The 250621-nt window shown below is 44.5% G+C and overlaps 2 protein-coding genes across 4 annotated transcripts; both read right to left on the bottom strand.

Moving 5' to 3' along the window:
• Positions 1-60398: 60398 nt before the first annotated feature.
• PRPS1 (phosphoribosyl pyrophosphate synthetase 1) lies at positions 60399-82479 on the bottom strand. Of its 3 annotated transcripts, none has more exons than XM_020967252.2 (7): positions 82195-82479; positions 75649-75853; positions 68874-68972; positions 68364-68488; positions 63033-63206; positions 62389-62548; positions 60399-62197 (listed from the first exon to the last, which is right to left on the bottom strand). In XM_020967252.2, exons 1-7 carry the CDS (start codon positions 82314-82316, stop codon positions 62105-62107), a joined length of 978 nt encoding a protein of 325 aa, XP_020822911.1. In that variant the 5' UTR covers positions 82317-82479; the 3' UTR covers positions 60399-62104. The 3 variants fall into 3 exon arrangements, with proteins under 3 accessions (XP_020822911.1, XP_020822912.1, XP_020822913.1); XM_020967253.2 differs by having other exon boundaries at positions 75652-75853; XM_020967254.2 differs by having other exon boundaries at positions 75670-75853.
• Positions 82480-124550: 42071 nt separating this feature from the next.
• On the bottom strand, positions 124551-250230 carry FRMPD3 (FERM and PDZ domain containing 3). The gene is made up of 14 exons (XM_078147777.1): positions 250143-250230; positions 221703-221785; positions 213385-213478; positions 172098-172203; positions 171777-171884; positions 167100-167231; positions 162964-163083; positions 160427-160563; positions 157735-157861; positions 157063-157152; positions 155691-155870; positions 151811-151955; positions 132094-132915; positions 124551-129237 (listed from the first exon to the last, which is right to left on the bottom strand). The coding sequence occupies exons 5-14, from the start codon at positions 171879-171881 to the stop codon at positions 126308-126310; spliced, it is 4788 nt and encodes a 1595-aa protein (XP_078003903.1). The 5' UTR covers positions 171882-171884; positions 172098-172203; positions 213385-213478; positions 221703-221785; positions 250143-250230; the 3' UTR covers positions 124551-126307.
• Positions 250231-250621: the final 391 nt, after the last annotated feature.

Below are 250621 nucleotides of genomic sequence, written 5' to 3'. Positions count from 1 at the left end.
GCATTTACAGCCCTGCTTTCTCCATCTCTACTATATAAGCCGCCCACCCCTCTCCAGCAGAGCTGAATTTATTGCCTGGGTATTCATAAGCAAATTTTCAAGAAAGGTGGCTGGAAATGTGAGAAAATTGCTGAATCTGGAGTCGGAGGATCAGGGTTGGAATCCCAACTTCATTACTGTTCTGCTATGCGACCTTGGGCAGGCCTCCTGATCTTTCTGAGTCCCAGGTTTTTCAGCTGTAAAAGGGGGGAAAACGAAACTTGGGCTCGACCGTCAGATGATTTTGACGGTCCTTCCCAACTCACAATCTATGACCCCGTGATCTCATATTCCCTCTGCTTCCTACACCGTTTTTTAGAGCAAGGACCAATGACAAAATAAATTCAGAAGGAAAAAACCAAAGCCCTTAGCCCTGGGACATCTTTGGTCAGTAAGTTTTCCTGTATGGGAAGTGGAATCGAATTTGTCCCATTATGAAGCCTGGGCTAAGTAAGAGAACACAACTTAGTTTCTTAGGCAACCCCGGTTAAACAGAGACAAACACGGCAGCCCCTTGTGGTCATAGCGGTTAGTTGACCCGATAAGAGGAACTGTTTGTGTAGATTTTTGTTTAGTCACATATATGAGTTCACAGGAGACCTGCAAAGGGAGGGGAGGCCATGAGAAGACATGGAAAAGCCCCAAAGGGGCCTTCGGGGGGCCCAAACAACAAAAACACCACCATACACGTTCATGGAACTTGGGTTTTTGAAGCCCTTTCACCTCATTCAATAAACATTTCTCAAGGATCTCCTATGTACAAGACTCTGGGTCTACACAGACACACACACTAAAGTCCCTGCCTTCTGGAAGCTTAATTCAGAATCAAGGGAAACTGGAGGGGTCTCTGAGATCATTTTATTTGATCCTAACACTAGCTTTAAGAGATGAAGAGGACAGATTATCATTCGCCATTTGACAAATGAGGAAACGGTCCCAGGAAACTCTTTGCCCATAGCTCCCAAACATTCTAGTTCTGCTGCTTACTAGCTGTGTGACCTCGGGTAAGTCCCTTTCCTTCCCTGGGCCTCAGTTTCCTCCTCTGTAAAATGAGGCAGTGGGATCCCCTCCAACTCCAGCTCTAGAATCCTCTGACTGGAGGAAGAGCCCCTGGGAAAGTTCAGAAGACATACTGAAGAGGTGGGCATGTAAAGACGTCTGGCCCCTGGAAGGTAGGCGGTAGGTAACAGAGCTGCCATGGGAAGGTCACAATGAAGGCCTTAAGAGAGGAGTAAACAAGGGGCAGCTAGGTGGCATAGTGGATAGAGCTCTGGCCTTGGAGTCAAGAGGATGTGAGTTCAAATCCAGCCTCAGACAAATGACGCTTACTAGTTGTATGACCCTGGGCAAGTCACTTAACCCGACTGCCTAGCAAAAAAAAAGAAAAAAAAAAGAGGGGGTAAACAGTACACCTCATTTGGAAGAACTCTGAAGTTGCCTTGAGATGCTCCTGAACTCTGGAGGCCTTGCTTGACAGTTGATAACTCTTCTATTCAGGAATAATTACAGAAGCCTTTTGAACCTCCCCCGCAAATGAAACCCAAACCACTATCTGCCCTATCCTCCAGAAGTTTTAGAAAGGGCTTCTGGTCAATCTTTTCAGGACTGAGTGAGTCACAAGATCATCTACCTAGAGCTGGCAGGGGCCTCAGAGGCTAGCTGTCTCACTTTACAGAGAGGGAAACTGAGGCCCAGGGAGAAGTGATTTGTCTCCATTTGCACATAGGATCTTACCCCTAGAGCTGGCAGGGGCCTCAGAGGCTAGCTGTCTCACTTTACAGAGAGGGAAACTGAGGCCCAGGGAGGTGAATGACTTGCCCAAGGTCACCCAGGAAAATCTGACAGTTTCACAACTCCTCAGTTCTTCCAACTGTGGCCCAAAGTGCTCTGGGAATACCAGGCCATCACCCCAGCTACGACAGAGGAGACTTGAACACTGATCTTGGAGTGGCTGGTGGGGAGGCAGAGAAGGGCCAGAGCAGTAGACGAATGACCTGAAGTATCAGACCAAAGAGTCTAGTTTTGATCTAATGGATAACAATACATTCTTGAACCAATGTTAAGTTCTTGAGCAGAAAATAGACATGACATGCAAGGTATTTGCAAAAGATCCTTTTGTGACCAGGTTTTGGAGGGCCTCGCCATCCTGATCATCCTTCTTCAGACATCCTCTGGTTTGTCAACCGTCCCTACAATGGAGCACCCAGAGGCAGCTGTGATATGAGCACATTGGATTTAGGGTCCAACGATCTACATTAAACCCTGACTCTGCCACTTCTTAATTGTGTGACTTTGGGCAAATCACTTCATCTCAGTTTTCTTCTTTATAAAATGAAAGTCGTGATTTGAGTAATTTTTAAGGTTTCTTCCAGTTCTCTAACTGATTGTAATATTCCAAATGTGATCTGACCCTGACCTGGCTCAGTCCCCCTTCTAGACACTCAATTAGACTCTAAAGTCCCAACAGCCTTTTTAGGCACTACATCACAATGTTGTATTGTCATCATGCTTGTGTGATATCCATAAAACCCCCAGACCTTTCTCATGTGAAGTTATCTGGTCATATCTTCCCTGTTTTAGACTTGGGCAATTGATTTTTTGAACCTAAATGCAGGATTTTACATTTATATGTCATCTTAATAGTGTAGGCCCATTCAACATACATTAATTATTCTAGGCATTGAGATACAACAACAGAAGTCAAATAGTCTGTGTCCTCAAGGAATGTATAACTTGGTAAGGGGAAAGAAGGGGAGGGGACATCATAAACAGATTTGTAAACTTATAATATATACAAAGCATTTTCAAGAGGAAGAGAACGCTATCAACTGGGAAAAATCAGGACAGGCTTCATGGAAGAGGTGGCCCCTGAGCTGGTTTTTGAAAAGCTCGGATCTCAGTTTTGTCACTTTATACCAGCTTGGTGACATTCCAAAACTGAATGACACAAAACCTAGCTTTCCAAACTTAATTCACCTTATCCCAACTTGTACACTCTCCCTTCCAGCTTTTTCACAGTCTGCTCTTCCATACCTCCTCCTTTCCAATGCTTGGAATCCCCAGCTCCCTTTAACTCAAGTTCATTTTGCCCCTCCTCCAGGAGGCCTTTGTTGGGGTTTCCTCCCCCTACTTCTCCACCCCCAGGACTCTTGAGCCCCCACCTTGACCATCCTTCGTAGATTTTTCATAGGCTCAAAGAACCATAGATTTATTTTTTATTAAATTTTATTTCTTTCAGTTAACTAAAGTCTATCTTCTCTCCCTCCCACCTCTGCCCCCCCACCTGAAAAAATAAAAAAAAACAAAGCCCTTGTAACAAAATGTATATATTCAAGCAAAACAAATTCCCCTATTAGCCATGTCCAAAAAAAATCTATGTCTCAATCTGTACTCTGAGTACAGATTACTTGGTTTTTTAAAAAAAGCAAATGAATGTTGATCAGAACAAGGCCAAATAGAAAGCCGTGTAGCACTCCATAAGAGATCTGCAATTAAATTCAAACTTTATTAGGCACATCCTACATGAAGAGCATTGTTGGGGATTATATAAAGTCTAAACTGTGGAGCTTACATTCTCGAAGGGGGTTAACACAGAGAAAGATAAAATCAAAACACCAAATATTCATGAAATCTCTGAAGAGGAAAGCCCAGCAGAGGCTACCTAACCCAACCAAGAGCCTCCCCTCACGCTCACCCAGCCTTTGCTTAAAGACTGGTGAAGAGAGCCCCACTATCTCCAGAGGCATCCTGTTCTACCTTAGGACAGATCTAATTGGTAGGAAAAGTTTCCAGATAGCAAGTCTAAATTGGCTTCTTCGTCACATCTATCTAGTACCCCAGTTCTGTCCTAGGGAGAGAGGCAGAATAAGTCAACTTTGTCCTCTGTGTGATACATGGCTTAGAGGCTTATGTGAAGGCCGGAGGGGAACACGGAAGATTTGTTGGAGCTTTACAGGATGGGTAAGGATTCAGGGATCAGAGCAAATGAAAGGACCACACTCTAGAAGAGGCAATAGATTAAGCAGAGGCAGGATTCTAGGGGCAGAGCTTTCCATTTTGACTGAAGCCCAAACTGGAGTGTGTAAAGTGGGGTAATACAGAGATAAGGGGCACAGCTAGGTGGCTTGGTGGATAGGGTGCAGGGTCTGAAGTCACAAAGACCCATCTTCCTGAGTTCAAATCCGGCCTCAGACACCTCCTAGCTGTGTGACCCTGGGCAAATCACCGTTACCCTGTCTGCCTCAGTTTCCTTATCTGTAAAAAAACTGGAAAAGGAAATGGCAAACCAGTTCAGTATCTTTGCCAAGAAAACCCCAAATGGGGTCACAAAGAGTTGGACACAACTGAAAAACAGCTCAACAACAATATAGGGATAAGATTGAAAAGGTAGGGAAATTCTGCATCCTGGAAGGCCTTGAATGCCAAATAAGTGTTGGAACTTTACTCAGCAGACTAGGGAGCTACTGAAAATTTTTGCAGCAGAGTGACATGATCAGATCTCTGCATAAGGAAGATTACTCTGGTAGTGGTATGAAAGAAGATTGGAAGAAGAAAAAGGCTGGAGCTGGAAAGACCTGTTAGAGGACTTCTGCAATACCTTCTGCATTAGGAATACCAAGGGTACTAGCAGTGGGCCTGAAGCACAGGATGAAGATGTAGGAGGTGCAATCTATGGAACTTGTTTGCTGACTGGATAAAAGAAGTAAAGGAAAAAGGAAAAGCAAAGCTAGCCCTAGGCTCTAAGCCTAGACAAAGCCCAAGGCAGGCTTTGGCCTCCAGTAACTCCCTCCAGGCTGACATCAATCACCCAGCACCAGTTTTCCATCTAACTAACTCCATTATCAGCTAGCCAGGGTCGCCCACCCCACCCAATCCTACTCCACCTTGTCCAAAAGGACATCATGAAAGACTTTGTCTGGTAGCTCATTGAATCCTAGTACTGATAACTCTGTACAACCATTGATAAGGGACATGTTTGTGTGTGTGTGTGTGTGTGTGTGTGTGTTGGTGGGGGGGGGTATTGGAGATTGAAGAATTAAATTTAAAAATCTGTTCCCCCATCCCCACCCCTACCCCTACCCTAGGAATCCAGACCCTTCTTTTTTTTTCCGGAGAGCCCCTGATCAATTAACTTGATGAGATTGCAGGCATGGAAAAAGCACTTCCCATGAAGGAAAAATGTGCTCTAGCCTCTTGCTAAGTGACCGTGACCTTGACCTCCTCTGATTAGTCCCTAGAGACTGAGGCTGCCTCAGACATGACTGATAATTGACAGTCCGAAGGGTGGACTCTTCTTGGATTATTGGCCTTTTCCCAGTGGGCTAGAAGAGCGAGCTATGAACCTGTTTGGCCCTTTCTTTTCCTTTCAGGGAAGCAGATTTTAGACAAGGCACTCCACCTCTCTAGGCCTCAGTTTCCCCATCTGTAAAATGAGGAAGTTGGACTAGTTGGCCTCTTCTAAGGTCCCATCCAGCCCTAGAACTAGGATCCAATGTGTGTGACCTTGGACAAGTCACTTCCTGGGCCTGTTTCCTCACCTATAAGATGAGAGCGACTGAGGTCCCTTTCAGCTCTATGATAACTTTCTTTTCCCTACTCTCTATAACCTGGACTTCCAGGTTGAAGTATGGAGGGAGAGAGGTTTTCTCCCTGTCCCTGCCCCTAGCAGGGCTGTATAGGGTGTTCAGGAGCACCAGCACCTCTGAGGGCTGCTGAGCCCTTTTCATCGCTGCTCATCCACCTTTGGTGTCCTCCTGTCACCCAACTCTCACCTGTGGCTTCAAGAAGCTGGAGCACGGGCAGAAGCCACACCTGGGTAAAACCATCTCTGCAGATGGGCTAAACCAGGTTGAGGGTAACAGATAGGCTTCAAACACATCGGTGAGTTAAGGAGGCGTCTACCCCAAGCGTATGAAGACTTCCCTAGCAGAATGGGCAGATGGGAACAATTTATTCCAATGGCCACGAAGGTGGTATGGTGAGTGCTTAGAGCTTGGCAAGACATGGAAGATGCCAAGGACATCCACTGCATCCTGGGATGTCACCAGCTGTCCTGACTTTTGTCTCGCCATTGGACTTCAATAACTCTGGAAGAGAAAGTGAGGCTGATGACTTTACTCAATTCTGCCTCACTTAAATCCAATTCACTTGCAAGTCAAGACTCACTGGAGATGTCATTGGTCCTCTCCGAAAATGAAGGACCAATGAGAGCTCCCCTCCCCCTCCCTCCCACTCTCAACCAGCAAGAGAAAATGGTGACTTACAAGAGAAGCACGAGGGGAGCTAGAGAGTAGAACTGCTGGACCCCCACTTCCTAGATGCCTCCTTTCATCTTTTCTTTTATTCTGAGCACGTGTCAGAGACTAGAATTCCTGAGAATGGCCTGTTTGCAAATTCCTAAGCAAATGAGAATTTCTGAGTTATAATCAGAGAGAAGGATGGGATCCTTTACCAATGGGAGCCCAGCAGATGAAGGACTAAAGCCATGGAAGGGGAGGGTGAGGAAGATGGAGTGGAAGAGGATGGCAACCTGCACTGGTAGAGGGAGCTTCCTCACCTGGGAGTGCTCTATGTCAGTGAAATCACAGGTTCAGTCCCCCTCATGACATTTCTCAGGGCACAAGAGTATTATTCCATCGTGTCCAATTGGTTCAGCCATTCCCTAGTTGATGGGCATCTCCTTCTCTTCCAGTTTTTTGCTATCACAAAAAGTCCTGCAATCAACAATTTTGTTATAGATATGACTTTTCTTTCATTCTTTGTTTTGTTTCTTTTGTGAGGCAGTTGGGGTTCAGTGACTTGCCCAGGGTCACACAGCTAGTAAGTGCTATGTGTCTGAGGTCAGATTTGAACTCAGGTCCTCTTGACTCCAGGGCTGGTGCTCTATCCACTGCGCCACCTAGCTGCCCCCTTCAGTCTTTAACCTTCTCAGTCTGGGCCCATCCAGATTCTCTTTAACCAGAAAACCTCACAGAGTTATAGGATTTAGAACTGCCTCAGTTTTCTCACCTGTAAAATGGAGATCTTGATAGCACCTACCTCCTGGGGCTGTCATGAGGATCAAATGAGATAATATTTACATAGCACTTTGCAAACCTCATAACACTACTGTGTAAGTGCCAGCTATTATTATTAAGATGTTATGTATGTGCCAGCTATTATTGGAAGTTATTATTATTAAGTCATTATAGAAATGTTAGCTATTATTACTATTATTGTTAATAATAGTACTAATAACTAGCCATTGTTATGATTATTGCTTTTATTAATATTATTAGCAACAATGGTAATCATGACTAGCATTTATATAATATAGTAATGATAGCTAGTGTTTTAATAATAATAACTTTTAATCTCTAATTTGGGATGAGAAGAAAGATGGTGGTAGTTAGCAGGAGCCAACCGTCCTTATCTGACACTTGCCTTAATAGTAGTATTATTATTGGTAACAATAGCATTATTGTTGTTGTTGTTATTAATGTTCTATATAAATGCTAGCTATTATCAATATTTATTAATAACATTAATAATGGTTAGCACGTACATAACGCTTATAATAATAACAGTTATTCTTACTGTTAAGGCAAGCATCGGGTAAGGACAATCGGTTCCTGCCAGCCACCATCTTTCTCCCAATCCCAAATTAGAGTTTCCCAGGACCGAGGTTAGTGCTTTAGTTAAGTGATTTAAAAAAAAGTTTTTTTAAAGAAATTTACCAGGGGTAGGCTAGTTCCTTTCAAATACTTGTGCTTGGAAGGCCCGGAATTTACCCTCATGACCCCATTTTCTGTTGTGGATATTTAAGCCTCATCACCTTAAATGGGTGCCCCTCTACCTAAGGTACCAAGAGGAGTTGCAGGTTGAATTCAAGTTGACAAACATTCACCCTGTTGCAACTGTGAACCAGGCCCTGGGCTGGGAGCTACAAAAAATCAGCCCCACCCCCACTCCAAGCCCAAAGATGAGCTGATGGGAAACAAACACCCAAAGAAAAGTCCTTTCCCCAGGCAGGGTCAGACCTATTGGTAGGAGGAACTTTGGAAAAGTTTCACTGCTGACCCTTCCACTGGTCCTCTCATCAATTCAGCTAAGATTAGCGGGGCCAATAGCCCTTGAAGCTCCACCCCCGAAATGCTGAACATTCTGTTTTTGCCCTTAGGAAAAAACAGTAAATAAATGCTTTTGTTTCCCTTTTCCCTCCCCCACGGGTAAGCCAGCTGAATTGGGGCCTTTAGCTAACTTTGTGGTTTTGATGGGCTGAACACCAAGCTTCGAATTTTTGTCGGAAACGCGTGTTGGGGCTCAGCCAGTGTTCTCCTGAGTGACATGCAGGAGAAACTGCTGCCTTTTAAAGCCCTAGACGCCAGGGTTGTTTTTCCACAAGCTTCTGGACAAAGCATCCCGCTTATTTGGGGTTCCCCTTGCTGGAAGGGACGCGAGAAATGCTATTTGACAAACATCACCTCACCTTCCGTTATGTGCAGGCCGGCGTGGCCCAGTGAATGGGGCTGGGCTTGCAGTGAGCAAGCCCTGGATTCGAATCCAGCCTCGGATGCTTGTAGCAATGTGATCCTGAACCAGTCACCTCATCTGGGTTCCAGCAATTTCCTAAGGCTGAAGTATGAAGTCAGGGATGGCTGTCTGCTGTCTGCATTGGTGGAGAGACTCCCTAACACCAGGATCCATGAAATCATAGCAAAATGAAAATATATGGCAAATCCTCCTTAAGGGACACACAAGGTGCTAAGGAATACAAGAACACAATGAAAACCAGCCCCTGTTTTTACACAAATAAGTGAATGCAGGCCAGGTCGAGGGAGAGACCACCAGCAGATCAGAAAAGGAGGATCTCAGCTTTAGGGCTGAGTGAGACCTTAGCGCTCAGTGAGCCCACCTCCCTCACCCCTATTTCACAGACTAGGAAGCTGAGGCCCAGAGAAGTTAAAACAGTTTGGACAAGTTTACACAAGCAGTGAGACCCAACCTGGAGCCCCAGGCCCCTAACTGCGTGCTAATTCAGCACTCTCTCATCTCCTCCTTTGGTTAAACAGATAGCACAGGGTCAACCTCAGTATACCAGGTTGTGGGTTTAAGTGGAGCCAATTAATTGCAAGTGCTCTCCTCCCCCCTCCCCCATCCACTAATTCTTTGGCTCATTATGCCCCCACCCCAAAGTGTATTCTGGGAAAATCTCTGAATGCGGCTCATGCCCAAGGTCTTCACAGAAGTGAGTAAAAGGGTGCAATAAGTTCGTGAAATTTAAGATAAACTGTATCATACCCCAGGAGAAATGCATAAATGCGAAAGACTCGCATTTGAAAGACTTCTCCGGAGAATCAGTTGGATGTCTTCAATAAAGCATTGGACTTGGAATGAGGAAGAGCTGGGTTCAAATTCCACCTTAGCCACTTCCTAAATCTGTGTGACCCTGGGGAAGTAACTCTACCTCCAACCTCAGCTGGAGGTTCTCAGGGAGTTCTCAGGGAGAAGGCTAGACTAGGTGGCCTCTGAGGGCCTTTTCCAGCTCTGGTTCTAAGATCCTACACGTGACTTTGGATAAGTCTCTTCATTTGCCAGAGCCTCAGTTTTCCCCTCTGTAAAATGAGAAGATTGGATTAGATGGTCTCTTCAGCTCTAAACAGACTGTGCGGTGCCTCAATCTTCTCTCTCTGGTGATTCGCACTTTCCCCCAGGGCTCAAAGTCCTCATTCTCATAACATCACTCTGTGGTTTAGATTCCTCTCAGAAGGGAAGCAAATTAGGGGTTGCTAGACAGATGACACCTGGACATCTCCATCAAATGGCCGCCATCTTTAGAACTCAGGGCAATGGTAGAGAGTAAATCTGGGTACCTTTCTCCCCCAAGGGCCCCTCCAGCTTTGGAGGCCATAGCCAGGATCTTTTTCTCTTGCTGCCTAGGAAACTGCCTTTCAATAAAATGCCATCTCCCTAAACTCTTGAACTTGGGGTTACTTGTGAGGCAACCCTTGTATATAGGAAATCCCTTCTCTTGCTAGAAGGCTAGATACTGGTCTTATACCACCCAGGAAATCCTTTCTACAGCTGCCATGTGGTTGAGAGTGTTTTCAATACTCCACCACCAACCCAGCTGCTGTTGTCTCTTTTGATGCCATCTCTAGGATGCCATCTCTGGGGCATGTGGCCACATGGCTCCCTGCTCTGGAGTCAGTCAGTCAATAAGCATCTTTTAAGTGCCTGCTATGTGCCAGGCCCTGTAGAGGATAGAGAAAAAGGCAAAAGATAGTCCACGCCCTCAAAGAGTTGCCATATTATTCAAAGAGAGCCTGTGCCTCTCATGTGCCTTGCCCCAAAATCCCAGTACAGTCATAGCTCTGCTGAAAGGTAAAATCGGAGGGAGGCAGAGGTTGTCTGTGGGCTCCCTTTAAAAGGCCAACATGGAGTGGTTCCTCCCACAACTTCTGTCTCCCCAGGAGGAGAACCCAAGCAAACCACTTTGTGGCATCCCCAGTCTTCTAAACGATGTGCCAGTGGGCATGTCCTCGCCCTCTCAAAAGTCCCAAAGGCTAATCAAGTTGGCCAAGCCCCTTCCCCAGACCTACTCCTACACACACACACACACACACACACACACACACACACACACACACACACACACACACATACACACAATCCACAGCATGCCTGGACACTTACAAAAGACTCCATGACTATCAAAGGATATTTAAATATTTTATCCATTCACTAAATAAACATTTACTAAGCACCTACTATGTTCCAGAGCAGCTAGGTGGTGCAGTGGATAAAGCCTGCAGTCAGGAAGACTCATCTTCCTGAGTTCAAATCCAGTCTCAGACACTTGCTAGCTGTGTGACCCTGGGCAAATCACTTCACCCTCTTTGCCTCAGTTTCCTCATCTGTAATTGCCTCAGTTTCCTCATCTGTAAAATGAGCTGGAGATCTTGGCCAAGAAAACCCTAAATGGGGTCACAAAGAGTCAGATAGGACTGAAACGATTCAATAACAACATATTCCAGGCACCATATTAAGCACTTTGGGAAGGATAGAGTAAGCTTAAGCAAAACCAAAGGTTCTATCTTGCTTAGCTAATACTAACTTGGTGGCTAAAGAATCCTTAATGGGGATGGCAGCCCTTGGATAAATTCACTTCAGTATATGTCTACAAAGTATGCAGGAGATTGTGCTGGAGGAGGCAGGAAAGTTCAAGATTGCTATATGACATCCAAAGGTTAGTTATCAACAGTGGGTAACTGGGAAGGCATCTCACAGAGGTAGTAGTGGAACCCAGTGTTAAAGGAGAGGTTAGAATTCAACAAAGATAACAAGGCAGGGCATTTCAGGCATACCATTAGCCAGTAGGTGAGTATTAGCAGGTTCCTAGACTTTCCCACTGACACAGAACCCCATCCTCAAAAGGTTAACTAGATGTCAGCAGAGAGACCTCTGTACGTTCAAAGGAGGGGAAAGTGGGTGTAAAATTGGTAGCGAGGAGAGGTTCGGAAGCACAGCCAACCAATGCCAGGCTCAAATATCCCTGACACAGAGCTCCCTAAATGAATTATAGTGGAAAGCCCACACTCGTGTTTTCTCTCCCTTTAATTTAGGCATTTAATAAACTGATTGCATCTCTCCCTCAGAAATGGGGAAGGTTAATGATTTCCTTGGGACGGAAAGTTCCAAGCAACTCCCAACAGCTCTGTGGAGATTTTCAAAAGGATTTTTTAAAGACAAAGCCTGTGAAACTTTTTATATTGGATTGTAAACTTCTTTTTACTAGCCCTTCCTACCCTCATTAACTCATCCAGTATCAGCCAAGACAGTCCGACTGCGAGGTTTGCACCCAAGTTGAAAGTGTGTATGAAGTAGATGTCTTGGCCTTTGACTTTACTAGACTCTCTTTTGTAGTGCCTAACCTCAGTTTCCCTCTGGATACTCAGGCTTGGCCTGTCACACTATGCCTGTGCTCTGGACTTGTCAATAACCCCTCCCCGTTCCCCCACCCCCACCCCAAAGCAAATCTTACAGTTCCCAGGTCCAGGCCTGCTGGTTCTTGACTGGTTGCCAGGGTGGAAAACAATTGTAGAATCAAATTCACACCAGAGTGTTAGTGACTAACAATAGCTTATGTGTTTGTGTTCCACTGGGGGCTAAAGGCACAATAAGTGAAGAGCCTAAGCGTGAGAGATAGGGGGCGGGCGGGGGGGGGGAGAAGGAGGAGGTCTTTTCTCACCCCTTAAATCCCAGCCCAGGTGGCGGTTTACGTGCGAAGCTATAGCAGGCCAGTACCTCAAGTCGGCTGCTTCCTTCCTTTCCCAGCTTTCCGGGGCTGGAGAGGGGAAATCATTCCGACAGCTAGCCTTAGGGAATTCAATTCAGCAAAAAATATTTGTTGAATCGAATGCGGAAGCCTCTGATGGGGCTTTTTAGAAGACAGAATGTCAGAGCTGGACAGGCCCTCAGGGCCCAAAGGGGTCTATAACCACCCCTTCCCTTATTGGACGTGGTGGGGGGAAGGGCGGAGAGGGACCTCGCCTAAGGAAGTTAGTAGCCCGGGCACGACTGGAGTCTCCTGCCTCCCAGCTGGGCTGGCCTTCCTCCCACTACATCGTTGCCCCTAGGCCTGGGCAGGAGTGGGGCTCCCCCTGGCAGGGCTGGCCAACATCCCCAGACCAATACATGGTCTGCCCTCTTAATGCTGGGGCAGCTTTGCTTTTCTTCGCAGCCCCATCAGAAAAGGGGGCAGTCAATCAGGATCATCCCTAGTCCGGAATTGGGTCTGGGGCTCAGACACTTCGTCTGAACTTGACCGTGAGCCTCAGGCCGGCAGCTCCTGCTCCACCGGCACTCCAGAGCGTCACGCAGGAGGCAGCGACACGCCCCGGCACGGTTGCCGCGCTCGGATTGGCCAGTTCTGAGATGGCAGCCAATGGCATCCAGGCGAGACCTCGCCGGCCCCGCCCCCGCGGCCTCACGTGGCCCCGCATGCTGGGAGAGCGGAGGGGCTGCGGCAAGGTCTGGGCTTTTTGCCCAGCCCTGCGGCCCAGCAGGAGCACCGGGGCGGCCTGGCAGGAAAGGAGCTGTGGCCAAGGGGCGCGGAGCTAGCTGCCGGCTGAGCCAGGGCCCGAGGAGCAGGCTGCCCCACCCCGCCCCACCACACCCCGGCCCGGCGTTACATAACGGAATAGGATGAGCCCCCGCTGGCCCCCCCCCGCCCCGCCCCGCCCCGCTCCCGCCCCGCCTCCCGGCCTCCCTCCTCCCACTCCCCCCCCCTCCGGGCGGACCGCCAGCGGCTGCCTTTTCTACAGCCCTGAGCTGAGCTAGAACTAATCCAACCCTCTCCTGAAACCGAGGTCCAGGGAGGGGAAGGGTCAGCCATAGGATCCCAGATCTAGAACTAGAAGGGACGCTTTGGTGTTATTGGGTCCCCTTGGCGGTCAGTCTGACGACGCCCGTGAACCCTTTCTCAGAATAACGGGTTTTTTTTAAATACATAAAATAAAATATATGGGATTACAAAGGAAACTTACATTGAAACAGAGTTGTCAAAGTATGTTAAGAACACGTTCACAGACCTCAGGTTAAGACCCCCAGATCTAGTCCAACCAGCCCATTTTACAGCTGGGAAAGAAACTCAGGCTGAGAGAGATGTGCCCAAAGTCACATACAGGATCCCAGGGTCATTAGAGAGAGCTGGAAGGGTCATCTAGAAGGCCATCTAGTCCAACCCCCTCATTTTTACAGAAAGAGAAACTGAGGTAAAGGTGAAATGACTTGGCCAAAGTCATCTAGGTTGTAAACATCAGAAGCAGGACAGGAACCCAGGGTCTCTAATTCAAAATCCGGCTGATAGAGAAAGCCCTGGACCAGGACTAAAAGTGTTTACCATCTAGTTGATTACATAAGATTAATCAATCCATAAACATTTAAGTACCTATTATGTGCTAGGCATTGGGGCAACAAAGACCAAACAAACCAGTAACTTCTCTCAACTGATGAAGAAGTATTTTGTTTTGGGGGGGTTTTTTTGTTTTGTTTTGGTTTTGTTTTAAAGACAATTGGGGTTAAGTGACTTGCCCAGGGTCACACAGCTAGTGTCAAAAGTTTAGTCTGAGGCCGGATTTGAACTCAGGTCCTCCTGACTTCAGGGCCAGTGCTCTATCCACTGCAATACCTAGCTGCCCCTCAGAAGTATTTATTAAGAGGCATTTGTGAGGTAGAGAGTTTGCCTTGCAGAAAGACTTGGGTTCAAGTCTCATCTCTGACACATACTGGGACCCTGGGCAAATCATTTAACTTTGTGCACTAGTCTAGGCAACTCACTAAGATTTCAAAAAAGGTGCCAACCTGCCTTGTCGAAAGGAATGTCCTCATTGGAGAGTTTCCTGATGCGAAATCACAGACCCAATCTCTAGCCCTTTCCTTATGAAGTACCTGCACTATGCTAGACTCTGGAGAGCCCAAAACAAAAAAGAAACAGAAAGTTTCTGCTCTCAGGGAGCACATGTACACATATAGAAGTATTTACAAGAGAAATACCCAAATGCAAAGTAATATGGGAGGCTAAAGCCCTGGAGCTGGGGGGATCAGGGAAGACCTCATATAGGAGGTGGCCCTTGAGCTGAGTCTTGAAGGAATCGAGGATTCTAAGAGGCAGAGGTGAAGAAGAAGATCATTTTATTCATGAGAGACAGCCAGTGCAAAGGCATTGAGATGGGAGATGTGGTGTGGTGGTTGCTGATGGTGGTGTGTTTGTCCTTCATTCTCTAAGAGGATCGTGACATCAGGGAGGTGATGCCATGATGTGCAAGTGAATTGGATTTAAGTGAGTGAGGTGCAAAGTCACTAACCTCACTCTCACCTCAGGAGCCATCTAGGCCTAGTGGCAAGATATAGGTCAGGATGACTGGAGATAGTCCTGGATGCAGGGGGAGACCTTGGCCTCTTTGTAAGCTAAGGTCTTTCCCAGGTCTCAGTTTGTCTGAGGCAACACCCATTCAGTGACTAAGGCTAGGTAAGAAATGAGGCAGAGAATGGCCTCTTTTACCTAGTCAAAAAAAAAAAAAACCAATCTGGGAGGGGAAGACCCCTCAGGATTTCTAGCCAAAACAGAAACAATTGCGATTTATACTCACTCTGAGCCAGTCAGGACAGCAGGTGCAAAGGCACTGAGATGGGAGATGTAGTATGGTTGCTGTTACTGTTGTTGTTGTAGGAACAGCTAGAAGGCCAGTTTGGCTGAACCATAGAATGCATAAAGGGCAGTAATGTAAAAATGAGGCTGGAATGGTAGGCTGGGACCAAGTGGTGAAGGACTTGAAATACCAAACAAAGGAGTTTATATTGGACCCTAGAAGTAAATAGAGAGCCAGTGGTATTTATTCAGTAGTGGAGTGACTGGGCCAGACCTGTGCCAGGACCTTATATTCTTGGGGGAGGGGGCAGGGCAGGACTGGGAAGGGAAGGAAAGGGAACAGCATTTATATAGTGCCTACTGTGTGGTAGGCACTGTGCTAAGTGCTTTATAAACATTATCTCACTTAATCCTCACACAAACTCAGGCAGGTGCTGTTATTATTCTCAATTTCACAACTGAGAAAACTTAGCAGACTGAGGTTAAGTGACTTACTCAGGGTCATACAGCTAAGACATATTTGAGGCTAGACTTGAACTGAGGGGCCTTCTTGATTCCAGGTCCAGCACTACCCACTATATCACCTAAGCATAAACATTAGCATGGGATTGTTGTCGTTCAGCCTTTTTACTCATGTCCAATTCTCCGTGACCCCATTTGGGATTTTTTCTTGGCAGAGGTACTGGAGTGATTTGCCATCTCCTTCTCCAGCTCATTTTACAGATGAGGAAACTGAGGCAAACAGGGTGAAGTGACTTGCTCGGGGGTCACACAGCTATGCTAGTAAGTGTCTGAGGTCAAATTGGAACTCAGGTCATCCTGACTCCAGAGAAAGTACTCTATCTACTATGCCACCAGCACAGAATGGTGAATGGATTTGTGATCTCATCGATATAGGGAACTATTCTACTCTGCAACTTATCAAGGTTAAGTAACTTGCCCAGGGTCACATAGCCAACATGGGCCAGAGAGCCAGTATGATGTATGACATAGAGAGCTAACCTCAGAATCAGGAAAACTAAGATTCGCATATTCAAAATGAATACTGTACATGGTAGCTTCAATGGGGTAGTTTCAGCTAGCAGCTGGAGGGAGGAGGGTCAGGAAAAGCTTCATGTAAGATGTGACATTTAACGTGAACCTTCAAGGAAACCAGAGACTCGGGGCAGCTAGGTGGCGCAGTGGATAGAGCACTGGCCCTGAAGTCAGGAGTACCTGAGTTCAAATCCAACCTCAGACCAAACACTTGACACTTACTAGCTGTGTGACCCTGGGCAGGTCACTTAACCCCAATTGCCTAAAAAAAAAAAAAAGAAAACCAGAGACTCCAAGACACAGAGATAAGGCGGGACCAACCAAGAATAATTGAAATAGCAACCAAATACTCAGTCGGGTTCCAAGTGGTGAATGGCCCAAAGATATCGGCACCATTGAACTTCTGGGCCTGGCCAGGGAACCGAAGGAGCTAGCTCTCCTAGCTGTTCTTGAAACCAACAGACAGGTTTTAGGTAGGTGAAGAGGAGCACGAGTGAGGGTATTCCTGACAGAGGGGCTGGAGGGGAGGTCATGAGCAAGGACCTGGAGACTGCCAGGAGAAATGGGTAATAAGACTACTGACTGGGGCAGAAAATAACCGTATCCTTGGGAGCTAGAAGTAGTAAGATTAGATAGGGAGGGGAAGCCCAGAGTCTAGGAATGAGTATCAAAGCCAAGTTGAAAAGCTAAAAAAAACCATCTAGCAAGTTTGAGCTGGAAGGGGCCTCGGTCATCATCTGCTCTTACCCTGTAATTTTACAGATGGGGAAAGCAGGCTAAGAGAGTAGCTTGCAAGTCATAAAGCTAGTAAATCACCAAGCCAAAGCTAGGACCCAGGTTTCCTGTCTCCTTCCACCCCACCATTCTGGAGCTGGGACTCACGGGGATTATGGAATTGAAAAACTGGAAGGGGCCAATCCACCCCCGGCATATTGCAGAGGGTATAACTTGTTTTTCTCATTTTTATATATTTTCTTGGTTCAGCACAGTGGAATGTTTCATTTTCCATACTTCTCAGGCAATCATATGACTGTAAATATACAGTCTGCTGTATAGATTATCAATTACAAAAGTCTGCCACGTCCCATCTCAAAGCTCCAAGTATAGGCTATAATTCTCATAAAAAGTTCTATAAAGATGGTAAAGTAGGCATATGAGTTAGTGCCTATTGATATTTTCTCCATCACCTTTTTTTTTTTAATAATAAGGTAGGAAATTTACCCCCCCTTGAGCTTTGGATATCCACAGCAATCCCAGCCTCTGATTTATTGTAGTTCCCTGGGATGCAGTTCAGGTGGACCTAGTGACTTGAATTATTCAAAACCCTTCACTTGTGCCTACCATCTCTATAAGCTATTGTCCTATATCTCTTCTTCCCTTCACAGCTAAACTCCTAGAAAAAGCTTTCTCTATGCTTCTTGCCTCCACTGAACTACTCCTACTCCTTTATCCCCTTGTAATCTGGCTCCATGCTCTACCACTCCATGGCCCCTTCTCACTTCTCATCCTTCTTGACCTCTCTGCAGCATTCAACTCCGTTGACCACTCCCTTCTCCTAGATAACCTTTCTTCCCCAGGATCTTGTCACATTACTCTTTCATGGTTCTGTCTGGCTGCTCTGCCTCAGTTTCCTCTGCTGAATCATCATCCCTGTCCTATGTCCTATACATGGATGTCCCCCAAGGCTCCATTTTGGGCCCTCTTCTCTCTCTACCTACCTCCTTTCTTTCAGTTATATCATCTGCTCCCATGAGCTCAATGAGAAAAACTTATTTGAGCAGAATCTCAGAGTTCGACAGAAGCTCAGAGGTCATGTAAACCCAACCAATAGCTGGCTCAGAATCTCCTCTACACCATGGACAAGTGCTGATACAGCTTTGCTTGAAGGCCCCTGGTGACAATGAACAGAGAAATAAAAATAATTTCAAGAGTGATCAGAATAGGGGGCAGCTGGGGGGCACAGCGGATAGAACACCGGCCCTGGAGTCAGGAGGACCTGAGTTAAAATCTGGCCTCAGACCAAACACTTGACACTTACTAGCTGTGTGACCCCGAGCAAGTCACTTAACCCCAATTGCCTAAAAATAAAACAAAGCAAAACAAAACAAAACAAAGAGTGATCATAATAAGAGGGAATAATAATAAGAGTGATAATAATAAAAGGGAAGAGGAAAAGGTATGGAGACCATTTGTGCAAAGGCAATAAAGTGGGATGTAGAATGTAGGAGATGATCTTTGAAGGAAGTTAGGGATTCTTTGATGCAGAGATGAGGAGGAAATATATTTCAGACATAGGGGGACCATTTGTGCAAACTCGAGGAGATGAGAGATGGAATATCGGGGGACAGAGAGCAGGCAAATTTGACAGGGGAGTTGTACAAAATACAACTGAAAAAGTAGGTGGGAGCCAGATTACGGAGGGCTTTAAATGACAAATGTCTCTACATTGTCCTGTGGGTAATTCTCAACTTTAATTCTTTGGAGACTTGTTATTCCATAACTCACATATGGTATCACCAGAAGAACACTGACATAAAAAAATTATGCACCTTTGTTTGTAGGGGGAAGCTTGGGGTCATCAAAACCACTAAGCATTTCCCAAAGGTAATTCTTCCTGTTCTCCTCCTGTTCAATTCTGAGCCCATTGTCCATCTAACATGTCAACCCAAGGTGGGGCCATTGCTATAGATTATCTGGCCAACCCTATGTCAAAAACTAGACAACGTTATTCTGCATCCTGTGTGGATAGTTGGGTAAGGCTCTTTTAAGTGATTATGAAGCCCATTTAGGAGCTCTGCACTGATCTAGGGCTTATCTCAGTCAACAAAATGACAACCATAAACAGGAGAGTCTGGAGGATCTCACCATCTAAAAAGATTGCTTCTTCAATTTAGACTCTGTTCCATGACCAGTGGTACACGCATTGGGCAAACATACACTTCCCTGTTGTTGTATTCTTCTTTTAATATTAACAATCAAAAGGACATCAAATAAAACTATCTCATATCGTTCAAGGAATCTTCTATTGATCTTGACATAAGCACAGGAAATACCTTTTTGGAGAAAAGCCTTTAAGGTCATGCTTTGATCTACTGAATCAAATGTTTGTTTGGGTTGTTTTTTGTTTTTTGGGGGTTTTTTTTGACAGCCAAGAAGTAGTAAAGAAGATGGGATTTTGTAGTCGCTGCATCTTTCAGTCAGTTTGCTGACTATAAAAATGTGACTGGCTATAGAAAAAGCCTGCCTATTCTTTTCTTATACCTTCATCAAGCATGGCTTCAATACTTTTGTCGATTATTCTAAAATTTTTGAAGAGATGGGAAAGAAGCCATATGGATTGGTAATTATTGCTGTTTATTCAGTTGCCTTTTTTTTGGGTAATAATAAGGTCCATTGCTTTTTTCTAAATATCTATCACCCTCTCGTTTTTCAGATATCTTTGGGATTCGATTCTTTTGAAGTTGTATTACCTCCAGTATGGCCCTCTTCTGTTTTTTTCTTGGCCTGGTTCAGATCATCTTTGCGGCATTTCTACTTCTTCAAATAGCATATCAATGGCTGTGATGTTAGAGTCTCTGATGGAGAATCACTGTCTCTGATGGAGAAAAAAATTTGTTATAGAAATCTTGACAGATCAATTTGATCTTTGCGTGTTTGTTGTCATACTTAAATGCCCTCAGAAAGATATGGCTTGCATGAGTCTCTCACCAATATTTCTACAAACTTGTTTTCTCTCCCATTATTCTTTGATGTTTTCTGAGTTGATACTGCAAATAATCTTCCAGCATCTTCCTCCTTAAAATTTCATAAACAAGAGGCAGCTAGGTGGCTCAGTAGATAGAGCACTGGCCCTGGAATCGGGAGGACCTGAGTTCAAGTCTGACCTTAGACACCTTATACTTACTAGCTGTGTGACCCTGGGCAAGTCACTTAACCCCAATTGTCTAAGAAAAAAAAAATTTTTTTTTACACATAAGTTTTTATACTAACTTGGTGTTGCCCTTAGCTGCTGTGTCTCTGGTTGCCAAGGTAACAAAGTGTTTTCCGGTTGAAACAGTTTGTAAGTTCTTTTGGTTTCCTCATTGTGGTGATCAATATTCACTGATTAAACTTTATTAGGAAATGGTGCCAGTCCATGTCAATGTCTGTTCTTTTTTTCATTTTTCCCTTTACAGCATCAACAACTTATTTAAATAGGCCAACTGGAGTTGCCTAAATTGGGCATCTTATCTGTTCTCACATTTATTCTTTCTCTTAATTTGGTATTGATTTGAATTTTAACTTGCTCTGATAAATCAATAGCCATCAGGCCTGTACAAAGATTCAGAAATGACTCCCACATCGGTAACTATTTGTATCCTGTCTACTAAAGATATAATTAATTTCACTTTGTTCCTGGCATTTGGTGCTCACCAAGTCCAGCACTTCCTCAAAGACAGTGTTCATGAACGATAAGCATGAGGCTTCTTTATAGTCCACAAGCCTTTGACCTACCTCATTTCTTATTCTTTTTTTGGAGTGAGGCAATTGGGGTTAAGTGATTTGCCCAGGGTCACACAGCTAGTTAAGTGTCTGAGGCCGAGTTTGAACTCAGGTCCTCCTGAACCCAGGGCTGGTGCTAGCTGCCCACATTTCTTACTCTTGAACCATGATTGCGAACATTTTTTCTTTGTTATTCTCCCCTGCTCCCATATTAATTTGGAGGGTTTTGTCAAGCTGTTTGTAAATTGTCTATAACTCCTTGTCCTCTGTGATAGATGATGTTTCACATAAGCATATATTACTATTCTACAGATGTATGTAGATACTGTTGTAATTGTCAGAGGATCAAAGATTCAGAGTCAGAAGGGGCTTTAAAGGTCATTGCGTCCAGCCCCCTTATTTTATTTTTGTGAAAAAAATTTGACTTCTCTTCCCCCCCCCCCCGCAACCCTTTCATTTTATTTTTTTTTTCCTTTTTGGTTAGGTAATGGGGTTAAGTGACTTGCCCAGGGTCACACAGCTATTTAGTGTTATGTGTGTAAGGCCAGATTTGAACTCAGGTCCTCCTGAATCCAGGGCTGGTGCTCTATTCACTGCACCACCGAGCTGCCCCTAACCCCTTCATTTTACAGAGAGGAAACAGAAGCTGAGAGAGGTGAAGTATTTTGCCTAGGGTCACACATCTAGTAAGTACTTGAAGCAGGATTTGAACTCAGTTCTTCCTGATTCCATATCTAGCGCTCTATCAGCCAAGCCCCTTAACTAAAATACAACTTCATTTAAAAGCATTATTGAATTCATAGCAGCTTTTTGTTTGGTTTGGTTTGGAGAGACCTAGCATTCCCAGCTTGCCCAGGCTAGATGTGCAGGGACCCACTCACTGTCCAATCCCAGTACTGATCAGTATGGGAGCTTTAACCAGCTCCATTTTTCTAACCTGGTCTGGTTCTCCTCTTCATAGGCGGCCTGGAGGCCCTCCTGGAGCGTCACCTGGGCTTGTCGCCAGGTCTAGTCCTGCAGCTCAGAACTTCCAAACTCAAACAATCCGCCAGCCTGAGCCTCCCCCAGCAGCAGAGATTATAGGTGTGCCCCACCACACCCGGCTCAGCTTAGATTTTGCAAAAGACATGTACAGAAAAGATGAAAGCAAGGGCAGTGATGAAGAATGAGAACATGAAAGAAAGCATGACATGGCCCTATAAAAACAGTCAGGAGTGCTAAAGCTCAGAAGGAGCTGGAGCCAGGCAGTAATGCTAAGAACAGCAAAAATAATGTTTTCATTTTGGTTTTCCATCATATTGGGGAAAAGAGGAAGCTCAAAAAAAAGGGGTAGAATCCCTGCTTCGGGAAGATGAGATAATGATGCCAAGAGACAGAGCAAAGGCAGAACTACTCAACTGTGACTTTACTTCTGTTTTCTCTGTCAAAGAGAATAATCTTTAGACTAGAATAGATATGATAAAAGTGGCATTAATAGAGAGTTGGTGCCCAAGATAAGGGAGGAGATAGTGAGGGAGCCCTGGCTGCCTTTGATGAATTCAAGTCACCAGGACCAGATGAACTGCATCCTCAGGAACTGAAAGAATTGGCAGATGCATGGAGAGCCACTGTCGATGGTCGTTGAAAGATCATGGGGGACATGAGAGGTTTCTCAGGACTGAAGAGGGAACACTCTCTCCACTATACTGTATTATCTTGCGATAGCAGTCCATTTGAAGAAAATCTGGTGTGTTAGCGGACTGCAAGCTCTGTGTGAGTCAACAGTATGAAGTGGCATCCACTGAGGGTAATGAGATGGTGGGCTGCACGAAAGTGATGCTCTGCCCTGGTCCAGCCACATCTAGAGCACTATATTCACTTCTGGCCACCAAATTTTAAGGAAGGCCATTGATAAGCTGGGAAATGTTCAAAGCAGCACAACCGGGCTGGGGAGGGACCTAGAGGCCATGCCAGATGAAGATCAGGTGAATGAACCGGGAAGAGTTAATCTACAAAAGGAAATTCAAGGAGTTCAAATGGCTGCCATTTGGAAGGAGGATTCAACTCGTTCCTCTCGAGGGCAGAGGGGCAACAGTAGGAACACTGGGAGGGAGTTGGGAAGGGGCAGATCTATGCTCAAAGTAAGGAAAAACAACAGCCTACTCAGAGACCTCACTGTGGCTTGGAAGAGCCGAGACTGGAGTCAAGGAGGCCAGTTGGGAGGTTTTCCTAATAATTCTGGCATAACTTAAGGCCTGACATAGTAATGGAGATGGATAAGATAGCTCTCAAAGGTTAGATCATGGTACATTAAGTACAATAAAGTGTTAGGAGGGTGGGGGTGGGCAGTGATGCATGCTGCTGCTGAATCTAGGTCCCCTCCACAAACAGGGCTGGAAAGCACAGCCTGTCCCTCTTCCCAAAGACCCTCCCATATTCAGAGGAATCGGTGGGAGAGTGTGAGCAGCTGCTACAGCCGAAATCCCTCCTGGGGTTCCCCTGGTCCCTTAGCTCCAAACACTTCCCTTTCCCTCCTGGCTCTCTCTCTCCCCATCCACAGAGCACACACTGTTCTCGGAGGCGGATGCATGAAATCTGGTTTGAGTGAATCACTGGCCCAGGGCCTCTGAGAGCTCAGCGCCGGAGGCAGAGGACAGGCAGTGCCAAGGGCCATTCCAGAGAACTCATGGCACATACCCATGCAGATGCTAACACAGGAGAAAACAACAGGTGGGATGCTTGGCTGTGCCAGGAGGGCTGTAGATGGAGCAAACCATTCCTAGGCCATGAATGAAGCTTCCACACAAGGGGCTAGTGCTGTTTGCTCAGTTTGAGACTGATGTAGATGCCACAGCTGTAACACGATGCCAGCTGCTAGGGGGCCCAACGTAGCACTGGATATCCAAATTCGACAAATATTTATTACGTTTCTACTGTGCTCAGTAATGGGGGTAAAACTGTATACAAATAGAGAGAAAGTGACGCTATTTTGGTCCTGGAAGATTGTACTGGATACTAAGGAAGGGTAGGGGTGGTGGATGTGACTGGTACACAAGGAGTGGATTGAAAGCTGGGCTTGAAGTTGGGGAGACCTGGGTTCAAATCCTGCTTCTGACACTAGCTGCATGACCTTCAGTAAGTCATGTGAAAGACTGAAAGTCAGCTTCCTCCTCTGTCAAGTCAGAGGGTTAGATTAGATGGCTTTGGAAGTCCCTCCAAGTTCTAGAGCTATAAGCCCAGGATCCCATGTGTGACCTTAGACAAATCACTTGACCTCTCTGGGCCTCAGCTTCCCCAATCAGTAAAATGAAGGGGTTGGACTAGATAACCTCTGAAATCCTTTCTAGTTCTAGATGCCTGACCCTATGTGTGACTTTGGTCAAGTCACGTCATCTCCTGGTCCTCAGTTTCCTCCTCTGTAAAATGAGGAAGCTGGAATATATGGCTTCTAAGGGGTAAAGGAAAGATGGGAAAACTCAGTGCAAGAGCAGATGCTTTCAGCTGTAAGGATCAGCAAAGGTTTGATGGAGGAAATAACCTTCAAAGAAAGCCAAGGTTTCTGAGAGCTGTGGGTCAGTAGGGAAGGCACTCCAGTATGGTCTGCACCAATGCAGAGCAGAGAAAGATCATACATCAAATTTAGGGAGCATCCACAGTGATGGTGCTGGCTGGCCAGAACGTGGAGGGTTTTCAGCTCCCTCAATGAATTCAATACTTTATTGTGGAGCCACACAGGAGCCGTTGAAGTTTGTTTTTTTTTTTAAGCAAAGGAATGACATGGCCTTACATGCATGTATACATGTACATGCACATGCATGTACACATGCATGCATATGTTCATACATATATCAATATATATCAAGTGGCTCAGTGGATAGAGCGCTGGGCCTGGAATTAGGAAGATTTGAATTCAAATCTAGCCTCAGACACTTCCTAGCTGTGTGATCCTGGGCAAGTCACTTCACCCTGTTTGCCTCAGTTTCCTCATCTGTAAAAGAAGCTGGAGAAAGAAATGGCGAATCACTCCAGTATCTTGGCCAAGGCCTTCACCTTAAGAACAAGATTTCGGCAGATGTGTTCATGCTGCAGACGTGAGCCGCTTTTCCAACAAGCAATGCGTTGATAAACTACTGGATCACAGATTTAGCGCTCGAAGGGATCTTAGAGGTCATCACAATCCAAGTCTGATGAGGGGTCGCTCTACAGGTAAGGATCTGAGGCCCAAAGAAGTGAAGCAAGTCACCCAAGATCGCAATGTGGTCAGTGACAGTCAGGATTTGAACCCGGATCCTCTGACCTCTTCCACTGCAGCCCTAAAATACTGACATTCCCCCATATATGAAACTGGAAGGTAGAAGAAAGTAGCAGCTAAATGGAAGGATGTCTCATAGCCTCTCCTGAGAGGCAAATAAAGAAGTTGGCTTCGTGGCATGCCCCAAAGCAACAAGAGGTATAATTGCATGAGATGTTTGGTCATCTCACTTTGTAGCGCCCATGATAAGCACAGACAAAAAGACAGATGGGCCGACATCTGTTGCAGACAATGAGGATGTGAAGAAACAATTGGTTGGCTGTTTGTCCTTTGTTCTCAGAAGAGCACCAAAATGACTTCACCAAGTTGGGGTCAAGGTACATTCGTGATGCCTGTTCACTCATGCCTAAATTAGATTTAAGGGAGGCTGAGTTGCACAAAGCCATCAGCCTCACTCTCTCTTCTAGAGTCACTGAAACCCAGTGGCAAGACAAGAGTCAGGTCAATTGGCAATGGCCTGGATTATAGTGGATGCTCTTGGCGTCTTTGATGTCTGACCAAGCCCTAAGCTATCCTCGGGGCTTGCTTTAGCCGCCTTCATGGCCATGGAATCAAATTGTTCTCAACCACCCATTCCACCAGAGGAAGTCTTCACTTGCTTGGGGTAGACACCCCCCTAACTCACCAATGGGTTTGAGGCTCGTCAATTACCCTCACTCCCATCGAGCCTATCTGCTGAGATGGTTTAACAGGGTATGGTCACTGTGAATGTTATAGCTTGTTGGAGCCACAGGTGAGGGTTGGGTGGACACCAAAGGTGTTTGAGCAGCCCTGAAAAGGACGCAGCAGAGGTACTAGTGCTCCTGAACACCCCATACAACCTCATGAAGAAAGAAAGACAACGAAACACCCTCCGCGTGAAATCAACACAGACCTTAATACTCACTGACTTCAATGCAGAGGTAAGCATGAGTGAAAACTAGATTGGAAAACATGGTTCAGGATTAAGAAAAAACAAAAAAGAAGAAAAAGAAGGCACTGGACGTGAGTACTTCACAATATCACAAAACAACTGCCTACTAAAATGTAAATCATTTAGAAATAAGTTATCTGTGGGGCAGTCAAATCACTGACTTGTTACAGAAAAGTACTAAATTAGAAGGACAAAAATGAGAAGATAAGGAATGCTAGTTCAACAGCTCTAACTTGTCCTGTTCAAATAAGCTGTTGATACCAAAACGTGGGAACTTGATAAAGGAATTGACCTTTGTAGGGACTATCACAGTTTCCTAAGAAAGCCTAACTGATAGAAGTCAATCACCACAACAAAGAGGCCCAAACCTTCCCCACCTCCCACCCCCACCTCACCCCCTGCCTTTTCCAGCAAAATCTCCACCTCCATTATCAGAGACTAGGTGGAAGGCAAGAACAACGTGGATTTAGACAATGCACATTTGCAAATTTTAATGGAGGAAATGAGGTGGCTCAGTGGATAGTGAGCCTGGAGTCAAATGTGGCCTCAGACACTTCCTAGCTGTGCGACCCTGGGCAAGTCACTTCACCCTGTTTGCCTCAGTTTCCTCATCTGTAAAAGGAGCTGGAGAAGGAAATGGCGAATCACTCCAGGAGCTTGGCCATGAAAAGCCCAAATGGGGTCATGACTGAAAAACAACTAGATTACAACAACCACCAACAAAAATGGAGGAAGAAGATGGAAAAGTCTGAGCGACATCACCTCATAAAAGCAAGAAGTGGTGGAGAGAACAAACAAATTTGCAGAACACTTGTCATGAGATCCACTGGAGCTAGATTGTCCTAAGAGGTGGAATTGAAAGAGGAACAACAGAGGGGTGAAAAACGGAGCAGATTTGTCAGCGTGTCTATAGCAAGCTGGCTTTTTCATGAACGGGAGAACATCACATTGGAACTTAACATGGTAATCTTTAATTTCCTATAGGAGGAAGTGGAAATGGCCCCAAAGGAGACAAGGACTGGAAAAGCAGCTGAACCAGAAAAAAATATGCAGAGCGACAGCTGACATTCCTGTATTGGGCTTGAAGATTTTCAGAGCATTATATAAATATAAATATATAAACATACATAAATACAAATTATATACACACATACATATACACATGTATACACACATGAATGCATATGTTCATACATACATACATACATTAATATATATCAAGTGGCTCAGTGGATAGAGTGCTGGGCCTGGAATCAGGAAGATTTGAGTTCAAATCAAGCCTCTGACACTTCCTAGCTGTGCGACCCTGGACGAGTCACTTCACCCTGTTTACCTCAGTTTCCTCATCTGTAAAAGGAGCTGGAGAAGGAAATGGCTAACCACTCCAGTATCTCTGCCAAGAAAACCCCAAGTGGGGTCATGGAAAGTCAAACACAGCTAAAATAACTAAACAACAACTCCAAGAAAATGATTTACTAGATTAAAACTATGGCCCAAAGGGGCAGCTAGGTGGCACAATGGATAAGAATGCTAGGTCTGGAGTCAGGAAGATCTGAGTTCAAATTTGACCTCAGACAATTAACCTAGAGTCAGACATGACTGAAAAATGGCTGAACAAAAATAACTAGATATATAAAATCTCATTTGATCCTTACAACAATACTGTGAGATAGTGCTATTATTCCTATTTTAGAGATGAATAAACTGAGGCTCAGAGAGGTTAAATAACTTGCCCAGCATCATACTACCAGGGGGTGTCTGTGGCAGGATTTAAACCAAGGCAAGGGTGTTCAAACTAGTCGGCAAGATCCAATTGTTAAATTTTCTCTTTTGTTTGTTTTTGTTTGTTTGTTTTTCTTCTCTTTTTTTTAGGCAATTGGGGTTAAGTGACTTGCCCAGGGTCACACAGCTAGTAAGTGTCAAGTGTTTGGTCTGAGGCCGGATTTGAGCTCAGGTCCTCCTGACTTCAGGGCTGGTGCTCTATCCACTGCACCGCCTAGCTGCCCCCCAATCGTTAAATTTTCAAGGTGAGCATTTACACCTTGAAAATGTGCACTGGGGATACGATGCAAAGCAAAAACACAATCCAAGTACCTTTGTTTCTTGACATTCAATCCCTCAACCCCCTCAGAATTTAGCAGCAGAGTCAAGGTAACCCCAAGATGAAGTGTTTGGGAAATACTGGTTTGGCCCTGCTGTGAATTTAGCCTGTTTTCAAGTGTAAAAAAGTCTCTAGGCACTACATTGAGAAGGAGCCAGACTTCTTCAAACAGGGCTGAGTTTAAAAGCCCTTTCCTAACAATGTCTCAGAAGAAAAAAAAAAATCTATACCCCAAGTATAGCTCTAGCTGAGTATCATGAGAAAAGCCAGGATTCTTTCTGGCTGTTGTTTTCATCTGTGTTAATACCTGCTTGGGTATGTGTGGTGAGTTCTCTAGAATGGCCTTTGGCCCTGTATCCGATAAGGGTCTGATATCAAAGATCTATAGGGAATTAACAGAAATACCTAAGATTGAGGGACAGCTAGGTGGCTGCAGTGGGCCTGAAGTCAGGAGGACCTGAGTTCAAATATGACCTCTGACACTTAACTAGCTGTGTGACCCTAGGTAAGTCACTTAACCCCATTGCCTAGCCAACAACAACAACAACAAAAAGATACTGAAAGATGTGTAATTATAATGACCAAGCTTGTAACTGGAAAAGAGGAGAATGTGTACTTCCCCTCCCTTCTTTGCAGAGATGAGGGACTATGGGTATGGAATATTGCCCATACTAGGGGAGTGGACTGGTTTTGCAGAGTTCATCTTTTCCCCTTCTTTTTAAAAATCTTTGCTACAAGGGACGGCTGGCTGGCCAGGAGTGGGAAATGTTTAGAAATGCAGGCGATGTCAAAACTAAAGATCGAAATCAAAAAACGGTTTTAAAAAAAAGAAACACTGATGTTCATTCATCTTCAGCTCTTCCTGAACCTTCTAGGTAAAGAGGCTTGGGATCCCTACTAATATGTAGCTGAGAAGACAGTGGCACCCCAGCCAAAGGAAAATAAACTGCATGGTAGGGAAAATCACCCAGAGCAGTCAGGGGAAAGAAAAATAGATGTGTTATTGCTTGAAGCGTCTGTGAAGTGGCATCAGGCCTTTCCAAGCCGAGCTGGCGGGAGGATTGCCCATTGGTTATGCTGAACTGTCGGGTCCCACCCAGCTAGGACAAAATGTTCCTTGTGGTTCGAACCTCTTTACATCTGGAGCATCTGCCCATGCGTGGCCCTGGCTCAACGCCGCGCTCGCACGAAATCAGGATTTAGCCAGTAACCCATCCCGGGCGAGCTCGCCCTGCCCTGCCCTGCCCTGCCCAGCCCTGGCCCGCCCCGCCCAGCCCAGCCCGGGCCAGCCTTCCCCGCGCCTCGCCTCTGCCCAGATCGCGGGGCCCTGGGCTTGGCTCTCGGGCCCCTTGCCCGAGGCTGCTGATTAGCTCAAGCAGTGCGCCCCAGCCTGCACATGTCACCCCACGCTGCTGCAGTCTAGCAGAAAACAGCCCCAACAGCATGTGGTGCGCCATGCGGCCGAGGGTGGGGCCAGTGTGGACTTCACCCGAGGCTTGTTCTCCGAAGAAGGGGGGCGGGGGAGGAGGGAGGAGGGAGGAGGAAGCGGCCAGGGTTCCCCCGCCTTGAGGACAAGAAGGCAGGCAGCCGCCTTAACCTTCTGAAAGCTTTCCGAAGAGCGTTTCAGAGCCGAAAGCACTGGGGATGTAGGGTCACGGGACCCGGGTTCGAATCTGCTCTCTGGGCTTCCTGTTTCATCATCTGAAAAACAAGTCGGTTGGCCTAAATTCCAGCAGTTGGAATCAGAGGACTTGGGTTTGAATCCTAGTCTATCTGTGCGACCTTGGGTCAGTCAGTCCCTTCCCCTCCCCTGGGCTGCAGTTTCCCTCTCTGTAAAATGAGGGGTTGGATTAGGTGACCCTAAGGGCCCTTTCGGCTCTGATCTAGTATCCCAACTGTGACCCTGGACAAGTCCCTTCCTGTCCCTGGGCCTTGATTTCCTCCTCTGTCAGATAAAGGGGTTGGACTACCTGGTCTCTGAGGGCTCTTCTAGATCTCAAATCCTATATTTGACCTTCAACAAGTCCCTGGGCCTCAGTTTCCTCTTCCATCAAATAAGGGGGCTGGGTCTCTGAGGTCCCTTCCAGGTGTAGGTTGAGGGTCCTGAGTTTAAAACAAACAACTCTTAATTGCCTTAACAGAACTGAAGGGACTTAGAACACATATAGGCTGGTCCTTGGACACATGATGCATTGTATTGAAATCATCCCCTTTCTCCTCTCCAAGACCTCAAGAGGCTGATTCCACAGCCCTCCAGCCTTCACCCTGCCAGGGTTCAAAACCTACCTCTCCCACTTAACTACCAGGGCAACCTTAAGTAGCTTGCTTCCTTTTTTCTAGGCCTCAGTTTCCTCACCTGTAAAACAAGGGGGTTGCATTGTAAGGCCTCTAAGTGGGAGGTCTGCCAGCTTCCAGCTCAAGGTCTAGGTGTCTATGATACTTACTTAGCTGAGTGACCCTGGACAAGTCACTTTGCCTCCAGGGGGACTGGTGAAGAAGAAATTGAAGTGGAATTTGGAGTCAGAGGACCTGAGTTCAAATCCTGACTCTACTGTATGACTGTGTACAAGTCACTTCTCTTTCCTGGGTCTCAATCTCCAGTTTCTGGGGTACCTTCCAGCCCCAAATCTAGTATCCAGTGGACAATGGTGGCCAAGCAGCCCCTCACAAAAGCCCATCTGGCCTTAGCTTCCTCTCTTCCATGCTACAAAAAAAATCCCTGTAAGTTTTCCTGCCTCTCTTGAATCAACTTTACCCCCATTCCCAGTTTGGCCAAGTCCTGCTTAAAGTGGACACTCAAGGTAGACCAAGCTCCATCTCCCCGATCCAGACATGGCCCACCTCTATCCTCACTCTCATTGGCTGAGGGCCCTCAGTATTCCCCTCCCCATTCCCAGAAGGGAGCCCTCTCAGGGAAGGGGGAGGCTGGGGCCAGCTTCCCTTGCTGGAGTGGGGAGGGGGTGACTGTGGACTAGAAGGGGCCTCCCAGGGCCAGCTGCTGTCCGAGTCTACCCTTCAAGAACACCCAAGGGTCTCCCTGAGAGGCAAAAACCCTGGGCCCTGGCCCCTGGTCCCAGAGAGCTCAGGTGAGGCGGGCCCCCCAAGAGGCGCTGGTTCCAGGGCTGCAGGAATCTCAGGCCCCCGTTGCTAGGCACCGCTCAGAAACAATGTCTAGCGATAACTCCGAAGCCCCAGGGGCCTCCCCAGGACCGCAAGGGCGTCCTTTGTAGTCTGGGTACATTGTGTACCCGGCAGCGCTGGGTTTGTGGTTCTCGGTGCTGTATGAGATGACCACCCCCTTTCCTCCCCAGCCACAAAAACAAGGGCAAACACCCAAAAGGGAGGAATTGAAACCCAGCTTGTCGCTGTGCAGCCTGGCCCTGGAGACAGACAGTGCTTCCCCCTGCCTCCAGCACGCCCACGCAGGAAAAGGGACAGCTTCCCTGACTTTGCACAAACCCCAGTTTGCTTCTCTCCGGAGAGCACGGGGACCAGGCTGCGTGCAGGTTTCCTTCCCGTGGGCCAGCTCTCTGGCAATTTCAGGCTGCCCTAGTGCCAAGAAACCAAGATAGCTGGCTTCTGCTGGCCGGCCCACAGTCATCCGATGACCTCCAAGCCCCCCCACCCCTTCCCTAGAGCACCCTTACATTACTACTGCCCTCCTGTGCTAATGTTATTAACAATAGGAGGCATTTCTCCAATCAGCTAGAGCAAGCATTACTATACCCATTTTGTAGATGGGGAAACTGAGAAAGCAGCCAGTTCAGAGTCACGTGGCCAGCAAGTATGAGAGCTAGGAACTAGGGCTCATGACACTCTAACTTTCTAGCTTAACAGTGTTGTACAGTGGGAAGAATAATGGCTTTGGAGGTTGTTGGCTGTTCATGTCCAACTCTTTGTGACCCGGAGACCATAACGTGCCAATACTGGCTATGAGGTTTTCTTGGCAAAGATACTGGAGTGGTTTGTCATTTCCTTCTCCAGTGGATTAAGGCCACAGAGGTGGAATGACTTGGCCAGGGTCACACAGCTAGTAAATGTCTGAGGCTGGATTTGAACTCAGGTCTTCTTGATTCCAAGGCCCAGCACTCTACCCACTGAGCCACCCGGCTGCCTCTAAGGCAGACCTGCAAAACTTGTAAACCTCTTCGGGGCCACGGATAGGTTAGACTAGAGACAGACTGACGATGGTTGGTTGTCAAGGGTCATGTGACAGCCACTTGAACTCCTTTGGTGGGCCCTGGGCAGTATGTTGTACAGGTCTGCTCTAAAGAAAAGAGAGGTGAAGTGACTTACCCAGGGTCACACAGTTTGTAAGTATCTGAGGCCAGATTGGAACTCAGGTGACTCTAGACTCAGCACTCTATCCACTGAGCCACCTAGCTGCCTCCTAGTCAGAGGGCCTGGGTTCAAATCCCCACCTCTGCCACTGTGTGACCTTGGACAAGTCACTTGACCTCCTTGGGCCTCAGTTTCCTCCTCTGTCAAATGAAAGGGTTGGCCTCAATGGCCTCTGAGATGCCTCCCAACACTAGATCTCTGATACTCTGACGATATCCTCCATGGGGAATGCTTTCCACTGTTTGAATGACTCCACCCAATGTTTGCTCATTCATTTGCCAAAGCATACAGGTCTTCTCAGAACTTGTCGACGTTAATAGAAAGTTCTTTCAGTACAGTATCCTGGGAGCTTGTTTACTTTCTTGGGGCCTCAATTTTCTCATCTGGAAAATGACTCAGTCGATATTCATGATCACTAAGGGTCCTCCAAGCCCCGAAATTTGTGATTTCTTGTCTCTCTGGGATCAGCTCCTTCAGAAGGAGCCTCAGCACGTTTGGGCCTCCAGGACTCAGGGGTGATGGGAGAGCTGCAGAAGGATGCCCCTCCCCACACACAGAGCCATCCTTGGGATGTGACAGCAGCCTTGCCTACTCTACAGCACACGCCGACTTGCCTCTTTAGGGGACCAGCTGTCACATGGGAGCCCCTGCCCAATTGCTCCAGCCAGCAGGCCCCTGAACACCCTGGAGGTAGTCTGGACCCAGCTGGCACTGCCCAGCTTCTCTGGGGCTCAGAGGCGGCCCACTAGTCACTGAGCTACAGTCTACTAGGCTAACAACAACAACAACATTTATATAGTGTCTACTCTGTACCAGTTACTATGCTAAGCACTTTGCAATTATATCTCTTGTTCCTCATAAAAGCCCTGGGAGGAAGGTACTATTATTATTATTCCCATTTTACAGTTGAGGAAACTGAGTCACACAACGGTTAAGGGACTTATCCAGGGTCACATAGCTAATAAGTGAGGTCGGATCTGAGCTCAGTTCTCCCTTAGTGTAGGTCCAGGACCCTCTCCATTGTGCCACCCAGCTGCCTAACCCTGGCTGCTTGCTGCACCAAGCTGTGATTGGCAAAGAGGTCATGGTGCTCTCTGCCACCCAGAGACACCCTCCATGACAGCTTCAATCAAAGCCATCAGTTCCCATAACTTCTGTTCAGGCTCGGACTAATCCAGCGAGGGGGCCTGCATAATCCTACCTGATGCCAGATTCTCTAGTGAGATCTCTGTCTTGAGCTGCATTTCCATGCCCTCCCAGGTGGTGATATCACTAAATAATCATGAAGGAGAGCAGGAGAAATGGAACAAAGAGGAGTCTAGACCTAGAGCTAGTAGGGCCCTCAGAGGCCATTGAGTCCAATCCCCTTATTTTACAGAGAAGGAAACTGAGGCCCAGCAAGGGGAAGAGACTTTTGGTTGCTGTTCAATCATTTCAGCCATGTCTGACTCTTTGTGACTCTATTTGGGGTTTTCTTGGTAAAGATACTGGAATAGTTTGCCATTTCCTCCCCTAGCTCATTTTATAGATAAGAAAACTGAGGCAAATAGAGTGAAGTGACTTGCCCAGGGTCACACAGCTAGGAAGTATCTGAGGCCACACTGGAACTCAGGAAGAGAAATCTTATCTAGATTAATTGTCTGAGGTCAAATTTGAACTCAGATCTTCCTGACTCCAGACCTAGCACTCTTATCCACTGTGCCACCTAGCTGCCCCTTTGGGCCATAGTTTTAATCTAGTAAATCATTTTCTTGGAGTTGTTGTTTAGTTATTTTAGCTGTGTTTGACTTTCCATGACCCCGTTTGGGGTTTTCTTGGTAGAGATACCAGAGTGGTTTGTCATTTCCTTCTCCAACTCACTTTACAGGTGAGGAAACTGAGGCAGACAGAGGTGAAGTGACTTGTCCAGGGTCACACAGCTAGGAAGTATCTGAGGCCAGATTTGAACTCAGGAAGATGAGTCTTCCTAAGTCCAGGCCCAGTGCACTATCCTCTGTGGCACCACCTAGTTGCCCCAGGAAGGACTTACCTAGCTAATAAGTATCTGAAGAAAAAAGGATTAGAACCTAGATTGTCTTGACTCCAATTCTAGCGCTTTACTCGATACACTCAATGGGGGGTAGGCCCCATTTCTTATACATCTGGGACATATCTCTCCTTCACACAGACACCACTCCCCAACATAAGCTCCTTGAGGAGGAGGAGGGACCTGCTTCCTCTTTCTTTTGGGACTTCTTTCTGTTCAGGGTTCTGCACAGCCTCAAAAAGTGGCCCATGACCGTGTCTGTGCCCCCCCTCCCCATTTAAGAACAAAGGCAGGAACAATTAGCACTCTCTGGAGACCTGGGTTCAAATCCTGCCTGACACTCACTGTATGACGGAGCAAATCACTTGTCCCTTTCTGGCCTTCAGTTTCCTTCTCTTTAGAATGATGGGAATTAACCTAGATGATCTACGAGTTTCCTTCCAGCTCTAGGCCTATGATCCTATGTGCTGTCTAGGCCTTCACATTAATTCCCTAGGCCTCAGTCTTCTCATCTGTAAAATGAGAATGGAAGGAAGGCCAAAAGGAATCACAGACAAGCAAGACAGCTCTGAAATAGACATGCTGAATTTACTATACTTAAAAGAAAAACTCTACTAAGATATTCACAGTTTCATATGTAATCCTCTCCTAGAATGTATATGGAAATGATTACTTAAGTTTAGAATAAAAAGAAAAAATAATGTAATTGCTGTTTTGACTCAGTTTATATAGCTGTAATTTTGTCCACATAGGCTTTCCTTCCATGCACACAGGATGATCCTTCCCCAACATATCTGCGTTGGTTGAAAAACACCCTGTTCTGCGCCCAGACTGTTGAGGAACCTCCAGCCTGAGCTAGACCCATCCTTGGACAATGGATATCCACTTTGTCACCAGACCACACACTCAAAGCATTTCAAGCTTGATAGGTTCAGCCAGAGCTGATGTTCTGCTGGTCATACCTTCAAGAACTCTTTGGATGGGGGTTACCACAATAAAAAAAAGATCAGAAGCATGAAATTTAAGAGTCAAGGCGGACCCCTGACCCATGCCCCCAAGGATTCCCCCACTACAACATAATGAGTATCCAACCTCTGCTTGAAGGAAGGGCAACTTTTGATGAGGGATGCCTCCTCTTTGTGAGCTCTTTCCACCTCCATACAACTCAGATCGTTAGGGAATTTTTATTAACATCAAACCTCTTTGCCAATTCCATCCATTGCTCCTGGCTATTCTCACTGGGGACAAACAAAACACTTTGAATCCCTCCTCCACATGTCAACCTGAAAGTCACTATCATTTTGCAGATAATGATTGCCCTCCTCTGGGCTACTCTAACTTATCTCTATCCTCCTTAAAACATGGTGCGCAGAACAGAAAATAATATTCCAGATGAGTTCTGATGAGGGCTGAGTCCAAATATTAAGGGGATTTGTTCTGTAAAGTTTGGATTCAGTCAAAGGGCCACACTTGAGGACCTACAGGGCCACACGTGGCCTCGAGGCCGCAGGTTCCCCACCCCTGCTTATAGATACTACAAATGATAGAGAATGAAAGGACCCTAGTGCCCAATGGCAGAGTGCTGGACTTGGATTCTGGAAGGTCTGAGTGCAAATCACATCTCAGACACTTGATGTATAACTATGAGCAAATCATTTAATTCTTCTCACACTTGGACTGCTGCAGAACCTTTGTAGTTGGTCTAGCCTTTCTCCTCACTCTGCTAACCCACATCACCCTCTACTCTATAAATTGAAGTGGCTCCCTATTGTCTCCAAATTCTTCTGCTTGGCATTAAATCCTGCTCTTCTAAATTTCTTAAGACCGGGATGATAGAGAGGAGGGCAGATTGGGAAAGGGGGGTAATCAGAAGTAAATACTTCTGAGGAGGGACAGGGTCAAAAGAAAGAACAGAACGAATGGCAGGGCAGGATAGGATTAAGGGAAATAGAGTTAGTTTTTCACAACATGTCTACTATGGACGTGTTTTGCATAAATGCAATGTACAACCTATATTGAGTTGCTTGCCTTTTCAATGAGGGTGGGTGGGGAGGGAGGAAGAGAGAAAATTTGAAACCTAAAGTTTTTAAAACATGTGCTTAAAAAAATGTTTTCACATGCTACTGGGAAATAAGAAATACAGGAAATGGGGTACAGAAGTCTATCCTGCCCTACAGGAAAATAGAAGGGGAAGGGGATAAGAGAAGGGGAGAGAGATAGAAGAGAGGACAGACTAGGGGGAGGGATATTCAGAATGCATGCCATCTTGGGGTTGGGGGAGGGGGAAGATGGGGTGAAAATTTGGAATTCAAAAACTTGTGGGAGTGAATGTTGAAAACCAAAAATAAATAAATTTATATTAAAAAAAATAAATTAAATACATAAATAAATAAATTTCTTAAGGCCTTCTTCCCGTGGTCAGTGGGGCCTCTCCTTACCTCCACCTCTCAGAAACCCTAGATTTCTTCAAAGCTCAGCTCAGGTGACACCTCCAATATGAATCCTTGTTTGACCTCCCAGCAGCTTGCCTCTTTCATCCCCAAATTATCTTGTTATTCTTTTCTAGCTACTTACATGTCTATTTCATGTTTCTTCAGATTGATTGAAAGTTCCTTGAGGGCAGAGATTGCTTCATTTTTATCTCTGTATCCTCAGAAACTGCACAGTGCCTGGCATACAGTAAGTGCCTAATCAGCAGTCAATAAGTATCTATTAAGTGCCTACTGTATGCTAAGCACTGAGGATACAAAGAAAAGAAAAAGATGGTCTCTGTCCTCAAGGAGCTTACAGTCTCATGGAAGAGACAACCTGAAAACAATTATGTATAAAGAATATGTGTGTGTGTGTGTGTGTGTGTGTGTGTGTGTGTATGATAAATTGAAGATAATCAATAGAGGGAAGGCACTAGAATTAAGGGGAATTGTGAAAGGCTTCCTTCCTTCCGAGATTTTGAAGATGGGGGGGGTGAAGTCAATATTTTTGCCAAGTTCTTCCAATACCCTCCCCCCCCCACAATATAAAATACATGCCAAATTGAATTCTGAGCAGGAAAGCCAACAAAAAGTCACAGTGAGTCATTTTCCCAAATTAAGACAGCTTTGGAAGACAAAAAGAGAGGTCTGCAGGTACTGGGGTGGTGCCTGGCTGGGAGCACAGTGGGACAAAAGAAGCATTGGCTATGGGCTATGGGATAGCAACAGTGGTGGGATGAACGCCTTGTCAGAAAGAGATCCTAGGGGGGCAGCTAGGTGGCACAGTGGATAGAGCACCAGCCCTGAAGTCAGGAGGACCTGAGTTCAAATCTTGCATTAGACCAAACACTTAACACTTACTAGCTGTGTGACCCTGGGCAAGTCACTTAACCCCAATTGCCTAAAAGCAAAAAAAAAGAGAGAGAGAGAGAGATCCTAGGGGACCCCTGCTCTAGCACTGGGAGCAGGATCAACTCTGTCATTCATTACTCAGGTCCAGGGCAGAGAGGAGTGGTGCTGGTCTAGTAGCTCTGTTATCTTTTACCCAGTTCTGGGCAGAGAGCAGCAGTAACAGTCATGAGGGAACAGAGGCCCTACCTGGGTAAGGACCAGAGGGGAAACCAGGAGGGCAGTGACCAGACGTCTCCCCAGATCACCATGTTGGAAGCACCAAAAACTTATAGGCCCCCAGACCCAGCTGTGAAAGCAGCACAAAGCCATAAAATACAAAAGATCAGGCCAGAAATCACTCCACCCACAGAAGTGAGCAGAGCCCAACTCTAAGGTGAAGACCAAAGTCAAAAAATAGGCTGGAAAAATGAGTAAGCAACAAGGAAAAAAAAAGAACCTGAACTTAAAAAGCTACTATGGTGACAGAAGATCAAGATACAAACTCAGAAGAAGATGACTCAAAAACATCTGTAAGCAAAGCCTCAAAGAAAAATACAGATTGGAGCCTAAGAAGCCTAACAAGATTTCATAGAACTAAAAAAAAAAAAAGATCTAAGAAAGAGCAAAAAGAAAGTACTAAAAAAAAACAAATAAGAGCAGTAGAGGAAAAATTAGGGAAAGAAATAAGAGCTACAGAAGAAAATTATGAAAAGAGAATTAACAGCTATCAAGCTGTTTTTTATCAAAAAAAGGCACAAAAATACTGAAGAAAATAACTCCTTAAAAATCAGAATTGGTCAAATGGAAGCTAATGATTCCATGACATATCAAGAAACAACTAAAAAGAAGATGAAATACTGAAAAAATGGAAGACAACGTGAAATATCTCAAAGAAAAACCAACTGACCTGGAAAGTAGATTGAGGAGAGATAGTTGAAGAATTATTGGACTCCCTGGAAAGCCATGATAAAAAAATAATAGAAAATGAGATTTTACCTGGAACTTGAAAGAAGCAAGGAAGCAGAGATGAAGTGGAAGGGAAGGAGTAAGGTGGAAGAAGACTGGAAAATGGGCTGGGGGGCAGGTTGTCAAACACTTCAAATGTTAAACAGGATTTTCTATTTGATCCTGGAGGTGATCGGAAGCCATTGTGATTTATTGAGTAAGAGGCTCAGTGGTTGGACCTGCACTTTAGAAAGATCACTTTGACAGCTGAGTGGAAGATGAACTGGATTAAGGAGATACTTGTGGGAAGGAGACCAATTGGCAGGCTATTGCAATGATCCAAATGTGAGGTGATGAGGGCCTGCATCAGGGTGGGGCAAAGTCAGAGGAGAGAAGGGGGCATATTGGAGAGATGTTACCAAGGTAAAATCAACAGGCCTGGCCACAGATTGGACATGGGTGGTGGGTGATGACACCTACATTGCAAGCCTGGGTAATTGTGAAGATGATGGTGCCCTTAAAACTAAGAGGGAAGTTAGGGGGAAAGAAAATGAGTTCAGTTTGGGATGTGTTGAGTTTAAGAGATCTATGGGATATCTAGTTTAAGATGCCCAATGGGCAGCTGAAGATGGGAGACTGGAACCCAGGAGAGAGGTTAGGGCTGGACAAGCAGGTCCGAGAATCATCAGCATATGTATGATAATGGGATCTGTGGGAGCTGGCATGATCAGGAGAGTATTAGCATAGTGGGAGAAGAGAAGAGAAGAGAAGAGGGAGCCCTGTGGGACAGCCACAGTGAGCAGCCATGACCCACGTGAAGATCTGGCAAAGGAGACTGAGAAGAGGCAATCAGACAGGTAGGAGGAGAACCGGGAGACAGCAACGTCACCAGAGCCTAGGGAGGAAGGAGGAACAAGAGGGCCATCGATCGCCAGGTCCAAAGCAGCAGGGAAGTCAAGAAGGACGGGGACTGAGGAAAGGCACTCAGGAGGTCATCGATAACTTTGGAGGGAGCAGTTTCAGTTGAATAATGAGGTCAGAAGCCAGACTGCAGAGAGTTCAGAAGAGAGTGAGGGGGAAAGGAAGTGAGGACATCTGTTGTAGGCAACCTTCTCGAGGGGCTTAGCCAGGAAAGGGAGGAGAAATGTAGGACAATAGAGGGCTGGGATGGGAGGATAAAGCCAGGGTATTTTGAGGATGTGGGAGACCTGGGAGTGTTTGTAAGCAGCAAGGAAGCAGCCAGTAAATAGGGATAGATTTAAAATCAATGAGACATTGCAGATTTTAGAAGGGGCAGTCTACAAAATATATTTAATATAGTAGATGAAGCACTAGCAGCTGGGAAAGGACTCTTGAAGGAGGAGGTGCTTGAACTGAATCTCTTTTTAAATCTTTTTTTTAATTAAGAAGCATTTATTTTTTCTTCCTCCTCCCCCCTCCCTCTTTTTTTTGGGGGGGGAAGGGGAAGAAAAACAAAATCCTTATGACAAAAATGTACGGCCAAGCAAAACAAATCCCCATATTGATCATGTCCAAAAACGCATGTCTCATTCTGCATCTCTTATCCATTTGCACTCTTGTAGGAGGTGGGTAGCCTGTCTCATCGTGGGTTCTCTGGAATTATGGCGGGTCACTCATGGATCAGAGCTCTTAAATCTTTCAAAATAATTTGCATTTATGGTGTTAGTGTTATACATTTTTCTCCTGGTTCTGTTCACTTTACTCTGCATTAGTTTATACAAGTCTTCCTAGGTTTTTCTGAAACCATCTCTTTCATCATTTCTTACAGCACAACAGTATTTTAGTACATCCACACACGATCATTTGTTCAGTCATTGTGCAATCAATGAGCAACCTCCTTAGCTTCCAGTTCTTTGCCACCATCGAAAGAGCTGCTATAAATATTTTTATACATATAAAACCTTTTCATTTTTCTTTGGCCTAGTAGTGATCAAAGTCAAAGGGTATGCAAAATTTAGTGACTTTGTGGATATACAGTTATCCCTGCTACATCATGACTTTCCCCATTGCTGTTTTGAACTATTACCAGTTGGCATAAGAAATGAAATAAGAATTTTTGGGGAGTTTTGCGGAAGCCAAAGATGACACCAAAGGCCAGCAAATGACAGAAAAGGTTTCGAAACTCAGAAATGCATACAATGTATGTAAAGTATCATATAATATCAACATATTTTATCTTTTAATACCATGATAATTTAGACTTCTTCTCTGATACGAAGGGAAGGCCAGAAAATTTTACGCGGATTTTCCAGATCATGGGGCCACCATACCCCGACCCCCTTCGATGTGGAAGGGATAGCTGTAGCTCTAAATTGCTTTCCCAGAATGGCCAGACCAATTCCCAGCTCTACCAACAGTGCACTGCTGTGCCTGTTTTCCCACAGCTTCTTCAACATTTGTCATTTTCCTTCTCAGTCAACGTTGCCAATCTGAAGAGTGTGAGGTAGAGTCTCAGAATTTCTTTAATTCACATTTCTCCAATTATTTGGAGCATTTTCAGGTGGCTATTGCTAACTTGGATTTCTTCCCTTGAGAACTGCTTTTTATATCTATTTATCAGTAGGAAAAGCTTGAGCTAAACCTTAAAAGAAAGCCCAGGGTGCTAAGAGTTAAAGGTAGAAGGAACAGCCTTACAGGCATGCCAACATAAAGTCAAGGAGATAGGAGGAGTATAGTGTGTGAGGAATAGCAGGTAATTTATTTTTTTTAATTAAAAGGATTTTTATTCATATCTTTTGTTTGTACATCAGCTCAATTTCCCCTAATCCTTTTACTTCCCCCCCATTGATCCCTTATAACAGAGTCTTTTTTTAAAGAAAGAAAAATAAATAAGAGAAGAAAAATTCAACAAAACTAATTAGTACATTGTAGAGCCATCCCTTATAAAAAAGATTTTTTTTAAATGAGAAAAAATTTAACAAAACCAAACAATACATTGAAAAAAATCTAACATTATACACAATGTTACACGCTCATGGACCCCTCCCCCCAACTTTTGCAAAAGAGGAGGGAAAAAAAAAAAGAGAAAGGAGGCGCCTTCTCCTATCTCTTCTTTGGGACCAAGCTTGCACTTTGTAATTTTGCAACATTCATTTTCAATTATTTTGTTGCTGTTCTTTCCATTCACATGGTTGTATTCATTGTGTATGTTGTTTTCCTGGCTCTGTTTACTTTACTTTGCATCAATTCATGTAAGCCTTTCCATGTTTCTCCGTATTCATTATATGGTTTCTTACAGTACATTAATTTTCTTACTGGTGGTCATTCATGGACAACCATTTGTTCAGCCATTCCCCAACTGATGGGCATCTACTTTATTTCCAGCTCTTTGCTTCCATAAAAACTCCAGCAGGTACTTTCAGGATAACCGATATCCGTAGAAAATTCAATTTAGCATAACGAACTGAACATTCCCATTAACTAAAGTTTCATTGCTGCTCTTAACCTAGAGAATTTTTGGCTGGTCTGATCCCTCCTTATACTAACGGTTTCAGCTTATGCCAATATTGCCCTCTACTGTCTACTGGGGCAACTCTGTAAATCTTTAAAAATTCACTTTAACGTCCACTGACGAATGCAAGCACTCACATACATAAACAGAAAAGAGGAGAAACAAAGGGAACCCCAAGGAAAAAGAGGCTGTGAAGCAAAGATGCAGATACTTGTTACACCAATCTCCTTTTTTGTGTATCCAACGGGCGTTTTGTTAATGTTATCGTCTCTGTTCTGGGCCACTGGAAGAAAACAAGATACTATCCAAGCATATAACCAACCTTTGACAAAGGAAATTTGCTCAATAGTTGCATAGAAAGGATACTCAGCAAAGATACAGCGTTGATTCAGTTGGGCACAGTTGCCTTCAGAGTACGTGTTGACCAAGGGTGGGCTGGTTTGCCAGAACAGATTGTTAAATTCTTAGTGGGAGCATTTGCGGGGCAGAAATCGGCAAATGCTACAAATCAGGGCTTGATTTATTGTTTCATTGATTGCTTAGACTTCAGGTAATGGAGCAAACGTTAATAACGGAAGTGTGCCTTGCTTTGAAAAGTCAGTTGTTAAGCATTTACCAGAACACCCCCCAGTATTGCCTCTCTTGGCAATGGGAAGTTCATCAAACCTCCTTAAACACTAGCTTTTCATGCTTTAGTCAACCAGGAAGTGATGTGTATGGACCAATTAAGTCTCCATGATGGCTTCATTGCCTTTTTTAGGAAAAGCTAGCCTAGCCTACTTGGAATAGATGGTGCTCCTATCCTACAGTCCTGGAGGAGAGAGCTCAAGGCTGAGGACTTTGCCCAGTTTTCAAATCCACTCAAATCCAATTCATCGGCAAGTCAAGACATCATGCTTGTGACGTCCTTGGTCCTCTTCAAGAACCAAGGACTAATGCAACAACCTTAAAGTACACACTACTTATTCTATTGGCTCTGTTTTCTTCATCTTGCATCACTTTATATGTCTTCCCATATTTCTTGGAATTCTTCATAATTTCTAATGGTGTAATCATAATCTATAATATTCTCATGTCATGCTTTGTTCCCCAGCACCACTGGCTCAAGGTTATTCTGGAAAAGGTTGGAATAATTTAAAGCTTCAGCAACACAGTATTAATATACCTATTTTTATCGCAGCTGTACCAGCATTTAATTTTGTCATCTTTTACTATCTTTGACAATTTTATGAAGCACCGGGGGATAGTGAAAGATAAGCTCGATCCAGAGTCAGGAAGATCTGAGTTCAAATTCCAGCTCTTTCACTTATTAGCTGTGTGACCTTAGGACAAGTCCCTTCCTCTCCCTGGGCCTCAGTTTCTCCCTCTGTAAAATGAAGGAGCTAGACTTAATAGCCTCTGAGAGCTCTTCCAGCTCTGGATCAAGGATCCTATGTATGACCTTGGGCAAGTCCCTTCCCCTCTCTGGGCCTCAGTTTCCCCCTCTGTAAAATGAGGAGGTTGGACTCAGTGGCCTCTGAGATCCCTTCCAGCTCTACCTGAGATCCTAGACATGACCTTAGACAAGTCACTTCTTCATCCTGGGCCTCAGTTTCCCCCCCCTGTAAAATGAAAAGGTTGGACTCAATGGCCTCTGAGGTCCCTTCCACCTCCAAATCTTTGATCTTATGGGCCTATGATAGGGATTAGGTGGAACTTCAGAGATGTTTTAACATGAATTTCTCTGAATATTAGGAATTTTGAGCATTTTTTCATGTGGTTGTTCGATGGTTTATATGTTTCTTTTGAGAACTGTTCATCTCCTTCCACCATCTATTGAAGGATGGCTCTCACTTGTGTCAGTCAGTGGTGGTGTCATTCAATCCGTCAATGAAGCCCCTAAAAGGTGCCAAGGATTGTGCTAAGCACCAAAGGTACAAAAAAAAGTAAGAGTGAAGTAAAAGTTAAAAAGGAAAAAAAAAAAGCAAAAGACAGGCCCTGCCCTCAAGGAACCCCCAGGGGGAAACAACATGCCAACAGCTATGTCCCAACAAGATATACAACAGGATTCATTGGAGCTAATCAAGCGCAGAAAGTGTTGCCCTGAATCCAACTTCACCTGTCACCTGCATTGGGGTTCCACATGCACATTCATTTCTCTTGTAATAAAATCCAGTTTCACTTATGTTTCGCGAAGCTGTGATTTCTGGTTGACCAAAAGCACTAGAATTATGGGAAAGAGGCAAAGGCTTGTTGCAGAAGGTGAGATTTTAGCTGAGATTTGAAGGAAGCCAGGAGGAGCCAGGAGGTGGAGAGGAGGAAGGAGAATGTTCTGGACATCTATAATGTCAGATTCCTAACAGAAACACAAAGCTACCTGGCGCTGGATAAAAGAGGGAAAAACAGAGCAGTGCATCACATTGAAGAAAAACTGATCTAGAACCAGAGTGCTCAATATAGCTAAGGTCACAAAATAGTATGTATGTGGAAATGTTTTCTTAGTCTCTTTGTTTTTGTCTTACTTTAAATACATTACTCTGTGTGAATGTGTATGTGTGTGTGTATTTACAAAAGCCTTTTCTTTTTCTGCAAGGGAATTAATCTATTTTGTCGCATGATTTCTTCTAGGTCATGGTTAGTTAAGAATTTATCCCCTCTCCACATTTGTGAAGGATAAAACATTCCACCACCCCCCTCTCATTTTTTAATGACTTTCAAAAATATTTAGATCGTTAATCCATTTGGAATTTATTGCCAGCCAGTTTTCCCAACAATTTTTGCTGAATAGAGAACACTTTCCCTACTGTTTTGTGATCTTAGATTTATGGAATATGAAACTCCTGTCTGTAACTGGTTCTTACTGTGTCTAATCTTATCCCACTGATAAATGTTTCTTTATATTTTACCCAGTACTAGAGAATTTTGAAACTTAATACTTTGTATAATTTAAAACCAGAGAGTGCCAGCATCCCTTTCTCTAAAAAGAAATATTTTTTAAAAAATAATTACCCCTGACAATCTTTGATTTTTGTTTTTCTATATGAATTTGATATTTTGCCTATAGCTCTATGTAGCCCAGTGAAAGATATTACATGGCATTCGTCAGATAGCGTTCTCAGAGCTAGAACGGACATCAGTGGGTATCTAATCCAATGCCATCACTTTACAGATGAGGAAACTGAGACTCAGAGAGGTTGACTTGCCCCAGATCCCACAGGTAGTAAGCGGTAGAGCTGAGATTCAAACCCAGCTCTGTAGACTGAGAAGCCAATGATTTCAATTATTGTTGTTGTATTGTTTTTCAGTTGTGTCTGATTCTCTGTGACCCCATTTGGGATTTTCTCGCCCAAGATATTGCCTTGGTTTGCCATTTCCTCCTCCAGCTCATTTTACAGAGGAGGAAACTGAGGCAAACAGAGTAAAGTGACTTGCCCAGGGTCACAGAGCTAGGATGTATCTGAAGCCAGATTTGAACTCCGGAAGATCAATTTATATTCTAATCTTTACTTTATTAGCTTAACCTAATCATGCATATTAAATAATTCTCCAATTTTTGTTTTTCCTTTATTTCTATAAAAACTAGTTTCTACTTTTTATGTTTTGTAGGTTAATTCTTAGATATTTAATACATTTCCTGATTATTTTGAATGGAATTCCAATTGTTTTTCTACATTTTATTGGTGATATATAGAAATACTGATTTGTCAGATTTATCTTATATCGTGTTATTTTGCTAAAATTGTTATCTTGATTCATTTTTTTCAGTTGGTTTTCTGGCTTTTTCATGTTGTTCACCTGTTGTTTTTGTAGAGTTGTTTTTCAGCCATGTCCAACTTTGTGACCCCATTTGCGGCTTTCTTGGCCAAGATATTGGCTTGGTTTGCCATTTCCTACTCCAGCTCATTTTACAGAGGGGGAAACTGAGGCCAATAGGGTGAAGTGACTTGCCCAGGGTGACACAGCTAGGAAATGTCTGAAGCCAGATTTGAATTCTGGAAGATCGGTCTTCCTGACTCCAGGCCCAGAGCTCTGTGCACTATGGCGCCACCTAGCTGCCCTTGCATAATCACTCTACTTTTCTTGATTACAGAATACTCACAGGATCCTATATAGGATCCCACATGGAGAACTGGAAGGAACCTCAGAGGCCATATAGTTCCACCCCATTATTATAAAGAGAAGGAAACTGAGGCCCAGGGTGGGGAAAGGACTTGCCCAAAGGCACATAAGTAGTTTCAGGGGTAGGATTTGAACCAAGGCCCTCTGATTCCAGAAATGTAACAGGGCTCTTGGCAAGTGTGATCAGTTCCAGAGGTGGGGAACCTGCAGCCTCGAGGCCACATGTGGCCTTCTAGGTCCTCGAGTAGGGCCTTTTGACTGAGTCCAAGTTTTTACAGAGCACATCCTTTTACTAAGGGGGCTTGTTTTGTGAAGTTTGGATTCAGTCAAAGGGCTGCACTTGAGGACCTAGAGGGCCACATGTGGCCTGGAGGCCAAAGGTTCTTCACCTCTGAGTTAAACCATTCTGCCCCGCCTCCCCCCCCAAAGAGAGACACACTAGAGTGTCACACTGGTAGGAATGACAATCATTAACACAGTGTGCAGCCCTCCTTCCACCTTTTTGCAGAGCTGGGGGCCTATGGGTATAGAATAGTGCATAGAGTGTCAGGATTGATGGGTTGCTTGGTTTTGTTGAACTTCCTTTTTCTCTTTTTAAACCTTTGTTCCAAGGGCTAGCTTGCTGCAGGGTTGGGAGGAGGGGGGAAGGATATATTTAGAATTGAAGGTGATGTCAAAACAAAAGATATCAATAAAAAATAAGATTAAAAAAGCCACCAGGTGTGTAGCCCAGAAGGAGTGAGTCACAGTACCATCTGAGGGGCCAGGTATGGAGCTATGCCAGCCAGTCTCTCCCCTGGGCCTTCTCTTAGACTTATCAAAGCCAGGGTCCACCTATCTATTAGGAATGGATTCTTTACTCGTCAAGGTTGGCTGCAAAAAACCCCCCCAAAAACCTCTCCTCCTCCTCCTCCTCCCCTACCTCTGAAAATGTGATTTCTGAGGGCTGTTTATCGAGAGACCCCAGAGGAAAAGTCAGGGTACTTCTTGGGTGGTTTGTGATACTGTTCAACTTGGGGCCTCATGAGGCTAGCCCTGAGGTGTTGTAAATCTTCTCTGCTCTGCTCAGCCAGGTCACAAGATGCAAGCTGTAGAGCTGAAAGGGACCTCAGAAATCATCTGGTTCAATCCCTTCGTTTAACATATGGGGAAACAGAAGCCCAGAGAGGGAAAGAGACTGGCCCAAGGTCACACACAGCTGCCTAGATCAGAGGCCAGTGAGTCCAACCCTGTCTTTTTATAAAGGAGGGAAGTGAGGCCCAGGCAGAGGAAGAGACTGGCCCAAGATTACCCAGGTAAGCATCGGAAGTGGGATTTGAAAACAAGCCAGTGCCCCTTCCTTTCCGTTTAAGGAAAAGCCACCAAATCCATCTTCCTTTGAAACATCCTTTTAAATACAGGGAGGGAGGAGGAGGAGGAGATGTTCTGGTTTTTCATTTTGTTTTGTTTTGTTTTGCCTAAACCTTTGATTCCTTATATACAGATATAAAATATAAGCTACAGTGAATTTTACAAAGCAACCCTTCAGTGTTCAAAGGTCAAATCTCCAAATTAGCACAGCACATAACACGAAAAGCTTTTGTTCTCCTCAGGGAGCCAGGTGAAATCACTTATGGCTAGAGCCTCCACCATATTTATATGAAGACGCTTGTTTGCCCTGACCTGCTTCCATTTCCTTAACTGGTCACCTGGTATGGTCTTTATTAAAAAAACGAACGAACAACCCAACATATTTATTGATTTCATTCAGTTTCTCTGTTACCTCTGTTTTCCAATCCCTCCCCTCTCCTAAAGAGTCATCTCTTATAACAAAGTTTTAAAAAGAGAGGGATAGGGGCAGCTAGGTGGCGCAGTGGATAGAGCACCGGCCCTGGATTCAGGAGGAACTGAGTTCAAATTTGACCTCAGACACATAACACTTACTAGCTGTGTGACCCTAGGCAAGTCACTTAACCCAACTGCCTAGCCAAAAAAAAAAGGGGGGGATAAAAGAATTCGGTAGAAAAGCCTGAGTCCAAGTTTTATAGAACAAATCCTTTTATGAAGAGGATTTATTCTGTGAAGCTTGGATTCAGTCAGAGGGCAGCACTCGAGGACCTAGAAGGCCACAAGTGGCCTTGAACGCCACAGGTTCCCCATCCCTGCACCTAGTTTCTGACAATGAGGTGGCCCTTCTCCTGGCCAACGCCAAATCCTCATATCCTTGAAGTGAACATGTCCAACAGAGTGCAACTTCAATTATCTCTTCCCTACCTAATCTTCAGACTCCCCTTATCTATTCCGGTTGCTGCTCTATTGCCAGTATCCCCCAGCCCTAAAAACAAAACAAAACTGTCACTAGCCCCTACCACCCCCTCAAGCTATTCTTCCACATTTCCTCTTCTCCCTCCCCCAGTCCTTTGTTATCTGGCATCTGACTTCATCTCTCACTTGAAACTGCTCTCTCTCCGAAGTTATTTTGTGTATTTAAAAAAAAATTTATGTAAATAATGTACAAGTATAAGATTATAAGTTTAGTTTGTTTTAATATCTGACCGATTTCTTCTCTCACCCTCCTCCTCCCCAATAATGATCTTTTGCCAAATCTGATAGGCTTTTCTTAGTCCTTATTTGGGGTGGGGAGCCTACAGCCTCAAGGCCACATATGGCCCTCTAGGTTATCAAGTGGGGCCCTTTGACTGAATCCAAACTTCACAGAACAAATCCCCTTAATAAAAGGATTTGTTCTGTAAAACTTGGACTCAGTCAAAGGGCCACACCCGAGGACCTAGGGGGCCACATGTGGCCTCGAGGTCCCAGGTTCCCCAGCCCTGTTAGTGCTGTATTTGACACTATTGACCACCCTGTCTTGGATATTCTCTCCTCCCTGGGCTTCTATGATGTAATTTTCTCCAAATATTTACTAGCTATATGACCCTGAGCAAGTCACTTCACCCTGTTTGCCTCAGTTCCTCTTCTGTTAATTGAGCTGCGGAAGGAAATAGCAAACCACTCTAGTATCTCTGTCAAGAAAATCCCAAAGTCAGACACAACCAGAAACAACTGAACAACACCAGTAAAATAGATCCCATATCAGAGAAATTTGATACAAAGCTTTCCCCTACCCCCCATTCCATCACTTCCCTTCTTATCCTACACACATTAATGTTGTCTATACAGACACGTTTTCATTCCAAGTTCCTTCTTCCACTGTAAATGTAGTATTACATTCCTTCAGTTACCTTCATCTTTTTTTAAGGTGGCCTTGTTCCCACTGGCCCTCTTCCCCTCACCCTTCTTCTGATCCCCTCTTCTCATTTGATATTTCCCTTCTCTCTTCCCCTTCAGCTAGTCCTGTTCATTAGTTTTATTTCATTTTCTGTGCCCCTTTCCAAAAAGGGATTTTTCTCACTTTCTTCATTATCCATCTTCTTTCTGTCTACTCTAGATCTTCATTCTCTGATGCATAACCCTTATGATCATTTAGTCTCTCACTTTTCTCTGTATTCTTTGTACAATCCAAGTTTCCAAGGTGTCCATTCTAGGCTCTGCCTTCTCTGCCACTGCCTTGTAGGGTTTACCCTATGAATTCCCCCTTTCCAGTATGCTTCACTCTCAGAACAGTATCAATTATTGCAGGTGTCAGGAAGGACACTGGTCCATGGTAGCCCCCCCACTCCTCAGTGATCTATACTTTCTCTTCTTCTTCTTCTTCTTTTTGGCTAGGCAAGGGGTTAAGTGACTTGCCTAGGGTCACACAGCTAGTAAGTGTTATGTGTCTGAGGCTGGATTTGAACTCAGGTCCTCCTAAATCCAGGGCAGGTGCTCTATCCACTGCGCCACCTAGCTGCCCCTTATACTCTCTCTTCTTGACCTTTTCCCCCACATTGGCTTGGAAATCTCCTTCCTGTGTCCTCTCCTCCTGGTCCCAATTGCCCCTAGGGGTTCAAACAGCCTTCCCAGGACGAGTAGACTTTTCAGGCACCAATTTCCCCAGACCTCTTCCAGTGTAAGATTTCCATCTCCTTTCACCCATAGGAGCATTCATCAGTAGAACCTCCTCCTCCTCCTCCCTCCAGAGTAAGGCTTCCTTTCTCCCCCTCCCTTTTAATCCCCCCCTCCCTGCTTCAATCACTCCCCTGTAGGCTCTCCTCTTCTGGGATCACAGAGGTCACCTGCCCTTCATCACTAGGCCTTGCTTTGACCCTGGCACACCATTCACTCCTTTCTATCCCCCTGCTCTCTTTCCCCCTTTATGTACCTTCCACATTATAATGTAGTCCCACAAAAGAAACACTGATCTACAGGCAGGGTGTGGCTGGGTTCTGTCCATAATGCCCCCGGCCCACCTGATGCCATTCCCAGATGTCTGCCTTCACATCTGTCTGCTTTTGTGCATTTAGAAAGAAGTCTCTTACTGGTATCTCTGTTGTTACTGATGCTGTTTTTTATTAATTCCTCTGTATTTCTGTCATTTGAGGTGTTCAACGTACAAATGATCTTTCTTTCTAAAAATGTTTCAAATTCTTCTTTATGATTGAACATTCATCTTTCGTCCTTTATGGTTGTGCTTAGATTTGCAAGATAGGTCACCCTGGGCTGCAGCCTGAGCTCCAGAGCCCTTTGGAACACATTATTCCATCCCCTCTTTTTGAGTGGGTACAGAATAGTCTTGCTTTATTCGAATGTCCTTTCCTTTGTACTTAATGATTTTTCTCATGATGGATTGCAGAATTTGTTTCTAAAATGAATTGTCAAATTTAACCATTATGTGTCTTAAGAGTTTGCTGCCTTGGGTTTGTTTGGTTTTTTTCTCTGAAAGCAATCTATGAATTCTTTCAATAAGAATTTCATTTTCTATGTAAGTTCTGGCCAGTTCTCACCTATTACTTCCTTCAAAGTGGTGTTAAGGTTGTTTTGTCTAAGCATCCTGTTTTTGAGAGCCATATGTTTTGCTTGTATAGTGAGCATATTTTCTTTTAATGTTATTGGAGGGTTTTTTAAAATCTCTTCTTCTAGGCTGTCCCCCACTTCTGTGTATTTGCATTCCCAATCCATTGTTCTCTCTTTTGCTATTGCAGATTCAAAATTTTCTATTCTGCTCGTTAATTTTTTTTGCTATGTAGAACCTCCCTGCCAGCAGCATGGGAAGGCAGTGGAGGAGCAGTGCTGAGGAAGCTCAGGGTCAGGAAGTCTCAGTTCCTAGGTTTGGTTTGTTTTTTTCTTCATTTGGAGTCTGAGTGTCCTAGAATGGAAACAGCTGAAGTTGCTTTATCTTTGGTGCATTTTGGGGAGGTCTGAGGCATCATGGGAATCAGAGAAAATGTCAGATCTGTTATTTTGTTATTCACATGACTTGATACCTAAATTTCCCTATTTCTGTAGAAAGCCCAACAATTCGTCTAATGTCTCAGGTCTGTAACTTTCACGTAATTTTCACCTCCTCACTCTCCCTCACTCCATATATCCAATCAGTTGCCAAATCTTCCGTCATACCACCTCTTACATTGAACCTCTTTTCTATACTCAACACAGCCATCACCTTTGTTTAGGACAGGGGTGGGGAAACCTCCAGCCTCAAGGCCACATGTGGGTGGGCCTCTAGGTCCTCAAGTGGGGCTATTTCACTGAATCCAAACTTCACAGAACAAATCCCCTTAATAAAAGGGTTTGTTCTGTAAAACTTGGACTCAGTCAAAGGGCCACACCTGAGGACCTACAAGGCCACATGTGACCTTGAGGCCCCACATTCCCCACGCCCAGTTTAGGCCTTTATCACCTGAAAAAGCCTTCTTTTGGTTTCCCTGTTTCAAGTCTCTCCCCCCCTCCAGTCCATTTTTCATACTGTTGTCAAAGTGATTTTCTTTTTTTTTATTCTTTTTTTTTTTTCATTTTTAGGCAATTGGGGTTAAGTGACTTGCCCAGGGTCACACAGCTACTAAGTGTCAAGTGTTTGGTCTGAGGCCAGATTTGAACTCAGGTCCTCCTGACTCCAGGGCTGGTGCTCTATCCACTGTGCCACCTAGCTGCCCCTCAAAGTAATTTTCTTAAATGCAGATCTGACTATATCACTCTATCAATCAACTTCCTTGGCTACCTGTTGCCTCTAGGATAAAATACAAACTCCTCTGTTTAGCCTTTAAAGCCTATACAACCTGACCCTAAGCTATCTTTTCAGCCTCCCTGGACATCACTCCCCCTTACCTCACTCTATGATCCAGCCAAACTGGTCATCTCCCTGTTCTTCATACAGGACACTCCATCATCTATCTCAATACCTTTGGCCATCTACCATACCTAGAAGGCCCTCCCTCCTTACATCTGCCTCATAAAATCTCTCCCTTTAAGACGCATCTCAGGCACCATCTTCTAGCATGAAGTCTTTCTGAATCCTCCCAAATGCCAATGCCCTTCCTCCTAAACCACCTTGGATTTAACTGCTCTGTATATGTTCACATTTACTAACTTTATAGTTTATGTTGTACATACTTACATGTATTCTTCCCTTGCTTATTAGAATGTAAACTCTTTGTAAGTAGGGATTATTTAATTCTTTGAACTTTGTATCTCTGGTGCCTGGTCAAGAGTAGGTGCTTAATAATTGCTTGTTGATTGCTTGATATAGAGATGGAAGAGACCTTAGAGGTCACTGAGACTAATGCCCTCATTTTACAGTTAAGGAAACTGAGGCCCACAGAGTTTGAGGTGCTCGAGGCTACACAGATGGGAAGTGGTAGATGAGTCCTGAGAAAAAGTTCAGCCTCAACTCAGGCAGCACCAAGTAGCCAGTAAGCACATGGTGACGACTGAGCCCAAGAATGCCCTCTCCTCTAAGAATTTTGTGGAAGGTGGATGCAATAGCTCCAAAGACAATCAATGGAACAATTCTTACCTCATTTCATCTTTCTTCTAGGGAACCACCAAAATCTGGAACTGTGAAGAAAGAGACATATCTTCTGAAATTCTCCCATCACTACTCAACTCCACATCTTCCTGATGTCCCTCCTGGAACGGTTCAGATGACAGCTCCTCCCATGATGATTCAAGTCCTAGTAACTTGAGTATTTCTGTTGGTTATTTCCCTTGTTATCAAACCCGTGAGGACTTCTCTGACATCCGTGTTCAACAGATGTCCATCAATAACAAAGAAAATTCCAGAAAAACTGACAGTGACTACAGTGACAGAGATATTCACAACAAAGGCACCATCATAAATCATATCATATCACTGTAGTTCAAGACAATAAAAACACTGTTAGTAAAAGTGAGTCAGGCATGCCCATGAAAGACATTGAACCATCTGAGCTGGTGGAAAATATCCAAGAAGAAAACTTAGAGGAGGTCCTTGAACCTGGAATCCAAAAAATGGGTTTTAACATCCAGCAAGAGACCTGGAGGAAAATGGAATGGCACCATCGAAAGTCATCAAATGAGAGGTCACAGAACAACAAAAAAGAATCAGAAAAGAGATATCAAACAAAGGTTGGCAAGTTAAATGAGAAGGGTAAAACAGAGCTGGTAGAACTCATTGCCTCTATTCAACACTGCACTTGGATGGTGTGAGCCATTTGTGTGGAATGGGGGCACCTGGAATGTGTGAGGCACATATAGGATGTTGGATATGTGTGGCACGGAATACATATAGGTGTGGGTAACTTTATGGCATGGGGCACCTGAAGGACATAGGGCACATATAGGGTATGGACCATTTGTGTGGCCTGGGGCACTTGGAGGGTAAGGGGAATAGAAAGGATGTGAGACATGTGTGGCACTTGTGTGGTTGGTATAGGCCACTTGGAGGATGTGGGGCACTTATATAGCCTAGGGCACTTGGAGGTTGGTGAAACACAAAGGGTGTGGGAGATACATATGTGTGTGTGTGTATATATGTGTGTATCCATATATACATATGCATATGCATACATACATACATACATATATATATACATATATATATATATATATATATATATATACATATATATATATATATATATATAGTATGGAGCACTTGTGTGACAGGAGACTCATACAGGGTATGGGGCACTTGTGTGGCATGGAGCACCTGGAGATTGTGGGGCACATGTAAGGTGTGGGACACTTATTGGCATGTGGTACTTGGAGAGTGTAGGACAAATTTAGCATATGGAACAAGTGTGTGGCTTGGGGAACATATAGGGGAGTGGGAGTTGTGTATGACAAGAGGCATCTGAAGTATGTGGAGCACAGAGAGGATGTGTGGTACTTGTGTGGCAAGTGGTACCTGGAGGGCACGGGGAACATAGAGGCTGTGGGGCACTTTCCTGAAAAGAGTCATATGGAGTATATGGGGCACATAGAGAGTGCAGGGGACCAGTGTGGCAAGAGGCACCTGGAGCATGTAGGGCACATAGGATTTGGGAAATTTGTGTGGCATGGGGCACCTGGAGGGAATGGGGCACACATAGGGTGTAGGGTCCTCGTGTGGCATGGGGCATCTGGAGGATGTGGGGGACATAGAGGGAACAGGGTTCTTGTGTGGCATGGGGCATCTAGAGGATGGGGGGCACAATAGGGTATAGGGTTCTTAGTGTGGGAGTGGCATCTGGAGGATGTGGGGCACACATAGGGTGTAGTGTTCTTATGTGGCACGGGACAGATATCTAGAGGATGTGGGAGACATATAGGGTGTGGGACACCTATGTGGCATAAGGAATCTAGAGGATATGGGGTACACTTAGAGTATAGGGCTCCTGTGTAGCATGGGACACCTGGAGGATGTGGGGCACACATAGGGTGTAGGGTCCTTGCGTGGCATGGGGCATCTAGAGGATGTGCAGCATACATAGGGTAGAAGGTTCTTGTGTGGCACGGGGCATCTGGAGGATGTGGGGGACATGGAGGAAATAGGGTTCTTGTGTGGCATGGGGCATCTACAGGATGGGGGGCACAATAGGGTGTAGGGTTCTTAGTGTGAGAGTGGCATCTGGAGGATGTGGGGCACACATAGGATGTAGGGTTCTTGTGTGGCATGGGGCATCTAGAGGATGTGGGGCACACACATATTATGGGACGCTTGTGTAGCATGGGGCATCTAGAAGATGGGGGGCACAATGGGGTATAGGGTTCTTAGTGTGGGAGTGGCATCTGGAGGATGTGGGGCACACATAGGGTGTAGCGTTCTGTAGCATGGGGTATCTAGACAATGTGGGGCACACATAGGATGTAGGGTTCTTATGTGGCACGGGACAGATATCTAGAGGATGTGGGAGACATATAGGGTGTGGGACACCTGTGTGGCATAAGGAATCTAGAGAATATGGGGCACACTTAGAGTACAGGGCTCTTGTGTGGCATGAGACACCTGGAGGATGTGGGGCACACATAGGGTGTAGGGTTCTTTGTGTGCCATGCGGCATCTGGAGGATCTGGGGCCCATGTAGAATGTAGGGCTGTGTGGCATGGGGCACACATATGTTGTGGGACACCTGTATGGCATGGGGCATCTAGAGGATGTGGGGCACACATAGGGTATAGGGTTCTTTGTGGGTCATGGGACCCCTGGAGGATGTGGGGCACACATAGGGTTTAGGGTTGTGTGCCATGGGGCATCTAGAGGACATGTGGCATACATACAGCGTATAGAGTTCTTGTATGTCAAGGGGTATCGAGGATGTGGCGCCCATGTAGGGTGTAGGACATGTGTGGCATGGGGCATCTAGAGAACGTCAGGCACACATAGAGGTAGGATACCTGTGTGCCATGGGGTACCTGGAGGGTATGGGGCACACATAGGACGTAGGGCTCTTTGTGTAGCATGGGGCATCGCAAGCACGTGGGGCACACATAGGGTGTAGTGTTCTATAGCATGGGGTATTTAGATGATGTGGGGTACACATAGGATATAGGGATCTTGTGTGGTATGGGGCACCCGGAGGATATGTAGCACACATGTAGGGCTCTTTGCGGGGCATAGGGCATCTAGAGTTTTGAGCACATATATGGTATGGGATACATACAGGGTGTAGGGCACTTGGATGATGTGAGACTTGTGGTTGGGGCATCTGGGGCACCTATGTGGCCTGGGCCACCTGAAGTATATGAGCCACATATAGAGTGGGGCACATAGATGACGTGGAGCACACATAGGGTATGACGAGCTTATGTGGGGCACATATAAGGTGTGGAGCACTTGTATGGCATGGGGCACGTGGAAGGTACAGGGCACATGCAGGGAACATACAGTGTGCACCACGCATGGGAGCACCTGTATAGAATGTGGCACCTGGAAGACATGGATCACATAGAGGATGTGGGGCACTTGGAAAAAGCATAGTGCCTGCATGAGGGATCCTAGCATTAAAGGGAAGCAGGGCAGAAAGTTCTTCTTTGGGGCTCTCATTGCAGAGCTGTGAGGTGAGGCCAAGCCAGAGCAAGACAGTCTCCCCACAAGGGCAGTGTGCTTGGGCTAGAAACTACTATTTTCTGGCTCGCCTTATTAGGTCACAGCTTTCTCATGGCCCTTTCACATCATCTCCTGCCCCTACTCTTCCTTTCTCCCATTTGCAGCTCAAGTTCCAAGACAAAAGAGATGATCTTAAGGATTCCCAAAAGGAATCTTGGGATAATTGTCCCACCAGAACCCAATCGGCATCCTCAGGTGATCCACCCTAACTTTCTCGTCACCTTAGTTTTCCTCACTTCTTGCGATGGGTCCGACAAACTTTTCCAAGGGCAACAAAAGTAGATCCCCTTGAGCCGAAACAAACAACAGGATGCGGAGACACAGAGAATGCCCAGACCTCGGGGCTCACGACTGTGGAGGTGGTTATTACGGAAGCCCTGTCATTGATGAATGCAGCAAACTAGATGCAAGAGCTTTTCTGGCTTAACCTGTGGTGCCTGTTATTATTTTTACTTTCCAAATACACATTTACTGTCTCGATGGATTTGGCTGTCCTATCTGGGCCTGAAGGCAGTGTTCAGATTGAGCTCTCAGCTCTGTCACTAGGGATTATGGGTTTTGAGCTAGAAGTGACCTTAGACTTGGTGACCTTTGAGGTCCCTTCTAACTCCAAATCTGTAGGCCTATGTGTGACCATAGGCAAATCGCTTTATGTATCTGGGCCTCATTTTCCCCATCTGCGAAATGTTGTTTATCCTTGTTTTTGAAGAGGACTAATGACATTACGGGGTGATCTATTAACTTGTGCACAAATTGGATTTAAGTGAGGCAGTCATCAGACTCACATTCTCTTCCAAAGTCATCCATGGAATCCAGGGGCACAAAAGTCAAGCTGACAGCAATGGCCCAGGATGTAGTGGATGACCTTGGCATCTTCGCTCGCCACACCACCTTCACGGCCATTGGATTAAATTGTTCCCATCTGCCCATTGTGCTAGGGAAGTCTTCACATGCTTGGGGTAGACATGGCCCCTAACTCACCAACCAGTTTGGGGTCTGGTAACCTACCCTCAACCAGGTTTATCCAGAACAGTTTATCAGGGTGTGGCTTCTGCACATGCTATAGCTTCTTGGAGGCCCAGGTGAGAGTTGGGTGACAGGTGGACACCAAAGGTGGATGAGCAGTCCTGAAAAGGGCTCAGCAGCCCTCAGAGGTGCTGGTGCTCCCTGATACCCCATACACTCCAATCTCTCTGCCAAGAAAACCCTAAATGGGGTCATAAAGAGTTGTATGTGACTAAAAATGACTCAATATTATATGCAAAATGAGGTTATACTCATATACCTTTAAGCTCTAAATCCGAGTCTATGATAATTTAACTGGCAAGGGATTTCAAAAGGACAGTTGTGAGGACCTTCGAGAGGTCAGGAAGTTGGAAGTTACTTTGTTAGATTCATTGCACCAAGGAGTATCTGATAGTCTTGGTAGCCTCATTACATTTTGGTGCACATTTACATTACAAAAGTAAATGTGGTAGGCAAACATGACTATTTCCTCTGTTCCCAAATAACACATGGCACCCCAATTACCATGAAACAATCTTTGAATAACAGGGCCCTGGTTCTCATGCAGAACTTCCCCAAACAAGGGGCAATGATCCTTTTTTTTTAAACTCTAAAGAGTTCTCTTCCACATACTGATGGTTTCCCATTTGACCTTCTTGTTTTAGATTAGATTTGTGAAGTCACTGGTGTGCAAGGATCTGCCCATGGGGAAAGCCTGCACCGACTGCACTGCCACTGACTCTGTTACTTACAGACTTGGTTTCCTGGGGCACTTAGAGGTTAAGTGATTTGTCCAGAGTCATGCACCAGAGAACGACTGAGCCAGGATTCCCCTTCATTAATCCACCTCATCATAATCAGCCTCAGTCTCTTCCTGGTTCTGCCCAGGCTCTTCCTATTAATAAGCTCACCTATTAAACTAAAGGGTTCCTTATACTGAATAATTCAGCTAGGCAGCAGGATTGATTGATCTTGGCTATTCCAAAAACTCCAGCTTCACTATTGAGGGAATAAGATGGGGTAGAAGAGGCTCTACAGCAGGGGTGGGGATAATGAGGCCTTTGACCGAGTCCAAACTTCACAGAACAAATCCCCTTAATAAAAGGATTTGTTCTGTAAAACATGGACTCAAAGGGCTGCACTTGAGGACCTAGAGGGCCACATGTGGCCTGGAGGCTGCAGATTCCCCACCTCTGTTCTAGTGGCTAGCCCAGGGAGCAGGCCTGGGTACTGGGCATTTGCTTCTATAAAAAGAAATTCTGTTCTCAACCCCTGCCTCTTTAAAAAGTCTTTTGGTCCTGTACCAAGGAGCAAATTCTGAGAATGGTGGGAGGGTTAGAGGTGGCCTTTGCCTGGCCTAAATGCCATAGAAAGGAAATGGGCCACCCAAACAGTCTGGGAGTGGCTGGCTCTATATCAAGATAATTTTTTTCCACACTTGTCAGGAACCCCTAAATAAGGAAAAGCTACCAGAACCCTCAAGACCTTGGACACTGCTATCCACCTCTCCTTGAGATCAATGTCCCCCAGTGTCAAGATTCAGAAGTAAAATTACTCTGAGGAGCTTCGGAGAGACAGAGAATGGGGGGACTGAAGAACCCCTCCAAGTTGGGGAGTCCTATCAGTTCCACACACCTTTGCTTTGCATTTCCAGAAGTAGGTTGCTGAACCTGGGGGCTGCTTATAGTCCCAAATTCCATTATACTGCCTTTAAATCAAATTATATAATTGTATTAATTTTGCTTCTTGAATTTTTGTAGAGGGTGTGGAATGAGGTCAACAGGGCTGATGTGGTGGGTTTGTTTTGCTGGACTACATTTATTTGTTACTGAGAAGGGCTCTACATGAAGGAAGGGAGTAAAGGAGATCGCTGGGAAGGGGCAGGAATGTAAAAGAGAAAACATTAAATAGAACAAAAGTCTTGCATACACCAAGCCCTTTTTGTGCAATTAAGGAGAACAAGGCACAGCTGTACAAATAGATAAGGGATAGAAACACTGTTTATGAAAGTTGGTTTGTGTTTAGACAGGTTTTATATTCAAATCAGACTTATTTGTGGCATCAATAACCAATCAAATCTTTTGTGTTTCATTTGGAATGTATTCCTGAATGGGCTGTCGTTAAAATTGAGTTTGTATTCTTTCTACATAGTCATCACCAATGGTGAAGGGATAGTGAAACTCTCCCTCCCAAGAGAGATCTCCCCACCACCATTTATTTGTCCCAGGACCAAGAAATAGGGAATGACTGTTCAAAAGCATGTTGAGTTCAGTGTCTTTTGAGGACTACATACATAATACAGTACAAAAAAACCTGATTTCTGTGTGGGTAGATCTTTCCAGGTTTGCAACTCAGTTCCTCTCCTTGCCTTAGGAGAAGCAAAGGTGAGCCATGCTTCTAGTACTCAGCTTGGCTAACTTGGCTGGTCTGTAGGGGACAGATCTCAGCATTCTCAAGGCCTGGTTCTTGCTCCTGACCTTTTAGGCTTAGGAAGACTTGACAGAGATTTTCCTCTCCCCTGGCAGGGCTTGTGGGAATTCAGGGCCAGGGACTGACTGAACATATGTACACACAAGTGGACACTGGAGAAGGAAATGGCAAACCGCTCCAAGAAATCCTTGCCAAGAAAACCCCATGAGCGGTATTGGCATGCTATGGTCCAGGGTGGGTCCTGAAGAGTTAGACACACAATTGAATGACTGAATAACACACATGCAAAAATAATAAACTCAAAGTGCTTTCAAAGTAAATTTAATTCCTTCATTGAAGTCTCATGGTTGAATAGGAATGCCAACATCAGTCACTTTGGTTCAATGCTGGCTAACAGCTCAGCAGCAAAGCACCAGGAAGCTACAGCTGGAGCAGCAAGGAATCTGCTCAAGCCTTCTGCTAGAGATAAATGCCAGCATGGGCACTCACTGCAGACTAGCTTGTTCTACAGTTCTTTCTATAAATCTCCCCTTTAACAGGAGCATCTGTTTACCGGCGCCCAAGAAGACCCAAGAAAATGCAAATGAAGTTCTTTTAATTCAACAAAGTCTCCAAGATCTAAAAGCTCACAAGGTCTGATAAACCCTGACACCCACCATCTATCAGTCAGAATTCTTTCAATGTTCATTCCTGAGAAAACCTCATTCAGTCTCTGAGCACACCAAGTCACAAAATGCTACAGCCTCCTACAGAAGGGTCTTCTTCTTCCCATGTTATCATAGTTAATGCCTATTGCCAGTTGGACAGTCAACCTTGGAATCAAAAGTGATGACATTTTTGGTGACATTTTTCCTCCCTCCACAGCCCAAGTCATGGTGGTGCCACTAATGGACAAAGAAGAGTATTTAACTACAGAGGACAGAGCAATTCATTTTCTCATATTCCACTTGAGGCCTAAATTTTCTCTCCTTCCATAATTTAGATTTGGGGACAGGAAGAGAGGTGAACAGCAAAATATACTAATGATCAGGGTCAACTACTCTAAAGGAGGGATTAAAAATGCACCCTGCTCATACTTAGGGCCTCATAGATGTGAATGAGGAATTTCTGTGGAAAGGTAGAAATGGTTCTGAACGTAACCAAGGCCCATATTTTTTCACTCAGGGAGAAACCTCAATCTGTAAGTGTTGGTGGTTTAGAAGCAGAAGATCTGGCCAAAGGGAAAAGCCACAAGGATGGAAGTGGCTCTAGTCATCACTGATTCCAAGGAATGCCAACTACAAGAGAACTCCCCTCCCCGACTAGTGGCCCGTTCTCACTCCTCACTCTGTAGCCTCTCAGTTTTGCTGGCCCCAAACTAACCTCTCAACAACTCCATAACTTTATAGTGTTGACATGTCACCCTTTCCCACATGGCTGGCTACCCCCTGGCCTTCCCTTTTAGTTTCTGTCTCAATGCTATCCAAGTGTTATGAGCCTTGTGAGCTCCTTGAGGGCAGGGCCTTGTCTTTTACCTTCTCCTCGTTCCCAGTGCAAAGCCCGACATACAGCAGGTAATTGAGAAATGCTGACTTGGTAGCCAGGAATGCCATGGCTGGGGTAGTCTGGGGCTCTTGCTATGGCCTGACACTAGCACAGTTTAATTTTTATTTAGGTTTTGCAGATTTTTATTTTTAAACAAATAAACCAACCAACCAGAACTGCTGAAGTTTGCATGCGTAGTGGTGCATCTGCCCCGTCCCCTCCCCCTGCCTCCCTCCCCTCCCAGCCCTCACCCTCCCACCTGGAATTCTATGGTGGATGCATCGGGCCTGCTCTCCACAGAGTTAAGAGTGAAAGCTGAAAGACCCACTTAAGACTAACGAAAGAAAGTGGAGCCCCAGGAAACTGGATGTGAGCAAAAAATGTGGGGAGCAGGATGAACAAGCAGGGATTTCTACTGAACTTTTGTAATATACCAAATAATCACTGGCTTAGCAAAGAAAAGCCTCCAAAGTGAAAAGTGGAAAAATTATAAAGGAACGTGACTGAACAGGTAAGAGACCGACTCGCCATTGTGAGTCCTCCGGATGGCCTCGGCCAGGATCATAGAGATGTCAATCACCTGAAGAGAGGGGAAGAGAGGAAAGGAGAGGTTGGCCCCAGGCAAGGACAGCATCCACTTAAACTGGATGTGGGCAACAGTGGTTTGTCATAAGGCCTTCCTTGAAAAGTCAGGCCTGCTCAGGTCCCTGACCCACTCTGTATGGTGGGCAAACAGCCCCTCAAGATCTCTGTGACAAAATCCCCTCTTACCTGTATCTTGGGGCAATGCTTCATCTTGTCTTCCTGAGGTATTGTGTTTGTGACAACAACTGCCTCAAAGCAGGCATGGTTAATTCGAGAAATAGCTGGACCAGAAAAAATTCCATGAGTAAGGATGGCATAAACTTTGGTGGCTCCAGCTGACAGCAGTCTAGAAAAAGATATGGAGACAGTAACCAAATGGACCTAATTGCAAGAGGAGGTGAAGGGTGGGCAGAAGAAATGGCATGGAGAAAATTCATTTGTCAGGTTAACAAGGGACAAAACACAACCAACTTTACAACTAAGAGCCATGAATAGAAGCTCTTGAAATGAACAGTGATACTGACAGAGCACATGGCTATATTCTCTTCTACCATAATCAGTAATAGCCATCAAACTGCCATTCTTGACGTGCTAGACAGAACTCTGCCAGGTTAAATTCCCGTTACTACTATAGACCACAAAACTGTCTGAAGCAACTGTGTGTTCAATGGATCACTAAGTGCTCCAGGCCTGGGACCTTGAAAGGTCACTTTTATTCCCTTAAGGTAGTCACTTTCAGGGTAAGAGAACATGTGGGTTTTTAAACAGATCATTCTGATCAATAGATTATACCCAATCACTACCCCCCCCTCCCCACACCACCTACTCACTTATCTGCTGCATGACAGATAGTACCACAAGTATCAGCCATGTCATCCACTAGAATGGCTACTCGGTCCTTGACATCTCCCACTAGCACCATTCGGTCGACTTCATTGGCCTTCTTCCGCTCTTTGTGAATCAGAGCAAAGTCAACATTCAGTCGGTCTGCAATTGAAGTCACTCTGCAGGAAGATGGAGGTAAGGCAGTTTACAGATTATCAATAGTTCAGTGAGGAATCAAGTAGAGGGGGTGGGGGTGGGGGTGGGGGTGGGAGGCACTCACCAGTTCTGGGAGGCAGTGGAAAGTAGAATCTGTGAACTGGGGGGGTGGGGGACAGGGTTTAGGCTCTATCACCCAAATGGATCTCCCAATTTAAATACAACCGGATCATTCCAGTCTAAGTGCACAGATTGTTCCAATTAAAGTGACAACAAAAAACCTGTGGAAAAAAACCTGTAAACAGATATAAGACTAAGAGCCATTCCCCAATAGATAAGCAGTCAAAGGATAGTTTTCAAAAAGAAACAAACTCAAGCAAAGTAAAACAACTTTGAGGTTTCACCTCACATTTAACAAATTAACAAAGATAGCGAAAGGTAGAAATACTTAAAGCTGGAAGAGCTGTGGGAAGACAGGCACACTGATACACTGTGGGCAGAGCTGAGAACTGGTCCAACCATTCTGGAAAACAATTTGGAATTATTCAAGAAAAATCACTAAACTGTTCATACCTTCTAACTCCCAAGAGATTCCACTGCTGCTGGGCATAGAGCCCTCCAAAGAGGTAAAAAAAAACCAGTCCCACATATTTTAAGATATTCATAGCATGTTTTGTGGCCAAAAAAAAAAATGCACACACACAGGCAACACCAACAACAAAACAAAGTGGGGGGGGCATCAATTGGGGAATGGCTGAACTGAATATGACTTTAATAGACAATTTTTATGCTATAAGAAATGACCAATGAGGAATTCAGAGAAACATAGGGAAATATAGAACTGGTGTATCACAATAATGTAAATGAAAAGAACACTAAAGCAAAACCTGAACATTCTGAATCGTGATGCCCTGGAGATGCCAATGAAGTGGAAAGGCTAAGGGTGTGGGATGTTGCATACACTGTTACAGAGAGTTCATATTGCTTAACTTTCTGTGTTACAATGGAATGGGGCAGACGGGGTAGGAAAGGAGTATACATCTGGCAATGACAATGATGTAAAAACTAAAGGCATAAAAAAAATTTTTTTTAAAGCTTGTGAACAGAATGAATAACCACAACTATCCCTTCCCAGACTGTGATGGTAGGCAATACCAAGCCTACTCTAATGTTCAATAACATCCCAGCTATTCTTTGTCATATTTCTCAGTGAAGAATATACTACGTACCTGGATGTCGACTTTATTTATTTTTAAGACAATTAGAAAGTGACACCAATTAAATAGTGGCTTCAAGGTATAGTCTTCTTTATTTGTATGTTGGCATGGAATATACCCCACTTTTCTCCAAATGAAACAGAGCTTTCTGTTTTGAATCACTGTCCATAAGGAAATGCTAATGATTTCAAAAGAGAAAGGGAGGCAGGCAATCTGGCTAACTCCACTGACCCATTAAAGACCTTATCAACACCAAGAATAAGACTTTTTTGGACACCATATATAGCTTAAGTTGAGGCTACATAATATATCCTCTCATTTGAGCTTCACAAGAGCCCAGGAAGGTTAAGTACTGAAGGTATTATTCCCATTTTATGGATGAGGAAGCTGAGGTTCAGGAAGGGGGAGTGACTTCTCCATAGTTACACAACTAATGTCAGAGGCAAGATGTGAATCCAGGACTTCATAGGTTCCAAAACCCAGCTCGGCTTTCCTCTAAGTCACATGTTGTTAATGCTTGTGTGGAGTCAGTGGTATCATTTTCACATGTGAATGGGACAGCACCATTAAGTGGTTGGCAATGCCATCTGGGCTAACATACTGTCTGTATTCAGTAGTAAATTCAGTTACAGCCCAGCAGCGTGTAAGGAACGAGGAAGAGCCTTGTAAGTGAGGAGGCAAATCACTTCCCCTCTCTATGACTCAGTTTTCTCATTTGTAAAATAGGGAGAAGAAAAGCATTTTGCAAGTTTTGTTTTCACCACAACCCTGTGAGGTAGGTAGGTAGGTAGTACAAAAGTTGAATAATGCACAGAGAGCACATTACTGACACAGCAGTTTGCTAGCCAGAGGAGCATTCATTAACAATCATTCTACTGAGCTATTTTTCCTTATATGAAGATGATACACACAAGCAGAAGCAATATGTGCTTTGAGGCTGCCTGGCTAGCTCAGTACAAATCTCTCCTCTGAGGTACCCCCATGGAATGCATGCTGACTTAGTAAGATTAAGTAAGATGGTTGCTCCAAGATAAGATGTGTCTGCAGCCACTCGACAGAGAAGCTAGCTAGTCTACAAATGGTTCACAGGATTCTAGACCTAGAGCCAGAAAGGTCCTTGGAAGGCACCTAGTCCAAGCTCTTCACTTTACAGATGGGCAAACTGAGGCCCAGGGAGAGGAAGTAACTTAGCAAGATCACCCAGGCTTGTTGTAGAGCTGAGATCTGAACTGAAGCCCAGAAACTCAGTGCTGGTTCCAATGAACTATACTACCTCTCTATTACACCCTCCTCTAACCAAGTCACATGCTGCTTTCTATTGCTACTGTTCTAAGAGTTATCAGCCTCCTGGACACACAGGATTCTGTTAACCACATTTGCTTGAGATCATTCCAACCACGCATGGGCTTTGGGCAAGCCTTTAGCTGAGTACCTCAAAGCTCAGACATGCAATGACCAGGCAAGCATAAAGGTCCACATAGACAGGTCTCAGTGGGGAATTTAAAGCCTTGCATAGGCAGACTCCAACCTACCTGCCTTCCGGACTCACTCCATATCATTCCCCTTCACAAACTAGACAACTGGTCTAGTTGCTGTTCCCTGACCTGTCCATACCTTTGTCAGGGGTTCCTTTAGCACTCAGGACATAATTCTCATCTCAAATCCTTGGCTTCCTTCAAGACTCAGCTCAGGGGCCCCCCTGCAAAGGTTCCCAGCTCACTATCTGTGTGAATACTGCAGCTCCCAGATGCAGGGGCTTAGTTCCTGATGGGCAGACTGGTTGGGCGTTTTTGGGTTTTGTCTTGCATCCCCCTAGTGCCTGCCTCCTATAAATGTACTGTAAGTGCTTAAGAAATGCTAGTGGAATGAATGAATTCTAGCCTTAAATGGGGAATGACAGAGAAAGAGACCGCACCCATGGTAAGAAACGGTGAGCAGCTGGAGTCACTGGTAGCAAACCCCCAAATCTCAGCAAGGATCAACAAAGCTGGAACTTGATTATTTCAAGTTCTGTGCTCACTCTCCACACTGCAAGTAAGGAATCCTTGTGTATGCAAATTCCCATTATCTGAAGTTATAACTATGCAAAATAGGTTAACTGGTTCTAGGCCAATGGAAATGTGCCTTGTGAATCTGAATAATGCTATCACCACTTTAAGGGATTTGCATCAATTGGAACCTGCCTATAAAGGTTGGCAGCCTGTGGTAAAACTGATAGAGACAGAGATTCAGAGGGCTATTTGTAAGCGTATTTTGCTAGTTTCCAAATTCTGCCTCTGATGGTGTGTGGCTGCGGGCAAGTCCCTTTTCCTCCCTGGGCCTCAAGTTTCCCCCTCTGTAAAATGAGAGGGCTGAACTCAGTGGCCTCTGAGGGCCCTTCCTGCTCTAGGATCTTACTGGCACTTAAATGTTTTTCACGGTAATCTAAAACAGAGGAAAGGGCGATTGGTAAACAGAGACAGGACAGGAACAAATGGGGGAAGGGGTGCCCAAATGAACTTGAGCTCTCTTCATGTTTACTTTAATGGAAAGGTGGGAGAGAAACCAATTGCTGAAAATATGAATGGCTTTGAAGGAATCCTGAATTAACTTTGTAATCACCTGGGTTTTGTAGTGCCTGGTTCTATTTCTCCATTAATAATGTAAGTAACACTTCCGAATGTATTATTAATGAGTAATCCAGGGAGGAAATGAAGTGCTCTTAATCTGTGGAGCTTTCAGTCTCTGCTAAATTCTATTCAATTCCTTAGGTTCTTAGCTTTAAAACAATAACACAACATATTTCTTCCTTGCTCAGTATTTTAATCCTAAGAATCAAAAAATGTTCTGTGAATCATAATAACCAGGTTTGGGGAAATAAGCCTGCCCATCCCCGCACTGACAGTATAATAACCATGTTCTTGGTAATATTAACAGCTGTTGATGCTGATCTGAAAATCAAATCCCTAGCCTATCATAAGAAAGGTATATATGGAGTCCTGAGTTAGGGAGGGAACAAGGATTTATTAGGTACTTACTATGTGCCTTAAACCGTGCTAAACACTTTACAAATATTATCTCATTTAATACACATGACCACCTAGGGAGATAGATGCTACTATAGTCCTCATTATTCAGTTGAGGAAACTGAGGCAGAGGTAAAGTGACTTGCCCAAAATCACAAAGCTAATAAATGTCTGAGGTTGGATTTGAACTCTAGTCTTCTTGACTCCAGGCCTAGCACTCTATCCACTCACCGTACTATCTAGCCATGGCTGGTGGCTACAACAGCTCTCTTCTTACTGGGATCCCTTCCTGAAGGAATTCCTGGCTTCCCAAACAGCAACAGGCCAGTGAAGGGGAAGATGTCTGAATAAAAGTCATATGCCATACTATTCTCACTTTGTTTTTTGCATGCTTTTTCCCCTTTTATTCTATTTCTTTTTTTACAACATGACTAATGTGAAAATATGTTTTACGTGATTGTACATGCATAACCTATATCAGATTGTTTGCCATCTTGGGGAGGAGGGAGGGACAAAAATTTGGAAAATGCAAAATCCTTTAAAAAAAAAAAGAATGGTGAAAATTGTCTTTACAAGGAATTGGGAAAAATACTATTAAGTAAAATAATAAAGTCACGTGCCATGTATGCAATGCCTCTCCAAGGAAAAGATACTCAGTGACAATTTAGGGAGAGGAAAGATCTAGGTGACACAGGGGATAGAGTGAGCACTGGATTTGGAACTGTGATCTGATCTCAGACACTGACTAGCTATGTGATACTGGGCAAGTCACTTCTCTCTGGGCTTCAGTTTCCTCAGCTGTAAAATGAGGAATTGGACTAAATGACCTTCAAGGTCCCTTCTAGCACTAGGATACCATAATCACAAGTTATCATGTAGACCCCACCCACCCACCCATGACATCCGCACTTGGGTCCATTCAGAGATGGCCACAGGGTGCGCAGAATACTAATCCTACCTTTTAGCTCCACCAGCATCAGGGGATACAATACAACAGGTCTTCCAGTCGGCAATGTTCTCTCTTATCCACTTCAGGACAGCTGGCTCAGCATATAAGTTATCCACTGGGATATCAAAAAACCCCTGTGGGAAGGAACTCTGTTAATCTCTTGGCTTCCCCCCCAACCCAGGCTCCCAGCACTGTAAATATTGTAAATAAGAGCTCCTGCTTCTGAAGCGTCTTCTCCAAAACAACCCTGTGAGGCAGGCAGGGTTATTACCCCAAGCTTCCATCTGGAGAGACAGAGGCCCACGTGTAGCAAGACTGTTCACCTAGTAGGTATTGTGGCCAAGATTCAAACCAAGTTCCTGGGAACACAATCTCCACGTTATTTTCATTTAGTTAAGACATTTGGTCTCCTGTTCTTCCAAAGTATCCTGCGTTTGCTTCTCCTGGTTGTCTCTTCCCAGAGTATTCATTAACAACCCCCGCAGCCCTCAACTCCCATGGTTTGTTTCTCTTTTATACCTGAATCTGAGAAGCATGAAGGTCCATGGTGATTATATGATCTGCTCCTGCTACAGACAGCATATTTGCCACAAGCTTAGCTGAGATTGGGGCTCGGCTCTAAATGGGAGAGAGTAAGGGTCACTGACAAATAGTTCAAAGTTATGAAGCTGACAAAGTGGGCTCACTTCCTATCTCAGTAACAAAGTTTTCCAGTCTCTCGACCTGTTTATCAAAGGTAAAAATGTCTGATGTGTGGCTACCAACCTACATTTAATTTTTTTTTTTAAAAAGACCACCTGGTCTTAAAAATTTTTCAATCAACATTGCAAAATAAAAGCAGCCCCATCCACCCCCGCTCCAAAAATGTCCCCAAACTACAATACAGCAAAGTTTAAGAGATACTGGATATAATCATGAAGCTTACAGAAACAAAGGATCGAATGAAGACCTCCTAGTCCAATGCCTCTGGAAGAGCTTATCATGTAGATGCTCCCTTCACTACCAAGATGCAGACCAAGGCCCATGCATTCTGTGCCAGCCCATCCTATGGGGCTTTCCAGAGAGCCTTCTTTGCATTCTCTTGGTATTGTGTGAATACCAATGGAGCAGGCAGGCTGTCTGTTGGGTATCTTTCATTCTTGCTATGTGACCAACCCATCATTTTTTAGATGACATCCTTTATCCTGCTTTTTCTGTGTAATTACTCATTTTTAATGTGTTACAAAGAAAAGAAGGCATAGCAAGAGATCTGACTAAGTCAGTTATCTCAAGGGCATTTAAGGATGAAAATGAAGGGATGCACACCCCTGCCAAAAGAAAAATCCCAGAAGGCAAATGGAAAAGATCTATATATAAAGATTACTATAAACAACTCTTTTCCCCATCAACGGCAGTGGAACCACCATACTCGGACCTTATGGCAGGGTTCCCAATGTGCTTAAAGAGGAGAGAGAAATAGCACTGAAGAGAAAGAACAAAGACAGGGAAAGCAGCCAAAATGGACCAAATGTATACCCCTTCTAAGGGACATACAATTGAGGTTGTTGAGGGATTGATAAGGATGTGAAGGATGGAAAGACAGTAAAGTTAAAAAAATTCAAACTTATTAATAGGCAAACAAAACAAAACAAAGATCATTGAGAAAGCAACTATGGAGCTCGATGCCTTCTCTCCCCACCTATATAAGATCTTTGACAATCATCAATGTACATATTGAAGGAATCCTTAGTGAGAATCAGTAGGGAAAAAACAGGCTTTCATAAGTAATATTCAACAATGGACTATATCTTTACCATTTTGCAACTGACTCAGAGATGTAGAGGACTTAAGATCCTGTGGTACTTACTGTTTATAGACTTTTTAAAACTTGGTACAGCAAAATGTCACCTTAAAGCCTCTTTTTCCAAAAAGGCATCTCCCATCCACATATCAAAAACATTCAAGATTCCTTGAAAGATATGCTAGAAATAATCCTATTATTCAATGACCACTGTGATAGAGACCAGGAGGATAGAGTCCAAGTGGAAGAGAATGGATTCTCCGTGGTCTTTCGCGCATTCCTGTTTGCAGATGACATTTGTGCTGCCAGCCCTGGAATACTTCAGTCTCTGTCAGCAGTCAAAAGTTCAGCCTGACCATCCATGCAGGAAAGACCAAGTGGATGAGGAATATCTACTACCCAGAGTTAACACATGCATTTGGATGAAAAACCTATAGAGCTTGTCTATCAATGTGTAGACCTGGACCTAGGAGTTGGGCCCAGGGTTGAAGAGGAGGGAAGTGGACTTGACTGACTTCGGAATATTACAAAGCTTTTGTTTTGCTTTGTTTTTGGCTAGGCAATGGGGTTAAGTGACTTGCCCAGGGTCATACAGCTAGTAAGTCTTATGTGTCTGAGGCTGAATTTGAATTCAGGTCCTCCTGAATCCAGGGCCGGTGCCACCTAGCTGCCCCACAAAGCTCTTTTAATGATCCTTAAGTTTCCTATGGAAGCAAAGTCCCGCGACTTCTTTATTTGCCTCTCCAATGAGAGCCTGTGAGCCTGCCTTCCACTTAGTTTTGACTTTTTTGTCACCTCTTTCCACTTATGGGACAGATGCAAATAGGTAGTTTCTCTAGTAGTATATATACCCAATGGTCACCGTACAAAAAGCTTACAAAGAGAGCTGATGGTCTAAAAAAGTTCAGAGATTCTTCGGTCTCTCTTGCCCAGTTTCTGCCAACATCACTATAGAAGCACAGGGGGCTAAGCTGGCTAGACTGGTGCCACTTTGTCTTTTTTTGCTTTTTTCCAGGTTGCTATGGTCAATTCACCACCAGGTGGCCAGTCTGCTGGCAATAAGGCTTTTTAGCATTTCTGCATTTAGCTAGGCTGGTTCTAGAATCTGCCAGAATTTCTTCTTTGCTAGCATTACCCTCAAGAACCCACCTGGATGACACATGGGAGAAACAGGATAGCAAACATCACTTCCAAATTCTCCTCCTTGTTTTTCTACTCTCATAAACAGTATTATCCTGCCCTAAGAGGTTTCTGACCCTGATATCTTATCACCTTGGATGCTGTCTAAGAATGTTAAGACCTAGCAGGTCCTATCAAGCTGGAGAGCTTCCAGGAAAGACCTAGTGAGGCCCACTGGTCAAAGATCAGCCTAGCCAAGTTCAGATAGTACCACTACTAGTTAGCTGCAGTTTAAGCTAAAGTACCACTCAAGACCACCTACTAGTTTTACAGAGAAGCTCCAATTTGAATTGGGGGGGGGGGACGGGACGACACACACGGACACAGGGATTAGGGCTAGCCAACTCCTAGCCCCCATGAAATATATTATAAAACCTTGAAACTTAAAAGTGATCAATGTAGGGGCAGCTAGGTGGCACAGTGGATAGAGTACCGGTCCTAAAGTCAGGAGGACCAGAGTTCAAATCTGGCCTCAGACCAAACACTTGACACTTAGTAGCTGTGTGACCCTGGGCAAGTCATTTAACCCCCAATTGCCTTAAAAAAAAAAGTGATCAATGTATATATCAGTGTTCACTCAGTGCCTTTTTCATATAAATATTTTCAACACCTCTATGCAGTCCAAGGCTTTGTGGTTACATCACACTTGCACAGCATAATTTGCTTATTTCCTCCAACTTTAGACATTTGGGCTGTTTGCATTTTCTTTTTCTTTTCTTTCTTTTTTTGCTATTATAAAAACAGAACTGCTATAAACATCTTGAAACAAATCATTTTGTTTTTCCTTTTGGGTTGATTTCCTTGGGGTACATTACCCAAAATGCAATTCCTGGGTCAAATGGTAAGAATGTCCGATAGCTCATTTCATACTACTCTCCCAAAAGACTCACCTCATGAACATCTAGTGGCACCAGCAATGTGCATAGCTATAAAGTACCCATTTTTCCAGAGCCTTGCCAACAAAAGATTTTCTAGCTTACTTTTGTTAGTTTAACATATGCGTAATGATACCTTGAGTTTCTCTCCATTTTCATTTCCTTAATTGCTAACAAGGCTATATACATATATGGAGGCCATCCTTTGTTTTTAAATACCAGCTATCTCCAGCCATATAGTTCCCCACCCCCACAAGTATCAGGCTCCTAACAAAGACAGCTAGTGTGTCTTGGGGGACAGGGCAGAAGGCTCAGGTCATACCTGTGACACATCAGTGCTGGGGTGACCTCGCTAAGTCACTTAACATCTCCTGACCCAGGGATTTCTCTAAGACTCAGCATCTGGGCCTCCAGAGACTAATCTCTCCACCCCTACCCCCAATCTACTCAGTTTTGGGACTCTGCCCTGGGCCTGAGCTGTCTGGATTAGAAGGACAATTCACCCCAACCCACTGAATCGAGCCGGCCCAGCATGCATCACATCGCTCACTGGATGCTTCCATCCAATAACTCTTGGGCCCTTTGTAGCCAAAGTCCTCCAAAAGGCCAAGGCCATCTAAAAGAGGTGCCTTCACTTTCTCTCCCCCCCGCCCCCACTCACTTCTTAACATATTACAATCTGGCTTCTGACTTCTATCGCCACTGAAACTGCTCCCTCCAAAGTCACCAATGAGCTCTTAGTTGCCAAATCCAGTGGGCTTTTCTCAATCCTCATTCTCCTTGAGTTCACTGCAGCCTTTGGCACCGTGCATCGGATCACTCTTCCTTGATTCTTTTTCTCCCTAGGTTTTCAGGGCCCCACTCACTCCTGCTTCTCCTTCCTACCTGTCTGACTGCTCCTTCTGTCTCCTTTGCTAGATTCTCTTCCAGGTCACACCCTCTAACCACAGATGTCCCTCAGGGTTCAGTCCTGGGCCCTCTTCTCTTCTCCCTCTAGACTACTTCACTTGATGATCCCATCAGCTCCCATGAATTTAATGACCATCTCTACACTGATGATTCTCAAATCTACCTATCCTGCCCCAAACTCTCTACTGACCTCCAGTCACCCATCTCCAGCTGGATGTCCAATAGACATCTTAAACTCAACATGCCCCCAAAAGATCTTGTTTTCTTTTCCCTTAAAGGTTCTCTTTCTCTTACTGAACCATCCTCTCAGTCCCTCAGACTTGCAACCTAGGTGTTATCCTTGATTCCTCTTCTCACTCCCCACATCCAATCTGTTGCCAAGACCTGTTAACTTATCCTTTGTGACATCTCTTACATAGGCCTCCCTTTCTCCTCTGATGTTGTTACCACTGTATCGAAGACTCTTATCACAGGAAGGGAGGAAGGTGGAAGGGGAGAAAAGAACTGAACTGTTCCAATAGCCTGCTGATGGGTGGGCCTGCCTCAAGTTTCTCCCCACTCTAATCCTCCTCCATTTAGCCACCAATGTGATTTTTCTAAAGCACAAATTTGATCATGTCACACCCCTCCCCCAATTAAACTAGTGGCTCCCTATGACCTCCAGAAGCAAATACAAAATCCTCTGTTTGGCATTCAAAGTCATTCATAATCTAACCCCCTCTTACCTTTCCAGTCTTTTTACACCTTGGTCCCCACCAAGTACTCTTGGATCTGGTGACACTGGCCTCCTGGCTGTTCCGTGAACAAGATTACACTCTCAGTGGTTCCTGGCTAAACTATGGCCATAGCCAGCTGTTTGGTCTCTGCCTCAAGTCTCTTCCCACTTCAATCCATCCTCCAATTCAGTTATCCAAGTGAACTTCCTAAAGCACAGGTCTGACTATGCGCCCGTCCCCCGTCCCCCCCATCAACTCCAGTGGTTCCAAATATAAAATCTACTGGCTTTTAAATCCTTTCATAACCTGGCCTCTCACTACCTTTGCAGTCTCCTCACATATTAATCCCCTCCATACTCTACAATCTAGTGGCACTGTGCCTCCTCCTTACTCCCCACTCCATTCTCCTGACTTTGTGCTTTTTTGCTGGCTGTCCCCTAAGGCCTGGAATTCTCTCTTCCTCCTCTGACTTTCTTCAAGTCTCAGCTAAAGGCTCATATTCTGCAAGAAGCCATTTCCAGTCTTCCTGAGATTATCTCCCATCAATCCCACATATAGTTTGTTTGTAAGGAATTATTTGCATGCTGTCTCCCACATTAGACTGTGAGTTCCTTTGAGAGCAGGGATTGTTCTGTGCCTGTCTTCGTATCTCCAGTGTTTAGTACAGGGCCTGGCACATTGTTGGCAGTCAGGTGCAACCCTGTGGACCATACTGTCCATGGGGTTTTCTTGGCAAAGATACTGGAGTGGTTACTATTTTCTTCTCCAGTGGATTAAGTCAAACCGAGGTTAAATGAATTGCCCAGGGTCACACAGCTAGTAAGCGTCTGTGGCTAGATTTGAACTCAGGTCCTCCTGACTCCAGGACTGGCACTCTATCCACCGAGCCACCTAGTACATATTATTGTTCAGTTGTATCCAATTCCTTGTGACCTCATTTGAGGTTTTCTTGGCAGAGATACTGGAGTGGTTTGCCATGTCCTTCTCCAGCTCATTTTACAGATGAGGAACTGAGGCAAACAGAGTTAAGGGACTTGCCCAGGGTCACATAGCTAGGAAATGTCTGAGGCCAGGATTTCAATTCAGGAAGATGGGTCTTCCTGATTCTTAGCCCAGTACTCTATTCACTGGGCCACCTCGCTTAATAAATGCTTGTTGATAAGTTATAGAATAGTCAATGATCTGGACTGATAAAGGGAATTTCCTCACTAGCAGTTACCAAGAAATTACAGATCCAGACCCTCTGAGGAGCAGATACAGTTTATCTCCCTCCAATGACTTCTCTAAATGTCTGCTTCAATTAATTCTGGTAAACAAAATAGACAAAGCATTTATAATGTAGCTGAGAAATTAGTATGAAAAATAACCACTACTTAAAAATATATAAACATTCTAAACATGAAATCTATATTCATTGCTAAGCTATGGAGAATGTATATTAAAGGTTATATAATTTTATATGAAATCATAAATTTGTGAATCACTTTGGGACAACTGATTAAATCGAAACTTTTTGACTAGTGATTTACAAGCTGATGAAACCAACATGACTCAGATTTAAATGATCTGTATGTGTCTTGGACCTCAAATTCTATTAGTATAGGAAATTGCCAGCCTGGGAGCTTCTTCTATCACTACAGAAGGTGGCCTGGGGCACTGAAAAGTTAAATGACTTGCCAAGGGTCATAAACCAGGATAAGTTAGAAGGGGGACTTGAACCTATGTCTTCCCCTTCAAGGCTAGCTCTCTACCCATTCTACCTTAATCTAAAATGGAAGGTCACTAGGGACAAAGCTAAACTTCTGAAGTAATGTTTTAAAAATAAAAGAAAATACCACATTGGAGTCTGCTCCTACTTTGTCCTTTTTGTCCTGCCGGGCATAAGGGAAGCAAGGGATAACAGCAGTGACTCGGCTTGCTGAGGCGATCTTGCAGGCATTGATCATGATGAGAAGCTCCATCAGATTGTCATTGATTTCACCACAACCGCTCTGTACAATGTAGACATCCTCTCCTCGGACGCTTTCACCAATTTCCACGCTACAGACGGGAGGGGAGAATTAGATTAACAATATTATTTCTATATTCCACTGAGAATTTCAAAGCACCTTAGGCATGCTGCACTACGCTTAGGATCCTCCATCAACTCATCACCACAGATGGATCGATCAATTCTGTCTGTCAATTCTATCTATCTATAGCTAGCTCAAGCACTGGCAGGTAAATGACTAAAATTCAGTTGTTGGCACCTATTTTTAAGTTTCATGTAGAAATATCTGACATAAATGTGGTTCGACATATACACTGGCTATGGATGGTCCTCACTGTACTTATATCTCAAGAGACATGGACATGTAAATACAAAAGCAGACAGTCCCTACTCTCAAGGAAATCATTGCACATGGATCTGCCACTGTGGCTTCGAAAGAAGGTCACAGGTCAGTTTTGTCTATGGCCACCAGTGTCAGTTTCCACAACTGGCACAGTGGAAAGAACATCTGGAATCCCAAGACCAAGATTTGAATCCTGACTCTACCGCTTAATATCTGGGTGACTCCAAGCAAATCAGTTCCCTTCTCTAGGCCTCCAAGTCCCCTCATCTCTTAAATGAAGGGGCTGAACTAGATCTCATATTCATTCCCAACTATTTTCAGTAAACCTTCACATTCAAAAGGAAATACATTTTTGCATTTAGTTTGTATACATACACAATAAAAGTGATGAATTTTTCTCCCCCAAGAGTTCACGAAAACTTTTTCACAACTTCATTTGGAGTTTCTACAATATTTCAAAAGGATAATATACTAAAAAGAGCCCTCTTGACAAGCTTCTTGTATACCCCCAGTTGGGAACTCCTGATCTAGATAAATTCCAAAGTTTCTTCCAGGCCCAAATGCCCCGTACCCTACTCAAATTTGTAAAGCCTACACTAAGTACCCAGTGATCCTTAAGGATACATTTCCATTTCAATAAATGGAAAATAGGAGGGCCTAGCCAGGCTATTTTGCTTAGGCAAAGTGAATTCCCAATTACAGTGGCAGCATTCAACTCCGTAACCCTTCAGGAGGGTCCTAGAGGGCCCATCTCTACAGTAACCAAGAACATGTACATTTGCCTCTGGCAAAAAAAAATTTGCTTACAATACTGGTAATAGTAAAAACCAATCACCTCAAAGGTACTACAATAAATTGGGTTTTTTTTTTGGGGGGGAGGGAAAGATATATGGGGTAGTCTATTAAACTTGACAGGCACTATTATTCAGCAACACGAATAATTCCTTCTCTTTATATCAAAATGGTAATACACTTTAAAATAAAAACACCTCATACTGGGTTTATCTCTAGTTACTACCTTTAGCACGGGCTTTGATTTCCTATTACACTATAATGGTCAGGATCATTACCCCCACCCACTCCTAGCCATCAACTAGGCTCCGGGAAAACATTAATGGCCAAAAGTAGATGAGACTTCTCTTGTTTTTCTTTCTTACAAACCAGAAGCAGTTTGACGACAGCCAGAGAATCTCCCACAGCTACCTAGCATGGGGTACGCACATGAGGTACTTAAAAAAAAAATCTATGTCCACAAGGCATATGGACATAGCATTCTAGTAGCTGTGAGACTGTCAACTGTCCTTTTCCCCCAATTGTGTGGCTCAAGACTACATTTTTAGGCTTAGGCAAATCGGTTCAGAGACAAACACCCTCCACAGGACAGCCTGAAAGATAGCCATTAAACCTAACTGAAAATTTCCCTAAAACGATGTAATCTACAGCTGATACGGGCATATGCAAATGTACCGATAACTAATTCCTTCAACTGGGCTATAGTTAGTTACTTGGGAATTTCTAGGAAATCACTGTCTCCTCTACCAACCCAGCACAAAAAGGCCGAGTGTGGACTACATAAACTAAAATGGTCTGAACTACACTCAACCTATGTCCCATAAATTCTGCTTTTGTCGGGCATGTAAATACTCCATTTGATCAATAAGGGGATCTCACCCAGGCTTCAGCCCAGCCTACCACAAAGGACTAAACAATCTTGACGCAGAGACAGTAAAAGTACCATAAACAAAATCTGATTAAGTCCCTGATACCAGCATTCTTCATAAGGACCTAATGTGCTATTCACTGATGTACACTAGAATAGGCTGAGTGTGTTCCCCAAATAAAGCCTGAGGACTGAATGACAGGACCACGGGAGGAGGCTACTGGAAGCAGCGGATTGTCCAGTGGATAGAATGCTAGGCCTGGAGTCAGGAAGAACGAGTTCAAACCCAAACTCAAGCGTTAACTGTGTGAACCCTGGCCAGTCCTTCACCTCTGTTTGCCTTAGTTTCTTCAACTGTAAAATGAGGATAATAATAGCACCTAGCTCACAGGGTTGTGATGACAAAATGGGATATTTGTGAAGTGCTCAGCACAGTGCAGGGCTAGAGAAATACTGATGCCCTTCCCTTCCCAAGGTTTGCGTTAGCATTTGGCCACACAGTAAAGATGCATCCAGAAGGAAGCAGCTCCTGAAAAATAAATGTTAGCATTCCTAGAGGGTCAAAAGAATACTGATGAGTCAAGGTGGATATCAACCCCAAACTCCAAATCCTTTTAAAGGCCCGGTTATTGCTAACTGGCTGTTGAACTCCCATTACCAGCTGAGTATCTTGCTCAAAGGGACACATACCATGTGTGTATGTATGCATATACACACATGTAGTATGTATATATGTAGACACACAGAGACAGAGTGACCTAGTATTTATCCGTACTCCTATTCCAATCTACTAGGGCTTAAGAGAATGAGAATTTTTTTTTTGGGTGGGGGTGGAAGGGGACAGGACAGAGACGTTCAAAAAAGATTATATAAACCTATCCTGTTCCCTATCCTGTTCTACGTGGCAGTTTTATAGGGACAGGTTTTTATTTGAAAGGCAACTGAAAAAAAAAAAACCCAGTAAAAGCCAAGCAGATGTGTCAACTCATCTCCTGTAGGCTTAACAGCAGGACTACCCCTGGGGTAGTGTTGGGGGGCCTAAGGAAGAAGGAATTAGGAACTTTTCTGGTTTTGTTTTGGTTTTTTTGGGGGGGCAAAGGGGGTTAAGTAACTTGCCCAGGGTCACAAGCTAGTTAAGTGTTATGTGCCTGAGGCTGGATTTGAACTCAGGTCCTCCTGACTCCAGGGCCAGTGCTCTATCCACCTCGCCCCCTAGCTCCCCCAAACTTTTCTACTAAAAGACAGATAATCCTCCATCTTGAGCTGGACTTCAGAAGCCAGTTAGAACAAAACCTCTCATTTTACAGTGAGGGAAATGAGGCCCCCAGGAGGTGGGATGACTTTCCCAAGGTCATACAGGTCAAGTCTCCCGACTAGGCTGTGTGACCTAAATCAAAGGCCTTCCTTTACCCCTCTGTGCCCCAGAGCACTGACAGAGGGAGTCTTATTGAGTACTTCTGGCATAGAGGAAATCACAGGTCTGGGAGAAGAAGGGAAGAAGGAGAGAAAGAGGAAAGAAAAAGAAAATACCTAATGTATATATTTAGGGGAGGAAAAAAAATCCAAGGCAAGGTTTACTAAAATCTGGGCAAAGGCTTGATACCCAAGAAGTGAGAAAATACCCTCTTCCCCCCATCCCCTCCCTCTCTGCCCCACCCCACTACCCCATAGCTATTCAGAATACAGCCTGCAGTCAGCTGAGGCTGACCTGTAGGTTTAGCTTTATTGAACTGCCCCTCCCCCCACCCACCGCCCCCTTTTAATCTTTATTAAAGGAGCTAGCTCAGAGGGAGGGAGAGGGACATGTATAAAAATCAAGGTGATGTAAAAAACCAAAGAATTCATTTTTCGGATGGGTGACTTTGGACCTTGCTGACCTTGCCAGCCCAGCAGTAAGGAGAACTGCCAGCATGGTTTATCGGAACACAGGGACCAAGTTTATAGCCCTAGCTTAGCACAAAGACTTAACCTTTTACTTCTGTCTGGCAAAGCCCATGGACCCCCTGCACAGAATGTTTTGAATGCATAAAGTAAAATACATACTATTACCAAGGAAACCAATTATACTGAAATACAGTGAACAATTTTTTTTAAACCAACTCCAGGTTATTAAAAAAAAAAAAGAAGAAGATTCTCAGGTTAAAACTCCCTAGGCTCCATAAAGAATCACAGACTCATTGGGCTAGAAGTAGATGAGAGCCTTGAGTTCAAATCTGGCCTCAAATACTTCTCAGCTTACTATATTACTAGCTTACACAGTATTAAGCACTGTGCTAGGTGCTTTACGAATAAACACTTCATTTGATTCTCAACAACCTTGGCAGGGAGGCATCATTATTAGCTCCATTTTACTGATGGGGAAGCTGAGGCAGAGCTGAAAAGTTAAGTGACTTGCCCAAGGCACCCCACGAAGCTTTTCTGAAGTTAGAGGCCAGAGATGGGCTACCCACTGTGCCACATCTCAATGCTTTGGAAAGGAGGCCCAGAAAGCTTGGGTGACTTGCCCAAGGGTGTTCAGGCAGAAGTGAACTGAATTGGGATTTGAACTCAGGTCCTTTGACTCCAAATCCAACCCTCTTCCCACTTCACCAAAAGCTAAGGCAGGGAAACCTGAAGTTTAGGCTGAGCCTTTTATAACCACAATAAACCAGATATTCTCCCATTCAGTGAAAGTCCTCAGCAATGCCCCCTAACTTGCTCATTCTGCTCAATCCTATTCAAATGTTAAGCTGTTTCTACACAGAGAACAGCAGAACCCAAGTGGGAAGCATTGTGGCATGGGGGAAGGAATGCTCAATTTGGAAAAACCAGAGCACCTAGCCTGAAATCCTGCTCCTCCACATCCCAACCAAGTGTGACCCTAGACAAGTCAAAGTCACTGCTTCCTTATCTGAAAATGAAGGCTTTTTAACCTTTTTGGTGGGTCCTGAACACTTGGGTGTGGACCCCTTCTGAGAATCACGTTTTCAAACAATGAAAGGAAATGTTAAATTTCAGTTAGCATTTAGTGAAAATAAAGATGCCATTGTTTTCTCATTAAAGTTCCCCAAACCCCTGAAATCTATCCATGTACCTCAGATCAAGAATCCCTGGACTAAATGGTCTAAGGTGCCCTTCCAACTGAAAATCTATAAACTTAAAATTCCAACTTATCTTCTGTCTCTCACAATACAATGGTCGCTCCCTGAGGGCAAGGACTGTTTCATTTTTTGTCTTGTATCCCCTGCCTCTAGCCCAGTGATTAAAAGTTTATTGACTGATCGCTTCCATGAGACAGGTGCAAAGGACAGGAGTGCTGGTTCATTAACAATAATTAATAGACATTTCTACAGGGTACTCTAAGGTTTGCAAAGCCTTTCCCAAGTATCATCTCATTTAGTTTACACAACGATCCTATGAAGTGGCGCTATTGTTATCCCCATTTTCCAGATCAGGAAGCCATAAACAGTGTGGAGTGAGTCAGGAAAATCTAGATTCAAACCAGGCCTCTAACATCTACTGGCTCCTACATCTAGAGCTGGATGAGACCTCAGAAACTATCTAGCCCAATTCCTACATTTCACAGTTAAGGAAACTGAGGCCCAAACACGGGGGTGGAGGCGGGGATTTGAACCCAGGTCCTTTCCACTCCAAAACCACTGTGTTCTTTCTGTAGCACCACGACGCTTCCCAGTGTGACTCTGGGCAAGGTTCTTAGTGCGCCGACGAAAACTCTCCCAAAACCACTCCCTAAGCCAACCTGCACAGGGAGAGGGATACACGTCTCTGTCTTACAGGTGAGGAGACTGAGGCACCGGGAGAAACGGATAAGTGACTTGCCCACGGTCACACAGCTACCTAGGAGCTGGGATTTGAACCCAGGTTCCCCCCCCCGTCCAGAGCTCTAACCACTAGACCACACGGCACAGTAGGCACTATTCGCGACTGCTTCAAGCCAAAGGCCCGGTGCACGGTACCAAGCCCAAGGCTAGCGGACGATATTGGCCTTGGCCTTGATCAAGGGGGCTGGGGCCACACCGCCCCCACCCGGGGTGGAGGGGGAGGCGAGTGCAAGTCTTAGCCCGTTTTTCCACTGGCCCGCTAGCCCGCCCTCCCGAGTCGCGAACCGCCATCCCAGCCACGAGGTGGTGATTGCTAGTACCGCCCTTTCTGCCCCCCTCTCCGCGCCCCCATTGCCTCTCGGCAGCCCCCCAGAACCACGACGCGCCCCCAACTCCAGCCTCTGTCCCAGCGCAACGGCCGACCGGTAGCCCAATCGCCAGCGCATGCGCGCGCGTCAGACCGGCCGGCCCCAGGCCAACGGCCCTGACCCACGACCCGGCCCTGGCCCCGGCCCGGTTCCAGCTCCAGCCCCAATTCCGGCCCCAGCCCCGGCCCCGGCCGCTTACCAGGTCTCCTGGTTACTGAATTTCTTAGTCACCACCTTGCCCAGTTCCAGGCCCAGACGGTCGGTGATCTTCTGGGACAGGTCCTGGTGGGAGCTGCCGCTGAAAATCTTGATGTTCGGCATCTTCAACCGGCGGTCCTCGGCGGACAGGTCTCGGCGACCGCTGCGAGTGGGACAGGGACTTGGAAAATGAGGCCTGAGGCCGGTAAGGCGAGGCTGGGGAGAGGTGACTCGGCAGCAAGAGCGTACTCAGCACGACGCCTCGGCCATCTTGCCTTCCCGCCAGGCGCGCGCGTTCTTATATTGTATACCGGCTCGGGGGGGCGGAGCCCTAGGTGCGGGTTCGGCCTCCGCCTCTGCCTATTGGTCATCTGGTAGCGAGAGGCGGTGCCCTCTCTGTGGCCCCACCCCTTCTCGGGGCACTTTACCACCGATTGGCTGAAGAGCAGGGAGGGGGTGGGGAAGGCCAGACGCCGGCTCTCAGGCGGCAGAGTGAGGCGAGGGCGAAGTTGGCAGGTGAATCTGTGGGATGGAGGGGTGGGGAGGGCTGATGCGGCAATCTAGCGGATCACTTGGGCCAATCCCTCTCTGCGTGCCCTGGGGGCTCCTTCTTCAGCCCCAGACGTAGAACCTGGCCCACACGCCTGGTTTCTGTCAACAGTGAACCCCAAATTGAGGCATCGAAGCAGAAGCCACCTGTTTCTGCAGATCCCGGGGGAGTCGGGGGGGAAAAACATTTTGGAAAAGACCGATTAATGTAGCCCTTGTTTGTAGCAGCCGAGCAAAATGCAAAGCAATATGGAGGGAAATGCCACGCACTTATCAAGGGAAGCTATTTGTTGTGAAAATAAGAGAATGTAAACTCCTCGAGGCAGCTAGATGGCTCAGTGGGAGGCAGCTAGGTGGTGCAGTAGATAGAGTGCAGGGCCTAGAGTCAGGAAAACCTGGATTCAAATATGACCTCAGACACTTCCTGGATGTGTGATCCAGAGCAAGTCACAGTCACCCTGTTTGCCTCAATTTCCTCAGCTGGAAAATGAGCTGGAGAAGGAAATGGCAAATCACTCCAGTATCTTTACTAAGAAAACCCAATGGACAGCATTGGTGTGTACCCCACAACAATGAAGCTCCTGGTGGGGTGGGAACTGATTCAAATTTGCTTAATTACTTGTTGATGCTTAATTACTTGTTGGTTGATTTATTGAATGCACCAAAATACCATTTTCTGACCTTGAGTTAGTCCCTTCCCATCCCCCACCTTGAACTTATTTCCTGCCCTGTAAAATGAAGCGTTTAGACTACACAGCCTCTGAGGTTCCTGCCACCGCTAGACCTAGACCCTAGACCTATTATTTCACTGGTATGGAGAGACCTCCTTGCTGAGCAGGTTCCTTCCACCAATGTGGGTGGATGGGTACCTTGGCTTTAAGTTAGTGTTAGAGGGCAGAATCCAGCCACGTCAGACCCACAACACTCCAGAGTGAAACCCAAACCAGATGAAAATGTAATTGGGAAATATTTAACAAAATGAAAATACAATAGAACATAGACAATTTTGAGGCTCTTGTTTGATGCCACTATTGTAGAGGTATATGAAGGGGCAGCCTTGGAGTCAGGAAGACCTGAGTTCAAATGTGGCCTCAGACACTTGATACTTACTAGCTGTGTGACCCTGGGCAAGTCACTTAACTCCAATTATCTCGCTAAAAAAAGAAATGGGACCTGAACCCAAGTCTTTCTGGCTTGGAGTCTGGCTCTCTAGCCCTTATGAAGCCATTTTGTCTTTCAATTTTTAAAAATTGAGATGATAGATATAAAACATCCTGTAAACTGTAAAAACACATACAAAATGCCAGGATGCCCTGAGCTAGCCCCACAGCCTTGTGGAATCCAGGGAGAAAGTGCCCCTGCATAAGCCTGGAACTTCAGCTATCATCTAGTTCTGTGCTATCAGTTATTATCAACTTATAAAATCACAAATTTACATTTTCTGTGGATTATATTATATTTTTGTTTTGCCAAATATTTCCTGATTACATTTGGATCTGGGTCAGACAGCACTCAGGGGTGTTGGATTCAACTTGAATTTGACACTTCTGATTTAGACTAACCTCCCAACTTTCCAGATGTGAAAACTGAGGCCCAGACAGGTTAAGCAACTTTCTCTAGGTGAACTCTGGTCTTCTGACTCTCAGTGGAATAACGTTTTCCACTGTGCCATACTACCCCAAACAAGAGGCCCTCCCTGTGCTGTCAAAATGAGATGGGAGGAGATCGGGGAGCCAGAGAGCCTGGGCCCTTGCTGTGATGTTTTTTACCCCTCCCATTCATAACATTATCAAATCTAAGTTGTAGGAAAGGAGTATAGAGAAGTACTTGTTTTGTGGAACACCCAAAGCCTTCTGGTTAAGAGACTTGACAGAGCAATGCCCTTCTGTGATGCCATTAATTCCACAAAATTCTAACAGTGTGACTTGGGGGGGAGGGGGGTTCTGAACCTGTGAATTCCTCAGTGTCTTCCTGTTGGACAAGAGTTGTCTGGTACCACTAAGACATCTTGTGATTTGTTTGTGGTTGCACAGCTAAGTATGTGTCAGGGACAAGACTTGAACCCAGGTTCTCCTCACTCCTGACTCTTTCTTTGATCTTGCTTCTTATGAGACTGTGAAATTTCAAAAGATATCTTGGGATTTACGGACTAGATTTCTTTCTTAAGGACCAAGTCTTAAACCCAAATCACTCTGGCTCTCATTGATTGGCCAACCCTCACTTGGTCATTGTTTGGGCCCTGAAGGCTCAGAATGTGTGTAAATAGCAATTGTTTCTGTTTTGGCCAAAAACTCTGAGGGTCTTCACCTCCCAAATTGATTTTTTTTGACTAGGTAAAAGAGGCCATTCATTCTGTCATTTCTTACCTAGCCTTAAGGGGAGCCTTCTTCAGTTGTCCTGATGGATAGATATCTGGTCATTGGACCCAGGTGGCTCCAGAGGAGAAGTGAGTCTGGTGACTTTGAACAGCCCTGCCTCACTTAAATCCAATTCATTTGCAAGTCTCCAGCATCACCTTCCTGATGTCATGGTCCTCTTAGAGAATGAAGTACAAACAACAGCTTAGGTGAGTCTGGTCCTGTAAATGCTCATTCGGGAAAGTCACTATATAAATCTTTGAACACAAAGTAGGGTTATGGCAGAACAAGATTTCTCCAAAGTGGAATTACTGAAGAGCGTTGGTATTGTTTCACTGCCCAGCTGGAAAGAACTAGACTGTTCTTTCCAATGCGCCCAAGTGCCACCTTGGCACAACTTCGAGAGGTTGGGCCAATTACCATCTTGCAAATCTTTCAAAATTCCAGGCAGAATTCCAGTTTAAGGAGCTGGGGGGAGGGGTGCATAAATTAATATATGATTTCAAATTTATTAAAATGGAATGCCATTGCCACAGTCTACGTTACATGTCCTTCAGCCTATTCCCAGTCAAATCAGAGATTCTAGATGGACCCATAGCAATGAGATTCGGAGTAGGGGAAAGGGGCCAAAATAAAGTAGAGCCCAAGGCTATTTAGTCACATGAGCATCTCGTGTCTCCCAGGACAAAAGGGTTAGGGACAAGGAAAGATGGTGGCAGAGCAGGGAAATTGGGGTTTGGAAGAAAATCTGGTGTCTGTCTCTGAGACAAGGTCAAAGATTATAGTGAGAGAGAGAGAGAGAGAGAGAGAGAGAGAGAGAGAGAGAGAGAGAGTGTGTGTGTGTGTGTGTGTGTGTGTGTGTGTGTGTGTGTGTGTGTGTGTGTTGCTTAGAGGGGAAGGGGGGAAGTATTTTATGACTTACCAGGAATTGGGACTTTTAAATCTCTTGGCAGGTGGCTTGGCTAGAATCCCTCTTCTGACCTCTAAGCCCATTTACCCACAGACCCCCTCCTTCATCTATATTCCCTAGATATTTGCTATTTCTTTTCTCTCCTGTTCCTTCCTCTGTACAGGCTGAGATTCCCTAGAATTTCTGTTGAATTTGGATAAGGGAGTGGGAAATAAAAGTTATGTTTAAGCACATAAGTACCACATAAGAGGGATTAGCTTTGTTCTACTTGGGGAGTGGGGTGGGATGGAGTACTGGGAGCTATGGTTAGAAGTAGCAAGAGAAAAAATGTAGTTTTGATATCAGGAAAAAATTCCTAACGATTAAAACTTTCCAGAAGTGTAATGGGCTGCTTTGGAAGATAGTGGGTTCTTCCTTACTGGAGACCTTAAGGTAAAGACAGGATGTCTACCTGTCAGGTATGTTGTAGAGGGAAATCTTGGTCAGTAATGGTTTGGACCAAATGGCCTTTTGGGTCCCTTCCAACTCAGTGCTTCTTTTTGATCTGGATTTGGAGTCAGAGAGCCAGGATTCAAATCCTGTTTCTTTCTGAAACTTGGAATTTGTGTGGGCCTCATTTTCCTCTTCTGTAAAATAAAGACCATAATCTCTAAAGTCCTTATCAACTCTAAAACTGAGATGCTAACGAATTAGAAGGGACATATCTAGTTTCTGTTCTGAAACTTTTGTAACATGATGTCCTGAATTATTTTGTGAGTTGTTTCCCTGTATAAAAGTCTTTATCACACCAGGGAATGTGGGTCATTTGGCTCTGGCTACTGCTGTCCAAAGCAATGCTGGGTGCCTTCTGGTTGCCAAGGTTTGTAGCTGCCTATCTCCGAAATGATAATTTTGTATCTCAAAACTCTTTTGCGTCATCCCCCATCCTCCCTTTCTTCAGTCTCCAAGAAGGAGTAAACTTCTTCCTTGCCAAGGTTAATCCCTTATGGCCTAACTCAAACTTTAATTTCACTGAGGTGGTCTAGGCTTAGGGCCTATAGGTACTTAAGAAGTATTGTTTGGTGTGTTGAATTAGAAGGTGAACTCCTGGAGGGCAGGAGATGTTTCATTTTTGTCTTTTTATCTGTAGTACCCAGCATGGTGCCTGGCACAAGAGCAGGGCCTCCATAAACACTTGTTGACTGATGATCAGAGTTCTTAAATCTTTTGTCTTTACAATATTGTTGTTCTATATAACTTGTTCTTCTGGTTCTTCACTTTGCATCACTTCTTAGAAGTCTTCCTAGGTTGCTTTGAAACCATCCCTTTCATCATTTCTTACAGCACAATAGTATTCCATCACATTGATATACCATAACTTGGTTGGCCATTTCCCAATTGATGGGTACCCCCTCAAGTTTCCATTTCTTTGCTTGTTACTTAAGTAGGGGTGGAGTGACTGACTCAATCAGCCCCTTCCCTTACAATAGGATCATAGATTTATAGCTGGAAAGGACCTTAGAATCCATCTGCTCCTAACACACCCCCAATTGACAGTTGAGGAAACTGAGGTACAGAAAGGTTAAGTGATTTGCCCAGTGTTACACAGTTAGTGAGTGTCTAAGAGAGGAATCCAACTCAGGTCTTCCTTATTCCAAGTCCAGGATCCTACCTGCTATGCCAAATTTCTGCTCTTTCCCTTGCTTCCCTCTTTAGTTTCCCTCTGCTCCCCTACCCCAATGACAACCGTTTACTGTTTGCAGAGCCCAGTGCTTGCTTTGGGTGGGTGGGTGAGCAGGAATACTGTCCCTGTGCTCGCTTGAGAGGATCACTCTGCTCTCACTGTATGCTTTATTTTTAGTCTTTCCCATCTCAGTAGCCCTGTGATCTGCTGTGACAGCATGGTGCAATTGGGGCAGGAGCCAATCCAAAGGGCAGCTCTCCCGTTTTGTACCCTGGCCCAAAAATCGAGGTTTGCCTTGAACATTACAGCATAAAAAGCATCCCCCTTAACATCACCAGTTCAGGACACCATTAAGTTTGGGATAGGGACCTATTAAGATAAAAAGAGGGGAGAGGATGTTAGAGAAATCAGATCCAAGGCTTGGTGGAGAGTGGGGGTTGAGTATGTGCACAGAATTTCCAATGGGAAGTATGTCAAATGAAGAAAGTAGGTAAGCCCACAGCATGTGAGGCATATCCAGGAACTGTGTGTTTACAAAGGCTTAGAGCCCAGGTTCTTGGAACTGGGTAGAGCTCACAGATTTTCTAGAAACTAATTGGCGAGTCCTCAAGTCAACGAGCGTTTATTAAGCTCCTACTGTGCCTCGGCACTGTGCTCAACTGGGGATATAAATAAAGGCAAGAACAGTTCTTGTCCTCAACAAACTTACACTCTAAGGAGTGGGGGGGGGAGGACATACAAACAACCAGAACAAATAAGATATATACAAGATAAACAAAAGACAACTAGTATTTGTTATATTATAATTAAGTATTATATTATATAACTGTTATACATTACAATCAAGTGTTATATATTTTAATTATATATATTATAATTGAGTATTATATGTTATAATTATATTAGATATTATAATTAAGTGTTATATTACATGCTTAGGTATATTAAGTGTTTACTAGGTTCCAGGTAAAATGCAAAACTCTGAGAATACAAAAAGAGAGAGTCCCTGACCTCAAGGAGTTTACATTCTAATGGAATAAGATGGGGAGGTAACGTGGTCAGACCTGTACATTAGGAAGATCAGTTTGACAGCTAAGTAGAAGATAAGCTGGAGTGGGGAAAGACTTGAGGCAGACAGAATCACTAGCTGGTTACTGGAATAGTCCAGGTAACCCTAAGATGACGAGGTCTGCACCAGGGTAGTAGCAGCGTCAGAGGAAGAAAGGAGGCATATGTGAGAGATGTTGCGAAGGTAAAATTGACAGGCCTTGGAAACAGAGGAAGTGGAAGGTTCGAATGTTTGAAGGAACGTCAAGGATGTATGTTGAAGTCCCCTAGTATGAGGGCAGGAGTTGGGGAAAAGAGAGAGATCATGAACCAGTCACTGAACTAGCTAAGGAAGTGAGGAGAGTACTGGGGTCAGTAGATAGAGGCAACTAGGTGGCACAGTGGATACAGTGCTGGTCCTTGAGTCAGGAAGACCTGAGTTCAAATTCAGCCTCAGATACTAGCTGTGTGACCCTAGGCAAGTCACTTCACCGCTGCCTGCCTCAGTTTCAACTGCAAAATGAGGATAATAATAGCACTCGCTTCACAGAGTTGTTGTCAGGCCCAGATGAAATATCATTTATAAAATGCTTAGCACGTTGTAGGCACCTAGTAAATGCCTATTCGCTCCTCGCACACCCCTCACTACTAGAATTTTGGTTGGGTGGTAAATATGGATTGAATGCACCTCAAAGGAAGAGAAGTTACTGAGTGATAGTAGCAGAGGGAGAGTCTGGAAATAGTCATGGGGAGTATTTCTAATCCCTCACCTCTGTCAGAGGGTGATGAGCAACAGGGTTTGAGTGATAGCTGGGTGTTCGTCAAGATCCCTGGGATAGTGAGGCTGTGATGGGGTGGGAGAATGCTGATCATTGAGAAGTGAGCGCAGACAGGTAATCGTCATCCCCAGGGGGGGCCAGGTAGCCAGTGTAGATGTGAACATTCAGGAGGGCTGAGAAAATGGCCGACCTAGACAAGGATCCAGCTTCTTGTACAAGAGAGGGGCCTGCATGCACCTTAGAACCCTTCCTCAAAGGCCACAAGTTGGAGGACTGGGTCTGACCAGACAAATTGGAAGAAAGAGACTAATATGGAAATAGGTTTTGCATGATTTCACATGTATAATTTATATCACATTGCTTGCCTTCTCAGTGGGTGAGGGAGGGGCTAGAGGGAGGGAGAGAATTTGGAACTCAAAATTTTAAAAATAATAATTTTTAAAATAATATGTTATTTTTCTCCAGTTACATGTAAAGACAATTTTTAAAATTTGGGTTTTTTTTTAATTTTTGAGTTCCAAATTTTCCCTCTCCTTCCCTCACTTCCCCCCTGCCTGTGATGGTAAGCAATATGATATGAATTATATATGTAAAATCATGTAAAACATATTAACATATTAGTCATGCTGTGAAAGAAGATATACACCCCAAGGAAAGAAAACTATGAAAAAAAATAAAGAAAGTGAAAAAAGTATGCTTCGAACTGCATTCAGACTCCATCAGTTCTTTCTCTGAAAGTGGATAGTATTTTTCATCATGAGTCCTTTGGAACTGTCTTGGATCCTTTTATTGCTGAGAAGAGCTAAGTTGTTCACAATGCAGTTACCATGTACAATGTTCTCCTGGTTCTGCTCACTTCACTCAGCATCTGTTCATATAAGTCTTTCCAGTCTTTTCTGAAATCCACCTGCTCATCATTTCATTTATAACACAGTAGTATTCCATTAAAATAATATACCACAACTTCTTCAGCCATTCCCAAATTGATGGGCACCCCTCAATTTCCAGTTCTTTGCCACCACAAAAAGAGCTGCTATAAATATTTTTCTGCTTGTGGGTCCTTTCCCCTTTTTTGATCTCTTTGGGATATAGCCCTAGAAGTGCTATTGCTGGATCAAAGGATATGCAGTTTTATAGCCCTTTGGGCATAGTTCCAAATTGTTCTCCAAAATGGTTGGATCAGTTTACAACTCTACCAACGGTGCATTAGTGTCCCAATATTCCCACATTCCGTCCAACATTTGTTATTTTCCTTTTCTGTCATGTTAGCCAATCTGATAGGTATGAGGTGGCACCTCAGAGTTGTTTTAATTTGTATTTTTCTAATCAATGGTGCATTTTTTCATATGACTATAGGTAGCTCTGATTTCTCCATTTGAAAACTGCCTGTTCATATTATTTGACCATTTATCAATAGGGGAATGACTTGTAGTCTTATAAATTCGACTCAGTTCTTTATATATTTGAGAAATGAGGCCTTTATCAGAGACATTTGCTGTAAAAATTGTTTCCCAGATTTCTGCCTTCCTTCTAATCTTGGTCACATTGGTTTTGTTTGTGTAAGAACTTTTAAATTTAATATAATCAAAAATTGTTCATTTTACATCTAGTAATGTTTTCTATCTCTTGTTTGGTCATAAATTCTTCCCTTCTCTGAGGGTAAACTATTCCTTGCTCTCCTAATTTGCTTATAGCAGGCCGACACAACTTGCAGCCTGCAGCCGCTTACAACCAGAGCTTTTGGCAAGGCAAAGGATTTTGGACAGCCCAGAAGAATGTAAAGGAAAGCATCTTTTGTATGTAGAGGAAATCCTTTGGTGGCTGCAAACTGTAATAAGCAGCCACTGGGCTGCAAGTTGTGCAGACCTGGCTTGTGGTATCACCCTTTATGTTTAAATCATGTACCCATTTTGATCTTATTGGTCTCTACCTAGTTTCTGCCATGCTTTTTTCTAGTTTTCCCAGCAGTTTTTGTCAAATAGCAAGTTCTTCTCTCAAAAGCTGGAGTCTTTGGGTTTATCAAACACTAGATTACTATAGTCATTTACAATTATGTCTTGTCTAACTAATCTATTCCACTGATCCACCCCTCTATTTCTTAGCCAGTACCAGATAGTTTTTTTTTGTTTTGTTTTGTAACGCAGAACATTATTTTGCCATTTAGGTAGTAGGGCCCTTTAAGCCATGGAAAGCAAAAGTTGGTGCTTAATCTTGCCCCAGACCTCTTTCCTCCTAAATCTGAACAATAGTGAAATGTACTCTTGCATAGCTCAGCACAGCCTGTACCTCCAACGCAAATGGATAAGAAAGCTTGCAATATAATTGCTTTAGATAATTATGTTTATACCAGAGACCAGGACACCTGGTCTGGTTTGTGTGATCTCTGATCCGTAATAATGGGGTGCTTGGGTGCTTGTGCTTGTACTTGTGCCCCAATTTCTCCCTAGTCTCAGAAACACTATCTCTAACAACCACTCCCCAGCCCAAGGACACTGTGCCTAGCAGTTATTCATGCATGGGCCTCAGCATGACCCTTATCTCTCTCCCTGGTACAGCTACACAGAGCTGGGCTGCTCAGGCCCCAGCCCTCAGATCATGTCTCTGGAAGCCTCCCAATTCCTCAGTAAGTTCCTGTGTTGTGAGAAAGCTTTCCTTTGTTGCAGAGCATTCTCTCATCAAGACAGAGGGAAAGGGGTGTCCTTGGCCAGCCCAAGGACTCTTCCTCCTGCCAGACTCTAAAGATCCATCCCTCTCCCTGTCCGGTATACTCCCTGTACTTTCTCATCCATAGCCCCCGAGACACCTGCACCTTTGGATTACCTCATCAGTGTTCCTGGCATTTCTTTCCCATGCTCTTTTCCCTATAAACCCCAGCTTGAACCCTGATCGGGGCTGCTTGATTTGGATGTGCATACCCCTGGCAGCCGCACGCTAATAAATCAACATTTTAAATTACGTCTGGGTCTCGCTCGATGATTTCTCGGTACAACAGTTTTTCTTTTTGGTGAGGCACTCATGGGGTTAAGTGACTTGCCCAGGGTCACACAGCTGGTAAGTGTCAAGTATCTGAGGCCAAGTACCAGATAGTTTTGATGATTACTGCTTTATAATAGAGTCTGAGATCTGGTATAGCTAGGCCACCTTCCTTTACAATTGTTTTCATTAATTCCCGTGATCTTCTTGACCTTTTGTTCTTCCAGATGAATTTTGTTATGATTTTTTTCTAGCTCTATAAAACAATTTTTTGGTAGTTTGATTAGTATGGTATTAAATAAGTAAATTAATTTAGGTAGAATTGTCATCTTTATTATATTGGCTCAGCCTACCCATGAGCAATTAATATTTTTCTAATTGTTTAGATTAAAAAAATCTTAAAAATAGATAAATGACAAAATTTTTGAAAAGGAAAGGATAAAAAAGTGGAAGAAAGGGTACAAAAGATGAGATCTCTGTGCAGAGGCAGTATGACAGGGAGGTTGGGGGAGAAGGCTACTTTGTGACTTCTCAGCAAAAGGTATTTCTACCAGAAGATGAGAAAAGGTCTTATGTGGATGGGGGAAAGGAAAAGATGAGAGGGAATCATAGAATCATGGATTTAGAGGGGGAAGGTACCTCAAAAGCCATCTACCCAGTCCAACCCCTTCATTTTATTTTCTTGTTTGTTTTTGCTTTTTTTTTGGCTAGGCAATGGGGTTAAGTGACTTGCCTAGAGTTGCACAGCTAGTAAGTGTTATATGTCTGAGGTCGTATTTGAACTCAGGTCCTCCTGAATCCAGGGCCGGTGCTCTATCCAGGGCTGGTGCTCTATCCACTGCGCCACCTAGCTGCTCCCCAACCCCTTCATTTTATAGAGCAGGAAACTGAGGTCCGAAGAGGTGAAGGGACTTGCCCAAGGTCACACGGATAGTAAGTAGCTGATCAGGGTTTCAAAGCCGGGTCATCTGCCTCCAAATCTAGTTTTCTCTCGACTGGAAAGTGAGCAGTGTACTAAATGGCTACATCCCAAGTATTCCAAGTATTCTACACCCCTGGGGCCATAGATAAGTGGATGTGGGTGTGGAGGAGCTAATAGACTGGAATCCCTGGTGTAGACTGTGTCTCAGAGTTCAATTCAATTCCATTAAACAAATATTGACATAAGAAATTATAAATTATAAATACTCAAATCCACTACAAAGGACCTATGAAGGAAGATGCTATCAATATCTAGAGAAAGAACTGTGAAATAGAGTATGTACAGTGTGGTTTTACATATATATGTGTGTGTGTGTGTGTGTGTGTGTGTGTGTGTATGTATAGACACAAATATATATATATATATATATATATATATATATGTACACATATATATTTGTGTCTAGTGGTAGCCTTCTCTAGGGTGGAGTGGGGAGGGAGAAAAAAGAATACATAGGAGAGAATAAAAGAAAACTTAGAAGGAAGCAGAGAAGAGCAAGGCAGCTTTGAAAATTATGTGTAGTATTTATTTACATAGTTTTTCAAAAAAAAAGTAAACAGTGTAAAATAGAAATTTATGGTTTTATATTAAATCTTTTTTATGTAGTGCCATGTACAAGGAAAAGTTCTTTTTTTTTGTCTTTTTGTATTTAAGTTCAAAATGAATAAAAAAAAGAAAAACGAATACATAAAATAAAATTCAGGTCTGATCATGTCACCCCCCCCACACACACACACTTCAAGGATCTAATATAAAAACCTCCCTTCATAACCTGCCCCACCCCCATCCCTTCCAGTCTTTTTACATCTTGTACCAATATACTCATGGTCCAGTGACACAGGCCTCCTGGCTGTTCCTCTAATGAGTCATGCCATCTCTTGGCCCCTGGTGATCTCTCTGGCTGTCTCTCCTGTCTGGAATGCCCTCTCTCCTCATCTCCACCTCTTGGCTTCCTTCAAGTCCCAACTAAAATCCCACCTTCTGCAAGAAGCCTTTCCAAATTCCCCTTAAAGCTTCCCTTTGTTATTTCCAATTTATCCCATAGACCGGTGGTGGGGAACCTTAAGCCTGGAGGCCAATGTGGCCTTCTAAGTCTTCAAGTGCAGCCCTTTGACTGAATCCAAATTGTTGTGTGAAGTTTAGATTCAGTCAAAGGGCCAAAGGGCCACATGTGGGTGGCCTCGGGGCCACAGGTTCCCCATCCCTGCCATAGATTGATTGTTAGTACATCATAGTTGTTTGTATGTTATCCTCCCCCATTAGACTGTAAGCTCCTTGAGGTAGGGACTATCTGTTGCCCTTCTCTGTACCCCTAGCACTCAGCACAATGCCTGGCATGTAGTAGACACTTAATAAATGTTTAACCGACTAATTTGCGATTTCTTGTTGTTCGGTCGTTTTTCAATCATGTTCAGCTCTTCGTGACCCCATTTGAGGTTTTCTTGGGAAAGATCCTGGAGTGGTCTGCCATTTCCTTCTCCAGCTCATTTTACAAATGAGGCAAGCAGGGTGAAGTGACTTGTCCAGGGTCACACAGCTAGTAAGTGTTTGAACTCACGAAGATGAGTCTATCTACCATACCACCTAGCTGCCCAATTTGGGGAGATAAAGAGTACTAATTAGGTGTAATGAGGAAGTCAAGAAAGACTCTGTTCAGAGGTACCACTATGCTGAGCCTTGAAGTAAAATGACTCTGAGATTCATAGGTGAAGAGACAACACAGTCTAGTGGATAGAGTACTGCACTTGGAGCAGGAAGACCTGGATGCAAATTCAGCCACAGTTACTTACTTGCTATATAACCCTGAGCTTGAGTTCTTTGTCTGTAAAATGGGGGTACTAGGGGGGCAGCTAGGTGGCACAGCGGATAGAGCACCGGCCCTGAAGTCAGGAGGACCTGAGTTCAAATCCGGCCTCAGACTAAATACTTGACACTTACTAGCTGTGTGACCCTGGGCAAGTCACTTAACCCCAATTGCCTAAAACAAACAAAACAAAACAAAACAAAACAAAATAACATAAAATAAAATAAAATGGGGGCACTAGACATGATGGCCTGTGAAGTTCCTTCTAGTGCCAGAACTAGGATCCTATGTGTGATCTTCCCCTCCCTGGGCCTCAGTTCCCTCCTCTGTAAAATAAAACCAAATGGCCTCTAGGGTGCTTTCCAGCTCTACATGTAGGATCCTAGGAAGAGGGAATGCATTACAGCCAGAACTTTTATAAAGATATAGAGAAAGAAGTGGAATGAATTTGGAGGAGAGTCAGCAGAATAGTTTGGCTAGAACAAAGAGTGTGATAACGCTGGAAAGGAAGGTCAGAGTGAGCCAGATTGTGGAAGGCCTTGCGTGCTGGGCTGAGGACTTTGTTTTGTAAGGGGTGGAAGGGAACAATCTTGAGTGGGGGAGTGATGTGGTCAAATCTGGGCCTCGGGAAGATTATGTTAGCAGCTGCCTCCCAAGGTTGCAAACCTGGGTGGCTGGAAGAGTGATGAAATCCTCCAAAGAAATAGAAAGTTTGAAGAAAGGGAGCTTTTGGGGAGGAAGGTGATGAGTTCCATTTTGGACATACTGAGTTTGAGATGCTAATAGGATAGCAAGGTAAAGATGTCCAGCAGGTAACTAGTGATGGAAGACCATTAATCGAGTGAAAGCCATCGGTTGCACGAGTCATCTCTGTATAAATAATTGAACCCAGGGGAGGGCAAGAGCTCACCAAGGGAGAGAGTTTAGAGAGAGAAGCCAATGGAGCCCAAGACAGGGTGATACCCTTAGTGAGTAAAAGGTGGATAATGGTAATGACTCAGCAAAGAAGACTGGTCAAAGAAAGGGAGAATTAGGGAGGAGCAGGGGAGGTAGGTGGTCAGCAGTGTCAAAAGCTAGTGTTGGAGGAGGATGAGGACTGAGCAAGGACATCACATCAGCAAGTGAAGAAATTGTGTGGGGCAGCTAGGTGGTGCAATGGATAGAGCTCTGACCTTGTAGTCAGGAGACCTGAGTTCAAATCCAGTCTCAGATGTATAACACTTACTAGCTGTGTGATTCTGGACAAGTCACTTAACTCTGATTGCCTATTCAAAAACAAAAAACAACAACAAAAAAAGAAATTGTGTGACCCAATAGCTTCAGTAGAATGCTCCTGGTGGAGTGCCAGAAACCAGAATACAAAAAGAAGGGGTGGGGAGATAGGCAAGACAATGAGTGAATTCTTTTTGAATGAGAATTTTTCTAGGAGGTTGGCACTGGAGGGGAGGAGAGATATAGCTAGCTATCAATCAATAGCTTGAGGAGATGGCAGGGTGAAGGGACTGGTTTTTTTTTCCTTTTTCTTTTTAGGAAATTGGGGTTAAGTGATTTGCCCAGGTCACACAGCTAGTAAGTGTCAAGTGTTTGGTCTGAGGCCGGATTTGAACTCAGGTCCTCCTGACTTCAGGGCTGGTGCTCTATCCACTGCCACCTAGCTGTCCCTAAGGGACAGATTTTTAATGACAATGAGACCCTTGAGGCAGGGGTATGCTGAAGCCAACTCAAACTAGCTCTTAAGAGCTGGTTGTTAAATTTTCAGCATGAGCTGAAATTTACAACTCAGAAATCTGTCAGACTCTGCGTGTCAGGGCTCCACAGATTGTTTTGTTGATTAACGAGACTTAAGAAAGTAAGGAAAAAATGTGAATAATGTAGATTAAACTGCAAAGTGAGTCTTGCTTCATTTTCTCCTCAAGAGCCAGACCAGTGTCAAGCCTGTTGTAAATTTACCAGCATAACCCTGCCTGAGCAAGTTTATAAGAAAAAGGGGAATGGGCTAGCAGATGGGGAAAACTTGAATATTAGAGATGGAATGATCAATGGCGTGAGCTACTGGAGGAAACAGGAGGGGATGAGAATCAATGGCACAAGGCGAGGGGTTCACCTCCCACGGGAGGAGGGACAGCTTTCCCTCAGAGATAGGAGGCAAGGAGAGAAGGCCTAAGGATGTAGAGAGCTTATGAGGTATGGAGTAGAGAAGATGGGGAAGCTCATGGCCTAAGGCAAGCCTGTTTTACATTTTCTACATTTTTTGTGGGCTGCCTGAAATCCTTTGGTGGGGTGTTTGTTGGGTAAGCCTGGCCTAAGGCCTGATTTTTCTTTCTTTTTTTCTGCATTAAATTTTCAGTGGTCTTTTGTTTTCAGATCACTTTTGTCTTTAAATACCCTTACCCAGCAAGCCATTGCATCTAACAACAACAATAACAAAAAAAAAAAAAGGAAAAAGAAGGGGAAAAAAGCAGTCAGGCAAAACTTATCAACAGGTCAAACAATTCTAACAATGCATGCAATATTCCAAACCTGCATTCCCCCACCTCTTCAAGGGAAGGAAGAAAATGCATTTTCTCATCTTTTCTTAAAGGACCAGTTGGGTCATATTATTCTTTTTTTTTTTTTAATTAATTTATTTTGAATTGTCAACAATCACTTCCATAAGCTTTTGAGTTTTAAATATTTCTCCCCCTCCTTTCCCACCTCCCTCCCCAAGACTGCAGTGCAATCTGATACAGGCTATACACATACATTCCTATTAAACATATTTTCACATTAGTCATGTTGTAAGTAAGAATTAGAACCAATAGGAGGAACCACCAGAAAGAGGAAACAAAACACAACAGAAGAAAAAAATAGCACATATCTACATTCAAACTCCATAGTTCTCTTTTTTTAATTTTATTTTTTTGTTTGTTAAGGCAATTGGGGTGAAGTGACTTGCCCAGGGTCACACAGCTAGTAAATGTCAAATGTTTGGTCTGAGGTCGGATTTGAACTCCTGCCTTCAGGGCCTGTGCTCTATCCACTGTGCCACCTAGCTGCCCCAAAACTCCATAGTTCTTTCTTTGGATGTGTCTAGCATTTTCCATCACGAGGCCTTTGGAGATGTCTTAGATCCTTGTATTGCTGAGAAGGGTTAAGTTTATCAATATTAATCATCACACAATGTGGCTGTTATTGTATACAATGTTTTCCTGGTTCTGCTCACTTCACTCAGCATCACACCATACAAGGCTTTCCAGGTTTTTCTGAAGTCAGCCTGTTCATCATTTCTTATAGCACAATAGTATTCCATTACATTCATATACAACAACTTGTTCAGCCATTCCCCAATGGATGGGCATCCTCTCAATTTCCAATTCTTTGCCACCACAAAAAGAGCTGCTATAAATATTTTTGTACATGTGGGTCCTTTTCCCACTTGTGTGATCTCTCTGGGATATAGCCCTAGAAGTGGTGTTGCTGGGTCAACGAATATGCACATTTTTGTAACCCTTTGGGGCATAGTTCCAAATTGCTCTCCAAAATGGTTGGATCATTTCACAACTCCACCAACAATGTATTAGTGTTCCAATTTTCCCACATCTTCTCCAACATTTATCACTTTCCTTTTTTGTCATATTAGCCAATCTGATAGGTGTGATGTGGTTACCTCAGAGTTGTTTTGATTTGCATTTCTCTAATCAATAGTAGTTTAGAGCATTTTTTAATATGACTATAGATGGTTTTAATTTCTTCATCTGAGAACTGCCTGTTCATATCCTTTGGGTCATATTATTCTAAAATTATACCATATTTATTTTGCTTTCTCTTCTTTCCATTTGCATTGTTGTAGTCATGTTTATAGATCTAGCTCTTAGAAGCCATCCAGCCCAACCTATTCCTTTTACAGATGAAGAAACTGAGGCCCCACAAGGTTAAGTGACTTGCTCAGAGTCATATATCTAGTAAGTGTCTGAGGCAGGATTTGAACCTGAGGTCTTCCTGACTCAAAATCCTGTGCCTGATCCACTATGCTATGCTGTCTCCTAACAATGGGAATATATATTTATAGATAGATAAAAGATATATATATATAGATAGATATAGAGATAGATATGTATAGATATATAAAACACTTTCTCATTGCTGCATACTTCACTCTGCATCAGTTCACGTAAGTTTTGCTAGACTTCTCTGTATTCTTCATATTTATCATTTCTTATACCAAAGTTATATTCTGTTACATCCATATACCACAATTTGTTTAGCTACTCCCTAAGTGATAGGCACTGATTTTGTTTACAATTTTGTTTTTAAATTTTTAGGAAATTGGGCTTAAGTGACTTGCCCAGGGTCACACAGCTAGTAAGTATCAAGTGTTTGGTCTGAGGCCGGACTTGAACTCAGGTCCTCCTGACTTCAGGGCAGGTGGACCTAGCTGCCCCTTTGTTTACAATTATTTGACACCCCCGAAATGGTACTATGAATATTTTAGGGGTATATGGAATCTTTTTGTCTTTGACTTCCTTGGCATTTATGCCTAGCAGGAATATCTCTGAGTCAAAATATGTGGATATTTTTGTCACTTTCTTTGTGTAATTCCAAATTGATTTCCAGAATAACTAGAACACTTCCCCAGCTCTACCAACAGTGTATTGGGGCAGAATGGTAATAGGAGGTGGGGTCATCTGCTGTGAGAAAGGCATCGGTGTGGCATTGGGGACAGGAGGAGAAAGGAGAAAATCTGAAGCATCCATTATAAAGAATGTGGTAGAGAGTCAGGTAAGTAAAGAATAAAAGTATTGTCATGTAGCATTGAGATTCTGGAAAATACCATGAATTTGTGGTGGCCCCAGTTTTGTTACTTTCCCCAGCAGTGTCTAACAGCTTGAGAATAGGAGTGGAGAAGGCAGATGGTGGAGTGACCCCACGTTGAGGGCTAGGATGGCATGAACAGTGTGACAGAACAAGGGGGCAAAGGACAATGGGGTACTGGTGAATTAGCACACTATTTCAAGCATTTTAAAATTAAATTTCTTTTTTTTTCAATTAACAAGCATTTATTTTCTCTCTTTTTCACACCCCCCCCAACTAAAAAGGGGGAATCCACTAAGAAATATGCATAGTTATATAAACATATCTGTATATATAATTCATTTATGTGTGGAACACCTGGCAAGGAAATTCCTTCTGCCAACACAGATTTGTACCTTCTCTGCTTCATATACTTAGTAAGTACTTAGAGAAGAGTAAGATATAAGAAGAGTATAAAGGTAGGAAGGGCTCTAAAAACCAAACAGAGGGTTTTCTATTTGACCTTGGAGGTAATAGGGAGTCACTGGAAATGAAATGTACAAATGAAAAGTACAACTTTCATTTAATCTATATTCCAACTCCCCAAGTATTAGGAAAGATGAGAACCCAGAAATTTAGTTCTCAGATGCTCCCAACTAGGAAATAAGCAAAGAGCAAATCTCTGGAAAACAGGGGCCATCATCACTCAGCTCTGCAGACGAGCAAGAAAGAAGGATTCGGCCTTCAGTGTTTCTCTTAAATGTTTTATCAGCAAGTGCAAGCAGGGAGGCAGCTCAGCCCAAATCAGTTCCCCTTCCCGTGTGTGGGCTAAGTTTGCACCTAATCTAACTCCTGGCCTTGAAAGTCTTGACAAAGTCAGTGTCTGCAAGGAGGACAGGCTCAGCCCCCACAACCATACTCTCTCTATCTCTCTCTGTCTCTGTCTCTCTGTCTCTGTCTCTCTCTCTCTCTCTGTCTTTGTCTCTCTGTCCCTCTCCTCTCTTTCTGTCTCTTAGAGTTTTAGTGATGCATTTCTTTACATTGCTATCATTCCCTAATAATACTGCCCCTCCAACAGAACTCTGCCAAAAAGCATAGTTAAGTGAACCAGACGAACAGATTGGTAATATATTGGGTACCAATGACTGCCTAAATCTATACCTAATAGGTTATATTTCCTTATCAAGATAGAACATGGCATTGATCATAGGAAGGGAGCTTAGAAACCATCGAGTTCAATGCCTCTTCCTCCCTTTTTTCCATTTTATTTTCTTCTGATTTAATTCACATCAAATCAAATGAGCACTTTCATATACATTGTGGAACAGGAGAGTATTGGACATGAAACTGGGAATCTCTGTTATGTAGAGCTTGCTTTTCTTTTCATGCATATAATAAACTTTGAAAACTGTCCTACTTGTCTAGGCTTCCTTCCAACTTTATGTTCTCGTATAATTTTTATTATTATTTATTATTATTAAAATTGATTTTATTATATCATCTTCCCCTTTCCATTTTGTAGAGAAGGAAACTAAGACCCAGGAAGATGAGGTGATTTGTTCAAGGTCCCACAACTAGCAAATATCTGAGAGGGGATTGGAATTTAGCTGGTGGGTCATGTCTTTCTGTATTATTTTCTTTGCATTATTGTAATTGTTGTATAAATTGTTGTCCTGGTTCAATTCCTGGTTTATAGTAGTTGCCTAATTAAAGATTATTGGTTGATTGGTTGATTCTGCTTGCTTGGATCTCCATCAGTTCATAGGTCTTCTAAACTTTTCTCTGGTGCATCTATGTGGATTGGGACCAACTCTAGTCTTTTCAAACTCTTAGTAGAATTGTGCAGGTGGTGAGTTTGATCTCACTCTGTGCTCCCCAACCATCCATGCCTCTTACTTACAAGCTTATGAGAAACTAGAAATAGGTGATGGTAGAGGATTCTGTGTACTCCAACTAGACTGGGGACGTAGAGAGAAAATTTGGTGAGTCTCCAATGCCGGAAGAATGGAGGGATCATAAGAGGAAGAAACTGAGTGTAAAGAATAACATGTTCTCATTGAGTGGGAGGGAAACATAAAACCTACTTCAGTGATTCTTGACCTTTTCAATAATGATCTGGAAAGATTGTCTTATCAGAGATGAAAGATCTCAGAAACCACCTGAAAGAAATGCTGATTAATAATACTGTTGATGACCCTGGTGGTGGTATGGAAGGAGACTGGGACAATCCAAATATGTGTAAACCAGTTTTGTCAAGCTCAAATAGAAACAGATCTCTACAGGCTATATATTGATTTAGAAAACTACAAATTAACCTTATCTGTGCTGTATTGTGTTTTAATCAGCACTGGGGTGTTTTCTGCCAGCTTGATGCCTCTGATGTAGACTACCAAAATTTGAATAAATTTAATTTTTTAAAGATTTGATGACCATTTTTAAGTACCTACTATGTGCCGGGTAGTTTGCTAAGCACTTTACAAATATTATCTCATTTGATCCTCACAACAGTCCAGGGAGGTGGGTGCTCTTATTATCCCCATTTTACAGATGAGGAAATTGAGGGTTAAGTGACTTACCAAGAGTCACAGGACTAGTAAGTATCTGAGGCCAGAGTTGAACTCAGGTGTTCCTGACTCCAAGTGCAAGGCTTTATTCCCTGAACCACCAGCTCCCTTTAAGAAAGAATGTGGCGGGGTAGCTAGGTGGTGCAGTAGACAGAGCTCAGGCCTTGGAGTCAGGAGGACCTTGGTTTAAATCCAGCCTCAGACACTTGAAACTTACTGGCTGTGTGACCCTGGGCAAGTCACTTAACCTCTTTGCCTCACCAAAAAAAAAAAAAAAAGAAGAAGACCAGGCATACAATAGACATGAAATAGCAAAACATTTAAGTAGGGTAACAAAGGAAAAAACTCAGTTTGGTGCTGGAGGAAAAATAAAATACTATGAACAAACAAACAAAAAAGAATGAATGTGGACCAAGTACACCATGGTGAAAGGTCAAGATGCCCCGGATTGTCTGCTAGGTAGCCAAGGCTTCTCAGTCCTGGACCCAAAGCTATCAGATTCCCATGGCTGAAAAAGACAAGAAGACAGCCTTCTTCTGTCTGGCAAGAACAGACCAATTTGAACACTTGACCCAAGGCTTCTGGAGGGAACTCTACTTCTTTATTTTTTATTTTATTTTTATTTTTTGATGAGGCAGTGGGGTTAAGTGACTTGCCCAGGGTCACACAGCTAGTAAGTGTCATGTGTCTGAGGTCTGATTTGAACTCTGGTCCTCCTGACTCCAAGGCTAGAGCTCTATCCACTGTGCCACCTAGCTGTCCCCAGAATTCTACTTTTTAAAGACTTGTGGGAAAAGAGTATGTATATGTGTGTGTTGGGGGTAGGAGGGGAGGAGCCCTATGGATGTGGAACATTGCACATGTTGTCAGATTTTTTTCAATGCATTTATTGTTTCTCTGAGTTTTTTCTCTCCCTCTTTTTCTTTTCTTTTTAATTCTTTGTTATAAGAGATGGCTGTCTGGAGGAGGAAGAGGAAAGATACAGAGGGATATTTGGGACACGGAAAAACAAAAGGTATCAATGCAATTTTATTTCTTTAAAAAAAATGGTTCATGGAAGAACCTGGAAAGACTTATATGAACCAATGCTGAGTGAAGTGAGCAGAACCAAGAGAACATTGTACACAATAACAGCCACAATGTTCGATGACTAACTTTGATAGACTCATCTTTTTTTTTGTTTTTTTTTTAGGCAGTTGGGGTTAAGTGACTTGCCCAGGGTCACACAACTAGTAAGTGTCAAGTGTCTGGTCTGAGGCTAGATTTGAACTCAGGTCCTCCTGACTCCAGGGCTGGTGCTCTATCCACTGTACCACCTAGCTGTCCCATTTTTTTGTTTTGTTTTGTTTTTTGCTTTTTTGTGAGGCAATTGGGGTTAATTGACTTGCCCAGGGTCACACAGCTAGTAAGTGTTAAGTGTCTGAGGCTGGATTTGAACTCAGGTCCTCCTGACTCAAGGCCAGAGCTGTATTCACTGTACCACCTAGCTGCCCTTGCCCCATTTTTTCAAAATGCTTTTTTGGTGAGGCAATCAGGGCTAAGTGATTTGCTCAGGGTCACACGGTTAGTAAGTGTCAAATGTTTGAGGCCGAACTCGAACTCAGGGCCTCCTGACTCTAAGGCTGGAGCTCTATCTACTGCACCACCTAGCAGCCCCAACTCATCTCTTCTTAGCAATACACAGATCCAAGATAACTCCAAAGGACTCATGATGAAAGATGCTGTCCGCATCCAGAAAAAGAACCGTGGAGCCTGAATGCAGATCAAAGCATGTTATTTGCCCTCTCTCTTTTTTTTTCTTTTTGTTTGTTTTTTATTTCTCATGGTTTCTCTCATTGGTTCTAATTCTTCTTTAAAACGTGACTAATGTGAAAATAGGTTCAGTATGAGTGTATATGTAGAGCTTATATCAAATTGCACACCATCTTGGGGTGAGGGGAGGGGAGAGATGGGGAGAAAATTTGAAACTCAAAATCTTATGGAAGTGAATGTTGAAAACTAAAACTAAAGAAATTTAAACAAAGGTTCGTGGAGAACAGAGACATGGACTATCTGGATGACCTCATTGTCTTTGGATGACCTTCGAGGAACATGAGAAAGTAACACAACAGCTGGAGGAGGCTGGTTTGAAGTTATCAGTTGACAATCACTAGTTTTGCTTAGTCAAGTATGTGGGCAACTTAGTCTCAACAGGGCAGTGGCCCTGATCCAGAAAAAATGGATATGCCCATCAGCCAGCCAGCTAGACTCTTCAAGAGACAAAGATTTTCTAGGATTGGGTGACTACGATGGAGAATTTGTAAAGACTTAGACAATCATTGCTAAGCCTCTCGAAGATCTGGTTTATGGGTATAGGGTGGGGAAGGACCAGGAACAGAAGAACATCAAAGGGCAATGTAGGCTGACTCCTTCTATGCAATTTAGAGATCATCAGGGCAAGAAGTATGAACAAGCTTTCAAGGACTCAGTCATCTGGCTTATTCAAACCCAGACAAATTCTTGGTACCACACACTCTCACTACCCTGGAAGGCATGGGAGTTGTCCTGTACCAAGAGAATGATAGCCACTAGAAACATATTATATTTGTTAGTACAGTCATCCCTTCCACGTTGTGACTTTCCCCATCACAGTTTTGATATATTGTAGACCAGCGTAAGAAATTACACGGGAATTTGGGGGGAGTTTTGTGGAAGCCACAAATGACATATGAAGGCCAGTAGATGACACAGAAAAAGTTTAGAAACTCAGAAATGTATAAAATGTATGTGTAGTATTATGTAATATCAACATTTTTTTTAAAGCAATTGGGGTTAAGTAACTTGCCTGGGGTCACACAGCTAGTAAGTGTCAAGTGTTTGGTCTGAGGCCAGATTTGAACTCTGGTCCTCCTGATTTCAGGGCCCGTGCTCTATCCACTGCGCCACCTAGCTGCCCCTCCATATTTTATCTTTTAATACCATAATAATTCAGACTTCTTCTCTGGTATGAAGGAAGGGACAAAACATTTTATGTGGATTTTCTAGATCAGGGGAGGCCACACTCCTAACCCCTGTGATATGAAACAATAGATGACTTATTAGTGGTAAGACTCATGGCTTCATACACAAGTTAGAAGTAGGTTGTCACTGAGAAATTCCTAGACAGTGAGCTCGCTTTTCAGCAGGGAAGACTAATGTAGATGTAAATGCTGTGTTCCATAGGCCACATGAGTCTGAGGCTATGATGACACCCAGGCAAGGAGTGAAAGCCATCTGTGATGCATAAGGAGACGGACCTTTGTCACATGAAAATACCTCAGTGGTCAATCTGTACCTGAAAAGGAATTCCCCACTATAACATATTTGACAAATGAATATCCAGCCTTTGCCCAAAGAACTCCAAGGAAGGCAAACACTCAATGAAGGATGCTTCCACCTACCTCATCAGCCCATTCCACTCTGGGATGGCTCTAATCGTCAGGAAGGTTTTCCAAAGAGAACAAATCCAATCCCTCTTCCACATGACAAACCTTTAAATATCTGAACACAGCTAACATGTATCTCCTGAGTCTTCTCCAGGCTAAAAATCCCTGGATCCATCCATCCATGCTCCTATAACATAGACTTAAAGCCCATCACCATCCTGGTTGACCTTGTCTGACCCTCTCCAGCTCGGCAATGCTGTGGCACCCAGAATGGAACACAATATCCCAGATATGGTCCAACTTAGGCAGAGCATAGTAGGCCAGTCACCTCCCCATTCCCAGAAGCTGGGCCTCTCAGTGCAGCCTAACAGCCCAGTAGCATTTTTGGCTTCCACTTCATACTGCTGACTCATTAAGCTTACAATCTGCTAAAACTCCAGGCTAGCAAGTGTCCCACAGCCAGAGCCGGGCCTGCTCACTCCATGCCCAATGGTCTCTTCACTAATTCTATGTGAATCAGGCTTGAGGGGTTCAGGTGACTGGACTGAAGAGTTTTGAGCTCAAAGTCTTTCTTAGCAACTGAAAAAAAGGGAACCTCAGATGTCCTTTCTCTCTAGCTTCTTCTGAACCATATATGAGGTCAGGGTAAACTAAGGAAGTTATTGTATCAAACAAGATAATCATTGACTTATTGCCATTGGGCAATAAGGGGCTGATGTCACACTTTTCCACCACCCTAGATCTCTCTGCAGAGATGGATTGGTCCATCAATTTTCCTTTCCATTCCTCTCCTCTCCTCTTTCCTTCTTTCTTTACTTCCTTCTTTTTTCTATACCTAAAGGAGTCCTAGGATCAATCCTAGGGTTTGGAGCTAGAAGGGACCTTAGATGTCATCTAGTCTAGTCATTTTACAGAGGAGGAAACTGAGGCCCAACCAGTTGAAAGCAAGGCACTTTGTCCCATGGCTCTTGGTGAATTATTAATGACTTCTATGGACAAGCTACAAATGGGAAAGCCTGTGTCGGGCTGGGTAAGCTTCTACAGAGAGGAATAAGGATTTGTACAGCTGTTTTCAGCAGGCTTTTCATGCATCTCATAAATTCACAAAGGGGATGGGGGAAAGACAGATAGCCTAGGAATTAATCCTATAAGCATAGACTGAGAGCCAGGAGAAACCTTAAAGATGCTTTAGAGGAAGAAACTAAAGCCAAGTTTTCCTCATATCGACTTCTTCAAGGTCACACAGCTGGTTTATTATGGAGCCAAGAACAGGCCTTCTAAATGTTAGTCTAGTACTCCAAATCAGACACCTTGAATTTTGGAAAATGCTGAAAATTCTTTCCAAGAAGTAAGACTAACCATTCCAGTTCTGCTGGCAGTTTTCATTGTTTTTTTGTGAGATGGCTGTAATACATGCTAGCTATTTGCTCTTAATAGGATGACAGGGAGCCATGAAGATTGATCAGACAACTCCAGTAGTAAAAGAGCTTGCACTTGAGAACAGCCCAAGATGGTGATGGTAGAGGAAGCAATACAGCCTAGCTCCCCACTACAGCTACTGCACAAAGTCCTAGAAAAAGCACTAAGGCTTGTTTGGGAAGTCCAAGGAAAAATCACAGTGAACCATTTTTTCTGGTCCAGGTTGGCATAAGGAGACAGACAGAGGTCTGTGGACACTGGGGATAGGGTCTAGCCAGGAGGATACTGCGAGGAGCCTTCTAGGAGGGGACTAAAATGGGGCCTTTGGCCCCATTGGCAATAGGGAAAAAAGATGTTCCAAATCCAGCAAAAGGGACTGGGTGCTTGCAAGGAGCATAAACAGCTGCTAAATGACAGCTCATCCCTCAGAGCGGGCTCTCAAATACAGAGTGTACTGAAGAGAGGAAATATGCCAAGAGGTGATGGCCTAGGGCTAGGAAGGTTGCAGGCCTGAGGCCAAGAGAAGGAACAAAATAACTTGAGTGGTTATATTTTCATGGGCCCAATTCCTATAATTCCATAGTCCCATTGAATTAAGAGAAGAATGAGAATAAAGACTCCCCACTCATGTGAACTTTTCTGGAACATCTAGTCCAGCACCCTCCTTTTACAGCAGGGGAAACTGAGGCTCAGGGAGGTGAGATGGCTTGCCCAAGATCACACGAATAGTTTGTCAGAGGTGGGATTTGAACCCACAACCTCTGACTCCAGAACTAGGGCTTTTCCTACTATACCACACCCACTTGCAGTGGCTTTTCACTTCTCATCATTGACAATGAATCCATTGTCTCATCACTTCCCCTACCAGTATAAACCATAACCCATCTGTGTCTTCTTAACCTATGCCATTAATATCCCCATATAAGATCTACTCAACCTGCTGGAAGCTTTCCTCAAGGTCTTCTGTCACTCTGTGCCTGTCAGTGAAGCATGTGTGCTATTCATATATTGTTTCTGACTTCCCCTACACGACTGGCCCATTCTCTGGTCATATGTAACTTTGAGGATGACTTTCTTACATTCAAATTATCATTAGTATAGGCTCCAGCCTCCTTGGCTGTCATTTTGCATCACTGGGAGACTATTAGTGTTGACAAAAGATGGGTTTACTAGTGGCCAGGCCTTATAAAAGATCCCTCTGTCCTCTTCTGCAGGCTTCCATTGCAGGGCAGTGGGAGGGAGCCTGGGAGACCAGACACTCATGGTGCTACTGGACCTGGCAGAAGCTTTCTTAACTTGATCTCATTGAAAATCCCTACTTTTCGGGCAGCTAGGTAGTGCAATGGATAGAGCACCAGCCCTGAAGTCAGGAGGACCTGAGTTCGAATCCAGCCTCAGACCACACACTTGACACTTACTAGCTGTGTGACACTGGGCAAGTTACTTAACCCCAACTGCCTAAAAAAAAAACCAAAAAACCAAAAACACCAACTGTCATTCTCCTTGGGAGACCTAAGAAGTGCACCATAGTGGCTAACAGTATGAAAGTCCCTGCCTTCTGCCTAGCTCTCCCCCATGAGCCTAGGAACAAGCAGTATTTAAGAAATTCCTGTGGTAAAACGTCTTCTCACCTCCCCTGCCACTTCCATTTAACCCAATAATAAAATGGACACCATTACTTAGAAAGGGCTATGGGGATTATTTGGTATGTTGGACTAGATTACCACCTCTCCCTTTCAGTTCTATAATGTTGTGGCCATTCAGTCAGACTTTTGATGTTCAGTCATTTTTCAGTCCTGTCCAACTCTTTGCAACCCCATTTGAGGTTTTCTTGGCAGAGATTACTGGAGTGATTTGCCATTTCCTTCTCCAGATCATCTTACACATGAGGAAACTGAGGCAAACAAGGTGAAATGACTCGCCCAGGGTCATACAATAGGAGGTGTCTGAGTCAGATTTGAACCCAGGAAGATGAGTCTTCCTGACTCCAGGCCTGGCACTCTGTCCACTGCAGTGCCCCCAGCTACAGTTCAGTCAGACTACCTATGGATGAAACAATGTAAAATAAGAGACTTGGAATTCCTACTAATGAAACTATGTAAAAAGGAGATATGGACACCACACATTATTGTGGTGGGGCCAAAATAATACTGTTGCCCAACTGACCTTGCCAACACCACCCCCTCAGTTCCTCCCCGCCACTAAGGGGGGAAAATAAAGCATAGCCCAGTAGAGCTCCAATATTTTCAGGTTTAAAAAAAAACCCACCAAAAACAAACATAAAAGATGGACTTTGGTAGTATAGAGCAGTTTGAAATTGTTGAAAGAATTGTAAAATTTCCCAATTGCAATCCAGCCTGCTGTCCTCCTATTCAGCTTGTGACCCATCTCCAATTCCTGTCCACAATTTGTGTGCCCGTTCATCTGCATGGCAGGAGATCTTTGGTATACATGAAATGGCTCAGGGAGTTGGTCTGATCGTAGATTGACTCATCAGTAAGGCTGGAGTTAAGAGCTCAGGAGTCTTGATTCTGAGTGAAGTGCTGAGCTCATTAGTCCCTACTGGATCCCCAGCCCAAAGGCCTCCTTTCATGGTTGCTTGGCTTAGCTGTAGATATAGACCTTATACACCTTGAGGGAGCAGATTGATTTCTCTTGGCATCATTGAGTCATAGAATATTTGCACTGGGATTAGAATTCATGTCCTCTGGTTCTGTCTGACTCAAATGGAGCTACTTGACCATGCCTTAAACCCAAATCCCTCTGGCTCTCACTGATTAGCCAATAATAGGTCCCAGCCCAAGCCTCACTTAATCATTATTTGGGTTTTGATGGCTCAGAGTGAGTGTAAATAGCAATAGTTTCTGTTCTGGCCAGAAACTCTGAGGGTCTTCACCTCCCAGTTTGATTTTTTTTTTTGAATAGGCAAACTAGGCCATTCTCTGCCTCATTTCTTACCTAGTCTTAAATTACTGAATGGGTATTGCCTCAGTCAAACTGAGACCTAGGAAAGACCTTAGCTTAAAAAGGCCAAGGTCTTCCACTTCATCCAGAGCCATCTCTAATCATCCTGGCCTTTGTCTTGCCACTGAACTCAGATGACCCTGGAGGAGAGAGTGAGGCTGATGATTTTGCATAACCCTATCTCACTTAAATCCAATTCACTTGCAAGTCAAGACATCACCCTCCTGATGTCTTTGGTCCTTTTCAAGAATGAAGGGCAAACAAGTGCTTTCTGGGACACCATCCATCTATATTGAGTGAGCCTGAACAGGGCAAAATAGGGGAGTCATTGGTACCCTGGATGGTACTCTATCACTCCATATCTGCCCTCCTTGGTTTGGTAGTTTCTCTCATTGCCTTCCCACTCCAGCTGTCATGTTCTCCCAACTGAAACATCCTTTCCCCATGTAACTCACTTCCTAATGTTTCAATATGCCACTAGCTAACTAATCTGACAGCTTTACTCATGATGAGAAGAGCTAGAAAGCAGTCTCAGGTGATATGTATGTAGCATCTCTTTGGGCTACTCTTCTCCTCACCCCCTGACCTGGTGCTCACAGGTCTCCATATGCAAGCTAGGCCTACAATCCTCAAACTATAGCTTAAGAGTCCCCACCAACAGGTCACCTTTCAGTAGGCAGAGGATACAATTAACTCAAAGTAAAGCCATTTGTGTGAGATGGTACATATAGTAAGGATAATAACAACAAGACATCTACCCCATAACCCTGGGAAGCACTCTTCCACAAATACACGGAGTGTATACGGAGCTAGGACAGAGTGGGAATGTGACCTATGACCACAGAAAAATGTAAACTACCTTGAGTAAACGTAAACAGCAAAAGAAGCTTCAGCCATCCCATGGGAACACTTGCACATGACCCTGGGCCATCCTGGCACTATACCTTCTTTGTTCTGTTTTTATATAATACCTGACCTGACCTGGCCTGGGGTCGGCACAGGGATCTGCAATGTTACTTTGTCCTGCTGCCTCCCAGGACAACTGGCCACTCCCCCAATTAACTTAATTAATCCTAATAAAACTTAGTAATAAAGAGCTGGTATGAGCTCCTCTTTCTTTGGTATCTTAGTGTTCTCTCCAAGGGTATGCTATGTTACAACTGGCATAATTAGGCAGAACAGATCTGTCCCCTTACATCTGCTGGAGTTGGCAGGATAGCAATCACCCTTACAGAGTGTCAGTAGGAAAAAGTGAATACTTATGGAGCATACAAGTGGAAGGAAAGGCATACATGTGGGGAACACACGTGGCCAAGGCAACTTCTACTATGGTGCTTCTACCATGATGTCACTGGATGCTCGTCATCTGGTGAGGTATCTGCTTTGTGCAAGTTGCTCTGCTGAGCCTCCTGGGCCTGCTCCTGGGTAGGGTATGTGCCTCTGATGCTTAGCAACGGTCTCCATCACCCCCAGATTTGAATTCAGCTAACAGGCAGGCTCAAGTTACTGCTCTGAGTTTTTGGAAAGAACTAAAATCCGTATCCTAGGGCAAATAGGAACCTTAGCCTTGAGGCTCACCGTCTCTTGAACTGATACTCTGGTGCTCTAGGTGCCAGACCCTTTACACCTCTTGCCATCTCAAATGGCCCAACTACAAGCTAAAGCAGGATCCCAGCTCAAGGGGCCAGACTATGAACTCAACTCATCTGACTCAGCAGTTGTGCTCCACTGGATGGCCCCAGGTGCCTCTGTTGCAAAATGTCATTGCCAATGTAAGGAGGCGACAGATGTCCCTTTCCCTCATTGTCACACTCTCTGAGAAGTATAGTACTGGGGAAAAGGCAAAGAGCAGACTCTTCGGATGAGCCCTTCTTCCTGAGCTGCCTGACTTGGAGTGGGGCTGGCTTGCTTTTGATCTAGACCACGAAGGTCTGATGGAGTTCAGCTTCCAGGAGCTAAGATGGCGGAGTAAGAAGTATGTCGCTCTCACCATCCCTTATTAACCTCTGAAAACCCAGAAAATATCTCCCCAGGAAAAACCCTGAAACAGCTGAACCAGCAGAAAGATGAGGTGCAGCAGTCCAGTGGTCCAGGAAGCTTGAGGGATTTAAGGGAAAGGCCCCTCATGCCCTGGGGGAGGGGGAGAAGTACAGAAAGGGAGGCATTCCAACAAGGTAGTGGAAAGCCCCACCTCAGCATACCAGGGGGAGATCCAGAACTTCAGGTGGTGGAGCAGGCAAACACCAACAGCAGGACCCCCAAGTGCCTCAGTATGGGCCGGGGAACCAGTGGAAACTGGCTTGGAAAACCACTATGTGCCAGGGTGTTCTCTGACAGCCAGGTCTCCCAGTGCCTTAGCAAAACTCTGGAAAGTGCAGCTCCAAGGGGGAAAGCCCCAGGTGGAGAAAAATCCATCTGCAAGGAGCCAAAGAAAGCAAAAGGAAAGGCCTAGGTGAGCAGGCAACCTCCCAGAGCCACATTACCCAATCCTATCCCTAGAGTTCCAGTGTTGCTGATTCTAGCCCAATGCCAGGTAAGCTGCCAGAACCCTACAGCCTCCAACTGCCAGCATTGGAGGCCCCAGCCCACAAAGCCAGTGACCAGGCCCCAGGCTCCCAACACAAGAAGCTTGGGTCAGTGCCCACTGCTCCCCAGCAGGAGAGCTCAGTCTTTTTAAAGGCCAGGAAATAAGCAAACATCATGAGCAAAAAGAAACATACCGTAGATTCTTATTATGGGAAAAGTGAAGATCAAAGCAGAATTTCTGAAGAGGACAACGTTGTCAACAAACTCACATCTGGAACCTCAAAAGGGAATATGAACTGGTCTGAAGCCCAAAAAGCCTTCTTGGAAGAGCTCAAGAAGGATTTTAAAAGTCAAATAAGAGAGGTAGAAGAAAAATTGGGAAAAGAAATGAGAGATATGCAAGAGAGAGTCAATAGCTTGGAAAAGGAAGGACAAAAATTAACTGAAGAAAACAAGTCCTTAAAAAGCAGAATTGGCCAAACAGAAAAGGAGACACAAAAACTCACTGAAGAGAAGAATTCCTTAAAAAATAAAGTGGGCCAAATGGAAAGAGAGGTACAAAATCTAATAGAAGAAAACAGTTTGTTAAAAATTATGGGGCAGTTAGGTGGCGCAGTGGATAGAGCACCGGCCCTGAAGTCCAGAGGACCTGAGTTCAAACCTGACCTGGGACCAAACACTTGACACTTACTAGCTGTGTGACCCTGAGCAAGTCACTTAACCCCAGTTGCCTAAAAAAAAAATAGAATTGGACAAATGGAAGCTAATGACTCTATGACAGAGCAAGAATCAGTCAAACAGAAGCCAAGGTCTGATGACCGATCAAGGCCATTTGCTAAAAATTTCCTGTGTTCAAGTTAGTGGCTTTATCCAATGGCTCTATAAATTACATTAGGTTGATTGAAGAGCTGCTTCACACTTTGGGGTTGCTTAGGTGCCCCCCTAACCCTCTGTGGTCTGGTTGTTTAGCAGTACTTGTAAATGCCTCCTTTACAAATGAGCATTTTAATACTGACCCTCTGGACTAAGTCTCCCTCCCCTCTTTGCTGCTTACCATATGAGTGACTCTGGGGGCCATGTCCAGTCAACCTAATTTATATCTTACCACTGGCACCAGGGCAGGCAGCTGGGGGAGTCCTTTTGGCCAGGTGAGCCTGGTGGAACTCTTCATATCACACTCACTCCATCTATAGGGACCACCTGCCATTTTGGTCTATACTAAATGGAATTTCGATCAACAAGCATTTATTAATCACTTACTATGTGCCAGGTACTATGCTAGGCTCTGGGGATACAAAGACAGTCCCTCAAGGAGCTCATAGTCTAATGGGGGAGACAGCAAGTGCATAAATTGGTACATACAGGATACATAGAGAATAGATGGAAGGTAGTCTTATAGGGGAAGGCGCTGGCAGTGAGGAGGAGGCTGGGAAAGGCCCCCAAAGGAGATGGCACTTGACTTGACTTGACTTTTATTTTTTTATTTTTTGTTCTTAGGCAATTGGGGTTAAGTGACTTGCCCATAGTCACACAGCTAGTAAGTTGAGTTGACTCTTAAAGGAAACCAGGGCTTCTGAGATGGAGGTGAGGAGGGAGAGAGCATACCAGGTATGGGGGCAGCCAGTGCAAAAGCATAGAAATAGGAAATTAAGTCAGTCAATGAGTATTTATTAAGCCCTTATTGTATGCCAGGCACTGTGGTAAGTGCCAAGGATACAAAGAAAAGCAGAAAATATGGTTCCCTGCCCCGGAGGAGCTCACATTCTAATGGGGAAGACCACATGCAAACAGGTACATAGAAGATATTTATGGGGTCAATAAAAGATAATCTCAGAGGAGAAGGCATTAGCAGCTGGGGGAGCTAGGAAAGGCCCCCTGCAGAAGATGGAATTTGAGTTAAGTCTTGAAGGAAACCAGAGAAACTGGTAAGGTGGGGCAGCATTCCAGGTAAGGAGGAAAGCCAGTGGAAAGGTAGGAGGTTGGCAGATGGAGTGCCACCTGCAAGGGACAGTAAGTGAGCCAATTTCAGAGGGCTTTGTATTTTTCACTTCCCTAAATCTCCTTGCTGTGATCCTCTTCTCTGCCCATCATCACACCACCAGAAACCTGGACTCTTATCTCTGCTTCCTCTGCTTTTCCAGGGTCCAGGTCTTCATGCAATTTCCATTAAATCTCCTGGCTATCTGCTCAACCTCATACGTGTGAGTGGCCCAAAGGGGACGATACAAGGAATAAGGAGAAATCAATGAAAAGATTTGGCGCTAGATGGAATATGTGGGGTGGGTGGGAATGAGGAGTTGAGGAAGACACTGAGCTTGTAAGCCTAAGTGACTGGGAGCATGGTGGTGGTCTTTATAATCAGTAGTGTTAGAAAAATCTGAAACAAAAATCTACTACAGAAGTGAGTAAAGGAAAGCCTTTACGGTGCTTCTCAAGAAAGAGAAGCAGGCACATCGCACTTTAGTAGCACATGGGTGCTGGTTCAGTGGTACAATCAACTTTTAGTTAGTAAGATCCATACTCCACCCACCAGGGTTAGGATTGGTCTAGTTCATTTGAGTTACATTCTTCCTGGATAGCCCATCACATGTTCTTCCATGTTCTAACTCTACTTCACGCATCCCCATTCAAAAATGGGGCTATTTCGCCCTTGGGGAAGCCCAACTTAGAATCCTTTCTTACAGTAGGAAAGTTCAGAAGAGAGGAGGGCTTGATGTGTGGTGGTGGATGTAGAGATAATGAGTTCTGTTTTGTACATGTTGACCCCAAGAGACCTACAGGACATATTCAAAATGCCTAATAGGGAATAGGTGATACAGGCCTGGAGCACAGAAGAGAGACTATGGCTAGATATGGAGATCTGGGAAACACCTGCATAGACATGATCATTGAACCCTTGGGAGCTGATGAGGTCACCCAATGGGATAAGGTTGAGAGAAAAGGAGAAGAGTGCCCTCCACAGAGCTTTGGGAGACACCCATGGCTAGTGGATGCCATTAGGATGAAGATCCAATGAAGGAGGGATCAGATAGATAGGAGGAGAACCTGGAGAGAGCAGAGTCATCAAAACCCAGACAGAGGAAAGGATCTGAGATGTGGTCAGCAGTGATACAGATGGTGTGGAAATTAAGAGATTATTGAGGAATAATTAGGTGATGCGGTGGATAGAGTACTGGCCCTAGAGTTGGAAGTACCTGAGTTCAAAGCCAGCCTCAGACACTTACTAGCTGTGTGACCCAACAAAGCCAGGAGGCAGAAGTAAGGAAGGAGAAAATTCCAGGTCAGGAGGACAGCCAGAGAAAATGCACAGGGCTAGGAGACGAGGAACAGCTGGGAAGCTGGATCTTAGAGTATGTGGTAGGAAGTAAAAGGTAAGAAGACTGGAAATTTCGGAAAGAACTAGGTTATGAAGGGCTCTCTTTCAAAGCCAAACAGAGGATTTTGTTTGATCTTTTTTTGGGGGGCTAGGCAGTGGGGTTAAGTGACTTGTCCAGGGTCACACAGCTAGTAAGTGTTATGTGTCTGAGGCCAGATTTGAACTCAGGTCCTCCTGAATCCAGGGCCGGTGCTCTGTCCACTGCACCACCTAGCTGCCCGTTTATGTTTGATCTTGGAGAAAATGGGGAGCGACTGGAGTTTCTTGAATGGGAGGCCAAGTCATTGATGGTCATCTTGACTTTTGTCTTGCCACTGGACTCTGATGATTCTGGAGAAGAGAGGTAGGCTGAAGATTTTGCCCAGCTCTGCCTCGCTTAAATCTAGTTCACTCTGGAGTCAATGATGACATCTTGTGATGTCATTGGTCTTCTAGAACAAGGATGAGTAATAAAACTATTGAGTGTGGGAGAGGTTTGTGTGTCATGATCAGACCTACTCTTTAGAAAGATCCCTTTTATAGCTTAATGAAGTGTGGACTGGAATGGAGAGAGAGACTGAGGTGGGGAGACCCACCACTATCTATTATAATAGACCAGTCATGGGGTGAGAGGTCCTGCACCGGAACAGTGACTGTCAGAGGAGAGAAGGGAACATATACAAAAGAGAGTTAAAAGGTAAAACCAACAGGCCTTGGCAACAGATTGGCTATGGGGTTGGGGGTGGGGTCCTAGTATCAGACCAGTCACCAACGCACTGTGTGACCTTGGCCAAGTACCTTCCCCTCTCTGGGCCTAGGTTTCTATTTGTTGTAAGATGTGAGGGTGGAATTAGATGCTCTCCAGGGCCATCCCATGCCCCCCAACTCTGGGGTTCTGTGATTCTAATGAAAATAAGAATGGGAAACTCCGTCTATTTCCTGGGGCATGATAATCCCACTGAGACACAGGGAGACACTTCAGAGGCAGGAAACAATGGAAAGGGAAGACTCAATTATGTTAATATGCAATTATGCTAATATGCAACTATGCATCCATTGAGGTCATTCCTAAAGGCTAGTTTTCCCACGGGAAGCTAAAGATTCTGCATGAGTAGTTAGAACTATAATGGGTGGACTGGGACATGCCCAAGGTTTGGGGGAACGGTGGTCTTTTGAACTAGAGAAAATGAGCAAGGGGGTCCACACTTAGGGACTGATCATAGATTTAGGGCTGGAAAAGACCTTAGAAGCTATTTTGTGAATGAGGAAACTGAGGCTGAGAGGTTAGGTGACTTGTCCGGGGTTGCATAGCTACTAAGTATCCGAGGTGGGAATTGAACCCAGGTCCTCCTGACTCCAAGTCCAGTGTCCCTTCCACTATGCCAATCTGCCAACCAGCCCTCCCCATCCCCAAGGAAACTCACAACAGGGTAGATACAAAAGGACAGTGCAGAAAATGAGAACTGGAAGGTCCATCATCTTGTCTGATTCTTTCATTTCAGAGGAGGAAACAGGCTCAGAGAAGAGACAGAACTTGCTTAGGGTCAAACAGTAGTAAGTAGTAGAGTCATGATTCAAATCCAGGACCTATGGCTTCTAATCCAGTACAGAATGGTGACTTGAGCATGCTAGGGGTCTTCCTCTAGGTTTTAACATTCCAGGAATATTGGTGCAGCCCTTAGACTGGCCCACTTTCTCACTTTCCATAGGTGACTGGTCCGCTTCATTCTCCGGTCATTTATATCTCTGCCTCTAGAGTGAGTCACCTGAAGCCCAACTCAACATTCCTTTCAGGGAGGCTGGGACAAAGAGAAGAGGAACCTGGCATTGGAATGAGTTCTTTTGGACACTCAGGGCTGCTTTACAGGTCACCTTTCTCCTTTAACCTTATGGAGGGGAACATCCCATTATACACCCAAAACATGGCCTCCTACCTTCAAGGATGGAGCATAGGATGGTATTATTTCATCTGTCAAAAAAAAAAAAAAGAGGGCAGTGTGGGATGGTGGAATGAACACTAACCTAGGAATTGGGAAAACCTGGGATTGGATCCAGGTTCTGCCACTAATAGCTAGGTAACCCTGGGACCCTAACCTCCGGTCTCTGATCTCATCTGTCAAATGGGGGAGAGGGGTCGTGATACCTGCCTGTCCTAACTTGAAGGGTTAAGAAGAATTAAGTAAGGTATGTCTGTAAAAGTATTTTGAAAACACTTTCTAACCTTCCCTTCCTCATAAAGATGGGGGACTATGGGTGTGGGATATCATATACAGACTGTCAAACTTGGTTCAAACTTGTGTTCAGTTCTGCTAATCTCTTGGCATCTTTTTACTTTTTGCTCTAAAAAGTCATTCATTAGGTAGGGGACAGGGAGGGACATATTTGGAAAGAAAGGTGATATCAAATGAAAAAGAACAATACAAATTTAGAAAACAAACACTCCAGAAATGTAAAGGATGATAATGACCACTTGGGGGCACCTGGTCAATGCCTATATTGGCAGCAGGAAGTCAAAGTTCTGCTGGAGGCATCCATGGAAATGTTCTTTTTTTGATCTATCACAAATGAAATGGGTTGCCTTGATCATTATCTCACAGTGCCCTGAGTCTAAGCTGGGAAGGTTCGATTGGCCCAGAGGCCTAGTCACACCTCCTACCCCATCCTCTGCTCCTGAGTGTCAGTGCGTTCCTCCACCTATCCCACAGTAGCTTGTTTAAAGCAGGAAAGATTGTTCTTTGGGTCCAGCAGAATTATCCGATACATCGATGAGTATCACTTTTAGGTCCAGTTGGGCATGGTAGGAGTGGAGAGGATGCAAGCAGAAACAAAACCAAGAGTAACCTCTACTACTATAAGTGGAGGTGGGGAGGTAATATAGCCCCACAGGAAGGACTCCCCACTCAGGGAATAGTTCCCCAAACATATAGAGCTTAGTGTGAATCAGTGGCATCCTCTCCCCCTGCCCCCACGCTGTGGTAACTGTGCTCAAAGTGTCCATTCTGAGAGAGTTCATAGTCCCACTGTGACCACAGCAGCCTTGGTCACATACTTGGAGCTGCCAAGCCAGAATCCCCTCTACTCCACCGAGGAACCTCCCCTTACTCCATCCCCCAGCTTTGGGTCGGCTGATGGTGGGGATATTTTTCCTGTTGCCAAGTCTACATTTGCCCCTTTGCCCCTTCCACCCCATTATTCCTAGCTCTGCCCTCGGGGGCCTATCCCATTTGTGACAGACCTTCAACCACTTGGACAATTGTTAGTTGTCTTCCCTTCTCTGCCCCCTTCCTCCCCCCACCCCCCAAGTCTTCTCTTCTCTAGGCAGGCATCACATCCTCAGTAACTTTAGCCAGTCTTCACGGAAAAGGTGGGAGTTAATTAACTCAATCGACCCCCCCACCCTTATAGAACCCCACAAAGGAGAGAAAGGGATGTCTAACAATTAGGAGCTGAAGTACCCTCTTTGCCACATGTGCTTCCCTACGCCCCCCATTACTCCTGAGATCAAATACAAATCCTGTTTGACTTTTCAAGCCCTATGTAACCTGGCCTCTTTATAGCTTTGTGGTTTTACACTTCTTTCCTCATATACTCTGTGATCTAATGCCACTAGCCTTCTGGCCTCTCCCCCATACACATCACTCCATCTCTCAGGCCCCCTGCCTCCTCCCAGGCAGTCCTCCACTTCCCAGCAACCCTGGCTTCCTTTAAGCTCAGCTCAAATCCCATCTTTGGCCGGAAGCCTGGAGCCTTCCCTCTGAGATTACCTCCCACTTACACTGTGTATCGCTTGAATATTCACATATGCTTGTTGTCTCCCCCATTAGAATGGTCGATCCTTTCTTTGTATCTCCATCACTTAGCACGGTGCCTAGAGCATTGGAGTCACTTAACACATTCTTGTTGGCCTACTGTAGGTACCTAGGATAAGGTCTACCTGCTGACCTAGAAACCACGCAAGAAGTATTTGCTTAATCCCCTCTTAGGAGCCCTGGCAGCCTTCTGTGGGCTTTTCTGAGTATTTTCATTTTTTTCCCGTAGGGGTGAGGTCTAAACTCCACTTGTATTGTCCTTTTGGGGGCAGAGATCCACTGGAGTGCCCTTTGTTATAAAGACCCAAAGGAAACTTACCTGGATGTCCAAGGGTATTGCTGATGTTACAGGGATCCATGGAGTTATTTTGGTGTTCCCTGCATAGAAAGGGACAGCTGGCGTTTTATCCAGACCCCAGTTGCATGGCGTTATATGCTGAAGGAAATCACGGGAAAGGTTTCACAGTTTGGCTTCTCACTGAAAGATTGAGACCTTTTGGTTTCCCACCTGAAGGATGAGGAAACGACTTTCAGTTGACCTCAGATCCCTAATTCCGGTGGGGAGAGTCCCAGGTATTCTTTTTCATTCAAAGTTGGCCACTGATTAAACCAAGCCTGTGTATGTAAATGGGTGTGAGAGTCAGGTAAAGGTTAAATTTCCACAGAGAAAGAGAATAATGCAGAGATTTAAAGAACAAAGGTCCCAGGAAGTGGTACACTGTAGGTGGGCTGGGCTTGACCAATAGGAAGTAAATGGATTGTTCCAAGAAGACCCCAAAATCACGATAAGGGTCAAGCCAGCTCAGACCAGTTGGGGTCAACCTGAGGACACCTGAAAAGTGCTAGTGCACCTGCTTAATGAGCTTCATTACTATTATCTGACACACCCTGCATAAAATTGGAGCCTCATTAACGAGTCATGGGATGTATGACCAGGGGAGGGGGAACATATTTGAGCATGTCAAGGGGAAACATGTTAGGAGGGGTGTGGCCTGGGAAGGGATGGACTAATCCTGGCCTGGGAGGTTTCTCGGCCGAATTCAACTGCATAAAAGCACACTTACCCTTACACTCAGGGCCCACCCCTGAAGAGGGGTGGAGCCCGCTTCTGGCCAGAAACGTCTAAATCCTCTGGACTTTCTTTATAATAAATTTTCTTGATACTAAATTTTTGGTGTCAAGCCTATTTCTAACACGGGTGGGTGGGTGGGGCTCCATAGGAAAGAGAGTCCTAGTTCTCCCTGTACCTAGGACTGGTTTTGCTGTAGCCCTTGGTGCCCAACTGAGACTACAACAGAGGGACCCTTTGGTGGGAGACAGAAAGGGCAAAGGTCCCTAGCCCATCTCTAGCCAGTAGGCTAATATTGCTATGCAAGTACGAATCCACATTGGTTTGATTTCTCACTTAAAGGTGAAGGGGTGATTTTTAGTGAACCCCAGGTCTCTAATCCCTGTGGATAGACTCCTGTGTGTTCAGGGAACTCTGTAAGGGACTAGGCTTTCCCTCAGAGAAGGGAGGCTTGATTTTCTTTTTATGACCTATTAAGACTCTGTAAAATGATGTTTGTTAAGTTGAATTACTGTATTTGGAATATAGAAGATTGTTAATTATTGGATTCCATGACTTACTGAGGCCCTCAGCCTTTCCCAGACTCTAGCACAAGGCACCAGGGTCGGCATTCACAAAGGATAATATGGCACCTCCTCCAATCAATACTGAGTTTGGAACTCTGGGCTTTGCCAAACACACTTCAGTGGATTTGCTGAGGATAGCAAATACTCATTCTGGGAGGAGGGTGTAAAGGTGGGCATTGAGTCAATCCATCTTATAGCTTAAAGTAAGAGACAAGATGCTATGGCCTGATACCTTTGTCAGGTGAGAGCAATCAATCAACCAGAAGTACAGAACTAAGTGTGAAGAGGCCCAGACTCAAGCAATCAATCATAGGCTTTACACTAAGTGTGAGAGGTCCTTGACCACTTCTGTTCTCTTTGAAAGCCATTGGCTGAACTGGAGCTGTGTTGTCCAGAAGTGTGCTCAGATTCCTGGAGGAAACTTGGTCATGGCATGGGTCATGTGTAAAATAGCTAGATGGTTTATAATCCAGGGATTAAAGTATCTAGCAATTTAGTGGTGGAAGCCTTTCACTAAGCCCCTAAGGAAGAATCACTTTGGGGGTAGGGGTTATGGGAGTAAAGTGCCTCTGTCTCAATATCTTTCTCCCCTCCCTTTTGAACTTTGGAGCACTGAAGGATTTAGACTTTTCATCAGTGTCCTAGGAGCATCCCTAGGACAGCGGTGTCTGCAGTGGGATAGAAGATAGACTGGACATGATGAGCAGAGGCACATTCCAGGATCTACAAGGAGCCCAGCAAACAAGCTATACCATACCTAAAAGGGACTTCCAAGAGCTGTGAGTTGTTCAATTGTTTTCAGTCATGTCTAACTCTTTGTGACCCCATTTGGGGTCTTCTTGGCAGAGATACTGGAGCGGCTTGCCATTTCCTTCTCCACCTCATTTTACAGATGAGGAAACTGAGGCGTGAAGGGTGAAGTGACTTGCCCAGGGTCACACAGCTTGTTGTATGCATCTGAGATGTATTTGAACTCACAAGCATGAGTCTTCCTGACTCCAGGCCTGGAGCTGTATCCACTGCAGTGTCACTTAGTGGCCTTAACTGTGAGTTACTCCTTTGCTTTAAGCTTTGAGTCTATTTTTTCCTGAGTTCTGTATGTACTGATGGGATAATGTTATAAACTTTTTTTTTTGAGGGGGGAAGTAGGGGCAAATGATTTACTAACTATATTACCATAGTATTCATTTCTTTTTTCTTCTTCTTCTTCGTGAGGCAATTAAAGTTAAGTGACTTGCCCAGAGTCATACAGCTAGTGAGTGTTATGTGTCTGAGGCTGGATTTGAACTCAGGTCCTCCTGACTCCAGGGCCAGCAGCTCTATCCACTGCGCCACCTAGCTGTCCCTAGTATTCATTTCTAAACACTCAGTCTGGTGGACTGAAATAAAACAATAATGGGGGGGGGGGACACTGTGAGGGCCTCCTAAGCCACATTACTAGGAACCACCCCCAGAATCCCCTAGAACCCTGAAAGGAGATGTAGCAGCCACTTCTTGGGCACCTAGAGTCAAGGTTGAGAGAATAACTCCGAAGTATTCTCTACACTCAGATGGGATGAACTTAAATCCCTTCACCATCCTGACTGTGCTTTCCTATATGTTCTCCACATCCTCAGTCCCCTTCCTCAAATGTAGCACCCCCAACTGAAGACAATACTGGCATATCTAGAACCAATCAGACCAGGATTAGTCCCCTGGTCCTGGATACTAGGCCTCCCTTCGTGCAGTCTAAGAGCTTTGTTTTGTTTTGGTTGCCATATTACACTGCTGGCTCTTATTGAGCTTGCAGGTCCACTAGGACCTCTTAGGTCTTTTTCAGAGTCTAGCCATGCTTCTCCAACCATCTTGTACTTGTAAAGTTGATATTCTGAACACGCGTAGACTTTATGTTCATCGCTATTCAATTTCATCTTTCTAGATTTGACCTAGAATCTAGCCCATCAAAATTTTTTTTGGATCTTGACTCTATCTTCCAGTGTTCATGCCCTCAATGCCTTTGTATAAGGCATTTACATTAAAATGTTAAAAAAAACCAGATCCTTGGGTCACTCCATTTGGAGACTTCCTTCTAGGTTGAAATAGAACTCGATTCTCTGGGTCTAGAAATCAAAATCGTGTCCCCTGACACCATCTTCCTAGGCAGCTGTTCACTTCCCAAATCTGGCTTTTGGCAAAGAGATGGATTTAAGCTTGATGTAAGAACAAAGTTCTTAAGAATGAGACCTGTACCACTGTGGTATGGGTTGCTTTGGGAGGCACCTGCTACATCTTATATTCTGCATTACAATCCTTTTTAGGTGGCAGAGTGGATAGAGTGGCCAATTTTAGAGCTAGGAAGAAGTTTATTAACCGTGTGACCCTGGCCAAGTCACTTGCTGTGAAGTTTTTATGAGATGACACATGTAAAGAAGCACTTTGCAAACCTTAAAGTGCTATATAAATGTTAGTGATTATTAGTATTTTTATTTGTGCATGTCTAATCTCCCCTAGTAGATATGTTTCTTGTTTTTCTTCATTATATCCCCAGTGCCTGGTATATAGTGGGTGTTTCATTATGTTTATTGTATTGAATTCAATGGATCCCTCACCATCCTGGTTGCTCCCTTCTGGATATCCTCCCAAAGGAATCACTCTGTGGAGAGCAAGGACCTGGGAAAGCGATCATGGAACTGAAAAACGCAGTTGCCCCCACCAACAAGCAAGCCAGTAACTGCTACATTCACATCCCCACAAAAAAATTTTTAAAAAGTCACACCAAGGGCCAGTTAGGATATTACGATGAATAGATTTAATCTTTCTTTCTTATTTGTAAAACAAGACACATTGCATATATAATGTATATATCTTATTTGTATATATACTATATACAGACATTAAAAAATGGTTCCTCTATGAGGATGAGAGGCAGATGAAGGGAGGATCTGGAATGTGACAGGCACAGAACAGGGAAGGTGTGGAAGAAAGATTCAAATGGGGAATTTGTGGCTATGAAAATATGGGAAAGAGGAGAGACCAGAGACCACGCAAGGCAGCTCTTCTGCCTTCTGTGGTCACAGGGGAAGTCTGTCCCCTGCTGGCAAGCTCCCTCTGATCCATTTGGCTACTCGGTCTTGGGGGTCGGGTGAGGAGCAGGGGGGTCTCCTTCCGAAGAATTTGGCCCTCTTGCCCTTTGCCAGAAATATTCACCACTCAGGGAATTTTATTGCACTGGGGCATTGGGGATCGGTTTAAAGCACAGTGTACATCCTAGAAAAGTCATGGAACAATGGGAGATTTTCTGTGGGTTTCTATAATAATCATAAAAAAAAGTGGATGATGGCGATGGATGGGTGGACAGTAATTGATCTATGCAGGAGGATAAAGCCACTCTGTTTCATCCCTACAGTGGTAGGGAGACATGGGGACTTTGGGGTTCCACTCCTAAAGGGCTAGGGATTCGGGATGTATATTGGAGGGGGAGGGTTCGGAACAGTGTTAAGTCTGCTCCAGGTTTTCCTGGAGAGAGGGAGGTGCAGGGATGCACCAGATAAGGCTCTCAGTTCCTCAGGGGCTCTCATGCTCACACCCAGGAGTTTAAAAAAAATTTCATCCCACCCTCCCCTGGGTCCCCCCCCTCCCGGTTAAATCCTATGGGCGCTATGTCTGAAAGGAGCTGTTGAGAGATGGTATCTCAGCCACCGGTAGTGGCTGGCCCTTCTGGGAGGGACTGAGAAGGGAGCTCTGAGAATTCAGACATTGGAACCAGGTGCCTTGGCCAGAGTAAGGGAGTAGATTGATAGCTGTTAGCTCACTAAGGGCCTGGGAGTTGCCTTGCCCGGCCGGCCAGCAGGCAGCATGCAGGCCTGTGGCAGGGGGCTGGGCACCCCTGCCAGGGCCAGGGCAGAAGAGCTCCCTCCGGCTGCTAGCCGGCAGCTCAGCTTCTGGCTCATGGGCAAGCAGGCACCAAATAGCCAAGGGCCCCTTGAAGGGCCACACTGCCACCCGCTGTACTGCAGCGGTGGTTGGGCTACGTAGGGCACCGAGACTTAATGACCGCGGGAGGTGGTCCCCATCAGTCTCCCCACATGGTAGCATGGGTGCCCAGCTTGCTCGGTGCCCAGCTTGGTGGCACGCTGCTCCCGTCCCCCATGGCAGTTATAGTTGCCTTGACTCTGGGTTGTTCTCAGCTGGGGGGAGGTGTGGGGCACTTATTTGCGGGGAGCCTGGAAGTCAGTTAGCCAGCCCACTTTCCCATAGGATAAGGCCCCATTAGGCTTAAAGGGCAGGAAGTGAGATGGGAATCACCTGTCAAAAAAGTGACCTCACTGGTAAGGGCTGGGGGGGGGGCGGCGGCGGCGGGCGGGTGTAGCTGGGCAAGGGGGAAGGGGGCACCTGGGTAGGAGCTGCCTGGAGGCTCCAGGAAAAGCCTTGACCGAGGTGGGAATTAGATCTTGTTTCCTTGACATGAAAAGACTCTCAACTCTGTCTGGCCCGGCAGACACTCACACGGACTGCGCTCCCTACAGCTAGGCTGCTCAGAGGACCACTGGTCACCCATCAGCTCAGTAGGTGGAGTTGTGGGGGAGGGGAGAAGGGGCGGGGAGGAAGAGGAGGACGAAGAAGGTTTACTTGTTGATCAGGGTCTTCAAGGAGCGCGTGAATGTGCTCATAACAGTCGCTGATGTAACCGGTGGGCGCTCCAAAGCTGGTCCTACCACCCCCACCGCCGCTGCTGCCATCTGTTGCTGGTTCAGGGTACGGGCTGTGGACTCTTCAGCAGCTCGCAACAGGAAGGTGTAGTTCTTCACGACCTCTTCCACCTTGACCAGCAGCTCCCGACGTTGGGCCTCCGAGCGCAAGATGTACACCAGCCGCACAAAGGTCTCAATGAGGCCACTTAGCACCTGGAAACTGCCCGTGATGGCCGCCAGCATGTGTGTGGGGCTCTTATCCACGGCCGCCACTCGGCGGCAGGAGGCCCGCAGTTCCTTGAACTTGAGGGCCAGCTCCTGCTTATACTGGGAAAGCTGGGAGGTGTGGGGCTTGGAGCCCCGGACCTCAGGGTTCACCACACACTGCCGGAGGACTGCCAGCAGCTCGTTGGTGTCCAGCTGCACGGCCAGGAAGCCATCGGGCAGGGCGTAGACATGACCCTGCAGGGCATTGATCTTAGCCAGGCTCCCCTCGAAGGTAGAGACCCTCAGGTCAATCTCTTGGGTCTGGCTGTCTTCGGGGCTGCTGCTGCTGCACGTGGTGGCGTCTAACACCTGGAGGGTATGGCTCACCACGGGCACCACCTGGTCGTCCAACTTCATGCCCGGCAGGAACTGCATGGGGATTGAGTAGGAGAGCTCATCCTTGCCGTCACTTCCGTCATCGGCCATGTCACACTTGCGGTAATAGAAGCAGTAGCGGATGGAGCAGCACTTGTCCCCTTCGCCATCCTCCTCCAGATCAGCTGGGCCAGGATACACCTCTTCTGGAAGGGAAAATGTGGCTGTTGCTTTGGGGCCTTTGCCCTCAGGAGTGACTTGGACATAAGAGGGGTCCCCCAGGGACATCAGCTCATGGGGCTTGCCCTTGGGACCCACACTCTGGGGAAAGCCAGCATCTGCCTCCTTGGGCAGCAGCCCTAGGGGCGGGTGCTGGTAGATGTCAGAGGTCAGAGAGGCCTGGTCACTCTTGTCCAGCTCACTAACACTATAGCGGCGCATTAGCTTCCTATAGTGCGGGGCCGCCATGCACTCCCCCCTAGAAGCACAGGTGGCCAGGCATGACACACCACTCTCAGGCTCTGATCGGCACTCCCGGGATTCCAGGCTGGTGGACCGAACTCGGCAGCTCTTGCCGGGGCTGCTGAAGCTCAAAGCCGAGGGGGCCTCTGGGCGCTTCGGAAGGGGGAGGGCTCGGTTTCTCTCTCTGCCCCGGAGCAGCTCGGGAGTGGGGAGCTGGGCCGCTTGAGGTCTCCCTCCTCGGCAAATCCGCTTACAGTCACAGCTGCGGCGCTGCTCCCGGGAGATGCCAGGCACCTGCTGGACAGGGCTGCTCCGCAGCTGGCAGCTACAGCGGCCAGGGCCCGAGGGATGTAGGTACTCCGGGGCAGGGAGCTCCCCCTTGCTCTGGGGCTTCAGGAGCTCTTCTAGGAATTCCAGCTCATACTGCTTTACCTTCTGGAGCTGTGCCTGTCGTTCGTCAGTCTCCTTCTTCATCAAGGATGGGAAGGTGGCAGAGAAGAGGTTCCTCAGGCGGAATGGCGCCTTCGAAGCCTTGGGCTTGGCTGGCCCATCGGGGTCGGAGTGAGCCCCATCCGGGGCCTTGTCTGGCTTCCTGGAGGGCATCGTGTTTGCCTGCCGGCCACTAGCCCAGAGCCCCAATGAGCTTGGACCTCTGGGCTGACCACCAGAGCTCTGGAAAGCGTTAGGGTGGCCAGCTTGGGGGCCTCGGCCACTATCCTCCAGCCGACTGCTTTCGATCTGCCCTCTCTCTCCTTGACCCGTGATAAACCCCTGCTTCCTAGAGACTGAGCTGGCTCCCTCAGACCCACCCCTGCTCCCTGCCTCCCCACTGACCTGCTTCCCGAGGGGCTCCCGGACCTTTCTTGGGAGGTAGCTTTTGGCAGGGAAGCCCTGAGCAGAGAGCTTGTCCTCCTCTATGAGAGAGAGGCGCAAGGGGTCAGTCTGGGTCCTAGAAGGGGCCTTGGCTCTAGGAGAGGCCTCTGGGCTGAACTGCCCCCTACCCCGCGGCGGCTGCTGCTGCTGCTGATAGTTGAATGCAACTTCAGCAGAACTGGGACTCCCCTTGGCTTTGAGATTCTTACAGATGCCACTGCTCCCTGTACTGGACCCCTGCTTCCTCTCTCCCCTAGGGGTGCTGTCCAGGGCTGCCCCTGGGGAGGCCAGAGCCTTATTATGTACCACTTGCTGCAAGGCTGCCGAGAGGATGGCTGGAGTCACACTGCCCTTGGAGTCCAAGATCAGCTTGGGACTCAGCCTTACTTCCTTGGGCACCTTGTCCCTCAGCTCTGTGCCCTGATCTTCACTCAGAGCAGAGGGGGTGGCCCTCAGAGACATCTCCAGGGCAGCCTTAGGGTGGTCAGAATCCTTGCCTTCTGCTCCCCAGGGCATCAGGCCCTGGCTCCGTCGCTCACTGCTGAGCTGCGAGACCAGTGCTGGGTGTACAGCCAGAGCTGTGGGGAGCTCTCGGTGTGTCTGCACTTCAGCCGGGTCCAATCTTCTCCTGCCGCCTGTGGGGCCAGAGCCTTGGCTAGGGAGGGCTGCCTTTCGAGGAGCTGCAGACTCAGGGCTGGCCTCCTGGCGCCCCAGAGGGTACGGGGCCGTAAGGACAGCCTGGGTTGCGCAGCTTGGGATCCGGAAAGGCAGGTCCTTGCGGGCCATGAGGCTGTCCTTGTTGATGTGCTGGGCCAGAAAGTAGGTGGCATTCTGACGTTGTTTCATGGCGGACACCATCTCAGACATGTCTGTCAACTCAGATGAATTGGTCTCATGGCCAGAGTCCAGAGATGACTCAGGGGTGATGGTAGCCAGCACAATCAGACCTGGACAAACAAGGGAGGGAAGTGCAGAGCTCATTACTTTTGGCAAGGACAAAGATTCCTCAAGAAACCCAGAGAGGTTAAGTAGGGCTAATTTAGGCAGAGCCCAACTGACAGCTTTTTCAAGGTTGGGCAAGGCCAATATAAGACCATAGAATGTTGGAGCTGGAGGGACCAGAGAGTTCATATAGTCCAATCTCCTCATTTTACAGATGGGAACACTGAGGCCTAATGAAGCTAGGTGACTTATACAAAGTCACATAGCTAGTTAGTGGAAGAGCTGGGACTAGACAGTTGGGAACTATCTTTGCCAAAGACAGTTCCTCCTACCCCATGGAATGGGCAGGTCCTTGAGGCCAAAGATTGTGTGTACACAGCAAGCACTTAATAAATGTAGAAGACAAGGCAGTGTACTGGCAAGAGCATTGGCTTTGGAGTCAGAAGACCCAAGTTTGCATCCCAGCTCTTCTATTTACCTCCAATGTGACCCTGGGCAAATCCCTTCTCTTTTCTGGCTCTCAGATTTCTCATCTGTAATAATAACAGCTCACATTTATGTTGCCCTGGTTTTTATTCTGCCATTTGCTTCTCACAATAATCCTGCAAGGTAATTGCTACTATCGTTCCAATTTTACAGACAAGGAACCTGAAGCTGAGAGAAGTGATGAGTAATGAGTGTCTCAGGCAGGATTCAAACCCAGAAATTCCTGACTATAAAGTCCACTAAGTTGCAAAATGAGAGTTTTGGATTAGATAACCTCTAAGATGCCTTCCAGATCTGTCTTATGGCCTAATGTTTGGGGTCACTTTATGTTGTATTAGTGGAGAATCCGGGTCTGACTCCCAGGCCACTGGTCTTTCCATTATGCTATGGTACGATGTCTTCTCGGGAGAAAAGAGAACAAGGATAAATTAGGAGCCGTGAAGGAAAAAAAGTAGGAGTGGGGAGGGAGGGGAGCAGGAAATGGGAGGGAAGCTGGGGGGGGCAAGGTGAGAGGAGAATGGATTTTTTGGCAGCTTGAAATACATTTTATACAATGCCGGCTATATACAAAAACAGTATGCTAATTCACACATTCTTGAGGACTCAATAGCTGGGCATCTTTCTGGTAATTATCCCAAAGAGGGCCATTCAGGCTTAGTTGAGTTTGGTCACCCTCCTGGGCTGCAGCCTGGAGACCTGGAGCCTTGAGATGGGTCTGCCAGCTGACTACTCATAGGCCATCTCTCTGAGGCTCTGTCCTTAAGGCTCAGTCACTGCCAATTCTAGCCAAGTTGAGATGGGGACACGCCCCGGGGACAGTGTCTGAGGACCTTTGGAGCCCTTCCATTCCCACTGCAGTCTCTACCTATCATGACGTTAACTGTCTTAACCCTCTTGGATCCACCAAAATAACGTACGCAAAGTGCTTTGTAGACCTCAAAGTGTAGTCTATGTGCTAGTGACTATTACTGCTGTTGCTATGTTGAAGGCCATTTCTAGGGGATAGGACCAACTGAAGACAGAAAAGCAGACGCTGGTCATTCTCTGGCCACCCTCTTTCTACATTTTCTCCCTTCCTCCACCTTCTGCTGTTTGCCCCTAATTCATGCTCTCCCTCCCCCCATCCCCCCAACCTTCATCTCCAACCTGTACCTTGTCTCCATGTTTCTTTTCTCCCTTGGTTTTACTCATTCTTATTTTTTCTCCTCTCATTTTTTTTTACTTATACATATGTCTTTATGTGTGTTTATATTTCATAGAATTTAGGGCTGGAAGGGACTATAGAGTTCATCTAGTTCAACCTCCTCATTTTACAGATGAGGAAACTGAGGCCCAGAGAGGGGAATGGGCTTGCCCAAAGTCATATAAAGTAAATAGAAGAGCCTCTATGAGTGTGAAGGAGAGGAAGATCAGAGCCTTGCTCTTGGGGCAGAAGGCATGTCAGAGGTTATCTAGTTCAGCTGTCTCATTGTACAGAAGAAGAAACTGAGGTTTACAGAGAGGGAGTGACTCGACCAAGGTCATACACAGGATCCGAGGTTTCGAGCTAGAAGGGACCTTAGAAGTCATTGAGGCCCACTCTTTTGTTTTCTAGAAGAAGACACTGAGACCCAGAGCGTCTTGCTCAGGGTCATACAGCTAATAAGTAGCAAAGCTGGGATGTAAGCCCAGGTCCTCTGACTCCCAATTCATCTCCAAGAGGCTCCCCCTATGGGTTTGAATGCATACATGTATACTTGTTGGAGGTGGGTGGGAATTCCTTGGTCACAATTACCAATAGCCCTTTACTCCCCTGCCCTCAGCCTATTTGGTGGTTTCCCTTGGATCTGAGGACCAAACAAGGCAGTTAGGTGGTACAGGACCTGGAGTCAAGAAACCCTGAGTTCAAATCTGGCCACAGACACTAGCTGTGTGACCGTGGACAAGTCACTTACCCTCTTGTTTGCCTCAGTTTCCTCATCTGTAAAATGGGGATAATAAGAGCACCTACCTCCCAGGGTTGCTGTGGGTATCAAATGAGCTAATAACTGTAAAGCGCTTAGTGAACCTTAAAGCACCATATACATTTTAGCTCTTATTATAAAGGCTATAGAGCGCTTTGCAAACCCTCGAGCACAATCTATGTTGGCTATTCTTATCAAGATCATCGTCAGGGATATTTCTAGGGGACAGGACTAAGAATGAGCCAGGGAGAGCTCCAGAATGCTGCTTCTCACCTGGGCCACCTCTGGCCCAGGGCATCACACAGATGCCCAGTTGGGGAGTCTCTCTGGCTAGATTTAATCCAAGGAACAGTGGTCCCACATGAGATGAAGCCTAGAGAGAAGGGAGAGAAGGTGAGAGAAAGAGAGAGGGAGAGGAGGACAGTTTATTACCTGCCGTCTGTGGGGGTGGGGGATGCGGACAGTCCTCTGCCGCTGCGAGAGCTTCCAAGGCTTGCAGGGTGGACACCAGGGCATCGTCTAGTTCCTGGGCATGGTCTCGGACAGTTCGGGTCTGTACGCTGTCAATCAGAGTTACTGGGATCTCATCATATAAGATTCCACACAAGGGTCGACCTTGCTCTTGGCTCTGGGCCACTCGGCGCTTGGGATCATCCTCATCAGAACTGTTGTCTCGGAAACCAGGGGGTGGGGCAGCAATGGCAGGCAGTAGGGAAGTGCTCTCATCTTCTTCCTCTTCCTCTTCCTCACTTCCAGGGGGAGGGAGGGACATGAGATCCACCATATTGTCACAGGAGGTCCCGGGCCTCCTGTTCTTCCGGGAACCCACCTGGTTCTTGAGCTTGGTTTTGCAGGAGTCACAGTAGAAATTTAGGGCCTCAGCCCCAAGGGTATTATCTATGGTATAGGCCCGGGCTCTGCTGGTACAGGGCACCTGGACCGGCCTGGTGGTATCGTAGTCGTTGGCAGCCTCACTATAACCCTGGCCAGAGCTTTTGGATGTTGGATCCGACTTGGTCCTGGGTCTGGTCTCCTCAAAGAAGATTAGATTCTCATTGATGTCTGTCTGGCTCTCCCTCTCCTTCCTCTGCTCCCGCATGTGGAGGTAGCAGAAACTGACAAGCTCTGAGTTGGCAGTTGGGGGGCCCTGCGAGCACGGCTTCCCAGGGCTGGAGACCATGCTGCCCACAAAACTACTCTCCTTCTTCCCCAGGTGGCCCCCAGAGACAGGGTGGTGGGCATTTTGCATGTAATCTAAACCAGAAAAAGAATGGAAGGGTCAGACCAAGCACCCAGGATTGCTGCTGAGCAAGGCTGTTCTATGTCCCCTTAGCATCACCAGCACCTTGCTCTGAGCCATCCGTCTATGGGTTGAAAAGAGTGCCAAAGGAGAGGGCCCTCTGACTGAAGCAAGTGAGCTGTGTCAGTTCAGGAATCCTGGGTGGTGGCCATCCGTAGGAACTGCTGCTATGCCTGTCACCTCTTGAAATGAGGAAAAGACAGGCACAACTGGACTCTTCTACATGGATATACCTAAAGAGCTTGTGAAGTATGCGAAGTTCTCTTCCACTCCCCTTCCTTAGCCATTCCTATCCCAACCTCTATAGAACCATTGCTCAAATACTGTTTAGGCTTCCTATAGTCAGGAGCAAAGCTATCTGATCAGTCATCAACACAGTGTGGAAATAGTGTATGATGTTACCCCTCACCCCAGAAGAATTCACATTTTCAAAGAATAAGACTTATTAAGGAGCTCCAAGGAACAAATCACAATTTGTGAGATTTGCACTTGGGTCAAGGTGTCAAAGTTGACACCAAACATGGATAAACAGGAGAAGATACTGAATGAGATTAGAGTAGCTTCAAATCATTCCACTAACTAGCTGTGTGACCCTGGGCAAGTCAATTAACCACTCTGGCCCTCTGTCTTCTCATCTTCAGAAAAAATTGCAGGGTTGTAGCAGGTGACCTCTAAGGCCCCCTCTAGCTCTAACACTTTATGACTCTACAAGCAAGCTGTTCATTTTGAAAAATGGGAAATGGAAAAAAATGTGGAGGCATTGACGTATGACATAATTTACTTGAAAATTTTAACTGATGCTAAACAGTTGTTGCAATGAGACGTTAAGCACCCAGACACCCCCTTGATCAGCATTTAATCTTTTTTTTTTTCTAGGCAGAATAACATGGCAGCCAAAAGTTAGAGTGCAAGCTCATATGTAAAACACTATGTTCATAAGATAGCACAATGCAATTGAAGAGAAAACAAGATTTGGTAGCATTGAACATGAGACCTAGCTAAGCCAGATAAACTTGGGAGCGTTTGCAGATGAATCTAGAAAGGGGATAACAAAGATGAGCAATGGAACAGCTCTGCCAGTATTTTTATAGCGAGTTATTTTTGTTAGCAATAATGATGAAGCCATATCTGGACTGTACCCAATACACAACGTGAAAAAGTGATAATGGCACGTGAGATGATAAAGTCAGTAAGAGATACCACTATAAGCTTTTCAGAGAAAAGTAGGGCAGTGAACTAGTAAGAATTCTGGACTCAAGGGATCTAGGTCAAACCTCAGTTCTGATACATACTAGCTATGTGACCATGGGCAAGTAACTTGGGCCTCAGTTTCCTCATCTGTAAAATGAGGAATACTTGCAAGGCTAGTATTGTGAAGAACACGCTTTGTCAAAAGTATTACAGAAATAGGAGTTATCATTCACATTTACAAATCTTTCTGACTTAACATGAGCTGTTACTATTAATAAGGTTAGGTGGGAGGGCTTAACCTTGGCATCTCATGCTTTGAGGCCAAGAAGTTTTGAGGTATGGAGGTGGTGAGGTCATCTGCTGGGTCTGTCTGTGTATAAGTGGTTAGGGGCCTGCTGAGAGAGGAAGGGAGGAAAGAGGTCTGTGGGTAAGGCAGATGGGAGCATGTCATGTCTACTGCTCCCTCCCCCAACATTTGAATACAGGTGTAATCTAGTCAAAATGAAAAAAGATGGTAGTCATTAGAAAGGAAAGACAAAGCCAAGGGGAAAAAGATGTCCCAAAAGGGTGGCCTGAGGAATATAAGTAAAAGGGGGAGAGGGGAATGTTATTGCTAGATGGCCAGCCCCCCTACTCCCACCTGTGATGCCTTGGTGATCATGATCATGGCCATAGTAGTGGGTGTGGTGACTCACTGACATGAATGAGTTGCAACTCTTTCTCCCTGCAGGTACTCTCACCCTGATTCACTGAACGGCTTTGGTTACTTGGTTCTTGAAGCAGCCAGTGTCTCCTAAAGTGCAGGGCCCCAGGGTGGGGGGGAATTGGCCAAATTTGCCATACCTTAGGGGTGATGGCATCAGAAAGTTATACAAGATTGGCCACGTTCTCTGGCCAAGACCACTAGAGAGCCTTCTGTAGGAGGGAGGCCTTGTGCCCACTTCATCACAGTTCACTTTATTGGCTAACAGGTCTAGAGCTGGAAGGGACCTTAGGTGTCAGCACCCTTTTTCATAGATGAGGAAAGAGAATCCGAGAGAAGTTAAGTGGCTTGTCCAAGGTCATACAGCTAGTAAGTGTCTGAGGTGGGATTTGAACCCAAGTTTTCCTGACTCCAAGTCCACTGCCCTACCCACTGCACTGTGCTGCATATACATCTTTCCATATACATCTCTAAACCTCCTCCTGGGCTATCAGAAAGTCCTCTCTCTCTCTCCCTCAGGCCACACTTTGGAAACCCCATTTGTTTCAGGAATTATCTGAATGCCATCTCCACCAGGAAACCTTCCCAGATTTCCCAAGAGAGAAATGAGTTGTATCAGATGACCTCTAAGGTCCCTAACCCTGCAGTTCCAACACTTCATAAATCTAGAAGCAAGCTATTTACTTTGAAAAATAGGAAACAGAAAAAAAAGAAGGCATCTGTGCTCTACCCTGCCCCCCCCCCCAACCCTAATGGATCTGTGATCTCACTTATGGAGGTGGTCCTTCTAACAATTCAGATCACCATTCCTCCATGCCTGTCTATCCTGTGTCTGGGACTCTCATACATGTCCTCCCCCCCAATTCTATCACTGGGCCTCCCCCCAACATGCTGAGGACTGTTTTCTCTTGACATTAAATGGGCCTCGGTGGAATACATGGTCTGCTCACCGATTATCCTTCACTCTTGCTTATATGGCTAGCCTATCTCTTTTTTCTAGTCATAGGAGTCTCAGATGACTCTCTTTATGCTACTTTCCCTGGTTAAGTCCTTGTTTGTAATGGGCCACAATCTGCTCTCCTTCACCATGTGCCTCTCCTTTGCCCTTTGGGTTATCCTCAGCTTTAGTTCCTTGGAGACTATGTCACCTGATGACTCACAGCCATAGGAACTCACCAGAATATTGGGTGCTTAAAAAGACAGGCCTTTGTTTCAGGGAGAAGTTGGGGGGGTCATTCAAGGCGCTGTGCTGTTCCCCCAAAGCAATCCATTCCACTCTCCTTCCTGTTCAGTTCTGGGTCCAACTCCTTGTCCTTTTGTAGCGTCTGTCCAAGCTCTACGTACCACTGGGCAAGCCGATTCAATTGCATAGCACAGCCTGGACAATGAGCATCCTTCATCCACTTGGTTTTCCCTGTTTGGATAGTTAGGCTAAACTCTCTTGAGTGATTATCGATCATAGGTAGGAGGCACTGAAGTGTTCCAGGGCCTGGTACAATCAGCACAATGTCGTCCCCAAACAGAAGCAACTGCAGGACCTCAACACCCATAGGGAATCCCTTATTTACTTGGACTCTGCACGGGGACTTCTTCCATGACAGTGGGGGACAATTTGGGTGAGTATGTGATTCTGTGTTTTATGCCTCACATGATATTAGTAATCAGAGAGTTGCGGAACAAAGTTCTCTCTGCTGTTACATTTTTCAAGGAAACTTACACAATTTTGATTTACGCACAGGAAATACCTTGCTGTAAGAGGATTTTTATGGTGTTTTGCCCTATGAAATCAAATGCTTTTTTTTAATAGTCCACAAATAATGAGCACAGGAGGAAATCTTATGTTTTCTATCCCCTTCAGTGTGATTCTCAAGATGTGGTCTGTTGTGGCCTATTATCCGTGCAAACCTACCTGTTCTCTTCCTTTGTTGAGGAGTATAAATTATTCACATATGAAATTGAAAGACATGGAAAAGTGTACATACAGGTCAGCAGTTATTGATAGTATCTCGTTTGCCTTCCCTCTACCCCTCTCGTGTACATCTTTGGTACCTTCCTATTTTTCGGATACCTTGAGAACTGATTCTTCAACATCCTCAAAATTGTGTCATCTCCAGCATGGACCACCTCTGTTTATTCTTGATTTAATCCAGCTGCTTTTAGCATTCAGCGCCATTGTCATTTCCTCGAGCAGCACATCCGGGACTGTGATGTTAGAGTCCTAATGTGGTAGTTGCACTGTCTTTGATGGTGAAAAGTGTTATAAATTTTTTTTGCTGATCTTTTCCTTTTTCCTATCTTTGTTGTCCTTCCATCTTCATCCTCATATACTCTCAAGATGATTTGGCTTAGTTAGATCTCTCACCAAACTTTCTTTAAATTGGTTTTTCCCTCTACTGCTTCTGTTTTATGAAGTGATACTGCCAGGAGTATGCTGGAGGCAACTCATACCAGCTCTCGAGCCAATTGTTAAATTTTCCATGCGAGCATTTACATCTCAGAAATTAGCAAATTCTACAAATCAAGTCTGGATTTATTGTTTTATTGATTTCTAGACTTAAGAAAGTGATGAAGAAAATGTTAGTAATGTAAATTAAAGTTAAAAGTGTGCCGAGTGTACATTTTTTTTCAGAGAGCCAGTGGTTAAACATTTATCAGCATACCACCAGATACTGTGCATAATCTTCTACCATCCTTCTCTGTAAGATTTTACAAATGAATTTGTATTCTAAACCAATGTTGTCCTTGCTCTGCTTGTCTCTAGCAAGAAGATCACAGTTTGTCAGCTGAGTTCATTTCTAGGCTCTTTTGGTGTCATTGTTATGGTCATTGATTTATTTGAATTCAACTTAGGAAAGTGATATAATCAATGTCGCTGTCTGTTCCTTCATCCATTTTTCATTTTTGGCATCAATGACTTGTCTACATGGGTCAGTTTTGTAGTTATTTTACTGGTACGCCTGTAACATGTTAATAATCTCAATATCTTCACCAAGAAAGTGGCATGAGGCTATTTGCCAACATGTTGGAATAGTACATACAGAAAAAAATGCTTCACAGGTAAGTTATGCCCTAATTTTTTACAACCATTGCCCAGTAAAATACACAATAGGTACCATTTGTCCTATGTTGTCTAACATTACCTGGTGCCTAGATGACAGTCCTGGAACGGTATAAATGGGAGTCAGCCCCTCACCCTAAGGTTCTCTTGCAGTCTTGGCCAGTGTAGCAATGTGTGTGGCATACCAACTTAGAGAATGGCAATTGCATTTCCCAGAATCTAGACACTCAAGAGTCAAGGAGCTGCACGGTGGTCCTGGTGATGTGTACCATTTACTTGCCAATGTCCACTAGCCCTTTAAGTAAAATTACTTTCACTTTTAAATGATGAGTCTCCCAAATCACCTTCCCTCAGTGACACTGCTTTTACCTTTTTTTTTTTTTTGGTGAGACAATTGGGGTTAAATGACTTGCCCAGAGTCACACAGCTAGTGAGTGTTACGTGTCTGAGGTCATATTTGAACTCAGGTCCTCCTGACTCCAGCACCAGTGCTCTATCCACTGCACCACCTAGCTGTCCCTACTGCCTTTACTTTCTTTTCTTTTCTTTCTTTTTTTTTTTTGATTTAAATTTCTTTTATTAGTAGTTATTTGGAACAATGTACATGTTGATAGGGTATGGACCCAAAGTGAGACCTTTGTCCCAATTTGGGCCCCATTTGTCTATGAGTCCTAGAAAACCCTTGGACTGTCCTTGAATTCTCCTGATGCAGTTTAGGGGTCATGAGACCCCAAAATCACAACACATGGGTCCTCTCCGAAAGAAGTCGACCCAAGCCTTCTTTCAGCCAAAGACAAGGTTTAGTAGAACATCCATCATATTGGGCAGACTCTTAAGGAGTCTGAACATTAGTAAGCTATTAGCTAGATTTTAAGAATCTGAGCAGTGGCTAGATTATAAGAATCTAAGAAGTTTAATGGAGACAAGATGGACTTTATATACATTAAGACTCCTACTGCTTTTACTTTCAACTAAGTTTGTGTTTACTGGTTTTCTTGGGGAAGTCTTGAGTCCCATCAGAATAATTCTGTATCTTTTCCCTATGTTTATTCTTTGTTCTAGTTTTGGGTTAATTCTGACCTTTGCTCTAACAAGTTAGCAATCTGACTACAGGAATGACTCTCACATCAGTAATGAGTCATTTCATATCTGTTAAAATATTATCACACTCTTTTTAACTTCCTTTTTTTTAAAAACATTTTTATTTGGTGTTTGTTAGGTCAGATGTCTCCCAATTCTTTTCTTAAAGAACTTATTTGTGACAGATAGGCATAAAGCTTCTGTGTGGTCTACATGCTTCTTTTATTCCTTACTTTTTAAAAAATTCCTTACTTTTGAATTATATCTTCAGTATGTTCCCCCCAACCCTCCTCAGTATCCCTTATGCCAATCTTTGCACGGAAATCACTGAGTATCAAAGTATAGGGATAGAGATAAAGGCTGGTTGAGGAGACTCCTTCAGCTATTCCAGATTGGCACCTTCTCTGCCACTTACAGTCTTATAGAGAGTTGCCTAGGACACTGGGTAGGGAAGTGACTTGTCCAGGATCATTCAGCCAATGTATGCCAGAGGCAGAGTAATATATGCCAAAGTATATGTTGACTTAATTTCGTTACTTCCTGGACCTCTGCAACCAATATTGGAATGTGAGATGGAACTATTTTCAGTGGTCTTTTTACAAACACTTACCATGGGCACTACAACGTGGAAACAACTGAATTTTCCATGACAATGTTTCTCATGGCCTTTGGATACAAGATAAAACCAATTCTTTTTATTTGCTTCTGCCAGGGGAATCTATGAGCCATCCTTCCCCTTCACTGCCATTTCTGTCTATTTTCTGATTTCATTTATTGTGAAGAATGTAAAGCCTCATGTGAATTAGTTCCTCTACTAGTTATAGCCACCATTTGGTTACTGGTCATATTTAGAGGACCAACAGCTAAGTTAATATTTATAGACATGTCTAAAAACAGTGTGATTCTAAGCAACCTCTGCCACCATCACTGCAGAGTCAGAAATGGGGGAAGGCCATTTTGTACTTTTTAGTGTTTCTTGGCTTTCCATGGCCAGTTCAATTGAGTAAACATTTATCAAGAACCTACTATGTGTCAGGCACTATGCTAAATGTTGGGGATACAAAAAGAAGCAAAAAAATAGTCCCTGCCTTCAAGGAGCTTACAGTCTGATGGGGGAGACAACATGCAAAAAACATCTACAAAGCAAGCTATATACAAGATAAATAGGAAATAAAAGAGGGAAAGCACTGGAATTAAGAGGGATTGGAAAAGTTTCCTATAGAAGGTGGGATTTTAGTTGGGATTTAACGGAACAGAGGAGGGAGAGTATTCCAGGCATGGAGGACAGCCAGAAAGAATGCCCAGAGCTGAGAGATGAAAGGTCTTGTTCGAGGAACAGCCAGGATACCCGTGTCAGTAAAAGAGTATGTGGTGGGGAGTAAGGTATAAGAAGCCCAGAAAGGTAGAAGGGGGCTAGATGATGAAAGACTTTGAATGCCAAACAGAGCATTCTGCATTTGCTCCTGGAGACAATAGGGAGCTACTAGAGTTTATTGAGGAGTGGGTGATATGATTAAACTTGTGCTTTAGGAAAATCACTTTGGTGGCTGAATGGAGAATGGACTGGAGTTGGGAGAGCCTTGAGGCAGGTAGATCCTCTAGCAGGCTATTGCAATGGTCCAGGAGTGAGGTGATGACAGCCTAGACCAGAGTGTGGGCAGTGTCAGAGGAGAGAAGGGAGTGTATCCAAGAGATGTTGCAAAGGTGACATTAGTAGGCCTTGGCAACAGATTAGATATGGGGAATGAGAGAGAGTGAGGTATCCAACCCTATCTACAGTCATAGGGAAAGCCAAAGAATTCATATCACCAAGTCAAGATCCTAGTGGGATGAGCCTTCAAATTAGCTAGCTGGGCCCCAGAAGGCAGACACTGTGTGTGACCCTGAAGCTTTGCCAGTGTGGGAGAACCTTTCAGAGATTGCATTCTCATGGCAGAGGCTTCAAAAATCTAGGAATGATGCATACAACAACTAAGTATCAGAGTAGGGCTGATTAAGAAAAAAAAAGTTCCCATGGCCACTAATTTCCTTGTGCAGAATATAATAATTTACTCTTATGTATTTACTATCTATTTATTCTCCTATGTTCATTTATTCAAAGGCCTTAACTTTTTTTTTTGAGGCAACCTGGGTTAAGTGACTTGTCCAGGGTCACACAGTTAGTATATGTCAGAGGTCAGATTTCAACTGAGGTCCTTCTGGCTCCAGGGCTGGTGCTCTATCCATTATGGCTCCACTTAGCTGCCCAGACATTAACTATTAAGCAAATTTTTTTTTTATTGGCTACTTTGAATAGTAAGAGAGTCAGAGAGGGACAAGTTTCTACATACTTTACAACACTTTACAGAATGGATGAATTTCATTAAGTTTGTGCATCAATTGAATTTGGGTGGCTCAAATCACACTTTCTCAATTACCTCCATTAAGATTCCAGAACTGCTTTGTTTGACCATCCAAATGTTATTTCCATGTATCTGAAGCTCCTTCCAGGAGATAGTGTGGTATGGGTTCTATGATCAGGAAACTTGGATTCAAATCCCACCCCTGATGCTAACCATCCAGGTGACTTTGGGTGAGTAACTTAATCCCAGTAGGCCTCAGTTTTCTCATTTTTAACATGAGGTCCTCTCCAGCACTATATCTGTGATCTTAGTTGCTGGACCCCATCTTTTGGGGGCATATAATGTTCTAGAAACAAATAAGATATTTCTGCCTCCAATAGGGGATTGGATTAGATGACCTTTAGTCAATTCTGAGATCAGATGGTTCTAAGTAGTGGAGGTACTAGAGTGACCCCCAGTTTAAGGAAAATGTAGAGTGAACATTTCTTTTGTAATGTAACTAACCACTTCCATAACGTATGTTGTAAAATGCTATACGCTATACATGACAAATGTCGGTTCTTATTATCGGTTTTTACATACTTAGGTTTTTCATATAAAGATAAAACCTTTTGGTCAAGAAGCTCTATTTGTAGGGGCAGCTAGGTGGTGCAGTGGATAGAGCACCGGCCCTGGAGTCGGGAGGACCTGAGTTCAAATCTGGCCTCAGACACATAACATTAGCTGTGTGACCCTGGGCAAGTCACTTAACCCCAATTGCCTAGACAGAAAAAAAAAGAAAAAGAAATACAAGAAAAAAAAAGGTCTATTTGTTAGTGCATTACTTTGTTGGAATGTTATTTAAATGAATGGAAACAGCATTGGACTGAGTCCTGATTTTGGCCCTAATTAGTTGTGTGACCACTAGACCCAAACTTCTCTGGTCCTCAGTTTCATTACATATAAAATAGATGGTGAGATTGGATTGGATTGGGTGATCTCTAGGTTCTTTCTAACTCAAACAAGCCAATGATTCTCTGAGCTCTTTGCTAGACATGTCACAATCCTGGATTTGGCTCTAGTGATCAAAAGCTGATGCCCAGACTTTCTGCATGGAATCAGCAAATGAGGCCAGTGGCAAAAGTAGGGAGGTGGCTCCCATGCATTCCAGCTCACCCTATTATATTACTGTTGCCTCTTCCTAGGTCTTGGACCTGTGTTTGAGATCTGAGTGAGCAGTGTGGGAAGTAAGGGGGGTGGTTCTTTTATGGGACTTTTGTTTTTGCTTTGCTTTTCAGCTTTGTATCCTCAGTTGCCTGGCACGTAGTAAGTGCTTAATAAATGCTGGTTGAATTCAATTCTGCCTGTCTATAATACAAACAGTACAAGATGAAATTCCTTCTCTTTGACTAGGATTGGGCATTGCATGGACTTTAAAGTAAATAGAGCAATACAATTTTGTTTCTGTGGACTTCCTGCTGGGAGTTGGAAGCCTCTTCATTATACAGAGACTTGGGGGGGAAATGGAATTTGTTGTATTTGGATATCACCAGTTTCTTTTTCTTTCTTTCTTTTTTTTTTTTTTGGTTAGGCAGTGGGGTTAAGTGACTTGCCCAGGGTCACACAGCTAGTGTCAAGTGTTTGGTCTGAGGCCGGATTTGAACTCAGGTCCTCCTGACTCCGACCAACGCTCTATCCACTGCGCCACCTAGCTGCCCCACACCAGTTTCTTTTAAAGAGGGATAGAGATAACATGATTTTCACTTATGTACTCACATGACATTACTCTGGAGTTTGGAGAGGTCTCAAACCAGTAATTTCATCCATGTAAGGAACTTCCTGTACCTTCTCTACAATTTCCAGACTTAGAGAGTTGTCTGGGGGCACTAAGATGTTAAGTGGCTTACTGAGACTCACAAAGCCAGCGTATCTGAGTGCTAAGACTTGAACACAGGCCAGCTTTGTATGTATTAAATCATTGCTTCTTACCTTGTCATTTCTCATGAATTATTGCAATATGGACAAACTGAAAGGAAATTCTTTAAAAACTGGAAAAAAAGAGACCTATGCTTAGCATGCATTAATGGGGGGGGGGTTCTTTGTTTTGTTTTAGGCAATTGGGATTAAGTGACTTGCCCAGGGTCACACAGCTAGTAAGTGTCAAGTGTTTGGTCTGAGGCCGGATTTGAACTCAGGTCCTCCTGACTTCAGGGCTGGTGCTCTATCCACTGCGCCACAATAAGGTTTTGATTGTCTAATATTTTGTTGGAATTGCTTTTGTAAGGGATGTGTGTGTGTGTGTGTGTGTGTGTGTGTGTGTGTGTGTTGGAAGAGGTGTGAGGAAGCAGTACCTTGCTGCTTTAATATAGTTTTTTTTCTCTTTCTTCCCACGATGCTTAGTGACTGGGTGGGGGGGAGGGAGGAGGATTGGACAGCAAATGGTTAAGCATGTAGTGACAAGAGTTTGGAAAAGAACCTTGAGAAGAAGACATGGGGAAAGAGAAGGGGACAATAGCTTCGATGGCCAGGTTGCTCTGCTGGGCATCCGTTGTGGGAGGAAACTCTTCCATGCCTTCTAGGTGCTAAAGCAATCTGGAGAGGGATGGTTTGGGTGGGGGTAGGGGATTGTTCCAGTCCTACCAAGCCAGAGATATCAAGGCAGCACATGGAGCCAGCATACAGAGCAGCCAAAGGTAGCATCACTCACTGTCTGAGGAATGCATTGTTGTTTGTCCTTGGTTTTTGAAGAGGACCAGTGACATCACAGGGTGATGTATTGATTTGAGAGTGAAGTGGATTTAAGTGAGGCAGAGCCACACAAAGTCATCAGCCTCACTCTCTCTTCCAGAGTCATCAAAGTCCAGTGGCAAGACAAAAGTCAAGGTGACCAGCCATGGCTCAGGATGCAGTGGACGATCTTGGCATCTTTGATGCCTGACCAAACTCTAAGCAATGCACTAGTGCCCGAGGAATGTAGAAAGATCGGTATGCCCCAAAGCTTGCTGCTAGCTGGCTGAGCCACATGATAAGTGACTGTTGAGTTTTCCCCTTGAGGGAAAAGAGGAAATGACATGGGGAATAGGGAGAGATCGTATTGCTGAGTGTCTGGGAGTGGACAAAAGCACTGGACTCCATTCTGGACTAGGGGGAGGAGCAGTAGTGAAGAAGGCAGTTTGGAGGTTGAAATGATGGCCGTGGATTAGAATATCTTTTTTACGATTCTCAATATTATCATGTTTTTCATGATCGATTAAACTGTTTCTACGATAAAATGATGATTTGTTAACAGCTGGATCCAAATGGAGGGAGTTTCCAGGTGGGATGAACTTAAACAAGTAGTCTTTTCTAATTGTATGCCCAGTGCTTTGCACATAGTAAGCACTTAGTAAATACTTCATTCACTCATTCATTCATTCATTCATTCATACTGAACTAATGTAGAGTATCTTGAATCCAGGCCTCAAGTAGGCTTAGAAGTAATAGGAAATGAGTTTATCCATAAACCCCTAAAGGATGTTACATTTGTGAGGGCTTTATCTAATTTTTTTGAAATTTTGAGATTACGTATCTCTCGTCCTCTCTCTTTCTCTCTCTCTCTCTCTCTCTCTCTCTCTCTCTCTCTCTCTCTCTCTCTCTCTCTCTCTCCCTCTCTCCCTCCCTCTCTCCTTCTCTCTCTCTTTCTCTCTCTCCTCTCTTCTTCTTCCTCTCTGTCTCTGTCTCTCTGTGTGTCTCCTCTCCTCTCCTCGTTTCTCTCTCCTTTCTTCTTCTTCATCTTCTTCGTCTTCTTCTTCTCTCTTTTTCTGTCTGTCTCTCTCTTCTCTCTCTGACTCTGTCTCTGTCTCTCTGTCTCTTTGTCTCTCCTCTCCTCTTCCTTTCTCTTCTTTCTCTCTGTCTCTCTCTCTCTCTCCTCTGCTCTTCTTCTCTTTCCTTTTGCTCTCCCCCTCTTTCCTTCTCTCTCTCCTTCTTCTCTCCTCTCTCTCTTTCCTTCTCTTTTTCCTTCTCTTTTTCCTCTCTTCTTTTTTCTTCCTTCTTCTCCTCCTCCTGCTCTCTTTCTCTCTTTCTGTCTGTCTCTCTCCTCTCCTTCTCTCTCTGTCTCTGTCTCTCTTCCCCTTCTCTCTCTCTCTCTCCTTTCCTCTTTTCTTTCTGTTTCTCTCTCCTTCTCTCTCTCCTCTCCTTCTCTCTCTCTCCCTCTCTTTCCTTATCTCTCTTCTCTTTTTTTCTTGTTCTTCTCCTTCTCTCTCTGTCTCTCTCCTTTCCTCTCTCTGTCTCTCCCCCTTCTCTCTCCTCTTCTCTTCTCTCTCTCTCTTTACCTTTCTCTGTCTCCTCTCTTCTTCTCTTTCTCCTCTCCGTCTCTCTGTCTCTCTCTCTCCTCTCTCTATCTCTGTCTCTCTCTCTCCTTCTCTCTCTTTCCTTCTCTCTCCTCTTCCTTTCTCTTTTCTCTCTCTCTCTCTCTCTCTCTCTCTCTCTCTTTCTCTCTCTCTCTCTCTCTCTTTTTCTCTCTCTCCTCTCCTTTCTCTCCCTCTCTTTCCTTGTCCTCCTCTCTTCTCTCCTCCTTTTCTCTTCTCTCTCTCCTCTCTTCTTCTTCTTCTTTCTCTGTCTGTCTCTCTCTCTGTCTCTGTCTCTCCTCTCCTTCCCTCTCTGTCTCTCTCTCTCCATCACCTGTTTGAGTATTAGGTCATACTGAGGCTAGTTCATCTGGCATTGTTGGCCCCCTGAGTATTTTTCTGTCCTTTTCCCTGTTCTATATGCTATCAGTGCTAGGTCCAAGTGTTGGTTGTTGTCCAATGGCACTCTTACTGAACAGATCCACTGATACTTACCTATACCTTTTATCCAGTCATGTGTAAAGTATGCATGATGTGTGCACAGTGTCTGCCTTGTCACGGAAGTGTGCTGTTGTTAAACACTGTTGGATTGTCAAGATATGTGGCAGTTGAGATTGGGCTAAAGTAGCACCCATTGCTATGCAACCACTGGAAAGTTGGTTTGTCCTAGCTAACTGGGACTGCTCATCTTAGTGGTGTCTATGGGATATTGTGATGATGATAATGAAAAGGCACTGCCTACAGTGCTCAAGAAAGATGACAGAACAATGGCTCCAACCTGCCAATCTGGGGTATGAAAGATTGAAGATGTCTGGGGATTAGTTACTTGATTTCCCTCCTCCACCCCCAGCCTATGGAGGATGAGGAGGTAGGAACAAAGGGGGAAGTCCTCCTACACAGAAGGTTGGACTGGAGAGGTCACAAAGCATGGGGGTCGCAACCCACAGTTTAAGAAGTGCTGAAGGGGTTGTGAGTGGAAAAAGTTTAAGGAATCCTGGGCTAGGAGGGAAACTAGCACCTGCATCGGTGATGTCAACAAGAGGAGGAGACAAGACTGTAGGTCTGTTGGTGGAAATACAAGAGACCCACTAAGGGAAATCAAGATACTTCTCTTAACTCTTAACTCTTTGGGGTGGTACTTTTTTCTTTTCTTTTCTTCCTTTTCTTTTTTTTTGGCTAGACAATGGAGTTAAGTGATTTGCCCAGCGTCACACACCTAGTAAGTGTTATGTGTCTGAGACCATATTTGAACTCAAGTCCTTCTGAATCCAGGACTGGTGCTCTATTCACTGTGCCACCTAGCTGCCCCTGGGGTAGTACTTTTTGAGTCCTGGATAGGGCATATTGCTAGACTAGAGTAATATAGCAGTGGTAAAGGACTGAGTATAGAAAAATGGAGGAAGCCAATGAAAAATCCCAGGAGCCCCATATTTGAGCTCATTTGTGTTCTCAAACTGCAGAATCCCAACGTGACCACGTACCCAATTTGGGAAAGTGTAGATTGTGTAGTAAGTCTACGTCTAATTGACCAATACTTTTCAGCAGGAGAGAGAACAGCCCTCCTGGGAATTTGGATTGTGTGTGAAAAGGCCATTTCTGAGACTGGTGGCCAAAGGGTCATCAGAGCAGAGAATCTGAGACCCAGAGCTGGAAGGGACCTTAGAGGCCATCATGTCCAACTCCCTTGTTTTTACAGAGGAGGAAACTGAGGCCCAGGGAGCTTTAAGTGATTTGCCTTGGGTCACACAGCTAGGAAGTGTCAGGGACGGGATTTGAACCTGTGTCTTCCTGACTCCAAATCCAGCATCAACAACATAAGATCATAGATTCGATCTGGAAAGGCCCTTAGTGCAGGGGTTCTTAGTCTGGCACATCTGTGTATAGATTTCAGGGCATCCATGAACTTGGAAAGGAAAAAAAATTACATCCAAGTTTTGACCAACCTCCAAGTGAAATTTAGTATTTCCTTCAATTATGAATTTTTAAAAAATTCTTATAAATGCTTTGTAAGTTTCACCAGACTTCCAAAGAGGTCTATGACACTAACAAGGTTAAGCAGGCCTGCTTTAGAAGCCACTGAGTCCAACACCCTTATTTGACAGATGAGGAAACTGAGGCAGAGAAAGGTTAAATGAATTGCTCAGGGTCATGCAACTTGTAAGGCAGGATTTGAACTCTAAGCCCAGTGCTCTATCCCCTATGCCAATTAGCTGCCTTGGGGTCTGTGCATGGAGAACAGATGGACAAACCAACCCAAGCAGATTGTGGGTTGGCACATGCCAAGAGCCTACAAAGATACATGAGCACGCTTGAGCAGAGAGGAGTATGGGTTGGACATGATTGAACTGCTAAGGACAGTGAATTTCTTTGAGGAGAGGGCAGTCGAAAGCAAGGTAGTTAAAGACTGGTAAAATTTATTCTCAAGTGGCTAAGAGATAGCTCCTTGTGAAAGGGCCACAGAGGGAAATCAAGAGATTACTCTGAGTAATTCTGATTCCAGTTCAGGAGCTCCTGAGGAATGAAACAGTGAGCAAAGCTGTTTCTCTCAGAGGGGCAAAGGTGGGGGTGTGGGTGGGAGAAAGAGCAAGCATCAGCAGAGGGCATTCAGAGAAGCAGAACCGTATTGTGCTATAGCACAGTGCCTAGTATACAGTAGACGCTGCACAGATGCTTGTCGAGTGACTAAAAATGCAGACTGGATGGGTTTCTGTCTGGCATGTGCTGAGCATGCGCAGGCACAGAATCAGGCATAAGTTTATTAGAAATTGCCATTCTCGGGGCAGCTAGGTGGCGCAGTGGATAGAGCACTGGCCCTGAAGTCAGGAGGACCTGAGTTCAAATCCGGCCTCAGACCAAACACTTGACACTTACTAGCTGTGTGACCTTGGGCAAGTCACTTAACCCCAATTGCCTAAAAAAAAAAATGAGAAATTGCTATCCTCTAAAGCAGCATTGGGATGTGGATGTGGGGCTGGTACACATCGACCTGGGTTCTGAACAACTTAAGCCACCCCTTGCCTACAGCCTTTCTTGGGTTCTTTCCACTTGGACTCATGTGGAAGTGATAGGACAAAGGGTATTGAGGGCCCTGATCTGTTGGGACGGCACATCTCAAGTGACAATTGTATCCTAGTAATTTTATAAAAGACATCTAAGACATGTATTTCCGTAGCACTCTATAGAGCAAGGGCCACCCTCATTAATAATAATAATTATTATTAATAATATTATAATATAATAATTATTAACAGTCAATGTTGGAGGGGCTACTAAGCAGACAGGCATACTAATATTGTGCTAATGGAGCCGCGAATTGGGCCAACCATTTTGGAAAACCATCTGGAATTAATTATTTGAGAAAAGTGTTTAAAATGTTCATAACAAAAAAAAAGAAAAAAAAAAAAGAGAAAACAATAATAATAATGATAATAACTAATAGCTGTTATACAGTGCTTTAAGGTTTATATGACACTTTACACATAATTTCTCATCGTATCCTCACAACAACCCTGTTATTATCCCCATTTTACAGATGGGGAACTGAGGTTGAGAGAGAATAAGTAATTTGCCCAGGGTCACACGGCTAGTGTCTTGAGCAGATATTGACCTTGGGTCTTCCTCCCTCCAAGACTACTGTGCCAATAAGTGGCCACTCCAAACCACATTTGGGTTTTATCGATGAGAACTTGATATCCCCTAGGAAAGTCACTGGAGTTTAGACAAGAAGGGGAATGCCCCAGCCTTGATACAGAGGGTGGCAAAGAAGCACCAAATCTGCCTACACGAGGGAAGATCCAAAGAGATTTGAAGTTGGCTATTCTCCAGTGAGCTTGAGAATATCCAAGTGCAAGGACCAGAGAGTTCTCACTGCATGAGGGACACATGGCCTAGACCAATGGAATAACACAGAGAATCCACTTGGAAGATGCTCAGCTTTCACTAGAGAAGCCACAGGAAACTGCCCCCTGCAGACACAAGGAACCACCTGAACTGTCAGTCAACAGCATCATGAAGGAGTTCCCTGGTGCACGTATCTCTCCCAAAGGGAGAAGACTAGAAATATCGGGATGTGAATAGACTACTGGGCTTTGAACAAGAGAAGTAAAATGGAGTAGGACATATGCCAGGAGGCTGAGATGCTGTGAACCACGCCCTAGGCACCCAGTGATTTTTAGCATTGTGCCACCACACTGGGCACCTCCATGGCAGAGCAAAGTAAGGAGAAGATGGCTTTGGCAGCCTGAGAGAAGGGATCCTACTGGCTTGAGTGCAGATCCTAAGGAATTTGAGGGGGTGGGTGCCCGCTACTTTTCAGTGGCTTATGGGGAAGGTGGCTGGTGGCATGGGTTACTCAGAGGTGTATGTCGTTGAGTTTTTTCAAGATTATCGTATCTTTACTGATGCCTTGTTTTAATATCACAGCCAGTTCTGTGTCTTATCCTGGCCCCCACCCCCATCCGTCAACTCTTCCCTGGAACTGAACCCTCCTTTGGAACAAAGAAAAAATATCTAGTGAGAACAATCAATTCAATGAATGCCCAATTCTGATCTTGACAATGTTCGTATGGCCCTGAAATCCCCCAGCTTTCTGTGGAGAAGAGCGAGGGATGGTTCATTCTCTGTGCTTTGTGATCAAGATGGGTTGTTACTATTACTCAGAGTGTAGCTTCCTTTTACCATTCTGTACATTTACCTCATTGTAGTCATTGTATATTATTCTATATTATTCCTCTGGTTCTGCTCACTTCACTCTGTATCAGTTCATGTAATTCTTACCATGGTTCACCAAATTTCCCCATTCACCGTTTCTTGTCTGGATCTAGATCTGGGATTTTATTGCTCTGTCATTTATAGGCTTAGAGTTGCCCCGAGGCACTGAGGGGTTAAGTAACTTACCCAGGGTCACACAGTCAGTGGTGGTGGAACTTCACGCCACATTTCCCTGGCTCTGAAGCCTCCTCTGCATTTCTTACTACATAATAATATTCCATTATATTCATATACCACAGTTTGTTCAACCATTTATTTCCCCAGTGATGAACACTCAATTTATTACCCTGAAAAGTGCTGTTTGGAATATGTTGGTATATATGGAACCTTTTCTTCTATTTTTTACCTCTTTGAGAATATATACCAATAGTGGCAACACTAGGTCAAAAGTTATCGACAATTTAGTGACTTTTTGGACAGGATTGCACATTCTTTCCCAAAAGGGTTGCACCAAACCACAGCTCCACTAACAGTGTATAGGTGTGCCTATCTTTCCACAGGCCCAAACTGTGTGGATTCCTGGTTTGGGGCCCTATTATATGCCTGAATCAAATCCAAAAAAACCCAAATCAAGTCCACCAATATTGATTGCTCATCTAAGTGTTTGGCTTCAATTGTAAGCTTTTCAAAGGCACAGATTTAGATCTATGGACTTGTCTTTGCACAGTGTTATCTCAAGTAGAATTACTAGGGTGATGGGGATGGTTGCACATCCCTGTCTTGCCATGCATGTTGGTTGTTAATGTTAGATGCCCTTTCCTGGGCAGGACCGTGTCTTTCTACCTTAAGCTCTGCGCAGGGCTGTTGTGCGCATGGCCGGGGCTCAACGCACATGATGGCCAGTTTAGAGGAGATTCACCTGCAAAGAAGCAAACTCATTCATGGGCAGGTTAAAAACCTGGCCACTTTGCTACCGTCCCTCCTTTTTATGTGTCTCTCCAGAAGGTGGCATCCCCAGAAATTGCCCCTCCCCTCCACCCACATTCCCATGGCAGTTATCATTTCTATAGCACGTTACAGTTTACAAAGCTTTTTCTTCACAATGAAACCACAAGGTGAGTCATGTAAGTAACTCATTGGTATATCCATTTTACAGATGAGGAAACTGATTCCTAGTCCAGTCCTCTTTCCGCTTTGCCATATAATCTTTATGCTTATATGCTATGACTCCCAAATAGGTATCATAGAAATTACCGTGACCGAGAAGCCCTAGAGAATGACAGCAAAAGGCCTGCTAGTTCATTCAACGAAGACACCAGGCTATGGCTGGGCAGACCAGGGCAGTCCATCTTTGGCAGGTGGAAAACCAAGAGAAGTCAACATAACGCACTGAGGCGACCCCAGCCCCCCAGGCCATTGGACCCGCGCCATGGCACACGTAAAACCGAGGCTGAGCCCTACCTGCCTTGTTCATTGGAGGTGGAGGAGGCTGGCTGGGAGTCTTGGAGAACATCATTTTTCTGGAATCCAAAAGGAGGCGACAGTACCCCGCAATCAGGCAAGCAAAGTTGGTGGCTTCGGGCCATTCCATCAGCAGTACCAGAGGCTGGGAAGAAGACAGCACAAGACTTAAGTTATTTCAGAGATGAGAATGATATGTGTGTGTGGAAGCATGGTATACAAGTGTTAGCATAACCATTTTACAGATGTGGAAACCAGAGAGTTCAAGTGACTTGCCTAAAGCTTTATCTTCTGACCCCAGATCCAGTGTTCCAGCCTTACTTAGCCAGTGTGTCTACTGAAGAAAAAGAGGAGATGTCTCCAATCTTAGCTGGAGAAAGAGCTAACTTTCTCGACCTCAAAACCATGCCTCTACACTGGGTACCTTCATTTCTTATCTCTCCCCCTTTCCCCCACTTTTCAGCTCCTTTTGTGTGTTGCTTTCCCCCATTTGAATGTAAGTTCTTTGAGGCCAGGTACTGGCTGGTTTTTTTGCCCATATTTGTAGCCCTGGCACTTAGCATGGTGCCTGGCACATAGTAAGTGTAATGCTTGTTTCCTTTTTTCCTTTCTTGTTCTTTCTCACTGCATAACCGGCCCGTCTCCTTTCCTAGTCCTCTATTTCCCGAATGCTATATTTCAGGCCACTTCTTGAGCACAAGTCAATTGCATTTGTCACCAAGCATGTGTGAATTGCCATTTGGGTCAGCCAGAATAGGCTATTGTATCAATGCTGAAAAAACGGGAAATGGACAAAGAAGAAATGGATTCCTATTATTACTATTTCTTACATAAATTTAGTCATTATCAAGCAATCATGTCGATGAGAAGGCCAAAGGAGCCCACTCAATCTCCTTATCAAATAGTTACACATGACAGCTTAAGGGAAACACCAATTTAGAATGTAATCTCCTATGTAAAACATTTCAGGAGAATGTAAAAATCTGGTTTGCAGAAGGCTTGATGTGATACCCAAATGAGCCACTGGCAATTTTTCAATTCTTGAGAGAACATACTATTCCGTGCTTCTCGGCTATATAGCATGAATACGATTTAATCTCGTTGAACAAACATGTGTTAAATGCCTACTGTGTGCAAGGATGAAGTCGTGCCTGTCTTGGAGGAGCTGACATTCTCCTGGAGGTATTCAACATATACAAAGCATGAAAGTATAAACAGAATGATTTCAACTGACGACTTGGAGGAATCATGGAAGGCCTCATGTCAGAGGTGGTGCGTGAACTGTGCTTTGGAGGAAGTCGGGGATTCTGTGAGGCACAAGAGTGGACACATATCACTATCTCTCCAAAGGGGGTAGGCTAGTTTAACTGGAACAGAGAATGAATAAGAGGACTCATATGAAATCACTGGAATGATAGGGAGGAGCTAGACTGGGAAGGGTTTTTGATGCAAAATGATTTTGTATTTGATCTTAGGGAAAGATTTCTGAGAAGGAGAGTCACCTGGTCAGATCTATATCTTGGGTAGCTTTGGCCTTGTGTTACAAGATGAATTTTGGGGTTAAGGAGCATGTTGAGAACATTGAAAGTGCATCTGGAGGACCTCCCCATCTATGGGGAATCTTTCCAGTTGGACCATACATTGCCATCCTCCGTGACTTTTGGGGAATCCAGGTGTGTCCTCTGGTTTCTATGCCTCACTTGATATGAATAATTAATCAATCAGCTGGCATTTACTAAGTGCCTACTATGTGCTGGCCAGTCATTGAACAAAGGTATTTCTGTGGCTGCAAGGGATCAAAGGATTCTAGATCCTGAGCTGGAAGGGGGCTCAGAAACCATCTAGGCCAATATATTTCCTGAATGCTATATTTCTGGCCACTTCTTGAGCACAAGTCAATTGCATTTGTCACCAAGCATGTCTGAATTACCATTTGGGTGAGCCAGAATAGGCTATTGTATCGATGCTGATACAGGGGAGTGACTTTGCTAAAGTCACACAGATAGTAGCTGAGATATCAAGAAATCTCATAAGATCTTATCTATACATAGGAGATACTTTTTATCTCTTTTATTAAAGACTTTAAGGCTATGTTCTGCTCTGACAAATCAAGTGACTTTTCTTTAGGGAAGGCATGACTATAATGATGATGATAATAATAATAATAACTTTTATATAGCACCTATTATGTACCAGGCACTATGCTAAGCTCTTTACAACTATTATCTCATTTTATCCTCAGAACGACTCTGGGAGGTAAAGTACTATATTATCATCCCCGTTTTACAGATGAGGAAACCAAGGCAAACAAAGATAAGTGACTTGCCCAGGGTCACACAGCTGTCTAAGAATGTATTTGAATTCAGGTCTTCCTGACTCCAGGACCAACTGCTCCTAGCATTTATATAGTGCCTGCTATGTGCCAGGCACTGTGCTAAGTACTTTTTAGCAAGATTCTCATATCTACATGCTATATCTTGCATCCATCCCCTTCTCTCCACTCACACTGCCACCATCTTAGTTCAGGACCTCGTTATCTCTCACCTAAACTATTATTACAATTGTCTCTTAAGAGATCTCCCTGGCTCCAGTCTGTCCCCTCTCCAATCCACCCTCCACCCAGCCCCCACAGGGATCTTCCTAAAGCTCAGCTCTGTGTCATTTGCCTGCTCAAAAAACTGCTGGGGTTCCCACTTGCTACCAGAATCAAATACAACCTCCCTTTTGACTTTTGTAGCCCTTTCATTCCTGCCTACCTTTCTAGACTAACTGTACATAGGTCTCCTTTTTCTTTTTTAGGCAATTGGGGTTAAGTGACTTGCCCAGGGTCACACAGCTAGTTAGTGTCAAGTGTTTGGTCTGAGGCCGGATTTGAACTCAGGTCCTCCTGACTTCAGGGCTGGTGCTCTATCCACTGCACCACCTAACTGCCCCATAGGTCTCCTTCACATATGGTAAGTGCTAGCAAAACTAGACTAGAATACTGGTCATCATATTCAACATTCCACTTCCCACCTCAGGGTCTTTGTATAAGCTGTCCCCCATGTCTGGAATGAGCTCCACCTTCACCCTTGCCCATTGGAGACTCCAGCTTCCTTCAAAGCTCACCTCTTATGGGAAGACTTTCCCTGAAAATTACTTTAGGTCTATTTCATATTTAATTTTCTACATATATATTGTTTCCCTTCAATAGTATATAAGCTCCTTGAGGGTGAGGATGCTTTCCCTCTTGTCTTTGAATCCCTTTATGCCTTGCACAAAGCTAGTGAATCAGTATTAGAGGAGGTAAAGGCTGGCCTGGATATACCCAGATCCTCTGACTTCCAACCTCTGGCTTCTTACACAGAGTCTGTCTGCTTCCTGTGAGTCAATGGTGAATCAATGAGGGATAGAGTTCCACTCAAGCTCTGGATATTTCTCTCCTAATTAAGTGCTTTTTGGTCCCAATTATGCTACCTCTGGTTTGTTGAAACTGGAAGCTTTTGGAGGGCAATCTTTGTATCCCCAGTGCCTAACACATGGGGTGGATGAGAGGGCACTAAATAAATGCTAGTTGCAGGGGAGCCCCAAGAAGGGAGAGGGTATGACCCCTGCAGATGGGTCACCTAGTCATTCCACCTACACTCTTGCTAACAGGTACATACACTTCTTGTCTTCAACCCTAACAAGTGGTATGATGCTTGTGGAGGCATCTGTCAGGGCAGGGGAGGGAGTCTACTACCACCCTTCCAGGTCTGCTTCTGTGAGCAATATCAGAGCCCAGGGATGTCATCCCTAAGGCTTGACTCAGAGAGAACAATGGATGTGCTGGTTGCTCTACCTCAAGACTACAGTCTCTTCCCAGCATGGATGAAAGAGAGTGGAACCCAGGAGGGCTCACCTTAGCATCTAAGATGCTGGTCTCTACCCTGGCCACGCCTTGGTTCTCCTGGAACAGCTGGATCTTGCTGATTTTGCTGAACTCCGATAGCACAGTAGTGAGATTGGTCTTGAGGTCAATCACGTGGCTGATACCATGCCGGGGCCCCACCAGGAGGGTTGTAGCAGAATGTTTCTCGTCCTGCCCGGCAGGGGACCCCAGGCACATGCATTCAGCAAATTCACAGCAAGGGGTAGAGGAGGTGGGGAGACATGAAGAGGAAGGAGACATGAAGAGGGGCTGTGGGGCAACTCTGCTGGAGAAGGGGGATGGGGGGGAGTCTAGTGGTGCTTGGTACCAGGCCCAGAGGGTAGCTGGGAGGGAGAGCCGATTTGACCATTCCACCACAGGGTGGGTCTAGCTAGTAAGTCCCAGGCCCATCATTGAATTCTGCCCTGGGAGCATTCGGGTCTTGGATGTCTCCCTGGCCCCCTCCTTCCCTTGGTCCCAGAGGTTGTATTCATTTAAGCCTGTGGTGATCAGTAGAATCTGGCCCTGACCCAAATAGTGAAAGGGGCAAAGCCTATGTTCAGGCCCTCCCACCTCTGCTTTGATACCCCACCCACCCAACTCCCCTCCTGCTATCCTTGGCCCATCCCAATCCCCTTATACAGTGGTCATGTCCTCCCATGCAGCACCCACCATTCAGAACTTCCCCCCCTTCAAACTTACCTGTCCCATCCTGAGTCCCATTCCCTCAGAGCCCTGCCAGGAACTAATCTGATAAACTTGTTTCTGAGAAGGTAATGGCTGATCATGGCTTAATGTGCTCCAACCCCCCCCCCCCAACCCCAGGCCCTCAGATAAATTTGCTTCTCTAAAGGGATTCTGGATGCCTTGAATCAAAGGAGTGACTTAGGGTTGCCCAGTATGGGAGATGTTTTTTGGGTAAAGGATCAAATCATAGCAGGCCGGTGGCTACCTGCTTAGGCAATGCATAGGGTCAGTCCCTTGGGGGGTGGTCACTATAGCAGTGCTAAGTGATGCTGAAGGCTTTCCGGGCCTACCAAGCTCTAGCTCTATGCTGGTTGCTCTTCCTAGGTCTTGTTATCAGCTTCCTGTCAACAACTTGTTAAATGGTCTCCAACCAGCACACCCTGAGGATATGGCAAGCACCCAAGCCCAGTGTGCAAGATGAGATCGAATGTGGTATGATATGAACTAGCTCGAGTCCCATTCTTAGGGGGCTACCCCAGGCTTGCTGGGCCTAGATAGATGCACCCAGGAACAAGGGAGGGGGAATCCCTTCTGACATCTCACCTGGTGACCTGCTGTAAGGCAGGCCCCTTGTCCCCCATCCTCCCCACCTCCAAGTGCCCCCTACTCCACTCACCAGGCCCACAGTGTTGAACAGGACGCCTGTGAAGGTGGGAAGTTCGTTCAGAATCCGAAGGTACTGAAGCTTTGCCTGCATCTGGGAACCCTACAGGATAACAAGTCCCATGACTGCTAGGCCTTGGGAGAGAGGAGGTTAATGTGGGGTGGGCAAAGTAAGCCTTTGCCCAAGTGTGGCATGAGGCTCCAAGTCAGAGAGCAAAGTTGGCCAAGTTTCTTTGGCCCCTTTGATGTCCCTTGCTCTCCCACCTCTCTGTCTCTTCTCCTTCATCTTCCAGTGCCCGGTGCATTCCTGATGCCCTTTGGCCTGTAATATCCCAGTCAGGCCTGCCCTCCCCCAGGGTCATTCCTATCCACCAGACACACTCATTCATATTCTGGGGTCTCTGACTCTGGACCTGACTTCTCCCCACATATGCCTGAGGTAGAGGGGCTGGTCACTTTCCTGGAGCTGCCCAGGCCCTACGGAGCTTCTCTTTGTACCAAGACCACAGAAGAAATGGGTACTTCTTTTGCTTCAGGGCCCCAACCGTGCCAAATGAATGTGTCTCCTGAAGGAAATGCACCCAGGGAAGTACCATCCCTGAGTCCATGTCCAAAGCCACACCTGGCAGCCCAAAGGCCAGTGGTATCTGAGCAGAGCACTTGGTGGCCAACCTGCCCTGGGTACCTTGGTGCCGGTGGGGGGATGGGCTTGATGCGCCTTCAGTTGCTGGGAGAGTGATTTCCGAAGGTTTTTCTCTTTGATACTCTGTAGGAGGGAGGGAGGAAGAAAGGGTTCCAGGCCCCACTCCTTCCTAAAAGCAGAAAAGGAGGAAAACAGTGAGACATACAAAGGAGACAGAGAGAGAGAGAAAGAGAGAGAAGACAGGTGGAGGGGAAGAATAGAAGGTCCTAGCTCTAGAGCTGAAAGGGCCTTCAGAGGCCATCTCATCCATCCCCCTGCATTTTACAGCTGAGAAAACTGATGCCCAGGAAAGTAACAGGACTTGTAAGGGAAGTTACACATACCTAGTCCAAACTCCTCATTTTACAGATGGGGAAACTGAGGACCAGTGAGGGAAGTCACTGGCCCAAAGTCACACGTAAGATCATTGTTCTAGAACTGGTGATCTGTTCATTTTACAGAGGAGGAAACTGAGGCCCAGGGAAGGGAAGGGACTTGACCAAGGTCACACGGATAAAAGTGGCAGAGGTGGGATGTGAGCCCTGGGGAGAGGTTGAGGCGGGAGGGAGACTGCCTGCCAGTAAGATGGATAAGAGAGGCCAGAAGGCAAAGAGGGACATTTGTATTCAGGAAGGCATGTTCTAAGGCACTGCAGAACTCCACAAGGCTGGGCTGCAGATGAGATCAGGCACAGAGCATTAGCCACCACCCCTGCCCCCTAAAGTCTCCTCCTTCCGACCCAGAGCATTTAGTGTCTGTACCACTCGTTGGCTGGGCACTTAACATTTAATAATAATGACAATAACAAGCCCTTGTGTGGGTAGAGCACTCTGTGGTTTACATAACACAGTCCTGTCAGCCATGATCCTGACAACGATCCCTTGTGGGAGGTGACTAAGGATTTGTTTAATTGTTTGGATTTTCACCTATGATTTCATTGGGCTGGAGGAAATTCCTCTTACCAATGGCTATCAAAACCTGATCTGGAACTTAACAACCTTAAGAGAGTTACCTGGGCTTCTGAGCTTCAATTAGTTGCCCAGTGTCAGATTCAGGGCCAGTGTGTCACAGGTGGGCCTTGACCCCAGGTCTACTTATTTCCAAGCAAGCCACCCACTAGTCTGCATTTCATGATTATGTCCATTTTACAAGTGAAGAAACCTAAGGGATGTTATGAAGTGATTTGCTCAAGATCTCGTGGTCATAAAAGTTGAGTAAACCAACTCCCTCATCTTACAAAGTAGGAAACTGAGGCCCAGAGAGGTGAGGTGATATGCCAAGGTCATAGATGTTAGAGGTAGGGTTTGAACCCAGATCCTCTGACTTCCAAGCCTGTGTTTCTCATACAGTGTCTGTCTGCTTCCTGTGAGTCAATGAGGGATAGAGTTCCACTCAAGCTCTGGATATTTCTCTCCTAATTAAGTGCTTTTTGGTCCCAATCATGCTACCTCTAGTTTGTTGAAACTGGAAGCTCTTTGGAGGGCAATCTTTGTACCCCCAGTGCCTAACACATGGGGTGGCGGAGGGGCCCTAAATAAGTGCTGATTACAGGGGTGCCCCAAGAAGGAAGAGGGTATGACCTCTGCAGATGGGTCACCTAGTTATTCCACCTACACTCTTGCCAACAGGTACATACACTTCTTGTCCTCGACCCTAGCAAATGGTATGACACTGGTGGGGGCACCACCCACCATTTTATAGAAATTGTACCTACTAGGGATGGCGCAACAAATTGTGGTACATGAATGCAATGAACGAATGAATGTAATGAATGAATGAATGAACAAATGGATGAATGAAAAAGCATTTTATTAAACACTTATGTGTTGAGTACTGGGCTAAACGCTGGGGATACAGATAGAAAAACCAAGACAATCTGCTCTCAAGGAGCTCACAATCTAATTGGAGGAGACAATATAGCAGAGTTCAGCTGTAGGGTGGATGGAAAACTCTGGAAGCCCTAAGGCAGCAACAGGGCAGGTGGCAAGGTCCAGGGGTCCCTTTAGGGGTGCATCAGCAGGTCAGATGACGAATGGTAAGGCCTGGCAGTCCTCCATGTCACCGAAAGGATTGTAGTTGATGACTCCCAGCTCATCCATGTGGTGGGAATGTTGCCCCAGAGATGGAGTCTAGCTGCCCTGGCACCAGGGGGTAGGGAAAGGGACCCCTATGGTAGCTGGATGGAATATTACCATGCCCAAAGGAAAAATGAATATAGGGAGTTGTGAGAGGGGAAGTAAATAAGCAGGACCAGGGATGATTGAAATAATGTAGAAAAATAACAGCAAATCAGTAGCAATTAAACGCTATTTAATTATTCTGTCCAAGAAACTTGGCCTGGCAAAGGAGTTGAGAAAAAGCATTTCCCTCCATTCTTGGTAAAAGTGGAGGACTATGGGATATTGCATATATATCATATCAGTTTCTGTTGAATTGTTTTGCTGTTTTTTTTTTCTTTGCTACAAGATTATTAGGTAGGGGGTAGTGATGACGGTGGTAAGGGGACGGATTAGGAAGTGAAGGTAATGTAAAAGCAAGTCTACCCAAGTTGAGCTAGCCACTCTCAGAATCCCCCTTGCCCAATGCTCTACTCTCTTGGGGACTGTTTTCCTAAATCCTGCTCTATCTTATCCAATGCCCCACCCCCACCTCCACCCCACCCCCAACTCCCTGAAGACCTCTCTGGACAACTCACTCCACATTCTTGAGGGAGAACTTTTGGCTGGGCCGTGCGGCAGAGACAGTGATGTAAATGTGGAGCGCAGCAAGGCCTAAAAGCATTTCAGGCTTGGGGTCCATTCCAAAGCGCTCTCGGATGACGTCATTTCGGCTCTGGGAAAGAGGTGAAGAAGTCCTTTAAGTCAGGCCCTTGCCTAGCTAGGCCCAACCTTGCTCCCCCCACCCCCCAAACCCTTTCACCTCCAGTGGAAACAATTCAAACCTATTCCTACAATTGGCTTCCCACCCTATACAGCACAAAAGCTGCACCCAGAGTCCAAGTTAAGGCACTAAGTTGTTTTCAATATATTAGCAATGAGAGGGGCAGCTAGGTGGCACAGTGGATAGAGGACCAGCCGTGGAGTCAGGAGGACCTGAGTTCAAATTTGACCTCAGACACTTGGCACTTCCTATCTGTGTGACCCTGGGCAAGTCACTTAACCCCAATTGCCTCACCAAAAAGAAATGAGACAGGGATAGAATGGGAGCAAATCCATTGTTATGTTAAATTGGGGCATACTAGTCAAGGTCACCATGGTTTTTTCTTGGGCTCTCATAAATGTTTCCTTTTTCCCATCATTCTGGCAAGCCTATCCTCCCTCCTCCCTTCCGTTCCCAGGCACACATCTCCTGGCAGAAGGGGCCCTTATCTCCTATGGGCAGCTAAATTGGATACTTTTGCCTCCAATCCCTCTCCTGTTTGGCAGCAGTTCCCAGGGCTGTGGGCCTCCCCCGAAGTTATCACCAAAAGCATCCTGGAAGGCCCTCCCCACTTTCAGCTCCTCTTCCTTAAAACCTCCTTGCTTCCCATGCCTGAAGAAAAAGTTCTTTAACTATAAATGTACCACTGTATCCACTCTACTTTAGCATCCATTGCTCAGGCTAGTGGTGGTCTGTCCCATCACCATGACCCACCCCTTCTAGCCTAGGGCCACTGGATACCCTGGAGCAATGAATAAAGGCCTTAGGGGACACTGATCTTGGAGCCTTAAAGCTCACACTAAGGACATCTTCTCCAACTTACTCCTCTCTTCCTAGGTGGCCAGCTTTCTTATCAGGGGGGAAATGGAGGCCCTCTCCCTTACCATCCTGCCTCCTGTCATCAATATCCCTATTTCCCTGGGATCTGTGCTAACCACCCATTCACCCAGCCCTATTCCTCAGTCATGACATGTCGGGAGGGAAAAGAAACCCTTTCCAAAGGACCTCGACCCAGGGCCTGGGCTGTGGAGAAGGATGGGGGGAGGGGGGGAGTCCTCCTTCCCCAACCCAGAGGGGAGCCCACAACTGCACATGTGAACAGGGGCAATGCCAATACAAAGCCCTACTGCTTGGAGGCCTAGATGCCACTAAGCCTTCCTCCTCCCACAGAACATAAGAATGGGGGGGGGGGCTTGTTTTGTTTTTGTCTTTGTATCCTACCAGAGAGCCTGGCATGGAGCAGCCCTGCTGCAAATATTTGTTGAATGACCTGTTGACCAGGTTAGTCCCTGAATTTTGTTCAGGTGACGATGGGGCTGGAGAGGCACCAAGGGGCCAATCTCTTTTTTTTTTTTTATGTGAGGCAATTGGGGTTAAGTGACTTGCCCAGAGTCACACAGCCAATGAGCGTTATTTGTCTGAGGCCACATTTGAACTCAGGTCTTCCTGACTCCAGGGCCGGTGCTCTATCCACTGCAGCACCATATAGCTGTCCCCAAGTAAAAAAATTTTTTTTTAATTTTTTGGTGAAGCAATCAGGGTTAAGCAACTTGAAGAATCTTAGAGAGTTGCCTACAGCCCAGAGAGGTTAAGGGGCTTGTCCAGGGTCCCAGAGCCATTTGGTAGGACTTGAACCCAGGCTTTCTTGGCTCTGAAACTATAAAAGTATGCAATCAGGGATTGGCCAGGCAAGAGCTCATGTGATGGCATGTGCCAGATGGAATGGGGCTGCCTAAAAGATGGCAACATTTATGAGAACCCAAGAAAGAGAGTGGCAGAGGCTTTGGCTATAGGAGAAACTCCATTGAATATATCTGAATACTAGATTTCTTTTTCTTCTGCCCTATCTCATTTCTAATACAGTAAAAATAACTTGATGCCTTAAGTTAAGACTACAGATACTGTGTAGAATAAGAATATCCAAGATATTAAGAGACTAAGGGATATTAAGAGATGTTAGGGCCATTGAAAGCACTCTCTGCTCCTCTGAAACCAGTCTCTAATCCCTGTCCCAATGGCCCTTGGTACCTCTGGGTCAGAGCAGGAGAATGGCCTAGCTGGAGCAAAGGGGAGCTTTCCTCCCCCAGGGGTTAGTTCTGATTTTCATTCTTTTCCGTCCAGCAGCCTGGGTAGCAGAGACTCCTCCTGGTTGAAGCAGTTCATGCTACCCTAGCGGAAAGCTTCCCTGGAAGAGAAGCTTGAGAGGGCCAGCCCTAACTAGCTGCTTGTCTGCCAGCCTGCATGCCTGGTTTGTTCCCTCTCTGCTTGTGCCCCTGTCACCTCCTTGCCAGGACCCCGGCCTGCTTCTCTTACCTGGATATACAGGTACTCAAAAGCAGCAGGATCTTGGCGCAACAGCTCCACGGGGTCTTTGGGAAAGAAGCTCACCCGGAAGAGGCATCTCATACCTTGGTAGTGTGTCCGCTGTACCACCTGAGCAGAGAGAGGAGAGGAGGAGTCAGGAAGAAGCCAGCACAGCAGCTAGGCAGGGCTGGGGGTGGGGGCCTGGAGAGCTGGCGTGCTGTTTCCGTAGCCCCTTGGGGGGTCTCTGGCAGGGGTGTGCTGAAGCCAGCTGGAACAGAATTGTTGGAACCAACCAGAACCAGCTCATGAGAGTCCGATGTCAAATTCGTAATCTGAGCATTTACACCTTAGGAATCAGAAAATGCTACAAATCAAGGCCTGATTTATTGGGATCGTTTGGACTTAAGAAAGTGACCGACGTTAGTAGTGTAGATGAAACCAAAAAGTGTGTCCTGCATCCATTTGTTCCCAGAGAGCTGGTTGTTAAATGGTTTCTTTGCTAACACACTACTTACTGGTCAGGTCTGAGCTATACCTGGGGGAAAGAAAGGGCAAGTGCCAGGGGAGCCAATAGGTCAAAGAATCATAGATCCAGAGCTTGGCTGGCTTGGGAGGTCAAAGATCTGGGTTCAAATCCTGTCTCTGCCACATTCTATCTGTGTGCCTTGGTCAAGATCTTGCCTAGAGTCATAGGGACCAAAGAAGCAGAGTCAGGATTCAAACTCAGGTCCTCCTGACTTCAGGGCTGGTGCTCTATCCACTGTGTCACCTAGCTGCCCCTGAGAGCTTATTTGAAACCTCCTCCAGGAAGCAAAAAGCCTCTTGGGGAGGTCTGGCTGCCCACCTTATGGTTTTCCAAGGGGACCTTTGATCTTCATAGGCTGAGAGGTAGGGGGGACCCCAGAGGCCCTCTAGTCCAAATCACTTGTTTCACAGATGAGAAAATTGAGGCCCAGGAAGCTTAAGGTAACTTGCCCAAGGTCACACATAAGATCACAGTTCTAGAGCTGATAGGGACCTCAAAGATCATCTAGTACAACCCTCCTTATTTTACCCCAAAAGGAAACTGAGGCCCAGAGAGTTAAGGTGACTTGCTCAAGGTCACAAGGCTAGAACTGTAGATTAGAGCTGGAAGGGACCTCAGAAGCCATATCAGTGATTTCTGAAAGATCATGGCAAATAGTCAGTCAATAAACATTTATTAAGCACCTTCTATGTGAAATAGGCCAGAAGAAGGCTAGGGAAGGGCACACAATCCTGAGAGTCCAAAAAGAGATAAGAATGATGTCTCCATAGGCTGGTGAGCTTTCCATCGGCTGGCAAAATCCTAGAATAGATTCCTAAAGGGACAGCTAGTGATCATCTACAAAAGGAAATGGTACTTGATATATTGGCTCATTAAGAGCTACGTTAGACCAATCTCATTCCTGTATCCTGGGAAATTAGGGGAACGTATGAGATGAGCTTGTCCTGAAACCGCCGTAAAGTCTCTCACGCTCTCCTTGGGACCAGACAACATCGTTAGGTGGGTTGGGAACTGGCTTATTGACGAGAACCCAAGAGCAGTTAGCAATGACATGATGTCAGCTTGAATGAAGACCTGTAGTGGAAAACTCTAGGGAACTGTACTGTGTAACATTTTTATTAATGACTTGGACAAAAGCCAATTTGATTGCTTATCCAATTTGCAGATGATACACAGCTGGGAGAGATTAAAACAACTGAGATTTCACCTCACACCCAGCAAATTGACAAAGATGAGAAAAAATGGGAACAGTCAATGTTGGAGGGGCTACTTAGCAGACAGGCATACTAATATTCTGGTAACGGAGCTGTGAGTTGGGCCAACCATTTTGGAAAACCATCTGGAATTAATTATTTGAGAAAAGTGTTTAAAATGTTCAAAACAAAAAAAAATTTTTAAATTAAAAAAATAAAATAAAATATTCATAACAATTGACCAAGTGATCACCATACTGGGCATATGCCTACAAGAAGGTCCCACATATGCCCAGATATTCATGGCAACCCTTTTGGGGGTGGCAAAAACCTAAAAACTGAGAGGTTACCCACTAATTTCAGAATTGCTGGACAAAATGTGGTATCTGAATGTGATGGGTTATTATGCAGTAGGAAATGACAACTATGAGGGGTTCAAAGAATCACGGGAAGATTTTATGATCTGATGCAAAGTGGAGTAACCAGAAGAACAAACTTAATGATCACAGGCACGTCAATGCAAAAGATCACAGAAAGGAAGAAGCTCAGCCCTTGAGTAACTGTAATAACGACCTTGATTTCAAAGAACATATAATAAAACATTCCTCCCCACTTCTTGGTAGAGAGATAAGGAGGGGCAGCTAGATGGCGCAGTGGATAGAGCACCGGCCCTGAAGTCAGGAGAACCTTGAGTTCAAATCCGGCCTCAGACCAAACACTTGACACTTACTAGCTGTGTGACCCTGGGCAAGTCACTTAACCCCAATTGTGTAAAAAAAAGAAGAAAAAAGAGATAAGGAGACCACAAGAGCAGAAATGTGCATCCTTGGTCAGATGTGGTCACTGCATCTGTTGTTTTTGCTTAATGGTTGTTCCTTGTTACAAGAGAGGATTACAACTGAAATGACTGATATCAAAGCAAAAGGCATCAGTAAGGCTTATTAAAATAAGTCCCAAAGCTGGGAAGATAACTCCTTTGAAAAGATCTATTATGGGGCAACTAGGTGGCACAGTGGATAGAGCACTGGCCCCGGAGTCAGGAGGACCTGAGTTCAAATCCGGCCTCAGATCAAACACTTGACACTTACTAGCTGTGTGACCCTGGGCAAGTCACTTAAGCCCAATTGCCTAAAAGCAAAAAAGGAAAAGAAAAGAAAAGAAAAGATCTAATACACTGGACCAAACCAAAAAGATGACATTCAACAGAGATAAATGTACAGTCTTATACTTGGGGTCAAAAAAATCAACTTCCCATGCGTGAAAACAGGGGAGATGTGGGCTTGATATCCATTCATACAGAAAAGGTCTAGCGCACCATAATCTCAATCAGAATCAACAGGAAGGACATTGGTAAGCTTGGGAGTATCCAGAGGTAGACAGAAGAGGATGAGGGAATTGAAGAGATTTAGCCTGGAGAAGAGAAGGCTTACTTAGCTAGGACAATATCACAGTCTTCAAGTATCTGAAGGGGAGGAGAGATTGGAATAATGGTGGTAGCATGCAGAGAGAGGTAGATTTAGGACTGATCTCAGCGAAAATGATTCTCTGAACTCAAAGAGTAGAATGGGCTGCATTAGGATAAGAAGTTGTTGACCACCTTTTGGTAGGCTTCAAAGTAGAGGCTGGAGGACCATTTGCATGAATGAAAAAAAGCTTTGGTCAAACATTTACCATGTGCCAAGAATTGTGTCAAGTTTGGGGGCTACAAATTCTAATAGAGGCAGACATACACATACAGCTCCAGAGCATATGAGAAGGCCCCATGGTGCTTAGGGTACAGCAGCAAAGTAGGTGATAATGCCTCTTCTTTGATATCATTTTTACCTGTTATGAATGTTGTAAAAGAGACTCCTGTACAACTATAAGTTGAACTGGATCAGTGGTGTCAAATTCAAATAGCAAACCCTATAGAAGCATCCCTGTGGTAACACGTTGACTTAGAAAACCACATATCAACATTAGCTATGCTCTATTGTATTTCCATTTATTTTATTAAATATTTTTCAATTCTATTTTAATCTGGTTTAGGCCCACTAAGGAGTATTGCCTAAGGGTGGCATGTTTGCCACTTCTGTACAAGATGGTTTCTAAGCTTTTGTTCAACTGTGAGATTTTTTTCATTCTAAATATCACAGCTCTGCTGAGGGAATCTCTCATAGGTAGGTAGATAAGAGAAATGCCTATCTTTCCTAACTTGGTTCTTTAGGTGGTCCTGAGAATCCCTTAGGTCCGTCCCCATCCCACCCTACCTCTCACACTAAACCTCCACCTAGAAATGGGATCTCCAGGGTCTCTTAAGGGTAGATGGGATACCAATGGGTTGCTCATTGGAGCTCTAGGGACAAGATTCTAAGACTGGCTGCCTTTCTCAGGCCCACTTTTCCAGGAGGGACCCTATATAAACCACAACAAAAGGAGACACTTACGTGGGCCAGGGGCTGCTTGTCCTGGAGAAGCAGGAACTTGTGGCTCTGTTCCGGGCTTGCATACTCCAGGACGAGAGCAAAGTGTTCGATGTACCTTAGGGAGAGGCGGTCTTGTAATGTCACCATCACATCCTGAGGAAGAGAAGATAAAGGCCTGAGGGGTTGACCTTTGCCTACTCTGCTGTTCTAATAATTAAATTCCTGGGAAAGGAACATGAAAGAAAGAAAGAAAGAAAGAAAGAAAGAAAGAAAGAAAGAAAGAAAGAAAGAAAGAAAAGAAAGAAAGAAAGAAAGAAGAAGAAAAAGAAGAAGAAAGAAAGAAGAAAGAAAGAAAAGGAAGGAAGGAAGAAAGGAAAGAAAGAAAGAAAGAAAGAAAGAAAGAAAGAAAGAAAGAAAGAAGAAAGAAAGAAAGAAAGAAAGAAAGGAAGGAAGGAAGGAAGGAAGAAAGGAAAGGAAGAAAGAAAGAAAGGAAAGGAAGGAAAAAAAGGAAAGGAAAGGAAAGGAAGGAAGGAAGTAGGGAAGAAAGGAAAGAAGGAAGGAAGAAAGGAAAGGGAGAAAGAAAAAGAAAGGAAAGGAAGGAAAAAGAAAGGAAAGGAAGAAAGAAAGAGGAAAGAAGGAAGAAAAAAGGGAAGGAAGGAAGGAAGAAAAAAGAAAGAAAGAGAAAGGCTCAAGAAAAGAGAGATAGACAGAAGGTTCTAAAGGGATACTAGGCCTTCTCTGATGGAACTGGTCCCATGAAGCAGGATCTGGCTAGTGACCCAGGCTGCTTGGTTGTCACAGCCAAGAATTCTGCCCATCACTAAGTGCTCTGAGCTCTAGACAAACACGTAAGCCTAGGGATAGAGTAGTGCTCAGAGGCATGACAAAGGCTAGCTTAGGAACAGGGTACCAGGCAAGAACAAGGAGCTTTGGGTAAGCTAAAAGGCCAAGAGCTGAAACATCCCTTTTGCTGCCCACTGAGAGCTGTTTAGCCAACTGAATGTTCAGGGTAGATGCTGGAAAATATCACCCTGTCTCATATTAGTTGTTGCAGGGCAGGTGCTGCTTGGAATTGCTAGAGGGAGTTTCCTCACCAGGAGCTCTCTTAGACCAAAGAAATCACAGGTGCAGACCATTACACAGGTAAATCACAACCGAGCCAATGTTGCTGGAGCTGAGACAGGGGCAGATGAGATTTTCAGCCCATTTAGCACTGGGAACCTGGACAACCAAGCCAAGCATTGCCAACGAAAGTTACAAGCTTAATGGCTCCCGGACCATGCTGTCAGCTCACCCAGGCACCTCTCGGATACAAGTGCCTTGGCAGCCTGTCAAAGTGCCAATGAGCAGCCAACTGCACCCGTCATGGAGCTGGGGCCAGAGCCATGGCCAGAGGCCTCACCCTGCAGCCACTGGAGGCAATGGTTAACAGGAGGTTGGGGGAGTGCAAGGAAAGAAAACCAGAGAAACCATCCAATGCCACAGATGCCCAAGAGCACAGTCACAGGCGCCGAGACTGAGAAATTGAGAGCTGGAGGGGACCAACCCCCTTGTTTTACACAGGAGGAAATTGTAGGCCTTGCTCAAGGTTCCATATGGGATCAGTCAACCTCTTCATTTTACAGAGGAAGAAAATAAGGCAACAGGAACCAAAGAGCTCAGAGACCTTTCGTACTCAATATACCTGCAAATTGAACCCTGACCTTGAAGGCGAACAGGTGTCCCTTGCTTCAATAAGCTATTGACTATTTGGCCTCTTCCACAGATTGAGGTAAGTATTCAGTGATGTTGCAAAAGTGTGTGGGGGGGCCTTAGCCCATATCCCTAAATTCGGGGAAAGCCAGGGAGTCAATCTGAAACTGTCTATCATTCCAGATTAGTTCTGTAGCTACTGTCCCTTCACTGACTCCAGAGTTAGGCCTAAAGCCATCTAGGAAGCTCCTGGTTCAATCTGTCTGTGTTAGGAATTCCAGAGGAGCTGAGACTCGCATGGCATGGGGCCCGAAATCCCTCTACCTGCCCCAGGTTTCTCCAGATCAGCAGGACAGCCATGGACCACCATGAGGGCCATCAAAGAAACTGTGCCTTTGGTTCCCATCTGTGCCTCCAGGAAGACATTGTGTATGTAAGTATATATGTGTGTGTGTGTGTGTGTGTGTGTGTGTGTGTGTGTGTGTATGTATATGTATGTGTATATCATCTGGCTATATTGTGTATGTAAGTGTGTATGTGTGTATATGTATGTATATGTATGTGTATATTATCTGGCTATATTGTGTATGTAAGTGTGTATGTGTGTATATGTATGTATATGTATGTGTATATTATCTGGCTAACCCATATTTATGTAGATATACAAACTAATATTTAGTTTAAAATCTAAAATGAATATTTTAATATTCAACATTGTTTTATAATATCCTTAATATTTAAAATAATATTTTGCATATATACAGATGAATATACATATACTAAATATTAGTTTGTATATACACAAACTAATAGTTTGTGTGTGTATAATATATATATATACATATAAGTTTGTATGTATACAAACTAATATGGGTCAACAGAATGATACATACATTCATCTAAATATGTGTATATGTATGTATATATCATCCTGTTAACCCATATTTATGTGTGTGTGTATGTACATATATATATATATACACATATATATACACACACACACATATATACACACACACACACACATATATACACACACACACACACATATATATACACACACACACACACATATATATATATATGTTTATTGTTACTTAGTCATTTTAGTTGTGTAAATTCTTTGTGACCTCACTTAGGGTTTTCTTGGCAAAGATACTACTGTGGCTTGCCTTTTCCTTCTCATTTTGCTGATGAGGAAACAGAAGTAAACAGGGTGAAGTGACTTGCCCAGGGTCACAGAGCTAGTGTCTGAGCTCAGAGTTGAACTTACATCCTCCTAACTTCAGGCCCAGCATTCTATACAATGTACTCCTAAAGCACTTTTCAAGCCTTAAAACATTACATAAATATTAGTGATATTATCCCTATCAAATTTCAACTTATTCGATTCAAATCAATTTTCTAGCCTATCGAGATTGTGATTGTTGTTGAGATCTTTTTGGATCCTGCCTCTGTCCTTTAACTTGTTAGCTATCTCTTCTTGTTTTGCATCACTGGCAAATTTGATAAACATGCCATATGGAATTAGGTCAGATCCCTGGGGCACTCCACTGCAGACCTCTTTCCAAGCTGATCTTGAACCATTAATGAACCATTAATGACTTACCTTTTGGGTCTCAGTTATCCAACCAGTTTTAAAGCCACCCACTTATACTATCACCTAAGCCCATATCTCCCCAACTTGTCAAGAGGACTCTTGTCAAATGCTATGCTAAAACCTAGGCAAATTCTATTGACAAAATTCCACTGATTGGTCCAAAAAAGGGAAAAAAAAGGAAACAAGGTTAGTCGGGTACAAGTCTTCCTTGATGAAGTCCTTTTCTGTAACCATTCTCCATCCCTTTCTTTATTTTCAGGTCCTAACCATTCCTGTAATAAACATTTTCTACAATTTTGCCAAGTCAAGCTCACTGTAGTTTGCAGAAGTTAATCTCATAATCCTTTCTGAAAATCCAAACAATGAACCTTTTCCCTTCTCTGTTCCCGTGCACCTCTCTTTTTCTCCATGATTTTTCAAACATCGCTGACTGCAGGCCTTTCAGCATGGGGGAGTGCCATTTACCTGCATCTGCACTCTTAAATCCAGCAAAGGCAGCTAGCTTCTCTCTTGCTCTCTCCCTACATACACTGGGTTCCAACTTTCTATTAGCTATTTTGGTCTGTTCTTTCTAGTCCAAATGTCATTCTCTTTGGCAGAGAAAACAAAAGCCAACTAAGAGCTGAGCTGTCTCTCTGCAATCCCCATGCCATCCCCTCCCTTCTTTAACCTGCTGCTTTGCCTCAATCCTGACTATAATCTTAAGAAAAAACAAAACCAGAGGCAGCTAGGTGGTGCAGTGGACGGAGCACCGGCCCTGGAGTCAGGAGGACCTGAGTTCAAATGTGACCTCAGACACTTGATACTTCCTAGCTGTGTGACCCTGGGCAAGTCACTTAACCTCATTACCTAGCCAAAAAAACAAAACAAACAAAAAAAACCCACGACACACAGTAGGTACTATATACATCTTAGCTATTATTGTTATTATTACTAGCATGCCATATAAACCAAACACACTCTATTGAGAGCAGCTTAATGTCCCTCCCCCATTCCAATGTGCTTGTATGCCAACAATTTCCTGTGCCATTCTTTTGTAGGTTGTCTTGCCACAATTTGGAGTCAAAGAACCTGGGTTTAAGTCCTGCCTCTGACATTTACTACCTGTGTGACCTTGGGCCAGGCCCTTCCCCTCCCTGGGCCTCAGCTTCCCCCTCAGTAGAATGAAGGGGTTGAATTAGATGGCCTCTGAGGGCCCTGCCAGCTCTAGGTCTGAGACACTACGCATCCTTGTATACACACCCATCCCCATCCCAGACTCCTTGCCACTGAGTTCTGGCTGAGATAGATAGCATAGCATGACTGAAGAGCGAGTGCCTAGAAGCCAGCCAGAGCTACCCCCTTTTTTTTCTCTGCACCCCTCAAGCCAGTTGCATATAGATTTGAGACAAAAGGAGAACCCATACCTTGACAGTTGTTCGGCCATCAAACGTGAAGGACTTGATCTGCCCATTCTCTAAGAACACCTTCAAGACATTGGGGATAAGGAGGAGGGCTTCTTTCTTCAACATGTCCTGGAAAAAAAGCAGGGAGGGGATGGAGAAAAGGGGGGGAGGCAAGGTTTCCAAGGGAGAAATGAGGATGGGGTGAGAGAAGAGAAAGGTGGAAGAAAAGGATAGAGACAAGCCAGAGCAGATGGGGAGAAAGGGAAGACCTGCAAGCTAAGATCCTCATCCAAAGGCCGTTGCAGCTGGGGGCCATGGAAGGTCAGTCAAAGTGGAACTTACTGGATCTTTTTTGCTTGCTGTGACCTTCTGAGAATTGGACCTTTACAGGACTGGACCTCCGCTTCAGCCTTCTTAGCAGCTGCTAAGATAAAGGCTGATTCTGGGGCTGAAAAGAGAACGAGGGACTCGTTAGGTGGTCAATATCCTCCACGTGCCACAGAAGACTTAGAGACAACTCTCTGTCTTTTAAATCAATGGGCAGATCAGCAGGTATTTATCGAACACCTCTTAATGGCCCTAGGCTAGATCTTAGGCAATTTTTGTGTGCTTGCGGAAACGTGACTTAGTAGAGTTTGGGCGAAAAGAAACCATTTCTGTGAGTTTCTTGTTTTTATAGCACCTATATTCCCAAATATATCTCCCTCTCTCCTACCCAGTGTTGTAACCAAAAATAAGAAAAAGCCCCCAAACCAGGCCAGCCAAAGTCATCAGCACATCAACTAAAAGCATATACAGCGGTCCACATCCATTGGCCACCACCCTGCAAAGAAGGGAGGGAGCTGCATTCTTCCATCTCCTCTCTGGGACCAAGTCGGGTCAGTACAATTCCACAGCTTTCAATTCCGCGTGGCTATGGCTGCCTTCTTTCCATCTGCACTGCTGTAGCCATCATGTATATTGTTTTTCAGGTTCTGCTGACTTCTAGGACAGTTTGTATAACATACTGCCTCTCCACCTTCTTCCCATTCATCAAAGAATCCCATTTTTTCCTACATGCATGAGGGCAAATTCCTCACGTTAAAGATCCTCACCGAATATCTTTTTCGAATGATGAATGCACCTGCTGCTAGGTTTGGATGGGGGGGGCACCTGGGTTCATCTGTACAACAGTTTTTGTTTCATGTAGAGGCAAGACTACCAAAGCACTTCCCAGTTATTGCCCCATTCATCTTTCACACACTACTGGTCCTGAGAGGTAGGTACAGGGCCAATATTAGCTTAGAGGTGGAAGAAGCCTGGCCTTGGGTAATGATTTTTCCTGAGTTATACCGCAAGGGAATGGAAGGCATTGTACACATAGGCTCTACATTATTGTTGCCTGTCAGAGAAAAGCTACTGGGGAGGGTTCAACAGCAGGGAGGTAGGTATATTTGGGGAGCGGACCTTGGAACCCCGATGTAGAAGCTGTATGAGAATAAGTCAATTCAATAAGCTTTTATGAATCCCGTGCTATATATCAGGCACCGTAACGGGTGCTGAGGTTACCGAGACATAAACAAGGAGGGAGAGCATTCCTGGCCTGGAGGGCAGACTGTACATGGAGATCAGAGATGGACTATTGGGTCAAGAAAATGGCCTGTGGAACTTGAAATCACTTTGGAAGGTAGATTGGGGACAGGTTGTTAAGGGCTTTAAATACCAAACAGAGGATTTCGTATTTAATCCTAGCAGCAGTAGGAAGCCCCTGAAGACTTCTGAACAGGTTGTGACGTGGTCAGACCTGTGCTTTAGGAATAGAAATTTGGCAGCTGTGGGATGAATGGATGGATGGATGAGAGGGGGAATAAAACACAGAATCCAAATGGAAGGTCTCCAAATTTCCTGTTTGGGGATGCCATCGACCTCCATAATAATCCACCAGGCCTACTTAACAAAATCTATGGTCATTTGAAGCAATGTGCCTAAAATACTACCAGTCATGGTCGATGTGATGGCTACTTTCACTAAATTGCTTCCCTCTCCCTTTTTTTCCCTTTTGTATTCTTTGTTACAAGGGCTGGCTGGTGTGAGGAGGGGAGGAGAAGGCAAACAATCAAAAAGAAAGAGGATGATGTAAAAACCCCAGAAGATGTCAATAGATATTAACGATTTTTAAAAAGAAAAATCTGCCCAGCAATTCACACAGGAAAACTCAAGTGCAAAGAGAGTAGCTGACCTCCAGTATCCAGATTTCGGATAGACGCTGCGGACAGGCAGTGAGCCGGGGCCCAGGATGGAAAAGAAGCTACAGAAACTGGGTGACTAGGCAGTGCTTCTAATCCCAGTCGGTCTCCCTAATGCAAAGGCTCAGTCTTTCCCCCAGCAATATTAGTGATATTATCCTGCTGATATTCTAGGGTTGGGAATCAGGCAATACCACATCTCTGGAGAATCCAAATTATACAGGACCCAAAGGGCAACGGAAATGAGCACAGTGGGTGTACGTAGGCTGCAGCACATTACCAACTCTCACATGGGGAAAAATTGTGCAAAAGGACATCATTAAAAGCATGCGTGATCAGAAAAGGTCAGCTAGGGAAAGCGAGGGATGATGGATGGCATAGCCTGAATGTTGTATGAGCAGCCACGATTCTCTCTTTAAAAAACAGAGTCGGGCCTGCAGGGCCCAGGGTGGATCTTCAGTGGGAGATCTGCTGGAAGAAACAAACACAGATTGTACAAGATGGAAGAAAGCATGGGTGAGCTGTGATGGCCACTAGTGGATGGAAATACTTAACATGGGCTTCAGAGGCATAAAGAACTGGCCAGCAGCAGCAGGGGGAGGCACAGAACAACCCAAGTAAGAAGCAGAAATGGTCTCTGCTACCCTGAGCCACTACGGGCAGGTGTGGTGGTCTCAGAATGGTCCAAGATTCAGCATAAGATCGTTTGGCTTCCTCCCTCCCCCTCCCCCTCCAAACGACCCAGAGGCACAATTAGCCAATAATCTTCACCAAGCTCTTCCCATGTGCCTTCAGGGTTCAGTTAGGGAGCTGGGAGGGCAGATCCTCGGCCCGGGCCCCCCCCCCCATGTAAACTTCCTCCACTTCCCTAATGGAGTCCTGTGCCCTCGGGGAGATTACAATCAGATCAAGTTCCTGGGGTCTTTCCCTTGCCCACTAACAGACGCCAACACAGCCCAATGAGTGACATGTCTATAGTACTCTAAGGTTCACAAAGCGCTTAAGCATTGATATCCCTGTTTTAGAGATGAATAAAGCAATGCTCACAGAATGAAGTGGCATGCCCAGAGTCCCATCTCTTCTCTCTACTCCCGTAGCCACCAATCTGATGGTTCAGGCCATCAATATCCCTCCCCTGGACGATTGCAATAGTTTTCCAACTGGCTTCCCAGCCTCCGGTTCTCCTTCCAATCCAGCTCCCAAAGTGATTTTTCCCAAAGACTAAGGGATTGGAACCAGCTCAAACTGCCTCATAAGAGCTGATTGTTAAATCTTCAGTGAGCATTTATCAGCAAATACTATGAATCAGGGCTTGATATATTGTTTTGTTGATTATCTAGACTTAAGAAAGTGATGGAGAAAATGTTAATAACTCAGATTAAACTGAAACTGTATACATTTTCTCTCAGAGAGCTGGTTGTCAAATTGTTACCAGAACACTGCTGCCTGAAGTCCAGGTTTGACCATGTTGCTTGTTGAGCTCCACTTGCTCCCTATTACCTCCAGGACCAAATTTCCCATCCTCCTGCACATCACGCTCCTTCATACATGCTCAGTGATCCACACTGGCCTTTCTTGATATTCTGATCAGATAACACCTCATCTCCCATCTCCAAGCCTTTGCACAACATCTTTTACCTCTCCACCTTTTCCTTATAGATTCCCTAGTTTCCTTTAAGGCTTAACTCAAAATTGCCACATTTATACATGAAGTCTTTCCTGGTCCCCTAACTGCTAGTGACTAACCCTCAAAGTTACCCTGTGCCTCTGTAACCTGGCACACAGTAGGTTCTTGGTAAGCATTTGTTGATTGATTAGGTTGGATTGGATTAAACCGATTGGTCCCATGAACATTCTAGTTGGAACGTCCCTTAGTCCTTACGCGAGAGGAATGGGTGAGTGATGGAAAACCAGCCAGAGTCCTGGAGGTCATTCCTGCCCATTGTTGACACTGCTGTAGGTCTTTACAATGTGCAAAGCCTTTATCTCATTTGAGCCTCATGCCAACCCTGTCCACTAGGTACTGCAGGTAGTATACCCATTTTACAGATAATAAAACCAAGGAGCAAGAGGTTAAGTGACTTGTACATAGTCATACAGCTACTTTGTCTCTGTCAGAAGTGGGATTCAACCCCATGAGCTTGCTCATCTGTCTCATACTCTCCCCCCTTCTTCTCTGTTATAGGCTAACTGCATATTTATATATATTCATGTGTTCAACAACCATCTCTGCCAAAGGATCCTAGTGTAGGGATTTCACTGATTTAGTTCTCTGCATAGGCCGACAGCCTGTTGTTTCAAGTGCACATTCCGCTCCCCGCCAATCTCCATCTCTCTGTCTGTTTCTCTTCTGTCTCACTCCTTTTCTCTTTCTCTGCCTCCCTCTCTCTCCTCTCACTCCCTTTTTCTTGCTTTCTTCTCTCTCTCTTTCCCTTCCTCTCTGTCTCCCTGTCCCTCTCTCTGTCCCTTTCTTTTGCTCCGTCTCTGTCTCTCCCTCCCTCCCTCTGTCCCTGTCTCCTCCCTCTCACTCTTTGTCTCTCTCTGTCCCTTTCTTTTGCTCTCTCTGTCTCTCTATCTCTGTCTCCCTCTGTCCCTCTCTCTGTCTCCCCCCTCCTCTCACTCTTTGTCTCTCTCCCTGTCCCTTTCTTTTGCTCTCTCTGTCTCTCTATCTCTGTCTCTCTCCCTCTCCCTCCCTCCCTCTCCCTCTTATCCCAGTTTTGTAGTGATTTCAATCTTTCCTCTAACACATCAGTGGTCTGGCTGTACACAGCCAGCTGCTTCAGAAATGGCTGCACATCAGTAACAAGTCATTTCTTGTCTGCTAAAATATAATCAATTTCACCTCAGTGCTCACCTTGTCCAGCATCTTCCGACTCTTCTTGAAAAAGTATTCATGCTGTATCTGCCCGAGGCTTCTGTGACTACAGAGACGACAGTCTCTGGTCTCTCTGACTCCTTCTTCCTGACCTGGGTTTTCCCACAGACTTCTCCCCATACTCACCTGTTCTCACCTTTTCCGTTAAAGTCACTTGGCATTTCAAAATGCATGTTGATTTAATGGGGGTTGGGGTGAGGGATGTCTTACTGAGTTCAGCCTAGAATTTCTCAGTCCTCTCATCCACTACAACTGTTCGTGCATAAACGGCCTTCCCCCCCCCCCACCCCTGTGGTATCTTTTTGCACACGAGCACTGCTATCTAGATGAGACATCCAGACAAGCTGGCAAGTGCTTTTTTGTGTGGTTAGGACCGACCCCACCAAGCCCATGCTTTGCCTCTCCCAGGGGCATCTGTAAGCCATCTTCCTTCTACTCAGTCTTCCTTCTGTCTTCCAATTTTGTTTACAACAAGCCTTTCAAGATGGCTAATAGCTCCTTCAGCCCTCTCTCTGTCCACTTGGTGGTCTTTGTAAAAGGATCTCACATTTAGGTGACCAACAGCTAAGCTTAATAACAGTCTAAAAATTGTCTCTCCTGCTAATGTCACCACAAAAAGCATTAGCAGAAGGGCAGGGGGCGGCGGGGGGGGGATATAACACTGAGGGCCATTGGCCATTTTCTCTCTTTCTTTGTTTCCTGGGTTGCCATGGCCAAATAATTTATCACCAAGCGACCATTCCAGTGATAATGTGTCTCGCCTCTCTATACCAGGCTAAGCAGGCTCTCAGAAATCAGAATATCAAATACACACCTTCCCTCCCGAGGCAGCGCTAGCTACTAAAAGCCTGGCTCCTTTTGCTCCCCTAAGTTTTCCTCTCCAGCCCCAGCCACTGAGCTCTCCCCTGTTATCTGCCCTTTCTCTGTGTGTGTATCTATGTGTGTGCATGCAAGTATGCCTACATGTATTTGTGAATGTATGTGTGCATATATGTGTATACCTGTATATGTGTATATATACACATGTGCATTGTGTATATGTGTGCATGCATGTATTGCATTGTCTGTGTGTCTATGCGTGTGCATATATATGCACGTGTATGTATATATGTGTGTGTGTGTGTTTTTAAACCTATGTTGGGCATAGCTTGCTGGGTAGGAGAGACAAAAAAGGCTCTATTCACAAATGAAGGGGACATAAAAACCAAGTTATTTCAGTAAAAATAAAGTCATGTACCATGGTTTGTCCTTGCCTTCAAAGTGTTAAAACATTCTGTCTCCAGAAGGCCCTAATTAAAAAGCAAATATTTGACTGGGGAAGGGAAGAAGCCCAGTGAGCCGTCAGCCTGTACTCGGCCATCAGCATGGATTAATTGGTCAGGCTTCCACAAGCTCCCACTGGCCATGGGGCTCATCTAAACAGCTGGCAGTCTGCTTGGCGACAGTTCTTTTTCTGGCTGAAATGGATTTTGGCTTGAAACGGGGGCTTGGAATTGCTAAGTACCTCTGGGGCCCCTCTGTAAGCCAATAGGCAAGCCTGCAGCCAGGTGGATGAGCAAAGCCTGTCCCCCACCTTCCTCCTCCCGGCCAGGGGGGCCGAGCTGGGCAGCTGTTGCTCCTTTGACCAGCCAGCCATTCTGGGATCCAGATTCCAGGGCTGGGGACATATGTCTATGTCCTTCCTTCCTGGCTTCTCACACTCTCCATCCCCCCTACCTCCCACCTCAACCCAGCACTGGGTACAATGGCGGCCATGTTGTATGCACTCAATACATGCTCGGTGGTTCGTTGCCAGTCTCGCACCCACACCCCAAAGCTGGGGAATCATAACTGAGCCTCTGACGTAGGCTGAACTCTGCTAACCGGCAAGCTGGAGTTTCATTCCGAGCAATCATCTGTGCTCACCACCCTGGGAGCTGAAAAGCTGGGCTTGGCAAGGCTCTCCATCTGGGCATTCCCCCAAGACCACCCCCCCAGGCTCTAATCTCCTTAACTGGGCACTCTGAAGAGGGCTTTTAAGAGAGAACTGATTGTGACTGGGGCTTCTCTGAACACATGGAGGCAGAATTGAGAGTCTCCTCAGGGAACCAGCTATGCCCCTCAACGTTTGCTCTCTCACCAGCATGCCACTCTACCAAAAGAGAATCATCACAGAGGAGCATCTCATTACCCCATTAACATCTGCATTCCTGGAATAACTCCCACAATACGGGGCCTTGCACAAAGTAGGCTGTTTAGAGAGGGCTGGCATAAGGAATTTGCCAATTAGCTTCTTGTATCTAGCAGAACCCAGAAAGAATGGGACATAAGACTGGTAAGTTTTGACTGCAGAAGGATGGAAGAGGAATAGAAAGAATGTAAGACTCTTGAGGGCAGGGACTTGTGTCTGTATGCCCAGCATCTAGCATAGGGCCTCACACACAGTAGGTGCTTGTCAAATTGAAGGGTTCAGCTGTTGAGTCAAGGACAATGAGGATGATGAATGCCTCCCCATTCCTTTCAGCATCAGGGACCCAAGCTTGGCCTTCCCCACCTGGGACACCTGGAACATCTACTTCCCTTGCCTAGAGTTTCTGGAGGCTTACAGAGCAGGAAGGTAATTCTTTAGCAATCATGGATGCCAACATCGTCAGTGCTTCTCTCTGAGTTGGGCTTTCCTGGAGTTTTTTTCTCAGTTACTTCTCAAGTACACTCAGTAGGCTCCCCGCTCTCCAGCACTGCCAGCAGTTTGGGACACATTAAGGTATCTATGGACTAGAAAACTATCAAGTCAGACTAAGGATGAGAATGACAGAGCTTGGGAATCTTGGGAGCTCTGTAGGAAGATGAAGCAACACGTAGAACAAAAAGGTTCTCATTTTGGTTGGGGAAATCTCAAGCCAAAAAAAAAAAATTATCACATATAAGCAAAAGACCCCCAAGTGGGATCCCGTCCAGGATCGGTTAGAGTCAAGAATCAGAAGAGCTAGGCAGGTCAATGGCTAGACAGGAAGAGGGGTACCACTCTAGAAAGCCAGAGATTCAAATGGAAAAGAGGATTTGCCTCTTGTGTTGGCCTGTCCCACTGGTACATGGGGACTGAGGCATTCACTTGGCTGTGCCAAGATAGCACAAGGCCTTGGCAGTAAGGAAAGTCCAAGACCCTCATTCTTTGGGGAGCTGAGGCTAGGGATAAGCAGCAACTGCCTGGCCCATAGCAGGAACTCAATAAAGGTTTACTGGTTGATTGAAAGGGAAGCTGCTCACTTGGAAGGGAAAGAATTGGGGAAATCCTTGCTCCTTGAGCAGATGGGTAGAACCGGCAGTGTTGGCTGGAATTTACCAATGGATCAAATCCACTGAGGGCTCCCAATGCTCTCCTGTGGACTAGGGGAAACGTCTTCAAGAGGTAGAGGAGGCAAGTGAGCACAGGCAAACTAAAAAGTCATCGTGAATCTGGTCCATCTTAGGGCTTTGTGTTCAAGATTAGTGGCTTGAGGAAGGCCAATCACAGGCTTCTGAGTACACGTGAGACATTGAGTAGAAGGGAGAGGGCATGCATTGTATGCCAAGTATACTTTGGGGGGGGGATGGGGGAAGAGGGAGTAGCACAGACAGCCCTTGCACATACATGGGCCTCTCCCCAAGAGCTCTTGGAGGCCAGTTGGATTACTTTATTACCTGGGTCATTACCCAGGGTGATTGGGTTCCTTGGAACCCAGAGAGCACTAATGGGAGCTTGAAGCTGGAGATTTCCCTCCTATGGGTGGAGCTGTGGACAGTATCAGCAGATGTCTGGCAACTGGGCTCTGGTTACCTGGCAAGTTCTGTACGGCTCCTTCTAGGGGGTCCTGCTTGTTAATAGCAACAATGTAGTCACTGGCCAGCTTGTGCTCAGAGTGGCCTCATGGGGAAAGAGAGTAAAGATAAAGATAAGGGAGTGGGATGGATGTACCAGCACAAGGCCTCCTCCCAGAAAGGGCTGGAGTAAGATAAGGACAAGATTAAGGCCTTCAGTTGGGAGGATAATGGGAACAGAAAGTAACCAGATAGGGTTATTGAGGACCAGCCTTAGCTCAGTGCTCAGCTCTAGAGAGACAGACAAACAAGGGGACAAACAGCAAGATGGGGGTGGGGGTGGGTTCCTAAGGTGGCCATAAGGTTGGATTATCACCGATGCTTACCAAGGGCCTACAAGTAAAAAAAAACCTTTGCTAAGATTTCTAATTTCTTTTGGGGGGGGGAGAGGGTCTAGACAATGGGGTTAAGTGACTTGCCCAGGGTCACACAGCTGGTAAGTGTCAAGTGTTTGGTCTGAGACCGGATTTGAACTCAGGTCCTCCTGACTCCAGGGCCAGTGCTCTATCCACTGCGCCACCTAGCTGCCCCTAAGATTTCTAGTTTGGACCCAGACTGACTGACTCAAACCCAACTGAACTATCTAATATACTGTTCCTGCGAAGCCACAAACTAGTCAGAACTGGTTTGCAGGCATCTGCTTTGGAGGGCCCAACCTGTGCATCTTTCCCTCCAAGCAAACATGATCTGAATGCAGAACCGATTGATGGCACCTCCAAAAATGCTAACATAAAGATAAAAGAAAGCTCTGAAAGCTCAGAGTCCTTATTATGCTACGGTTAGGGTTACTGCACCTTTCCCTGTCCTCCCCCACTGCCCCAACGAGAACGGACCATGTGGATAGTTGGCCTGAGAAAAAAAGAGCACGACAAGAGAGCTGCTTCTCCTCCTGTGACCTAGCTGCCTGGTGCTCTAGCTGGGACCAATCCTGGAACAGATCATAGATTCCGAGTGGGAAGGGACCTCAAAGGGTCTGACTTCCCAATCCTTCCCCTCAACAGAATCCCCAATAAGCGTGTCTCCAGCATCTCCCTGGGGACAGGGGGTTAAAAGCACTGGATTTAGTGTCAGAGGATTTGAATCCTGGCTCTGCTACTTGTTATCTACGTGAGCTTGGGCAAGACATTACCCTCCCCTGGGCCTCAGTTGCTTCCTTTATAAAAATGAGGGGACCAGATGGACTAGGTGGCTTCTTAGGTCCTATCCAGCTCTTAATCTCTGATGCTAGCACACCCAGTAGCAGGCAACTCACTTCCTTTTTCAGGGGGCTAGTGGAGGTTGCCTCATTTTGGTTTTCAGTGACAGCAGTCCCTTTGGTATTCCAATCTACCCCCCAATCCCTCTAGCTTGCAGGGTCTGGCCCCTTGATGCAAGCAGTGACTTGCCTTTATCACCACTTTTGAAGAAAGGCTTCGTGGTGTGTTCTACCATAATTGCTTTTCTGGGAGATTTCCTACAGCCTGAAACACAGCATGAAATATGTTCTTGGTGCATTCAAGCTTCTCTTCTGTAAGAAGAAGTTTGTTTGATCAGCCCGAGTGCCTTTCAGGTCCTTGGGCCAAGAACACAGAGAGCCCTGGTCCTGGAATGCTCCAACAGATAACCTCACAATCAGTTCTTGGGCTCCCATGGTGGGGATAAACCTGAACAGGAGATCATCTGAGCTTTATTATTTGCGCCCCCAAATCACCTAAGGCCTTTCATTCACAACTGGCCCTCTCTTCAGTCTGCCAAAGCTTAAGAGTGAGTCCCCAGGAGACAAGGGGAAATTTAATGAACTCTATGGGCTCACCATTTCCTTCCATTCCCAACCCAATGGAGGAATTCTCCACGCTGCTGCTCCCCCTGTGAACCCAGGCTGGGGGCTGGGTAGTAGGATCTGGTCAAAGAGCTTATCCTCAGGGGCCAAGGCACCCAGGCCTCTGCACTCTTGGGCTTGTGCACTCTCTACTGTCCCACAATCTTGCCCAGCTTTTACATATGTAACCTTGAGCCAATCATTTCTCCTCCCTGGACTCTGTTTCCTCCTCTGTAAAATGAGAGGAGTTGGACAATCTGGTCCCCAAGGCTCCTCGCAGCTCTAGATCTCAGATCAACTTCTCAAAATGGCACCTGAGGTACAGAAGCCTAAGCCATTCTATCTTCAACAGTATTCTCCCTCCCTTCCTCCTCCCATGCCCTTTGGTCAAAGACAGAGCTTTCTCGAATTGATCTGTCTACCTTCCAAGATTCCAATATATGTATCACATTTCTGCCACAGCAGTCTATGCTCTGACCCCTCCCTTTGGCTGGCAGGAAGCTGTTGCAAACATCTAAATGCATCAGGTCCACTCCTGGCTATCTTTTCGGCCAGCAGCTTGAGATAAAGAAACACCTGCATCATTGGGCCCTTACAACTGCCTCATCTCATACCTGCAGGATACTCCAATGAGGCAGGAGAGAAAGCATAGTTTTCACTTGATAGATGGGGGCAAAGTGAGGCCTGGAGAGGAGAGAAAGCATCTTTGTTATTAGAGTTGGGCACAGAACAGATGATTATATCTGGGATGTGATTTGATGAGTTTTGCTACTGTTCAAAATCACCTTTCCCACTGGCCTTTTTAGTGTCATAGAGTTACCCCTTGGGGTCAAGATATATTTCTAGAAGGCTCATTATTTCAGCACCACTTGGCACGTAGACAAAAACACAACTCCTTTTTGCTTTTCTTTGTATCCTCAGTACTTAGCACCATGCCCAGCACATAGTAGGTGCTTAATAAATGCTTGTTGACTTGACTTGCTAGGTCATAAAAAAATGTTATTTGGGAGGTGGAAACCCACAATCAGCAGCAGCTATAAATAAACTCATTCTAGTGATTTTCTTTCTCCATTTCCTGATGGAAAGAAAGGGCCTGAAGGAATGGGTTATGGAAGTATAGGTGGGTTGGAATAAATGACCTCTATGGTTCCTCCCAAATATTAAGACTGTCCAAATTGATCATCTATACCTATATCTATCTATCACTGTTGTTGTTCAGTCATTTCAGTCATGTCTTGACTCTTCGTGACCCCATTTGGGATTTTCTCGGCAGAGATTCTGGACTGGTTTGCCATTTCCTTCTCTAACTCATTTTACAGATGAGGAAATTGAGGCAAGCAGAGTGAAGTGACTTGTCCAGGGTCACACAGCTTGTCAGTGTCTGAGGCTAGATTTAAACTCATGAAGAAGAGTCTTCCTGACTCCAGGCTGGGCACTCTATCCACTGAAGCGCCAACTAGCTGCCCATCTATGTAAATTCACAGCTATCTACGCCTATATATCTATATCTGTACTACAGCTATATAGAAAGCTGTAGATATAGATAGACAGACAGATAGATATCTCTCAAGTCCTTACTGATCTGAAACTTAACCTGTGACTGACAAGATGGCAGAGCAGTTGTTTTCTGCAAACTTCTCAACAAAAACCCAGACATATATATGCTAGATAAGCAACAAAAAAGAGAGTGATAAACTAGAGGAGATGAGATGAAAAGATGAGAGTACTGCAGAGACAATTAGAGAGAAAGAGCTTCCAGGCCCGAGGAAAAGGTAGCTGGAAACTCAGCTGGGTCCAATCTTCGCCCCCTCAGGCTGGACCATACTACCTAACAAGAAGAGGCTAAGAATATTCTGGGAGCTGAGCAACAGTGGAAAGGTGGGCAAAGAGAATGCAAAAACTTAATAAATTCTTAACTGATTGACAGGAAATACAAGAAGAAGCCTGAAGGACCAAAAAAAGAAAAACCCTAACTCACAAGCAGATGTATTAAATGCTTATAAAGATAGAAAGAAGAAGCAGAAATCAAAGAAAGGCTGAAACACTATCACTGAGAAAACTGAACCAAAATTCCAGGATCAAAAAGAGAATTCTGAAGACTCCCTAGAAGTTGTGGAACAGTAAGACATTCTAGAATGGTTCAAAAGAGAAGTAAAACTATTCAAAGAAATACTCAAAATTAAGTTAGTTGGAAAATCAGAGCTCCTAACACAGAACTGAAAAAAGCCAACAATGGAGCACAAAACTTAAGAGGACAAGATAAACGTTCTCTTCAAAGAAGCAGCCACTCTGGAAGAGAAAATGAAATAGCGGGAATATAAAAATACAGGAATGGAAGAAAAGTGGGCATAAGAGAAGCAAAAGGCAAAAACATTAAAATTCAATCTATGCCAATGACTGACCTAAACTTAAGAGTAAAATAAAAAACAAAGAGGGGATCACCAAGAGAGAAAAAAGACCTAAGGGCTTAAAGATTTAAGGGGAATTTGAATAACCAAGAAAAGGAAAGGGGGTGGGGGAAGGGATGGATTAATACTCTAAGGACTAGATCCTGTAGCCTTGTTTAAATGAATCAATATCTTTTGCAAGAATGTCACAATGGGAAATAATGGAAACAGGGAGCAGTGACATAAGAGACAGAGGGGTACTACAGATGCATCCCTATAAAACTTTTATGTGAGCACCGAAGGTATAAAAATTTATTTACTCTCCCAACAAGAGTGTGGGTTCTGAAAGAAAAAAATAAAAGCAATGGAGGGAAGGGACTAGATAAAGGAGGGAAATAAAATTAAGAGGGGGTGGATAAAAGCAATACAAAAGAAATATGGACCTGTAAGAAATATACAGAAGCCATGGGTCTGCAAATCCCAACATGAAATGTGAATTATTAAATGATTTGATAACCCCAAAGAGAACAGTTGACTGGATAACAAAAGGGGATCTCAAAACTACCATATATAGACAAAATGGAAATGAGAGGCTGAAACAAAATTTCCTATGAATCAGGTGATTGCAAAAAAATCAGGGCCATAGTCATGCTATCTATAGTATGGAGCAAAAATTTTAATTCTCAACATTGAGAGAGATAAATGGGGTACATACATCACACCTAAATGAAACATAGGTACTAGAACAATATCAACACTAAATGTCTACCCACTAAAGCATACAACATCTAAATTTCATAAAGGAAAACTTAACTTAATTGGAAAAAAACCCCAGATATTAATACTATATTTTGAGATTTTAATGTTCCTTCCAGAGCTAGATAAATCTAAAAGAAAAAGAAAAATACGGAGTTGAATGAAGTCTTGGAGAAGTTAGATCAGAAACATTTATGGAATTTTCTGAGTGGGAGAGAGGTAATGATGTGTAGGAGTCAGAGGGCTGGCCTTGAAATCAGGAAGACTCAAGTCCAAGTCCACTTTTAACGTACTGACTGTGTAACCCTGGGAAAGTCACTGTAGTGCTATAGACAACTGAGGCTATAAGCAGCAGAGAAGGTGTCAACCTATATTGAGAAAGAGCTTCCTCAGCTGGGAGTTGCCTATATTGAAGAATGGGAACACTGAAGGATATGCATATTTCTTATCATTTTGCAAAAACATGCTGTGTACTAGGGTAAAAAGAAGTTATAAATATACATTAAAAAGTAGAAATAAAAACATTCTTTACAGACCATAATACAACAAAAATATATTTAATATTAAAAACAGAAGCAAAGGATACAGACTGAAAAGGAGACTTAATAATGACATTCTGAATAATGAGTCAAAGAATAGATCATAGAAACAATTAATTACTGAAAGATAATGGTGAGACAACATACCAAAATATCTGGGATGCAGCTAAAGCAGTCTTCAGAAGACAAACTGTTATCTCAGAAAACATTCAATAATAAAATAAAAGACAGGATTAATGAGCTAAGTATACATTTAGAAGGAACAACTAGGAAATAAATGACCACAAAATTAGCACAGAAGAGGATATCTTGAATATTAGAAGATACAGATAACACTAAAAACAAGACTATGGAATTGATAAACAAAATTAAAAGCTGGTTCTTTGAAAATACTAACGAGGTCGATAAACCTTTAGCTGACCCAATCAAAAAGAGGGAGGAAAATCTAATTACCCAAATAATAAATGGACAAGACATAATCACAACAGAGGAAAAAAATGATCAGAACTCATTAAGCACAATTACAATCTAGCAAAAGAGAATTTAAAAGAAATACAAAAATACAAAACACCCAAATTAACAAAACATGAAGCTGAAATCATAAACAACCCAATTAGAAAAATGAAATTCAGCCAGAGAGGAACTACCAAAGGAAAAAAAATCCCTTGTCCAGACATATTTATGGGGGAATTCTACCCAAGAGCTATTAATAATTAAGTTATAAAAATTATCTTCAAAATTGAGAAAGAAAACACTAAAACTCCTTTAATGAGACAAATATGGCCCTAATATGCAAAACTAGGGAACTTAGACCAACGATGACCCAGAAATTCTCCTTGTTAGGTACATCCCTCTAGGAGATCAAAGACAGAAAGGTACACACAGAGCCACCAAAATATTCATAGCAGTACATTTTGTGGTAACTAAGAATTGCAAACAAAGTCAGTGCCCACTGACTGAGGAGTGGCTAAACAAATTGGGGGTACATGACCGCAATGGAATATGATCACATCTTCAGATCAACTAATATGAAAAATTCAGAGAAGCATGGAAGACTTACAAACTGATGCAGAGTAAAATAACCAGAAGCAGGAATAGTTACACAATGACTGCCCAATGTGGATAGAAAGAATGACCAAAACCACACAGAAATGGCATACTGTGTAATTGTAATGGCCAAGTTTGGCCCTAAAGATAAAAAAAAGATGCAACTTAAAATTTTTTTTGAAAGTATGAGGGCCTGGGTATGGAATAGTCTTTGTAGAGGTAGGGGACAATAGGTATGGAACATTGTACTCACTGTCAGACTACTGATGAGGTGGTTGGTTTTGATGAACCACTTTCCCCCCCCCTTTTTTTTTTAGGCTATTGGGGTTAAGTGACTTGCCCAGGGTCACGCAGCTAGTATGTATCAAGTGTTTGGTCTGAGGCCGGATTTGAACTCAGGTCCTCCTGACTTCAGGGTCGGTGCTCTATCCACTGCACCACCTAGCTGCCCCTTCCCCCTTTCTTTTCAAGAAAATTATTTGGGGGGGGGGCAGCTAGGTGGCATAGTGGATAGAGCACTGGTCCTAGAGTCAGGAGGACCCGAGTTCAAATCTGGCCTCAGGTACATAATACTCACTAGCTGTGTGACCCTGTGCAAGTCACTTAACCCCCCCCCAAAAAAATTATTTGAATTATTTGAATGGATTAACTCACTGGTGAGAAAGACTCTGACCTGGTATAGCTGGGCTACAGAAACACTTGCTACACAAAAGCCAACACCTCCCTGCAGGAGACAGTCTGGCAAAGGTCCCGTGTCTCCATCAGGAGAACACAAGAGGCTTCCTTTACCACACAGTGCAAGAGATCTGGGGGCCTCTGACACAGGCATACCTGGGAGAATAATTAAGGAGAGGCTCAGACATTTTGTTCAGGCATAGCAATCGCTAACCTCTTGACACAACATCATCACTGCCTCACTCTTCAGAATTCTCCATGGCCAAGGCCTCAGGCAACTTACAGCACAGGCCAGTTACCAGGAACAAAAACAACACTAGGGAGCCAAGAAACCTACCTAGGGCTGATAAGAAGAGTTCACATTTCTATAGAGCTTTAAGCCTCATTTGATCCCCACAACAACCCTAAGAGGTGGGTGCTGGTGTCATTATCCGGAGTTTATAGATGCAATCTCTTCATCCTCCTTCCACTATAGTCTACTAGAGCTAGAAGGAGCCTTGGACATTATCTAATTCAAGCCCTCATTTTACAGAGGAGGGAACTGAGCCCTACAGTGGAAAAGTGACTTTTTGCTCAAGGTCATACAGCTTAGTATGACCCCTTCCCTCCTGGGAATCACTTTGCCTTTTGCCCTGGAGTTAAGAGACTTGTGTTTGAAATCAATCTCCATTGCCTGATCCCCACTCGCTAGGGACAAAGATCCTTGTGTTACTCACCGCCCCTGCTTGTGGTGAGGAAAGCACTCCTCGAAAAATCTTCAAGTGGGTAGAGGAAGGTGAACCCTTATTAGGGATCATGGCTCCTACCATATTCTGCCTCTTGTTTTAGCTACTTGGGTCCAAGTCATTGTCCCGACTTGACTAGCCTTGCCGAGGCAGGGGCCTTTGTCCTCCTCAGCTTTGGGAACTTGGCCTAGGCCCAGCCCTTGCACCTCTTTCCTCCCCTCCCACACCTCCTAGTCCCTGGACAGCTCCACAAAGCTCTGCCCTTTCTCAGAGTTTCTGGACACCTCTTCAGACATCTGGGCTCCACTTCTGCACCCTGGCTCATCTTTTCTTGCCAGACATCTTGACTTTTCTTGCTCCAGTCACTTCCCAAAGAGGGGGCAGGCAGCATGAGATTGTCCTAACAACTGCTGCTAAGCAGGATATGGCCAATGAATCGAGGTGAGGCTGGATAGACTGGTTCCAAGCCAAGGCTTTGCCCCTTAGTGTTTATGGGGAGATAGACAGAGATGTGACAGCTCAAGTTTCAGAGAACCAGTACTTCCCTCCACATCTAGCCTTGTAATTTATTCCACTACCTTTACAGAGTTTGCCTCCTATCTGCGCCTCAGTTTCCTCTTTTGTTAAAAAAAAAAAAAAGGAGTTGAACTAGATGACCTCAAAGGTCTCTCCAACTCTGGATATAGCTTCCCATGGAAAGCTATCTATGAGTTTCTTCTGTAAAGTGGGGATAAAAATACATGTGATATTTATCTCCAATGGGGTGTTGGGAGAAAAGTATTATTCTCAAAAACCTCACAGAAATGGAGACTCTTATTAGGGATCGTCGTCAAATCTAGCCCATCTGGGGTAATAATCATGCTGACTGCTTGCTGCTCTCACCTGGTAGCCAGAGGCAGAAATGGTTCTCACAATGAAGAATTCAACATTGAGTCAGTGGGGTAATCAAACTTGGTAGGCAGACTTCTCCAGTGCCTGAAATCCCACCATGAGAGACTCGTTACTTTGAGTTATGTGTTGAAGGCCCTGCAAAAAGGACATTACATGCGAAGGGGAGCATTAACCTAGTCTCAGCTATGGACGCATTGTCACTGATTTCTTCCTCAGAATTACATTTGGAAGAACCCAAGTTCTGGAGTCAGATAAACAGGGTTTAAATGTCACCTCCAACGGATGTGTGACCTTCAACAAGTCATACAGAGGTTCATTGCCATACTGGGGAGGAGAGGAGGGTCAAAATTGAGTGACGGAGATGGAATGACGATCACGGACAAATGAAAAAAGGACAAATTATTGGCATCTGATTTTGCTTACGTTTTCTTTTCCAAAGATAATGATCTAGGTCCTGGAATAGGGAGTGGCTGCCCAAGATAAGCAAGGAGATAAGAATACCTATCATGATGATCTTGTTTCCTTAAAAAAAAAAAAATTCAAGAGCTACAGCCAGAAAGGACCTCTAAGGCCATCTAGTCTAACCCCCTCATTTCATGGAGGGGAAATTAAGACCTTAGGAGAAGTGATTTACCCAGGGTCACACAGCTGGTAAGTGTCAAGTGTTTGGTCTGAGGCCGGATTTGAACTCAGGTCCTCCTGACTCCAGGGCCAGTGCTCTATCCACTGCGCCACCTAGCTGCCCCTAAGATTTCTAGTTTGGACCCAGACTGACTGACTCAAACCCAACTGAACTATCTAATATACTGTTCCTGCGAAGCCACAAACTAGTCAGAACTGGTTTGCAGGCATCTGCTTTGGAGGGCCCAACCTGTGCATCTTTCCCTCCAAGCAAACATGATCTGAATGCAGAACCGATTGATGGCACCTCCAAAAATGCTAACATAAAGATAAAAGAAAGCTCTGAAAGCTCAGAGTCCTTATTATGCTACGGTTAGGGTTACTGCACCTTTCCCTGTCCTCCCCCACTGCCCCAACGAGAACGGACCATGTGGATAGTTGGCCTGAGAAAAAAAGAGCACGACAAGAGAGCTGCTTCTCCTCCTGTGACCTAGCTGCCTGGTGCTCTAGCTGGGACCAATCCTGGAACAGATCATAGATTCCGAGTGGGAAGGGACCTCAAAGGGTCTGACTTCCCAATCCTTCCCCTCAACAGAATCCCCAATAAGCGTGTCTCCAGCATCTCCCTGGGGACAGGGGGTTAAAAGCACTGGATTTAGTGTCAGAGGATTTGAATCCTGGCTCTGCTACTTGTTATCTACGTGAGCTTGGGCAAGACATTACCCTCCCCTGGGCCTCAGTTGCTTCCTTTATAAAAATGAGGGGACCAGATGGACTAGGTGGCTTCTTAGGTCCTATCCAGCTCTTAATCTCTGATGCTAGCACACCCAGTAGCAGGCAACTCACTTCCTTTTTCAGGGGCTAGTGGAGGTTGCCTCATTTTGGTTTTCAGTGACAGCAGTCCCTTTGGTATTCCAATCTACCCCCCAATCCCTCTAGCTTGCAGGGTCTGGCCCCTTGATGCAAGCAGTGACTTGCCTTTATCACCACTTTTGAAGAAAGGCTTCGTGGTGTGTTCTACCATAATTGCTTTTCTGGGAGATTTCCTACAGCCTGAAACACAGCATGAAATATGTTCTTGGTGCATTCAAGCTTCTCTTCTGTAAGAAGAAGTTTGTTTGATCAGCCCGAGTGCCTTTCAGGTCCTTGGGCCAAGAACACAGAGAGCCCTGGTCCTGGAATGCTCCAACAGATAACCTCACAATCAGTTCTTGGGCTCCCATGGTGGGGATAAACCTGAACAGGAGATCATCTGAGCTTTATTATTTGCGCCCCCAAATCACCTAAGGCCTTTCATTCACAACTGGCCCTCTCTTCAGTCTGCCAAAGCTTAAGAGTGAGTCCCCAGGAGACAAGGGGAAATTTAATGAACTCTATGGGCTCACCATTTCCTTCCATTCCCAACCCAATGGAGGAATTCTCCACGCTGCTGCTCCCCCTGTGAACCCAGGCTGGGGGCTGGGTAGTAGGATCTGGTCAAAGAGCTTATCCTCAGGGGCCAAGGCACCCAGGCCTCTGCACTCTTGGGCTTGTGCACTCTCTACTGTCCCACAATCTTGCCCAGCTTTTACATATGTAACCTTGAGCCAATCATTTCTCCTCCCTGGACTCTGTTTCCTCCTCTGTAAAATGAGAGGAGTTGGACAATCTGGTCCCCAAGGCTCCTCGCAGCTCTAGATCTCAGATCAACTTCTCAAAATGGCACCTGAGGTACAGAAGCCTAAGCCATTCTATCTTCAACAGTATTCTCCCTCCCTTCCTCCTCCCATGCCCTTTGGTCAAAGACAGAGCTTTCTCGAATTGATCTGTCTACCTTCCAAGATTCCAATATATGTATCACATTTCTGCCACAGCAGTCTATGCTCTGACCCCTCCCTTTGGCTGGCAGGAAGCTGTTGCAAACATCTAAATGCATCAGGTCCACTCCTGGCTATCTTTTCGGCCAGCAGCTTGAGATAAAGAAACACCTGCATCATTGGGCCCTTACAACTGCCTCATCTCATACCTGCAGGATACTCCAATGAGGCAGGAGAGAAAGCATAGTTTTCACTTGATAGATGGGGCAAAGTGAGGCCTGGAGAGGAGAGAAAGCATCTTTGTTATTAGAGTTGGGCACAGAACAGATGATTATATCTGGGATGTGATTTGATGAGTTTTGCTACTGTTCAAAATCACCTTTCCCACTGGCCTTTTTAGTGTCATAGAGTTACCCCTTGGGGTCAAGATATATTTCTAGAAGGCTCATTATTTCAGCACCACTTGGCACGTAGACAAAAACACAACTCCTTTTTGCTTTTCTTTGTATCCTCAGTACTTAGCACCATGCCCAGCACATAGTAGGTGCTTAATAAATGCTTGTTGACTTGACTTGCTAGGTCATAAAAAAATGTTATTTGGGAGGTGGAAACCCACAATCAGCAGCAGCTATAAATAAACTCATTCTAGTGATTTTCTTTCTCCATTTCCTGATGGAAAGAAAGGGCCTGAAGGAATGGGTTATGGAAGTATAGGTGGGTTGGAATAAATGACCTCTATGGTTCCTCCCAAATATTAAGACTGTCCAAATTGATCATCTATACCTATATCTATCTATCACTGTTGTTGTTCAGTCATTTCAGTCATGTCTTGACTCTTCGTGACCCCATTTGGGATTTTCTCGGCAGAGATTCTGGACTGGTTTGCCATTTCCTTCTCTAACTCATTTTACAGATGAGGAAATTGAGGCAAGCAGAGTGAAGTGACTTGTCCAGGGTCACACAGCTTGTCAGTGTCTGAGGCTAGATTTAAACTCATGAAGAAGAGTCTTCCTGACTCCAGGCTGGGCACTCTATCCACTGAAGCGCCAACTAGCTGCCCATCTATGTAAATTCACAGCTATCTACGCCTATATATCTATATCTGTACTACAGCTATATAGAAAGCTGTAGATATAGATAGACAGACAGATAGATATCTCTCAAGTCCTTACTGATCTGAAACTTAACCTGTGACTGACAAGATGGCAGAGCAGTTGTTTTCTGCAAACTTCTCAACAAAAACCCAGACATATATATGCTAGATAAGCAACAAAAAAGAGAGTGATAAACTAGAGGAGATGAGATGAAAAGATGAGAGTACTGCAGAGACAATTAGAGAGAAAGAGCTTCCAGGCCCGAGGAAAAGGTAGCTGGAAACTCAGCTGGGTCCAATCTTCGCCCCCTCAGGCTGGACCATACTACCTAACAAGAAGAGGCTAAGAATATTCTGGGAGCTGAGCAACAGTGGAAAGGTGGGCAAAGAGAATGCAAAAACTTAATAAATTCTTAACTGATTGACAGGAAATACAAGAAGAAGCCTGAAGGACCAAAAAAAGAAAAACCCTAACTCACAAGCAGATGTATTAAATGCTTATAAAGATAGAAAGAAGAAGCAGAAATCAAAGAAAGGCTGAAACACTATCACTGAGAAAACTGAACCAAAATTCCAGGATCAAAAAGAGAATTCTGAAGACTCCCTAGAAGTTGTGGAACAGTAAGACATTCTAGAATGGTTCAAAAGAGAAGTAAAACTATTCAAAGAAATACTCAAAATTAAGTTAGTTGGAAAATCAGAGCTCCTAACACAGAACTGAAAAAAGCCAACAATGGAGCACAAAACTTAAGAGGACAAGATAAACGTTCTCTTCAAAGAAGCAGCCACTCTGGAAGAGAAAATGAAATAGCGGGAATATAAAAATACAGGAATGGAAGAAAAGTGGGCATAAGAGAAGCAAAAGGCAAAAACATTAAAATTCAATCTATGCCAATGACTGACCTAAACTTAAGAGTAAAATAAAAAACAAAGAGGGATCACCAAGAGAGAAAAAAGACCTAAGGGCTTAAAGATTTAAGGGGAATTTGAATAACCAAGAAAAGGAAAGGGGGTGGGGGAAGGGATGGATTAATACTCTAAGGACTAGATCCTGTAGCCTTGTTTAAATGAATCAATATCTTTTGCAAGAATGTCACAATGGGAAATAATGGAAACAGGGAGCAGTGACATAAGAGACAGAGGGGTACTACAGATGCATCCCTATAAAACTTTTATGTGAGCACCGAAGGTATAAAAATTTATTTACTCTCCCAACAAGAGTGTGGGTTCTGAAAGAAAAAAATAAAAGCAATGGAGGGAAGGGACTAGATAAAGGAGGGAAATAAAATAAGAGGGGGTGGATAAAAGCAATACAAAAGAAATATGGACCTGTAAGAAATATACAGAAGCCATGGGTCTGCAAATCCCAACATGAAATGTGAATTATTAAATGATTTGATAACCCCAAAGAGAACAGTTGACTGGATAACAAAAGGGGATCTCAAAACTACCATATATAGACAAAATGGAAATGAGAGGCTGAAACAAAATTTCCTATGAATCAGGTGATTGCAAAAAAATCAGGGCCATAGTCATGCTATCTATAGTATGGAGCAAAAATTTTAATTCTCAACATTGAGAGAGATAAATGGGGTACATACATCACACCTAAATGAAACATAGGTACTAGAACAATATCAACACTAAATGTCTACCCACTAAAGCATACAACATCTAAATTTCATAAAGGAAAACTTAACTTAATTGGAAAAAAAACCCCAGATATTAATACTATATTTTGAGATTTTAATGTTCCTTCCAGAGCTAGATAAATCTAAAAGAAAAAGAAAAATACGGAGTTGAATGAAGTCTTGGAGAAGTTAGATCAGAAACATTTATGGAATTTTCTGAGTGGGAGAGAGGTAATGATGTGTAGGAGTCAGAGGGCTGGCCTTGAAATCAGGAAGACTCAAGTCCAAGTCCACTTTTAACGTACTGACTGTGTAACCCTGGGAAAGTCACTGTAGTGCTATAGACAACTGAGGCTATAAGCAGCAGAGAAGGTGTCAACCTATATTGAGAAAGAGCTTCCTCAGCTGGGAGTTGCCTATATTGAAGAATGGGAACACTGAAGGATATGCATATTTCTTATCATTTTGCAAAAACATGCTGTGTACTAGGGTAAAAAGAAGTTATAAATATACATTAAAAAGTAGAAATAAAAACATTCTTTACAGACCATAATACAACAAAAATATATTTAATATTAAAAACAGAAGCAAAGGATACAGACTGAAAAGGAGACTTAATAATGACATTCTGAATAATGAGTCAAAGAATAGATCATAGAAACAATTAATTACTGAAAGATAATGGTGAGACAACATACCAAAATATCTGGGATGCAGCTAAAGCAGTCTTCAGAAGACAAACTGTTATCTCAGAAAACATTCAATAATAAAATAAAAGACAGGATTAATGAGCTAAGTATACATTTAGAAGGAACAACTAGGAAATAAATGACCACAAAATTAGCACAGAAGAGGATATCTTGAATATTAGAAGATACAGATAACACTAAAAACAAGACTATGGAATTGATAAACAAAATTAAAAGCTGGTTCTTTGAAAATACTAACGAGGTCGATAAACCTTTAGCTGACCCAATCAAAAAGAGGGAGGAAAATCTAATTACCCAAATAATAAATGGACAAGACATAATCACAACAGAGGAAAAAAATGATCAGAACTCATTAAGCACAATTACAATCTAGCAAAAGAGAATTTAAAAGAAATACAAAAATACAAAACACCCAAATTAACAAAACATGAAGCTGAAATCATAAACAACCCAATTAGAAAATGAAATTAAACAGCCAGAGAGGAACTACCAAAGGAAAAAAAAATCCCTTGTCCAGACATATTTATGGGGGAATTCTACCCAAGAGCTATTAATAATTAAGTTATAAAAATTATCTTCAAAATTGAGAAAGAAAACACTAAAACTCCTTTAATGAGACAAATATGGCCCTAATATGCAAACTAGGGAACTTAGACCAACGATGACCCAGAAATTCTCCTTGTTAGGTACATCCCTCTAGGAGATCAAAGACAGAAAGGTACACACAGAGCCACCAAAATATTCATAGCAGTACATTTTGTGGTAACTAAGAATTGCAAACAAAGTCAGTGCCCACTGACTGAGGAGTGGCTAAACAAATTGGGGGTACATGACCGCAATGGAATATGATCACATCTTCAGATCAACTAATATGAAAAATTCAGAGAAGCATGGAAGACTTACAAACTGATGCAGAGTAAAATAACCAGAAGCAGGAATAGTTACACAATGACTGCCCAATGTGGATAGAAAGAATGACCAAAACCACACAGAAATGGCATACTGTGTAATTGTAATGGCCAAGTTTGGCCCTAAAGATAAAAAAAAGATGCAACTTAAAATTTTTTTTGAAAGTATGAGGGCCTGGGTATGGAATAGTCTTTGTAGAGGTAGGGGACAATAGGTATGGAACATTGTACTCACTGTCAGACTACTGATGAGGTGGTTGGTTTTGATGAACCACTTTCCCCCCCCCTTTTTTTTTTAGGCTATTGGGGTTAAGTGACTTGCCCAGGGTCACGCAGCTAGTATGTATCAAGTGTTTGGTCTGAGGCCGGATTTGAACTCAGGTCCTCCTGACTTCAGGGTCGGTGCTCTATCCACTGCACCACCTAGCTGCCCCTTCCCCTTTCTTTTCAAGAAAATTATTTGGGGGGGGGCAGCTAGGTGGCATAGTGGATAGAGCACTGGTCCTAGAGTCAGGAGGACCCGAGTTCAAATCTGGCCTCAGGTACATAATACTCACTAGCTGTGTGACCCTGTGCAAGTCACTTAACCCCCCCCCAAAAAAATTATTTGAATTATTTGAATGGATTAACTCACTGGTGAGAAAGACTCTGACCTGGTATAGCTGGGCTACAGAAACACTTGCTACACAAAAGCCAACACCTCCCTGCAGGAGACAGTCTGGCAAAGGTCCCGTGTCTCCATCAGGAGAACACAAGAGGCTTCCTTTACCACACAGTGCAAGAGATCTGGGGGCCTCTGACACAGGCATACCTGGGAGAATAATTAAGGAGAGGCTCAGACATTTTGTTCAGGCATAGCAATCGCTAACCTCTTGACACAACATCATCACTGCCTCACTCTTCAGAATTCTCCATGGCCAAGGCCTCAGGCAACTTACAGCACAGGCCAGTTACCAGGAACAAAAACAACACTAGGGAGCCAAGAAACCTACCTAGGGCTGATAAGAAGAGTTCACATTTCTATAGAGCTTTAAGCCTCATTTGATCCCCACAACAACCCTAAGAGGTGGGTGCTGGTGTCATTATCCGGAGTTTATAGATGCAATCTCTTCATCCTCCTTCCACTATAGTCTACTAGAGCTAGAAGGAGCCTTGGACATTATCTAATTCAAGCCCTCATTTTACAGAGGAGGGAACTGAGCCCTACAGTGGAAAAGTGACTTTTTGCTCAAGGTCATACAGCTTAGTATGACCCCTTCCCTCCTGGGAATCACTTTGCCTTTTGCCCTGGAGTTAAGAGACTTGTGTTTGAAATCAATCTCCATTGCCTGATCCCCACTCGCTAGGGACAAAGATCCTTGTGTTACTCACCGCCCCTGCTTGTGGTGAGGAAAGCACTCCTCGAAAAATCTTCAAGTGGGTAGAGGAAGGTGAACCCTTATTAGGGATCATGGCTCCTACCATATTCTGCCTCTTGTTTTAGCTACTTGGGTCCAAGTCATTGTCCCGACTTGACTAGCCTTGCCGAGGGCAGGGGCCTTTGTCCTCCTCAGCTTTGGGAACTTGGCCTAGGCCCAGCCCTTGCACCTCTTTCCTCCCCTCCCACACCTCCTAGTCCCTGGACAGCTCCACAAAGCTCTGCCCTTTCTCAGAGTTTCTGGACACCTCTTCAGACATCTGGGCTCCACTTCTGCACCCTGGCTCATCTTTTCTTGCCAGACATCTTGACTTTTCTTGCTCCAGTCACTTCCCAAAGAGGGGGCAGGCAGCATGAGATTGTCCTAACAACTGCTGCTAAGCAGGATATGGCCAATGAATCGAGGTGAGGCTGGATAGACTGGTTCCAAGCCAAGGCTTTGCCCCTTAGTGTTTATGGGGAGATAGACAGAGATGTGACAGCTCAAGTTTCAGAGAACCAGTACTTCCCTCCACATCTAGCCTTGTAATTTATTCCACTACCTTTACAGAGTTTGCCTCCTATCTGCGCCTCAGTTTCCTCTTTTGTTAAAAAAAAAAAAAAGGAGTTGAACTAGATGACCTCAAAGGTCTCTCCAACTCTGGATATAGCTTCCCATGGAAAGCTATCTATGAGTTTCTTCTGTAAAGTGGGGATAAAAATACATGTGATATTTATCTCCAATGGGGTGTTGGGAGAAAAGTATTATTCTCAAAAACCTCACAGAAATGGAGACTCTTATTAGGGATCGTCGTCAAATCTAGCCCATCTGGGGTAATAATCATGCTGACTGCTTGCTGCTCTCACCTGGTAGCCAGAGGCAGAAATGGTTCTCACAATGAAGAATTCAACATTGAGTCAGTGGGGTAATCAAACTTGGTAGGCAGACTTCTCCAGTGCCTGAAATCCCACCATGAGAGACTCGTTACTTTGAGTTATGTGTTGAAGGCCCTGCAAAAAGGACATTACATGCGAAGGGGAGCATTAACCTAGTCTCAGCTATGGACGCATTGTCACTGATTTCTTCCTCAGAATTACATTTGGAAGAACCCAAGTTCTGGAGTCAGATAAACAGGGTTTAAATGTCACCTCCAACGGATGTGTGACCTTCAACAAGTCATACAGAGGTTCATTGCCATACTGGGGAGGAGAGGAGGGTCAAAATTGAGTGACGGAGATGGAATGACGATCACGGACAAATGAAAAAAGGACAAATTATTGGCATCTGATTTTGCTTACGTTTTCTTTTCCAAAGATAATGATCTAGGTCCTGGAATAGGGAGTGGCTGCCCAAGATAAGCAAGGAGATAAGAATACCTATCATGATGATCTTGTTTCCTTAAAAAAAAAAAAATTCAAGAGCTACAGCCAGAAAGGACCTCTAAGGCCATCTAGTCTAACCCCCTCATTTCATGGAGGGGAAATTAAGACCTTAGGAGAAGTGATTTACCCAGGGTCACACAGCTGGTAAGTGTCAAGTGTTTGGTCTGAGGCCGGATTTGAACTCAGGTCCTCCTGACTCCAGGGCCAGTGCTCTATCCACTGCGCCACCTAGCTGCCCCTAAGATTTCTAGTTTGGACCCAGACTGACTGACTCAAACCCAACTGAACTATCTAATATACTGTTCCTGCGAAGCCACAAACTAGTCAGAACTGGTTTGCAGGCATCTGCTTTGGAGGGCCCAACCTGTGCATCTTTCCCTCCAAGCAAACATGATCTGAATGCAGAACCGATTGATGGCACCTCCAAAAATGCTAACATAAAGATAAAAGAAAGCTCTGAAAGCTCAGAGTCCTTATTATGCTACGGTTAGGGTTACTGCACCTTTCCCTGTCCTCCCCCACTGCCCCAACGAGAACGGACCATGTGGATAGTTGGCCTGAGAAAAAAAGAGCACGACAAGAGAGCTGCTTCTCCTCCTGTGACCTAGCTGCCTGGTGCTCTAGCTGGGACCAATCCTGGAACAGATCATAGATTCCGAGTGGGAAGGGACCTCAAAGGGTCTGACTTCCCAATCCTTCCCCTCAACAGAATCCCCAATAAGCGTGTCTCCAGCATCTCCCTGGGGACAGGGGGTTAAAAGCACTGGATTTAGTGTCAGAGGATTTGAATCCTGGCTCTGCTACTTGTTATCTACGTGAGCTTGGGCAAGACATTACCCTCCCCTGGGCCTCAGTTGCTTCCTTTATAAAAATGAGGGGACCAGATGGACTAGGTGGCTTCTTAGGTCCTATCCAGCTCTTAATCTCTGATGCTAGCACACCCAGTAGCAGGCAACTCACTTCCTTTTTCAGGGGGCTAGTGGAGGTTGCCTCATTTTGGTTTTCAGTGACAGCAGTCCCTTTGGTATTCCAATCTACCCCCCAATCCCTCTAGCTTGCAGGGTCTGGCCCCTTGATGCAAGCAGTGACTTGCCTTTATCACCACTTTTGAAGAAAGGCTTCGTGGTGTGTTCTACCATAATTGCTTTTCTGGGAGATTTCCTACAGCCTGAAACACAGCATGAAATATGTTCTTGGTGCATTCAAGCTTCTCTTCTGTAAGAAGAAGTTTGTTTGATCAGCCCGAGTGCCTTTCAGGTCCTTGGGCCAAGAACACAGAGAGCCCTGGTCCTGGAATGCTCCAACAGATAACCTCACAATCAGTTCTTGGGCTCCCATGGTGGGGATAAACCTGAACAGGAGATCATCTGAGCTTTATTATTTCGCCCCCAAATCACCTAAGGCCTTTCATTCACAACTGGCCCTCTCTTCAGTCTGCCAAAGCTTAAGAGTGAGTCCCCAGGAGACAAGGGGAAATTTAATGAACTCTATGGGCTCACCATTTCCTTCCATTCCCAACCCAATGGAGGAATTCTCCACGCTGCTGCTCCCCCTGTGAACCCAGGCTGGGGGCTGGGTAGTAGGATCTGGTCAAAGAGCTTATCCTCAGGGGCCAAGGCACCCAGGCCTCTGCACTCTTGGGCTTGTGCACTCTCTACTGTCCCACAATCTTGCCCAGCTTTTACATATGTAACCTTGAGCCAATCATTTCTCCTCCCTGGACTCTGTTTCCTCCTCTGTAAAATGAGAGGAGTTGGACAATCTGGTCCCCAAGGCTCCTCGCAGCTCTAGATCTCAGATCAACTTCTCAAAATGGCACCTGAGGTACAGAAGCCTAAGCCATTCTATCTTCAACAGTATTCTCCCTCCCTTCCTCCTCCCATGCCCTTTGGTCAAAGACAGAGCTTTCTCGAATTGATCTGTCTACCTTCCAAGATTCCAATATATGTATCACATTTCTGCCACAGCAGTCTATGCTCTGACCCCTCCCTTTGGCTGGCAGGAAGCTGTTGCAAACATCTAAATGCATCAGGTCCACTCCTGGCTATCTTTTCGGCCAGCAGCTTGAGATAAAGAAACACCTGCATCATTGGGCCCTTACAACTGCCTCATCTCATACCTGCAGGATACTCCAATGAGGCAGGAGAGAAAGCATAGTTTTCACTTGATAGATGGGGGCAAAGTGAGGCCTGGAGAGGAGAGAAAGCATCTTTGTTATTAGAGTTGGGCACAGAACAGATGATTATATCTGGGATGTGATTTGATGAGTTTTGCTACTGTTCAAAATCACCTTTCCCACTGGCCTTTTTAGTGTCATAGAGTTACCCCTTGGGTCAAGATATATTTCTAGAAGGCTCATTATTTCAGCACCACTTGGCACGTAGACAAAAACACAACTCCTTTTTGCTTTTCTTTGTATCCTCAGTACTTAGCACCATGCCCAGCACATAGTAGGTGCTTAATAAATGCTTGTTGACTTGACTTGCTAGGTCATAAAAAAATGTTATTTGGGAGGTGGAAACCCACAATCAGCAGCAGCTATAAATAAACTCATTCTAGTGATTTTCTTTCTCCATTTCCTGATGGAAAGAAAGGGCCTGAAGGAATGGGTTATGGAAGTATAGGTGGGTTGGAATAAATGACCTCTATGGTTCCTCCCAAATATTAAGACTGTCCAAATTGATCATCTATACCTATATCTATCTATCACTGTTGTTGTTCAGTCATTTCAGTCATGTCTTGACTCTTCGTGACCCCATTTGGGATTTTCTCGGCAGAGATTCTGGACTGGTTTGCCATTTCCTTCTCTAACTCATTTTACAGATGAGGAAATTGAGGCAAGCAGAGTGAAGTGACTTGTCCAGGGTCACACAGCTTGTCAGTGTCTGAGGCTAGATTTAAACTCATGAAGAAGAGTCTTCCTGACTCCAGGCTGGGCACTCTATCCACTGAAGCGCCAACTAGCTGCCCATCTATGTAAATTCACAGCTATCTACGCCTATATATCTATATCTGTACTACAGCTATATAGAAAGCTGTAGATATAGATAGACAGACAGATAGATATCTCTCAAGTCCTTACTGATCTGAAACTTAACCTGTGACTGACAAGATGGCAGAGCAGTTGTTTTCTGCAAACTTCTCAACAAAAACCCAGACATATATATGCTAGATAAGCAACAAAAAAGAGAGTGATAAACTAGAGGAGATGAGATGAAAAGATGAGAGTACTGCAGAGACAATTAGAGAGAAAGAGCTTCCAGGCCCGAGGAAAAGGTAGCTGGAAACTCAGCTGGGTCCAATCTTCGCCCCCTCAGGCTGGACCATACTACCTAACAAGAAGAGGCTAAGAATATTCTGGGAGCTGAGCAACAGTGGAAAGGTGGGCAAAGAGAATGCAAAAACTTAATAAATTCTTAACTGATTGACAGGAAATACAAGAAGAAGCCTGAAGGACCAAAAAAGAAAAACCCTAACTCACAAGCAGATGTATTAAATGCTTATAAAGATAGAAAGAAGAAGCAGAAATCAAAGAAAGGCTGAAACACTATCACTGAGAAAAACTGAACCAAAATTCCAGGATCAAAAAGAGAATTCTGAAGACTCCCTAGAAGTTGTGGAACAGTAAGACATTCTAGAATGGTTCAAAAGAGAAGTAAAACTATTCAAAGAAATACTCAAAATTAAGTTAGTTGGAAAATCAGAGCTCCTAACACAGAACTGAAAAAAGCCAACAATGGAGCACAAAACTTAAGAGGACAAGATAAACGTTCTCTTCAAAGAAGCAGCCACTCTGGAAGAGAAAATGAAATAGCGGGAATATAAAAATACAGGAATGGAAGAAAAGTGGGCATAAGAGAAGCAAAAGGCAAAAACATTAAAATTCAATCTATGCCAATGACTGACCTAAACTTAAGAGTAAAATAAAAAACAAAGAGGGATCACCAAGAGAGAAAAAAGACCTAAGGGCTTAAAGATTTAAGGGGAATTTGAATAACCAAGAAAAGGAAAGGGGTGGGGGAAGGGATGGATTAATACTCTAAGGACTAGATCCTGTAGCCTTGTTTAAATGAATCAATATCTTTTGCAAGAATGTCACAATGGGAAATAATGGAAACAGGGAGCAGTGACATAAGAGACAGAGGGGTACTACAGATGCATCCCTATAAAACTTTTATGTGAGCACCGAAGGTATAAAAATTTATTTACTCTCCCAACAAGAGTGTGGGTTCTGAAAGAAAAAAATAAAAGCAATGGAGGGAAGGACTAGATAAAGGAGGGAAAATAAAATAAGAGGGGTGGATAAAAGCAATACAAAAGAAATATGGACCTGTAAGAAATATACAGAAGCCATGGTCTGCAAATCCCAACATGAAATGTGAATTATTAAATGATTTGATAACCCAAAGAGAACAGTTGACTGGATAACAAAAGGGGATCTCAAAACTACCATATATAGACAAAATGGAAATGAGAGGCTGAAACAAAATTTCCTATGAATCAGTGATTGCAAAAAAATCAGGGCCATAGTCATGCTATCTATAGTATGGAGCAAAAATTTTAATTCTCAACATTGAGAGAGATAAATGGGGTACATACATCACACCTAAATGAAACATAGGTACTAGAACAATATCAACACTAAATGTCTACCCACTAAAGCATACAACATCTAAATTTCATAAAGGAAAACTTAACTTAATTGGAAAAAAAACCCCAGATATTAATACTATATTTTGAGATTTTAATGTTCCTTCCAGAGCTAGATAAATCTAAAAGAAAAAGAAAAATACGGAGTTGAATGAAGTCTTGGAGAAGTTAGATCAGAAACATTTATGGAATTTTCTGAGTGGGAGAGAGTAATGATGTGTAGGAGTCAGAGGGCTGGCCTTGAAATCAGGAAGACTCAAGTCCAAGTCCACTTTTAACGTACTGACTGTGTAACCCTGGGAAAGTCACTGTAGTGCTATAGACAACTGAGGCTATAAGCAGCAGAGAAGGTGTCAACCTATATTGAGAAAGAGCTTCCTCAGCTGGGAGTTGCCTATATTGAAGAATGGGAACACTGAAGGATATGCATATTTCTTATCATTTTGCAAAAACATGCTGTGTACTAGGGTAAAAAGAAGTTATAAATATACATTAAAAAGTAGAAATAAAAACATTCTTTACAGACCATAATACAACAAAAATATATTTAATATTAAAAACAGAAGCAAAGGATACAGACTGAAAAGGAGACTTAATAATGACATTCTGAATAATGAGTCAAAGAATAGATCATAGAAACAATTAATTACTGAAAGATAATGGTGAGACAACATACCAAAATATCTGGGATGCAGCTAAAGCAGTCTTCAGAAGACAAACTGTTATCTCAGAAAACATTCAATAATAAAATAAAAGACAGATTAATGAGCTAAGTATACATTTAGAAGGAACAACTAGAAATAAATGACCACAAAATTAGCACAGAAGAGGATATCTTGAATATTAGAAGATACAGATAACACTAAAAACAAGACTATGGAATTGATAAACAAAATTAAAAGCTGGTTCTTTGAAAATACTAACGAGTCGATAAACCTTTAGCTGACCCAATCAAAAAGGGGAGGAAAATCTAATTACCCAATAATAAATGGACAAGACATAATCACAACAGAGGAAAAAAAATGATCAGAACTAATTAAGCCCAATTACAATCTAGCAAAAGAGAATTTAAAAGAAATACAAAAATACAAAACACCCAAATTAACAAAACATGAAGCTGAAATCATAAACAACCCAATTAGAAAATGAAATTAAACAGCCAGAGAGGAACTACCAAAGGAAAAAAAAAATCCCTTGTCCAGACATATTTATGGGGGAATTCTACCCAAGAGCTATTAATAATTAAGTTATAAAAATTATCTTCAAAATTGAGAAAGAAAACACTAAAACTCCTTTAATGAGACAAATATGGCCCTAATATGCAAACTAGGGAACTTAGACCAACGATGACCCAGAAATTCTCCTTGTTAGGCACATCCCTCTAGGAGATCAAAGACAGAAAGGTACACACAGAGCCACCAAAATATTCATAGCAGTACATTTTGTGGTAACTAAGAATTGCAAACAAAGTCAGTGCCCACTGACTGAGGAGTGGCTAAACAAATTGGGGGTACATGACCGCAATGGAATATGATCACATCTTCAGATCAACTAATATGAAAAATTCAGAGAAGCATGGAAGACTTACAAACTGATGCAGAGTAAAATAACCAGAAGCAGGAATAGTTACACAATGACTGCCCAATGTGGATAGAAAGAATGACCAAAACCACACAGAAATGGCATACTGTGTAATTGTAATGGCCAAGTTTGGCCCTAAAGATAAAAAAAAGATGCAACTTAAAATTTTTTTTGAAAGTATGAGGGCCTGGGTATGGAATAGTCTTTGTAGAGGTAGGGGACAATAGGTATGGAACATTGTACTCACTGTCAGACTACTGATGAGGTGGTTGGTTTTGATGAACCACTTTCCCCCCCCCCTTTTTTTTTTTAGGCTATTGGGGTTAAGTGACTTGCCCAGGGTCACGCAGCTAGTATGTATCAAGTGTTTGGTCTGAGGCCGGATTTGAACTCAGGTCCTCCTGACTTCAGGGTCGGTGCTCTATCCACTGCACCACCTAGCTGCCCCTTCCCCCTTTCTTTTCAAGAAAATTATTTGGGGGGGGGGCAGCTAGGTGGCATAGTGGATAGAGCACTGGTCCTAGAGTCAGGAGGACCCGAGTTCAAATCTGGCCTCAGGTACATAATACTCACTAGCTGTGTGACCCTGTGCAAGTCACTTAACCCCCCCCCCAAAAAAATTATTTGAATTATTTGAATGGATTAACTCACTGGTGAGAAAGACTCTGACCTGGTATAGCTGGGCTACAGAAACACTTGCTACACAAAAGCCAACACCTCCCTGCAGGAGACAGTCTGGCAAAGGTCCCGTGTCTCCATCAGGAGAACACAAGAGGCTTCCTTTACCACACAGTGCAAGAGATCTGGGGGCCTCTGACACAGGCATACCTGGGAGAATAATTAAGGAGAGGCTCAGACATTTTGTTCAGGCATAGCAATCGCTAACCTCTTGACACAACATCATCACTGCCTCACTCTTCAGAATTCTCCATGGCCAAGGCCTCAGGCAACTTACAGCACAGGCCAGTTACCAGGAACAAAAACAACACTAGGGAGCCAAGAAACCTACCTAGGGCTGATAAGAAGAGTTCACATTTCTATAGAGCTTTAAGCCTCATTTGATCCCCACAACAACCCTAAGAGGTGGGTGCTGGTGTCATTATCCGGAGTTTATAGATGCAATCTCTTCATCCTCCTTCCACTATAGTCTACTAGAGCTAGAAGGAGCCTTGGACATTATCTAATTCAAGCCCTCATTTTACAGAGGAGGGAACTGAGCCCTACAGTGGAAAAGTGACTTTTTGCTCAAGGTCATACAGCTTAGTATGACCCCTTCCCTCCTGGGAATCACTTTGCCTTTTGCCCTGGAGTTAAGAGACTTGTGTTTGAAATCAATCTCCATTGCCTGATCCCCACTCGCTAGGGACAAAGATCCTTGTGTTACTCACCGCCCCTGCTTGTGGTGAGGAAAGCACTCCTCGAAAAATCTTCAAGTGGGTAGAGGAAGGTGAACCCTTATTAGGGATCATGGCTCCTACCATATTCTGCCTCTTGTTTTAGCTACTTGGGTCCAAGTCATTGTCCCGACTTGACTAGCCTTGCCGAGGGCAGGGGCCTTTGTCCTCCTCAGCTTTGGGAACTTGGCCTAGGCCCAGCCCTTGCACCTCTTTCCTCCCCCCCACACCTCCTAGTCCCTGGACAGCTCCACAAAGCTCTGCCCTTTCTCAGAGTTTCTGGACACCTCTTCAGACATCTGGGCTCCACTTCTGCACCCTGGCTCATCTTTTCTTGCCAGACATCTTGACTTTTCTTGCTCCAGTCACTTCCCAAAGAGGGGGCAGGCAGCATGAGATTGTCCTAACAACTGCTGCTAAGCAGGATATGGCCAATGAATCGAGGTGAGGCTGGATAGACTGGTTCCAAGCCAAGGCTTTGCCCCTTAGTGTTTATGGGAGATAGACAGAGATGTGACAGCTCAAGTTTCAGAGAACCAGTACTTCCCTCCACATCTAGCCTTGTAATTTATTCCACTACCTTTACAGAGTTTGCCTCCTATCTGCGCCTCAGTTTCCTCTTTTGTTAAAAAAAAAAAAAAGGAGTTGAACTAGATGACCTCAAAGGTCTCTCCAACTCTGGATATAGCTTCCCATGGAAAGCTATCTATGAGTTTCTTCTGTAAAGTGGGGATAAAAATACATGTGATATTTATCTCCAATGGGGTGTTGGGAGAAAAGTATTATTCTCAAAAACCTCACAGAAATGGAGACTCTTATTAGGGATCGTCGTCAAATCTAGCCCATCTGGGGTAATAATCATGCTGACTGCTTGCTGCTCTCACCTGGTAGCCAGAGGCAGAAATGGTTCTCACAATGAAGAATTCAACATTGAGTCAGTGGGGTAATCAAACTTGGTAGGCAGACTTCTCCAGTGCCTGAAATCCCACCATGAGAGACTCGTTACTTTGAGTTATGTGTTGAAGGCCCTGCAAAAAGGACATTACATGCGAAGGGGAGCATTAACCTAGTCTCAGCTATGGACGCATTGTCACTGATTTCTTCCTCAGAATTACATTTGGAAGAACCCAAGTTCTGGAGTCAGATAAACAGGGTTTAAATGTCACCTCCAACGGATGTGTGACCTTCAACAAGTCATACAGAGGTTCATTGCCATACTGGGGAGGAGAGGAGGGTCAAAATTGAGTGACGGAGATGGAATGACGATCACGGACAAATGAAAAAAGGACAAATTATTGGCATCTGATTTTGCTTACGTTTTCTTTTCCAAAGATAATGATCTAGGTCCTGGAATAGGGAGTGGCTGCCCAAGATAAGCAAGGAGATAAGAATACCTATCATGATGATCTTGTTTCCTTAAAAAAAAAAAAATTCAAGAGCTACAGCCAGAAAGGACCTCTAAGGCCATCTAGTCTAACCCCCTCATTTCATGGAGGGGAAATTAAGACCTTAGGAGAAGTGATTTACCCAGGGTCACACAGGTAATAAATACCAGGTGAGATTCGAACCCAGGTCCTGTCTCCAGAGTACTGGCTCTGTACCATACAGTCTCTCAGGCTCTGGCACCTCAAATTCTCTAATGGTGTGAGACTGCAAAGAGATGGCAGATAGGTGGCCCAGTGGATAGATCTCTAGGTCTGGAGTCAAGAAGAACTGAATTCGAATCCTGCCCTAGGCACTTACTAGCTGTGTCACCCTAGCCACTTAACTTCTGTCTGCCTCAGTTTCCTTAACTTTCAAATGGGGATCATAATAGCATCTACTTGTCAGAGTTGTGAGGATCAAATGAGATAATACTTGTAAAGGGCTTAGCACAGTGCCTGGCACATAGTAGGTGCTGTAGAAATGCTTCTCCCCTCCCCCTTTTCCTTACCCTGACACATTCCCCTGGCCAAGCACCTGTAGACTTTCTCTCACCTAAGCTTGGAGGGGCGGGTGCTGGAAGGGCCTCCGTTGTCTGGCCTCTTGCCAGTTGTCTGAATGATCCCTAGAAAGCACAATGCCCTGGGATTGAGGCACCTGTCCAAGCAGGTGAGGAATAAGTAAGCAGAGTTCTCCAGACCAGACACCCTCTGGCAATCACCCAGAGCCACTGTGTCACCAAAGGAATGGACCAACCAACCTGCCAGTCCATCAACATTCCCAAGACAGATTTTTAGCCCTTCTTCTTCCCTTCAGACGTGTCTGATAGACATGGACAAATTTTTCCAAAGCCCTACTGCCAGGCTTCCGGCATGGGGACAGATGGGAGGCCTGTGACAGATGGGAGACAGATGCCTCACGGCACCTCAGGTCACAAGGTGTGTCTGTGGCTGCTGCCATGGGGTTGGAGATGACCAATAGAGGAGTTGGACCCTACCCCAGCCTCCTATTAGGGGTAGAGGAAATCATTCTAGGATTTGGAAGGGGTGGTCATGTGCTACATGTCCTCTATCCCCTTGTCTTCATGCAACATTGAGTATTAATGGGGGAGGCAAAAAGAGCCAGGCCCATTGAGGGAGGGGAGAGGCACAGAGAAAAGCAAGGAAGGAAAGACAGCAGGACGAGACAGGGGGCCAGAAGGGGGAATGCGAAAGGAGAGCACATTGGAGAGGAAAGGAATAAAAACAGATAAATAAAAAATGGATCTAAACCTGTGATTTCATCAGTCTAAGAAATTCCTGTTATATAAATTTCCTCCACCAATGCAGGCCAGCACCTTTTCTACATATATAGTCTCGGGAGGTCTCTAGGGCATTTTTCAATGTCAAGTGACTTGTCCAGGGTCACACAGCCAGTACATTGGTCAGAGGTGGGCCTTGAATCCAGCCCCAGTCCTTTTCGACTCCAAGATTGGCTTGTTATCCACTCCATCGCCATGCCCCTCCTCCTATTCTCAGGCACTTTACAGTTAAAAACATCTCACCCCACATGAGTCTCATACCAATTCTGCAATATTAAGCTAGCATTTTGATAGCGCTTTAAGTTTGGCAAAATACTTTGTAAATATCTCAGTTTGGCCTCAAAACAACTGTGAGGGGCAGGTGCTACTGCTATCTCCATTTTGCAGATGAGGAAACTGAGTGGTCTGCAGAAACAGGCTGGAAGGTTTTCCAAAGAGATGGGCCAACACATTCGCCATTCCGGTCTCAGATGTGCTGCTGCATGAGAAAGCAAAAAATGTCTCTAAAGAACCAAAAATGACAGCAACTGGGCCGTCCCAAGTCTATACAGAAGATATCTGGGCTGGAGGAGACACATCTGTCTGGGCACTCAGATACCAGAAAAGTATCAAATGCTTGAGATAAATCACTGGCCTTTGGATGACCCAGAAAAGGCAACTAAGAAATATCAATCATTATTGACCCATATGCCTCTTATCCTATCTTTATACACATTGCAGGCATCCTTGATGAAGGTATAAGAAAGGAACAGACAGACTTATAAAGCACAGTTAAATGAAAAAAAAAAGGCAACATTTATATAGCAACTACTATGTAGCAGGTACCATGCTAAACACTTTTTTTTTAACTTGTCCTTACAACAACCCGGAGAAGTTCGTACTATTATGATCCCTATTTTACAGTTGAGGAAACTGAGGCAAACATAGGTTAAGTGATTCACCCAGTGTTACATGGCTATAAGTGTCTGAGGCTAGATTTGAACTCAGCTCTTCCTGACTCCAGACCCAGTGCTCCAGCCACTGCATCACCTAGCTGCCTCTTTAAAAAAAAAACGTATAGAAGATTCAAGATTTCATCATGTTTAACCATTTGTCAACTAGGAATCGCCAATCCCAAGGACTTTCTAACTCTAAATCAGCTCACAGGTTTGGGACACAGACACTGGTCTTGATGATCAGCAAAGAGACATTAAAAAATAGACTTAAAGCTTATGGACACTACTGAGCTGACTGGCTGCTCTGTATTCCAAAAGCTTGTCTCCCAGAAACAAGATTCTCCTTTTGAAGATGAAAAGCCTGTCATAGCCAAGGCTTTGGGAACTGTCAGATTCTCCTAAAGACAGGGAAGAAGCCAAAGGTTTTGCCCTACTCTGAGGCTGAACATATGAGGTTTCCTGGGCTCTAAGCTAAAAGAGAAGATAGAACCCACTACTTTCTCTGCTAAGCCTAAGAGGCCTTCAGCACATAAGCTGAAGACTCCAACAAAAGGCAGATGGAAGCAGATGACCCACAACCTTATGTCTGGAGGAGCCATGACTGACACAAACAGCAGTCACACCAGAACAGTAGGGACCAACACCCAAAGAATCTGAAACGTCACCCACATGCCTGACAGGTTATGAACCCACTCCAGGCCATCTGGGAACTGACCCAGCAGGAACAATCCAATCACATCACCGGAAGATAGCAATAGCCTTTCAGTATCAGGGGTTGTGAGTTGTCCCTCTGCGTGTGACCTGGCAATCCCTATGGCTCAGTGGATAGGGTGCTGGGCCTGGAGTCAGGAAGACTCATCTTCCTGAGTTCAAATCTGCTGTCAGACACTTATTAGCTGTGTGACCCTGGGCGAGTCACTTCACCCCTGTCTGCCTCAGTTTCCTCAGCTGTCAAATGAGCTAGACCACTCTGGTATCTTTGCTAAGAAAACCCCAAATGGGGTCATGGAGAGTCAGACGCGAAAGAACAATAATAACAACAGCATGAGTCTACTCTTCCCAATAAAGGCGGTAGTTGTGGGACAGCGTGCCCCAGGTTTAAGGGGGAAATACTTCATTGCTACTTTTCTTATGATACTATTGCATTGAATGTCTTTGCTTTGAAATAACTATGAACTCGGACTGAGCAGTCCAAGTAATCACAGTGGTGGGGGCTGGTGAGTACCTTGACCCTGACATGGGGTGCATCTGGGGCATTCTGGGGGTTGCCTCTGGCAGCTTCATTGATATTGTCAGGGAGGATCAAGCATATGCAGTAATTCTAGGGAATATGGGAGACACAGGGAGAGGAAGACAGCCTATCCCTGCCTTCTAGGACCCTGCAATAGCAGAGCCAGGGCCAACATGAAGAAAGATTTAGGATCACTCTAAGGAAATAATTCAACATTAGCCAAAGTGCAGATAGTCTCATGGCTCTGGGGGGCAGGCCTTTAAAAGAGTTGGTCCCCTGGAAGCCCATCATACCCGCTGGAGCCTGGATATGTGATTCTTCATTCCCCGTTGTCTGAGTTCTGTATCCACTGCCCCTGAGCCTACAGGGAATGCCACTCTGGCCCTGAGTTAGCTGAGGCAGGCTGACCAGGGAAGAGAGAGGAAATATCTCTTGCCTTTCCTTTCCTTCAGGGATTTGGGAGGAATCCAGAGTCCTGCTCATTTTCCATAGCAAGAGGGGTCTGGGGCTTGGAGTGGGACCACATTCAATAAAGGTCCAGATGGCCCAGGACCACATGAGCATTTGAGGAGGGAGAAAAAAAGGCAGAAAAGGGCAAAGGAGGGGCTTTGCACACTAATTCTAGCAGTTGTGTCAAAGCCAGCTCCAACAGGTGGCTTATGAATATGGGGGGGGGGGCAGACACGTTGTCAGGATGAGGAGGCTAGCCCCACCTGGGAAAGGTATCAGGGTAAGCATCACATGACTCAGCACATAGAAGCCCAAGGGCCCCCACTGCTATCTGGAGAAGCCACCTGAATTGGAGACACTTGAAGAAAAGGTGATCTGCATATGTTTGCATATTCTTCCTGCCAATGTTTTCCCCATTCATGCAAATTCTCATTACATGGCATTTCTTAGGAGCCCCAGCTGGGCCTCCTGAGTGCTGAGGTTGTGTTTGCCTGCATTTCCTGGCACAGAGAGGAGCTGGGACCCAGGAGCCCAATCCCCTAGCCCATGGGGAGCTCTAGATAGCAGAATTAAAGAACCCTCCAGTCCAGGAGCTTGGAGATGCTACATTCCTCTGGCAGGGTGGGATGAGTTGAGAGACAGGGATGGGGGGGGGGAGGCAGAGACAGAGGCAGAGATGAGGGTTAAGGCACAAGACTTGGGAAAGAAAAGCACAGCTGGAATAGTCAGAGACAGAGGATGCCTGGGACTGAGTGAGCACCAGAGAGGTCCAGAGCACTGGAAGGGGGTGGCCCCTCCTCTGCCCCCCACCCACCCCCACCCCCATCCCCACCCCTATGGTCTTGTCAGACTAAGGTAAAACTTCCAGCATCTGGTCACTTTTCTATGAGGTCTTAAAGCAGCCTAATTCTTCCATAGCCCCCAGGCTACCTGGAAGACCAATTCATTAAAGGCTGGATATGGCAGCTCTGCTCAGCTTTTCTCTCTCTCTCTCTCTCTCTCTCTGCCTCCCTCCCTCCCTCTCTCTGTTGCTGCCTTCACTAAATTAGACAGTAGTCTGTAAGCACAGAGAGCATCCTTCCCACTACCACACACACACAGCTCCCACTCCACCCCCCCCACCCCACCCCCAAGGGAGGCAATTCCAAAGCACATTTTACCCCAGTCATCTTGGGACTGATTGTGGGCCAAGATGGAGCCAATCTGGCTGCTCTGGTCCCCTTCTATTCCCACTCTTTCTCTTCCCCTCTCCACTTGTCCCACAGGAGGTGGAGGTGGGGGGGGGGAGGCAAAATTTTTCATATCTAAACACAAAACAAAAATCCCAGAAACTGATCATAAGATCAAGCTGCATAAGAGAGGAGCATACTTACTGTCTGTCCCCTCTTCCAGCTGGGGCCCTGGGATGGGCACTTGACCCCTCTCCTAAGGCTCTGCCAGCAGTGGCGGCGGCGGCGGCAGCAGTGTCTGTGTATGAAGAGAAAGATCATGCTAAGTCTTCGAAAATTTAGCATCTGCTGTGACCAGAATCTTAAAGAAGGAGGCGACTGGCTCAGCCCCAAAGCTGGGGCTAGGGCAGAGAGAAGGTACATGCAGCAACTGCTTCTCTCTCTCTCTCTCTCCTCTCTGTCTCTCTGTCTCTGTCTCTGTCTCTCTTCTCTCTTTCTCTCTGCCTCTCCATTTTCTCCAACATCAAGGCCTCGGGGGGCATCTGTTAGGCCCTGGATCTATCCCAGGAGCCCCAAACACCAACCCACAGAGGGAAGTTCTTGCTACATACATGTACAAATTTCAATATGGATACACTGGTCTTGGACGAAATCAATGAACCTGGGTTTGAGTTCCAAGTCCAAGAGTTAAGCAGGGATAAAATATCTGCCTCCCTGTGCCCACCCCCAACACAGAACTGGTGACATACTAATGTTGTCAGACAATTTCAATGAAACACCTTGGAAGCAGTGTCCAACTAACACAAGCGCTCCCCTAGACAGCTGACCCAGGTTCAAGGTACTTTGGGACTTCCCATCCATTCAAAATCATAGCTCCTGGGGGCAGTTAGGTGGCGCAGTAGATAGAGCACTGGCCCTGAAGTCAGGAGGACCTGAATTCAAATCCAGCCTCAGACCAAACAGTTGACACTTACTAGCTGTGTGACCCTGGGCAAGTCACTTAACCCCAATTGCCTAAAAATAATTAAAAAAAAACTTAATCATCCTAGACTCTTCATTCTCCCTGCCAGCCCATCTGCTCCCTGAGTCATGAGGATTCCACATTTTATGTCACATTGGTCACCTTCTCTCCAGTCACACAACTGCTACTCGAGTCCAGGCCTTCACTTCTCAAAGCCTCAGTTATCTCATCTGTAAAATGGGGGTGCTCTTCCTACTTCCTGCCTTATGGGACTGTTCTGAGCCCTGCATACAAAGGACCTTGAGCTTTATAAGCTGCAAACACTAAAAACAACAACAACAAAAAAAAACACCCCAAGAGCTGTTATTTCAGTTATATGGACATGATAATTGCTGACTTGGTCTGTGAGACAGTATGACAGTATGCTAGATGTTAGAGGGAGGCACTTTTCAACCATTATAAGGAAATTGTGAGAGCTGGTGAAGATGTGTGTGTGTGTGTGTGTGTGTGTGTATGTGTGTGTGTGTGTGTGTGTGTGTGTGTGTGTGTGTGTTGGGGGGGGGGCGCACAGCCTTTCAGAACTCCCAGGCAAACCTCTAAGACCAGATGCAGGCAAGATAGTGATCCAGATTTGTAGAGAAGGTTTCTACACTATTAGTACCTTGCACTGATGAAATTACAAAATGATGATGATGATACCAAAAAAATTAGAGCTATTTTGGAAGATACTTTCAATAGGTCTAGCATGAATGGATGATCACTTGTTTTCAGGGGAGTTTTTTGGGAGGCAATCGGGGTTAAGTGACTTGCCCAGGGTTACACAGCTAATAAGTATCTGAGGTCACATTTGAGCTCAGGTCCTCCTAACTCCAGGGCTGGTGCGCTATCTGCTACAGCGCCACTTAGCTGTCCTTGGATGATCACTTGTTCAGGATCATGGGGTCATAATAACCCCTACTACTAAGTCCAATGATCCCATTTTACAGGGGGTTGGACTATTGGCCTCTGAGGTCCCTTGCGGCTCAACCTGTGATCCTAGGTTTGACTCTGATTGAACAAGTCATTTTCCCTTGTCGGGCCTCAGTTTCCTCAATTGTAAAATGAGGGAGTGGGATTAGATGGCTGTCAAGACCTCTTTCAGCTTGAAATCTATGACCTTCCCTAGAGAAAATGGGAGGCAGCCCTGCCCAGTGCATTAAGCCCCTGGCTGGAAACCTAGCCTTGGCTCTGTGACTAACCCACTGTGTACGTCACTTAATCTCCCTAAGCCTCCATTTGCTCAAATGGGGACAGTAATCCCCTCCTTGCCCAACTTCCAGGGCTATTGGGAGGATCAAATGAGAGGATGGATGGAAAGGTGCCTTGAAAAGCATAAAGTCACGAAACAAATGGTAGGGATTTTTTCTGACTTGGGAGCATCTCCCTCTTGCCCTGGAGACAGAGCTCAGAAGAAATTCTGGCAGGGCACTGATGGCTGAACTAATCTCAGAGGATTCGACTTCCAGGCTATTTTATTTTTGCCTTTGTATGCCTGGCCCCCCCTAGCAGAGTACCTGGTTCATAGGTAAGCGTACTGAATGTTAGGCTCTATCTCTGCAGTTCTAATGATGAATGGGTATCTCCCCAAATCCTACCTTGAACATGGGCTACTGCATCTCTCTAGCAGGCTGACCCCCAATCCTTAGCAAAAGATGTGACCTCCAATTGTCTGAGCAAAAACTGCTCTATCCAAGAGGATATCCCTTTGAAGGATATCCTGAACCCCTTTGGGGTTCAGGAATCAACGATGACCCAAAAAGCCACAACCTGGGGCAGGGGGCCCTACCTTCAAGAATTTCCAAGTGATCCTCTCTCCCCCCCCCCCGCCCTACCATTATGGACACAACTCAGAACTGGAAGGAGTCAAAAAGGGATGGGGAAGGACAAGACCCAAACCAGGGCTACCCTTTAGTGGGTAGACCTGGAAGGGTGAGGGTTCGAGAAGAGAGTGGTACATGAGCTAAGCCTTTAAGAAGCTAAAGATTACAAGAGGCAGAGGTGAGCAGAGAATACAACCCAGACAGTAGTTGTTATTACAGTCATTTTTCAGTCATGTCTAACTCTCCGTGACCCCATTTGGGATTTTCTTGGCAGACATTACTGAAGCGGTTTGCCATTTCCTTCTGCAGCTCATTTTACAGATGATGAAACTGAGGCAAACAAGGTGAAGTGACTTGCCCAGGATCACACAGCTAGGAAGTGTCTGAGGCCAGATTTGAACTCACAGATGAGTCTTCCTGACACTCTATCCACTGGTGCCACCTAGCTGCCCCTAGGTGAGAGAATGGAATGGAAACACTTAAGGACAGAGATTCATTCAGGAGGATCAGAGAGTCACTTGCACTCAGCTCTTTCCAACTCTGCCAAAAGTCTACATGTCACATCCTGACCAAATTACTGAGCTGCCTCCATATGAACCAAAGAGTTCTCAAGATGGAAGCATGGATATTATATATCAGGGAGGTATGACATCTCCCCTTAGGGGCATAGGTTTTCAGAGCTGGAAGACACCTTCAGGACCACCTGGTCTAAGCCCTTTGATGAGTGACAAAATCAAAGCTCAGACAAAGTCTGTTCCTATTGAGCAGGGATTATTTAACTCTCAGGATCCATGTCCCCAGTGCCTAACACGGTGCCTAGCACACAGTAGGCACTTAATAAATGCTTGTTGATCAAGTGATTGATTGAGTTGTCTAAAGTCACACAGCTAGTAAGTAGAGGAGCTGAAACGTGAACCCAGGCATACACTGCTTCCAGCTTGCTTCCCTCTTTATTTTATTTATTTATTTATTTGTTTATTTTTAGGCAATTGGGGTTAAGTGACTTGCCCAGGGTCACACAGCTGGTAAGTGCCAACTGTTTGGTCTGAGGCTGGATTTGAACTCAGGTCCTCTTGACTTCAGGGCCGGTGCTCTATCTACTGCACCACCTCGCTGCCCATGCTTCCGTCTTTATTAAGGTTGGCTTGGTCTTCACTGTAAATTCCTTGAAGCCAAGTAGTAGAGTCTCAGTTCTGCCACTTATTAGCTTGTGATCTTGGACAAACTATCTCACCTTCTCCATCTATAAAATGGGGCCAATGATCTCCATCCTGTCCTACCTCCTAGGGCTACACAGATAGATATGAGCCATCTGTACTCCTTCCCTGGGTTCCCCTTGCTAGGACTAGGTCCGCACAGGCCTCTCTGCCCCACTGTTTGCAACTCCAAGGGCATCAATTTCAAATGTCAAATAAGGAGGCTGGAGGAGGTGGGATTCTTCCAGGGCTCGAATCTTTGAGGAGGGGGAGGAAGCTAAACCAGGACACATTGTGATTCCCTGGGCCCTGAGTGTATTAACTTGCAGATGTTTGTAAAATGTTGCTTTATAATATTTGTACTTTGCCTTTTGTGTGTACATCTTTCCTGCTGCCTCTACTTTCTCACCACCCACTCCCTCCCTCCTTAACCCAGCAAGAAGAATGCTTTGCATTTGTACAGTGTTTTATGCTTTTTCCTAATGCTCTGAACTAAACCTACGAGAACTTGCTTCCTCCCCACAAAAGCACCTTAGAAGGCAGGGCAGCTATCTACACTGGGGTGGGAGGGGTGGTGCTTTGCCCAAGGACAGTGGCAGATGGGAGGTGGGAACCCATGTCTTCTGACACCTAGTCCACATGGCTGTAGCCTGGCATCAGCACTTGTGGCTTCCTAAAACAGTGCCCCCTCTGGCCAAATTCAGAGGCCCCCTCCCTCTGCAAAGGGCAAAGCTGCTGGCCCTTTAGGACCTCACCCCATGTTACAATGTTCACAGACATTTAGGGTTTATGCCCATCTGGGTTTGGATCTGATTTCTGCACAGTGCCTGACATATAATAGGTGCCTAATAAATGTTTACTGACTGGTTGAATGGTTTTCCAAAGATGATGGGAAGTGCCAGGGAGAATCTGCAAGGGTGAAAGAATCCTGGGATTGGGAACCTTGGGTTCAAATCAGTCCTTCAGCCCAAGTTGAATGATGTTGGGCAAAGCTCTCATTTAATTTCTTTGAAGATCAAGATTTCTCTGTCTATACAATAAGAGAGCTGGTGTGATGATATCTAAATGGCCTTCCAGCTGGAATCGATGACCCCACGCACCTAGCACAGTGCCTGGCACACAGAATGTCCTCAAAAAATGCTTGCTGATAGAGAGATCCTATGATCCCAAATGGAAGATCCTGACATTTTCCAACCCATTTTCCTATTCAGGGTCAGGCAAAAGCTAGTCCAGTTCAATTCAATTCAGCAAGGAACTGTTCAATCCTGACTCTGTACAACCTACTGGGCTAGGCTGCTAGGCCTACAACACTTGCTCTCAAGAAGCTTATGTTCTATTGGGGAGAAACAGGCACATGTAAAATTAAATGCAAAATCTATGTAAAGTGATTTACTAACCCAAAAGAATTCCCTAATCCAAAGTGTTTTCCAGGGAAAGGGCACTAGTACCTACGACCTCAGGACCATTTAAACCAATCCCTGCATTTTACAGTTGGGCAACTTGACTCCCGGGCAATTGAAGTGACTCGCCCAGGAGTATGCAAAGAACCACTTCAGAAGCCATCTAGCCCAACCCTCTCATTTTACAGAAGAGGAAACTGAGGCCCAGGGAGAAGTAACTGGCCCAGGGTCAAACACAAGTAATAAGTGACAGGTGTGATTGGAACCCAGGTCCTCTGAGGTTGCTCATAGGCCGTGAGCCTCCCACACTGGAGGTCTCCAAGCAAAGGCTGGATAATGATATGTACACGGTGTTCAGGATTAGATGGCCTCTGAGCACCTTCCAAACTGGAAATTCCATGATCTTCCTTTAGGGGCTCCAGTGATCCAAATGGGCTCTCCCTCGCCTCTGCTCAAGCCCTTTCCCATTAGGTCTTTCCCAGGCTGAGGTCCCCCCTTTCAGGTTTGCAAAGCATTTTACACAGAATCATCACATTCTATCCTTTCAACAACAATGTGAGGTAGGTTTTATTATCCACACTTTTCAGATGAGAAAATTGAGGCAGAGTAGTCAAGTGACTTGCCTAGGGTCACACAGTTAGTGAGCACAGGAGGCAAGATTGAAACTTAAGTCTTCCTGACTTCAAGTCCCAAGCTCTCTCCATGATGTCATTTAATTGTCATTCCAAGGCCAAGTGAGGTTGTCAGAAAAGCCTGTAGATGATTCCTAAGCAACTCCTGTATCTCAGGAGAGCAAGCACTTCCTGCCCTGGGCTGGAGCTATGCCAGAAAATTATTGGCTCACTGGCCCTCCCTCCAGTTCTATTAATCTCCACCCTAGGGCTCAGGATCTTCCAGGAGACGAAATTAAAATCCCAGGACCCCTTGCAAGGCTAACGTGTAGGCGGGCATGCCAAGCCCTGCCCCCCTCATGTATGTCCACATGCTACCGCCACGTAGCTGCTGCCCACTCTCTTGCTAGGGGGCCCACATGGGATTTGCCAAGCTGCAAATTAACCTACGAGTGAACAGATTAACGGTATTCATGGTAACTTACATGCCAAGTTTCATAGCAAGAGACTCTGAACATTCCAATTGCATAATAATTTAAGGATTTTCAAGTTCCTGGCAGTAATTAACCTGATAAGCCTATGCAAATTGGCCCCAATTTCACACTGTCACTGCAGTCTAGGAGATCCACTGTCTTTGCCCAGAAGGGTGCCTCTTCCCATTCCATGTATTGGCTTGAGATAGCAAGGATGACGGATGTCAGTATCCATTTATTTATGCAAATGAGGCCCCAGTGGAAGAAATCAACATTAGGCCAAGAAGGGGAATGGACATTTACAAATAGTCCACCTGCCAGTTGATTGGAATTGAGTCAGAGTGGGATGAACAAGCCTTTTCTGAGAAGGAGGAAAAATGGTGGAATGGGCCTTGAGAGACCTTCATCCTGGCTTAGCCACAGACTACGTGACCTTGGACAAATCTTTTACCAGCTCTGAGCCTAAATGTCCATGTTTATAAAAGCAAGGGGTTGGTTAGCAGTACTAGATCTCAAATTATTCTACAAAGTAATAATTATCAAAACGATTTGGCACTGATTTAAAAAAGGAAGAAGTTCATCAGGGATTAGGTGTACAACATGCCTAAGCAAAGTAACCTGGTAGCCTAGTGTTCAATATACCAAAAGACTCCAGCTATTGGGTTAAGGACTCACTAGCTGACAAAAATCGCTAATAAAAATGGACATCAGTCTGGCAGAAACGAAGTTTAGACAAACACCTTACACCACACACCAAAATAAACTCCAAGTGAATATGTGATCTAAATATATAAGATTGTAAATCTGAGGTGCAAGGAAGAAATCATCTTTCACCCCTGTAGATAGAGGAGGAGTTTATGGCCCCACACAAGGGGTGGATAGGATCACATAAAATAAAATGGATCATTTTGATTGTATGAAATTAAAAAGATCTTATGCAGCTCCAAATCAATGCAATTAATATTAGAAAGAAATAGTTAAAAACTAGAGGGGGGGAAATCCTTGCATCAAATTTGTCTGATAAAAGCCAAGATATATATGGATTCAAATTTGTAATAAGAGCCATTCCTCAATTTATACATGGTTAAAGAATATAAACAGATAGCTCTTAAGGAAGAAATCCAAGCAATCTATATCCCTAGGGGAAAAAAAATGTTCCAGCTCACTAGTAATTAGAAAAAATGTAAACTAACGCAATTCTATAGCTCCACTGTGCACCCATTAGATTGGAGGGGATACCTGAAAGGTGCCCCAAGTCCTACTTCTCTGCAATACCTCTCTTGAGTTTACTTCTTGGGCATCCTTCAGTTAATTCCATTAAATTCAATAAATACATATTAAATGTCTAGTACACTTGGGCTACAGAAACACTTGGTGTACCAGCTTTGCCTGGCATCTTTTGCTAATACATGCTGTGCCCCCTTCACAGAAAAGGGGGACACACAAAAGCCAACACCTCCCTGTAGAAGACAATCTGGCTTAGGAAACACTCCAGACAGGCTGGCAAAGGCCCCGTCTCCAACAGGAGGCTTTCTTTACCACACAGTACAAGACATTCTGGAGCCTCTGACACAGGCATACCTGGGAGAATAATTAAGGAGAGGCTCAGATATTTTGTTCAGGCATAGCAATCGCTAACCTCTTGACACAACATCATCACTGCCTCACTCTTCAGAATTCTCCATGGCCAAGGCCTCAGGCAACTTACAGCACAGGCCAGTGCGAAAACACATTTCCAGACACACAAACAACTATCACAAACCTACTTCTACCCACTGGTTTCCAGTCATTTGTGACAGCAAAGAACTGGAAACTAAGGGAGTACCCCATCAGTTGGGGAATGATGGAAAAAATTATGGCATTAGAATGTGATGAAATATTATTGCACCATAGGAAATTATGAAAAAGAAGAATTCAGAGAAGTTTGGGAAGACTTTCATGAATTGATGCAGAGCCAGGAAAACAATATACAATAATTACAACACTAGAAATGGAATGATCAACAACAAAAAAGAAACTTACAGATAGTGGGGATTCTCTTCTGGTATGGGTTGGACTAGATAGACGAGATTCTGAAATTCTTCCAACTCTGAAATTTTGTGATTCTGTGAAACAGAACAAATGAACAATGAGTATAACCATATAAATGGAAACCACAATAGCAACAACAAAAACCTGAATTGGATGTTATTTAATAATTACCAAGAAATTTGACCCCAAGGAAGAGAAGAGAAAATGTACCTCTGCCCTATTCCACTTTGCAGAGGTGGAGGACTATGGGTGTAGAATACTGGCAGATACTGTCAGTTTCCATCTTTTTGGTTATAAGGAAAAGAGGGAGGTTATGTTGGGTGATATACAAACAAAATATATCAATCAATGCTATTTTAAAAAATGGATGCTGAAGTTGGTGTGCTCTCTCAGTGTTTCTCAGAGAGGACTGCAGCCACCTTAGCTTAAATCCTATTTCCTTCCAAGAACACGTGGAGGCCAAATTTGCGGGGCGGGGGGGAGGGAGCTCATTTCCCCAGCCCTGCCTCAACTTTCAGACTGCCTAGACCCACACAACCTGCTACCAAAAAACATCTGAAGAGATCTGGCCAGGACACGAGTCTTCAGTTACTGAGAAGGACAATCCCCAAGTTCTCAATCCAGTCCAGTGCTAGGCTTTGGTAATGGTACAGACGGGTCCTGGAACCATTTTCTAGAAAACAGATTTCTGCAGAACAAATACTATTTTTTCCATTCACTTTCATGATAAAAGCAGAAAGTGTTTTTCTGGGAAAAATCCTAGCCTCAAGATATAACTTCTGAACACAATTCAAAAACACACTTGAATATTACACATTTAAAGGCAAAAAAAAAATGCCAATCTTCTGATATAATGGCTTGTGAAATCTAAATGCAAAATGGCTACCCTGGGTCATTTTGATGTTAGGCCTAAAAGAAAAACAATAATGCTTCCAACAAACAGAACACCCTGGGCTTCAATTAAACCACCTTTTGGATCTTCTTCCCCCTCCCTCCCCCTAGAAAACTACTGTTCTTTGTCTGCTTGGTCTGTTTCTAAGGAATCAGTGGAAACCGCTGGGAAACACACACCCCAAACAAAAGAACTCAACAGGTAAGGGAAGACGAAAAACACATTGGGGCACTGATTCAAAATCCCAGTTTCTTCAGCCCATGGACTGTAGGGATATGCAGCTAGAGGTAAAAAGGACCTCAGAGACTAATCTAGCCCAACCCCTGCATTTTTCAGAGTAGGAAACTGAGGCTGAGGGAGATGACTTGTCCAAGGTCCCCTATAGGGTCACAGCTAGCTAGAAGGGCTTTCAAAGGCCATCAAATCCAACTCCCTAATTTCACAGAGGAGGAAACTGCTGTCCAGGGAAGTAGTAAATGGCAGAGGTGGGATTCAAATTCTGGTCCTTGGACTCCAAATCTGATGCTATTTACACTACATCATGTTGTTAGGTTAGTTTGGTCAAGGGGCCTTTTGTAAGGAGCCCCCCCCCCCCAATTAGGGGGCTTGGACGTCAACAAGACCTGAGTTCAAATGTGGCTTCGGTCACTTCTTAAGCTGTATGACCCTGGGCAAGTCACTGAACTGCTCAGCCCCAGTTACAACCTTGTTGTGAAGATCAAATGAGGTTATCTATACAAAGCCCTTTGCAATATACTTGTTGTTCAGTCGTTTCAGTTTTGTCCGGTTCTACATGACCCCATGTTAGGGTTTTCTTGGCAAAGATACCGGACTGGTTTGTCATCTCCTTCTCCAGCTCATTTTTCAGATGAGGAAATGGAGGCAAACAGGTGAAGTGACACTCAGCCAGTGAGTGTCTGAGACCAGATTTGAACTCAGGTCTTCTTGACTCCAGGATGGGCGATCTATCAGTGGCTTTACCTAGCAGCCTCTTGCAATACAGAAGTGCTAGCTAATAGCAATTATTACCTCTATAGCATCACATGCCTGCTTTGTGTGTGTGTGTGGGGGGGAATCCAGCATATCATCTCCCACAGCAAGAGACTGCCCAGTAGGGCAATGACCCAGGCTACCATCAGTTCCCTACCTGAAAGGCCAGATCACACACTGGCTTTGCTTCTCCATCACTGAATCAGATTGCCTCAGGACCAGTCCTCTTCTCCATACCTAGCCCTCAAAGCCATCAATCATACTCAGCAGGCTGCTGAAAAGCCCAAAGAACAAGAGACTGTTGCCCCTGGGCCAGGATGCTCTTGGCTTTGCATCCTAAGCCTTTGAGTAAACCACAGGGTCCCAGGAAGCAGGAAGAATCTATAAGGGGGAAGACATTCCTCCTACCAACATTATCCCCTTGAAACCAAATAGATCCATTCACTCAGTCAACAAGTATTTATTAAATGCCTCTAAGTGCCAAGTACTTACTCACTGTGCATATTCAGAGCCTTCAGTCAAAACTGTTGAATTTGTAAGTGAGCTAACCTGGCTGACCCTAAGGCCAAATACTCAATTTACAGCTTAAAAAACTTTTAGGCATCTCCCCCTAAAATACACATGCTTGTATTCCACTTTAAAATAAGGCAATAAAGGAGCAGCTAGGTGGCGCAGTGGATAGAGCACCGGCCCTGAAGTCAGGAGGATCTGAGTTCAAATCTGATCTCAGACCAAACACTTCACACTTACTAGCTGTGTGACCCTGGGCAAGTCACTTAACCCCAATTGCCTAAATACTATAAGGCAATAATAATTTTTTTAAAAGGTAATAAAAGCAAGAGGCAGCTTATTATAGTGAGTAGATCCAGAGAGCTAGCCTCAGAGTAAGGAAGACCCGAGTTGAAGACTTGCCCCTGACATACTTGGCTGTGTGACCCTGGGCAAGTCATTTAACTGCAATGCATCTCAGGTTACCTTCTAAGACTATGAAGTACGCAGGTGCAAATTTGCATTGGTAAAGGGAGTTTGCTTCTTGGGAGTTCCCAATGCCAGTGGAATCATAATTCTGGTCCAATAAGCAAACAAAACTAACTTTAAAAAAATCAATGCAAGTCTCTTTTATAACTAATTTTATCTCTAAGTTTTTAATCAAGTGATCTGGTAGAGTACTCAGAGAATGGGAGAGGATCCATGGGTTTGAAACAGAGCTGATTGTCCAAAAAAAAAAAAAAAAGGAAGAGAACAGAGTCTGCAAACTACCAAGTCAATGACTTGGACCTTCAATTCTGGGTAAAATTCTCCAACGTATTATTAAAGGGAAGGCTAGTGAACATCTAGAAAAGGAAATGATGATTACCAAGAGCCAGCCTGACTTCATCAGAAGCAGGTCATGCCATTTCCTTTTTTGACAGGGTTACTAAATTGGTAGTTTTGAGGAAATGTTGTAGATATAGGTTACCTACATTTTTTTTTGAAGCATGACATCGTGTCTCATGTTATTCTTGTTAAAATAAGTACCAATACAAAAAATGAGCCCATAAAAATATGGGCCTTTCTTTATATAGTAACAGCTAGCATTTAAATAGTGCTTTAATAAGGTTAGCATTTATATAGCAATCTCAACTTGATCCTCACAATCATAGGAGGCTACAGTTATCCTCATTTTACAAATGAGGAAACTGAGGCTGAGAAAGTTGAAGTGACTTGCCCAGTGTCATACAGCTAAGTAAGCGTCTGAGGCAGGATTTCAAACCCAGGTCTTCCAGATTCCAAGTCCAGCACTCTATCCACCACACCACTTAGCTACCTTTGTATTACTATCAAAACCCAGCAGGAAGAGATAGAAAAAGAAATTCAATTCAAAAGAACTACAAAATATATAAAACACTGGGGAGTCCTCTTAGCAAGACACAGCACAGAAATAAAACAAGACTGAAATAACCACAGAGATATTAATTGCTCATGTGTGGGCCATGCTAATACAATCAAAATGACAACACTACCTAAAATTAATTTATAGATTTAGTGCCATGCCAAAGTACCATAGGGTTACTTTACAGAACTAGACAAAACATAAAAATTCATCTGGAGGGAGAAAAAAGGTTAAGAATCTTAAGGAAAATAATAGCAGAAAAAAACAAGGAATAAAGGGAGCCTATCAGTACTACATCTCCAACAATAACAGTAATCATAAAAACTATTTGGTATTGATCAAAAAAGGTTGATCAGTAGAACAAATTAGATAAACAAGACCCAGAAACAACTGAAAATAGTAGCAAGTGTTCAGTATACTTAAGGACACCAACTACTGGGATAAGGAGAGTCCCTTTCAACAAAAACTGCTGGAAAAACTGAATGGCAATTTGGCAGAAATTAGGTTTAGAGCAACGCCTCATACCACATACCAAGGTAAGCTCCACATGGATATATGGCCTAGACATGAATAGGATATATGACCTAGACATGAGTGGTCACGCCATAAATAAATTAGAGGAGTAAGAAAGAAATTACCTTTCAGATCTCAGAACAGGTGGAAAATGCTTAACACTGGTTAGAGATCATCATAAAAGATAAAATGGACCATCCTAATAACATAAAATTGAAAAGCTTTTATACAAGCAAAATCAATGTAGTTGGAATTAGAAGACAGGGAACTGGAAAATATATTTGCAGCAAAATTATCTGATAAAGGTCTGATATCCAAGATATATAGGGAATTAATTCAAATAAATGAAGAGCAAGATCCAGTCTCCAATAGATAAGTGGTCAAAGGATATTAATAGGAAATTTTCGAAAGAAATAAGCCCTATCTTATCAAGAACTCCCAGGTAAGCTATAAAGTGAAGCTCATCATTTAGGGGGTCTTTTTGCTCTCATATGCCGACAGCCCTAGTGCTCTGCAAAATGAATCCTCAGTCTGGGAGCCCGGGAACGATGCTGAAGAAGCTGGTGCTAGCAAACACCTTGGGAGACTAGTAGGTGGACATATTCGGGGGCTGGGAGTCCTTTGCAAGAGCCTTTGAACCCCTCCTCCCTCCTGTGGTTGCCTACCTCAGGCCCTGATTGATTTAATGGCTCTAATAGCTGGAAGCATTTAAGTGAATGCTTTGGGCCTTTTTGGAAATGGCACCCAGGGAAACCTGAGGTCCTTCTCCCAGCAAGAGCCCTGCCTCACACACAGGCTCCCCTTTTTATGCTCCTCTGAACGGTATGAACCCCCGCCAGCCAGCCAGCTAACTGCCTAAATGCTCATTCCATCATTAACAAGGCACCAGTCAGCTGCAGCCACAGGAGGCGAGGGAGGGCATGAGATGGCAGCTGCCAATTCTGATTTTTCTGAGCCTTGAGAGAGGCAGATCATAAGCCTGTCAAGTCTCCTGAGGCTCCATGGAGCAAATGAGTGATGCTGAATGTGAAGACCAGGAGGACAGACAGAGTCAAAGTAGCCTCAGCTCCCTCCTCCTCCCCCTCCACTGAAAGAAACCTTTCAAACTACTACCATAATGCAACCCACAGGGCAACAAAGTGGGCCAGAGTCTAACAACCTCCAGATCGTTCTTAACCTTTTCTGTGTCATCAACCTACCCCTTCCCCTCCTTGATATTGTAGTAAAGGCTGTGGATCCTTCTAAGAATGATTTCATATTTTATACACACACACACACACACACACACACACACACACACACACGTGAACATACACTCACACGCACATACTGAAATACAGGGCTTTTTTTTTCCCAAAGAAACAACTTCCCAGACCCCAGGTAAAGGACCCCAGTCTTAGACCAAGGGCCAAGAGTCCTGGTTCCTGGATCTGCCAATAAACTTGTAGCATAACCTCAGCCTAGCCACTGCCCTCTTTTGATTTTTAGCTTCCTCAGCTGTAAAAGGAGGACACCAACTGTCTGTCAATACTCCACTGGTGACCCCATGATCACACAGCTACCAAGCATCTGAGCTGGAATTCAAATCTAGGTCTTCTTGACTCAACTCAAGTCCACTATACTGATTGGGACTTGAGAGACAAAGGAGAGTGGGAGACAGGAACATGGCTCTACCTCCCGGGGAGGGCCTGGACAGATGGCATCTATCTCCCTGTTGGCACTGTTTGGGAGGCTTGCTGGCAGCTCGAAAATGAAGCCATCAGCTCAGGGCCCAGGCCCTCCCAGGGTGAGAGCTACCCACCCTCCAGCCAGCCTGGGAATAGACACCTTGGGCATGCATTGCAGCAGAAGCGCTGAAAGCAGCCCTCTGCAGAGGAGGGTTTGGGCTTCCCTGGAGTCTCAGGGAGCCGCTGCGGGCTTCATTTGCATCTTCTCTCTCTTGGCAAGGCTCAGCCTGGTGTCCATATGAATCATCGAGGAGTCTAAATCCCAAAAGGAAGACAGAGAAAGCCAAGGAGATAGTGAGGGGGCAAACTGGCTGGCACGCCATTGAAGCTGGCTGCAAGGGATTCTTTGGGAGCCACCATTCTAGCTACTGACCCCCGAGGAACCATATCTTCTATCTCATCTCCCCAGTCTCTACCTAGCCCCATACTGGGTCATCTTGCTTATGGCAGCCTAGAGATGACAGTCACAATGAATGAGGAGGAAACTGAGGCCCGCAGCAGGCAAAATGACTGAAGTGTGAAAGGTAAGCATCAAAGGGGGGGGGGGTGAACCCAGTGCTCTTTCCCCAAGTCCATGCCACTACTTTATATGGCTGAAGAGTTTTCTCCAACAGTGGGGAGGTGGAACCTATAATTTTATACCTTATCAAAGATCCAGTCATTGGAATCAATTAGGAAGCATTTCTTAAGCACCTACTATGTGTCAGACTTTGCCAGGCACTAAGTTATACAGACAAACCATAGAACAAAACCAATCTCAGGGAGGTGGCATTCTAGTGAGTAAAGGCAGAGCCAGGCCCAAGGTGGGAGGGGAAGAGGGGCCAGACCCACCCCAGCACACACCCCCTCCAGTCAGTTTGCTGCTGCAGTAAGAGAAAAGAAGCCACAAAGGGGAACAGCAAGTCTGGAGTCCGCAGCTAGTGCCCTTGAATCCTAGAGCAAGCTAACAATTGGACATTAGCTAATCAACATCCCTTTTCTTGGTATTTATCCGAAGCTTGACAAAATGCTGGGCCAGGATTTGGCACTGAAGCCCCTCAGTGAGCACGGCCACATTCTTCTCATGCATAAAATCCCTAGTTTCTCATTAACTGGCTCTGCTTCTCCAGAACCCTCCAAAGAGCATATTTCTCCTGGCCTCGCCTATGCTGGGAGACAGCTCTTATTGCCTTACCTACACCAGGGTCTGTCTGTCTGTTCTCTCTTTCTCTCTGTCTCTCTCTCTCTTCTCTCCCTTTCTTTCTGTCTCTTTCTCTTGTCTCTTTGTCTCTGTCCCTTCTCTCTCTGTCTCTGTCTCTCTACTCTCTGAATGTCTCTGTTTCTCTCTCTCTCTCTCTCTTCTCTTCCCCCCTCTCTCTCTGCCTCTCTCTCCTGTTCCCATCTCTCTCCTTTCTCTGTCTCTGTCTCTCAGTTTGTATCTGTCTGTCTCTCTCCTGTCTCTGTCTCTATCTCTCTCTCCTCCCTCACTTGGCCTCACTTGCTTCTCCCACCACAGACAGCAGGCCCCCAAAGGCCCTGACGCCAGAGGATTAGGAGCCAGAAGGCAGCAGCTCCAGGAGACTGGCTATATTGCATCCCATCCACTGTCACTGGCCCACACCCAAGAGAAGGAAGGCCTGAGCAGAGCACATCACCCTAGATGGCCAAGCTGGCCTCAGGTAACCTGGGAAGATTGGCCAAGTTGACCTTGGGGTGGGGTGGGGAAGACTTCCCCAAAGATACACACACTCCCCAACCCGAAAAAAAAAACTTAGCACATTTTAAGTGCCTAATAAGCTTTGTGGGTTGACTGCCTAAAATATTCAAGGAAACCCACCTAGCAACAACCTCTGGAGGAGCTGCATTGCTAGGTCACACCAGGCCTGCCCAGTCCCAAGGCCAGCTTCCCTAGCTAATCAATAGGTTTCCTGAACCAGCAATCTCCTGCAGGGGGAGCTAAACTCTCCACTGAGAAGCACAAGCAGAAGGCTTAGCCCAGAGGGTCTGGGCCTTGCTTTTCTCCACTGCCCAGAGGCACTAGAAAGAAAGCACTCCGCCATTCAGTACCTATGTGACCTTGGGCCAAAGCAACCTCCTTAACTGTGGGTGTCCCCCAAGGCCCTGGGCCCTCTTCTCTTCTCCCTCTGTATACATCTTGCTTGGTGACCTCATCATCTTCCATGGGCTCAATGACCATTTCAGGCAGGTGATTCCCAGATGCACACACCTAGCCCTCCTCACACCAACAGCCAACTGGACATATTGAAGTGGATGTCCCAGAGCCATCTCAAAGTCAACACGTCCTAAGCAGAACTTGTCTTTCCCCCCCATTACACCCTCCTTCCCAACATCCCTAGTTTTGTCAGGGGGCATCCTTACAGTTGCCCACATTCACAGTCCTCAGTGGTATCCCTGATTCTTGCCTCCTGCCTGCCACCACTTCCCTCCACTCACACGGCCACCACGAGTTCAGGTCCTCATCACCTTTCTAATGATAGTAGTAACAGCCAACATTTCACTGTGCTAAGCACTTCATAATTATTATCTCATTTGATTCTCACAACCATGGAAGGTAGGTGCTATATTATCCCTATTTTACAGAAGAGGAGTCTAAGGCACACAGAGGTTAAGTGCCTTGCCCAGGATCACAGAGCTATTAAGTATCCAAGGCTAGATTAGAATTCAGATCTTCCTGACTCCAGGGCTGGCACTCTACCCATTGCACTACCTAGCTAGTCTCCCTGCCTACAGTCTCACTTCTCCAATCTATCCTCCACTCATGTGATTTTCTTAAAGTGTAAGGTCTGACCATGCCCCAACTATCTGAGAAATTCCAATGGTTCTGTGTCACTTACAGTATCAAATACAGGCCACCCTGTTTAAAATCCTTTACAACCTGGTGCCAACAGACACGGCCAGCTTTGTTACACATTGCTCCCCTCCATACATACTGCAGTCTAGTAACTGGCTGCCCCTCAGGATTCTCAAACTGTCTAGTTTCCTTCAAGGCTCAGTTTTCCATGAGGGATTTCCTGATTTCCCTGATGCTAGTGCCTTCCTACCAAAATCACAAATTCCATTTAGACCTGAAAGGGACCTAGGAGGTCATCTAATCCCACCCCCTTTATTTTACTGGGGCCCAGGGAAGAGAAGTGACTTGGCCAAGGTCACGTATGGGATCACAGATCTAGAGCTGGAAGGGACCTCAGAGATATTTATTTTACAGAGGAGGAAACCGAGGCCCAGAGCCAAGCACAGTGCAGGGCATATAGCAAGAGTTTAGTATGTATGTTGATTGACTGATATACTTTCTGCCACTTCTGCACAATTGTTCATTAGTAATATGCTAGAGCCTACTCATACCCATTGTGTGCCTCCATTTACACTTATGGTGACCTCCAACTTTAATTCCTATGATATTGTTTTGCATCATCTAATCCAGGACACATTCTGTAAGAGTTATACCAGGTCTGTGTACTCAGTCCTGCCCCAAGCCAAGGCTTTCCCAATGCCCTTATTTCTACATCAAAAGTTTAGTCCTAGAATTAAAAGTCTTCTATGGGCATCACTGCACATCACTTTTCTTAAGTTTCACACAAATTGTTTGTTAAACGTGCTCAGCAAAGCAATCGGGCAAATGCTAACAAACGTACAAAGCAGGATGCAATCACGAAGCATGAAGCATACACCAAACAATTAGCGGACGAAAGGACGGACAACAGCAACGCACTCAACACCACATGCAATTAGGCAACAGTGTAATCAATAGCATGTAATTGCAAGTGGTGATGATTAACAGCAATCTCATTGGAGAGAAGGGGAAGGAAATGAGAGATATCATGAAGGCAGAACTGACAAGACTTGGCAACTGGCTAGATGTGGGGGTGATAGAGGAGGAAGGAGGATGGGCAAGTCTGGAGTTAGGATGGGTTTGGGAGGGGTAAAGATTATGAATTCTATTTTTTGGAACAAAACTCAACAGAACAGCGTTGGGTTTGAGATGTCTATGCAATATTCAGGCGGAGCTGTCCAGCAGGTAGTAGACATGAGGGCTGGGTATACCGACTTAGGAGTCTTCTTCAAAAAGATGAATGTTGAAATCACGGGAGCAGATGAGGTCACCAAAGGAGAAGGTGTAGAAAGAAAAGAGAAGAAGCCTTGTCCAGGACAGAACCTTGAGGAAAAACCACACTTAGAGGGCAGGGCATAGATGATGATCCAACAGAGACTTAACAATGGTCTGACAGAAGGAGAATCAGGAGAGAAGTAATCTCCAAAGCTGAGGGAGGAGGGAGGATCCAGGAAGAGGGGATGGTCAATAGTGTCAAAGGATACAAAAAAGGGCTGAGATGTAACACTTTTTTTTAAAAAATCACTGAAAGCCTTAGAGAGGACAACTTAGTTTGAGTGATCAAGCTGGAGGCCAGACTACAAGAAGGGGAAAGGGATGGGGGTATGAGGAAGTAGAGGAAATGAGTACTTTTTCTTGGAGTTTGGCTTTGAATGGGAGGAAAAAGATAGGGTAACAGCCTGAAAGGGTAGTGGAGACAAGTGAAGGTTCTCTAAGCATGAAATAAACCTGGACATGTGTGTAGGCAACAGGGAAGGAGCCACAAAGAGATTTGAGATGAACGATGGGAAAGCTCCCAGAGAAGACAAGGCTCTTGGGCCAGAAGGATGAGCTCATTGGAGATGCTCAAGAGTCTAGACAGGAACACCAGTCTAACATTGCCTCGCCTCCCCCACCCCACCCCACTACTTCCCCAACTCCCAGAGGGTGCCTACCACTCTTGCACCTCAGAGAAGATGCTATTGCTGTTGTTCATCCTTTGTTCTCAAAGAGGACCAATGACCTCAGGAGGGTGATGTCTTGACTTGCAAGTGAATTGGATTTAAATGAGGCAGGGCTGTGCAAAGTCACCAGCCTCACTCTCCCCTCCAGAGTCATCAGAGTCCAGTGGTAAGCCATTGGTGATGGCCTCCAGATGCTACACTAGAAAAAAGGCAATTCCTGCTCATGTGCCATTTTTCCTTCTCTTTAGGACAGCCTGGCCTTCTCCAAAGCATGGTTTAAAACTCACTTCCTCTTGGTAGTTTTCTCATTTGACTACAAACTACCTACCTACTCCTCTGCTCAGGAATATACCAGGGGGCAGCTAGGTGGCGCTGCAGTGGATAGAGCACTGGCCCTGGATTCAGGAGGACCTGAGTTCAAATCTGACCTTGGACACACAACACTTACTAGCTGTGTGACCCTGGGCAAGTCAAGCCCCATTGCCTAACCAAAAAAAAAAAAGAGTATATTTCCTGATTTTATAGAGTATCAACAAATTTTAAATTCACATTTTATTTGGTCATATTGATGCATTCTTTAGTCATTTTTTTGTCTGGGGCCTGTTTTCTCAACTAAACTATAAATTCCTCAAGGACAGAGACCATTTTTTCCCCTCTAGCTCATCCTGTGATTTAAGGAGTATCAAAAAGTGCTTAAGTACAAAATGGCCTCCCCTGGGCCACCAAGTCTGAGATCTTCACATTAGTTCCTCCTTCTGGTTAAGGAGGCACTGTCTCCAGAAAATTTCAGTGAAAAATGCAACTGTCTTGGGAAGGTCATATGTCAACTTAGTTGCAGCATTAGTTGAACAGATGAATTGTCACCAAGCAAAAGACAGAGTGAGTGCTGAAGGAATGGGGCTCCTGGACAAGTCTATCTGTATCTAGGTAGGGAGGGAGAATTTGGAAGATACATCTAGATCTGGAACAAAACCTACAAGTCATTGATTTTACAGGAAGAAACTGAGGCCCAGAGTGGGAAAGGGACTCATCCATCACACATAGGATTAGAGATGTAGAGCTGGAAAGGACCTCTGAGGCCAGCTAGTTCAACCACTTCATTTTCCAGAAGGAAACTGAGGCCCAGAACAGAGTTTACTGGGGAGGACTAAGAATACAGAATCCTCACACAGAAGAGACATGCAAAGATGGGCACAGTGAGTTTGGCTAAAATGGAGTCTAAACCTTATAAAAATCAAACTAATTGAAATGATTATGCTTCAAGTAAAGTAGCAGGATATAAAATAAATCCACAAAAATCAGCAGTATTTCTATGCAGAGCTAATACAAAACCAAGACAAAGCAATCATAACAGAAATGTCATTCATTTCTACAAAACTACAAAATTCACAAAATACCTGGTAGTTAACTTATCAAGACACACTGAGGTACTTATATAAATATAACCATTAAACACCTTATATATAAAGGAAGACTTAAATAATTGGATATTCAGACCTCTCATGATCAGGCCATATCAATATAATAAAAATGATCATACAACCTAAATGAACAGAATCAGTGCTGTGCCAATCAAACCACCAAGGGCATATTTTAGAATACTAAGAAGACAGAATAACAAAATTCATTTGGAGGAACAAGTCTAAAATCTCAAGGGAAGTGATGGGGGGAAGGGCGTATCTCATAATATTATGAGATCTCAAACTATAAGGTAATAATTATTTAACATTAGATAGTAATCCAGTGTTTTTGATAAACATAAGAATATAAAGTACTGGGGAAAGAATTGCCTATTCCACAAAACCTACTAAGGAAAATGGAAAGAATATGGCAGAAATTGGGGTCTGACCACCATCTTATACCATATGCCACAATGAACTTCAAAGGGATATGGAATCTTCATATAAAAAGTCACTTCATAAAGAAATTGGAAGAACAAGAAAAAAGTACCTTTCACAGGTATGGTTACATGGAAAGGTTTTAACCAAATAAAACCTAGAGAAGATGACAAAATAGTAGTTTTGATTACATAAAATGTATAAGTTTCTATACAAAAAAAATATAGGACAAACCATTACGCGGAGAAAAAAATTTTTTGTTATCAAATACTACTGATATCCAATATATGGGGAAAAGACATAAATGTGATTTTGCCAATAGGTGAGCGGTCAAAGGACATGAATAGCATTTAAAAGAAGCATTATAGCAAGCAAGCAAACAACAAATCTACTGATAAAAGAACTTCAAATTAAAACAATTCTGCAGTTTTTCCTCATCCCATACAAGTTGGCAAAGATAACCAAAAATAAATTAACACAGTCAGCATTGGAAGGGTGGTGGGAAGACAGGGACAGTAATTACAGCACTGGCTGGGCTGTGAATTGATACAACCAGTCTGGAAAACAATTCAGAATTATATAAAAATAGATACTTAACTGTTCATACTTTTTAATGCAGTAATCATACTGCTGGATTGTATACTTGGAGTATACTTCAAGGAAGTCAGATAGAAAGAAAGGCAGTGGATACACCAAAATTGATAGCAACACTTAAAAGTGCTACAATCAATATATTTTATTTTATGCATATAATTTATCAATATTTATGCCACATTTTAAAGTATTTTTATTAATCTCTTGCTTTTTAAAGCACTGTCCAATTTCCCTCTGTATCATTCCTCCTAGCAGCATTTTCTATTGTAGCAAAGAGCTAAAAACAAAGACGTCTATCGATTGAGGAATGGTTGAACAAATAGTATGACCTTAATGGGTCTAATGGCAACAAGGAATAACAAAGATGAGAAAACTAGAGATATGTAGAAAGGTGTATATAAAGTGATGCACAGTGAGCAGAACCAGGAGAATACCATATACAGAAGGACTTTGAGACGAGATGGTTCCATAGGCCATGGATCCAGTGGTCATCTCCATGCAGAAAACTCCCAAATCTTTATGCATAACCTTCATCTTCCTCCTGAGCCCCACTCCCACATTACAAATTTGGTATTGGACATCTCCACCAGGTGTCCCAGAGGCATCTCAAACTCAACATGTCTAAAATAGAAGTCTTTATCTCTTCCTATAGACACTGTCCTTCCTCCTAACTTCCCTTTTGCTGTTGCTTTTTTCTTCTTCTGATTTTTTCCTTCTTTGTGTACAGCACCAACCAGTGCCTGGAATATAGTAGGCTTGTTTGATGAATGCTGGATCAACTGATTGAAGGCACCACTATCTTGACAGTGACCAGGTTTGGAACCTCAGAATCACTCCAGACTCTCCCTTGTCCTTTGTTTGAGAAGTCTTGTTCATTCTGCTTATGCCACATCTCTGCAATCTGTCCCTTCCCAACTCGACCTCTTACTATCATTTGGTCTTAGAAGGATGAGGACTGAGAAAAGATCATATAACTTAGCAATAAACATTACTGATGACAATGGGGAAAATAAAACAGTATTGAGACAATGAAAATAATGGAGGACCAAGAGAAGACAACTGTTACCTTGTTCTCTTTTTTATCTTCCAAGTAAAATTATCTTAGGACTGGAAAGGACAGAGCTTAAGTGGCTAATAGGAAGATGACACCCAAAGTAAGTAAGGAGATATTAAGTGAGGACCTAGCTGCCTTTGAGCTTCAAACCACCTGGCCAAATGAACTATATCATTGGATATGGAGAACAAGAAAATAATCAATGATTGGGAAAAGTCAAACATGCCCATTTTCCAAAAAAGGTACAGAATAACATCTGCAAACAATGGGCCTCCTTAGCATGAATTAATGTATGAGATAGGAAGGAAATAAGCATTTATTAAGCACCTTCTACACACTTTACAAATATTATGTCATTTGTTTCTAACAACAACCCTGGAAGGGAAGTGTTATTATTATCCCCATTTTACAGATAAAGAAACTGAGGAGGTTTAAGTGACTTGCCCTGGGTCATATAGCTAGGAAGTGTCTGAGGACAGACTTGGACTCAAGTCTTCCTATCTAATTTTACATTAAAAAAAATATATACACACACACATACACATACATATATATGTATGTATATGTACATTTATGTAGTATATGTGTCCAACAATAGGGGAATACTTAAATTGTGATTCATATTGTAATACTACAATAGAATTAAGAACAAACAGGAAGAATTCAAAGAAATCCAGAAAGTTTTTAATGAAATCATGTAAATGGAAAAAAGCAGAATTAGAAGAATGGAAGAATTACATGGTGAGGAAAAACAATTAGGAATGAATGAACAAAGAATCTTGTTGGGAACTTTGAGACAGAGACTTGTACTCTATGCAAGGCTTCTGTTGTTTGCACTTCTAGTCAATGCTAAGTTTCTGATAAAAATTTTAAATTCTCTAAAAAAAAGTGGTTCATATAAAGCACCAGAAAGGCATCATCAAAAATAGGTCATAGCAGACTGCTCTTATTTCCTTTTATGATGAGATGACTAAACTGAGAGGTCAGGTTATGCTGTAGATAGAGTTAACCAAGATTTTAGCAAAGCAGTTGACAAATTCTCTCTCATACTCTTATTTTGTGGACAAAATTCAACTTGAGTCTAGCCCACAAATTGGATGGGTTTGGACCTTGCTTACCAGCTGGCCTGAAAGAGTAGCCCAGTAGCATTTCTATGTGAAATTGGGAGGGGGTCTCCAGCGGCATGGTTCAGGGATCTGCTGGACTTTTGGTGTTTAATATTTTTTATCGGTGACTTTGCCTAGGTGTAATACAGTAACGTAAAGGATTTTTTTTCAGTTTTCCTTGGCAGGGAGAATGATATTTGGGCTGAGGAGGACAGAACTAAAATGGCCAACAGGCAGTAGAACCAGCACAATCAAGCAACTAACAGATAAGTGTGAGGAATACAAAGAAAATCTGGAAAGACCTTTATGAAATACAAAGTGGGGGGAAAAAGCAAACCCAGGAGAACTGAGTAAACACTAACTAGAAGAAATAAGAATGAATGTGAATGGGCAAATAAAGGATCCAGATAAGGACTGAGAGAGAGTGCCTGGAAAAAATGATGATATTTTTTCAATGTCGAAAATTATTTAAATGTAAATGATTACTAAACAAATTCAATGTTAAGTTTTTAATAAAATATTTAGCTTAAAAAAAAAAAGACGGTAAGACACAGCTAGCAGCAATCCTCCTTAAAAAGACCCAGGATCTTAGTGGCCTTCGGAAAGCTCCATGAGCCAACAGTGTGAAGTGGCAGCTCAGAAGCTGAGAGGCATCATGCCCAAGGACTAGGAGGTGATAGCCCTGCTGTGGTCAAACTACGTATCTAAAATATTGTGCTCAGTTCAATTCTGGACATCACATTTTAGTTAGGACACTGATTAAATGTCATGTTTAGAGCAGGGTAACCAGGAGAGTTAAGGGCCCTGAGTATAAGCCATATAAGGATTGGATGAAGGAACTGAGAATGTTTAATCTGGAGAAGACCTGGGATGGGGGAGAGGGAGCAGATGTGATGGACTGTCATGGGGATGAAGGACTGGATTTGTTCTGACTGACCCCCGGACAGGACTAGTAATGACAAGTGAAAGTTGCAAAACCTCAAATTTAGGTGTGATGGCAGGAAAAATGGGGTGCCTTGGGAGGTGGTCAGTTTGTTCAAGTTTGGGTTGGATCACATGGCCTGAGGTCCCTTCTAGGTCTGAGGTTCTCTAATTCTGATTCTTGGATTCCAAAATGTCCCACAGGCAGGTGGCAAGATGTGGCTTGGGTGAGAAGTCAATCCAGCCTTACCATTCTTAACAATGACCCCAAATTAATTTCACATCAAGTGTGACAAATTGTGCATTATTCTAGGCAGAGAAATGTCTTGAAGACTGGAGATAAGACAAGCAGCCCCAACATCCAATTTCAATTTGGACTCTGCAGGTGACAGATGCCAAACTGCCAAACTGTGTGGCCATGACAGACCAGTTGTGGGACTGTTTCAGGCTCTCCCTCATTCGTCTGTATGTCAAGAGGAGCTTTTCTGACAAATGAGAAAGAAGCTGGTTTGACTGTAAGGAGGGGAATACATAACAGGGCCTACTGATTGAACAGTAGCTGCATTCTCAACAATGTGGCTGGCCCTCAGCTAGGCCCAGGGAAGGGCAAATTCAAAGACCCAGGAAGGGAAAGCCAGAGCCTTAATTTCTTCAGTGGGCCTTATCTTTTCCAATTATCAAATGGGGACAGAATCTTGAGCTGTCTTTGGCTGGACTGGAATGAAGAAAGGCCCAGATTAAAAAGGGATTGAGTTAGTGGCTAAAAAGGCCACAGCAATCATTAGCAATTAACAGGGTGCTGATAACTAAGTCTTCAAATTGATATAAGAATAGAGCATCACAGGAGAAATAGTAGTGATGGAATGGTATAATAAAGAACAAAATGAAGGCTCAATTCCTAACTTTGCTTGTTTTCTCTAGGTTGGAACAGACCAAACCAAAATGGCCAATAAGGAGACAATGTCCAACCAGTAATGGAATTTTCACTATGGCTACTTGGTGGCAGTGTTGGGGGGAAAGCAAAAATGGTGGAATTGGATGGTGATCTGGCTTCAAGTCTCATCTCAGACATTTACTAGCTTGTGTGAACATGGGCAAATCACTTGGGAATACCTCTCTGAATCTGTTTCCTCATCTATAAAATGGAGAAAGTATTTTGTAAACCTTAAAGCATTATATAAATATGATTTATCATTATTATTGTTGTTGTTGTTATGGATAGTAGCCATTGATCATTATCATTACTGTTAAGGATAGCAGTCACCTTTATCAGTGGGATACCCTGAGTATTCTACCCTACCCTCTAGGTAAATTAGTGACTTTCATTTCAATAGAATTTCCAAGGAATGGTCCAAAGTCACTCATATTTGTTCTACTGACCCACAAAATAAGGTTTTCTTGTTCTGTCTCTCTCTCTGTGTCTCTGTCTGAGGTAGAAGTGTGAGACCAAGTAATAGAGAACCAAAATGGGAATCCCACATGTGTGACTACTCACCAATGGGCCCACAGAGAAGGAATGGCACATTACCCCCTGAAGGTTCTTCCAAAGCCCATCTCCTTCCTTCCCCTGGAGCCTCATCAAGCTCTGAGTTCTAAACCTCGAATGCTTTTTTCTTTAGTGAAACTTCTTTAAATCATCTGCTGAAACCTCAAACTCAAAATATGTAAAATGAAATTTGTCAACTTCTCCCACAAACACATACAGAACAAAGATCCTCTTATAAGAAAGTGCGAACTTCTTCCATACAGGTTGTCTTTAAATATATCCATATATTTCATTAAACTGAATGAGGTCGTAAGAAAATGGCTATTTTTATATTTTTTGCATCTGTTTTCTTCTGTGCATTCAAAAAAAATCTTCTAGTGATACTCTTTAATTTTTTGAGGTTAACACTATCCACTTACCTCTCAATGCCTTTCTCATGCACCAATTTTACATATGATAATTATCCCAATTGGTGTCTGATTCTTGTACTCAACTGTAAAGCCCCATGAGGGGCTAGCTAGCTCTGCATCTCCCCCAGTTACACAAAGTTGGCACACTTAATGTTAAGAATGTAAACTCTTCAAACCTTCTTTCTGTTTGCGTTCCCAGTGCCCAGTAGAGTGTCTGACACATGTTGAATACTTAACTGACCAATTACTCCACGGGGGCTGTGTGGTGTTGCCTGGTCCTTAGCAAACCATAAGAACAGTGGTCCCACAGTCTTCTTTTATGCACAGAGGTGATGCTTCAAGAAATACTGGCTGCCTGTTAACAGATATGTGTTATCTCATGCAGCCAATCAAATGGGCCATTTATTTCCAAAGCATCTATTAAGCATTCAACTCTGTACTAGAACCCATAGGGGAGAGTGAGAAGCAGAGACTGGGGGCCCTGTCCTCCAGGAATTTAGAGTCTAGGTCAGAAGACAAAGCGTAAACAAGTGCAAAGTGAAACAACAGACAAGATTTAAATAACAGCTCGAGACAATAGGAGACGTGTCAGAAAAGAAAGTACATGATGAATTGCCCAGTGAATGGTGGAGACAATAATTGTTGTAGGAATTCAGAGCAGGCAGAGATTATTTAAGCCTGGTGTGGTCAGGGAAGGTTTCATAGAGGTGGGAGTGTGGGGTCTCAGGCTGTAAGAATGAGTAGGATTTAGATAGACAGAGAGGTACACAGGAAGGAAGGCTAACAGGACAGCAGAAACCAAGATGTAGGAAAGGGCAAAGCATCTTCTACAGACAGCAGGTAGAACAAAAGGCTATCAGGCTAGCCTGGTACCCTAACCACTTCACCATACCACTTTTTATTTAAAATAGCTCAAGTTTTTGAGCACGGGTAACTAACAGGGAGGATGGTGGTGCCATCTACAGAAATGGGGACATCAGAAGGAAAGCTAGTTTGGGGGAGAATTTTATATATTTATTTTTAGATATTTTGAGTTTGAGGATTTAGTAGATGATTGGAAATGAACTAGGGTTCAGCAAAGAGGCCAATTTGATCCATTTCAGCCTATGTTTATTAATAAGTGTCTACTCTGTACCAAGCACTGTAATAGACACTAGGGATACAATGATAAAAAAAAAAATCCTAGCCCTCTATGGGAGGGGGCGAGGAGGGAAGAGGAAGATTCAAGATGTACACAAGTGAGCAAAAGCTAATACAAAATGATTAATATACAATGATATTTTTTGACAAGGTAATTGGAGTTAAGTGACTTGCCCAGGGTCACACAGCTAATAAGTGTCAAGTGTCTGGTCTGAGGTCACATTTGAATTCAGGTCCTCCTGACTCTAGGGCCAGTGCTCTATCCATTGTGCCACCTAGCTGCCCCAATATACAATGATTTCTAAAGGGAAAAAGTGCTAATAACTGGGTGGGTAGAGTCATAGAAGCCTTGGGTAAAAGGAGGCACCTACATTGTGCTATGAGATTCTATGAAGTAGAGGGGAGGAGTAAGTGAATTCCAGACATGGGGAACTTCTTGGGCAAAGGTACACGAAGGAGATGGAATATCTTGTATAGTGATGGGGAATAACATGACATCAGAATAAAAAATAAGGAAGGAGATAGATTGTTGAGGTCTTTATTTTATCCTAGAGACCTTAGGGAGACATGGAAGATTTTTCAGTCGGAAGAGTGCCATGGACAGGTCTCTATTTTAGGAATATCATTTCAGTAGCTCCATCAATTGGGAATTCTCTGCATACAGATGGAATTTGAAGCCATGAGACCAAATGAGATCTTGGAGGTAGAGAAGGTAGAGGAATAAACAGATGAGAGAAGTGACCCTCCAGTAACACCCACATTTGAAGAGCAGAAGGAAAAAGTTAGAGAAGGATTAGTCATAGAAGTAGGAGGGCAACTAATATCCTCTAAACTAAAGGGAAGGAAATTTCAAAAGAAAAGAACGCTTTGAAATCAGGCTTAAGTAAATACAAATAGGCAATATTAAGAGATAAACAGGAAAAGTATATTCAAAGAAACCATATATGGATAATGAACCAAAAGACATAATGAAACCATAGCTAATGAACTAAAAACTTACCTGGGCCACCTGGCTCAGCATCTAAAATCATAAAGGAGAAGTTAAATAAATTGCAAAAAGACAACAATATAATTGTAAAAGATTTGAGAGGTGGAAAAAATCTAAAGGGAAGACAAACAAATACCAAACTGAACCAACTGTTAAAGTCAGATAGGAAACTCTTATGGAATCTTTTGAATGAGAAAAATTTTAAATATACATATTTTCCAGCACATGGTACCCTTTACAAAAACAAACCACTGGCACAGATAAAATTGTAAATGTAAAAAAAACAGAAGTAATAAATACATTTTTATAGACATAATGCAATAGAAAATTATAATACTGAAAACTCAAAACTAGAAAAATTATAATACTGGAAAAGACATTTGAATAACAAGCAGGAAATAATAAGATACATGAAAGATGATAATGATAAAACTAAAATTGTACATTTCTGATATACTTAATAATAAAATAATAAATAAAAATAAAATAATAAAATAAAAGAGGAAAAATCATCTATGAGAACACAGTTTTAACAAAATTGGGATGATTAATGAACTGAATGTGTAATTTCAAAAATTAGAAAAAAAACAAACTCAAAATAAGAACTACAGGGAAATATTTACATTAGAGGTGAAATAGATAAATTGGAAACCCAAATGGCTATAGAACTGATAAAACTAAAAGCTGGTTCTAACTGAAAAAAATTAACTGAAAAAATAAACCTTTAACCTAAGAACAGTAAATTACCAAAATTAAAATGTACAGTATGAAATCACACAAAAAATCAGAAGCTAACATACACAATTAGATGCCAACAAACCTGAGAATTTATAAAAAAGAATACCAACGAAAATTTTAAATATCCAGAATAACAAGCCACAAAAAAGAGATCTAATTTCAGAAAAATTAATTGAACTAGCCATAATATCGATTCAAAAATGTTAAATAAAATCTTGGCAAAAAGATTGCAGCAATATATCCAAAAAATCATTCATTAGTATCAAGTTGGATTTATACCAAGGATGCAAGGATGGTTCAACATTGGGAAAACAATTAATATAATTTATCATATCAAAAACAAAACTTCATGATTACATAACCACGTGATTATATCAGTAGATTCAGAAAGGGCCTATCAAACTACAACGTCCATCTATACTAAAACATTCAACAAAGCATAGACTTGAAGAGATTTTTAACAATAAAAAGAATATATCTAAAACCAAATACTAATATTATATGCAATTGGGAAATACTAGAAGCTCCCATTATATACAATGGGAGAAAATCAAATCCCCTGCTAATATCTGACCAAGTTCTAGAAATGTTAGAGATAGCAACAGACATAAACACAGGTAAAAGAGACAAAGCTATCTCTATTTTTGGACAGTATGATGGTTAATGCAGAAAACCCCAGAGAGTCAGCAAAGAAACTAAGATAAATATCTTCAGTAAGGTAGGGGATTACAAAATAAACCCACAAAAAATCAGTAGCATTTCCATATTTCTACACAACAATAACAAAATCCAGTTAGATAACTATAAAATGCATAAAAATACCTGAAGTCAATCTACCAAGGCATAATCAAGACCTTGTAGTTACAACTGTAAAACACTTTTAAAAGAAATAATGACTTAAATAACTGGGGAGAGAGTCAGTGCTCATGGCTGGGTTGCACCAATAAAAATGATACTACCGAAATTAATTTACAAATTTAGTGCTATACCCATCAGATTAACAAGAAGATACTTTATAGAGATAAATAAAAACCACAAAATTCATTGGGAGAGACATTAAGGTTTAGAATTTCATCAGAAATAATGAAAAAAGATAAAAGAAGAATTTTGAGATCTTATCTCACCAAAACTATCAGCAGATTAGACTAAATTAGACTGAACTTAACCCAGTGTTCAATAAATCAGGGAATGTAAAATACTTAGCGGGAAACTCCCTATTTGACAAGAACTACTGGGAAAACTGGAAAGAGATTTACCAGAAATTAGATTTATTTAATTGATGAAGCATGCACTTTGTGCGCAGCACTATGCCCAATTTAACCAGTATCGTATATCATGTATCACCACAAACTCAAAATGAATAAATGCATGTCCTGAATATGAAATATCACCACACACACACACACACACACACTCAGAAGAGAGCCAGATCAGGTAGGTTCACAGCTGCAGTGAAGAGAATTCTTAGCCAAGTAAGGGATAGAAGCCATAATAAAAAACAAAATAGTTTATTTTAATTATATAAAATTGAAAGAGTTTTGCACTAACAAAATCAACAAAACTAGCATAAAAAGGTAGAATCAATTTGGAAAAAATATTGTACCAAATCTCTGATAAGAATCTGATATTTAATATATATGGGGAACTAATACAAATATATAACACCCAAAGCTAGTCCCCAGTGGATAAGTGGTCAAAGAATAGGAAGAAAGAGTTCTCAAACGAACTGCAAACTATTAACCATGGGAAAGAATTCTCCTAGTCACTCATAAGAGAAACAGACATCAAAACAACTAGGCAGTTTCACCTCACACTCAGCAAATTTGCCATCTTGGCAACTGTCTAAGTTGGTAGGGCTATGGAAAGCCAAGCACATCAATACCCTGTTAGTGGAGCCATGAATTGGTCCAAACATTCTGGAAAGCTAATAATATAGAATTACACTAAGAATGTGACCAAAACATTCATGCTCTTTGACCCAGAGACTCTACCACTGGGCATATGCCCTTAGGAGATCAAGGATAGAAAAAGGCCCCACATACATCCAAATATTCATAGCAGCCATTTTTTGGTAGCAGAGAATGGGAAACAAAGCCCACTGCCAGGATGATGGCTCAACACATCTTGGCATATGAATGTTATGGAATATTACTATGCCATAAAAATTATAAATATGAAAATCAGAGGGAGGTATAGGAAGACATATACGGCTGCAAAATGAAATGAGGAGAACCAATAAAACAATATACACGTCCACAACAATGTAAACGGAACCGACAACCAAAGTCAGAACTGAATGCCATGTAATTACAAAGACCAAGGCTTAGAATCAAAAGAGATAAGAGAACCAATCCATCAGCAAGCACATATTAAGCACCTATGGAGGTGGAATGCAACATATACTGTCTGACTTCTCAAGGATTGCTTGCTGAATGGGAGAGGGGAGAGAGATACTGGGAAAAGAAGGTTATTTAAAAATAAGAAATCAATAAATCATTTTAATATCAAGAGATAGAATGCTAGACATCAACACAGAAAGAGCAAGGGAATAAGCATTTATTAAAGAGCTTACTATGTGCTGAGCACATTTGCTTTACAAATATTAGCCCAGGTTGACTTCAAGGCTCTGTCAATGGCTAGCTATGTGATTATGGGCAAGTCATTTTACCACCCTAACTCTCAGCTTCCTCATCTGGAAAACAAGAATAATACATACACTACTCATCCCAGTGTTTTAATAAGATTTCATAAATGACAACTATTAAATGTTCAAGTGGATGTGGTCAATTCAGCAGACCACTGAATTCTTTAGGTATTTTCTTAGAGTGAAGCAAAGTGTTGTCCTGTACTTGATACAACTGTTACCCCCATCTTTGGGGGCCTAGACATGAGCTGTGGACCCCATAAACCATATCCGTGGAGGCCCAGATGAGAATCTTGGGAGATTTTCCCAGAGGAGTCTCTGGGTGGGGGCAATGAGCCAAAGAGATATTGATCCTTTCAGGCTGCTCTCACACACAGACTGGGCTACAGTACCTCACCACAGGTATCTTGGACAGTGATCTTCCCTCTACAGTAGCATAATGAAAAGAATAGAGGCTTTGGAGTTAAGAAATCTGGGTTTAAATCCTACCTGGGTTTAAATCTCAGGCAAGTCACTCCCCCTCCCTGGGTCTCAGTTTCTTCCTTTGTATAAAAAAGAGGGGGTTGGACCTAATGGCTTCTGAGGCCTCTCCTGGCTCTAATCTCCCATCCTATGAATCTTTTCTTCCAACTATGTGTCTGTCCTTATCTGTTTCTTCCATGCTGTGTTCCCAATAGAATATAAGCTCCTTCAGGACAGGGACTCTTTTCTGTTTTTCTTGGCATAACACCCAGCTGTACACAAAGTAGATGTTTAATAAATACTTGGATTGATTGAGGAGTGAACACTTCTTGCACATGTGAGACTTGAATCCACTTGTCTTCCCTTCCCAGGTGCGCAATGAATGTGATGTGCCTCCCCCTTCCCCTAACCCCAAGCAGTGGAAATGAAGAGATACCCTTCTTGCCATCAGCAACATCTTCACTCATGGCACTGTAGCAGCTGCTAGAGACCTGGCAGAATAAAGAAGGTACAGTACCCTGCCTCCTTGGAGCCAGGACCTGAGATGCCAGGCACCTTCCAGAGCCACACACATATGAAGGGTACTTTATGGCTAACTGCAGCCATGTGCCAGACAGCTGCCGGGGTACCCTAGAGATGACATGGTCTTACAAAGAGCAGCACACATGCACACACACACACACATGCCAGCTTTGATTACATCTCCACCCAACTCAGGATCTTGCAATGGCTCCCAAATGCCTTACAACAAATTAAATTAAAACTCAATTGAGTTCCAAGGCCCTTCATTCACAATGGCAGTCCCCTCTCCACCCACACACATACAGCCCTAGTACTACCCAACAATATTTGGAATACGATGAGGATCTCCTCCCAAGCATCTTAGAGCAGAAGTTCTTGATATATCAGTGAGACTTAGTGGAATGAAACCCACAACAGGAATTTGGCTTTGGAAAGATAATACCTCATTCAAAAGAAAAAGGATAGGGAAAGGGCTCATGAGAGAAGCTAGGTGGCTCAATGGATTGAGCACTGGCAATGGAATTAGGAACTCTTCCTGAGTTCAGATCTGGCCTCTGACACTTCCTAGCTGTGTGACCCTGGGCAAGTCACTTTACCCTGTTTGCCTCAGTTTCCTCCTCTGTAAAATGATCTGGAGAAGGAAATGGCAAACCACTTCAGCATCTTGGCCAAGAAAACCTCAAATGGGGTCATGAAGAGTTGGAAACGACTCAACAACAACAAAAGGGGTACGAGGTTGCCTTATGGCAAGAAGAGAGACTAAGGTGAAGAAATCAACAATTAGAGGAAGGAAACATAGTAAAGGAGGAAGAAACCAAAGCAATATTCTGTCCTAAGAGTACACTACAGACCACCTGGTCAGAAAGAGGAAAAACATTAGTTCAGGAAGCAAATACTAAGCCTAGCAGAATCATCAGCTTGAAACATCTGCAGTGGAGTGTGCAATGATGTGTGTATTTGGTCCTGTGTTGTTTAACATTTTAATCAATGACTCGGTTAACTCCGTAAATACTCGTCAAATATTCAGATGACACAAATTTGGTAGGGAGAGCTAACACAACGGATGAGTCAGGATCCTGAAAGATCTTGACGTTGGGCTGAATCAAACAGGACGTGATTTAATATTGATGTATGTCAAGTCTTCCACTTGGGTTCAAAAAATCAATTTCACCAAACATAATATGGGAGAGACATGGTTGGACAAGAATTTGGAAAAGATATAGGGATTTCATGGCAATACAAGGCTCAATACAAGTCCAAAATGTGATATACACTGGCTAAAAAAAAAAACCACTAATGGGTTCTTACATTTTAATAGAAGAACTTCCAGGAAGAAAGAGAATAGAACCTTTGTGTTTTGCCTGATCAGAATGCACCTATAGTAGTATTGTGATTAATTCTGGGCTACAGTTTAGAAAAGACATTGATAAACTGGAGTGTCCAGAAGGACAAACAAGATGAGATTAATTGAAGGAAGTGGGATGTTTAATCTCAAGAAGGGAAGGCTGGGGGAGGAGCAGAGGATTAAACTTAACTGTTTGGCCTCAGTGGGTAGAATCAGGAGCAATGGGTAGGAGTTGCAAAGAGGTAAATTTGACGATTTCAGGAAACGCTTACAAGGAAGAGCTATCCAAAAGTGTAATGGGCTGCCTGGGGAGGTAGACCTACTGGGCATGATGTAATGGGAATTCGAGGTGGTGGTGGTGGGGCGTATGGGGTTAAACTGAACTAGTTGGACACCAATAATTCTGAAATTCTGTGCTTTTGTGTGAAACCTAGTGAGTGCTGGCCTTGGAGGCAGGAAGACATGGATTCAAATCCTGCCTTTGACACTGACCATGGATAAGTCTCTTAACCTCCCTGGGCCTCTACAAAATGACAAGTTTGGACTACATGGCCCCAAAGTCCGTCCCTTCCAGCCCCAAATATTTGATTCAGATCGATTCCTCCAGATCAGTTAGCAGTGAGTTCTGGGGGTGGGGGGAGGGCACCTTCACCCAGGGGTCTCCAAAATGAAGAAGGATTAGAGATTAGAGATTCAGAATTCCAGAATTAGACATAGATTGCCAGACATGGCTAATGTATTCATTTGTCTTGCTTGACAATACATACATATTTGTTACAAGGGAAGATGTCTATTTGGACTGTGGGTTAGTTGGCCATGCTGGATGCCCCTCAAAAAGCATCAATAAAACACTAATTTTTTTAAAGAGCCCATCTCTGGATGGCTGAACTGCATCCGCATCTCTTGGCCCAGACTCATCCATGTCATTTACTCTCCCCCCCCCCTTCCCCGAGGGCTCCTAGCTATTGGGGCTTTGCAATCAGGTGGGCAGAGAGCCCGAACTGCATTCTCCAAGGGGCCCTGGCACCCGGGGTAGTTCCTTCTGCAGCACTGGGTTAGAGAATAACCCCACCTCCAGGCAAGGAGAAAAACCCTGTAGGGCACTCAGGAAAAGGGAGGGGGCAGACGAGGGGGGAGGGGGAAGAGGAGAGAGTCTGACAGAAATGAGAGCATTCACCGCAGCCATGAAAGCTTTGATGGTAGCTGCAAGGGTCAAAGGTGACGGCTGCAACCAGGGAGAGAGGCTGGACAGTTTGGCCCCGCAAAGATTTCAGTGACAGTCGATGGCGCGCAGGATGCACTGGCCGCTGGGGCGTGTGGAGACATGGCTACAAGTGTTGGGAACGCCCGTCTCACTGCCCGACAGCTGCGTCGCAGTCTACACCTACTTGGGGATGTTAGTTGTACGGACCTGGGTGCCTCCATTTTTATGGCCAAGCAGGGCAGGTGCTGTATCTGCAGTAATATGCACCTGTCATCATACCCCAACCCCCTTCCCCCTTTAAACAAACAGAGTCCAAGCATCATTGATATGGGCGCGCAGCAGCCCGTATGTATGTATGTGGGTAGGTGCTTTTTTTTGGGGGGGGCACTTCTGGCTCGGAGTGTATTACTTGGGCTTTGCAATACAGGATAGCACTCCTTGCGATCTAAGTAATGTGCTACACGGTGGTAGGGGTTGTATTGCGAACGCTGCCCCAGAAGTCATGCACATGTTTAGACGATGGTTTGTAGCCCGCCGAAGGTTGCATGTTTTCGACACAACCCAGTTCAAGTTGCCCCCCATCCCACTGAGTCAGTCTCTCTCTCTCTCTCTCTCTGTGTGTGTGTGTGTCTCTCTCTCTCTTCCTCTCTCTCTTTCTCTCTGTCTCCAGCCTGTGCACCCGGCTCCTTGCAAGCGAGACGCGCACGCATTCAGAAGCTGCATAACGACCGCGCTTCCCGCCCCCCACCCCCACCCCCCTGGGGCCGACTGCTAGCCGCCTAAGAATCCCTCGGCGCGCGCCCGCCCGTCCAGGGAGACCCAGAGGAAACGAGGCTCTGGCACACACGGCCCAAAAGCCCAGGGGGAGAAGCTGTGCGCACCCCGCGACCCCCACCCCTCAGTGCCTGGTGCCCCCATGCCCCTCATCTCCTGGCCCACCCGCCAGCTGGCCGTCGGTCCCCTAGAGCGCGCAGGAGCGGCGGCTGAATGCAGCCTCGGGCAGGAAGCCCTGTGCGCCCCCCACACCCTAGCAGTCTGTCCTCAGGAGCCCCCCTCCGACTCCTCCCTCAATCGGGGAGCCGCGCGGGTCCTACAAGGGTAGCCCCAGGGAGGGGGCGCGTGTAGCGCAGAGCCGAGCCCTGCCGCGCCTGGTAGCGCCGGGCCTTGGCCTTCGTCCTGGACCCGCCGCGCCGCGCCGCGCCTCCACTTACCGTCTCCGAGGTCTTCCCTCCTCCTCTTCTTCCTCCTCCGTCCTCCGCGGCGGCGGCGGCGGCGGCGGCGGCAGGCGGCGGCGGCGGCAGCGGCGGCGGCGGCGGCAGCGGCAGCGGCCCGAGCGAGCTAGCTGCGGTCCCGGCACGAGGCCGCCATGGCCCGGGGCTTCAGTGGCGGCGGGCGCCGGGGGCTGCTGGCCCGGGACGCTCGGGGCTCGGGCGCGGATGGCGGGCTGCGAGCAAGGAGGCAGAGGCGCGCGCGGGCTGCTCGGCCGGACTCCATGGCTGCGTGGCGGCGGGTTTCACCATCGCGCCGGTTGCGAGGAGTGCGGCGGCTGGCGGGGAGGCAGCCGGACGGCGACGGCGGGGGCGAAGGAGGAAAGGGGCGGGGGAAGGGGGAAGGGGGAAGGGGAAGGGGGGGGAGGAGGAGGGAGGAAAAAAGGAGGCAAGAGTCGGGGAGCCTTGCCCAAGGCTTCTTA

The sequence above is a fragment of the Phascolarctos cinereus genome, unplaced genomic scaffold, assembly GCF_003287225.1.
Source record: "Phascolarctos cinereus isolate Bilbo 61053 unplaced genomic scaffold, phaCin_HiC Scaffold_8;HRSCAF=390, whole genome shotgun sequence".
Taxonomy (NCBI): domain Eukaryota; kingdom Metazoa; phylum Chordata; class Mammalia; order Diprotodontia; family Phascolarctidae; genus Phascolarctos; species Phascolarctos cinereus.
Note: the sequence above shows the minus strand (reverse complement) of the source record. Positions and strands in the feature narration are given on the sequence as shown.

Bases quoted from the DNA above. Each gene is read 5' to 3' on its own strand.
- FRMPD3 (XM_078147777.1), bottom strand. From the start codon at position 171,881: ATGTTGAAGAAAGAAGCCCTCCTCCTTATCCCCAATGTCTTGAAGGTG. The intron at 157,862-160,426 runs GTGAGTTGTCCA...TTCTGCTTTTAG, and splicing joins TTCTCCCTCAAGAATGTGGA to GAAGGAGTGGGGCCTGGAAC. The intron at 132,916-151,810 runs GTAGGGCTCAGC...TTTCTGGTTTAG, and splicing joins ACCTCCAATGAACAAGGCAG to ATTACATGCAAAATGCCCAC.
- PRPS1 (XM_020967252.2), bottom strand. From the start codon at position 82,316: ATGCCGAACATCAAGATTTTCAGCGGCAGCTCCCACCAGGACCTGTCC. The intron at 75,854-82,194 runs GTAAGCGGCCGG...TCCCGTCTGTAG, and splicing joins TTCAGTAACCAGGAGACCTG to CGTGGAAATTGGTGAAAGCG. The intron at 62,198-62,388 runs GTAAGAGGGGAT...CCCTCTCTTCAG, and splicing joins AGCATTGCCCCAAGATACAG to GTGATTGACATCTCTATGAT.